Below are 288,358 nucleotides of genomic sequence, written 5' to 3' on the forward strand. Positions count from 1 at the left end.
TAGCTGACTTTTCGCTGTTCGCCCTGGTTCCCTGGCGAAAACAACGGGGGCCTTGTTTAACCGGGCGACGCCCCAGCCGGCATGAAATTTTGTCATGTTGTACCATCATTTTTTATTTTGGTTTAACCAATAAGAATACAATTTGGTCGGCTAAATCCCAAATTGTCAGCCCATCCTCGTTCGTTCAGTATCAAAGTAGATACCCAACAGGGTGCACCACGAGAAGGTGAGGATTGGACATTAGGTCAGAAGCCCTGGTCGGTTCTCCGCATTCCTTTAAAGGCTATGTGGAGGTCTCCTCTCAGTTATACAGCTTTGACCCTTAAGCACCCCTCTTCGTTTCTTTTGTGATCAAAAACTTTGCAGTTTTTCTCATAAACTTCATTTCTGCTGTTGTTAATCTTTGTTTGTCTTTTTGTTTTATTGTCCAGATTTCGCTTCCATACATTAAGACCGGTGAGGCTAATGTATTGTATACTTTTAGCCTGGTTTGTTTTTGAACTAGGTTTGGTTTAAATATAGAGTTAATTACACCTGTTATTTTTAAATATTTTGCAATTTTTACGTTTATATCTTTTTCATTTTCATATGTGATCATACATCCTAGGTAGTTAAATGAATTCACCTGTTTAAGATCTTGTTATCTATTACTATTTTACTTGCTGGATCTTGGCCTTTAAAGGCCATAGTTTTTTATTTTTCCGTTGATATTATCATACCATAATCTTTGGATATCTCATTTAGATTTAAAATAGCTTTCTGTAAGTTATCTTCAGAATTTGCAATTATTATTTGGTCGTCTGCAAAGAGGAGAGTGTTTAAGTTAACTGTAGGTGAAAGTTTAATTCCTTGATATAAGTTTTTACTCCATTTTATTATTATTTCATTTAAGTAGATATTAAAAAGAGTTGCTGAGAGGGGACATCCCTGTCGGACCCCTTGGTTTATCTCTCTCGTATATGATTGCTCGTGATTTAATCTTATTTGTATTTGATTATTTTCATATATACTTGTGATAGCTTTTAGGATATTATTTGGTATTTGACTTTCTTTTAATATGTTAAATAATATGTTTCTTTTAACTTTGTCAAATGCTTTTTCAAAGTCAACAAATGCAATATGTGTTTCTGAATTGTATTCTCTTCTTTTCTCTATTATTAATTTTAGGCAAAAGGCTGGGTCTATACATGATCGTCCTTTTCTAAATCCATTCTGTACTTCTAGAATAAAGTTTTCGGAATATTTCATTAGTTTGTTATTTAAGATTCTGCTATATATTTTGTAACAGGAATTTAGTATACTGATACCTCTATAGTTTTTAGGGTCATCTCTATTACCTTTCTTAAAGATAGGAATCACAACTGCTTTTTTCTATTCTATTGGGGGGGGGGGGATACCAGTTGAGTAAATTTTATTTAAAAATAATAAGAGTCTTTCTTTGAATCTTGTTCCTGCGTATTTATGATCACAGGACCACAGGCTTCTGATTCTTGTTAAAAAAATAATTATTATTAAAAAAATAATAATAATACTTAAATACATACATGTTTTAAAAGATTGCGCTGTAAAGGTTGTTAATTTTAGGATGTTACAGATTTTTTATTATTTATTTTTGTTTTTATATTTTTAAAATTCATTGTTACGTAAGCCGAAAAGCCTACTCTACAGACTAAACATGGAACTTTTTCTTAAAACCATTTCAATTCTCCAATAAGCTAAGGCCTACGTGTGAAGGCCTTTGTAGATTACTTTGCCTGAAGTTTTAATTGACCCCTTTACCCTATTAATATTATAAACATTATCAGCGTGCAAGTGTTTCTATATTATTATTAAAAGGCTGCAGGATTGAATCCCATCCTCGACATGAATGCATTGTGATTGTGTTTCACCTTCACACTATTCTAAGATGAACTGGGTCGCCATCGGAGAAATATACCCAACCCTCTCGCAATGCTAATGGCATCTCGTAATATCAGCATCATCCTATATATATATATATATATATATACACACACACACCGTACGCATTACGATAATAATTATTAGTAGTATTATGTATATAAACTATGTACTTGTATACTCATACTAGACAACTGTCACGTTACAATTTTAGCAGTGCGACTTCTTAACCTTCCGCTCCTCCACCCTCAGGCACATAGAAACACCACTGTGGGTGAATTATTTAGTTTCAATTAATTAAAAGCAGGGTTTTAGATTCAGTAACACATAAATAAATTATTCTAATGCTTCCTACACTTTCTTGGTCTACGTCTAATTTCTCTTTCTTCCTGCCTTTTACCTGTCTGACCTATAGTGTGCGTATAGGACACTTTTAGAACACGATAGGGCACTGTTCTCCTCTGAGAATGCTTCTCTGAGACGGTCGCTCCCTCTTCCGGTGCTAAATTTAAAGTGTGTTGCTACATCTCCGAAAACAATTCCCGGTAATAAACGTACTATTGTCAGCGGATTTTACTGGGGTATATAAGCGATGACCGGCCAGGGACCACAGGCTTCTGATTCTTGTCTACTCAAGTCCTGATCGCCACGTGGCCACCATGTCCGCCAAGGAGAAACAGGCACGTATTCTGGACCTCTTCCACCAGCTGACAGCTCTCACTACAGAGAGACATGAGCCAACCGATGAGCGCCTCAAGAAAGTGGGCAAGCTCGAACGTGGCATTTTGTTTTCTTGCTTCCATGAAGAACATCTAGACGAAGCTACACATCTCTATGAGGTGCTTTATGGTATGTTTTGGCGCACCAATTTTTTTTTTTTTTCATTTCTTAACATCACTAATTGCATCAACCGTACCCCTATCTCGCTTGTACTCTATTTTTACTGGAGTGTAATATTTCATTTTATGTGTTATTGGTAAAAAAAAAGTACCTAAATAAAGCGTATAAAAAATAATTTGACAAAAAAAAAAAATTTGCTGTTATAGTTAATTTGATGCCTCGTTGGCCTAGTGGATAGCTCTTCCGTTCTTCAACTTTACAGGCTGTGAGATTCAAATCCTACCTTAGTCATGAATTGTATTAAATGCCTTTAGGAAGCAGATCAATTTCGTTCTATTGAATGAGCCCTACTTATTGAAGGCCTGAAGTGGCTTTAAAAAGTCCCTTGGGTTTTTCGGATTACCTAACCCTTATCCCACCCGAGCTAATAGTAATGTACTTTAGGTTTACAGCCTCTCATGGTTAGAATTCACATAAACAAAATTATAGTCCAATTACATTCTACAAATATTCTTAAGTATTTTGTAAGTTTATGGATTAGACAATAAGCTTAAATAATATTGAAAATTTGTATGCATGCGAAAATGAAAACGTTAAATTATGAAGACCATCCACACTTTCATATTTTTGGGTTAAGTTGGATTGTTTCTAATTAGTACAGAGGGAACTACAGCAGTGAGGAGTAAATGTATTATCTTTGTTAGTTGGGTATACGTATGTTCTCAGGAGACGCTGTACTTCTTCAGATAATAGGGAACTTCGTACAATGGAGACTATGATTACGATTATACCCTATTTGGTATCATTAACACTGATCATTTTTATATGCAACAGATGGCGGCACTTGTTTAATTATTCCCAATAATTTACATTACGGTTACCCTATCGTTACTTAAGCTATTTCAATCAACCAGCTTAATAAAAATCGAGAAAAAATAAAATATAAAAGTTTGCATAAGAAGGTGGTACTTTTCGTTCAGTTGAACGAAACTCGTGATTGAAGTCATCTTTATGATTGTTACTATTCTTTTCTTCCATCTATAGAAACTAAAAAAATAAGATTAATTTTAAAATTTCCTTTACTTTTTTTTTCATATTTTAATACTAAATACAATTAATTGATCTTTTCATCTGTTCATCTACAGCTGCAAAGGATTTCGATGATTTCATGAACTTGGCCAAGCAGGCACGTGATTACGTCAATGAAGGTCTGTTCACCTACGCAGCTTCAGTAGCCATCTCCCACAGGGATGACTGTCATGGAGTTACAGTACCCCCAATAGAGGAAATCTTCCCTGATCGATTCGTTTCTTCTGAAACAATTGTATATGCAGCCAAGGAAGCAATCAACCATCCGGATCAGGTAAGACTTTGCCATTGCAAATATCACACCCACACACCCACACACCCACACCCACCCACCCACCCACACACACACACACACACACACACACACACACACACACACACACACACACACACACACACACACACACACACAGACACACAGAGAGAGAGAGAGAGAGAGAGACTCATCATGTGTGTCTAAAATTCGTTAACACACACACACACACACACACAGAGAGAGAGAGAGAGACTCATCATGTGTGTCTAAAATTCGTTAATGAGATATAAAGGTCGGTTTGGCTGTTTGGCTGGTGAAAATTTTAAGTGGGAGTGCTGTATATACAAAATAAGAAAAATAATTTATTTTATCCTAATCAGTAACCAATTTATTAATAAGTAAATTTGTATATTAAAAATAGCTATATTAAAAATATTTCATCCTCGTGACAAACACACACACACCAGTAATAAAAGTTTTGTACACAGAAATAACGTGCGCAAGCATACAATTTATCTGTAGCGACACTGCACAACGAGCAGTGTTGGGCTCACTTGTTGCGTGCAGTGACAAGTGCAAACGAATATCGGCGAATCTAGCCGGAACTGACCGAACGTGATAATTCCGACACTGCGTTAGATCCCAGTGTATTTGTTTCGTAATCTAAAGCGTTAATCGAACAATTTCAATTATTAACTATTCAATCAATGTTGAAACATAAGCTATAACCTTTAACATGTATTGCATTTATATGATGTTGTGAGCATTGTTATTATTTATAAACACAAACAATTTTTTTTCCGTTTTTTCCTTGGAGGCTGCAGTGTTTATGTACGAGCCGTTACTAGTAGAGGCTGAAGAACCATGAACTCAGATTGTTATCAAGATCACGAAAGATTTCCGATAATCTTCTCAAGGAATAATTCATAAGAATAATTTTTTTTTAAACTCATGTACTTTTATTAAAAATTAAAATTTAAATTCTTGCACTAAAATGGATTATGGGAATTAAGTTAGTTAAAAGACAATGCAAGAATTCTGTATTTTATATCGTTTTTTTCCTCTAGGACATTGTAGTAGACATTGAGGAAACCGGTACCATTCTGGATCCAGAACACAGGCTAACTTATTTCCGCGAAGACATTGGTTGCAATGCTCACCATTGGCATTGGCACATTGTCTACCCAGCCACCTGGAATTCGTCGGTAATGGGCAGAGAAAAGGATAGAAAAGGAGAACTTTTCTATTACATGCATCAACAGATGTGCGCCAGGTAAGTACTTTTATTTTGTTCCATCATAACCCCTTTAATGATATCACAATTCATTTTAAAGTCTTATGAATCTATTATTGTAAATGACTGACCCCGACTTATTTTTCGGGCAGATACGACTCCGAGCGTCTCAGTTGCGGCATGCAACGTATGATCCCCTTCCACAATTTCCATGAAGAGCTTGAAGGTTATGCTCCTCATTTGACCTCACTGATCAGTGGTCTCCATTATGCCGCTAGACCAGAAGGCTTCAGTCTGCAAGATATCGAAGATGTCGATGTGGTAGAAATGATCCGCTGGAGGGAAAGGATTTTGGAAGCCATCCATCTTGGATATGTTATCGATGATGAAGGCAAGCATATAAAACTGGACGAAGAGCATGGTACAGACATCCTTGGAGCCATTATTGAAGCAAGCTATGATTCACAGAACGCCTTCTTCTATGGCAGCTTGCACAACTGGGGACATGTGATGATGGCTCAGGTCCACGATCCCGATGGCAGATTCAAGGTGAGCAAAACTGCAAGAAGCTAAAATTCGTTCTTATTTTTGCGTTTACGTTTGATTAGTTCGGTTCGTCCTGTACACCTCTTGAGGATACATGTCAGGAATTTGATGATGACGATAGTTCGATTTGTTGCTTTGATCCCTTTCGTTGACAGATTTTTTTTTTAATTATAGGAAAACCCAGGTGTTATGAGCGATACTTCTACTTCTCTTCGTGATCCAATCTTTTACCGATACCACAGGTTCGTGGACAACATCTTCCAAGATTACAAAGCAACTCTGCACCATTACACTAAGGATGATGTAAGTATCTAACGATAATATTCTCTAAGGCTAAGGTTACAGTTTGTGAGATTTAAGACAAACGTCCCATGACCTGTACTTAGAAATTACAAGGCTTATTTCTTTCTTTCAGCTCGACTTCCCAGGAATCGAAGTTGTCAGCGTAACTGTGGATTCTAAAGTACCTAACTTAGTAACCACCTTCATGAAGGATAGCGAGTTGGAACTAACATATGGTATCGACCTCGGTACAACTCACTCCGTAAAGGTAAGAATCTTTCATAGCGCATTATTAAGTAATCCAATACCAATAAACGTACAGTGCGCACACCTTAACATAAACATTTTTATTAATATTTTGTTACTGTTTTGTTGATTCTTACAGGTGAAATATCACCATTTGGACCATGAGCCATTTACTTACACCATCAGCGTAGATAATAACTCTGGCGGACCTAAGGAAACCATTGTTCGCATGTTTTTGGGACCAAAACACGATGAACTCGGCAATCGTCTAGAATTAAACGAACAGAGGCGTCTATTTATTGAATTGGATAAATTCAAACAAGCACGTAAGAAAAATAATAATTAATTAAATTAAATCATTGGTTTCGTTTAACTGATTTGTTTTCATTTATTTAACATGTTTTAAATAAATCGGTAACTTGTGAAAATGCTAAACGTATGTTTTTATCTAACTTACTTTATAAAAAAAATACTATTTTTTTTATTTCACTCAAAGATCTGAATAAAAATAAACCAAAAAAGAATTATCAGTTTTACCTTTAACTAATCAATAGTCATTATAGGACTACTGTATATAGGACACAGGACAACTGTATCAATAAGTCCTTATAAGGACTGGCTTAAAGGGGCGAAGCAAGAATGCTTTTCATCTTCCCCGTTATCTGTAGCGGACAGTGTAGGGATAAGGTGTTGTTGAGCTATTAAAGCTCTGATCATGGCAGGAGGATAACAGCAATAGCCCAGCCTCAGAACTTCATTGGCTGCAGCATTGCCATCCATTACCCTCCAAGAGTATGGTCGGAATGACTCCAAGATCCCAGTAGGAATCTTAACAGCCCTTTAAAAGAGAAATTATTTTAAAAAATAAATGGTGTGAGAATCTCATGCACTAAAATTTCCTTAAATAAATAATTATAAAACAAAATATTGTTTATTTTAGTAATATTAAACTTTTTTACTAAATATATACTTAATAATCTTTAATATTAAGATAGTTGTAAGCGCTGAACAAAAATGTAGATGTAAGCGATTGACCTTGATCGAATTTGTTTTTCTTTTTGTACTTCTTTAGTCGAACCCGGTAAGAATGTGATCAAACGTGACCATCGCGATTCTAATGTAACCGTGTCCAAGTTGCGAAGTGTGGCTCAATTACGTGCCGGAGAAGGAGTTGGAGACGATGTTTTAGAATATTGCAGCTGCGGCTGGCCCGAACATATGTTGATCCCACGTGGTAATCATAAGGGAATGGAATTCGATCTGTTTGTGATGCTTACCGACTATGCCCAAGATAGCGTAAGTTGATATTTTGAACTTACATTTTGTTCCTGGAAAATCATATTTTGTTCTTTGTTTCGATGCCTACACCACATTATATGACAATTGTTCTCCCATTTTCTTTCAGGCCTACGATGCTCCACCAAAACGTGTCTGCTTCGATGCTATCAGTTACTGTGGCGTGAAGGATAACAAATACCCAGATAAGAAACCCATGGGATTCCCATTCGATCGTCCCATCGATGCTGGAGTTGAAGATTTCCTGACTCACAACATGGCCGTTGCCGATGTCAAAATTAAGTTCCAGGACTGAAACTCCTTACCACCTATTTTGCTTCAATGAAGAAAAAAACTAAACTAATCCGCTGTATTTGAAAAAAAAAAAAAGTAACTCAATAAATCAGTGAACATTTCAACAGCTCGGAGTGTATGTTTTATTACATGAAAAGCCACGTAATCTATAAATCTATAAATTATACACGACCACAAACTGTACTTATTGGACTGGTAATGGTACGTTACGTTCTCAGAACACTGAGAACGGAATTAAAAACTTTACAAATTATACTACTTTGGTGGAAAAAATAATCAATAATAATACTTCTAACATTACAACAATTTTCTGTGCTTATTGATCTTCTAAATAAAATAAAACTCTTAAACCATCAAGATTTTCTTATCTCGATAAGTTATCTTGGTTATATCCTATAGGGCTGTCTATGTAATTTAACAACTTGTAATAATTTAACAACTTGTAATATCGCTTTTAATGTTCTTCACTAAAACCTACATTATATCTTAAAATACAGAAAGAATAGAATGATAATAGAAGTCTAATTAGGATATTTAAAATTTTCTTTTAACCTTTTTCTTTTGTGAAATGGAATACCTACTGATATATATTAAAACATGCCTGTTTATATTTCTAGCCTATTTTCCTTACTTATATTATAACCTGAAAATAGGTTATAATATAATCCTATGAATTTGTATTTATCTACATGGCATTCAATGACTTTCTAAACTTAAACACTTGATGAAAATTTGTGAAAAGTTTCTTCAACAAAACCAACTAATCGAAATGATGACATCACGAGGCTTGGATATTATTATCAAAATTAAATTTAATTGCTGATATTAACTCATATAAATTTATATTGAAATCTGAATAATATAACAAATAATTAATTTTAATTTTAAAACATTTGAATGTATTCTTTAAAAATTCATATAACCAAAAGACACCAATAAAGAAATTATATGTAATTAATCCAAAAATGCTTCACAAGTCATATTTCGACTGGTGCTTGAATCAATCGACCGTGAAATGCGGTGATTGATTCATTCAATCCAATACCCTTGGAGGGTAATGGATGACAATGCTGTAGCCAAAGAAATTCTAACTAAGGCTCGGCTATTGCTGTTACCCTCTTGCCATGATCAGAGCTTTAATTGCTCAATAACACCTTATCCATACACTGTCCTCTACAGATAACGGGGAAGATGAAAAGCATTCTTGCTTCGCCTCTCTAAGCCAGTCCCTATAAGAATGTGTAAATTTCATGTTTATAAGTATTTTGTATTCAGTTGAGCATCTAATGAAGACCGTAAGACCAACTACTTTATTCTAGCAGGTTTTTCCCATCTTAAAGAAAGCCTATAGCATATGTGTAACTAGTGGCGCGGAAAGGTTAGTTAACACCTCTCCAAGGTAACGGATGGCAATGCTGTAGCCAATGAAGTTTTAACTGAGCCGCGGCTGTTGCCGTTACCTAGCAATGACTAGAGCTTTTAGCTCAATAACACCCAATCCACACAGATTTTCTTCAATCAGATTAAGGGATGAAGAGTCAAGGACTCAGTCCATCTTTCCCTCCCCCCCCCAAAAAAAATAAAATAAAATATGTAACTAGTGGGATGGATTAGGATTAGTACGAGTTAACACGCCATGTACTGGGTTTTCTGTTTTCGATGCACTTATTCGGTAAAATGAAATTCCAAAGTGGAGGAAAAATCCGACACAGTCGGATAGCGTGTCACTTGAAAATGTTTTTCAAGTGAATCCTTCTGAAGAAAGGTTGCAACTTCTAGTACTTATTATTATTATTATTGTTGTTGTTATTGCTGCTGCTGTTTTTTTTACGTGACACCTCCAAGCAGTCATCGTGGGAGGGCACTGTACTCTACTCCACACATCTCAACTACACTCAGAGACACCAAAGCTATCAGCAGTACAACGCCATCTATCGCCCACAACAACAACAACAGTAGATTTTGTCTATAAATGGCGTGTGTTCTCTTGGTCGATTTTCTTGTATGCGAGTGAGAAACCCTCATACAACAAACAAACCCATCGAAAGGAGAATGTCTCGTGAGTTTTCCCACTGTGCTATACAGAGGCATTCAAGTTCTGCAGGTAATCTAAAGAATAATCTGGGAATCCCATTTTACAGACTAAATAGTACTTTTTCAAGAAAGGCATTTCAGGCTTAATTTTAATTTTTATTTTTTTCATGATTTCAATAACAGGAGCGGTGGCATCACATAAGACTACGCAAATCGTCTATCACCTAAAAATTTTCCCAAACGTCAATGTCCCAGTGGGATTAGAACCCCCTCCCCCCAGCCTATTGACTGAAAAGAGAATTCCATCCACTCGGTGTATCAAATCAATAAATCTCACGAAGTACTAAAAGATCTAAGAACGTATCGAGAAGTTATCGACCTATGAACCATAGAAAAAAATAAATAAATAAATAAAGGGAGAAATAACAATATAAAATCTAAAGTATATGTCTGGATGCTTACTTTATGTCTTGATATTATTTTATTTATTATTTTATTATTTTAAGAGTTCATCAAGGAATATCGCAACCTAAACAATGGATCCAGTATTTACTTTTTTTTTCTTCTTTCTAATTCTTTCTAAGTGTAGAAACATGAGAGAAAGAACAGTAGAAGGATCTTCGTTCATTCATCATTTTTAGGTAAAGTGCATTTTTTCCATAAGGACTGAATGGGAAGAATTTTACTAGTTTTATTCTGTTGAAATTCTCCTTCTTCATCCATATTCTGTGTGGATCATTGGGGCACTAGTAAAAGTGACAGTTCTAACTAACATGCTCTCTCTCTCTCTCTCTCTCTCTCTCTCTCTCTCTCTCTCTCTCCAGGTGTTTCTGGAGATCTTGGGATCTCCTTGACAAGGTGAAGCACGAAGAATTAGTTTATTTTCTAACATTATCTTTCTGGGTATCCCCCAGTTGTTTTTTATCAGATGTTTAGCCCTATAATGCTATTAAAGGTAAACAATCTGATCTAACCAAGTGGCACAGCCACCGGAGCTGTTTCCGACGTATTTTAGTGATGAATTTTCTTGTGTTCTGACAATGTAGCGAATTTTTCCTTCTATACCCCTCGTCATTTGTTACGTGCGCCGTGTATGATATCTTCAAAAGTTTCCTGTATCACTTAATGTCGAAGGCCAATAGTCTTTTTTCATCTTCCTTTAGCAATGCTGAACATTTCGAACATTAGTATAGTAAGAAAGAGTTAACAAGAGTGTCGAAGAGGTAGTCTTGTAGTTAGCTGTATTTTATTGTCCTTCCAAAGTGGCTATAACCTCTGAAGGGCAACAGTCGCTTTAGCAATGCTTGCTTAAATATCATGTTTAGACCATTATCTCTGTGTTATATACGCTTCCTAAGTAGGTGAATCTTTTTATAGCTACCAATTTTTTCATCATTAACTGAAATTTTCATAGGCTTATTGTCTGAAGATATCGTTTTTGTTTTTATTCGTGAATGCTGATCTTTAATCCATAATCACTAAGTCCCTTAGAAACTCTGTCTGTTAATTTTTATAATTGATGTTCATTCTTTGATGTTAGATGAGTATTATCGGTGAATCCAGATTATTGATTTTTTTTTCACCAACTATAATTCCGAGTCTAAGTTTATTATATTTTCTAAATAAAGGTTAAAAAGCATCGGCGAAAGTACGCAGCCTTGAAGAACTCCTCTTTCCATTTTGTAAGAGGAGTTCTTCAAGGTGAAGCACTCCTCTTACAATGTTTTCATTGATTTCTATTAACATTTCTGAGGAACAGTAAGACGTTTTAATTAAGGATATTATCTCTTGAACAAAAGAAATAATTAATGATTCTGAACAAAAAAGATTAGAAAATACAGAAATCCTTATCTAGAAACCAAGCTTCGAACTTTTTCAGGGACTCCAATAAGCAGGGGTGGTCTCATGAAATTCTTCTGCCACCTAAAAACATTTACAAACATCCACATCATAGTAGAATTCAAACCCATAGCTTGTTGATTGGTTGAAGAGCCTGTGTACTCCGTCTTACTCAAACGATCGGAGCAAGAATAAAAATTAAGAGTGACCATTACAGATCTTCGCTAATTTTCTTTTTACTCTCAAATGTCTTTTGTATTCGGATGACCTCAATTGCTCATCACACAAAAATTCGAGAAGAGCATTGCACTGCCTTCAAACATTATCAGCTGTTCCACAAGCTGGAGGCGCTTACCTAAATAAATATAAAATTTTGATCCTGGTTTTTGGCTATTGAAGGAGTGTGAAGAATAGGTAAACATAGAAATGCCAATGAGTTTTTTCCCCCCTCGTTTGGAAATGATAACTGTATCGATGACTCAATGAGGCTATTACAAAGATTAAATAAGTTATTTATACATTTATAGAAAAATGTTGACGGCATTTTTAAAGAAAGAGTTCCAATAATGAAATATGTTATGCTGCCTACAATATCAAAACTCATTTGCGTCTTTGGGAAAGTAAGAAAGTGTGCAAGAAACTGAAATGATGAATATGTTCTTGCATATGGAAAGGTGATTTAGAACGTGGCAACTTGGTTAATCATTCCCGTAGGCTTCTATGTCTATACACTCATGAGCAGTTGAATTAGAGATACCTACCTAGTAGCGGGTAGCACCCCCTTTCGCCTTGATGACAGCGGCGATGCGGCGTGGCATGGACTCCACAAGGCACCGGAAGCGTTGGGGAGCCAAACTGATCCATGATCGCTACACAGCCTCCCACAATGCACGGAGATTGACTGGAGCAGGATCCAGGACGCGTATATCTCTCTCTCGATAGCGTCCCAGATGTGTTCAATAGGATTGAGGTCAGGGAACCTGGGGGGGGGGGGGGGGCAAGCATCGTCATGTCCGTGGAGTGTTCATCCACCCACTCGGCCACAGTTCGGGAGCGGTGGACCGGTGCATTGTCTTGATGTAGGTACAGGTCTCCTGCAGAGTGCGGTAGGCGCAGAAATGGGTGCACATGATCTGACAGCAGGTCCCTGAATCGTTCGCCGGTGAGAGATGATGGTAGATGTACCAGGGGACCCATTTCATCCCACGTAAACAGTCCCCATACGAGAATACCACCACCACCGGCCTGAACTGTACCCTGCTGGCACGAGGGATCCGTCACTTCATGTACTTGGCGACGCACTCGTACCCTGCCATCGGTGTGTACGAACGTGTAACTCGACTCATCAGTCCAGACGACCTTTTTCCAGGCGTTGAAGGTCCAATGGCAGTGTTCCTGCGCCCATGCTAATCGTTGCGCCTTGTGACGTGCGGCGAACAGAGGTACCCTAGTTGGGCGGCTTCTGTATCCCATAGCGAGGAGATGGTTCTGGATGGTGTGGCTGCTCACACGTCGTTGTTGTCCAGCATTGAATTGGCTAGTGATCTGCGGCACTGTGGCCCGTCTATCGGCTGTTACCATCCGAGCTAGCCGACGGCGTCCCCTGTCATCGACACGTTGTACACGACGGCAGTTTTCCCTGGTGGCTATGGTTTTACGTTACACCGTCGTATGAGACCAGTTAACTCACCTTCAGCGGAAAAGCCCTGATAACGGTTCTTCGCGTCCTTGTCGATACGAATAGCGTCAGCTGCATTTTTTTTTTTTTTCTATTTGTGAAATTACTTTTGTTATGTCTGCGTGATAAAAAAAATCTCCTCCCTCCCCCTTTTCACTACTAACTTCGACTCCCCTTCTGTTCGCGTGACGGTGGATCGAAAGGAAATGCAGTCCATTACAACAGCGCATTATTTTTAATTGCCAATCTCTTTTGCAAATCTGTAGTCATTGAGGAAAATTGATAAACCCACTGCAAATGGCATTTTTACCAAGTGTGTTCATGATCATTCTTTAAACATCGTGAATAATTATTTGTATGAAATATAATTTTAATAATGTATTTCTTAAGAATTCTCAACGTACACTTCATGCACCGTTTGCTCTTATTAGCTTTTATACCTCTTTCTGTATTTTAATGAAACATAACCGAAATATAACGTAACCTGAATTATATATAACGTGAATGAGAACGTGATTGGAGTTCGTGTAATGGTTGAAGGTCGATCCAACACTTTTCTGCTAAACTACATAATTAACACGTCTTCTAAGCATTAGTTAATTAATTAGAATTTTTCAAACAGTGTTTCACGTGATATACGTGTGTGAATGTGCAAGTCACAAACTATTAACCAAGTACTATCACGGTTAAATCCATTAAAGGGGTTAAAAAGGGACGAAAAAAAAAAGAGTAGATATAACATCAAAAGTGAGCTTCTTTGTAAGTCTATTACAGCCCATGCATTTGTTGTCGCAAACTAGAATTCATTAAGGAATATTAATTAATTCTGGCAGTTAATTTTTCAATTATCGGACTCATTCACATTAAGAATTAATTAGTTTCTTTGATGAAAGTCTTCCGACAGATTCCTTAATTAATTAAGAATTTAATACAAGGATCCCTTATTCTTGCAGCTACCTTTACAGTGTATTTTAACGTCTTGAAGGTAGCTGTAAGAATGAAAGATCGTTTTCCGTGTTTAATACCCCGTATCACAGTTGCTAATGGCAATCGAAATGGCCTACAATCCAATTCCTCCAAACGCAAAATGTGTATACAAAATGTGAATGAGCTGTTTAGCATTAACAATAATCTTAACAGAAATTCGCCGGTTGGTTGGACAAGTGGGTAGCCCATCGGTTCTTTAACCAATAGGTTGCGCGTTCGAATCTCATTGTGACATGAATGTATGTGAATTATTTGAGGGTTGAAGCAACTTGAAACAGTTCCATGTTTGATATCTAGAATAGATCATGAGGTTTTTTAATTCTTTAACCTTTAGTTCACCCAACAGTAAAATATACTACAGGTTTACAATAATTGAAGGGTGGGATTTGCATTAAAAAAATACATTTGCCGTTTTTGTATCTTTCGCAACACTGCGTAAGCATCTATTGGCATTATTTGGTCTTCTGTCTATTCGTATATAGCAGTGTTCTTACACTCGGACATATTTTGATGAAAGTTGGTATGTGGGTCTTTCACTAATGCGTATCAATCGCACAATTCTTAGCATTTGGCGTACAAAAAATTATGAGATTGATACAAATTTGTTGGTCTGGTTAGACGAGTGGATGACGTCTCTACTATACAACGAACAGAATATGGATTTTAATCTTACCGTGGGCAACAATGTTTTGTGAGTTTCTTTAGGTGGCAGAAAAATTTCATTATCAGAAGTGAAAGCACCATCTTGCTTACTGGGAATCCCTGCAGTGGTTTAAAAGAGTTCATTGATCTCCAGATTTTTTTCAATTATTTCCAGAGCAGAGTTTTGGGCTTATGGTAATCCTTAGCCCATCCATGACACTAATGTGTTATAAGTTTCCAATCTTTTTAGTTTCCAAGAGAGAGAGAGAGAGTGTGTGTGTGTGTGTGTGTGCGTGTGTGCGCGCGGGCGCGCGATTCGTTTGTAACATCTGGAGGTATGAGATGAACAACAATATTTAATCTTTTTCGACTTAAGCTGAGCTTTTCAGTCTTGGACTAAGATAAATGAAATCAAAGAAATCAAACCATTCTATGAGCACACAATTAACGGTAACACACAGTACATGGCTTAAGCTTCCTCTATCTTAATTCGAAACAACAATAAGAATATCAGTGATAATTCTTCAAAATCAAAATTATCAACTTTTTCAAATGCTGTATTCAGAATTTATATATATATATATATATATTTTTTTTTTAGAACGGCAACTCCTTCTTGATCTCCGTTTATTGGAAGCACACACACACACACACACACACACACACACATATATATATATATATATATACACTACCAATAATTTTCCGGACACCCCTATTATTTGAAGGTATATAACACTTCAGGTTTGTTAATAACATAAAAACCAGTGTAGAAGCAGTGCTTCATCGCAGCAGTTGAATACAGGTGGTATGGCAACACGACGTGAACTCAGTGACTTCGAGAGAGGTGTCATCGTGGGCTGTCACGTTGGTGGTATGTCCATACGTGCCATTGCCGCTCAATTGGAGCATCCAGAATCAACATTTGGCCACGTGAACAACAAATGAAGACGTTCTGGCATCACTAGTGCACGAAAACAGCCAGAATGGCTGCCAAAAATGACTGACAGCAACAGGAACGTGTTAAAACGGATGGCACGCAAAAACCGGTTACAATCTGCACAGACCATCAGAGCGTCAGTAACACCATGGACTGCACTGATACTGTTCGAAAAGAACTTCATTTACTGGGTTTCCATGGAACAGTAGCAGCACACAAGCAGAACATCACAACAACGAACAAGGCGGATCGTTTGGGCTGGTGCAAAGAGCGTGTGAACTGAACAATGGACCAGTGGAAAACGGTACTCTGGAGCGATGAATCAAGATTACCTGTTTCCAGTCTGATGGCAGGGTGTAGGTGTGGAGGCAGCCTGGTGAGTACTTGTTTCCACAGTGTGTTGCACCCATAATTAAGTATGGTGGTGGAGAAGTAATGGTGAGGGGGGGGGTGCATTCAGCTGATTTGGAGTGGAACCACCACTGGTCGTTGTCCGTTGTTCCATGGAGGCAGCTCAATAACTTTAAATTCTGGATAATCAGGTGCTGATTACACTGTGGAGGTTTTATGGAACGGAGCAGTATTACTATCAAGACAACAGTGCCCCATGCCACAAAGCTGCAGCTGTTATGGAATGGTGGGAAGAGATGGGTGTTAAACGACTGCCCTGACCTGTGCAGAGTTCTGACCTCAAACCCATCGAACACCTGTAGGACGAATTAGAGCTGCGATTGAGGTCCAGAGCGGCACGTCCTCGATCTGTCGCTGAACTCTGTGCTGCTTTGATGGAAGAAATATATATATATACGTGCATTTCCCTTACAATGTCAGCAAGCGGTTGGGCGGTCTAATCTCTTGAATATAAAGTCTATATATTTCCTGTGATCCACTTATTCCAGAGCCTTTAGGTATTGCATATCTATTCGGTTATTTATGAAGGACTAGCTGATAAGTCGAAAGATCCTCTTGAAGAAATTGCCACGTGCATTTCCTTACAATGTCAGCAAGTGCTTGGGCGGTCTACTCCCTTGAATATAAAGTTGGTTTAGTTTTGAATGCGAAATCGTATTCGCACACGTTATACTAAAACATCTTTCTTGTTGTAGTGTTCAAAATGCGAAACACACACACACACACACACGCACACACGCACACACTACAATTCCCAAATTCGGTATTTGGCTCGATTAATCCCATGTAATTAAAACTAGTCACATAAATCTTGACGTCAAGTTTTATCACTAGTTTTATATTGACATTTTTTGTTAATTATTCGATGTGTTAGGCTGCAGATTGTCACCAGCAGATGGCGCATATCGTTTGCGAGATACTTTATATACAAGCTTTAAAAAGCATACTCGGTTTACAAATTTAAATATTTGGATTTAAATGTCCGCGCGGTTAGCCTAGTGGTTACGCTCTTCGCAACCATATACCTGGGGAAGGAGCGTCCTGAGTTCGATTCCGGTCGGTGACGTGAGGAGCTTTAGGATCTTCCTCAGCCATTGCCAAGTTAGCAGTTGTTGGGCATGGACGGCAGGGTTTTTCCCCCTAGTTTATCGTGGGGCTTTTCCTCTCGCAAAGCAGGCAAACCGACCCCGTGAACACTCGCTTTGACAGACATGAAATACCACCGGCAATGAGGAGCAACCAACTTATTCAGCGGGATTATCGGTTACGGAAGCTTACGCGGTAAAATGTATAGGCCTGCGCGAAAGCGTAACATACGATGACATACGTATTTAAATATTTTAATTAAAATATTTTTGAAAACGCAATTGTCGATACTTCTGTTCAAGCGCACGCCTATCCTATTTTAATAAGCAATGTCGAGATGACGACAATAAACAAAATTTAAGTGTGGAGTGAAAAATTAGGAGAATCTATCAAGTCAATCCATCGAGAAATGATAAATGTCAAGTGATAGATTAAAAAAAAAAAAGGAAAAACGTTTTTTCAAGAAATTGTTGATCGATCCGTGAGTTGACTTTAGAGTTGGAAGAAGGCAAATACTTGTGCAATACTTGAAGCATTTCTTGGTTCATTGATCGTGAGATGATTCAAGTCATAGGTGTAATTCTTATAGCTGAAATGAGGAGAATATTTCTATGAAGTAAAAGAGACCATTTTCAACTTATGAGCTAACCGGTCTCATGCAGAAGATAGCAGTTTTGAGGGGGGGGGGGGGGTTGTCATCCCGAAATAGCAAACCACCCTGAAAATATAATAGCGGTGAAGTCAGACAAAAACATCGAGATCAATGATTGCCCACCTTCCTGTAGGTTATCTGGATGTACAAGGTGAATCAGGAGTAGTCTATGCATCCTATCTATCCTATCCTTCTCATCCGTCCCTTAGGACAGGTTGAGTCCCCTCCTAATGAGGGGTTACTAGCGTATTAATGCAGCCGGTTCGCCACTCCTCTGCTGCATCCCCTAAGGGTGATATTCATGACTGTATCCGTGTGTTCACAGGGCCAGTTTGCCTGCTTGAGGGAAGAAAAACCCAGATAAACTGGAGGGGGGGGGGGGGGCTGCTGTCCACGACCAAACCTGGCTATGGCTGAGGAAGATCCATGAGTTCCTTAAGCTCGTCGACGGGAATCGAACTTGGGACACTCCTTTCCCAGGTTGCGATGCGCGAAGCCACTAGGCTAACCGCGGACAGGCTAAAGGATAGGATACCTAATTTGTGCTGGAGAGGTTGTCTTAGTAGGATCTTAATTGGAAACTGCAATGAAAATGTGATCTACGGATTACGGAACGAATAAAATATAATTAAACCATCTTTGTATGATTTTAAGCTAAAAAGATGTGTACTATAGGCTAATAGTTTTTCATGTGTGCGATTTACATTAAAAATGACCAACATAATATAATATACTAGCCTCTTGACCTTAATTGCCACAGCCTTTTCAACCGCTTCTAATTTCTTTTTTTTATAATTGTCTCTAGTAGAATTACCTTAGTGAACCATCGTGAAAGTGCATAAAAATGTTTCAAACATGGACTGGGTAACTCCTTTAGAAATAAGATGAAGCGATTCACCACTTTCCCTTAGCCAAATAAAATTGAATTTAATACACAAACAAACCATCTCAAGAAACATCTCTTCTAATAGGTGTGTCAAATACGATTGTAGCGAAAATTTCCGTAGGAGTTTGTACCAGAAACGAAAAACACAAATTTCATTAAGTTTTAAAAATAACAAAAGTTTGTTCAGCGATTGCATTCAGAATGCATGAGTTAACATTTAAAAAAAAAAAAAAAAAAAAAAAAAGGCTTTTGTTGTTGGAATTATCAATGGACATGGTTAGTATGTTTGCTATTCTATTGCCTTCAGAAACGAGCGGTTGTTAGGGAAACAATTGTTACAAACTTCAGGTAAAATGGCATTCTCTTTCTGGAACAAACACGAAAATTTAATTTCATCAGCAGACTGTAAACTCATTTTAGGATTTTCATGGCCTGTTTCCTCCTTTCATACTGCATTCAATTTCCATATACTTGAAGGAGTGAAAATCCGATTTGGGTTCCGTTTTATGAGTTCGAGTTATTAAAATCAGGAACAGAAAATTCCGTCGATCCTCAAAACGCAGAGTTCGTCTTTTATCATATATATATTCAAATTTTATTTTGTGACGCGCGTGGTATATCCGTTTTGAATTTTAAAGGAGGATAATTTTTTTTTTTTTTTTCAGAGTTTGCCCGTAATGATGAATTTATCGAACGGGCAAAAGTTTTTGTTTCTCTGCACGTACACTGCAGCGTATGTATGGAAGGCACAAAATGTTATTCTCGTTTATATTCATTTGCAAGTCTGTGATAGATTGTTGGCTATAAATGCGAAAGTATTTTAAGAGGAGAAAAAAAAATAATAATAAATAGGAAAGGCGCTTATTGCTTAAAAAGCTTAAGTTAAGATAGATGTTTATAAAATATAAATAATAAATAAATAGATATATAAATCATTTAATGCCCACTCGAGTTGTTTATAGCCCTAATTAACTTATGAAATTGGGTAGGCAGCCTGCTACACCCATAGCCGCCACCAATAGCTGAGTCTATGGCTATCAATGATATCGGAGACGTCGGGGGGGGGGGGGGGGGGGAATGACAGATAACTGCTGCCATTTCGTGATTCTAAACGATATATATATAGTTGTCTAAAATACTGTGAGTTCTACAATCGATTTTTTCCGGGAGGGATGCGGGTTTTTAACCCACATCAAATAGAAATCTGAAGTTCCTGGAATTAAAAACTTAGCTGTCAGCCCAGAGATCGATTTACTTGACTATTGTCTAAATAAAAATAAAAATAAAATAAAAAAACACTTCAGAAAAGGTTCCTCTTAAGTGGTGAAAGGAATAGAAACTACACAATCTTCCTATGCACGATCTAGAGTTATAACACCAGTCATATTGCTACAAAAGGCTAGCAAACACACGCCAAGAGACAATTATTTATGTATTTGTTTTTCATAAAATGGAACTTTTCTTCTTATTTATTTATTTATTTTTTTTTTTCGTGGGATAGCTGAATCTTAAATTTCTACTAGCGCTAATTCAATGGAAACTGAGACTGCACTGTGAAACGAAGACTTTCGGGAAGTTTCCCCTTCCGGCACGAATACTTTGTTCCCTTATAAAATATCCATAAAATTAGATTGTTTATTTTCATCATCACCATCATAATGCTAATTAATTGGTCTGTTCCAGTCTCATTATCCATCCAGTATCCTTTTTTAGGTCTACCCCTGCCTTCTCTTTCCAATTAGTTTATATTTTATTTGTTTAGGGTGTTGGCCATTCGGTTTACATGATTATCCTATCTTGTTTATAATTCTTTAGTTTTTCTTTTATTGATTTCGTTTTTAGTTCTTTTAAAATATCTTCTTTCCTTTTTTTGGTCTTAATAATGTGTATTTTGCAGTTCTTCTCATAAATCTCACTTCCTTGTTTTTATTCTTCGTTTATCTTGTTTGTTTATTGCCCAAATTTCACTGCCATATAATAATGTGCGTACTGTTAAAGTATTCTATATATTTTCAAGCGTGTATCTTTTTGTACAGTTGAGTGTTCTATTTATCAGGCCATAATCTGTAAAAATTTTGAAGTTTTTAATTTTATGTCTTTTTCTCCTTCATATGATATTTCACATCCAACATAACTGAAAGTATTTATCTGTTCTGTTATTTTATTATTAATAACTATTTTGCTTCTAACTGGAGTTTGTCCACAAAATGCCATTGTTTTAGTTTTTTCTATGGAAAATTTCATTCCAAACTGTTCTACTATAATGTTTAAATTATATATTTCTCTTTGTAAATTGTCTTCCTTATCTGATATTATTACCTGATCATCTGCAAATAATAATGTATTTATTTTATTATTCCGGGAATTTTCTATACCTTGATTGTTTAAGATGTTCCACTGTATTCATATTTCATTAATGTAAATATTGAAAAGTCTTGGAGACAGAGGACATTCCTGTCTTACTCCTTTGTTTATAGATTGTTTTTCAGACATTTTTTCATTTATTTTTATTTAATTATCTTTGTATGTATTCAACATTGCATGTAGTAAAATATTATGTATATTTATTATTTGTAAGAGTACATATCTTTTTACTTTGTCAATTGCTTTTTCGTAATCTATAAACAAAAGACAAGTTTCCAAATTAAATTCTCATCTTTTTTCTATAAGTAGTTTTAAACAGAAAGCTGAATCCATTGTAGAGCATCCTTTTCTAAATCCATTTTGACATTCTAATAATATTTTTTCACTGTATATTTTTAGTTTTCCATTAAATATTCTACTATATATTTTGTAGCATCAATAAACTACTACCTCTGTAATTAGCAGGTTTTGTTTTATCCTTTTTTTTTAAATATAGGCATTACTATACTTGTATTCCATTCTATTGGTATTTGTCCATTTGTATATATTTCGTTTAAAAATTTTAATAATCTCTGATGAAATCCCCCCCCCGCAAATGTATACAGTTTGGAGTTTATTCCATCTTCTGCTGCTGATTTGTCAGTTTTTTTTTTACTTAGGTTAACCTTTAATTCGTATCCTTATAAGAACTGGATTAAAGAGGCGAAGCAAGAATGCTTTTTATCCTCCCCGTTATCTATAGAGGAGAGTGTAGGGATAAGGTGTTATTGAGCTATTAAAGCTCTGATCATGGTAGGAGGGTAACAGCAATAGCCGAGCCTCAGTTAGAACTTCATTGGCTACAGCATTGCCATCCATTACCCTCTAGGGTTTCAACCTTTAATTCTTTCATTGTTATTATATCATTTATAATTTATTTATTTTTTCTAACATTTGCTATCATTTAGAACTTTTGCAAAATGGCTCAACTTTGAACTGTATAACACAGTTTCCAATGCTGATAATATTTTTAAGTGCATATTCGTATATATAGTTATTTAATAGTTTCTAGCCTGCTTGTAATCTCATGGATTTCAAGCAGGCTCGACTAGGGAAGTGTTGAGGTACTTGATGTTGTGTAAAATATGAAATTACCCCCCCCCACACACACACACAAATGGAATTAACACGTATGCGAGATATTCATCAAACGAAAAGTATCGTATAATTTATAGATGCCACTGCTGTCGTTTTTCATATAAATACAGTTACAGTGTTTGAATAAAGATTAAATATATAAATATGTATTTTTGACTATCAGGATAGTACGACTCATTTATCGTTCATGGATACTAATTGTCGTCTGCTGTTAAATGTATAGCATTCAAAACTAAAGTTTATCATAATTTTGATTTTTAAGAAACCAAAAAGTATCTGAATTTAAACCATTAATAGCTATTTCAGTCGGTACTATGCAGAAAATTAAATGTATTTATTAAAATTGAGCATTTTTATAAAGCGCGATGCTTTTTCGTACAAGATGTATAAAATGCGTATAATCGAAGTACTAATACTCTTTGATTTAACGTTACAGTCATTAGCATGGCATGAAAATATAAAAAAAAAAAAAAATAGACATCGTTATCGACGCCTTATTCTATTTCGGTCGATAACTTCCGTCAAGGAGACAATTCGCTGGAAATCTGTATTCAAAAATAGCTTACTTAACAGTGATCATGCAAACAACAATTTTAGAGGTCCGAGAATAAAGGAAATGTCAATCCTGTTTCGACCAATCCCTCTGATGAGTGGAGTAAAATTGGTAAAAGAAAAAAATGCATATTTTTGTACACATTTCTCCGAACAGGTCGTCCCTACCCTCACGTAAGAGGCCTACTATAAAAGCCTAAGACAGAATGCAGCGGACACGCAAAGTCGGTGGAAAGTCGACTGGCGCTGTTTGTCGAAGTGGGAGAACTTGGTCAACTAAAGTAAGATGGCCTCTCAGGATCACCAGAAGCGTATACTGCATCTCTTTGAGCATTTGGCATTTCTAACTCGTACTGCATTGCCCGAAGATGAACGCGATCCCCGCTTGAAAAAGCTCGGTAGGTTGGGGCGTGGTGTCCTGTTCTCCTGCTTCCATGCTGTTCATCTGGAAGAGGCCGAGGAATTGTACGAAGCCCTATATGGTAAGAACTTTGAATTCAATTAAACAAAGCTAATAAAAACGATTTCATTAGTTGACTATACTGTTATTTAAATAGACAAAGGAAACCCACTTCGTATAATTTCTAATTTTTCTTTCATCATTAAGAATTATTTGCGATTCTATTGGGGAAAAGGAGAAGAGAATTCTCCTGTTTCTAATATTTCACTCGTATTACCTTCCTTATTATAAAAGATAAAATACAAGAATGCTGTAATAGTTTTTGTCATAAAGGCCTCGCCTACTCCCTATAAGGGAATAAAAGGCGTTGGCTTATTATTATTAACGTTAGAACAAATGAATATTAAAAGCTGTGCACTTGTACAATTGCAGGCGAAAGCAATTCATGTTTGTTTGTTTTAATATTTCAGTTATGCGCGTCTAATTAAACAATATATGCTAAACGCTTTTTAGCATATAAATCACACAGAACATCATTCACCTGAGTAGTCTAAGAGACAAGCACTGCTGGCTACTTTGCATAACGAAATCTTTATAATAGCTCAGTATACTCATTAAGAATTGCTAAATAAATAAACTGTGCATCCACAACAAAATCACGGAGAAGTAATTTTTTTTTTAAATATTCTTTTCCAGCTGCTAAGGACTTCACAGATTTCCTTCACTTGGCAGAGCAGGCTCGCGATGTTGTCAACGAGGGCCTCTACGTATTTGCCCTCACTGTAGCTATCTTACACCGTGATGACTGCAATGGCATTATCGTTCCTCCCATACAAGAAATCTTTCCCGACAGATTTATTCCTGCACAGACCATCACCAAGGCTATAAAAGCTGATATCAATAGGTCTAGTGATGTAAGTTAAATCAGGTTTAATTATATTCCTTCTCCTCGTCTATATATCAGTAAAATACGCGAATAAAATTCATGTTCCTTTTGTAATGCTAAGTTCAATGGCCTATCACAAATTAATATATACCATAAATGATTGGTTATTTAATTGATAAATACGGTATGGAATAGACTGTACTTATTTATTTAACCTTAAAAATATTTGCAACTAAAAAATGAAACCAATCCATACTTTTTAATCCATATCACTCTCAGACATATTCCGTTTCTGGGAAGACCGTTACTATGCTGATCCGATTAACTTTTACCACAAATTGCATCAGTATTATTGTACTTATATTACTGACTTCTAGTAATATAGAGTCTAAGTAGTATCTCCCTAATGGTAAAATGATAACAAAAAAATATGCCTCACGGTAGTAACTGGACGTCAGAAATTAAACAAAGTTTTGCCAGTTCTTTTTTGTCTGTCAGTGAAAGGAGTATGAAAGTGTAAAAATGTAACAACTTTAAAATTATAGAACGCAGAGTACATTCCGAAGCTAACTTTTCTGCGTGAAATTTCACAGATGTTTGTGTTTTATTGTCTCCTAGATAAGCTTCAATCTATCTTTGTCAATTAGTCATAGTCATACTTCATTCTTTCGTTTTCGATAATTTATGCATAATTAACAGCGAACTTTTTTTTTTTTGGTTGTTACATCACCAAGTCGTATTCTTAGATATTGGTTAGTGTTACGCCAAAAGTTAGGGCTAAAACGTTTTTGCCTACTCCCTATAGGGGAATAAAAGGCATTTTTTAAACTACATTGCGTTTAGTTTGTGACCATCTGATCATAGGTAATCGAAAGCTGATATAAAATCAGAATAAATATATAATGCAGAAGATATAAATACCTTATAAAAATAAGAGTAAACGATTAAGACAAGAAATTAAAGTCTAGTTGCTTTTGTGTATTTGGATAGGATTCTGTAGTTGTGGAGATTGAAGAAACTGGCAACATCTTGGATCCTGAATATAACCTAGCCTACTTCCGTGAAGATATTGGAGCCAATGCTCATCACTGGCATTGGCATATTGTCTATCCAGGAACATGGAAACCAGAAGTTATGCATAAGACAAAGGACAGGAAAGGAGAACTCTTCTACTACATGCATCAACAGATGTGTGCCAGGTAAATACGATCCTTGGTCAACTTCAATACAAAAAACTACACACGCTGTTTTCGAAGAAACATTCCCCTCAATCCTTTATGTGAAGTGTGACTTATTTTAAATCGATGTAGGCATGTGTAACTTCCGGATTTAAGGTTGTTGCGGTCCTAAACTATAACTTTCAACACACCCCCCCCAACTACTGAGTAAATTTTAGGTTATATAATCAAATATCAATTGGGGATGAGAACGCATCTTATGATTGATTTCGACATATCGAAGAGGTGAAGTTGGGGCTTGTTATAATAACTCTGCTACATGAGTGAAGACAGTATCTAATCTACAGATTATAATTATATAATATTCATCTATATAATATAGATTATTCAAAATCTATATATCTATATCTATTCATAAATATATGTTTATCGTAGGAGTTACTCCACACTGCATCGACCGAATGTACTTAGGTTTATTATGTTGTATTGTGCTTTATGGCTAGTTTATCTATTGTCAAGAAGAGGAAACTCTATTGTTTCGGAATTAAGCCCCCGGCTAACTCAGTTTCAACTGATGACAGAAGTTAAAAAGGTTCCTCAAGTTAGCGAGCTTGAACTAAAGTCTCTTCCAAACAAATGGTGCTCGGTTTTAGTTGTTATTAAACAAAAAACGTATGCACAATTGTTTTGAAAGGTTTTTGTTACTTATTCACTTTATTTATTCACTTAAACAAATAATAAACAATGAGTGTAGCATGAAAATTATGCAGTTTTTCATAGATTTTTGATTTTATGACAACTCATTAATTTTGAACTATGTTGCAAATGATTTCAAAACATTTTAAATTCATGTTACAGATATGACTGTGACAGACTGTCCACCGGCATGCGTCGTCTGATCCCCTTCCATAATTTCCATGAAGAGCTCGAGGGCTATACTCCCCATCTAACCTCTCTCGTGAGCGGGCTGAATTATGCCAGTCGTCCAGCTGGTCTCTCCATGAAGGACATCCACGAATGTGATGTACAAGACATGATCCGTTGGAGAGAAAGAATATTGGAAGCCATTCATCTTGGCTTCTTGTTCGATGATCATGGTAACGAGATCCCCTTGGATGCTGAACATGGCACCGACCTTTTGGCAGACCTGTTGGAATCCAGCTATGAGTCCAAGAACCGGGAGTACTATGGTAGTTTACACAACTGGGGACATGTAATCATTTCTCAGTGCCATGATCCTGATGGCAGATTCAAGGTAGTTTCAATTTACTTTTCACATACAACTATACATTATTTAAGAATGTAAGATACTTTCCTTGAGAAGTATTAAGGTATTATCATAATTGCCATTTCCTAATATTCACAAAATTCATTTGGAGATCTCAAATTTATTATTACGTTAGTTGCTCTTTTTTTTTTTTTTAAATAAGTATGTGAAGCATGAATTTAAAAAAAGTATTTTATTCATGTCTTTTCTTTAGGAAAATCCAGGTGTTATGAGTGACACTTCCACCTCTCTCCGCGATCCCATCTTCTACCGCTACCATAGGTTTGTGGATAATATCTTCCAGGAATACAAAGCTACTCTACCTTCTTATCAACCTAAAGAGGTCAGCAAAATATTTGGTTATTCTCTCTTTCATTTGTACTTTGTTATTTAAACATTTTAGTTTTTGAAAGTTTCGCACTTGGAACTGACAGACAGTGCACACTTTCATGCATCAATTAAAAAAAAAAAAATTACCAAGATTAATGTATTTCAATAATATTATTTTCGATACAACATCTACTTTCTTTATTATGTAGATTAACACACACACACACACACACACACACACACACACACACACACACACACACACACACACACATATACTGTATATATATATATATATATATATATATATTTTTTTTTTTTTTCCCAATTTCACATGATGGCTAACTGCTAATGAACTGGCGGTCAGACTATACACATACATCTATCCTAAGCCAGCTACTAGAAATGGAATAACAAAATCGAATATCTTCGCTAAAATAGACAGTTTATGCACTGGTGTTGACTACCATTAAACTTCCAATATTTTTTTTTATTCTTTATTACATAAAATATTTTTGGCAGGGATTATCATATACCGAAACGATTTTGGATGTATCATTATTGTAAAATTTGTACTTCTGACAGTTATTAAAACTATGCAGTTATTATTCGTATATCAAATTACATGATTCAAATATCAATCTTGAAAGAGCTTTCTTAGAGCACCAAGAGGTGATTCGGTACTAGAATGGTTTTCTCTATCATACAATCATAGGAGATTAAGTGATGGTGATGTACAAGTGGCAAGAGAATTTATGGACGTTAATGGAACAAAAACATCAGCATTATAATAACGATATCTCTGTTACTTGCATAAAATGACAAATTTGAAAAGTACGGTAAATGTATAATTTAATGACTACCTCATCCTTCCTTCCTGATTTACACTTACGGATAGACCCACACTTCATCGTTCAAGCTTCGAAATCAGATCTAACGGATTAGGTGGGTTAGTCCTTGCTAAAGTGTCTTGTCTGTTTACAGCGTGTGAGCAATTTACTTGTTTATAGGGAAGAAAAAACTGGAGAAAATCCCCTCCATCACCGTATGAGGCTGGTTAACTCAGCATTTGATTGAAAACGGCTCTTTCTAACCAAAGAACTCATCTAAACTAACTGAACTACGGAGGCTGATTGACTCATAAAATTTTAAAATTACAATATTATCAACTGCTTATATGCGATTCTTTTTTGCATTCTAGTTGATTATACATAAGTATTATAAGTATGTTCAATACAAAGTGAAGTACATAATTACTTCAACAGAATTCTTATCATTCTATAGCTTGACTTCTCTGGAGTTGATATTGTGAATGTTACAGTGAATGCTAAGGCTCCCAACCTTGTCCACACCTTTATTTCCGAAGATGAACTGGAACTCCGTCATGGTCTCAACACCAAAGGTTCCGTAAAGGTAAAGCTATTATATTAATTCCCCTTTACTTGCATACATAGTTAAATAGTTAACGTTCTTTCTCTTTCATGTATTGGTAATCCTTTAAGGTGGGAATATCAATTTTTACTTACGGTTTCCATTCCAACCTACCTCACTTTTTTTTTAGTTATTTAGAAATCCGCAATCTTCATTTATTAATGAATGCTACACTTAATAACATCACACAAGTAATCTCCTAAATATTTATTTCTATTAAGATGCGATTTTATTTCAGGTGAAATACCATCACCTCAACCATGAACCTTTCTCTTACAACATCAGTGTTGAAAATAAAACTGGAGCAGAAAAAGACGCAACCGTTCGTATCTTCTTGGGACCTAAATATGATGAACTTGGAAATCTTCTTCAAATTAATGAAGCACGTCGATTCTACATTGAGTTGGACAAATTCCATCATAAATGTAAGTATCATAATATTCGCTTAAGTACAAATCGCTTAAACTTGTTAAAACGTAAGGATTGAGTTGTTACTTATTTAGAATTTCAGAAATAGCATAAATTCTTTTTGAAGTGAAATGAATCTTCAAACCACCTTACCGGCAATTAAAGATCAAATACGCACCCTCAAAAAGCTTCGTATCCATCATAAATTTCAATGTAATGTCAATGGTATTACAATTTTAATATGCTTCGCATCCATGGAAATGTGGACGTATGTATACGTCCTGGCCGGTAGCGTGGTTAAGACAGTCCTTTGTAGTATTATTACAATTTATTTAATTCAAAAAGTAACCAGAGGAACTTGGTCTAGAGTCAGTCAATCTCTTGCACAGGCAAGCGGTCTCTCCCCCCCCCCACACACACACACACACCGGAAACTTTTATTTTCAATTCAAAAACTCATAAAAATCAATCCTAGAATTCAAACAGTTTTCAGAGAATAATACCAGTTAGGGTTTAGGAACATGAGATAATAGGAACTGTCTGCCATACCCTTGCCCTGAGATGTTTAAAATCATCAACAGATAGAAACTCAACTATCAGTGATGTATTAAAGGTGGAAACTAGCTGTTTTTTAGTAGAAAATTAACTTAAACTATAAAGCGGAAATAGTTAATTAAAAAAAAACATTAAGGGATGGCTCTGAAGAATACAATGATACAAAATATGCAATATGTGGCTTTTCAATTTCTGCTCTAAGCAAGGTTCTGCCCATAAAAAAAAAATTAAAAAAACTCCACTAGTATTTATTACGATTAATTGTGCATTCAAAAGTATGTGCAACTAATGGTATTGTTTTTTCCCTAATAGTGACTCCTGGTAAGAATGTCATCATCCGTAAGTCAGGAGAGTCCACAGTTACCATTGGTAAGACTCCTACTTTTGATGAGTTGGCAGCTGGCGCCCATAGTGATGAGTTTTGTAGTTGCGGCTGGCCTGATTATATGCTTCTTCCAAAAGGAAACGATAAGGGAATGGAATTTGAGCTGTTTGTTATGCTTACAGACTGGGAACACGATCATGTAAGTAATAGCATGCGTATACTAATAAGTAATTATCATTAAATTACAACATCCATATTTATATGAATTGCTTATTCACCAATTTGATTTTTCAATCTTGTATTTTTCTCTTTAAGGTCGGAAGCACTAGCAGTCACTCTGCATGTGATGAGGCCCTCAGTTACTGTGGTGTGAAAGATGAGAAATATCCCGATAAAATGCCAATGGGTTTCCCATTCGACCGTGTTATCAAGGCACGTTCACTAGCTGGCTTCAAGACTCACAACATGTCATTTACCGAGGTCAAGATCCAGTTTACAGAACACTAATTTTTTGCAGCATATTTTTTCGATGCATATAGCAAAATATTAGCATGCAGTCTCCTTAAATTGGCCATGTCATAAACTTTCTTGTTATTCTTAAGTAATAAAATTAATTTCTTCGCTCATGTGTGGTCTTAACTAAATTTATCATTTTTTTATAAATACATTAAAAACAATAAACACAAATATAGTCAATAAATAAAGATGCACTCCCAAAGGGCTACAATAATCTAGAAAACATTTGAATGGAACTAATTAACATAACAGAGCATTACCTGGAATATTACATTAAAATCTTTATTAAGACAATACTGTTCTGGTGTACAAGGTCCCATTTACATTTTTCTCTTCTTCAGCTATCAGTAAGAGCAGTGAAATATAGTGTTTCTGCATCTGTTATTACTATCTATAATTAAGAATAGTTAAAATGCTTGAGTTAAATTTCCACTAAATACATTTAATGGTTTTCAGTTTCTAGTGAGTTGACAGAGCTCGTACCAAGAATGTTATTATAAGCTATCATAATACAAAGGGTTTTTCATCTACAGTATGGTAATAGGAAAGCAGAAATTTGAAAACAGACCAACTTACGGGTTGTCCCATTATCCAAGGGATGTACTACTGAAGTTATAATGTAACAGAACGTTATTTATATTAGCGTAACATAGAATACAATCAAAAATGAATGTGTTTCATTATTACTAATTTCTATACAAGAGTTATGGTTCAGTCAACTCTCACTATAATTTGTGAAATTATTATAATAAACTATAGAATATTCCTGCCCAATACCTCACCATCAATGATATTCTAAAAGGAGATTCATTACAGCAAGTCTTCCCCTATATAATGAACCATTCTTTCGGTCATGATACATTTACTATAGTGAGAGATGTTTGATTTAGCTGCCCAGAAAACAATAGAAACTAGAATCGCATTTTAATTATAATCATCCTCTGAATAAGCAACAGCATATTCTGTTCATTATGTATCTAATACTGTATCATGTATTGGATGATGTTATATACATAATGAACTTGACTACAATCTGTTTCAACATTTACGTATATCATATAAGTAAAACCCATTTATTACTTGAAAGGCCTTAAATTATTATTATTTTCGAACTTATTCAGTTTGAATTACCAGATGGATGTTTCTACTTCTTCTTCTTCCTTTTTTACGTATTAGGAATATGTGGTCTGTTACGGGGCAGTCCTTAGCCCTTCCAAACCATACCCGTCCCGTTAACCCTATACTTCTCAGAGTGTCCTATGTCTGTAGATGCGTTTGTTCACGGGAACGAAAAACCCGACTTTCTGGACGAAAAAAAAAAACAGGTTACCTCACCTTTAGTCGAAAGAGATAAAGGTTCCTCATGTCACGGATGGGAATCGAACCCAAGTCTTTCCAACCAAAGAAGCTATTTCTACATATTACATAAATGTATTTACGTTTCAAAAAACTTGAAAATTCATTTATATGACATGTAGAAATAGATATTTGTACATCACTCCCTGTTTTCCAATGAAATATACTAACACACATTCCTGTCAGTACATATATATATACTACTGTAAGGCAAATAGATATATCATAGACCTGATTAAACATCAGTACAGTATCACATAAAGAACTCATGAACTTCAAAAGAGATATTATCATAGGATTAGTGGGGTTTCATGCAGTACCAATATTATTTGTCCATGATATTGTATTTAAAAAAAAAAAAAAAAATAGACTGCATCGCCAAAATTCGACTGCAGGCAACGCTGTCAGTTGATGAAATGTAAAGGTGCTATCACAATCAAGAAACGCAAGGGCAATAACTAAATTAATTGTTTTATCTTCTTTTGTGGGAAATGAAGATATCCATTCCATCTATTAATAGGTCTAGGCATGTCTTTGATCCTCTGCAGTACACGTTCCTTTTTAATTAGTGGATTTTCATATGGGTTCATTTTTGGTATATCTCATGAGTGAGCCCATATTGATTTTTATCTTTGATACATTCTAAAGTGACAGCAAGCAAACCATGTTTCGGGATGCATGAATTGCGAGAAGATGTTAACAACATACATGTTAAGATCCCTATAGGAACTTTCTTAACAGTTGCTTTCTCAGCATAGGAAAGTTTACCCCTAGATGCTGGTACTTTTGTGGTATACCGTTTCCTCCCCTACTGATAAGGATGCTCTGCTTGGTTTTAATTTTTTTTTTAATCTCTTTTTCATCCTTTCAGCATTGGCATGCACAGTGATCTCCCTCACAATTAGGGCATTTTAGTATTTTGCTCTTATAATTTTTGTTCTCGCATCTTTGACTGCCACAGATAGCAGAGCCACAACAGGCAGTCTGGGAATACCCATCCTTCTGACATTCAAAGCAGTGCAAAGCGTTTGTGATGTTAAGCCTAATTGGACAGTTCAGATATCCAGCTTTCACATACCTTGCTTGTTTTGGTGTGTTGAATGTAAAGGTGATATTCCTGGTGAGAAAGAAGGTACCCATCTCTACATAGGAGGATACTCCTTATGGCTATCACTCCTTGGGTCTTTCAATTTGGATCAGATCTCATCATTGGGGACATTGAGTTAGCCTCACTTCAATATTACACCACTAAAAAGTTTAGTTTGATAGGGGGGGGGGGGGAGTGACTGATTTGCATACCTCCAAATAGACGTGCTTCTGTTGAATGCAAGATTAAGAAAGATGGTATATCTGTTGATGTCTCTGATGTTTTCTGTTTATTTATTTTTTGATTTAATGTTCCAAATGCTGAGGACTGTTAAGGGCCCTAAGAAATAAGATAAAAAAATTATTAATTCTCAGAAAGAAGTTAATTGAATACCAGAGCTCCCCCACCCACCACAGAGCTACACATGAACGTTTAATCTCCAACAAGCAACGACTTTGCTTGTGAGTCGAATGCCAAGGTTACCGTTGACATTACACTGCCACTACAGCAGCCTTGGGCCCATGTTAAATGAAAAAATACAGCTTTTTGTTGTGTTTTCCATTAAGAAGCATGCTATTCAAGGATTTTGCTCTTTGGAGATTTCAGACTGGCCTCTCATGGGAGCCAGCTATTCAAAACTGCTGTGAAGTTAGTGAAATCCTTAATCAGAACCACTAATAAAAGGCAAAGGCTCATGACAGAGTTCATGATGTGTCTGTTACCACTGACACTTTTTCAGAAATGCCATTACATTTCAGCTACAAGCAGTTGGATGATCATTCCATTTTACTAGTTGGCAATGATATGTGAGAAAATAACTTGGTGAAATTTAAAATTTGACATCAATTTAAAAAAAAAAAAGTGTTTTAAAGTCAAAAGGGAAAAATTCAGGATATATATATATACTCAAGTGGTTAAGTGAATTCGTTCTGAAGGTTTCCACGCAAGTCAAATAGTGCTCAAATATGATGCATGTTTTGACAAATGTGTTGATTTCTAAAGATAATTAAAGGTACAACAGGATATATTTGAAAATAAAACTTCAAGAAAATGAAAGTTTATTCAGTATTCTATCAAGTACATAAATATAAAAGCAAATATAATCATAAGAAAATTAACACAAATGATATTACATATTCATTATGAGTATATAATACTAGAGGTACCCCCAGTTATAAACAAGTTTATAGCATGCAACAGTATTTTCGGTTTTCTCTTATATAAGACATCTGATCTTTGGCATTGCACATCTTCAATCGAAATTATCAATGATTTTTGTCCATTTCTATTGTCTTTCATTCTTGGAAATGATCAAGGATTGCATTGGCTGAACTTTTTGTGTGCTGAATAATGGGAACTTTAGCTTTCATAATAGTTTTTCATGTGGTTTAATAAATAACTTCTAATTTTAGTCTCTGCACTCATAATGCACTTCTGTCATTGTGAATACATGTGGTCTCATCATTCTTAAATTTCTCTCATACGTATTTAGGGTTTATATTTTGTTTACGATAAGTATCTACCTGGGTTCACTAACATACAACTTGTGCTTTAGAGGAAAAAAAAGTGATTTCATAATCAGTTTACTAGGAAAGACATTAATTATATTAAAATGGAGGATATTATGGATACAACCATATTTTTAATCCAAATATAAAATAAAAAAAAGTTTTGAAAAATTTACCAGAGAACTTATAAGAATAACCTTCAGCATCACTTTGAATCTACTTTCGTTTGCACTACTTAAAAGACAAGCTTTGCCTAGGAGGCCATACGGTCGCCCAGTAAAACAGGGAAATTCTCTGGTAAATTTTTGAAATTTTGCTTTAAAGTTTCTTTCTATATTTGGCTAAAACATGGCTGTATCTATAATATCCTCCATTTTAACTTACCTATGCTAAACTGAATCCTTTCTGCTCTATCTTATAGCCATCTATTAGAATGGCAAAAAAACACAGAGCCGAAATACAAAGTGGAGGTAGATAGATGGTGTTGCTAGTCGTAAGTCCTGTAATCATGTATCTACAAATCCTTGTAAGTTGAGGACTTACTGTATATATATATATATTTTTTTTTTTTTTTTGAGTGGCCTTATTTTCTCAAACTTTAAATTATAGCTTATAAATGGAAGTATATGTGTATATATCTCATAATAAATGAAATTAAAAGCATACAAATCCTATATTCAGTAGATAGGAAATGGACTTACTTTCAAATTATCAACCTCTTTTTTGTCCGATTTAAGTTTTTGAAGTTTTCATGTATTTTAGGTGGAAGTTTTCATCAATTACTATGAGATCACTACTATGCTTACTGGAAGCTTGTGTATGTATGGTCTCCAAATTAGGCTAGTTAGATAATTTGGAACAGCACTAATGTACTATAGGTTATATTACTTGGAAAGTTATGGCTAATCAGAATACAAGGTAAAATAAGCAAATACAGTATTACTAATATTTCACCTCCAGTTACTGAACTTTTACTGCTATGTTATAATAAAACATATCTTTAAGTAATATGAGCATATAAACCTTTTGTGGATGGAATTAATATGAAATTAAATGTATACACACAATTATTTATAGATAAATCTATATATATAAATTCTCAAATAGTTGATACCATATTAATTAACATAGTACAAGACTATTAGTTAAAAGAAATTATGACTATACACTGAGATATGTGAAAGAAATGCTACATTTTCTATCAAGGGATTATGATTATAAACCAAACTCTGGATGTGAGACATACTTTACCAGCTGAAACTGAGTACTGTTGAGAACTATATACAAACTAGCTACATGCATTCAAAGCAGTTCTAGGTATCATTCAAAGAGACCTTAATGTAGGTTTCTTTGAATGATACCTGTTATATGTTGTAGTGCATTCTCATATTGGTAATGGATTTCATTTAAGAGAGCAGATATAAAGAAGGCTAGTTTGAATAACAGTTCATGGGTAATGAATCCTATTCCACTGGGTAAAAGGATTCATTACCCAGTGTGAGACCATCACCTGCTTATCGGAGCCTGATTCATGTTGGTCTCTAGAGCAGGGTTTCTGAAATTCTTCTTTCTTGTATTTTTATTTAACAAAAAAATTCTCATCAACCCACCCACAGTATTGATGTACTATAGTTCTACAACCTTTTATAAATGGAATTATATTAAAAATATATCTCCTAACATAAGGTACTACTGTTTGCAGTGATCTATACATTACCTGTTAGTCTGCATGTTTGCAGTCTTTTTGGAGTATGATTATTACAACAAATGGCTCTATGTGCATTACTGGTGTTTTAATAATACCATATTTCTGTGCAAGGTGGTGGCATTAATTAATATTTAGGTATCTGTCAGTGTGTTCGGAAGCATTGTAGATAGCAAAAGAGCTGCCTGGGAGTTGTAATATTTAGAAATGGCAGGTAATGGTTGGTTGCAATTTCCACTGTACATTTTATTCTACAGTTTGGACTGTTTAGGTGTGTTCAAAACATGAAAGTGTCCTGACCATGTGGCCAAACAGCAAACATGAACACATGAGCATACTGCATCCATAGAGAGGGTGTAGAGCAGCACAGCTCAGTGCATTTCTTTCATAACTCTTTGCAGTCAGATGGAGTAAAAAAGAAGTGAAATACTATTTAGGAAATCAGAATAGGATGCTATTAAGAACATTCCTAATTTAAATAAAGTTGGCTGCAAAATACTAAAAAATATTTGGGAGATATTGTCATCCTTTGCTGGCAACAGCATACCTGGTCATCCCTGACTGCATCCAGGAGGAGCAGTCAGGGATGTATCAGATGAGTTTGAATATTTTCTATTCTTTTTGATCTACACTACATGTGTTTGTAATCTTGAGAATGCCTTTGGGAGCCAAAAGCAAAATATTGATAACACTGTACAGTGTTATCAATGTTTCTTTTCTTTTTTTTCATATCGCATTTTGACCTCTAGATATGAACCGTGATGCTTTTCTTTTCAAATGAACTGCCTGTTTTACATTATACTTTTTTTTTTTTTTTCAACTTTTTTATGCACATTTAGCTGAGTGCACGCTGAACCATCTCTAGTGTAACGATTGTTGTTACATCATATTTATCTGAAATACAACAAACGCTGCACATATTTGCTTTTTTGTGTATTTTTGAATCTGGGAGAGATTGATTTCCCATAAGATATAATGGAAAATTGTATTTCGAGATACGAACCGTGGTCAGAAACGAATTAAGTTCGTAAGTTGACTTACCACTGTATTTGCTTTTCTTGTTCAGTCTGATGTGATATGCCATGAGAGTTTTGTAGTAATGGCTAACCAACATGCAATTCTAAATGTGTATCTCAATAGTACAGCTGAATTCTGAAATGGAATTGCATAAAACAGTTCTTTTTGTTTTGGAATTCCATCCAAAGTCAATAGTAAAAAAGTAGAGCTATAAAGCTAGCATATTATATCTTAATTATGTGTTGTTCTGTCCAATTAGGTTTTTGGAGAATGAAAAACCTGAGTTTCCAGTAAGGGAAAAAACCATGCCTCTGTATATGACCAGCTAATCCACTTTCATTAAGAAGTGTATAAAAGAGCAGTCCAGGCAACAATACTGTTCTTACCTATGTATGTTCATCCATTTTGAAAATGGATTGTGTTGCTCTGAGAAAGTATGGCAATTGACACATATGTAAGAGAAGGGGAATATATTCTGATGTAAATAAACATATTCGTTTGCCATGATCCTCAAAATATCTCTAAATGCAATATATAGAAATATTTTATGGGATACAATAACATATTGAGGGATTAAGATCAAAGCTAGAATAACTGGCAGGGTGCCTCTACATAGCCTTCTAAAGAATGTGGAGAATATCCAGAGCTTCTGATCTAATGTCCAATCCTCACCTTGTGTTGAATCATAGAAACTGAATAATGAAGAATGAGCTGGCAATTTGGGATTTAGCTGACCAAACTGTATTCTTCTATACTGGCTTAAACCAAAAGACAATGATGGCACAAAAAGACATTTGCTATGCTGTTGCATTAATTAAAGAAACCAATTCTTAAATTCTATAATTAATTTTAAGAAACGAGTATTTCATATTCCAAATAAAAACACAGTTCACACATCTTAATTCTTTTCTTTCATCAATAGTTTCATCTTTCTATATACATTATATATTAATAGTTATGAAATTCATGGTGCAATCAAGAGCTCTAGCCCTAGTTTTATGATTACGAAATTCACATATCTAACACACACTACACTGCCACTTTGGCACATGCTCATGCACCAGAAAGCATCATTCTAGGTGGGAGACTAACATGGAAAACTCTATCTGATGATAGAGTTTTCCATGTTAGTTATTTCCTTATTAATAATTTTAATAAGGAAATAATTAGGAAATAATTAGTTATTAGGAAATTATTAATATAATTTCCTAATAACTTAGGAAATTATATTAATAATTTCCTAAGTTATTTGTATAATTGAGTTCACTGCATAAACAAATCATGTTCATGATATAATCACAACCTTCCTAAAAATGCTTGATACTATCTAGAAGAAAATGATATATAGATAAAAGATGATGCTTTCTCAGTCTCATTTCATTCTCTTTCTCATGTTATTTCTAGCCTGCTGCCAATTTCTGGTTAACATCCATATGCAGTTCAAAGTTTCAGAACTGACTTCTGGTTCTCATTAATTCCATCAACCTCTTTTCTATGAAACAGTCTTTTTCGCACTATTTTTCTCAAGGATTACAACCTATAAGGTATTTAATAAATGTGTCAACAGGTTTCTTTTTTCTCCTTAACCACTAGTCTACACATATCACAGATGTGCAATAGGTTTTGCAACATTGTGTGTATGGGAAATAATTAAGAAGTTGGAGTTGGATAAACAGATCACTGTATAAATATTTAGGGTCCCTATCCCTTTTCTATAGACAGATTTTATGTGATCACCACTCAGAAAAGGTTATTGTATGGTAGTAGTGTTAGTAAACTAAGTATTAAATAATCAAGATACCTTTGCTTTATGGATCAAACAAGGAATTTTTTCAAGACACCTCAAGCCTCCAATAAGCAGGGTAGTGATTTCACATTGGACAATAAAATCCAACTGCCATTTTAAAGACATTCACAAACATCCATACTAGCAACATATGAACACTTGCCGATCGTTTGGAGAATGTAAATGCTATCAACTAGGCTAACAAGGCCAGAAAATATGACCAGATGTGATGAAATGTTTCCATGATAAGTCTGCTGTTAACAACAGAATAACCTTCAAATATTCTACATAAAAATCTAACTTGTAGCATGAGCATTTTTTGAACTAAGTTAAAAAAAAAGAAGAAAAAAAAAGATATTTTAGAATACTATGCATGACAAGAAATGGTCAATGCATGTATACATGTGCATATACTGCTTCACTCACTATGCTCTTAATGCATTGGACTCAATGGCCTATCACAGCCAATAAACTCAGAGAAACAGAAAATAGATATCAATTATATCTATTCTCTGGCCAATGTGTCTGTTTTGCAGGAGTTTCCAGGAAAAACTTTTTTTTTTTTTTTTTTTTAATCTTTCCTCTACATGAGATAAACTATTTCAATTCTGCAATGTATGAAATATATACAATTACAACCCTTCAATGTAATCTCCTGCCATGTTTCTAAATTTGTGGGAACCACTGGATGCCATCAGCAGAATGTTGCCTGTTGACATCAGTGATAGTGCGACCTACTGCTTGAAGAACCTCTTGCACATCACAAAACTGCAGGCCTGACAGGAGTTTTCATTTTGGGGAAAAAGTCGAAGTCATAAGGACTCTTATCAGGTGAATAGAGAGGATGTTCTGATACTTCCCATTACCATCTCTATCACCAACTGTTACACACGGCATCGTGCATTGTTGTACAACAAACAGGGTGGAGAACCTGTGAAAAAATGTGGTCGCTTGTTCCTTAAAGCCCAATGCAAATGTGCTCCAGAAATCAATAGCACACTGTGCATTAACAGTTTGCTGTTGGGGCACAACATGAAGAATGACACCTTGAACATTATAAGTAACTATCAACATGACTTTGGTTGATTCCTGGCAAGTTTTTTCAGATGGGGTAATCCTGATTGGTGCCATTCATTGGATTGTCTCTCTTCAGCTCAGGCTCATAAGCCCTTCCCCAAGTTTCATCAATGGCTATGATACAATCAATTCAGAAATGCATCCCCTTCACATTCATATTTTTCCAGATGGAGGCCAGCAACTGCATACCTGTGTCATTTTTGCATCTCAGTAAAGTAATGTGAAACCCAATGAGCTGAAATTTTTTGGATGTACTGAGCCTCTCTTTTAGGATGTGCCAAACACTTGTATCCCAGTTTTTGGCCAACTGGTATTCAAGTCTATTGCTGATCAACCACGAGTCCTCCTCGAACAAGTGCAACGCATTCATCTAAAATAGTGGATTGTCCTGCATGTGATTATCATCCAAGTGATCTTATCCCACACGAAATGCACTGACCCATCTAACAACAGTGTCTGGTATACTTTCCTAAGGCCACGATAACAGTTGCTTACGGTTTTTCCTCATGCAACCTTGAGCTAGGATCATAGGCGGTGTTATCTTGTATGTACAGTACATACAACTAGCACCTCTATCTGTCAGGAGTAACATTTGAGTTACCGACTATGTCTTCTGACAGTGTTGCCACTACTTTGTTTACAACCCTTGTATGAGATGAGCTAACTCACCTATAGCTGAAAGGCTCTCAGATAGGATTCAAACAAGTCTTTCTACAAAGAGCACTACTGCTGCTAACTGAGCTATGAAAGTTGTGTATGTGTGTGTGTACTTGCATGTATTTATTAAAAAAAAAAACTCTTCTAGATATTATGCCAAATACACTGTTTCATCTGTTGTTTACAATCAATTCTCATTATACCCAACTTGTATGGGATATAGGAATGGTTTATTATAAGTGGGCAATCTGCTATAATGAATTTTATTTTGAACAAAATTACATCTATGGGTCTTGGTTAATTAGTCTGTTTAGAGATTAATAGTCCATTATAGTGCACGAATTTGTTACAAGTGTCCACTATGGTGATAGTCAGCTATATATGCTTTTATTTCATTTTTTATTAAGAAAAACAGTGGATCAATACATATTTTACAGTTATCTGAACAAGCCAGAGGTGACATCTCTATAAAGAACATAATTTCATTCAAAACTAATTAGTATCTCCAAAGAGACTAATCGTGGTAAATCAAAAATATAATTAAGAGCCGTTTCTTTCTGTACTTCATTTATTTACTTTCCCAAAATATTCTTTAGATTTTTCAGGATCAGGCTTGATAGTAGGTGAATCGGGTTGCCATCCAGCAGGGCATACTGAAATAATAATAACAGATAATATAAAGTAATCTATGGCTGGTTGTAATGTTATCATCATGAATGCCATAATATATATATATATATATATATATATATACTGGTAATAGTATCTGAGAATTTGACTGTAATGAATATGACCATGTTGCCACCTATTGGTGAGAGTGATCATAAGGTCTTGACCTGGGAGGTGGCTAAAGGTGTGAAATTTGTGATTAAGACAGGGTATATGTGGAATTACCGTGCTGGCAAGTATGACAAGCTTAGGAGATTGCTTGGATCAGTGCCATGGCATGTACAACTGCAAGGGCTGGACGTCGATAGAGCATGGGAAGTGATCAAAGAGCATTTACAGGAGGTTATGGCTGATTGTATACCTAAGGTCCGAATAGTGAAACAAGGAGGGGTTAAATGGATGAATAACACCATTAAGCTTGAGCTGCAAAAAAAGAAACAACTATGGAGGAAATTTAAAGAAAGGGGTGACCTGCAGGCACACGAACGGTATAAAGTACAGGCCAGAAGGGTAACGAGTGTGGTAAAAACAGCAAAAGCCGATTATGAAAGGAAACTAGCTATGCAAGCAAAAGAGAATCCCAAACAGTTCTTTCAATATGCTGCAAGCAAGAAAAAAACTGTACATGGCAAAATGATTTTAAGGAATGACGATGGTAAAGAGTTCACTGAACCAGTCGATATAGTGGAGTTACTGAGCGCGCACTTTGCAAAAGTATATCATCCAGGAGGTGACGTTGAAAAAATGAAGGAACCATTAGTTTATATGGGAATTGTGATGAATGAAGTGGAGGTTAATAGTCTATTACAGAACCTTAATGTGAATACATCTGTGGGATTGGATGGTATACCGGCACGGGTCTTGCATGAAGCGGCTAATGAATTATCAGTGCCCTTGACCATGTTGTTTAATCTGAGTCTCAGGTCTGGCTTAGTTCCGAAGGCATGGAAAGAGGGGAAAATAGTCTCACTGCATAAAGGAGGATCCAAGACTATGGTTGCAAATTACCGACCGATCAGCATATCAGGAGTCGTTGTCAAGGTCTTGGAGAAAGTAGTCAAGGGAAAAATACAGGAATGGATTGATGAAAATGAGATACTGTACAGAGGACAGCATGGCTTTGTGAAGGGTAGATCATGCCTCAGTAACTTGCTCAAGTTTTATAACAAGGTGACGGCTGAACTGGATAAGGGAAATGGGTTTACAGTGATACTGCTGGACCTGGCAAAGGCGTTTGACAGGATACCACATGGAATTCTAATCCGTAAACTACAACATATGGGAATGGATATAGGGTTGGTGAGATGGATAGCTGGGTGGTTGATGGAGAGATAAAGAGTAGTTTATTCAGGAGTAGAGTCCAAAAAACGGCCTGTGACTAGTGTGCCACAGGGTTCTGTTCTTGGACCACTGCTGTTTAATCTGTTCATTAACGATATAGGGAAGGGTCTAAGTGGGACAGTTCATTTGTTCGCTGATGATGCAAAGTTGGGTAGGGCGATAGTGAATGCAGAAGATGTCAAAGTCTTGCAAGATGACTTAGATAGATTGGAGTTCTGGACTAAGGAGAATGGATGTCAATTTAATGTGACAAAATGTAAGGTTATGCATTTCGGAGTGAAAAGATTAGCAGCAGTATACCACATTGGTGGAACTGTACTCCAAGAGATTGATGAGGCCAGGGACTTGGGAGTGTTGGTGGATAGGGAGATGAAGTTTAGGGGGCACATTACGAAAGTAGCTAAATCAGCTCATCAACTCACTTGGTTGTTGAAAAATACCTTGAGCAGAGAAAAACAAGTTATTGTACCTCTGTACCGAGCCCTGATAAGACCTCATCTCGACTACTGTGCCCAGATTTGGTCACCTCGGTTCCTTCTTGATGGGGAGGAGGTTGAGAGGATCCAGAGGCGAGTGACTAAGATGATAGCAGGGCTATGGAATGAACCATATGAGAACAGGTTGAAGATTTGTGGGTTGCAGAAACTAGTTGATAGGCGGAAAAGGGGAGACATGATTGAGACATTCAAATTGCTAAAAGGATTCTATAGGATTAATTCAGATGATATTTTTGAGATCAGGACTGGTGGTGGGAGAACTAGGGGACACCCATGGAAGCTGGGCAAGAGCGTGGTTAGCAGGGGTGTTAGAGCTGGGTTCTTTACTTTTAGAGTGGTAAATGAGTGGAATAAGCTGCCAGAGTCTGTTGTGGGTGCTATGACAGTGAGCGAGTTCAAGGCAAGGTATGATAGATACTGTGAGAATGTTGAACAGCTGCGTGAACATGATGTTTAGGGCCTCCCTCGATGAGTCTAAGGACTCCTGGAGTAGCCCATGGTAATAATAATAATAATATATATATATTCCTCCCCCCCTCTTTTTTTTTTTATAAATAAATGCAGTAATTAACAGACTAGTAACTTTCTGCATTTATTTGAATTACTGATTACCCTGTATTATATGTCCAGGCTGTGACTAAAAGACAATTCACCTTTTATGAAAATCTTAATTCAAATCTTATTTTTTAAAGTATAGCTCAAAAGAAGAAAACAATTAACTCGTAATATGTAATGAATTTATAATGTACAGGTATCCCTCGATTAACGCGGTTAATTAATCCCTCGATGTTACTGCGTATATCAAAATCACGTTAATCAAATCTAATAATCAATGGTAAAAATTACAATTCATCCATTATCGATTACTGTATTAATAATTCGTTTTATATGGTACTCTTTTAGGAAAGATAAAAAATGAATGCCATGTAAATGTTTAACAAATACTTGTACCTACATTATTTACTGCAATTTTTTTTATCAAAAGAAGTTATCAAGAGTCGTTTCAACAGTTTTAGTTTTCTCTTATCAGCATAAATTCTACGATAACAAGCAAAATGACTCTCCAGACCTCGGCAAACAAGCAATAAAACATAAAGAAAAAGCACTGCAAATATAATACCTGATGGTACAAATTAAGTAGATATTGAATTCAACATTATTTCATAGCCGAATATAGAAACTACAAGAGTTTCATGCCGAATATATAGAAACTAAAAGTTTCGGCAGATGCAAGCATAAACAACCTTATGTTTATGCTTGTTTATGTTTATACTTACTCCACCACGTAGTAAAGGTGGAGTAAGCTCCTTTACTACGAGTTGCCTTAGTATTTTCCATAAATGTAAAGCACATCTCCTAGAGGACATGTATGATAAATAAGCCTTTGGCTCTCTATTTCAGTAATACATGATGGTTTATTTATTTTCAGTTACAATCTAGAAATTATTGAACAAAGAATAAAAAAACAACAACTAAACCATACTATACTGACATCGGTCGCAGTATATCTCTCAGATACAATTTACTGTCAAATATCACAAACCTTTACATAACACGTATTAAACCAAACTGACAACAAAAACCAGTGCGGAAGAATATCACTCATAACATATGAATGCACAGCTCATGACCTCCAGGCTATACATTGAATTGTGTAAGAATATATATATTAAACATTTTGCATGTATCTGTCAGATCAGCTGCGAGCTCCACAAGTTTAAAGGCACGTTAATCAAAACTCTTGTCGCATATACCAAGGGATTGCCGCAATTAATTTCGGTGAGTTAATCAAATCCCACATTAAGCAAGGGATACCTGTATCTATAAGGTCACTAGTACAGAAAGATTGCTTCACTATAAGAATGAACCCATAAGAAAGAAACGAAAATTTAACATATGCATTCTCATATATATTTATATCAATTATATATATAAAAAAAAAACCTATTTACATTAAACCACATCATATATTCCTTTCTCAACTATCATGACAGAGTATTTTTAAGGCAAGCACACTGTCTAGTGTACTTAACTTAATGCTCTTAAATCCTCTTCTTATCTTCTGCTAGAAGATAAAGAATCTGAAAAATCCTCATTAGGATTTTTGATACTAATAAGTCTTCTAGTCCAGATTGTATCCATCCATTTGTGCTAAAATGTTTGTGCCCCAGAATTAACACTCATCCTGTATCATCAGCATCCACCGAACAGTAAGGAAAACAAACTTTTATCCAGGCTATTCCTAAAAAGATAAAAGTCGTCATACAGGGCAATCAGAGAGCCATGCACATCAAAGTTGAATTCGTCTATAGATGGCACCCTAAAACTTTTGGCTCCTATCATGTAATGTGTCAGGTATTGGGTGCCCATTGCATAGTTTTGTTTAAGAGGAAAGCGAAACGGTACTTTCCCAGGAGTAACGAGTTGTTACTCCTGGGAAAGTACCGTTTTGGAATGTTGTTTTGCCTGTTGTTCTTATCCAAATATTGTGGAGAAATTTTATCAGACATATCCCGACTCTGTTGTTCCTCGAAATTCAACAATTACGAGATTAATTAAATGCTTTTAGAACACAGATTAAGTTGCAGACAAAAAAGCACCATGGAAGACCTTCCATTTTGACTGAGACTAAAGTGATTGCAGTATATGATATGTTGCAAAGTTCCTTCAAAGAATCTTAGAAAACTCTCTGCACAGATAGGTATGGCATATGGCAGTACTTGGAGAACCACCAAACAATTAAAGCTTCATCAATATCATGTTCACTCAGTTCAGGAATTGAAGTCACTGGATAAAGAAAAACATGTTGTTAACTATAATTTTCTTCAGCGATGAAGCGTGGTTCCATCTTAGTGGATACCCTTAATAGCCAAAATAACAGAATATTGTCATCAGAAAATCCTCATGTTTTCTATGGAGTGCCCTTGCATTCTCTGAAAATTGGAGTGTGGTGTGCAGTATCATACTTGCATTGTCGAACCCATTTTCTTTGAGATGATTGAACAGTGCACTGTACCAAGACATCACCCAGTTCATGGCTCTCCTTGAGATTGAAGAATATGATTGCTGTTTTCAGCAAGATGATGCCACTTGCCATACATCTAACAAAACAATGAAATATTTTTGTAAGAGTTTCTTGGTGACAGACTGATTTCTAAAGGACTCTGCACCCCCCCCCCCTCCTCAAGGTCACCTGATTTGTCATCTCCAGATTTCTTCTAATGGAGTTACCTGAAAGATAAGGTGTATGAAAGTAATCCTCACACAGTTGAACTGAAAACAAACATCACTGAAGCAATCAGTAATTCCATGCTTTGACAGTTTGCCTCCAATTTGGTAAAATGATCTCATTCATGCATTGAAGAAGGAGGTGCCATTTTGAACATTTGCTTTAGTAATGTTATTTACTTTTGCCTTTGTAAAAGGTACAGTTATAAGCTTTGTTTTTACCAATTTAGTTCCATAAAGTTTGTCACTAATATTGAAAAATTCAATTTTATTTATGATGTGTGCAACTTTTGGATTACTCTGTACAACTAGTGTTCCATCATCACCTCAGTACTCATGAATAACAGTTTCTTCACTATCTACAGACCTATCAAGTTATTTAGCAATCACTAATATGGATTCCACTGTTTTTTTTGTTCTACAGCAGATCCCTTTGTTAACCTTATCCTTCTGGACACATGCCAAGGAAAGATTTAGAGATGACGATGTGGTCATCGCTCTTGATATTTGTAAGGCATAAGATTGTGTCTGGTATCCAAACTTTCTCAACAAGCTACCATCTTATGATCCCCCACCTGCTCTTTGTGACTGGATTGCGAGCTTTCTCCCATTAGTAATATCACTTGAACTCGATCAATGATCTTCTCTAACATCAAATCTTATTCATAGTTTTGCAGATGACAGCACTTTATTCCTCTTCTTCATTTGAGAAACCTTGTAGTGCTTAAATGTTTTAAAACACTGATTTTTTCGCCATTCTCAAGTGGGGTGGGGATAATCTAGTGAATTTCAAAACAACCCTGTTTTATTAACCAGAAGAAAGATTCTACTTCACTCCCTTTTCCTTTTAACAATATTTAAATTCAAGACCAGTTTTCCCTTCTTGAGCTGACATTCATATCGAACTTATCCTGGCATAAACATTTTACATTCATAACCTCACAATCTCCAAAATAATGTATTCTTTTCATTCAAAACACTTTCTTTCCCATTCGATTTCTAATATTTTATGACAAATTTGAAATCTAACCAACTTTAAAACACTGTTTTCACAGTGTATACAATCAGGGAAGGTTTTTGAGTACTCACTCCCAAAACCTCCCTAACTGTATACAGAAGAGGACAACCACTTAAGATGACCCTCCCTGCTCAGAAACTTCCTCCAGTCACCTTCTCATGGGTGCTCTGTTTTTGAATTACACCTTTTCTTCTAGGACTTTCATGGGTAATGCTCCACTGAAATATCATTCCTCCATTTTCCTCTAATCATATATGAACATAAACAGCTACTGGTTAATATCTGAACATAGTTCAATTCCAAAGGAGCCACAAGATTCATCACTTTTATGATAGGTCTTGTAACCTCGTGTGTGGTGGTTTGCATTGCATACTACCAAAGAGAAACCACATTCGGCATAGAGAAAAACAGCAAATTTGTATCTGTAGATTATCCATTTGCATGGCTTGAAAAATATACTTTTTTGTTATCCATATGCAATCTTGAAATCCATTTTAATTTTGAATTCAAATCAAATCTAGAATTCACAGAATTGAAATCTAGAAAATTCATTCTAGACTGATTAAAATTGGTATAAAGGAATATTTAAGAAAAAAATAACTTACTTTTTGCACCCTTTTTTTGACACTTAATATATCAATAAAACTGAAAGTAGAATGTCTGATGGACACAAGGTGTTTGTTGTATCATGTCATATTACACTGTCTCTAAAACAACTTAAGATTTCAATGAAATATTAGATAAGGATTCCTTAGCAAGAGAGCCTCTGTAGCTCAGTCGGTATTTCCCTTTGGTCAGAAAGACCTGGTTCGATTCCCATCCATGACATGAGAACCTTTATCTGGTCTCTTTAGACTAAAGGTGAGTTAGCTGGTCTCATACGAAGGTAGGGTTTTTTTTTTTCATCCAGAAACTTGGGTTTTTTTGTCCCTCAGAACAGGCAAACCTGCCCTGTGAACACACATGGATCTACAAGTCATGAATACTTTCGTTAGGGGATGCTGCAGAGAAGTGACGAGCCGGCTGCATTAATTCATCATAAACCCCTCATTAGGGGACTCAAACCCATCCTAAGGAACGAAGGGAATGGAATGGATTCCTTAACAAACTATATGTGTGTTGAATGTACCGGCAAATAACTGGCGGAAGTCTGTGACGGCAAATAATAGAATGTTCGTAAACGTCAATAAAATGAAGGAGCGAGTGCTGTATGGGGATTTGCTATTAAGAGGTGTAATAATTGAGAGTTTAAAGAAGTCGTACCAGCCGGGTGCGAGCATAAAGGACATCAGCGAATCTATTCTACTGCAAAAACAGAGGGTGAAAGAGATGATAATCGTGGCAGGAACGAATGATTTGAAAGAGGACAAAATGGAAATGATAGAGGATGTGAGGGAGTTATTTGAGGTAGCAAAAGAGAAGAGTGAGAGAGTTAGGATGGTAAGTATCATACCGCAGTATGACAGCGAAGTGTTTAGAAGGAGGGCCATAATTGCCAATGACTATGCGTGGGTTATGCATGGAGAGTGGTGTGGAATTTGTGGATGTGTGGAATGAGTTCGATGGGCGAAAGGACTTATATAAGATGGATGGGTTACATTTGAATGGAGTTGGTGTACGGAGACTTGAAAAAGTGCTGATGAATGATGTGGAAGGGAATCTAGTTTCCCTGAGTCTGATGTACAGACTCAGGGAAACTAGATTTATTAAGAGGGGGGGGAGTAGATATGCAGACTTTAGGGAGGCAGTTAAGTGTATGAATGAGTATATTATGCCCGAGCGAGTACGACGGACAACAAATCAGAATGGGATAGTTAGTATAAGGCATCAAAGTAGGGATGGGACAAATGGGCTTCTGCGATTCATGTACACTAATGCCAGGAGTATTAGGAACAAGAAGGAAGAGTTTTTGGCCATGGTTGGCACTTCCAGGCCACAGGTTGTTGGTATTAGTGAAACATGGCTGACAGAAGATGATAAAGCTAGTGGGATTGAATGCGACGGGTATAGTGTGTTCAGGAGTGACAGGGTGAATAAAAAGGGGGGAGGAGTGTTATTGATGATAGCTGATGAGCTTCAGCCAAGGAGTATAGAAGTTGAACTGCAGGATGGGGAAAAAAGCACATTTGAGGCTGTTTGGTGTGAGATAGAATCTAGCAGAACAAAATATACAATTGGGTACTGCTATAGACCAGGTGATGGAATAGATGGTGGGGATAGTATGCATAAGCAAATAGAAGAAATGAGTGGAAGGAGGGTAATTATTATGGGTGATTTCAATTATGGTAACATTGACTGGAAAGAGGAGAGGGCACATGGGAGGAAGGAATTGGATTTTATGCGGTTATTAAGGGACAACTATCTACGGCAACATGTAGTGGAAAATACCAGGGGGCAGAGAGTGCTGGACCTAGTAATTGCAACTGAGAATGTGGCTGTAACAAACATGACTTGGGAGGTGGCTAAAGGAGTCGAATTTACAATTAAGACAGGGTACATGTGGAATTACCGGGCTGGTAAGTATGACAAGCTTAGGTGTGTGCTTGGCTCAATGCCATGGCATGTAAAACTGTAAGGGCTGGATGTTGATAGTGCATGGGAGGTGGTTAAGAACTGTTTGCAGGAGGCAATGGTTGACTGTATACCAAGAGTCCGAATAATAAATCAAGTAGGGGTTAAATGGATGAATAACACTATTAAGCTTGAGCTGCAAAAAAAGAAACAATTGTGGAGGGAATTTAAGGAGAAGGGTGACCATCAGGTGAAGGAACAGTATAAAGCTCAGGCCAGGATGGTAACAAGGGTGGTAAGAAAAGCAAAAGCAATTACGAAAGGAAATTGGCCATGCAGGCTAAAGAGAATCCCAAACAGTTTTTTCAATATGTTGCAAGTAAAAGGAAAAATGCTCATGGTAGAATGATCTTAAAAAATGCTAAGGGTAGGGAGGTAACCGAATCAGTCGATATTGTGGAATTACTGAGCGAGCACTTTGCAAGAGTATATCATCCAGGTGGTGACTTTGCAGGAATGGAAGAACCAACAGCTTATACTGGAATTGTGATGAATGAAGTAGAGGTAACTAGTCTATTACAGAACCTCAATGTCAATACATCTGTGGGATTGGATGGTATACCAGCTCGTGTCGTACGTGAAGAGGCTAAAGATTTGTCGGTACCCTTGACCATTTTGTTTAATTTGAGTCTCAGGATTGGGTCAGTCCCAAGGGGGCGGAAAGAGGGGAAAATAGTTCCACTGCACAAAGGTGGTTCCAAGGCTGCTGTTGAAAATTACCGGCCAATCAGCATAACAGGAATCATTATCAAGGTCTTAGAGAAAATAGTCAAGAGGAAAATACAAGATTGGATAGAAGAAAATGGGATACTGTATCGGGCACAGCATAGTTTTGTGAAGGGTAGGTCATGCCTCAGTAACTTGCTCACGTATTATAACACAGTGACAGCTGAACTGGATAAGGGTAATGGGTTTACAGTGATTCTACTGGACCTTGCTAAGGCCTTTGACAGGATACCACATGGAATTCTAATCAGTAAATTACAGCATATGGGGATGGACATAGGGTTGGTGAGATGGATAGGAGGGTGGTTGACAGAGAGATATCAGAGAGTGGTTTACTCAGGAGTAGAGTCCACAAGACGGCCTGTGACTAGTGGTGTGCCACAAGGATCTGTTCTTGGACCACTGCTGTTTAATTTGTTCATAAATGATATAGGAAAGGATCTGAGAAGAACAGTTCATTTGTTTGCAGATGATGCGAAGTTGGGTAGGGCAATAGTGAATGCAGATGACATCAAAATTTTGCAGGATGATTTGGATAGATTGGAGGTCTGGGCTAAGGAGAATGGATGTCAATTTAATGTGGCAAAATGTAAGGTTATGCATTTTGGGGTGAAAAGATTGGCGGCAGTTTACTGCATTGGTGGAACCGTGCTCCAGGAAATTGATGAGGCACGAGATTTAGGAGTGTTGGTGGATAAGGAATTGAAATTTAGGGGACACATTGCAAAAGTGGCCAAATCAGCTCATCAAATCACTTGGTTACTGAAGAATACGTTGACAAGCAGAGACAAGCAGGTTATTGTTCCTCTGTATCGAGCCTTGATAAGACCCCATCTCGACTATTGTGCTCAGATTTGGTCACCTAGGTTTCTTCTTGATCGGGAGGAGGTGGAGAGGATGCAGAGGTGAGTGACCAAGATGATAGCAGGTCTGTGGAATGAACCTTATGAGAACAGGTTGAGGATTTGTGGGTTGCAAAAATTGGTTGATAGGCGGAGGAGGGGAGATATGATTGAGACATTCAAATTACTGAAGAGTTTCTATAAAATTAATTCAGAAGATATTTTTGAGAACAGGGCTGGTTGTGGGAGGACTAGGGGACATCCATGGAAACTGGGCAAAAGTGTGGTTAGTAAAGGTGTTAGAGCTGGGTTCTTTACTTTTAGAGTAGTGAATGAGTGGAATGCGCTCCCTGAGTCTGTGGTGGATGCCGTGACAGCGAATGAGTTTAAGGCGAGGTTTGATAGATACTGTATGAATGTCGAATAGTTGTGATGAATATGATTTGGGGCCTCCCTCGATGAGTCTAATGACTCCCTGGAGTTGCCCGTAATAATAGTAATAATAGTAATATCTCCTAATTCTGGTCTGGACAATTTTTTTTTATGATTTTACTTAGTATTATTATATGAAAAGCCAAGTTAATAAAGCTAAATTCTAATTTTCATGCTTCTGCTTTTCAGTCAGTATTATGCTGCCAAGATCATATTCAAATGTTTCATTAATAGGTACATATTTCTGACTTCTTAGAATTCATATTTTATGATTCAATTCTGTGGCACAGCCTCCCTCATGAAGCATCTTCAAAGGACTACAATCTCCAACAGTTCAAGAATATCAACACATTATTCCTGGCCCTGCCCCACATATAGCATCTCTGTTTACTATAAGCTCTTCTGCATTTCATGTCTGTGTGTGTGTGGGGGGGGGAATATATATATATTAGCAAATCAAACAGAAATTTACCATTAAATTAAAGATGCCAAGAAATTATATTCTTGTTTAATTTTTAACAAGAGGACAGAACAAAGTTGACTCTCATCATAGAGAACTCACAGGAATGGTTTGTTATAGGGTGAATTTTCTATAGAATAGTATTATGCCTAGAACGTTGCTTGGAACTTTTCATAATTTGTCAAAATGGGTGAATTTACTATAATGAGAGTCAACTGTAAAACTTTAAATGGTCATTGTTGGGATGAAGAAGTGACCTTATATGCTGAAAGCAGTAGACATAAGAAAACTAAATACTCAGAATTCATGTATGACAAGTATAAAATATCATTTAATGACTGCAAACATTTTGATCATGTTTCATTACCATTATCAATGCGTAGATGCAGTCAAAGAGAAAACAGAATAATAATAATTTAAATTTACAGCGTGTATTACAATTAGAATGCTACAACTAGAAGGGAGAGTTCTATTACAGTTCAAGGAAATGAAACTGTTGACAAAACTTAACACAGTTGTAGTGAGGGATATTATGCAATATAACTTTCCAAAAGCAGAAGCAATCATTCCTATATAATTTAGTTGGTAAATAAGAGCTTTACATCTTTCTTTATATAATCTTTCTTACAAAAAATGACATTAATGTAACACTTTAGTCTTTTCAACTGAACCTTGTGTCTGATAGAACTGGCATCACTGTGGACATCCGATTTATCAGGACTCATGAAATTAAATGCATTCTTGATGCTTTTCTAAACATACTTGCATAAACTGACCTGTCTGTCCATAATGAGAGACTGCATGAACAAGACATTCTGGTAAATACTGAGTTACTAAAGAATAATTTTCACCTAGATATTATAAAGTATATGATTTGGCAACAGACAAGGTATTTTTCCTGAAAAAATAAACTATAAAAACAAATTAAAGATCGCCTACTCCCTATAAGGGAACAAAAAGGCATTAGCAGATTTTATTTTATTATTTATAACAAATTACAGGAACTGCTGTGAATTCTCCAATCTCTCTCTTACTTTAGCAAACTATTATATGAAACACTTTGTACAAAAATTTATTATGTTCTCTCCCATGCTTTTTTAAGTATGGTTCCATTATGTTGATGATATTTTTGCAATTTGGAACTTTTCTTTGTCTGATATCAATGTTTTTCAAATAAAATTAATTCTATCTACCCAAGAATTAACTTTACTCTTGAAATAGAAGACAATGTGTGTCTTCCTTTCTGATGTTCTCATCCAAAGACAACCTAACAGCAATCTTCAGTGGACAGAAAGAACACTAGCAGAAGGAGATACAATGGTATTTCTTCTCATCTCAAAAACTGGGTATAATCAAATATTAGGCATTGCATAAACTTTATACTTCATAGATTCCCATCTCGAAAATTTAAAGTAGCCTTTAATTAAGGCTACTTTCATCTCTAATGTTCAAAATTCCAATATCTCGTAAATAACAGACTATGATCATCATCCTCTTTCTTCTCAAGAGGACACCTCCAGAATTTCCATTCCATATGTTAAAGGTACATCTGAAACTTTCAACATCGTTCATCTGAAACTTTTATGACAAACAAATTTTCAAGTCTCCTTCTGTTCAGATTGCAAATTAACCTTCCTCCTGTACTCTTCAAAAGATAACATCATCCTCTTTCCTATCCAGATGTTCAAAAATTCTTTGTTCATGTGGTTTTGTGTATTGTAGAGAGAGAGGTGGATCTGCACAAGTATATTTAAAAGGGAACAGAGAGCATGATAAATCAAATCTTTTCAATTCCATGGTAGAATTCAAATCCATATTAGAAATGGCATGATAAACAACTATCTATCTCAGTGATTTACATTTATATAATGTAAATCTGAGACAAAGAATAATTTTAATGACAATACTGCACGATATGTTTCCACATTGGAAGAATCACAATTAAATGAAATGAAAAGGGGCCTGAGAGATATAACACTTAAAATGCAGTATAGAAAAATCCTCGAATTCTTAACATTTCTGGAGTATACTTTCCCTAACTGAAAGAGTTAGGTAAAGTTTTTCTTTTTTTTTTAATAAAGCTACAACAGCAGTGTAGCCAGGTAAATTAACAGTGAAGCAACCATGTATGCTTGTCAATTGTGTGTGTATATGCTTCAAGCCAACGTTATAAATAAAGAATGAATATAATTAACTGCCAAATGATAATACTGACCATAATAATGAGGATCGTGGAGATTAATTTTGCATCATGCTTATTTAATGAATTGTGAAGTAAAATAAAGTCAAATGAGCAGGAAGTTTAAAATTATAAATTTTGACTACCTGTAGACAATAATGAAACAATTACCTTCTCCATGCTTTTCTACAAACTGGAAAGCCTTTACTAATCTAAGAGTTTCAGTAGCAGATCGTCCAACAGGGAGATCATTTATAGTTATCTGTTTCACAATACCTTTAGGATCAATAATAAAAAGGCCTCTGAAAAAAATTATTCAATTATATAAACATGGGCTAGTAAAGAAGCAAAAAAAATTAAATTAACAATGTAAAAGGACTATTTCTGTTTCCTGATGATCACAGCTATAAGCCACTGAAATAGTTAACATAAATTAGTTCTTCCTCTTGAAAAATTTAGTTTAATCCTTTATTCAAGTGTGTGCAAACAAAGTTTGCACCTGAAAGTATCTTCAGGACTAGGGTAAAGTGGTACAACATTGTGCTCCCACTGAAGAGACCACAATAAAGGTCGAAACTAGTCTGGGTAGTGGCCCTTCCCTTAATGCATAACATTATACATATCCGCAAGGAGATGTGTTTTGCATTATGGGAGATACTATGATAGGGGTGTTGGTAGCTTGCTCCACCTTTGCAAGGAGTTGCGCAGTGTTGTACCACTTTACCCCAGTCCTGAAGATACTTTCAGGTGCAAACTTTGTTTGCACACACTTGGATAAAGTATAATAAATTTAGTTTAATGATTAAACTAAATTTATTATAGTCTGACCAAGTGAAAAATAAACTTTCATTCATCCTCTTGAAAAAACCTCACTTAGAATTTTTTTAAAGACAGTTATTTTAACTGGCTGTGTTACTATAAAAGCAATTAATTATTACATGTACAACTATGCTAATCAGAAGGTACAATTTGGTACAATCACCTTAGAGCAAATTTTTAATATATTTATTAAATTTAATCAAAACAAAAATAATGAAATTGAATAATATCCATAGTAAGGCTTAAATTAAGAATTTGGCTATAAAAAACATTCTTGCATTGTACTTTGCAATTGCAATGTAGTCTTGTTTTGTGAGTTAGTACAAATTGTCTTTCACTTATCAAAACATTTTTACTTGAATTTATCATGAACACCAGAAACAATGTATTACTTATGTGGTTCAGTGAGGGTATGATATAAAAATGCTTTAATAGGTTTGCTTTTATTTAAGTTTCCTTTCCTCATCTTGAAATATAGGGAGAGAAAGATCATTTGTTTTCCCTCTGACAATTTTTGGGGATTTAAAATTTTAAGATTCTTTCTCGTGTTTATCACAAATGAACTTTGTTTCAAGAGGATAAATAATCATACAGTAGTTAACTCATCTGTGATCAATGTGATATATATATTATATATATATATATATGATATACAATGGAATTATTTTATATCATTACCTGACCTACTAAGCTTTAAGGTTTTATTTTATTAGTAATTTTTGTGTTATTGTTGAATGTGTTTTCCTAGTTTCACCAACTGCAAAAATGTGTTTAAGGACAAATTTGTATTAATTGATGACTTTATGAGTATATACTGGGTAAAACTCCTGTGGCATTTGCTCTTCTTTGAAATGTCTGGGTTTGTTTCCCCTAGAATTGGAAAAAGCTTTCAACTGAAGATGATCTTATATGGAGGTGACAGGGCTTTTATCTTGAAAACTCAAGTTCTTCATCTTACGTGACAAACAAATTGGCTGCAGAATATGTACAAATGGCTGATAATATACTGGCCTTTATTTCAGTCATGATTACAACAACAAAAAAAGCTTTTAATGATTGTATATGCCAATTATATCCAGTTGGATATAATTAATAACTGCAATCATTAAAACATTTTTTTGTTTTTTTAAGAATGAGTTTGTTTACTTTAAATATTATGTTAAAACAATCATCTACTTATGCAGTAATAAAATGGTCTTAAATCAGCTATGTGAAGAATTATTATATTTTCCTATCTAGCAGCAACAGAAAAGAAGGGTAATTTTTGATGCATTTATTATTATTATTATTAAGTGACACCTCCAGGGTGCCCAAAGTCTCATTGAGGGAGGGCTCCTACTCTACAACTCAGTTCTCCACCACTCAATTCACCAACTTAAGTGAACTGCTTCAATTACACCAATGCCTTCTACTGTCCACTACCATCACTAGTATTTTCACAGACAATCACAAACATTCACGCCCACGGCAGGATATAAACTTAAGAAAGGTGGTAGTTAACCAATCACCATATATCTATAAATAGTAAAAGTAGTTTAATTCACAGAGAGTGTAAATTATTAACATCAAACAAATCATAATCATAGATTTAGGGACTCAAAAACACGTGTCGAACAGATTATTTTATTAATTACAAATAAAATAAAACTTGACGTTTCGACCTCTATATCGAGGTCATCATCGGAAGAATACAACTGTATACAGAACCAAGCTACATGCTCATGCTTTCTATATCAATAAACTAAATCTACGTAGTTAATAAATCTTTTTTCTAGCCTGACCTCTAGTGATAGAAAGGAAAAACACAAATAAATAAGGAAAGAAATAAAATTATTAAAAAAAAAAAAATATATATATATATATATATATATATTATAAATAGATAAATGCAACTACAATAAACTGTTAGAGTCCTCAAGTATTAATATTCTGGATAGTTACAAAATGATTTCTTTCAGTTGCTATTGAATGTTCTAAACACTTCACCAGGTCACCAGGTTGTCTTCTTGTAGTGGGAATTTTTCTAATGCTAGTTTAGGATGTTATACAGGTTGTAGATGGGTCCTTCACATTCTTGAAATGGTGAGGCCATCATTTTTGTTGAAATTTGGGTTGTGTTTGAGCATTTCACAAGACTCTTTAAATTTTCTCTCAAACCATGTTTTGGTGCGGTGTAAAGACTTGGTATTTTTCCAGTCAATTCTATGGTATGTTTGGAGTGCATGGTCAGAAAAGCCTGTTTTACTGAAGTGGAGGTATTTAATGTGTCGTTTGTGTTCGTCTTGTCTGATTGGGATAGTTCGCCCTGTTTCCCCTATGTATGGTATGTTACATGTGCAGTGTATTTTGTATACCCCCTGGGTGTGCTAGGTGTGGAAGATGATCTTTAGAGGAACTGAGTAGGTGTCTTAGCTTATTTGGAGGTTTAAAGGTGGTTTTAATGTTGTATTTGCGAAGTGTTCTGTCTATTTTTTCAGAAATGCCTCTAACATAAGGAATGGCAATGGCATTCTTGAAATCTTTTTTGTTCTTACTGGTATCTTTATGGAGGATCTTGTGAATAGTTTTTTTATTGTATCCATTTTTGATAAATGTTTGGTTGATGATTTTGTATTCTTGGTTTAGAGCCTGTTCATTGGAACAAATAGTTAAGGCTCTGTGTTTAAGGGTGCTTATGACACCTAATTTTTGTGTTTGGTGGTGGTAAGAATTTTTATGTATGTATTGGCCTGTGTGTGTAGGTTTGCAGTAAACTGAGAAGGAGAGACAGCCAGAGGGAAGACGTGTGACAAGTGTGTCTAGGAAAGGAAGAGAGTCATTTTTTTCCATTTCAATGGTGAATTGGATACGTTTGTGTTGTTTGTTTAGGAGGCTAAGGAATGTATTTAGAGCTTCGCGGCCGTGGGGCCAAATGGCGAAAATATCGTCGACGTATCTGAGCCAAATTTTGGGCTTTAGACATGCTGTCTCTAGAGCACGTTGCTCAAAGTCTTCCATATAAAAGTTAGCTATTGGGGGAGAAAGTGGTGAGCCCATGGCTGTACCTTCTTTTTGAAGGTAAAAATTGTTTTGCCATACGAAATATCCGGAGCGGAGTAAGTGGGCAAAAAGGGCCGTGATGTCATGTGGAAAAATGTTCTGTAGTAGCAAGATCGTGTCATTGATTGGGACATTGGTGAAAAGGGAAGTTATGTCAAAGCTGACTAATAAATCTTGGTCAGTGAGTGTAATGTTTTTGATTTTACTGATGAAATGTTGTGTATTTTTTATGTAGGAAGGGGACTGACCTACCAATTCCTTGAGTGTGGCAGCTAATTTTTTTTGCTAAGAGATAATTTGGGCTGTCAATTCCTTCAACGATCGGGCGAAGTGGTGTGCCAAGTTTGTGTATTTTTGGCAGGCCATAAATTCTGGGCGCACGGGCATACTGAGGTATTAATTTTTTTGTTGTTTCTTCGGGCCATGTGTACACGGATTTGATTAATTCAGTTGTTTTCTTATTGTTACGTTTTGTGGGGTTGTAGTTAACCTTTTGGTAGGTGTTATGGTCCGATATTAACTGGTTCATTTTTTCAATGTATGTCGTCCGGTCTAAAAGGACGGTGGAATTGTCTTTATCGGCTTTCGTTATTATAATATCCTGGTTATTTTTTAAGGATTTAAGGGCTAGATTTTCGGTTTTGTTTATGTTGGTGTTTAGTTTATTGTTAGAATTTAGTATACACGATGTTTCCATTCGTATTTTATCAGCCAGAATGGTGGGGAGGGATCGTAAACCTCTCTCGATATGATACACGATATCAAGCTTGTATCATATCGAGAGAGGTTTACGATCCCTCCCCACCATTCTGGCTGATAAAATACAAATGGAAACATCGTGTATACTAAATTCTAACAAAAAACTAAACACCAACATAAACAAAACCGAAAATATAGCCCTTAAATCCTTAAAAAATAACCAGGATATTATAATAACGAAAGCCGATAAAGGCAATTCCACCGTCCTTTTAGACCGGACGACATACATTGAAAAAATGAACCAGTTAATATCGGACCATAACACCTACCAAAAGGTTAACTACAACCCCACAAAACGTAACAAAAAGAAAACAACTGAATTAATCAAATCCGTCCACACATGGCCCGAAGAAACAACAAAAAAATTAATACCTCAGTATGCCCGTGCGCCCAGAATTTATGGCCTGCCAAAAATACACAAACTTGGCACACCACTTCGCCCGATCGTTGAAGGAATTGACAGCCCAAATTATCTTTTAGCAAAAATATTAGCTGCCACAATCAAGGAATTGGTAGGTCAGTCCCCTTCCTACATAAAAAATACACAACATTTCATCAGTAAAATCAAAAACATTACACTCACTGACCAAGATTTATTAGTCAGCTTTGACATAACTTCCCTTTTCACCAATGTCCCAATCAATGACACGATCTTGCTACTACAGAACATATTTCCACATGACATCACGGCCCTTTTTGCCCACGTACTCCGCTCCGGATATTTCGTATGGCAAAACAATTTTTACCTTCAAAAAGAAGGTACAGCAATGGGCTCACCACTTTCTCCCCCAATAGCTAACTTTTATATGGAAGACTTTGAGCAACGTGCTCTAGAGACAGCATGTCTAAAGCCCAAAATTTGGCTCAGATACGTCGACGATATTTTCGCCATTTGGCCCCACGGCCGCGAAGCTCTAAATACATTCCTTAGCCACCTAAACAAACAACACAAACGTATCCAATTCACCATTGAAATGGAAAAAAACGACTCTCTTCCTTTCCTAGACACACTTGTCACACGCCTTCCCTCTGGCTGTCTCTCCTTCTCAGTTTACCGCAAACCTACACACACAGGCCAATACATACACAAAAATTCTTACCACCACCCAACACAAAAATTAGGTGTCATAAGCACCCTTAAACACAGAGCCTTAACTATTTGTTCCAATGAACAGGCTCTAAACCAAGAATACAAAATCATCAACCAAACATTTATCAAAAATGGATACAATAAAAAAACTATTCACAAGATCCTCCATAAAGATACCAGTAAGAATAAAAAAGATTTCAAGAATGCCATTGCCATTCCTTATGTTAGAGGCATTTCTGAAAAAATAGACAGAACACTTCGCAAATACAACATTAAAACCACCTTTAAACCCCCAAATAAGCTAAGACACCTACTCAGTTCCTCTAAAGATCCTCTTCCACAAATAGCACACCCAGGGGTATACAAAATACACTGTAACATACCATACATAGGGGAAACAGGGCGAACTATCCCAATCAGATAAGACGAACACAAACGACACATTAAATACCTCCACTTCAGTAAAACAGGCCTTTCTGACCATGCACTCCAAACATACCATAGAATTGACTGGAAAAATACCAAGTCTTTACACCGCACCAAAACATGGTTTGAGAGAAAATTTAAAGAGTCTTGTGAAATGCTCAAACACAACCCAAATCTCAACAAAAATGATAGCCTCACCATTTCAAGAATGTGGAGGACCCATCTACAACCTGTATAACATCCTAAACTAGCATTAGAAAAATTCCCACTACAAGAAGACAACCTGGTGACCTGGTGAAGTGTTTAGAACATTCAATAGCAACTGAAAGAAATCATTTTGTAACTATCCAGAATATTAATACTTGAGGACTCTAACAGTTTATTGTAGTTGCATTTATTTATAATATATATATATATATATATTATTTTTTTTTTTTAATAATTTTATTTCTTTCCTTATTTATTTGTGTTTTTCCTTTCTATCACTAGAGGTCAGGCTAGAAAAAAGATTTATTAACTATGTAGATTTAGTTTATTGATATAGAAAGCATGAGCATGTAGCTTGGTTCTGTATACAGTTGTATTCTTCCGATGATGACCTCGATATAGAGGTCAAAACGTTAAGTTTTATTTTATTTGTAATTAATAAAATAATCTGTTCAACACGTGTGTTTTTGAGTCCCTAAATCTACAAATATGAGTGCTGATCACCGTGTAACCCTAAAAGAAAGAATCAAACAAATCAAATTAAAAATTTTTCACAAAGCGGTTAGTTCTGTAAGTACATTTGATATCTGAATATATCCACACGCACATGAAAAAAATGCAAAAATAGTGTCTCCATAGCACAATTGGAAGAACAGTATGTTGTGCCCTTTGATTGGAAAAGTTCTAAGTTTGATTCTCGTCGTGACAAGAGGAATGTTTTTTTTTTTTTTTTTCCGACTCCAATCTCATACAGAGGTAGCAGAGTTTTTCTCCCAGAAACAGGTTTCTAATTCCACACACAGACAAATCGGCCTTCAAAAAAACATGCAATTTACAGACCAAAAATACTAGTGGTGATGGTGGCAGTAGATGGCATTGGTGTAGATGATGATGGCAGTGCCAGTCCAGTGTAGCTGGGATTAAGTGGTGGCGATGGAGAGTAGTAGAGTAGGTGCCCTCCCTCGATGAGTCTCTGGACTCCTTGGAGGTGTCATGAATAATAATAAATACCTCCGCATGGTTAGCTGAGTGGCTATGCACTTTGCAACCATATGCCTGGGAAAAGAGTGCCCCAGGTTTGATTTCCATTGCTGATGTGAGGAGTTTAAGGATCTTTCTCAGACACAGCCAAATCAGCCAGTCTTGGGCATGGACAGAAAGGTTTTTCTCCCCAGTTTATCTGGGATTTTTCCTCCTGCAAGCAGGACTTATAAACACAGGTAGTTACAGCCATAAAATATACTGGGAGGCATAGGGCTAGTCACCTTATCCTTGGGATGGGTGCAACTTAGAAGGGCTTAAGATAACTCTGTAACAGGCCAGTAGGCCTAACATGTAGAAGGGAGAAGAAGATAATAAATACTTTCGACAGTATTTTTAGGAAGATGGCAATGTACATATAATAAATGAAATAATTTAATTACTATTTGTTATATTTTGCCAAGATCAAATTGGCATCACACAGGTACTTTGTTTTTGACTTCTGCCCAATATAGGGCATAAATATATGGTACATTAGTACTGTGAATTAGATAATTCAGAAGCCATGCTTTACAAACATGGAACTTTTATTTAAAGCCAATTCCTCAGTATACTATTTCCCCCCTCAACCTCATATCTGGCATTGATCTGTGAATGATATCTTTGCAGAGAGGTCCCATTAAGAGATAGAATTACTACAATTTCTGAAGAAAAACGTCTTGTTCTAGAAGCCAGGTATTATCAAAGGTTTGTTTGCACAAAATACACACAGCCTGTGCAATCAGCTCTTTCAATTCCTTTCTGTTGGAAGAATTAAAGAAAATAAAATAAAAAGTCACTTTGGAAAAAAATGGTTATAACAAAACTAACATCTAGAAAATGATTGACCATTATCAGTCCTCAGCCAGACTTCAATCTGAGGTGAAAAGAATTTCCATATTAATTATATAAAGAGCCGAGCTGTATTACTGTTCTACATTATGAGAGAAGGTCACTACCCAGACTGGTTTCAACCTTTATTGAGGTCATACAGTAATACAGCTCCTAGGAGCTGGGTTTCACATTATGGGTAAATACCAAGAATAGTGATCACAGCTTGCTCCAACCCTTACTATGAGTTGCCTCAGTATTGCACTATCCAGGTATTTGCTTACGCTTGGACTCGCCGAACTTTATATAGTTCTATATTCGGCATGAAACTCTTTGAGTTTCTAATTCAGCTATGAAACAATATGGGATGTAATTCCTTAACTTAAATAAGAATTTCCATATGCTATATTAAAGGAGCATCTGAACAAATAGCATGGATTCTTCACAGGTATAATCTATACTATCTTCAAGCCAACTCAGAAGCTGTCTTCTTTTCTAACATTTTCCAAGGACAAGTTACCACCTTTCTCTCTGCCATGTCTATCAAGCACCCTGTTCATTGGAGAAGTCTGTTTTGCTTGCCAAGAAAACTAGACAGAGTTTTCTTTGGAAATAAACTAAGATTTCTCTACCCCAGCAGATTTAAATTTGATCATCTGTTCCTTGAAACCTGTAAAACTTTACACTGTTCATATCTTACCTGCTCTGATTGCATGCCAATCAAAAAGTTGTTCTGAGAAGTGATCACCATTACCTATTAATTTTTTTTTTTCTTTTAACATTGAATATGTTATTTAATTCTGAATTACAGAAGCTATTCATTTTGTTTCTTTGAACTCGAATAGTGCATTCTCCTATTAACTCAAGACATGAGCTAATAAGCACATGTTACATCATGACTCATCTTGTGGTTCATGTTGTGAATACAGTTAACTGATCTTCTCTTCTATTCCAGATGATGTTCACTTAACATTAAACAAAATATACAGGATGTCCACATTGGACCTCCCTAGTTTCAATGTGTTACTATTATTTAAGTGTATGGACCATGGTTGAAATCACCAAGTTTTTGTAAAAAAAAATTCTGGATGAAACTTGTAGAGTCTCTGGAATGTTTGAGCAACCCAAAGTTGCATATTTCTGCATTTCGAATTTTTACTATTCTTTGAAACTAGAGAAGTCCAATGTGGATGCTCTGTATAATAATACTCTCCCAGTGAGAATGATAATGTCATTGAGGGTTTACACAAGGTCTCAGAAAAGCAGCTTTGAAGTGGTTCACTTAAATTTGCTGCTTTAAAACTGCAGTGTCATTTTTCATCCATTATATTTTTTCCACATAAATAAATACAACCACTGTACAACTTTTTTTCTCCCTTACCAATGTAAAGCTCACGCTAATGAATATATTCCAATTACAAGCATAAGTTTTGGATAATACTTCACATAATATGCCAATTTTATTTAACTAAAATAATGCTCAAAACCTCTGCACAATGTCTGTCATTTGCATGACTTTTTTTTATGGCCACCAAACAAAACACAATAAAAACAGAACAAAGATTTTTTTTTCATCATTCACACTAAGCCATGATTTCATGTCAAACCAGGTTACATAAAATGTTCTTGTTTTTTTACCATCTTGTTGAGTAATACGTACATCTCTGGGTTGGTATGCGCCAAGTCTTTTGATTTCCAATTTTTCTTCTAGACTTAATAACGAGAATTATTTTTCCAATAAACTATCGATTTTGTTCATAGTTAAATGTATTGTTTATGGACGGAATAAAAATTTAAACTTTAAAATAAATTATAACAAAAAACAACAACAATAATTAAACACACTAAAAACAATAAAAGATCAACAACGAGTGTAGTGTCATGTAGCTTGTATCCTGTACATGTTATGTTTTCCTGATGACCTCAATACAGAGTCAAAATGTTGAATGTTACCTTTTTAATGATAAGTAAAGTAATTATTCTAACAAGTGTGTTGTGTCTCCATAAATTCTTCACTATGAAAAGGAAAAATGGCTAAGCAAGTATATTCTAGATATTAGAATTATTACAGTATATTTTACCATTAATGTATGACTGCCCTGAAATGCTTAAATATAGAGATATGAAAATGATGCATCAACTTATAAACAAGGGGAAACTGAAGGTGAGAATTAGGAAGGAATTTCCATACTGAGAGTTCCAGGAAAAATTTTTGCAAAATATTTCAGAAAACAGCTAAGAAAAAATACAGAAGGAAACATTTTTAAAGCACAAGCCAGGTTTAGGCTAAACAGAGTTACTAAACAAGATTTTAACTATACAAGAGTTCAGAAATCATAGAAACAAAGGAGCTCTACTTAAACTCTGTTGATCTTTAAAAAGCACATAAAAGTACCAATGGGGGGGGGATAAAAAAGTTCAAAATGCTACAATTATATGGTGTAAATGAAATCTTACACAGACCAGCTGTAGTTTATACATCAATTGCAAATCATCACTAAGAACTGAAGTATGTACAAATAGATGGTTTGATGTTATATCGCATGAATCAGAAATAAACAATATTTCCACTGTTATTTACAATCAATATTATTATCCCAAGGCCCAAATGGAGTCAAAGATTCATCTAGGAGGTCCTTTTGTCACACACTACACACAGCTCATCATACTACACCTTAAACACACTCAAATTCTCTGCAGACACCACACTCTCAGCCAAGGCATTCCAATCATTCACAACTCTGCATGCAAAAAACTTGCTTCTCACTCCCCTGCTCAAACCCTCCTTATACAGCTTCCAGGGATGACCTCTGGTTCGCCCCTGATCTCCTACCGTTTGCTGTAATACCTCTCCAATTGATCCTATATGATATGATAGAGACTTGTAAGGTCTCCATCATATCACCCCCTTTCTTATTCACCAGACTCTGTAAATTGCAGCTTCTCAACCTTTCATCATATTTGATCATTCCAGAGATCATAAACTACCTTAGTAAGTTGCCTCTAGACCCCTTCCAACATCTCTTCATCCTTTTGAAAACAAGGTGACCAAATTTGGGCACAGTAGTCCATGTGTGGCCTAATCAAAGCCTTATACAATGGAACAAGAATCTCCTTAATTCTACAAGTTAGTGTCCTCTACATCATTCCCAGAATTCTTTGTGTTGTCCTCACAATTTTGGCAATGTGTCCCCTAAATTTCAGATCCTTATCCACTATCACCCCAAGATCCCTTATTTCCTCCACCTGCAACAATATATCCCCACCAAGCATAATTCTCCATCCCATCATTCCCAAATTTTAAAACCTTACATTTGCAATATTGAACTTGCATCCCCATTTACTCATAACTGGTAATTAGCTTATGGAATTAACAACGCAAATAAAGTAAATTAATTAAAGGTAACTTTAATGAATCACTTCTATATTTCGGCAATGTCACACTGCCATCTTCAGGAACATAAAGATATGGTATGTGCACTCAGGAACTAACACAAAGCAAATGAGGAAGAAAGCAGGAAACTAATATTGTTCCTAAAGTCCTAATGGTGCCCTCTTGCGGGCTAATTTGGTAGTCTTGGCAGTTGGGCTGAAGTTCTCATAATGAAAGTCTCCCAAATTTGGGGCAGTTTCATGCACCCAAATTTGTTGAGGTTAGGAACGTTTTTTAGAGCTGCTGAAGATTCTTTGAATAATCATTCGTGCTGCGATGAATTATTTTTGTTTTCTTCCAACGAATTTTATGGTGGGTATCTAAGGCATGGTCTGCCAGCCCAGAGCGGCTGTACTCCTCAGCAGCTCTAAAAAACGTTCCTAACCTCAACAAATTTGGGTGCATGAAACTGCCCCAAATAAAGTAAATTGATTAAAGGTAACTTTAATGAATCACTTCTATTATGAGAACTTCAGCCCAACTGCCAAGACTACCAAATTAGCCCGCAAGAGGGCACCATTAGGACTTTAGGAACAATATTAGTTTCCTGCTTTCTTCCTCATTTGCTTTGTGTTAGTTCCTGAGTGCACATACCATATCTTTATGTTCCTGAAGATGGCAGTGTGACATTGCCGAAATATAGAAGTGATTCATTAAAGTTACCTTTAATCAATTTACTTTATTTGCGTTGTTAATTCTGTAAGCTAATTACCAGTTATGTCTAACCAACGTATAAGCCTTGCTACTAGCCCCATTTACTCAATTTATTCATGTCTTCTTATAAGGCCACAGCTCTACTCAGATCCTTATCCACTATCACCCCAAGATCCCTTATTTCCTCCACCTGCAACAATATATCCCCACCAAGCATAATTCTCCATCACATCATTCCCAAATTTTAAAACCTTATATTTGCAACATTGAACTTACATCCCTATTTCAGTGCCCATTTGCTCAATTTATTCAAGTCTTCTTGTAAGGCCACAGCATCTTCTCTACTCTTCATAGTTTGTCCCAACTTTGCATCATCTGCAAACAACTGAATATATCCATCTAAATCTTCGCCAATATCATTAATATACAAGTTAAACAGTAATGGCCCAAAAACAGATCCCTGAGGCACACCACTAGTGACTTTCCTCTTCCTGGAGATTGCTCTCCCATACACAATCTGATGATACCTATCAGATAGCCAGTCTCCAATCCAATGCACTAATCTAATATTCAATCCCATCCAGTCCAGTTTGACTATCAACTTATGTGGTAATCTATCAAAAGCCTTTGCAAAATCTAAGTATACTCTTGTGTATCCCTCTCCTTTGTTCAAGGAAGCCATCACCTTATTGTAATAAGTAAGTAGACTAATAAAACATGACCTCCCTTTAGCAAAGAGCACTCATCCTCCTCACGGCATTCTTGCTACTAACACTTTCAGTTATCACCATATTCGCACTCATCTAGTAATCATTCAGCTCACACTTCACACACACACACCCTTCTTCCATCTGCCTTAAATATCCGCAATTCATCTATATAATCAAACTCGTACATATAGCACACCTTACATTTCACAAAACGACTGAAATCAAATTTAATTCCTGCATGGAAAAAGTCATCACCATCTTGCCTTCGCTGGTTAGTTAAGCTCTAATTTCAAAGAATTCGTAAATAAACCTATACAAAAAAATCCCACACACTAATAACACTGCAAGCACACAACTTTATAGCAACTCTTACTTATAAAACACACTTATATACTATTAATTATTTCAAAAACTTATCTCAAATGGGAGCCCTCTTTACACACTGCTATTTCCCACGACACTCATGAAATACATGATTAAAGAAAGCAATGTTAAGTTTAACTGCTTCAAGTATAATATATATATTTTAACCAAATGGGGAAAACTTTCCACAACTACCTCTCATCCAAGATATTTAATAAGATTATACACCTTTTTTTCTACTTGTATATGGAAAATATATGACTTCTGCATTTGACTGATCTTGGTATCTTCTTTGGTCTGGCTCACACTAACAAAACCTCAATAAAGGTCAAAACTGGTCTAAGTAGCCCTTCTCATAATGTTTTTGCATTATGAGATGCTAAGGCAATTAATTTGTAGTCAAGAGCCTCTATATTATTATTGTTAAGAAAGACCTCCAGGGAGTCAGGGACTCATTGAGGAAGACCTTAATGAGCCCCTGACTACATGCACCAGCTATCATACTTATTCTTGAATTCATTCAGTGACAGCACCCAATGGTAATCCATTCCAATCACGCACCACACTATGAGAGAAAAATCTAGCCCTCACCCCTTTCTTAGCGGCATTCATTCTCAGCTTCCAAGGATGCCCTCTTGTCCTTTCCCCACCCTCCATAAAATCAACTCCATCAACTGAAATCCTGTATGACCCTTTCAGAAGTTCGTAATATACAAGTAGACTAGTCATGAAGATACTTCACACTTAAGCTTATGCTTGAGTATAGGATTAAAACAAGAATATAATTTACTATCAAGTATAATATACATTTTAACCAAACAGTCCACAACAAATCTCTATCCAATGTCAGAAAAGTCCAAAAATAGATTATGTATAATGTCCATTATATCTGTTTTTGCAGCTTTAGTATTATCTGAACATTAAATCCCTAGCTACTCATAAAAATTCAAAAATCAACTGTTCTCGTGTTTGTTATTTGCAGATGTATCAGTTACCCGAACACTGATTACTTACTTACTTGCTACATCAAAAGAGGCCTAAAATTAAATATATGTTCCTAATGCCCACAAATGCTTTTACTGATTGTAGTTTTTGCACTTGGTCAGAAAGTAAATTATATCTGACAAGAAATTATATTCTTATTTTAATCATTTACTCAAGTGTGAGGAAATAATGTATGTGAAGTATATCTTTCCAACTATATTCATGAACAAAGTTCCAATGAAAATAGTTGCTTAAAAGATTAAAATAAGGATATAATTTCTTATCAAGTATAATTTAGTTTTACTGATTATTCAAACATCAAATACCTCATCCTAACATCCAATTACTCTGAATAACTAATGCTTCTCTCCCACCCTGACATCAGTACCAAGGTGATCAGATATCATGAACTTCTCTAAGATATCACAGATGACCTTCACTACAACTAACAACAAAAAAAAGTCCTATGAGCACAATGCTATTCTAAAGAAAATCTGCTATAACAAACCATTCCTATGGTCTAGACAAATGTCAGTCAAATGTATGTCAGAAAAACATCAGCTACATTCAGAGTAATAACCTTACAGAGCAGGCAACATGTTTTTAGCTATTTAAGCACAATTTTTAGTGAAGAAAGCAAACTAAACAGATAAGCAAAGCTGGTGTAATGGAGAGTCAGTTAAATAAATTTATAAGGACCAAAAGAGGAATTAGTTAAGATAGTTGTACACAAGGCAGTGTTTAAACCAATTTTAAATGCATGAATTGGAAAGTTAGGTTAGAAATAAGCAGCTGATTAACTAAAGAAAAATTATATCAAAAATACAGGAAAAAAAAATTAGGAAAGCAAAGAGATGGCATAAAAAGTAGATCCATATTGAAAATGAAGATACCAGGAAAAAACTTATTAATATTCAAGAATTAGTAAGCATAATTAACCTAAGACGATTTTGCTCACTTGAACAGAATGAGAGATAAAAGATTAAAAAACGTTTTTAAAGCAAAAATGGCAAGACAAAACTCAGATATAAGTGAGTTAATGTGATTAGAAGTGGTTTAAAAGATACAGCAGTGAACAAATTAATCCAAACAAGCCAAATTTTCCTCAAGTTTTGGTTTTAGCTCACTATTTTGGTTGACTGTCTATACGATGTTTATTAATAGTGTTGTGTTTTTAATAGTGTAAATAAGTTGAAATTCATAGTATTTTATTTTGTGTAGCTATAAAATGGGTACATCATCTCCAAGAAAGCATTCAAAAATATGTACTCTTTCTCAGCACACATCCATGCCTCAAAGACAAATTGCCAATGGGTGTTGTGTTGGTTTGGGTACCGTTAATGCAATTTTAAAGAGGTTTTGGGAGAAAGGTACTTTTTCTCCTGACAGAAAAGGAATATGTGGGCAAAAAAGAAAAACTACACTTACTCAAGATCATTTACTAGTTAGAAAAACAAAAATGAATCCAACATTGTCTGCAGTAGACTTAGAGACTTGGCAGCTAGTGGGATTAATGTTTATGACATGACAGTCCATAGAAGATTGTTGGAAGCAGGGAGGACTACCCAAAGGCCTAAAAAGAAACAACTACTGATGAAGGCCATGCAGAAAACTAGGCTCCAATGGGCAAAAGCATACAAAGATTGAACTGTTGAGAAGTGGGAGAAAGTCATATTCTCAGATGAGAGCCATTTCTTTGTCCAAGGAGAGCAATACCTTATGTTCACAAATCAGCAGCTGAGAAGACTTCTACCACCCACCTTCAACGAGCTCCTAAACACACAGCTAAAAAGATGTGGTGAGGTTTTTTACACATAACGGTCCAGGATCACTTGTGCCTGTTGATGGTATGATGAAAAGCAACAATACATAAAAATATTGGAGAAAAAAGTGGTCGCACAGATCCAGAAAGACAAAACTCATCTTACAATATGATCTCACTCCATGCCACACTTCAAAAAAGTGAAAGAGTTCCTCAAAGATCACGACATCCGATCGCTTCAGTGGCCAGATAACACTGCTGACATTATCCAATAGAATATTTGTGGGTTATAGTGAAAAAAAGAGACTTGGAAAATTAAATTGTGATACAAAGGGTAACTTAATACAATCTATTATAAAAGTATGGTTTTGAGATGCAAAAACAAGAAAAATGTGTTCTACATTGGGTAGATGCATGCCCAAGTGAAATAATGAACTTATTATGAACAGAGGAGCAGATATAAATTATTAGGTAAAACTGGAGTTTAATTTTTGCACTTATTTTCTTGCAAAATTAAAGTTTTTCTTACAAATATGATTGTTCGGATTAATTTGTTTGCTACTGTATATACGTAAAAGCTGGTAAAATCAGAAACCTGGCAAATAAAACCAATTTGCAAGAAAACAGATAATATATTTCCAGGAATGTATTAGAAGCATTATATGAGTAACTAGTATAATTACACATTTATTGTCATTAATTATGACAAGGACAAGCTACTGCCATAAGACAAGTTATTATATCTTTGTGAGTGTTCTGCTTTGTGAGAGGGATCAGATTTTCTGAGGGAAGAAAACCCTGCCACTTCCATATCCAACTAATTAACTCACTTTCAGGTGTGATATCACAAACACATGAATGCTCCTCAGCTAAAGGTATATTTTAACAAGATACTAAGAAAGGGTATGCATGTATTCTTTTTACTGCACTGCAGAAGGAAGAATGTTGAGGAACGCACTGTTTTCTTAGTGGATGTAGCTGGCTTCTAATTACATCCATTAAGGGTTGTAGTTGCAAGTCAATCAGGCCCGGCTGGTGGCGTGTGCGAAGTGTGCAACATACACAGACACCGCAGAAGAAAAGGTGCCTAAAAGACATCAAAAAATATGAGATAAGAGTTTAAACAAATAATGAATGGTACATATAATTATGAATGTACGTCGTTTTCTGTTCGGACCCCTTCAGATCTTCCCGAATTGGAAGAAAAATGTAGTTCATTAGAAAAAGCATTAAGTGACAAAGAAAACAAGGACATTGAAGCAGCAGAACTGCAAATAGAGCTGAAATTATTATCTAGAAAAATTGAAGAAAATAGTACACCAGAAATGGTTTTGAAGTGGATTTATAACAACAACCTTGAAGAACTCTTTGCAATTTCACTAATGCATTGAGAATACTATTGACTTTGCCTGTTTCAGTTGCTAAGGGAGAGAGAACATTTTCTAAATTACAATTAATAAAGAACTACCTGCTATCAAGCATGAGTCAAGAAAAAACTAAATGGTTTGGCACTAATTTCAATAGAAAATAACATTGCTCAGTCTATCAACACTGATGTACTGCAACAGGATTTCACTAAAATGAAAGCCAGACGAGTCCCTTTTAGCAAAATTAATGTAAAGAATATTTGAATAAATCTCAACTTTATATTACTATTTTATATTATTTTGAAAATTCATAACTTGAAAAAATTTGTATAAGCAGGACTAATCTGTAGGTAACATTATACTGTAAAGTGGTTTTCATTTGTTTTTGATTTCCTGTTCGTTTATTCACACTTTATTCAAAAAAAAAACTTTTTTGGAAAGGTGCCAAACATTAATTGCACACACAAGAAAAATACTATGTGCCAGTCCTGAAGCCAATTGTACATTAAGTAGCACAGATGAGCTAAGACTTAAATAATCAGAACTCTGCTCTAGAGACTGAATGGAATTTTTTTTTTCAAGCTTCTTCTGGACTTTAAGAAGCAGAGTAGTGGTTTCGGTTCATTTTATTCACAAATATCCATTTGGCTAAATGGACAAATAAAGCCTCTGAAACTGTCAAATTTCTTTGCCTAGATTTTCATGTTGCTCATGTAATTATAGTAATGATGGAGCTACCCCCACCCCTTACCAACCAAAGGCAAATTTATTTATAATATAAAATTTAGATTACATTAAAGACAGCTAAAAGAACATACCTGGTAGTGCAATTTCAGAAGATAGAAATTGCAAGATATTTTGAGCTAAACTTGAGTCAAAATGGATGATATGTTAAAAGGTACTGAGAACGAAGAAGCTCAGTTATGTGAAATTTTGTTTTTGTGTACCTTGAGTAGACAAAAACAAAACATGAATATCAACAGCAAACAAGGAAGATGATGAATGGAATGAGCTACAGATTTAGATCTATTTTTCTCATGAAATGGCCAGCACACTGTCACATGTTGCTGGTCCTGTATATACTTTACTAGTTTTTGTTTCCTTTTATTCTTTAATTTTGGTTTCTTCCAAATTTTTAGGTTTCGTAATTTTTGATTCTAAATTACTGTTTATTCCATTCATCATCTTCCTTGTTTACTGTTTATATTCATATTTCAATGTTTGTCTTATGTAGTTTCCCATCCCAGAAAGGTTTATTTGTAACACTATAGTAAATTTGTACCATAGGCAGACTAAGGTTTTTTTTTTTAATATGATTATGTAGACCAGGGTTTCCCAAACTGTGTTCTGCAGAAAGTGAATAAGTGATTGAGCCTGGAATGGTTTTAAATGCTGCAACAAGTTCAAACATATTTGAAAATCAGGTGCGCCTCACTTTGCATTTGGACTGTGCTATTAAAGCCAGTACATGCTGGCCTTAATAGCAGACCTTGACTCAGCCGACCAAAGTTATCGATACCTCCGAGTGCGAGTGAAGTACGGAGGTATCTATTCTAGGAAATGTGCTGTCACAAGCAAGGTCAATGCGATGCGCTCAGGCCCAGCACACCTGTAGTGTGCGCTGTCGCATTTTTGCGATGCGATACAGCCTGCTTCGGCAATAGTGTGCACTAAGCTATATATTGAATACAAGATAGATGATACTCAACTCTAACCAAGGTGTTCCGTTAACATTTCAACAAATACAAAATGTTATACTCAGGCAATGACAATCAGGGAAAAGAAGGAGTAGCTAAAGTATTCAACACAAAATACAAATCTAATCTTCTTAAATGGCAGGCAATATGAAGTAGAGTGATGTGAGCAAATATCAGAATGGGGAACTGGACAATGAGACTTATTTGTGCCTATGGTCGCACAGAAGGTTCTACAAAGGTAGAAGTGGAGGAATTTATTGAGGCTTTAAAGAAAGCAACTGACAAATGAAAAAAGAAAAGTTGGTCCTTTTGTGGATCTAAATAACAGAATAGGAAATGATTGTCAGAAATACAAAAATATTTTGGGAAAATTTGGAGAAAAGAGCAAAGCTAATATTAATGGAAAATACCTGTTGGATTTTTGCTCTGAACATGGACTAGTTATTACTAACACAATGTTCCAACATAAAAATGTGCACAAATTCACATAGAGAGAAGAGGCAAGGAATAAGAAAAGTCTCATTGACTATGTTTTTGTTGATAGCAATGTTCTCTCACTGGTGCAAGAAACTAGAGTGTAAAGAGAATTTGAAATTGAAGGTAATCACTATTTAGTCTTGAGTAGGATAAAATTGAATTACATGTTATAAAGAAGAACATATAAGAAAGTTTTAAAGTGAATAAAAGTTGAGCAGCTCTCAGACATGAACTGTAGACTAAAATACACAAACATTATTCAAGAAAAAATAAAACAGTTTGAGAACAGGAACCAAACCTTGGAGATTCAGTGGCAAGCCCTGAAGAAACCACTGATTGATTGGTGAGGTTATCTGCAAGGATAGAAAAATCAGAACTCCATGGTGGACACAGGAAGTTAAAGAGGCAGTGAAGGAAAAGAAAAAAGCATATCAAACGTTCTTGGCAATAAGTCAGCTTGTGCTCTTAGAGAATACAGAGACAAATGTAAGAAATCTAAACACTGTTTAGATTTCTTACATTCCATGTTCTTGCCAAAGTCATGGAAGACTTTGGCAAGAACATGGAAAATAAATATCAGGAAGGTGGCAATATATGCTGGAGGCTGTTGAAAAAGCTCAGAAATGGAGGAAAGAGTGCTGTAAAAGGAATTAGAGATAATAAAGGTGACATGAAAAATGGAGAAAAAGAGATCCTTGATGTATGGAGTCATTACTTCGAAATACTGGTGAATGAAACAAACAGTGACAGCACAGTGATAGAAAACACTCAACAGACATGCAATCAGGAATTCATTATTATTATTACGGGCAACTCCAAGGAGTCGACAGACTCATCGAGGGAAGCCCTAACATCATGTCAAGAACAACTATTCGACATTCACACAGTATCTATCATACCTCGCCTTGAACTCATGCATGGTCATAGCACCCACAACAGACTCTGGCAGCTTATTCCACTCATTCAGCACTCTCCAAGTAAAAAAACCTAGCTCTAACACCCCTGCTAACCACATTCTTGCCCAGCTTCCATGTATGGCCCCTAGTTCTCCCACCACCAGTCCTGTTCTCAAAAATATCTTCTGGATTAATCTTATAGAAATCCTTCAGTAATTTGAATGTCTCAATCATATCACCCCTTTTCCACCTATCGACAATTTTTGCAACCCACAAATCTTCAACCTGTTCTCATAAGGTTCATTCCTAGCTGCCATTTTCCTTTTTACGGGAGCCATGTGCTTGCTTCTATTGTATTTTATCAAATTAATAATTGAAACACCAAAAACACACAAACAGATACACTAAGATACGCAAAGCAAACAAAACTATGTAACATTCAAGCAAAATTGTCAATGATAACTTAAAATAACACTTATCAGGAGCTTTCAACAAACACTACAGACCACGAATCCCTCTAAAGTAGAAAATGCCATCAAAAGCCTGAAGTATGGAAAGGCAGCAGGAGTAGATGATATTCGACCAGAAATGCTCATGTATGGAGGTATAAAAGTTTTGCAGTGGCTGCACTGCAAAACTTTGAATTATGAATTCAGACCAAATAGAGGCTGTCAGGATTAGATTTTCACTTTATGACAAATAGTTGAGAAATCGTGAGAATATAGGTTCCCACTTTGGGAACCTATGCTAGAGTAATAGTGTGAATGGGCCATTATATCAAACAATACTTAGTTTTTATTTGACTAGTAAATCAGCAGTTAGAATTGAAAGAAGTACAGGAAGGTGGTTTGATATTAAATCTGGTGTCAGACAAGGATGTACATTATCCCCTCTGTTATTCATTATCTATATGGATCACATTATGAAGATAAGTGGTATTAAACCTGATATCAAAATTGGAAATGTTAATCTCAGCTCTTTACTTTATGCAGATGATGTTATACTTTTAAATAAATCCAGTATGAGTCCGCAATATTCCCTGACTAAATTGAATAGCTGTTGTAATAAATTTGGTATGAAAATCAGCACTAACAAGACAAAGACAATTAAAATAAGCAGAAAGATCGAAAATATCAACTGCATCATGAATGGAGAACCTATAGAACAAGTAAAACATTTCAGCTGCTTAGGCACAATTTTTAGTGAAGATGGTAAATTAAATATGGAAATAGACAACAGAATCAATAAAGGCAGTATGGTAGGAAGTCAACTGAATAAATTTGTATGGAATAAGAGAGAAATTAGTTGAAACACTAAATTAGCTGTATATAGGACAGTTTTCAAACCAATTTTAACTTATGGATCTGAGCGCTGGGTTAGAAATAAAACACTTGACCAAAAACTAGAGACTGAAGATATGAGAGAGCTGAGAAAGATTGAGAAAGATGCCATTGATGCCACCTGGTCATGCCCAAGGCATGACCAGGTGGCATCAATGGCAATATCATATTAAAAATGAGGGTATTAGGAAAGACCTTAACATTGTTATCATCCCAGAATGTGTTAGCAGAGCTAATCTCAGGTGGTATGGTCACTTAAAAAGAATGGGAGAGGAAAGATAAGCAAAACAAGTGTTCTCTGACAGGTTGACAAGAAAAAGACCAAGATATAGGTGGACTGATAATACAGTAAAAGGCACCTTAGAAGACAGAAATAATGTTGGAGTCTTGACAGATAACAGATTGATTTGGAGGAAAATTGTTGATAGGAAGTTAGTAATGATATATTCTTCATGTAGTACTATCATAATATCCTGAACATCACTTGAGGGTGCATGTCAGGAATTTGATGACGATGATCTCCGTGGAGATGGAAGTCTCACGCTAACCATCATGAGAAAGGATACTTATGATTATTTTCCTTAATGTAAGAGATTATCTCTGGTAAGCTCTTCCATTCATTCATCACCCTCCAAGCAAAAATCTCATCCTCAAACCTTTACTAACCACACTCCTACATAGGGCAGAACTCTAGTGCTCTCTCTCTCTATTCTCCATGTATTGAAAAAATTTCTTGTGCCAATTTTATAAAACCCCTTTAGTAACTTTCCACTGTGTCTGCTAAACTTTGCAACCCACATTTGCAACCCACGCACTTCAGTCTATCTTCATAGGGAACATTCCTATGAAGATAGACTCCATACCTGTCACCATCTCAGTCACCAATCTCTGGATCCTCTTCATCACCTCATCCCAAAGAAACCTAGGTGACCAAAAGCACAGTAGTCAAGATGGCCTAAACCAGTTCATCTAGCATAATCCCACCAATATAATACAATATTGGATATCTAATCCAATGTTAACTAATATTTAAGGAATTGACAGCGTATACTAGAAATATAGATTAAATAAACTTTAATATATACTTTCCGATATTTCGGCGAACGTCACGTTGCCATCTTCTTGGGAACTTACTAAAAGACACGTGCACACAAGTACTAATAACAGCAAATGAGACTGAAGCTAGCGTTTCCTAAAGTCCTGATGGTGCCCCCTGGCGGGCTATATTGGTAGTTCTTGGCCTTTGGGCTGAAGTTCTTCTGATAAAAGTTTCCCAAATTTGGGGCAGTTTCATGCATCCAAATTTGTTGAGGTTTGGCATGTTCCTAAGGGCCGAGGCTGATTCCATGAATAGTCTTTCATACTTGAACTTGCTGCGGTGTATTACTGTGGCTTTCTTCCATCTTATTCTGTGGCGAGTATCCAGAGCGTGGTCTGCAAGCCCAGAGTGGCTGTACTGGTAAAATCGGATGTAATCCTTGTGTTCTGAGATTCTGATATTTGCTGTCCTGCCTGTTTGGCCAAAGTAGGACAGTTTACAGCTGCAAGGGACCTGGTATACACCAGGTAGGTCTAGGGGAAGTGGTTGGTCTTTGGTGGAGCGGATAAGGGATGCCAGTTTTCTATGTGGTCTGTAACAAGTGGTCAAGTCTGTCCTACTTTGGCCAAACAGGCAGGACAGCAAATATCAGAATCTCAGAACACAAGGATTACATCCGATTTTACCAGTACAGCCACTCTGGGCTTGCAGACCACGCTCTGGATGCTCGCCACAGAATAAGATGGAAGAAAGCCACAGTAATACACCGCAGCAAGTTCAAGTATGAAAGACTATTCATGGAATCAGCCTCGGCCCTTAGGAACATGCCAAACCTCAACAAATTTGGATGCATGAAACTGCCCCAAATTTGGGAAACTTTTATCAGAAGAACTTCAGCCCAAAGGCCAAGAACTACCAATATAGCCCGCCAGGGGGCACCATCAGGACTTTAGGAAACGCTAGCTTCAGTCTCATTTGCTGTTATTAGTACTTGTGTGCACGTGTCTTTTAGTAAGTTCCCAAGAAGATGGCAACGTGACGTTCGCCAAAATATCGGAAAGTATATATTAAAGTTTATTTAATCTATATTTCTAGTATAAGCCTCTCAACAAGAATAATGATCATCCACGGAGATCTCTTCGCACGCAAGGCCCGCCATTACGGCAAACTGAAGCTGAAATTATCCAGACAACTTAACCGTCTGGCATTCCTAAAACGCTGCCGGGATAATCATGTCATCCCGAACTGTGTCAAATTTAAACACCGCTTCATCTCACAGAAAGCTCTCCGTATTTACAACCGCGCTAGCCAGGCATTACTTCGGGAGCAAATTACCGCCACACGCGGTTCCCTAGCCGACATAAACAGCGCTATATCAACGCTAGAAAATGAGCTTTCACTTACGCTGAATCACGAGCTTTGGTCGATACTACATGACGTCTCGTGTACGGCAGCTAAAAAAGAATTTGAACGAGTACGAAGCCAACATATCAACAAGTTTGATAAATTAACAAAGAACTCGGCGCCTAAACTACAAACCAACACTGTTGTTAACCTATCGTCAGCTACCTTAAAGCCAGAAGCACTCCACGCTCTATCACGTGGTCACAACTTCGGCATTGCTCCTAGGAAATTACCGGCCGAGGAATTAATGATTCAAATTGAACGCGGGATTCGCCAACTGCCTAACCACATTGCCAACGATATCAGATTGGATGTAGCCTGTGTTCTCAACAAAGCAAAACCTCCAAAATCCAACATATCCAGTAGTGAATACAAGGCACTACAAGAATTGAAAAGAAACAAAAAAATAGTGATCACCAAAGCGGATAAGGGAAACGCCACTGTGGTACTTAATCTTAAAGATTACACAGGTAAGCTCAAGGCTTTATTATTAGATCGTTCCACTTACCTCCCCATTGATTACAATCCCACCAACTCACAAATTAGAAAACTCCATAGGCTCCTTAAGAAGGTCACTTCTTGGCCTGTGGAGATTACCAACAGACTAAAACCCTATAACTCTAGACCCCCCCCCCCGCATATATGGGCTCCCAAAAATACACAAAGAAAATGTGCCATTACGTCCCATAGTGGATGGCATTGATTCCCCCACTTACAAACTAGCCAAGCATTTAGCCAAAGCGCTCTCACACTATACTGGCAATACACCATCACACACAAAAAACTCAGCCCACTTCAAAGCCAGTATAGAAAACCTTACACTCCAACATAATGACATAAAGGTCAGTTTTGATGTCTCCTCCCTATTCACTAATGTCCCCCTCAAAGAAACCTTCGAGCTAATCCAAGCTAAATTTCCTCCCGATATCTCAGCCCTATTTCAGTTTACAATGAACTCAGGCTATTTCGTTTGGCAGGAAAAATTCTACAAACAGATAGAGGGGACAGCCATGGGTTCACCACTTTCCCCACCCTTGGCCAACTTCTTCATGGAGATGTTTGAAGAGAAAGCCTTAAACTCAGCCCCACAAAAACCTACCATATGGCTTCGCTACGTTGATGATGTTTTCGCTATTTGGCCACATGGCCCGGATTCACTCCTCTCCTTCCTAACACACTTGAACAACCAACACCCTAGAATCAAATTCACCCTGGAAAAAGAGGAAAACAATAACCTCCCCTTCCTAGACACACTAGTCACCCGCCAACCTGATGGAACCTTGGTTTTCCCAGTTTATAGAAAACCCACCCATACTGGCAGATACATTCACCAACAATCCCACCCCCCCCCCCCTCACAACAATATGGAGTTATTAAAACATTATTCAACAGGGCAAAATTAATCTGTTCTAATGATCAAGCCCTAACCACTGAACTAAATCACATCCGTGACACTTTCTCAGCCAACGGCTACCCCCTCCAAAAAATCCAAAAAATACTTAACCCAGTTATCCACAACCCACCACCCCCTCCCCTTCACAAAAAAGATTACTCTAAATCTATCACGATTCCCTACATCAGAGGCACCTCGGAAAAATCAATAAAATCCTAAAAAAACATGACTTGACCACTTGTTACAGACCACATAGAAAACTGGCATCCCTTATCCGCTCCACCAAAGACCAACCACTTCCCCTAGACCTACCTGGTGTATACCAGGTCCCTTGCAGCTGTAAACTGTCCTACTTTGGCCAAACAGGCAGGACAGCAAATATCAGAATCTCAGAACACAAGGATTACATCCGATTTTACCAGTACAGCCACTCTGGGCTTGCAGACCACGCTCTGGATACTCGCCACAGAATAAGATGGAAGAAAGCCACAGTAATACACCGCAGCAAGTTCAAGTATGAAAGACTATTCATGGAATCAGCCTCGGCCCTTAGGAACATGCCAAACCTCAACAAATTTGGATGCATGAAACTGCCCCAAATTTGGGAAACTTTTATCAGAAGAACTTCAGCCCAAAGGCCAAGAACTACCAATATAGCCCGCCAGGGGGGGCACCATCAGGACTTTAGGAAACGCTAGCTTCAGTCTCATTTGCTGTTATTAGTACTTGTGTGCACGTGTCTTTTAGTAAGTTCCCAAGAAGATGGCAACGTGACGTTCGCCGAAATATCGGAAAGTATATATTAAAGTTTATTTAATCTATATTTCTAGTATACGCTGTCAATTCCTTAAATATTAGTTATCATGTTTAACCAGCGCATAAGCCTCTCAACGAGAATAATCCAATGTTGTATGTGAATGCCAAAGTGAATGACTTTACATTTACTGACATTTACAGAAAAAAATTTGGGTTACATTTCATTTTTATATCTGTAAATGTAAAGTCATTCATTTTGATTAGATATCCAATGTTGTATTATATTGGTGGGATTATGCTAGAAGAAACTGATGAAGATAACATCTTGGAGTGTTAGTAGATAGGAAGTTGAAGTTCAGGGACCATGTAGCAAAGATTGCAAATACAAATTAAAAGATAACTGCAATGCTGAAACGAATGTTAACATGTGTAAAGATAAGGATGTCATTTTGCCTCTATACAAGGCCTTGATAAGACCTCATTTGGACTGATATAGTGATATTATTTTGATATTATTATATCAGAATATTATTCTGATATAGTGTAGAGAATGCAAAGGAGAGTGTTAAAAGTGATATCGGGATAAGACCCTGTGAAATACTGATTATGAAGACATTGAGAATTTGTAGATTGTAGACATTAGCAAACAGGAGAAAGAGGGACAAACTTCTGAAGGGGTCATACAGGATTTCAATTGATGGAATTTTTCAATTTATGTAGGGTGGGGAAAGGACAAGAAGGCATCTTTGGAAACTGAGAATGAAAGAAGGGGATGAGGACTAGATTTTTCTATCATAGGGTGGTGCATGATTGGAATGGATTGCCATTGGATGTTGTGAGTACAAGCAGTGTGAATGAATTCAAGAATAAGTATGATAGCTGATGCATGTAGTTTGTTCGATGAGTTCTTAACTCTCTGGAGGTCTCTCTTAATAATAACAATAAATATAGAGCTGTGAAAATAAAATCCATAACAGTGTCACTAATTTTTTTTTGATAATTTGAATCATTTCATCCATTTTTGGAGGGAAAAAAAAAACTTGAAAGCATTGACATTTTCTTATTTTAATAGAATACTACTCTTCAATTACCCTAAATCTATTGTCCAAATGATTCCTCTCCACTCTTGATCTTACAAGGATTTTGATCTCTTTCATCCCCTCTCTCTTCCCACATATATGTGCAAAATTCAGAACACTCACAATAGCAAACTTGGTAGGTCTACAGGAATAGTTTGTTATAATGAATTTGCTTTAGATTTGAAATTATGCGAGGTGGACAAAACTTTTGATTAAGTTATAACAAATGAGTTTGTTATTAATAGCGTTTGCTATATTTAGAGTAAATTTGTGTGTGTGTTTGTGATTTCATAATTTTTTTTTGTTAGTTCTTTTTCTTTTTGTCTTATCTACTCATTTTAATCAGTGTTTTTTCCTTTTATTTCTTGATATTTCTTTAATTCTTAAATCCACTTTTGTTACTTATTTTTAGGAACTTGCATTATCAAATTCTTACCTTGCATTCCAAAATATAGGATGACTATAAAACTGACATGTCTGAAAATTTCTAAAAGCAACATTACTTGGAATATATACATCCTCAAAATTCAGTAACTGAAAATGAAGGCTTACTTCATGTTTTTGCTTCTTGTGTTGCTGTCATTCACAATGTTAAACTACTTGTAATGTGGAAACACTAGAGAGGGTCCAAAGACAAAAAAAACCAAAGTGATATCAGATCTCAGGAGTGCTGGTTATGAAAAACGTTTGAGAGAATGTGGATAGGAAGACAAGAGGAGATATGATAGAATCCCTTAACTTGAAGATCTCTATCAGATTAATAGTGGGAATTGAGGTGGTGCCGTACCTCCCTGTAATAGTGGTTCTTGGCTGTTGAATCACCATACAAAATAAATAAAATCAGATTAATACAAAAGAAATCATAAAAAGAGTGGATGTTAAGATGGGAAGAACAAGAGGTTATCCCTGGAAGTTGTATAAGGATGTGATGAAGAAGGGTGCAAGGAGTAAATTTTTTATGTGGAGACTTGTTAGTGTTAGGAATGCATTGCCTGAGTGCATTGTGGGTGCAGGTAATATAAACAACTTCAAATCTCATTATGATAGACAGATTGCTGGTTGAGTGGGCCTCCCACGATGAGTCTGTTGACTCCATGGAGGTTACCAAATAATAATTACTTCATTTCTTATTAATGAGTCATAATAACTTTAATCTGTATTGATATTATTATTATTATTATGTGACACCTCCAGGGAGTCCAAAGCCTCACCGAGGAAGAGTGCGCCAACAGCATCGAACGATTGATCCCTTCCAACTACTAACCACGCTCAAACTTGTTTAACTTTTTTGCTGAGCCATTAGTAGCAGAGGCTCTACCAATCAACCAACCTTTGCTGGCAACACAGCATTAGTGACAAAATATTTTAGTGCTAAATATTTAATAAATATCCTTTATTAAACTGGGAGATTAATTTATTAATATTTAATGAAGTACTATGTAAGTTGATAAATATTTGTTTTACTTTATTTTAGAAGAAAAAAGTTTCCAACCTGAGTGCAATTCCAGCTTCTTCTATTAAAACTCCATAATCTTGAGATATACTCTTTGTGAAATCAGAGAGAAGTGGTATATTCATCTTTCCCAGTCCACCTTCCTGGAAGAAAATAAGTTGCATTTAGATTCATTTCTTTAGCAAATCTGGTAAGCAGCTATGAAAAAATGCCATTAAGATAGCTAAAAATCTGAAGCTACAGTAATAAAGAGATGTTATGAGAGCAGTTTAGATTGTTCTCAGTACACCTGGAGCACAGGAATTTGGCATAGTATATTACAGATATTAGAGAAAATCTGGATACTAACTGAATCTTTTGAAAACACCTCATGGACTTCACTGCCAACAAGTTGATAAAAGAAAATCATCTGGACAGAAAACTATTTCCATTAAATCAATGTTCTTCCAAAGAAAATTATGCAAATTAGAGTTATTACCTGAGAAATACAAAATGCAATCTGGAAAAAAAAAAAATTTGCTTCACTTTGATATAAATATAACCAACTTCCAAAAAATTGTCTTACTATTGGAGGGAAAGAAAACCATAATTACAGATTGTCAAAGACTGATATAAAAAAACAGGCATTCACTTTCAGTGAGAATCTGTGAGGCGTTAAAAAGATAGTAGAGACAGTACTGAACACACAAAAATAACATGATATAATAAATTTAACGACATATGCTGACCCAAACTACCATCATCAGTACCTGATGAATACCTACAAGGAATGCAACAGAATATGTTGCACCCGGCCAGTATGGCCGAGTGGTTAGCGTATCTGCTCTCCAGCCAAAAGGCTGCAGGTTCAAATCCCACCATGGGCATGGATGTTTGTAATTGTCTATGAAAATACTAGTAGTGGTAGGCGATAGATGTCGGTGTAGTTGCTGTTCATTGTCGTTGGTGGATTGAGTGGTGGAGACAGAGAGTTGTAGAGTAGGCGCCTTCCCTCGATGAGTCTTTGAACTCCCTGGAGGCGTCACATAATAATAATATTATGACAGTACTATCCAATTAAGTTTACATTATTACTAACTTTAATATACAATTCTCTCTTACATTAAACTGTGTCAGGACATCAGTACTGTCCAATACCATCAACACATCTATTTTGCTAATCTTTCCTCTACTATTCAGTTTAAGTGACCACACAACTTAGGCTTAGCTCTGCTCTCTCTCTCACACACACTCTTGAATGCTAATAATGATTAGTTGTTTTTTAATATCCTTATTTTTAAATGCTATATTCATTTTTACTGATGCCATCTGTTCAGTCTCAGAATTATTTTTCTCAGAATTCTCATTTCTGTAGTCTTGCCTCTCTCTGTTCAAGTATATAATTTCTGACCCAACTCCCAGAACCAGAAATTAAAATTGCTTTGGTTAGCTCTGCTTATTCTATTATCTCTTTCTATTTAATTTGTCACCTACACTAAACAATTGTGCTTAAATATCTACATGTTTTACTTTAAGTTTTAAAAGAGATATACCGTGAGTAGACATATTGATACAAAATTAATAATGGAAAAAACTTGCGTACAAAGATTATTTAATAGTATAATTTTCGCCTGTGTGTCACAGGCATCTTCAGTACATATTAAGCTCAAATTAAACAATAACTGACAATTCCAAAAAGCCCCACCTAAGTAGCTGGTGTAAGACTAAAAAGGTGAATAAATTTCCTTAAAAAAATCAATACAATAAAAAGTTAAGAAAGATTAGCTGATTTGTAAAGTACTATCTCCCATAAAGGGGATAGACATAAGCCATTGCATCTGTTTAAGTAAGGAGAATGAAGTAGAGTTTCACATGTGAACAACTGTACCATCATGTTTGTATATGTTAATTCTCATAGACAGGCTTATACGTTGGTTATGCATTACTAAATAACTAAAGGAATTAACAACATAGATACGAATATAAATTAAATTACACTTTAATAAATATTTCCGATATTTCGGCAACATCACGTTGCCATCTTCGAAAGGAACTTATAAAAAAAAAAGGTATGTGTACATAGGCACTACAACACAGTAACTGAGAATGAAGCTATTGTTCTCCTAAAACTCCTAATGGTGCCCTCTAGTGGGCTAAGTAGGTGTTCTTGGCCGTTGGGCTGAAGGTCTGCTGATGTAAGCCTCTGAAATTTGGTGCAGTCTCGTACAATCAAATTTGTTGAGGTTTGGAGAGTTACTTAGGGCTGAGGCTGATTCCATAAATAGTCTTTCGAATTTGTATTTGCTATGGTGTATTACTGTAGCTTTCTTCCACCATATTCTGTGGCGTATATCCAGAGTATGGTCTGCAAGACCAGAATGGCTGTACTTGTGAAAACGGATGTAGTCCTTGTGTTCTGAAATTCTGATATTCGCTGGCCTGCCTGTTTGGCCAAAGTAAGACAGTTTACAGCTGCAAGGGACCTGGTATACACCAGGTAGGTCTAGGGGAATTGGTTGATCTTTAGAGGAGCGGATAAGGGATGCCAATTTTCTGTGTGGTCTGTAACAGGAGGTCGTCATGTTTTTTTTAAGATTCTGGTAATCTTTTCTGAGGTGCCTCGGATGTAGGGAATGGTAATGGATTTAGAATAATCCTTGTTGTGGAGGAGGTTGTGGTTTGTAGGTGTCAATATTTTTTGGATTTTTTTTGAGGGGGGGGGGGGTAGCCATCGGCTGAGAAAGTGTTGAGGATGTGATTTAGTTCAGTGTTTAGGGCCATGTCATTAGAATAGATTAGTTTAGCCCTGTTGTATAGTGTTTTCACCACTAAATATTGTTGTGAGGGGGGGGGGGGGGAAGGGGAGGGGGTTGGTGAATATTCTTCATGGAGAAGGTTAATGAAAATCAATTAACCGCCAAAATAGTGAAGTTGAAGATCATCAGAAAAACGATGCGGGAATTGCAAAAAGTTGAGAGGCGTTTAAATGGGTATAGGGAGAAAAAGAAAAATGAACAGGAGAACAAGAAACAACAAAGCAAGGAAACAGGTAAGTCAGAAAATAACGGAAATCAGGTAAGTGACATTGTTAGTAAAAAGAAAGAAGTTATTTGGTATGGTGACTAATAAAACATGCTATAGATGAGCGAATTATATCGAGTTTTCCTGGAGCAAAAATTAAAAATATAACGCAAGCAATTCAAAAACAGAAAAGTAAATGAAATCATAGTTATAGTAGATACAAATGATTTAACTAGCGATAAGTTCAGTATGAGAGAGGACATGACAGGGGTTGTTGGAAGAGGTGAGAGTGAAGAGTGAGAAAGTGAAAATCATTAGTATTTTACCTTGCTATGATAGAAATGAATTAAGAAGGGCTATGATGGCAAGCAATTCGATGCGAAGGCTATGTAGAAGGAACAGACATGAGTTTTTGGATGTGCGGAGTGAGTTTAAGGGAAGACTGGATTTGTATAAGAGGGATGGCCTACACCTGAATGCGTTTGGTATCAGGAGTCAAGAAAAACTAATACTGAGAGTGAAGGAAACTAAATTATAAAGGGAGGAATGCTGTGAATGTGCTTTGTCATGGAAATGTTGACGAGGAGAGTATGATTCCGGGTTTGTGTTTGTCCATTTCGAACCCATTATATTGTGCAAAGATGTCTACATGTAAGGCATTAGAGAATAATAGAGATCTGCAAGTTGTCCAACTGTGTCATGAAGACTGCAGACAAGACAATACAAAAGAACAAACAGGTAGATCATTATGTCTGTACACGAATGCTAGGAGTATCAGAAACAAAAGGGATAGAGTTTGTTGCCTTAGTCAATATGTTACAACCTCAGATTGTAACCATTAGTGAGACCTGGCTATCAGAATCAGACCTACTAACTGGCATCGAGTGTCAAGGATGTAGTATTTTTAGGAAGGACAGAGAAGATAGAAGAGGAGGGGGGGGGTGCTGCTAATGATATCAGATGACTTGAATCCAGTCAGAGTTGAGACCTATGATTGTAGTACTACTACTACTACTAACAATATTTCATGTGCCATTAAGTTTGAAGTCATCTGGTGTGTGGTGGAATCTAACAAGATCAATTACATAGTGGGATGTTGTTACAGACCTGGTGGATCAGTTGCTAGTGATGAAGAAATGCATCATCAAATAGAAAAGATGAGCATGAAAAGAGTAATCATAATGGGAGATTTCATCATCATCATCATTTTTTATTTTGGTTTAACCAATAAGAATACAATTTGGTCAGCTAAATCCCAAATTACCAGCCCATCCTCGTTCGTTCAGTATCAAAGTAGATACCCATCAGGGTGCACCACGAGGAGGTGAGGATTGGACATTAGGTCAGAAGCCCTGGTCGGTTCTCCGCATTCCTTTAAAGGCTATGTGGAGGTCTCCTCTCAGTTATACAGCTTTGACCCTTAAGCACCCCTCTGGGAGTCTTTAATTATCCAAATATTGATTAGGTAGCAGCAGAATCTCATGAGAATAAAAAAAATGCATTTATTGAGCTGTAGCAGGACAACTTCCTCAAGCAGCATGTAACAGAAGGAACTCTAAGTCAAAGAGTGCTAGATTTGTTTATAGTGTCAGAGGTCATTTTAGTTAAAGACAAACTATTCTGCCTCTGGTTGGTGACAGTGATCATGCAGTACTCACTTGGGAAGTGACTAAGTTTATGAATGTTCCATTCAGAAAAGGTTACATGCTGAACTACAAAGCAGGAAATTATGACCAAATGAGGAGTATACTGAGTTCAGTGGAATGGGATCGGTTGGTGGATGGAAAGAATATCGACAGTGCATGGGAAGCATTTAAACACTTAAATGAAGCACTATCAGAATGTGTCCCAAGAGTTTGAAGTATCAGGAGTCTAGATAGAGTAGGAATACGAAGAATAAATAGAGTAGGTGTCAAATGGATGCGTAATCTTATTAAGCAAGAGATTTGTAAGAAAAGGACGATGTGGAAGGAACACTGTTTGCATAAGGATGACGGCTGTTATGAATGCTATAAGCAGTAGGCTAGAATAGTCGCAACTGTTGTAAGGAAAGTAACGTCTGAGCATGAAAAGAAACTGGCTCTGAGTGCTAAAGACAATCCACAAGAATTCTATCAATATGCTGCAAGTAAAAGAAAGGATGAATATGAAAGAATAACTCTTATAAATCATCCAGATGGCATGAGGGTCACAGATGCAGAAGAGGTTGTTTAGTTAATGAGTGACGATTTTACTAAAAGCTATCAACCTGGTGAATGCAACATTGAGCTCACTGTTACCGCTTCACTATATGAAAAAATGCAGGTGTGTGAGGACAAGCTTTTAGAGCTGTTGCACAAATTGAATAAGAATTCAGCAATATGGACAGATGGAATATCAGCACGTGTGCTAAAACAGTGTTCAGCTGAACTGACAATTCCATTGACCAGGCTGTTTAATACGAGTCTCAGAACAGGGAAGATTCTGCAGGAATGGAAGCAATGTATGGAAATTCCATTGCACAAGGGTGGTGAAATGACCGATATATCCAACTATCGACCAATTAGTATCTCAGGAGTGGTGGTGAAGATTTTGGAAAAATTGGTTAGGGCTCGCATTCAGAAATGGGTTAACAGTGAATCTCTACTTCATCATCATCAAATTCCTGACATGTACCCTCAAGGGGTTTACAGGATATGATAGTACTACATGAAAAATTTACATCATTACTAACTTCCTATCTACAATTTTCCTCCAAATCAGTCTGTTACTTGTCAAGACTCCAACATTATCAGATCTTATATTTCTATCATCTAAGGCACTTTGAACCGTATCAATCCACCTTGGTCTTCCTCTGGGTCGTTTTCCTGCCAACCTGGCAGAGAACACTTGTTTTGCTAATCTTTCCTCGTCCATTCTGTTTAAGTGACCATACCACCTGAGATTAGCTCCTAACGCATTCATGGATGCTGACAATGTCAAGTTCTTTCCTAATATCCTCATTCTTAATATGATATTGCTTGCCATTGATGCCATCTGTTCACGCCTCTAATCTTTCTCAGGACTCTCATATCTGTGGTCTCCAGTCTTTGGTTAAGTGTTTTACTTCTGACCCAGCTCTCAGATCCATAAGTTAAAACTGGTTTGAACACCGTCTTGTATACAGCTAATTTAGTGTTCCGATTAATTTCTCTCTTATTCCATATGAATTTATTCAGTTGACTTCCTATCATACTAGCTTGGTTGATTCAGTTATCTATTTCCATATTTAATTTACCATCTTCACTAAAAATCGTGCCCAAGTAGCTGAAATGTTTTACTTGTTCCACAGGTTCTCGTTCACAACCTAGTTGGCATTTTCAATGATTCTGCCTATTTTCATTGCCTTTGTCTTTTTATTGCTGACCTTCATACCATATCTATTACAACAGTTATTCAATTTAGTCAGGGAATCTTGCAGACTCGTAGCAGATTTATTGATAAGAATAACATCGTCCGCATAAAGCAAAGAGCTGACATTAACATCTCCAATTCTGATATCATGTTTAATACTACTTTCCTTCATAATGTGATCCATATAGATAATGAATAACAGAGGAGATGTGCATCTTTGTCTCACATCAGATTTAACATTAAACCATCTTCCTGTACTTCCTTCAATTCTAACTGCTGACTTACAACTCAAATAAAGACTAAGTATTGATATAATGCTGCATTGACACCATATAACTGCAGCGAATTCAATAGCTTCTCTCTTGGAACCTTTTCATATGCCTTTTCCAGATCGACAAAACTTAAATACAGATCTTTGTTATATTCCCATGCTTTCTCGACTATTTGTCGTAAAGTGAAGATCTGATCCTGACAGCCTCTATTTCGGCTGAATCCAGGTTGTTCTTTGCCAAGCTTTTCTTCTACAATTCTTCTCAACCGTTTCTCAGTATACTTGCATATATCTTGCCAGGAACATTCAGTAGGGAAATACTTCTGTAATTCTCACATTCAGTTTTATTTTCCTTTTTATATATGGGTACTATTAGAGCTCTACTCCAATCATCGGGAATTCGTCCCGATGTCCAGACTTTCTGAACTATGCAGTGCACCACTGTAAGACTTTTATACAACCATACTTCAGCATTTCTGGTTGAATATCATCTACTCCTGTACTAATGCCTCTCCACATTTCAAGCCTTTGATGGCTTTTTCTACTTCAAGCATGGATATAATTCCCGATTGTATGCCTGTTAAGTGTTTTTTTACCACTGTGCTATTACTGCTTGTTTTATTTAGCAATTTTTCATAGTAATTACTCCATAGTTAAGAAAAAAAGCCAAATAGCTAGTTTTCTGGCACCTTAATATAGAAAATAAGGGGATAAACATCCTTTGTTGTTTTATAGCCAGTAAGGCTATAAAACAACAAAGGATGTTTATCCCCTTATTTTCTATATTAAGGTGCCAGAAAACTAGCTATTTGGCTTTTTATCTTAACTAAAATATAATTACACCTTTATGGCATTCGTATAGTGAAGGTATGAGAGTTCTTTTCACTAAGCTTTGATATCTTCCAGGTCTACCTACTCACTGATGAGACCTCAAAAAAGGTTGAAACCGGTCTGGGTAGTGACCTCTCCTCATAATGCAATGACAGTATTACATCTCCTAGGAGCTGTGTTTTAGATTATGAGAAAATATCAAGAATAGTGAGGGAGCTTGCTCCACCTTTACTTCGAATTGTCTTCGCCGATAGTTTTTCGGCATGAAACTTATAGATCGTAGTTATCGATCTTTAGTTTCGCTTACTGGCTATAAAACAACAAAGGATGTTTATCCCCTTATTTTCTAATTACTCCATACTTCAAGGATATCTTTTTCTCCCATTTTCATGTCACCTTTATCATCTCTAACTCCTTTTACAGCACTCTTTCCTCCATTTCTAAGCTTCTTCAACAACCTCCAGAATATTTTGCCACCTTCTTGATATTTATTTTCTATGTTCTTGCCAAAGTTACCATGACTTTTGTTTAGCTAGTATTACACAGTGCTTAGCTTTCTTACATTTGTTTCTGTATTCTCTAAGAGCAAAAGCTGACTTATTTGCCAGGAACTTTTGATATGCTTTCTTCTTTTCCTTCACCGCCTCTTTAACTTCTTGTGTCCACCATGGAGCTCTGATTTTTCTATCTTTGCAGACAACCTCACATCCCTCTCTGGCTGAATCAATCAGGGTTTTCTTCAAGGCTTGCCACTGAATCTCCAAGGTTTGGTTCCTGTTCTCAAACTCTTTCATTTTTTCTTCAATAATCTTTGTGTATTTTAGTCTACAGTTCACATCTAAGAGCTGCTCAACTTTTATTTGCTTTAAAACTTTCTTACATGTTATTCTTTTCAATATGAAATTCAATTTTATCCTGCTCAAGACTAAATAATGATCACTTCCAATTTCAAATCCTCTGTACACTGTGGTTTCCTTCACCAGGGAGAAAACATCACTATCAACAATAATATAGTCAATGAGTCTTTTCTTATTTTTGCTTCTTCTCTCCATGTGAATTTGTGCACATTTTTATGTTTTAACATGGTGTTAGTAATAACCAGTCCATGTCCTGGGCAGAAATCCAACAGGTATTTGCCATTATTATTAGCTTTGCTCTTTTTTCCAAATTTTCCCAAAATATTTTTGTATGTCTAACAATCATTTCCTACTCTGCTATTTAGATCCCAAACAAGGACCAACTTTTCCTTTTTCATTGTGTCAGCTGCTTTTTTCTAAAGCATCAAAAAATTCCTCCACTTCTACCTTAGTAGAACCTTCTGTGAGACCATAGGCACAAATAAGTCTTATTGTTCAATTCCCCATTCTGATATTAGCCTACATCACTCTACTTGAGACTGCCTGCAATTCAAGAAGATTAGCTTCATATTTTGTGTTGAATACTATGGCTACTCCTTTTCCTTGATTGTCATTTCCTGAATATAACATTTTGTATTTATTGCTCAGAAAGATCTCACCAGTTTCTGTCTTTTTTGTTTCGGTCACCCCTATTATGTCGATCTGGTACTTATCTAATTCCTAAGCTAGCTCCATTTCTTTGCCATTCAGGCTTCTTATGTTGATAGTACCGATCTTTAACTCTGGTGATATTGAGTTGGGGTGTCCTTTCAGATTTGTTCCGGTAGCTGACTTTTCGCTGTTCGCCCTGGTTCCCTGGCGAAAACAACGGGGGCCTTGTTTAACCAGGCGACGCCCCAGCCGGCATGAAATTTCATCATCCTTGTTTGTTCAGTATCCCCAGCCGATCCTCGTTTGTTCAGTATCCAGGTAGATACCCAACAGGGTGCACCACAAGAAGGTGAGGATTGAACATTTGGTCAGAAGCCCTGGTCAGTTCTATGTGGAGGTCTCCTCTGTCATACAGCTTTGACCCTTAAGCACCCCGAATCTCTACTTTGCAATGAATAACATGGGTTTACTAAGGGAAGGTCATGTTTTAGCAACTTGCTCACCTTCTGTAACAATGTTACCATTAAACTAGACAAGGGGAATAGATACACCATTTCCCTGATACTTTTGGATTTTGCTAAGGCTTTTGACAGAATACAGCATGGTAGAATGTTGCATAAATTGGAGAAAAAGGGTTTGGGTTATACAATATTAGCATGGATAAGAGGATGGCTGACTGACAGACATCAAAATGTGGTATAAGGGGAATCCGAGTCTGCAAGGTTTAAGGTAACAAGTAGTGTACCACAAGGATCAGCACTTGATCCACTGTTATTTAATCAGTACATTAATATTGGGAAGGATTTGACAAGCGACATACAGCTATTTGCTGATGATGCAAAGATAGGTTAATCAGGAATGCTGCTGATATGCAGTATTTGCAGAATGATTTGATTAGGCTGGAATTATGGGCATGGGAAAATGGGTGTCAGTTCAATGTCAGTAAATGTAAAGTCATTCACTTTGGCATGATTAGATATCCAAATGTCATATTATATTGGTGGGATTAGGCTAGAAGAAACTGATGAGGCTAAGGATCTTGAAGTGCTAATAGACAGGAAGTTGAAATTTAGGGGGCTATATAGCAAACATTGCAAATACAACTCAAAAGATAATTGCAATGCTGAAACGAAAGTTCACATGTAAAGATAACGATGTTATTTCGCCTCTTTATAAGGCCTTGATAAGACCTCACTTGGACTATTGTGCGCAGGTCTGGTCTGATGTCCATTGTGATTCTGATATATTGGAGAAAGTACAAAAGGAATGTGTTAAAAATGATTGTGGAATACTGCATTTGAAGACAGATTGAGAATTTCTAGACTGCAGACACTAGCAAACAGGAGAAAGATGGGTGATATGATTGATACTTACAAACTTCTGAAAGGGTCATACAAGATTTCAATTGATGGAAGTTTTCAATTTATGGAGAGTGGGAAAAGAATGAGAGGGCATCCTTAGAAACTGAGAATGAAGGTCACCAAGAAGGGTGCGAGGGCTAGATTTTTCTCTCAGAAGGTGGTGCATGCTTGGAATGGATTGCCTTTGGATGTTGTGAGTGCAAGCAGTGTGAATGAATTCAAGAATAAGTATGATAGCTTGTGTGTAGTATGTGGTCTCCCTCGATGAGTCTCTGACTCCCTGGAGGTCTCTCTTAAATTTTTTTTTTTTTTTTTTTTTATTGATTTCTGAAATATTTACACAATTACAATAATCATCTTAAATGACATTCCAATTTATAATTTTTACACAATTTAGCACTAAGTGCTGCATATGTGATTCATTTTCTACATTGCATTTCAATTAAAATTTTGATAATACTTTTTTGCATCTATATTTATAACGTGTTCTTCTAATATTAACAATGAAGATTACATGTAATTTTTGAATAATGGATAATAATAATAATGATATGATAATGTCTCAGATAAATTACATACATATGATTATTACAGACATTTTTTTGCATGTTTACACATTATGTATAAAATAACAATTTTTCTATTTTCATCGTACAGAGTATTTACATATTTACAATTAATGCATATCGCACTTGATGTGCTCTGTACATTATATTGTATGCAGTTTAAGGAACATTATTTCTTTTCAATATTTTTTTTTCTTTAGATAAAAATTCATATATTTTTTTTAAATATCTGTATCTTCATTATTATTATACACCGTACTGACTGTTTTGTTACATAATTTGCAGTCCAGTCTTTGATTATGAGGAGTACGTGTGGATGAGTGAGGCAGATTAATCCCACCTACTTTGAAGCTTGGGTTAGCTTTTATGAAGAGAGTGGGATTAGCCTTCACTATTTATGTTGTTGTTACTTTTTATGGATGGGATGTAGCATTGGATGCTGGTGATTTGTGATGTGTATATTAGTGTTAATGGTATATTAACTTTGTTGATATATTTTCCAGAGTTCATGTTTTAATGTTCTGTAGTTGTCTATGTGTTTTAAATTACTTGGTAGGTTGTTGAGTAGTGTGGGTATCTGATGTAATCTCACCATAATATTATATATATTATGGTGAGATCACATCACATACATATATAATATATAATACTATATAATAATAATACAACACCACTACATGTGCTACATTTAAATTATAATCATTAGAATATTTGAAAATTAAACATGAAATATTTAAATGAATCGAAAATTAACTGGAAACATTTACACAGGCTTTATGTTTTAACAAGTACTTTATGCAATAATGAATTAATGAATATTTTCTTGATTTCTAATATGAACTTTCTTAAAGTTTAAAAACACATGTTAAAAAAACTAATGAATGTAAATCATTTTAACAGCTACAAATTTTAAGAAAAACAGCAGTGCCAAAAGTAGTCACAAGAAGTACCATAGTTTTGTCACTAATAACAAAAAACACATTAAACTAAACAGTCAAATAACTGGACAATAACTATGTAGGTGGACTTTTTTGTACCTCAGCTGTTCTAGAGACATCCATTCTTTTTGCAACCGCTTTCATTCTGCACATCATAGTATAAACTTCACTGGCATAATACACTATAGTGTATTACCTAAACAATAACAAGATCATGAAATAAAGGCTATTTAAGTACCTAGTTCTGATTTACCTTTCTAGGTGTGTTGATCCAGGCTAAATGACTAAAATGAGAATCGGTAGAAACAGCAATTAATTCTGTATTGATAGCATGAAAATCACTTGCATGCTCACTAAAAGCTATTATTTCTGTTGGACACACAAATGTACTGAAAAACAAGAAAAAAGACATTTCAAATTCAAATATTATGTGCAAACTAAATTCTTTATTTCTTCTAATGAATTAATACTAAAGAAAATGATATTTATATATTAAGAGCTTGCATATGTCCAATTTTAATTAATTACCTAATAACAGAACAGAATTGACACAATGGTTTAACTGATACTGTAATACCAAGTTGCAATATTTTCATAATATGTAATGATAATCATTGATTATCATTATCTCAAATATACTATACAACCAATGAACAAGCAGTTTTCCAGTTGGATAACAGAAGTTACATGGCACAATATCAGAAGTCAACTGACTCACCAAACCAATCAGGTTAGTTAATTCAAGTTTCAATCATTTGAAGGTTGAATAAATGAGAAATCACTGTATTATTATATACCAGTCTTTTGACATGCATAGAGCAACTCATTGGCACACCCAGGGAGGGGGCCAACGGGCCCTGCCTTGAGTGATGTCACCTGCACCGCATGTAAGAAGAGAGGAAATTAGCAAAGAGACCAGAATCCTTGCTCTGAAGACACCAAACATGGCAACTAGCCACTTTAGGTCTCCAGTAAGCAATAAAGTAATTCATCATTAATTCATAAATTAATTGACACTGGGATCTGGTGTGCTTGATGTTAAAAATTTTGATCACATCCTGGCTTTCCAAATTTGAAAAACCTTATGTTTTGCAACAATGAACTGGTAACTCCAGTCACTTGTCTCTACAAACAATCTATTCAAATCTGGGCTGGCTGGCCAAATAGTTAGCACACTAAATCCATTCAACCATTGCTCTTAATATAGTTCCATCTGTCCCTCAAATACATCCCACACATTTACAAACTACACACCGTTCTCCAAATACAGCTCTATCAACATATCAGTTGTGATATGTTGATAGAGCTTGCCATCAACTGATCACAGTTATACCTGAGCAACATGTTAACTACCTTTTCTGTCACACTACTATCTTTCACTGCCCTCAAACAATCATCTGATATCCATTTTTCTTGTACCCAACTAAATCATCTATTTCTACATCCATCACCAAAGCCTCAACATCCTGTGCATCCTTCTCTTAAAAAGCAAACCATGTATACCATTTCATTCAACCCACCTCTAATAATGAAATCTCCATCCGGTACACCACTATCAATTTATTTATTATTTACTTTTTTTTTTCTTTCTGGATATCTTTCATTTGATTTTTCTGCCCCTTTCCATCCATATCTGCAATCTTGTAATTTCATCCTGCACACCTGAACTCTTGTCTCACTTTCACCATCTCAGTTTTCAAGACAGTATTATTACAGAGAAGTCATTATAGGTCTGAGAGATTATTTTTGGAATCAACATCAGCTATGAAGCACCCCTCCACCAACCATAACAAGTTGGACTTGTCAAAATTAATTTTTCTGATGCCATCAGTCGTGAAAGAATTTTTCATTCGCACTGCAGATATCTTAAAAAACAAAACTTCAATAATAACAGAAACTCAAACAAACAGATACATATCCACTTCGACATCTGAAGTCTTAACAGCAATTTAAATGAAATGCATCATTATGTACAGACAATGCAAACAAGACTGCAATTTTTTGACAGAACTCCATCTGGAGTCCCAACGACTACTGTCTACCTTAACTTTCCAAACTACAATGCTTTCTGCCCACAAAGGTGGATCCTATGCATTTGTTTAGTCTAACATTCAATTCCAGAGAAGGGCAAGTCTTGAATCCTCTCTTTATGATCTGCTGTGAGTCATAATTTCTCAGCCACATTTAGTTACATTCATTTGCTATGTCTATTGCTCCATAGACTGATAACTACTCTGCCCTTTTCAATCATTTCCTGTGAAACTTCATTATCCACAATACAAATATCAAAACAGTGAAGTTGTCTTCCTGTGGACTTAAATTTGTGCAACTCAGAATGACTTCCTTTCTCTAATTTCACCATTCAAGCTGCTAGAGATGCTGAAATATTTGTTGTCAGTAACAATCTTACACAAATTGTCCATTTGCCTGAAAGAATGTCCAATAACACACTCACTTCCATTCCCCAATCTCTTTTTAACCTGTTGTCCTGATAAATGCAATGCAGATGTCCTCCTTGTAGTAATTCAGATACCATAACCTCATATAACTTTCGCTACTAGATTACACTAAAGGATTACTAGATTATAGTAAAACCATAGCCATCCCATACATTAAAGGGTTATCAGAAAAAATCAACAGAATCCTACATTATAACCTCAATGCCACCTTTAAACCACCCACTAAACTTAAAACCATATTCAGCTCCTCTAAGGATCCTCTCCTCCCATTGGCACATCCTGGAGTCTATTGCATCCGCTGCACCTGTAACTTACCGTACATTGGTGAAACAGGACGGACAATCCCTATACGCAAGAAAGAACACATTAGACACGTTAAATATAACCATTATGGTGAAGCAGGCCTCTCAGATCACATGCTCAACACCTTACACCTAATCAACTGGAAAAGCACCCACTCTTTACACCAAACAAAAACCTAGTATGAAAGGAAATTTAAGGAAGCCTGTGAAATCCTGATAAACCACACCCAAATATCAACAACAAAGATGACATGAAAATTCCAAGGATCTGGATGACACACATTCAGCCCACCTAATATACAGGGTGTTCGGGATAAATTTGACATATTTATAATTAATTATATTTTTCCGTAAGTTACATGTATTAACACACACTTCTCTTCATTTAAAAGTTTGGACCCTTCTTCATTCATATACAAGATGTCAGAAAGGATGGATAGCTGGAACCCACCTGAATCATGGAAGAGAATAACTTGTATCATGATGATTCGTGCCCGCCATCAAAATAAGGATATTACGACTGCTGCCCAATGCTCCCTGAATACAGTAAAAACAATCAGGCATGAACTAGAGACTTGCAATGGTGACTACGAGGATGTAGCAAGAAGAAAGATCCCTAGCAGACGATCTGATTGCATTCGTACAGCAGAATTCCTCGCAAATCTGCAGGAACAGGTGTTGAAGAACCCTGGCATTGGAATTCGGGCTTTGTTCGTGGAGTTGCTAACTGTAGTCAAGCCCTGGATAACAGGGTAGCCAATGGTAGGCCGTATGTATGGCAGCAGGATTCGGCCCCTTGCCACACCTCTGGGAAAAGTCAAAAATGGTTGTCTGAAAATTTCTACGACTTCACCAGTCCAAATGTTTGGCCTCCAAACTCCCCAGACCTTAACCCCATGGATTATTTTGTATGGGGCGCAGTTGAAAAAGACACCAATCGCACTTCCAGTAATACAAAAGCCCAGTTAATGGATAAAATTAAAACAGTTTTTGCGGCCCTTCCCAGGGAGACTGTAGCATCAGCTTGTTCGAGGTTCCGAAGCAGAATTGAAGCTGTGATCGATGCTAATGGTGGTTATTTTGAGTAAATCTTGTTGATAGTATTGTAATTAACTCTGCCTGTAATGTTTTTTTGTCAATTCATTAAATTTAATAGATACAAAGAAGATTTTCTTTTTCCTTACGAAACTGTCAAATTTATCCCGAACACCCTGTAAAAGATCCAGCATAAATCAGGACTCTAGCCAATCTTCAGCTAGTATTAGAAACCATTCCATACCAACTGGCTGGAATGTACATGCATAATCATGATGTTAATATATGTATATAGATAGATACATAGACTTGTTGTTGCACCCAATGTATGTCTACAACCAACAGATAACACTAATAATAGGACTCTAGCATTGATGTATAATTTTTTTTTTTCCACCAGAGGTCAGGCCAACAATTGTTGTAGTGGTTGGTCAGTAACTCTAACAAACCAGTTTGATTGTAGTGTAGCTTGTTTTCTGTGTATAGTTGTATGCTCCAGAAGATGACCTTGACATAAAGGTCGAAACATCAAATGTAAATTTTAGTTATATTAAACTAAAGGTTTTATTCAAACACGGTAGTTGTCTCCATAATTTTCAAAAATGCAAAGAAAGGATTCATATAAACTTTCCTTTCTTGTAGAATGCCCTTCACTATAATAGTGCCAAAGGATGATCTGCATGTTTCTACTGCTTCTCCTTTCCTTGGGCTGACTACTTTTTTTTCATTCTTCAGATCAAGATACCTGCTTGCCCAAATAACTGAAATATGAGCAATTCTTACTGGAATCAAGGCCACCATCCCCATTTCCTCCCAAAAACCAGACCACTATCCAAACCTTGGCTTTCCAACAAGAATGACAAGAGAAAAAAATTCAGCATAAAACAAAACTCCAGAATCCCATTCATCTTACAAGAATAAAAACAACAACTGCAAAAAGACCATTGGCCAATCCAAAACAGACTTGAAAAGTGCCAAGTACAAAAATCTTTGTTGCTGCTCAAATGGCAGCTAAGCTTTCTCATCCCTTGCCAAGGCTATTTGGTGCAACTTCTGCTCATCCATGTTTCTACTTCTCTCAGATTTCTCCTTAAATTCATGTACTGATAATCAAGACAAAGTATCCATCACTTTAACAAGAAATGCTTACCATGGCTCCTCTGGTCCTCTGTCAGAAGGACATCAGAAAAATCATAAATAGAACGGACACTAACAAGTCTACTGGTCCGATGGTATCACTACAAGTGTGCTTAAAATTTGTGCTCCTGAACTAACATTCATCTTTACAATCTTTCATACATCATCTACCTTACAGTATGGAAACAAGCTTATATCACCTATCTCAAAGAAAAAAGATGAAGCTTATTTACTACATTTTGCAACTTGATTCCTAATTTATACTCCATTTACTGTGTGTTCTTCTCCTACTCCTCTTTCATTACTTATAGCTTGGAACAGATAAGCCCATACAACTTTTCCTATGAACTACAGTTCACAGCTGTTCACAAAACATAACATGTTCCTTCTTTCTTCTTGATTACCTCTCTATACACATTAACATACTCTGGGTTTCATCACCTCCTCTTACGTGTGAAACTGATAGATTAAAAAAAAATACAAGTGTGAAAAAGCTGCAGTTTGTAGCAGCCTCGACCTGCATTAGGCATATCATGATGAATATTTATCACATAGAACAAAAGTAATCAGGAAAAACGTAATACATGCATTATCATGTAAATTTCTTCCATAAGCTGTTTGGTGGAAATGCCAATGTCAATTTCTGACCAAACTGACAAACATTGTATTGAGTTTTTCAAAACTTCTATTTTTTCAATGCTAGAAATGGCAATGCCACTGGCATCAAAATAAATGACACAGTCATGTGCCAATGTCAGTATTTTACAAAACACGTTTTTGTGCAAGAAATGCTACTCTTGATATGGGTGAGAATTTTAGTAAAAATTGACATTAGCACTTCTTGCACCAAGCCACAGAAATATAAAAACATGAAATTAATTTGAACATAAAAATCTGAATATGAAACTTACAAGTCAAGAGGATAAAAAAAAAGAACTAAATATTTGCCATTATAATCTGACAGCTTAATTTTCTTAAACTGGCCATTAACAACAGCCATTCCTTCGAAGTTTGGTGCAGGCTTTTGAACATGTGCTGCCAAAAGGCTGGAACCTAAAATGAAAGTAAAAACAGATATTATATCATTACATAAACATAAATAAAGCAAAGCAATTTTCTGTATGCAAGTTGGACACTGCTTCTGTTTAATTATGTTTTTTTTTTTAAATTATCGCACCAGGTAAATCATCTACAAATATACATTTTAGTGCAGTAGACCTGATCAGAATCCCAGGAGTGATGGTTAAGGTACTGGAGAAGTTGGTCAAAGAAAAATTTTGGAATGGGCAGATAAGTATGTACTATGTGGGTAGGATAGAAGTTGCCTTAGTAATTTACTGACTTTAAATAATAAAGTGAGTCGATTTGAATAATAGAAACTCTATGTAATTTTCAGTATGGAGATCACATTTCTAGACAGAAACAGATACTATAAAAGAAACAATATAACCCAACAAGTTTCATAAGTTGCTGGACTTACATCTTTTGGGGGGGGGGAGGAGTTGTACAAGACTTGTATAAAAAAAAGACCAGAAAAAATTGATTACACATAACAAATGTTATAAGAACTTAAACTATTACATATAAACAGAGTGATAAAAAAAATTCCACTGAACTAACTGATGTGCAAGCGATTTGAACGATGCTAATTGTTGCTATTATGTTCTGTAGCATAAAGCGCTTCATATCCGAGTTCTGCAGTTGCTAGATTTTTGGTGAATGTAGACCAAACTTGGTGAGAGATTAAATCTTGGTTTTTATTACACTGTGTGGAGCATTTCTGAGGCATTTTTAAATTTTCTTATAAATCAGTTATGATTTATAAGCATTTCTGTTTTTTGCCAAACTACTTGGTTGCCTGTATGCTTTCTTTTCTTATCACTATCCTTTGTGTGTCCAGATATGCTATCTATCTCTCTCTCTCTCTCTAGCCACAAAGTAACACTGCAACTTTGTCCATACCATTCTTGATGCAAGGTAATGTGATTGCATTTTTGAAATCTTGTTTATTTGAGAAAACTGTTGGAGGTATGTCAATTTTGTTAATCATCTTCAATTCATATCCACTGAGAAAGACAGTGTTTAGGGTAACAAAGATCTTCATTTCTGACATACTAGATGTGTTGTAGGCTCTGTTATATATTTATCCTGCCTATCTTTTGTAATAGATGGTAGTGTGAAGTCGCATATAAAAATTTCCAGTTGTGGTTGGTTTTTTATACTGAAAAGGACAAGCTTTTTTCTATTATTATTAACATCTGACCTCCATGGAGTTCTTTCTCAGATACTTCGAGAAAAATGTTAAAGAACAATAATTTTATGTGGTCTTTCAGCTCAAGAATGAAATCTTATGTTTGGGTGCAACCTGTTCAAATATTCCTTAAATTACTTTAAATTATCTGTTGTTCTTGACCAAATAATGAAAATGTCACACATATAATACAACCAAGTTTTTTGATTTTTTTATGATGTTTTTCAACATTGTTGAAAAACACTGTTGAAATAATTTTTTTCTAGTCTTTATTGATGCAAGTCTTGTACTCCTCATGATATAAGTCCAACGATTTAGGAAACTTGTCGGGTTATAGAGTTTATTTTAATAAAATCTATTTTTGTCTAGAAACAGTGATCTCCATACCGGAAATTAAATGAAGATTTGTCAAACCATAGAAATATTAGCTGATGTCAGAGAAAATCTCCACGTGATTAATACTTCCAGAAGGGCATTTGACAAGATAGCAAGTGAAACTAATACATAAACAGGAGCATAGGACAATGGATATAAAGCTGGTGATATGAATAAGAGAGTGGCTGATGGACAGACATTAAAGAGTAGCATATGAAGGAGTAAAATCCAGGAGAAGGTAGATTACTAGTGGTGCACTGCAGAGTTCTATACTAAGGCTGCAATTATTTAATTTGCACTTTAATTTAATTAAATTTCAAATTTAATTAAATTTGAAACAAATTTAAATTAATTTTTCCTTAAATCATCTCCCATGTCATTAGGAGATTATTATTATGTGACACCTCCAGGGAGTCCAAAGACTCATTGAGGGAGAGTGTGCCAACAGCATCGAATGACTGAATCCCTTCCAACTACTAACTACACTGACACTTGCTTAACTTTTTGCGTAAGCCATTAGTAGCAGAGGCTCTACCAATCGACCAACCTTTGCTAGCAGATTTAAGGGGAAATATTCAGTCATTTGATAATGATGCAAAACCGAGGAAGACAACAGGTTAATAAAAATGAAGGGATCATGGAGAATGATCCCTTCATATGTTGGAAGTTTTTTCCACTTGGTTAGACTATAATAAATTTAATTTAATCCTTTATCCAAGTGTAAGCAAACAAAGTTTGCGCCTGAAAGTATCTTCAGGAGTGAGGCAACTCGTGGTAAAGGTGGACCAAGCGCTCATCACCCCTTGTCTTAGTATCTCCCATAACACAAAACACATCTCCTTGTGGACATATAATGCTATGCATTAAGGGAAGAGCCACTACCCAGACCTTTCCGCTTCTGTCTTAGTGGGAGCCAGACCCAGAAGTGGTGATACTAAGGCAGAAGCAATGGAGAACTCGTATTGCAACCCGTATAGGTAAACATACGTATTATATAGGTAAATATATGTAATATACGTAAATATACCTATATATGTATTTGGCAACTCGTATAGGTAAATATGACTTCTCCATTGCTTCTGCCTTAGTATCACCACTTCTGGGTCTGGCTGTCACTGACTAGACCTCGATAAAGGTCGAAACCGGGCTAGGTAGTGGCCCTTCCCTTAATGCATAGCATTATACATGTCCGCAATAAGATGTGCTTTGCATTATAGGAGATACTAAGACAAGGAGTAACGAGAGCTTGGTCTATCTTTACCACGAGTTGCGTCAGTCCTGAAGATACTTTCAGGCGCAAACTTTGTTTGCTTACACTTGGATAAAGGATTAAACTCAATTTATTATGATCCCTTCATATTTGTCCACACTTTGGCAGTGTGGACAAAGATAATGGTTACAGTTTAATGTGGCAAAAATGTAAGGTCATATACTTTAGGATGAAAACATTACAAGTCGTGTATTATAATAACAAAATTGGGTTGCAGGAAATTGATGACAAGAAGTTAAACTTCAGAGAGTATAACAGCAAAATAATCATAATGCTAGCTGGATGTTGAAAGACATTAACAAGTAGATAATAAGGTTATCATTCTTCTTTATAAAGCTTTGATATAGACATATCTAGACACTAATGTGCACAGATTTGGTTTCCAGGTTTTCATGGAGATGAAGACAGTTCCATAGATGTAGACATAATTCCATAGTTCCATAGATGTAGACATAATTCCATAGTTCCATTGCACCAACTTGGTGCAAGTCTATGGAATACTCCCACGAGGATAAACAGAAGATTTATGGGTTATAAAAAAAATTCATTGACAGGTGGAGAAAAAATATGATAGAAACATAAGTTAATAAAGCAGTTTTATAGGACTGATAAAGAAGAAATTTTTCAATATAAGATGATGCTTCTGAAAATTAAGTAACACATTTTTTTTTCTTAATAATGGTGAAGGGAATGGGATAAAACATGGTGAACAGATAGACCTGTTAAAAATGTTCAAACAGACTGCCACTGCAGTGTGGGGCTACTGTCACCTCACCTCATTTTTTGCAGGCAACGGGGCTTCACCACATGATATTCGTCATGCATTGGTTGCTGTGTATGGTGAAAAGTTGATGTCAAAGAAGCAGGTGTGTTTTTGGTGCAATGAATTTAATGCAGGCTGTGGGGACATTGAAGATCAACATCAAGCAAGACAGAAGACAACATTTCATGCATTAAGGGCATCATTTTTGAAAACCGGAAAGTAAAACTGCGTGAAATTGCACAAGTGGTGAACTTGACTTTGTCCAATGAAATTGTTCATGATGTTCTTGACTTTCGAAAGATGTGCTCCCATTGGTGCTCCGACAACTGTAAGAGCAGCACAAGTCAACACACACATCAGGATGTGTCTGGAGAATATGTTCGGTACAGTGACAATGGCAAGGATTTTCTCACTCACCTAGTCACAGGAGATGAAACATGGGCTCATCCCTTTATCCCAGAAATCAAAACAAGACTTCATGACCTGGAAACATCCACAATTTCCTGTACACAAAAAAAAAAGGTCAAAACTGTTTCCACTGTCTGAAAAATCATGGCCACAGTGATTTGGGATCACCAAAGCATTCTGTTGATGGACTTCTTGCTGAAGGGAGAAACAATCAATGCAGAACTTTACTGTGCAATGTTGGACAAACTGAAAGCCAAGATTTGATGCAAATGACCATGACTCCTGACAAGCAGTGCAATTTTGGTACATGAGAATGCTACTCCCCACAGTGCACCCACCACTCATAAGTGACTGGGCTGTAATCATTGGGAAACTCTACCACATCTCCCCTACAACCCAGACTAAGTAAAAATAATGTAACCAATCTATATAAGGAGAAAAATATTGAAGTGGATATGAGAGAGCCCTAAATGTTTCTGTAGCTTGACTTCTTATTGCCGGTAGGGAACTCTGTGAATCTACATATATTATGCACCTTTCATAGCAATGAAAGCGCTGTTACATACAGCACAGCAGTAAAGTGTTACATTCTATTGGCATCTGAGCAGATATTGTACTCTCTGGATAAATAGCAAAAGAGCTATTAACGCTCCTGAATTTTGAACAATCAGTATGAAACAGGCACCAAATCAGAGTATTCAATTCTGTGAGTTTGAAAGAGCTGCTGGTAGACAACAGGAGGGATAGAAAATTACACAAGTTGAAATTCCTAAAACATTTAGTCAGGTTCATTTAGTTGCTTTTGTGAGATGCTTGCAGGAGGTATGTTGAGGATTTTCTTGATTATCTTAGGTTTAAAACCTTTTTTTTTTTTTTTTGAGGATCTGTGTTAAATAATGTAATTTAACACAGCTTTTCTGCTGTGCTAGAAATAATGTAAACTCTATCCCTCAAGATTTTTATTAAACCTATTTTTTGCATGGGATGGTAGTGTGAAGCAGCATTAAGAAATATTCCTGTGTTGGTGGATTTTCTATAAATGGAGAAAGATAATCTGTTTTCTTTTCATTGATTTCTATTAGGATATCAAGGAAAGGTAGTTTTTTATGTTCTTCCTGTTCTAAAGTGAATTTTATGTTGTTGTGCAGATTATTAAGATTATCTTTAAAAGTAGTGAGTTCTTCTGTTGTTCCTGGCCATGTGATGAAAATATTATCTACATAACAAAGCCAAATTTTTAGTTTTTTATGATAGTTGTTTAATGCATTATTTTCATAATTTTCCATATATAGGTATGCTAAAGTCAGGGAGGGAGAGAGAGAGAGAGAGAGAGGGGGGGGGAGGGAGGGGGGGTTCAGTCCTTTTTGTTCCCAAAATTGTCTTGATACATGAAAAACATATTTTTTATGCAATGTTTATATAGTTTTACAATGTCCGGGGGAAAAAAATCTTCAAATCTTCAAGGAGATTCATTGTTTCATTTGTGGGAACATTTGTAAAAAGGCTGACTACATCCAAACTTGCCATGATGTCTGAAGGCTCTATGTATATATCCTTTACCTTCTCAATGAAATGTACACTGTTCTTAATGAATGATGTTTATCCTATGTGTGGTAAAATCATGTTAATGAGGTGTTTTTGACAGATTTGAGGTCGGAGAGTCTCTTCCATCTATTATCGGTCTTAAAGGAGTATCTTTCTTATGTAATTTTGGTACTCCATATATTCTAGGAACTAATGGGTGTTAAGTTCCTGGGTGGTAATTTGCTTTGTAATAGTCATGCTGTACTTTGTATGCAGATGAGATCTGATGCATCTCCAGGTAGATTTTGTATTCCTTTCTTGATTTGAGCTTTGATATCAATTTTCGGGATGTGGCCTAGCGTCAAATCGAAGTTCAAACTTTTCAAAAGTATATTTTTTTCGGTTCTTGATAGGAATCTTGAAGAAAGGTTAATTACTACTTTGGAGTGATTGAGATGTTTTCTTTGTTTTTCTTTTTCTTGAAGAAGTACATTAAATTTTTTAATTACCATATTTGCCAGTGTACAAGACACTTTTTTCTTTGAAAATAGGCCTGAAAAACAGGGTGCATCTTATATGCTGATACTCAAGTTTTTTATTACTTTCATTTCTGGAAATTTTCTCTGTTCTGAGTTACGTGATTTCTTTCTTTCTTCCTGTTGGCATTGCTACAATATTGCATACAAGCTATGTTTGATTGCATATGCTAAAGAACATGGAAACATGGCTGCAGAGAGGTATTTCAGGCCACCCTCAACAGAAAATGATAAGAACTTGGCAGAATCAGGAAGATGATCTAAAAAAAGCAACTCACAGTAAACATAACCTACGAAATGGAACTGCAAAATGGCCCAGAACTTGAGGCAGAACTGAATACTTGGATTTTAGACCGCAGAAAAGCGGGACTTTCAGTGTCTAAAAAATGATTATTCATCAAGCGAAAGTGATAGCCACTAACAGAAGGATCGCCATCTTTACTAGATCAACATCATGGTGTTCAAGATTCATAAAGAGAAACAAGCTATGTATATGGACTTAATCAAAGATATCACAAAAGATGCCAGCTGAATATGAAGAAAAAATTATTGAATTTCATCGATTCGTCATTAATATGAGGAAACGAGAAAATTTTGAACTTGCACAAATAGGAAGCATGGACAAGGTTCCACTGACTTTTGATGTGTCCTCAAACAAAACCGTAGATTCCAAGGGCACAAAAAGTGTTACTGTTAAAACTTCGGGGCATGAAAAAAACTGCAAATTCATTATAATATTCAGTGAAAAAGCTTTTTTCTAAAAAAAAATGTGTACAAAAAAAAGATGTTGCGTCTTATACACCAGCAAATACTGTAAATTATGTTTCTTTTGGGCAGAAATCACTGTAGCCTTGTAGTATGTAATATTGTCAATGTTATTTCAAAGGTTGGACGGAAGCAGTGTGGCTAACTCATTGTGAAGAGTACATGTTTAATTACGCATTAAACATCTGAACTTTATCAACCGTCTGATATTTTTAATCCAATGCAGAGATAATGAAATTGTTCCATAGTTCATAAAAATCAGACGCGCATTCCATTCAACCAGAGCTAACAGAATTTATCAAAGAATGGAACTAGCTATTTTGAGAGAAAGGATGGTAGCCACTAGATCAGAACTAGCACAGATAAGCCAAGATACATTTAATCTTCACAATGAGTTAGCCACATTGCTTCCATCTGACATTTGGAATAACATTGACAATATTACATACAACAAAACTACAGTGATTTCTGACCAAAAGAAATGTAATTTAATTACAAAATTTAATGTACAAGAAAAAGAAAAACAAAGAAAACATCTAGATCACTCTAAAGTAGTAATTAACCTTTCTTCATGAGTCCTGTCAAGAACCGAAAAAATTTACTTTTGAAAGGTTTGAACTTCGCTTTAACGGCACGTCACATCCCAAAAATTGATATCCTATCTCAAATCGAGAAAGGAATACGGAATCTACCTGGAGATGCATTGGATTCTCGTAGAAAGGCTTATACACTGGTTATACATAATTATTAATTGACTTAAGGAATTCACAACGTACAATAGAATGTAATTAAATTAAACTTTAATATATATTTCCAATATGTTCCTCAGAAAATGGCAATGTGACGTTGCCATTTTCAGAGGAACATACAATAAAGACACGTGCACGCAGGCACTACATACAGTAAATGAGGACGAAGCAGGAAGCTGTCGTTTCTCCTAAAAGTTCTGATGGTGCCCCTCTTAGTGGGCTGTATAGGTATTCCTGGCCATTGGGCTGAAGGTCTCATGATGTATGTCTCCCAAATTTGGGGCAGTCTCATGCAATCAAATTTGTTAAGGTTTGGCATGTTTCTTAGGGCTGAGACTGATTCCATGAAAAGTCTTTCAAACTTGAACTTGCTACAGTGTATTATTGTGGCTGTAGTCCTTGTGTTCTGAAATTCGGATATTCGCTGTCCTGCCTGTTTGGCTAAAGTAGGACAGCTTACAACTGCAAGGGACCTGGTATACACCAGGTAGGTCTAGGGGAAGTGGCTGGTCTTTAGTGGAGCAGATAAGGGATGCCAATTTTCTACATGGTCTGTAACAAGAGGTCAAGTCATGTTTTCTTAAGATTTTGGTGATTTTTTCTGAGGTGCCTCGGATGTAGGGAATGATGATGGGTTTAGAGTAATCCTTGTTGTGAAGGGGGGGTGAGGATTGTGGTTTACTGATTTCGTTATTTTTGGGATTTTTTTTGGGGGGGGGGATAGCCATTGACTGAGAAAGTTCTACTATACAAGCATAACATTAAAGTAGCTTTTCTACTGCTAGAAAAATATCAAGATTTCTACATTCCCCCCCCCCCCCCCCAAAAAAAAAAACCTCCACATCACCCTTTAAAAAAAACCAGGTGTCTATAAAATTTATTGTTCCTGTGGTATCTGTTATGTAGGCCAGACGGGAAGATCAGGGGAAATTCATATGAACGAACATCAAAAAGATGTACAAAAAAGAAGAGAACACAAATCATGTCTAGCATCCCACACAACTTCCAGCACCCATAATGTACTTTGGCATAAAACGAACATGTCTTATATTGAAAAAACCTTTTCACAAGAAAATTCAAGGAAGTTGCAAATATGCTTAGAATCCCAATGCAACAAAAACCAAGGCCTAATTCTACATCAAGTTTTGAGACTTATTCAATGGCTGAGATAATCCTGCTGAAAGATGGTTTCTGGTGTTTTTGAAGATAAGGATGATATTCCTTGTGGGAACCAGGTGTCCATTCCTATGTATGAGGATTCTACTTATGGCTGTAACTTCTTGGTTCTTTAGTTTGGAGCAGATCTTCTCAATGAAAACGTTCAGGAGTCCTACACCAATATTACACTTCCTAAAAAATTTAGTTTTGTAGTGATTGTGTGGAGAGGGGATAACCACAATTGGTATTCCCCTTCAACAGATGTTGTTGCATAAAGTAATTTTTACGACTTGCTGATGCATCATAGATTTTGGAGATTCCGCCAAACCTTCTTAACCCTTCTGGATGAAGAAGGTGACATTTTCCCAAGCAGACATTCTCCTGTTGAATGTAGTATTAAGAAAAGTGGTGTATTTGTTGTTCCTATTCTGAGGTTTTCTGTCTCTTATTTTGGTTTTCTGCTGATGTTTCTATGGTTGGGGCTTGTTGATGGCTCCTGATAAACAAGAGGATGAAAAATAATTTATTCTCAGGAGGAAGATGGTTCAGCACCAGAATTCCCCACTCACCATAGAGCCACACATGGATATCCACTCTCTGGCAAGCAATGACTGCCCATGGATGTGAAATACTAAGGCTACCCTAGATGTCATAACAGCGCCACAGTAAGCCTTGCGCCCTGCTCACGACCATGGGAAGGAAACTTACTGCATTGCTATTCATCTATGCAAGCAAGTCCATTAGCCAATTGAATCCTAGATGGGTCATCCAGAACCACCTATCCTAATGAAGCAGTTGGCCAAAGTAGTGTGAGACTCCCATGATTCACCAACCATTCTCCATGCAAAAAAAACCTCTGCTTATGGCTCTGCTCACACACTCCTTATACAACTTCCAGGCATGTCCCCTTGTTCTACTTCTTTCCCCCAATCGACAAAAAAATTTCTTCCACGTTAACTTGATAGCAACTTTAATGTCTCAATCATATCACCTCTTCCTCCTATTCACAAGGCTTTGCAGACTGCATTCCTTCAAACTGTGCTCATATCCTACATCCCAAAGACCAATTATGACTGACCTTAGTCAGTCTTCTCTGGACCGTTTCCAACATATCCTCATCACTATGAAAACCAGAGGACCAAATCTGTGCACAATAATCCATACGGGACATGATCAAGGCCTTATACAATGGAACCAGAACCTCTTTATTTCTGCAAGTTAAGGTTCTCAGCATCATTGCCATAATCTGATGTGATATCCTCACAACTTGTGCAATGTGACCGCTGAATTTCAGATCCTTGTCCACCACCACTCCAAGGTCTTTTATCTCCTTAACTTCCTCAAAAAGTACTCTGCCAAGTGTATATGTTGCATCCCAACATTGCCTGCCAAATTTCAGAACCTTATATGTGGCAACAATGAACTGACAGTTCCATACTGTTGCCTACTCAATACAATCTATTCAAGTCCTCCTGTGAGGCCACAATGTCTGCTTGATTCCTCATCACTATCACCAGTTTTGCATCATCTGCACACAGTTGTATATCACCAAGTAAACCAATCCCAATATCATTAATATACAAATTAAATAACAATAGACCTAAAACTGACCCTTGCAGCACACCACTAGTGACTTTCCTCTTTTGAGACAGTGCCCTGCACACACAACTTGCTATCTATCCGATAGCCATTCGTCTATCCAACTCACTAGTCTATCATCTGATCTCAACTACTTTAGTTTAGTGACCAACTTGTGGTAAGGCAATCTATTGAAAGCCTTTGCAAAATCTAAGTATATCACTGTATATGCATCTCCCTTGTCCAATACATTCATCAACTTGTTATAGCACATAAGCATGTTTTTGTAAAACACAACCTCCCTTTAACAAACCCATGCTGACAAGCACAACGATATCATACCTTAACTACAACTCTACCTCATTCATCCTTTTGACCTTCAGAATACATTCACACATTGATGCTATTATGTATTTCTTAGTCAGTTCCCAAGCAGTATTTATTTCCTTACTCTAAACTCTTCATTCCATGCTATAGTTCCAAGCTATCTACAAAGCTTCTCATAATCCTCAACTGGATGGACATGCGAAACCCCACTCACATCCATAATAATCACCCTTTCCTTGTCCACATTCCCTGGCTTATAGCAACATTCACCTAAATATTTTTTCCTGTCAACCTCCACCCCCACACCAGACTGCTTCAAAACCATTGCCACTATTTACCTCTTTCATGTCCATTTGATATGGACATAATTCCCCTGCTATCATCAGTGGCACTTTCCCCTCCCTTCTTGTCCTTTCTATCCTTGTGAAAAGCACTGTATCCTTCCATTTATATTCCCATTAGGATATCATTTTCATTTAGCCATGTTTTTCACTTATTCCAATGATTTTGAGGCAATAAACTCAATCAGTGAAACAATTTCATATCCCTCATTTCTGATACTCCTGGCATTTGTAAATAAACATAGCAGTTCACTTTTAGGTCTATAACCAGTCCTACCCAAGCCACTTATTGGTTGTGATTTTCCCACCACACCTGCCCTTTCCCAATCACTTTTATTACCACTTACCACATAGATATGTGCTCAGTCTCAACTAACCCACTCACATCCTGATCTATTCCATTTCTATTTGATCATCATCATACATTCATTCATTTACTACTACTCCCAACATCCACTCTCCTTATGGCACATCGCCCTGTCCATCTAGGCTCTTCCCATTTCCCAATTTCTCTTGCATTCCTGTTCTCTCTTCATCTCACACACTAGTAGTTTCCATTACCAAGCACTTCAGTCTCTTCAATACCATGCTCTTGATCATTCACTTCACCTTTTACTTCAGATTGCTTGCTTTCATCACATGCACACACACACTTCACTTCCATCTAGCAACAGTTTCTCTGGTTCACTCATTCCAAAGCCATTTAAATGAAATCCATCATGTCTGTATAATTCCATTTTTCTCTCAAATACATGCCATACATCCACAAACTGCACTCTCTTCTCCTCACACAAACCTGCCAGAATACCATTCATGATTCTGACTCTCCATCTCAACTCATCATTGTCATACCTCAGCAAGACACTGACAACCTTTCTCACTAAACTTATCTTTCACCTTCCTCAATAACCTCCTTATGTCTACTTAAATCATTTTTCCGCACACTCACTACTAATTTTCTTGCTCTAATTTCCTCCTCATGTCCAAAGCATGAATTACCTTACTCTTTCTTCCCCCTGGATAGCAGACCCTATGGACTCTCTCTCATTAACCAATCCTATAACAATGGAATCTCCATATCCTTTTTTCTTTCATTCTATTCTTTTGTACACTTTCATTTGCTTTCACTAAATGTCTAGTATCACTCCACATATTCCTAATTTCATTTTTCATTTTGATACATTATTTATTTATATATATATATATATATATATATATATATATATATAATCAATAAGCAATGTGGTTAGGCATGACTAAAGATAAAGGTTCTTCATATTCTAAATCTTATTGTGTTTGAATGGTAATATTCATGGTCAATCAGTTTTCTAACTAGCAGATGAATTCTTAAATTCATTAATCTATCACAGTAACAAATTCAGCATTAAAAATATTATTTCTTACCACTTGAGAATGTTTTCAATCTGCTATGATTCCATAACTTTGAAGTCAAATTTGGACACACCTGCATAAAAAGAAAGTCAATCAAATAATGCAATACAATTTTGAATAAATAAAAAAGGCCTTAATGTAAAGATTTAGTAATCATATTAAAAAATCGGGTTTAAAAAAGGCTTTACTACCCAATTCGGCTTTAAAAAAGGCTTGGGAACAAGAGAGGCTCTTTTCTGTTCTCAGATCTTATTTCAAAAATGTATTGACCAAAACAAGGTAATGTTCATTTGCTTCATCGACTTCAAGAAAGCATTTGACAAAGTCCAACATGCTAAAATGATTGTACTATTAAAAATAATTGGATTAGATGGTAAAGACATCAGGATCATTGAAAACTTATATTGGAACCAAAAGGCATCTGTTCAAGTTGATGACATTATTACAGACTCCTTTAACATCAAACGAGGAGTAAGGCAAGGATGTGTGCTATCACCTCTTCTTTTTAACATCTATTCAGAAGCCATATTTCAAAAAGTCTTGGAAGGAAGAAAGGAAGGGATTAGTGTAAATGGTGAAATCATCAGTAACATCCGATATGCCAATGATACAGCTTTTCTGGTTGACAATATGCAGGATCTTCAAAATCTTTTGGAACTAATAAATGAAGAGTGAAAAAATGGGATTAAAAATAAATATCACCAAAACTAAATTCATGGTCATAAGTAAGAAACCAATTCTTAATTTAGCACTTTCTTTAAATAGGAAACAAATAGAAAGAGTGACAAAGTTTAAATATCTCGGATGCTGGTTAAATGAAGATTGCAATCCAGAAATGGAAATAAAAGTTAGAATTGAAATGGCAAGAAAAAATTTTCTCTTGATGAAATCAACACTGTGTAACCGCAGTTTAAACTTAGAGCTTAGAGTACGCATGGTTAAATGCTATGTATGGTCTGTACTGCTGTACAGTGTAGAAACTTGGACCTTAAAAACAACATCAATAAAAAGACTTGAAGCCATTGAGATGTGGCTATACAGAATGAATGTTAAAAAATCCCATGGACAGCAAAAACGTCTAATCAGGAAGTACTGGAACAAATGGAGAAATCACGTGAACTTTTAGATACCATAAAAAGAAGGAAAACTGCATATCTTGGTCACCTACTTCGTAATGAAAAATATAAGATACTTCAACTGATTATAAAAGGGAAGATAAATGGAAGAAGAGGACAAGGAAGACGAAGGAAATCTTGGCTGGCAGACATCAGACTGGCATGAACTCTGAGAGACTGCTCAGAGTAGCTGAGAATCGCTCAAAATTTGCCAAGGTGGTCGCTGACCTCCAATAGGAGATGGCACTCAAAGAAGAAGATTAAAAATTCAAGATTTTTTTGTTGTTTTTTTGCTAAATGAGCTCTGCTCTTCAACCAACAGGCTGTGGTCGGATCCTACTGTAATACGAAGATGTCTGCTGATACCCCTAAGTTAGATTATCCTTCATCACACCATGTGTTTAAAATACCAATGGGTATTTTTCGGATATGAGGTCAACATTATCAACCTTATTATTGGAAGTCTGAAGTGGCTTGAAAAAAAGCAATACAAAAAAGTACTATAAAGGCAAGTACTACTATAATAGTACTTGCTTTTTTTTTTTTACCTTTCGCAACAATCTCATCCACAGAAGGTGGACAGGATTGTCATAACTACACACACACATCCCTATCATACCTCTCTTTAAACTCATTCATTGTCAGGACACTTGCAACTAATTCTGGCAAATCCATTCCATTCATTCATTATTCACCACGAAAAAATCTAGCCCACACACCCTTACTAACGACACTCTTACATATCTTCCATGAATGATCCCTAGTTCGTTCTCTCTATTTCACTTCCTGTCAATCTTATGAATCTCTTTAATAACTTATAAGTTTCCATCACATCCCCCTCTTTTCTGCCTATCAGTGAAACTTTGCAACCAACACACCTTCAACCTATCCTTATAGGGAGCATTCCACAAATCTGTCACCAATTTGGTCACTCGTCTCTGAATCCACTCTACCACCTCCTGGTCATCAAGAAACCCAGATGGCAAAATCTGGGCATCTTGACAATAGTCAAGATGCAGCCAAATCAGTGCCTTATAAAGAGAGAGAGAGATAATAACCTCCTATCTTTACTTGCTAGCATGTTTTTTTTTTTTAACATCCAAGTAATATTTTGAGCTATTTAGCATATTTTGCAATATGCCCTCTGAACTTTAACTCTATATCTACCATAATCCCTAAGTCGCTATCCTCATCAATTTCCTGCCTTCATTGATCTGGTACAATCAATGCGATACACAGTATATAACCTTTCAACTCAAAGTGCCTAACCTTACATTTTGCAACATTAAATTAATAATCATTAATTATCCTTCACATAATGCCAATTAATTTAAATCATCCTGCATGCAGGATATTACATCATCTTTATCAACTATATAGTCCTCCTCAGTTTTGCATCATCTCAGCAAACAAGTGAATATCCCCCCCCCCCCATTAAATCTTTCCCTGTATCACTGATATACTAATTAAAGTGTCAAATGCCTTTGCAAAATCCAGCAGTATCATGGTGTAGCCATTTCTCCATCTAATTATGCTGTCACTCTTATAAATAATTAGTAAATTACTAAGTAATTTACAAAGCAATGCTGCCGACCATAGCGGATTGTATTCCTATCCACCCACTGCTGGATTTTACCTTTAACCAAGTAACTAAAGCAATGAGGTCAGCATATTACATCTGATAACTGCATGTGTTTTTCTGTCTGGTTTGCCTTTGTTGTAGGATGAAAAACCCAAAACCCTGGAGGGAAAAATCCAGTACCTTTCTCTCTGAGACTAGTTAACTCACCTGCAAGTGCCCATAAAGGTCGTTCGTGGTTCTTCTGATGGAAAGAACCTGGATTCAAATCCCATCCAGGGATGTGAATATAGGTATTCTTAACCAAAGGATATTAGAATGCTGACTGAGCTGGTTTGATGTAATACAAAACAAGCAAACCTATAGCAACAAATTCTTTTGAATTTTGATAGTCTATGAACACTATTTTAGTTCAATATGAAAATGGTCAAATTGCAGAAATACAATTTGAGTGAAGGACAAAATATAACAAAAAAGAAAGGTTGAGCACAACAATGTTTATAATACCACATACAGAAAATTAGCCAAACATGTCAAAGTAAATTCAAATGGTAAGAAGGCGAATGAATCAAAAGAAATAGTCGAGTTGCTGAGTGATCATTTTGCAAAGGCATATCATCCAGGTGGTGATTTTTAAAAGATGCATATCAACATTCAGTAGATAAACAGGAGGTGTTTAGCATATTAAAATATGAACGAGAACATAGCAGTGGGACTGGATGGCATTTCAGCCTGTGTACTATGTGAATGTGCAAGAGAATTGGCATTGCCTCTGATGAAGTTGTTCAAGCTAAGTATCAGCTCTGGCAGGGTTCCAAGGGAGTGGAAAAAGGGTAAGATACCCTTCCATAAAAGTGACTCCAAGACAGAGGTAACAAACTACAGACCAATTAATATATCGGGAGTGGTTGTTAGAGTATTGGAAGAGTTGGCAAAAGGTAAAATACAAAGTTGGTGGATAGGGAGTAGGCACCATGGCTTTGTAAAGGTAGGTCCTGTCTTAGTAACTTATTCACATTTTACAATAAAGTGACAACAGAATTTGGATAAAGGTAATGGCTACTACACCATGATACTACTCGACTTTGCCAAGGCATTTGACAGAATACCACATGGAAAACTATTACAAAAACTGGAGAGAATGATCATAGATATTAAGCTAGTAGCATGGATGGAGGGTGGGGATGATAGACAGACACCAGAGAATAGTATATGGTGGAGTGGAGTCTAGTAAAATGATGGCGACTAGTGGAGTACCTCAGGGTTTGGTACTAGGGCCACTAATTTGTATATCAATGATATAGAGAAATATTTATGAGGGGATATTCAGTTGTTTACCAATGATGCAAAACTAGGAAGAGCAATAGTTGATAAAGGTGATGTACATATCCTGCAGAATGATTTAAACAAATTGGCATTGTGGGCAAAGGATAATGATTGTTAATGTTGCAAAATGCAAGGTTATGCACTTTTCATCGTAAGGTTGCATGTGGGGTATCATGTTGATAGTGGATATTGGTTTGCAGGAAATTGATGAGGCCAGGGACTTGGAGTGGAGTTGAAGTTCAGAGTGCATATTGTAAAGGTTGGTAAAAAGTTCAACGAATTACTTGGATGCTGAAAAACATGCTAATAAGTAAAGATAAGGAAGTTATTATCCCCTCTTTATAAGACTTCCGGCCACATCTTGACTACTGCACACAGATTTAGTCACCTGGGTTTCTTGGAGGCCAGGAGGTGGTCAAAAGGATTCAGAGATGAGTGACCAAGATGGTGACAGAAACTGTGGGTTATGAAGTTTAACTGATAGGCAGAAAAAAGGGGACATGACAGAAAGTTTTAAGATATTAAGGGGTTTTATAAAATTGATGCAAGTAAAATTTTTTAATATATGACATATAGTCAGAACGAGGGGGCCATTCATGAAAGCTGTGCAAGAGTGTGGTTAGTTGGGGTGTGCAGACCAGATTTTTTCGTGGAGAATGCGAGTGGAATGGATTGTCAAAATTGGTTGCAAGTTCCCTGATGGTGAATGGATTCAAGGGGAGGTATCACAGGTTTTGTGTGTATGATGGTTGATTTGGGTCTCCCATGATGAGTCTCTGGACTCCATGGAGATGCCATAAATAATAATAATAAATATTAATATAATAAAATTATTGCTAATTCTAAACAAAATTGTTTCTCTGTTCAATTTTTCAGGAAAAAAAGCCAACCATAATGAAAAAGATTAACATTAAATTAACTAAACTAATTAACAACAGATTTTTTGCTTTGAATATCTCATAAATAAGCATGTGTACTGGATAAAGTGATAATCCTGTAAAGGAAAACAAACAACAGAAATAAAAAAAATTACATTAAGACCATTAATGTTACATGCTTAAGGCTGTTTTGTTATAGCACTCTTTTGCAAATATTTGGTAAAATGAAAATTCCCAGAACTCACCACCTTCAAGTAACAACACTATAAAATGGTACATAATTCCTCAAATTATCTAGCTTCAAGTGATAATACCAAATGTAGTGAATCCCTTAATAATTCAAAGTACTCAGAAGAAATGCAAGCATTCAGTTATTAAATACATGCCATAATGTATGTATTTAATGTATTTTATATTTTGAAATATAATGTAATTATATTTTTATATTTAATGTATTTAATATAAAAATATAATGTAATTATATTTTTATATTTAATGTATTTAATATAAAAATATAAGTAACACTGGGTTTATAGGTCATAATAATTATTTAATAAACCTAGTAGTTTTGCCACTTAAGCTAGTGGCTTTGTCTGGGTTAGGATAAACACACAAATAAATATACAACAAGCGTTAAATAGGAATTATTACATAACTATAAACACCGAATGCGTAGGGACTGTTACACAAAAATACAAGAACACATCAAGTGTGGAAGCTGGCACATGGTCAGTCATTGTTCAGCAAGTGTGCCTGATAGGATAGTTTGCAGAAAAATTAGTCTGATCTGTTCAAAAATGTAATGAATGACTTACCAAATGTCACACAAAATCATCCCTTGGTTTCTGTTGAGATTGCCTTGTGAGTGAATTACCAATGTAGCCTCTTTGATGTTGCTGGCACTGACGTCTTTTATATATAGCATGGAGCTCTTGTCCCATTTATTATGACCTATAAACCCACTGTTGGTTATATTTTTATTAAAATTAGTTTTTTGGTTGGGAAAAAATAAACATACCATAATGTTTTGAACTGGTTAATTTTTTTTTCTTTTTTGAGTCATGTCTAAAAAAAACTAGTGCAAGTGAAACAAAGTTGCATTTCCCTGGATGTAAAATTCCAAGTGTTAAGACGGTTAGAAGCAGATGAATATCATACCGATAAAGTTGATATGCATTATATCAATGACATTGTCTGTGGATTGCAAGGGGATATTCGGTTGTTTGTGGATGATGCGAAGCTGGGAAGGGTTATTAATAATAGTGCAGATGTGGTAGTCCTGTAAGAGGATTTGAATAAGCTAGATAGATGGGCAAATGAATGGGGGTATCGGTTTAATGCAGCAAATCTATGGGAGGAGTTAAACTGGAGGAAGTAGGAGAGACATGAGATCTGGGTTTGATGATTGATAGAAACCTGAAATTTAGGGGACATATTGCAAACGTAGTGAAGGTAACACAGAGGATTGCTGCCATTATGAGAAGGACACTGACCTGCAGAGATAAAATGGTTATCATTCCGTTGTACAAGACTGATCAGACCACACTCAGACTATTGTTCTCAGATCTGGTCCCCAGGATTTGAAGGGGATAAATTAACTGTGGAAAGAGTACAAAGGCGGATAACAAAGATGGTATCGGGACTGTACAATGTTAGTTATGAAGATCGGCTGAGGGAGTGTGGACTGCAGAGTTTGGTGGATAGAAGGAGGGGTGATATGATTGAGACTTTTAAACTGTTGAGAGGTGGTTACAGGGTTGACACTGGGGAGTTCTTTCGCTTGGTTGAACAGCAGGAAGGAGTCATGACAAGGGGCCATCCCTGGAAGTTACGAAAGGAAACTGTGAGAAAGAGGGCGAGGAGTGGTTTCTTTGCATGGAGAGTGGTTGAACCATGAAATGCATTGCCTGATGGAGTGGTGAGAGTGAGAACAGTCAATGCATTTAAGGAGTGGTATGATAGACTTTGCGTTTCCTAGGAGGGACCTCCCTCGATGAGTCTTGATAGACTTGTGTTTCTTAGAAAGGACCTCTCATAACGAGTGTTTTGACTCCATGGAGGCCTGAATAATAATAATGTCTACTATAAGAACAATTATGAAAAATGCAGACAAAATAAGATTTTCTGCAACTACAAACTCAAAATTTTCAGCAACAAAGATAACTTGTTCAAAAAGCCACATTCTTGAAGAAATGGAAAACAGGCTTTGTATTCGAATGGATGATCAAACTCAATGTAACAATGAAACTTAAGCCAATTAATAATAATGGAAAAGGCAAGAAGCATGATCTAGATTATGAGTGGAGCTGTAAAGCCAAGAAGGGCATTATGGAACCACTATCTCACTACCGAAAAAAAAAAAAGGAAACAATTAGCTCTTCATGGCTACATCTTCAAGGTGCCAAAGCTCTTCCTGGCTTGGCCCTTCATCTAAAATGTATAACTATAAATACATTATATAAGTTTATATAAAATAATACTGAATAAACATACACACATAACCACAGTGTATGTGATCATTACATAGCATGTAATAGAATTAAATTAAAAGATATTGAAAAAAAAAAAAAAAAGAAAAAAATATTGCATTAATGAGATAACAAAATTATTTTACACAATTTAGGATGATAATTTGACAAATTAGGTCTGTAAATTAGGTTACAGACCTAATTTCAACCTTCTAATCCAAATCAAAAGCTTCGGATCCATTCCCATTTCTCCAATTTATGCAACAGAGTTCCATGTGGAATCCCATTAAATACTTTTGCAAAATGAAGCAATATCATTGAATAAGGATTTCCTTTATCCAATTCCACTGTTACTTTATTATAGAAAGTAAATTACTAAGGCAAGATCTATCCTTCACAAAACCATGTTGACCCTTATAGTGTATCATATTTCTGTCCATCCAGTCCTGAATTCTAATTTTTAACAATTTCTCCAAAACCTTACCTGCCACTCCAAACATACTGATTAGCCTATAATTTGCTCCTTCTATCTTAGAGCTTTCCTTATGCAGTGGAATTATTTTCCCCCTATTTCTACTCTATTGGAACTTTACCAGATCCAAGGCTTAAATTAACCATGCTACCGGCCAAGACATCTATAGACATCAAGTTTATCATGGATGTGAAGTGCATATTAAAATTGTAATACCATTGATATTACATTAAAATATATGATGGATACGAAGCGTATGAGGATGCATATTTGATCCATAATGGTCAGTGAGGTGGTTAAACAGCTTGGTCAGAGGGGGTGTTAATTCTCTTGCCATGAAAAATTTGTCATGAACAAAGAAATATTGAAATGATGGCAGACTTGGTTTGATTATAATTATGGCTGAAGCAATTAATGCTGAGGCTAATATATTTTGCCTATTATTAGAAGCATGTATTTTCAAGAATAAATAATAATAATTTTATTATATAATAAATAATTTAATGAAGAGCCTGTGTAGCTCAGTGGATGTGGCGTTTGCACACCACCGCGCTAGGCCGCACGAAGGAAGTCTTGGTTTCGAGTCTAGTCGGCGACTAGAGGAAATTTTTCTAAGCCTTTTTTCGACCGGTTCCCGAGTTAGTCGATCTCTGGCACGGGCAAGCAGGTTTTTCCTCCCGGAAACTCGGGTTTTTCGTCCTGTAAACTCAAGAAAATCGACCGTAGAACCCACATTATTTCAGACATTAAATATATTGTGTTAGGGTTAGAGACCACGAGATGGCGGCACATTTGAGCCGTCTCTCTTCACTGCGTACCGCTTAATTAGTGATAGCCTTGGGCCATCTGTCTCTGATTGGGTACCAGTGGAGATTGAACTGCCCACTCAGTCTCCAAAAGTTAGATAGGGCTAAATGGCCTCGCCTACTCCCGTATATACGGGAATAAAAAGGCGTTAGCTGATTTTTTTTTTTTTTTTTTTTTTTTTTTTTATAATTTAATGTACCATAGGGCAGTTGGAAGAAGAAAGGGACATTGCACCTTTTGAATGGAAAAGACCCGAGTTCAATTCTCATCGTGACAAGAGGCATCTTTATATGAGCTTTTTCAAGTAAAGGCAAATTAGATGATCTCATACAGAGATAGCAAGCTTTTTCTCCAGGAAACTCAAGTTTTCATCCCACATACAGGCAAATCGGCCATGAAATGTACGCAATTTACAGGCAAAAAATACTATTGTTGGTGATAGGCAGATTTTGAGGATCAAGCAGGAGAGACGGTGATATGTCATAGTGGAGCAGAGGGCCCTCTCACAATGAGTCTTCAGACTCCTTGGCAGTGTCCCATAATAATAGTAATAATATAATTTCAAATATTTTGGCCAGAAACTAACAGGCCATGATCAATGCACAAGCACAATCAAAGATGTAGGTAGAACAAAGGAATGCTATTCCTATTTACAGATCTGAATCATGTGCTGGAGTGCAACATACAGGTGGTTAGAAAATAAAATGAAATTACAAATAAAACTAAACTTAAAATAAATTAACTTTGAACAACAGTAAATTAAAATTAGATAAATAAAATAATTCAATTTGCATGAAATGACAACAATAACAAAATTATATATTGGTATAAAATAAATAAAAAAGAAACAAAAAAAATTAATAAAAAAATAAAAGTAAGGTTGAACTGCTGCTGGCCATTTATGAGAATGCAACTCTCTCAAATCTTGGCAAATGAGCAAACAGTAAATTTGATTTAAGTCTGAGTGGCTACTTAAATAGATTGCTACATTGTCCCAGAAAATATGTTCTTATATTTTAATTTTTTATTGATGTTTAGTTTATACTTTTGACTTTTTTTTTTCTAAAAATTTTTCTATTTTTTAATTCCCTTTCTATACCTTTTTGTCATCTCTGTGATAAGTCTTAACTCCACGCAGGTCTGGTGCTAATAATAAAGGTATTTCATTCTTGTGAATGTGATATCAGCAGAACTTGAATGCAGTGGGAAAGGAGGAAAAGGAGAAACTGTTAGTAAGTGAGCAGGAGGTATATGAGGAATTAAAAAATCTAATGTTAATAAGGATGTAAGACTTGATATTTCACCATATGTTTTGAGGGAATTCTGGGGAGTTAGAAACAGTTTTTAACATCTTGCACTGGGCTAAGTTTTAAAAGAGTGGAAAAAGGGCAAAATTGTTCCTACTCATAAGAGAGGTGATAAGTCTAAGGTTTTGAATTATAAACCAGTCTGTGTGGTCTGGAATCATGATTAAAGTGCTGGAGAGGTTAGTTAAGACTAAGATTCAAATTCAGAGGTTAGTTAAGATCAATGAATAGATGGATGGGTTCCATCCATCTATTCACTGGCTTTAAGCCAATCTGAAGTCAATCAGTTAATCCAATACCTGTTCTTACTGTGGCTTCTTTTTCACTATACAATTTAGCTATCAACTTGATAGTGTGTTCAGGAAAACATTCTTTTCATTACTTCCCACAGTTTCGCATGCTGAACACAGTCAAAAGCTTTAGAGAAGTCTATGAAACACATTACCATAGGGAGTCTAAATTCTTTATACCTTTCAATGATCTGTCTAAAACAAAGGATCTGATCTCTGGTACCCTAACCTTTCCTAAAACCTGCTTGTTCTCTAAAGTTGAGGCAGATGTTCAGACACATCTGCCTCAACTTTGGCCTCAATCCTATTTAGAATGATCTTTAATAAAATCTTGCTTGCATGAGAGATTAAACTAATAGTTCTATAGTTCTTGCAATCCTTCATATCTCCCTTCTCATGTAGTGGTATAAAAACCAATTTCTTCCAGTCTCTAGGCCATGATCCCATCTCCCATATCCTTATAATCAATCTATGAAACACTCTTATCCATCCCCTGTAGCCTTAATTAATCTGCTAGGATTTCATCTGCACCTGGGGCCTTATTGCTATTAAGCTGGTGAACTGCTCTTTCAACCTCATTCCCAAGTGGAGGAGATTCCAAATCAAAATTTTCCTGGTGAGAAGGCTCCTCCAAAATTTCTTTATCCTCTCTGCTGTACAGTTCCTTGCAGTATTCTTTCCACCTGTTTTTGATTTTCAGTTCTGTTAGAATTGCCCCATTCCTGTCAATTTGGTCTTAAACTTGTGCTTTAGGTCACAAACTAAATGAAACATCCTTTTATAATTGTACCTCCTTGTCTAGAACTCTATCCCTTCACATTTATTAGTATAAAACTTTATAAAGCCTGTCTTCCACTGTTGGAGAGCTGGGATGTAATCAATCCGATGCCTTGACCTATCAATGTTAGATGTCCAAATATAGGTCCGTCGTGGGTGTTTCTGAAAGCAGGTATTGGTAATAACTAACCTGTTAGCATGGACAACTTCCAACAGCCTTTCACAACAGATGTTACATTCTCCCAGGCCAAACTCTCAAACTCTTTCCCACTTTTACATTAAAGTCTCCTAACATGTAAAGTATATCTCTCTCTCTCTCTCCTTGGAAGGCAGTCCAAAACAATCTGTTAGTTTCATAGAATTTCTCACTCTCTTCATCAGGCCTATCTGTGTGGAGTGCATAAACTACCACAATTGACACACTGCAAGGATGAGCCTTAAGTCTAATACAAAGCGTCCGGTCATTAATGGGATTATATTAATGGGTTATATATGACGAGTGGTGTGGAATTTGTGGACGTGTGGAGTGAGTTTGATGGGCGAAAGGATCTGTATAAGATGGATGGCTTGCATTTGAATGGTTATGGTGTAAGAAGACTTGAGAAAGTGTTGCTGAATGTAGTGGATGTGCCAATTCAGAGAAACTAGATTTGTTAAGGGGGGGGGGGAGTAGATATACAGTCCTGAGGGAGGCAGTTGAATGTAAGAATGAATATAATATGCCAGAGCAAATAAGGACAACAAATCAGACAAGGTAGGGTTGGGGCTAATGGGGGTCTTAAATTCATGTATACTAACACTAGGAGTATTAGGAACAAGAAGGAAGAGTTTTTGGCATGGTTTGCACTTCCAGACCACAGGTTATTGGTATTAGTGAGACATGGCTGACTGTAGATGATATAGCCAGTGGGATTGAATGTGATGGGTATAGTGTGTTCAGGAATGACAGAGAGAATAAAATGGGGGAGGAGTATTGTTGATGATAGCTGATGAGCTGCAGCCAAGGAGAATAGAAGTTGAATTGCAGGATAGAGAAAAGAGCACATTTGAGGCCATTTGGTGTGAGATTGTGGCTTGCAGAACTAAATATACAATTGGGTACTGCTATAGACCAGGTGATGGAAAAGATGGTGGTGACAGTATGCACAAGCAAATAGAAGAAATGAGTGGAAGGAGGGTGATTATTATGGGAGATTTCAACTATGGTCGCATTGATTGGAGTGAGGAGAGGACACACGGGAGGAAGGAATTGGATTTTGTGTGGTTATTAAGGGATAACTATCTGCGACAGCATGTAATGGAAAATACTAGGGGTCAGAGAGTGCTTGACCTAGTAATTACATCTGAGGATTTGGCTGTAACAAATATGACCATATTGCCACCAATTGGCAAGAGTGATCATAGGGTCTTGACTTGGGAGGTGGCTAAAGGTATAGAATTTTCAATTAAGACAGGGTACATGTGGAATTATCGGGCTGGAAAGTATGACAAGCTTAGGAGTTTGATTGGTTCAGTGCCATGGCATGTACAACTGCAAGGACTAGAAGTTGATAGTGCATGGGAGGTAGTTAAGAAGTGCTTGCATGAAGTAATGGCTGACTGTATACCTAGAGTCCGAATAATAAATCAAGTAGGGGTTAAATGGATGAATAACACCATTAAGCTTGAGCTGCAAAAAAAGAAACAACTATGGAGGGAATTTATGGAGAAAGGTGACCAGCAGGCACATGAATGGTATAAAGCGCAGATTATTGCAGATATTGCTACGAAAGAACATTGGCCATGCAGGCTAAAGAGAATCCTAAACAGTTTTTTAGATATGTAGCAAGTAAAAGGAAAAATGTACATGGCAGAATGATTCTAAAGAATGCCGATGGTAGGGAGGTAACTGAATCAGTTGAGATAGTTGAGTTACTGAGTGAGCACTTTGCAAGAATATATCATCCAGGTGGTGACATTGCAGAAACGAATAAACCAGTAGATTATACGGGAATTGTGGTGAATGAAGTGAAGGTGAGTAGTCTATTGCATAACCTCAATGTCAATACATCTGTGGGATTGGATGGTATACCAGCTCGTGTTGTACCAGAAGCAGCTAAAGAATTGTCAGTACCCTTGACCATTTTGTTTAATTTGAGTCTCGGGTCTGGGTTAGTCCCGAGAGGGTGGAAAGAGGGGAAAATAGTTCCACTGCATAAAGGTGGTTCCAAGACTGCTGTTGTAAATTACCGACCGATTAGCATATCAGGAATCATTGTCAAGGTCTTAGAGAAATTAGTCAAGAAAATAATACAGGATTGGATAGATGAAAATGGGATATTGTATGAGGGACAACATGGTTTTGTGAAGGGTAGATCATGCCTCAGTAACTTGCTCACATTTTATAACACAGTGACGGCTGAACTGGATAGGGGTAATGGGTTTACAGTGATTTTAGTATTCTGTCTTCTTTAGTATTCTGCAATTGAGCAGGTTCTTCTTTTAGTAGCAGAAACTTTCCTTCCACTCTCTTCTGAGCCTTCTCTTTCAAGGTTGTGTACCTATCTCCATTGAGCATATCATCTAGCATTGTTTTCCTTACTCTTCCTCTGAGTCTTTTTCCATCTAATTTTCCTTTGATGTCATCTCTGATGATTCCATTCCCTCTCAGAATATGTCCAATCCAGTTTCCCTTGCTTCTTTTTATCCTCCTTAACAGACCTTTCTTCTTCTACTCTTTTTAAGACCTCTTCATTAGTTATTTTATCTGTCCATTTGATTTTTTCCATCCTTCTCCTAATCCACATCTCAAAGCTTTCCAAAATTTTCATTTCTTTTTTCTTCAATGTCCAAGTTTCAGATGCATAGAGAGCAACACTCCATACATAACATTTTATTAGTCTTTTCTTTAGGTTTCTATCCATTTTACTTCTGAATAAATTCCATTTTCTATTAAAGGCATCTCTTTCCATCACTATGCTTGCTTTTATATCACTTTTACATCTTCCATCACTGCTAATAACACTTCCTAGATATTTAAATGTCTTTACTTGATTCAATTTTTCCCCATTTATTCTGATATCCATATTTACCTCTTTCCTTGCTATTTTCATCACCTTTGTTTTTCTGGTGTTAATTTTCATTCCATAATTGATACAGGATTCCAGTCATCTGTTCAACAGATGTTGTAGTCCTGTTTCAGTGTTTGATAGTAATGCCTTGTTATCTGCATATCTTATTGTAAATATCTGTCTACCTCCAATCTCTATTCCTTCTTCCAAATTCTCCAGTGCTTCTTTTAGCATTGCTTCGGAATACATGTTGAACAAAATTGGTGACAGAGAACAGCCTTGTCTTACTCCTCGTCCAATGATACCTGGTTCTGTTGTACTATATATGTCTCTCAACATGGTAGTTTGTCCCATATATAGTGAGATAATTAGCCTTCTGTCTTTCCAATCTATGCCAATCTTTTCCATTACTTCCACCATCTTATCCCATTTTACATAGTCAAAAGCTTTCTCAAAATCTATATAACAGATATTAACTTCTTTAATATCTGTTGTATAGATATTCACTTACTATTCTTAACAGTCCAATCACATCTCTTGTTCCCCTACCCTTCCTGAAACCAAACTGATCTTCTCCAAGAAATTCTTCCACTTTAGATGCAATTCTTCGTGTTAAGATTCTCATAAGTATTTTTGATGTATGGGAAATGAGGCTTATTGTTCTAAAATCTTTGCAGTTCACTGCATTACTTTTCTTTGGTATAGGTATAAATATTAAGGTCATAAAATCTTTGGGTAGTTCTCCTTTGTTATAAATTAAATTTATTATTTTGGTTATTTCTTCAGTTCCTTTCTTCTGAATTTGTTCAAGGAATTCTGCAGGTATTCTACTCCTGTTTGGCCCAGGAGTAGCATAATTTGAATAGACTGACAAGAATTTCTTGGCAGTCTATTCAAATCTTGAAGGGCTTCTATATTTGCATCATCCATGCTAACTCACATGAAGTTTGCAATATCTGTAAACAACTGAATATTTAATTCCAAATTTGAAAATGGTTAGAATTCCCCATATAATGAAGGAATGGGATACTTCATACATTGTATATCTAGCTCAGTTATGAAGCTACACTAAATTAATGATTAAATATCAAAATTTAATTTAAATAATAAATTAAATTTAACACTATCTACCAATTTATTAATAAACTAATATCAATATTTTATGCAAAATAAAAAAATCACCATAATATCTAAATAGTTTCTGATTGAAAAATAAATAAATTTTAAAGTAATATGGAAGCATACAATTAAGTGTAGTTTTCTTTTAAGGTCAATTTTCCTCACTCTCACAGCAAAACATTTAGATTTTTGTGAGGAATACACAAAACACAGCTTTGCATAGTAATAAAAATAATTTGCACAACTTATTCAGACTAAAATCACTAAGACTGGACTTTCTATGAAAAAAAAAGTTATTAGCATGATGAAATTATCTCCTTTAAACATTATCCTGCTTAGATTAGGATTATATTAATTAATCTTAATTTCATTAAAAATATCCTGCAAAAATAAAAGTGAATACATTCCAACAGGAAAATGACAGCCTTCATTTTTCCTAATACATGTATACCTTCAAGGGAGTTCAGAATACTATAATGGAATGAAATAATTTACATTATTGCTGGCTTCCTATCAAAATATTTTCTCAATATCTGCAACAGGTCTCTAATGCTGTCAGATATTTTGTTTTACAAAAGAGATACTAACTATATCAATTCACCTAGGTCTTTGTCTTTCTCTCTTTTCCTGCTATTCTAGTTTCAAATTATCTAGTATTCTTGTTTTGTTATCATCTCTTCTTTACTCTGTTTAAGTGACTATACCACCTTAGATCAGCAACTCACACATTCTTGAATGCTAATGATGTCAAGTCCCCCCCCCCTTCACGTTTGCCAACAAACTCCCCCCATTAATTTTTCTCAGAGCTCTGTGATCTATAGTCTTTGATCAATTATTTTATTTATAACCCAACTCAGATCCATATGTTTAAATTGGTTAAAATAGTGTCTTGTATGCGAGTACTTCACTTGGTTTGATCAATTTTCTTCCTATTCTATATAAATTTATTCAGCCAATGAACTACCATACCAGCTTTCCTAATTCTGTTGTTTATTTCCATATTTAATTTGCCATCTTCATTAAAACTTATGCTTAAAAAAATGAAACATTTTATTTATTATACAGGTTCTTTATAGAGAATGTAAAAGAATGATATAACTATCCTTGTATGTATTGAACAGGATACCATTTGGGTAAAAATGCAAAGAGTTACATCATTTGTAAAAAACTGAGGTATTAGCATTTTGCCTGTTACTAAAGATGAGTGCTTTTATGGAAGATGGCACCTCAGAATAAATATGCACAGTATTCATGAAAAGATAATTTTTCTCAAACTATCAAAGAACCTATTTTTTTTTTTTGGCTAATCCAAATACATGTGACAAACATAGTGAGCAAGCAATCTATTTTTCAAGGTTCTTTCACAAAGGTGAAATGATAGTTTAATCCGAGAATGCTCCGAAATGTATCATGATTATCCAAATATCAAAATTAGCCCTTGCATAGGCTCATTTTGACCTTTCAGAAACAAGGATAATGATAAAATATCAGGCAATATCTGAAAGCATCTAAGAAATTTATCCCTTTCCCAAGCTTAGCAAGATATATTTGGAACTAATTATTGCATCTCATAATGCAAAGTAATGCTTGTGACAATAACAGTACCAATAGTAATTTTTTATTCAGGATAAAAAATAAGGATAAATTTTCATATCCTTATTAAAATAAAGGATAATAAATATATATCTCCACTTTATAACAGTAAAAAAAAATATTTGCTCTGAAGCTTTATATAGTTTCAAAAGGAAAGTTTTATATGAAGTTTCGCAGCATATAAAATCAAAGTTTTAGCACATGTTGCTTTCAGTTTTCTTCACTTATGAATTGTCAAGTTTCAAAGAATTTTTACTTATTCTTTAAAAAAAATATCCTTTTTTTTTTTTTAATTCATTGCCAAGTTCAAGATTCCAGATTCTTTTTCTTCATTAATCCCAATGAGGATAGTTTTTTAAATTTAATCTTTGTAATAACCTGATAATCTTCCATTCTCTTAACGTACCTTAACTGAAAGACCTGGATTCAAACCCTAAGACACATACATTATATGGGCCTTGTAAATGAAAGTGAGTGAGCGATTTCATATGGAGGTGGCAGGGTTTTTCCTATCCTAAAACGCTTTTCTTCATTTTGCAATACATATAAATGGGAGAGAAGAACACGCAGAAAATAATATACTGGCCTCGTTGCCTTTATTGCTTGGAACGTAATTCAAAACAAGCGCCCGTGATTGCAAATATTACTATTATTATGTGACTCATCGAGAGAAAGCACCTACTCTACGACTTTCTGTCTCCACCAACTACACCAACACAATATATACCGCAAATTCTTTCTAAAATATAAATAAAATAACCACATAATAAAGGAATCGACTCAGCAGCATATCGCAAAGTCAAAATAAGCTTTAAATGACAACGGTGTAGTTTATTTCTTATGATATACTGTACTACAAAGTAATCCAGCCCAAGTCTGCAGTTAATAAATACTTAATAGAAATTGTAAAGGTATTCAGATCAACCAAAAAAAAAAAAAAAAACTATTCTAACTCAAGACACACACGGGCAGCTGAACAAAGTGACGTATGTGAAATCTGACTTAAATTATTTCAAGTTTTATTCAACAATCACCTCTTTTTTTCTGTTATACACAAACCATTCATACCTTCAACACTTGCCTAAAGATACCGGCCATGCTACTCACAAGTCCACAGCTGCAAAAACTAAACAGGATATGATGCCGATGGCACCAGTAGTCTCCAGCAGCTGTTTTCAAATTTCAACATGTAAAAAATACGACTGGAATTAACTTTTTTTTTCTCGTGAATATAAATGTCTATTTACTCTTTATTTTAAATAGTATTAATGCCTATTTACATTGGAATAATAATAAAATTCTCTAACACGTGATAACAAAAAATTCACAAAAAAGCTTTTATTACACCTCTCTGTCTCTCTCTCTCTCTCTCTCTCTCTCTCACACACCCATACTCTAATCGAGTTGAGACTCAGGTTAAGCAATCTAGTCAAATAGATCTAGTCAAACCAATTCCTTCTCGTAATATACGGGCTGATGTCCCGTGTCCCGTCCAGTATATCCCGTTTGGACGAGACATCAGCTCGTGCATTACAAGAATGTGCTAAGGAGCTGGTAATCCATTTGATTAGATTACTAGAAACTTAATCTGAGTTACAGCTCGGGTAGAGTCTCAAGGGAAGTGGAAGTAGGTGAAAATCTTCCAATGCTTAAAGGCGGTTTTATGACCGAAGTAGCAAATTATCATTTCAGGAGTGGTAGTCAAAGTATTAGAGAAGTTGGTTAAAGATAAAATTCAAGAGTGGGTTATTGTTTAGGGAAGCATAGCTTTGTGAAGGGTCAAGCTTCAGTCACTTACTTTTTATAATAAAGTGACAGCTTAGTTGAATAAAAGTAATGGCTCCACGCTGATACTGTTAGACTTTGAAAAGGTGTTTGACAGGATACCACATGGAATTCTGGTACATAATTAAATGGGAATGGACACGAAGCTGGTGATGTGGAGAAGAGGGTGGTTGTTGGAGTGATACCAGACAGCAGTTTATACAGGAGCAGAGTACTGTCGAAGACCTCGGACTAGTGGCATGTCACAGGGCTCTGTACTTAGACTGGTTTCTCAAACTTTTTCTACGACGGAACACTTCACAAATCCTGAAATTTTCACGGAACACCTTGGTTATTTTGTAATGTATTAATTAAGAATTAATTGGTAATTTAGCTGATTTTTTATTATTAATTATTAATTAATTAAACATCAATTAACCATCATTAAATTAATTTGTGCTGATTTTCATTGACATATCCTATTCTGATCACCAAAAATTTATATTATAAGCACTTACGAGTGAATGCAGACTTTTTCTCCTGTGTGTGCTGGTAGTTTCCCCTTCCTTTTGTACATCCTGGAGATCTTTGTAGGCTTCAGGTAGATAACTCACTATCTGTTCCATCACAAACACCTTCAATAAGAGATTTCTTAATACCAAAATTAAACAAACTGCCTTGTCTCTTATTCATATTAGAATTTAAATCTGTATTCCTATTACTTTTAAAAAAATCACGGCACTCCGGTTTCAGAACAAGCACTTGCACACTGCAATACGAACTTGCGAAGAAAGTATTTAGCATTACTACATTTGAGAACCAGATACAGACTACCTTGATCTTCAATTTCAGTGGAAAAATTTTCTTTATACTTCCTTGCTGATTGGTCACTAACATTTGCAACAGATGTTATTTCTTTCAGTTTTGAGAACAGAGCATACGCTGCCCATTGCTGTAATCGGCTTGCAGGCAATTTTTATGATCGGTCATAAAAGCGGTGTTCTCTTTCCCGATTGTTGAAAGATTTCAATGTGTGAAAATTAACGATAATTCATGAATATTTCCATATGTAAAAATATGCCGCTTGGTCACTGACATTTGCTACACAGATGTCATTTCCTTCAGTTTTGAGAACAGCTGATATGCCACTCATTGTTATAATCCACTTGCAGGCAATTTTTATGGCCGGTCATAAACAGCGGTGTTCTCTTTCCAAATGTTGAAAGGTTTCCAAGGGTGAAAATTAACAATACACAGATATTATTAGGCGTTCTGGGTCTGACCTTTGATATATTCGCGAATATTATTCTCCTCAGAATATTTCTACTATAAAATATTTATTCATGAAAAATGCTAGGATAACTAAAATGACAAATTCCGGAACTTCTCGCGGAACACCTATTCACCTTCCGCAGAACACTAGTGTTCCGCGGAACAGAGTTTGAGAAACCCTGATATAGGAAATTATTCTGAGGGGAAATATTCAGTTGTTTGCAGATGATGCAAAATTAAGTAGAGCCAGTGGTGAGCAATAAGGGGCTCGCGGAGGCTCGCGTGAGCCCTTTGTTAAATTTTTCTCAAATTTGCCAGCCCCTTGTTCTTCTTGTTTAATAATCTTGTAGAACAAGAAAATACCACTGTGGAATGTATACAGTCAGTCAGTTATCAGTTGCATCAGTCTTGGGACTGGTAGCTCAGCAGCAATTTCCTCCATTCCGCTCTATTGACTTTCTTCTTAACCTCCTGGTAACTCCTCAAACCCGTGCTGTCTTTGACTTGGTCAAGAAAGCTTTTCCTTGGCCTACCTCTTCTTCTTTCCCCCCCTCTATTTCGCCTTCAGTTATTCTTTTCACAAGTCCATCATGTCGAAGTATATGTCCAAACCACCTATCCCTTCTAATTTTGATCGATTTTATTAGACTTCTTGTTTCGTTTATCTCTCTCAGGACTTGTTGGTTTGATTTTTTTTCTGTCCATTTCATTTTGTTCATGCGACGCCAGCACCACATTTCAAAAGCCACCAATCTTCTTACATCTTCTCTGCCTAGAATCCAGGTTTCACATCCATACAGGGCAATGCTCTATATCAATATCTTTACTAATTTTTTTTTTTCAATTGTAGGTTGAGATTTCCTATTAAAATGCTTTTCATCTTAGAGAATTGGGCTTTTGCGTTGTTTATTCTTGATCTTATGTCTTCTCTTGTTCTGCCATCTTCTGTTATTAGGCTTCCTAAATATTTAAAGCTTTTCACTTGTTTTATTTGTTCCCCACTGATGTCTATATGCTCTGTATTGATAGGACTAAAATTGCCTGTAACAATTTTAGTCTTATCTGTGTTGATTTTCATTTTATATTTTTCAGGGTTATTATTTAGTAATTCTAGCATTGTTTTTAACGTTCTTCTGTTTTCTGCTACAAGGGCTATATCATCAACAAATCTTATACACATGACTTGCTCACCATTTATCTTTATGCCACCATTTATTTTATCTTTAGTTTCCTGAATGGCCTTTTCAATATATAAATTAAATAAAAGTGATGAAAGTATACATTCTTGTTTTACTCCACTCCTGATATTTATTATTTTCTCCTTATCATTGATTTTAATCCGTCCATTTTCGCTTTTGTAAATTTGATAAATTATTTTCCTATCCCTCAATATATGCCGATATTAGTTAGACAATTTAGGAGTATTTGCTGGTTTACTTTCTCTAAATCAAGGAAGCAAATGTAAGTATTTTGACTAAGGTCTAATCTTCTCTCTATTATTGTTCTAAAACAGAGTATTGCCTCTCTTGTTCCTTTATTCTTTCTGAATCCAAATTGGGCTTCATCCAATAGACAATTTAGTTTTGAATAAATTCTATTTTGAATAACTTTTAGCAGAAATTTGCTAACATGTGGGATTACAGCTATTGTTCTAAATTGGCTGCATTTGTTTGCATTATTCTTTTTTGGTATTGGTATTATGGTTGATTTCATAAACTCCTTTGGTATTTCTCCTCTATCATAGTGGGCTATTAATTGATAGATTAAGGTTTTTGTCTCATCACCTAGATTTTGTAGCAATTCTATAGGCATATTCTCTACACCTGGACTTTTTCCATTACTCATTTTGGACAGTGCTTTATCAAATTCTTCTCGCATTATCTTTTGATTTTGTATGCTGATATCAATATCAAGTTCATCGCCATTATAGAGATTTTCAATATAATTCTTCCATTCCATTAATATATCCTCAGATTCTATTAGTAATTTTCCATTTTCATCTTTGATGGCATTGTTTTTGCTGTTCTTATTAAATTTGAAAGTCAGTTTGTTAATTTCTTTATAGGCTTTCTCTATGTTTTCTTTTTTAAAAAATTCATCTATGTTATTACACTGTTCTTCCAGGTATTCTTTTTTGGCTTGTCTACATTTTCTAAAAATGATTAACAGCATTTTTATATTTTCTTCTTTCATCCATAAGGCCAAGTATTTCATCTGTTATCCAATGTTTTCTTTTTCTGCATTTTTCAATAATTGATTTGATGAATTTGTAATTAACTCTTTAATCATATTCCATTGGTTTTCAATATTATTCTGACTATTTATGTTTTCTGGAATGTTATGATCAGTTGCCTCTTGGTATCCTCTCTTTACTTCTTTACTCTTTAATTTTTCAAGGTTCCACCTTATTGGTTTGTATCTTTGGATTTGTTTCCTATGTTTCAGTTCTGTTTTCATTAAGACAAGGTTATGGTCACTACTAATGTCGGCACTTGGATAGCTTTTGCAATTTTTTATTTGGTTTCTGTATCTTTTTTTGACCAATATATAATCTATTTGATATATATTTGAATCCCCAGGTGCTTTCCAGGTGTATCTTCTTCTTTTTGGAGCTTGAAATAGTGTATTTGCTATAACTAACTGTTTTTGTGTACAAAATTCTATTAATTGCTTTCCTCTTTCATTCCTACGTACAAGACCAAATCTTCCTGAAACATTATCATTGCTCGCTTCTCCCACTATAGCATTCCAATCTCCCATTATTATTGTATTGTTTCTCTCTTCAAAGCTGTTCCAGATTTCTTCTATTTGTTCATAAATTTCTTCTATTTCTTCATCGCTATGTTGTGATGTTGGCATGTAGACCATTATAATATTGAGGTTTACTGGTTCATTTTGAATGCTTATCGCCATGATTCTGTCACTATAGTTAATTATTGTAGTGATTAACTTTCCAACTTTTTTATGAAGCATTATTGCAACACCTGACTCGCCCTTCTTTTTGTCCTGAATATATTATCCGAAATTCACTCCAGAAATCACCCTGCCCCTCCCATCTCGTCTCACTAATGCCCAGAATGTCTATTTCAAGTCTTTCCATTTCTTTTTTCACATTTTCTATTTTACCTGGTTCTAGCAGTGTTCTTGCATTCCATGTTCCAATATTCAGCTTATTTCTTGTCTTCATTTTTGAACAAGTACCAGGATTTCGTTCGCTGTCGATCTGAGAAGCCCGGTTACCTCTCCTGCCGGGCATGACTCCGTCAGTGAAGCCTCCATCGCCAATCTTGATTTCATTTTTAACTTCCATTGCAGCTTTTACTTGGGAATGTAATGTGGTGGTTTCCCCTTGCCTTCCACATCGCAGTATTGTAACATGTATGCTACAAGAGGTTAATACAAGTAGCGCCGCTGTCCACTACTATAATTATTAGTCGTTAGTTGAAAGAGGAGGAAACACCCCTAGCCCTCGAGTACTTTAATAGCTTCAGGGAGAATGGAGGACCTCCTCCTGAGGTTAGTAAGCAAAAAAAGAGACAGAAAGTTTTAAGTAAAGAATCCTGATTAGGAAGAATGTTAGTATGAGGAGGTAGAAGCAGGAATTGGAAGAGTTAGAGAAAAGTATGACCAAAAGCTTTGAAATAGATCATACTTAGCTCTGGGATCCTGGGTTAGCCATGCCCGTGCCATAACATCCTTCAAATCTTTGGTCTGAAAATGATGTAGGGGTTCCAAAAAGTTTTGTTTCACACTATCCTCCAAGGCATATTTCACTTCTGCCATTTGCTTTAATGATTCGCCAGTTTCCATAAGGCTTGATGCAAAAGCAGATTTTCTCCGAGATCCTTGCCATATTTCACCATGTATACATGCTACTATAATTGCTACTTTAAATTCATATGGATTTTCTAATAACTATATAAAAAATCGTTTCATTGCATTTCGTTCTGATGGAGCTAGTGTAATGTTAGGAAACAAATCAAGTGTTGCAATCAAACTTGTACAAACATTTCCCAACGTTCTAATTTGGCATTGCGCTCATCGTTTACACTTAGCATTAGACAATTCGATAAAAAACATTAAAGAAATTAATTATTTTGAAATGTTTATGGATAAATTACATGCTTTTTATCTTCAATCACCGAAAAATCAACGAGACTTAAATACGATTGCAAAAGACCTTGGTATCGAAATTTTAAAGATCGGCCGTGTGTTTGGACCACGATGGGCAGCTTACAGTTTGCAAACGGCTCTTGCTTTGTGAAGAAATTACCCAGCTTTATGCAAGTATTTTGCATTGAACGATATACTGTATGTAAGGGCTTTTAAACCGACTTCTCAATTTGGAATTTTTAAAAGATCTAGCATTAACGATTGATATCCTACAGGAATCATGATATCTGTCAGAAGCTCTACAAAGTCGCAATATAAGCATTATAAGGGCTAAGTTAGGCTTTTTTTTTTTTTTTTTGCTCGACGATGCGAGCCCTTTGTTAAAATGTCCATAGCTCACCACTGACGTAGAGCAACAGTTAATAAAAATGATGTTGATATTTTACAGCTTGATTTAAACAGACTGGTAGTCTATTTAAATTCTGTTATACACAAACACTATTTCAATACATAGTCAAAGAAGAATGGATATCAGTTAAATGTGGCAAAATATAAGGTTATGTATTTTGGAGCGAAAAGATTACCACTATGTACCATATTGATGGAACTGCACTCCAGGAAATAGAGGAAGCCAAGGATTTGGAGGTGTTGGTGGATACGAAGTTCAGGTTCAGAGGGTATATTGCAAAAAGTGGCTAAAAGATAGGCTACCTGGTCATTTAAGAACATCCTGAGATGCGGAGATAAGCAGGTTATTGTTCCTCTTTATAAGGCTTTGATAAGACCTCATCTGAATTACTGTTCACAGATCTGGTCACCTGGGTTTCTTTGAGATGTGGATGAGGTGAAGCGGATTTAGAGATGAGCGACCAAGATGTTAGGCGACACTTAATCTGGCATAAAAGTAGTACTGTTTACGATTCCGAGAATGTTCTTGAAAGGGACAGATACGGCGGTGTTGGGGTCATGGTGTAGGGAGGCATTATGCTTATTGGATGCACCGAGCCACAAGTGCTGTTAAAAGGGACTATAACTGGTGAACGATATTGCAATGAAGTTCTTCAACGTCATGTTCGATTGTTTCCTTTTCCTGTAGGCAAAGAATTGAATTTTTTATAAATGGCAATTCATAAAAATCACCACATCGTACATATGCAGTGGAGATACTTCTGCAGAACCAGGATATTAACCACATCAAGTGACAAGCACACTCCCCCACATCTTAACCCCATAGAACACATTTGGGACGCAATAGGAAGACGCATTGCTGCTCGAAATTCCTCTCCAGAAAACAAGCAAGGCATTATCCTTGTTCTGAAGGAGGAGTGAACCAGTTTGCCTGAAGAACTTCTGAATCATTCGGTGCTAAGTATGGTACAACGTCTTGAGAGCTGCATTGGGCATATTCGATACTAAAATGTCTCTCCGCATAGTTTTGTGTAAGAATTGTATATTAATTCCTTAACTACGCCCTTAGGATATTTGCAACTTTTATCAAAAACGTATTGCAATTTAATTTGTACGAAATTTATAACACATTTTTGTGTAATATAATTTATTAGTATGATGACAATAGATTTATGTCCACATTTGGCATCAGTCATGAAAATATTTTCATTTACAGGTAAAAATGTAGTCGTCCTTTCGTCCTTAGCTTTTGGACACCAGTATAAGTAGGCACAGCGGCCTTGTCCGGTCCCTAATCTATTTAACTGGCTCTAACGGTGTCTTGGTAGGTTAAATCCTAGAGTTTTGATATGGATATGTAATCAGTTACTTGTTTGTAGTTGTAGTTCATTCCACACTCTTCTCCACCTGTCTTGGGGACTTTTATCTGGTACTTCTGCAAGACATATGGAAGAAAGGTGAAAAGCTGGAGGTGGAGAGATATCTTGATGCACAGGAAGGTACATGTTATTTCTTTCATGGTAGCGTCTGCTTTTCTGAAGCATGGAAGGTGATGTGGGTAAAACAGGTAACCATGAGAGTGGAGTAGATCTTAATGTACCAGAGATGGTTCTCATTGTTATGTTAAGCTGCATGTCCACCAGAATCGTGTGGTAATTTTGAATACCAACTGGCTAATAATACTCTGCAACAGGGAATACCAGAGTCAGGGATTGTGTTCTAAGTGTTGAGGTATTGCAAGTCCAAGCCTGGCAGCTTGTTTATGATGATGTTCCATAAAAATATCTTTAACTTAGTTTTTTCCAAATGTTTTCGATAAGTTAGACTACGATCAAGTGCAACACCAAGGTATCAAGAATTACTTTCACGAATTAGACTCCTCTTGCAGAAGTTCATCTTTAGTTTTCTATGAGCCATGTTGTTATTTAAGTGTAAAGCTGAAGCAATAGTTTTGATGGAGTTAAGAGATTGTTTCCACCTTTCGAAATGATTCTGCAGTGAGCTCAAATCTTTGCTCAGTGTTTCCTCAAGGCCTTGGAAAGTACTGTCTTGTGTAATGATTGTTATGTCATCAGCATAAATTAACTTTCAATTAGCTGGTTTTATGGATATCAGTGGTGTACAGGTTGAATAAAGGTTGAGCGAGGAGAGATCCATGTGGCCATCCATCCATCCCAGCAGATAAATGCTCTTCTTTTTGTGAATTCAGATGAACCTTTATTTTCCTATTGGAGATCATTTGTTCTAGTAAGTTTAGAATTTTTGGAAGTTGAATATTTTGGTTAATTTATAGAGCAAATCTTTTTTCCTATATGATGTCATGAGCTGATATTGGGTCTATGAAGGCAGTACCTGTTTATCTCTTTTTGTATCCAGCTTCTTTGTGAGTTGTAAGATTTAGGACCAGGTTACAGCTGCCTCTGCCAATCTAAACTCAGCCTATTCACTGAATAAGATCGCTACTATTTTTGGAGACATCCTACAGAGGATAATCCTTTCAAATAGTTTGTAAGTAATGCAAATGGGGGTAGTTATTAGAGTAATCAGTTAACTTATTGAGTTTTAGCACTGCTGTTATCTTTGATTCATGTCAAACTTTTGGGAGCAGCTCTTCATTTATTATTACAGTGCTTTCCAAACTTTTGGATGTAAAGGCCACTTGGAAAAATTAAAATATTTCACGGCCCCATCGAAAAAAAAATCGTATTATAGACATATATTATTATAATATTTGTTGTATTTATATTCAATACAAAACATACACAGCGAATATTGCAAAAATCAAATGCAAATATTACATTTTTAGCATCTTACATACACTTTTGACATGCCACACTTAGTCTTAAAACATTTTAAATTTGTTTTCATTATTTCAGGCCCCCCAAAAATACTAACGGCCCCCCCAAGGGGGTCGCTGCCCACAGTTTGGGAAGTGCTGTATTATTGAGCAGAAGAAATTAAATAGCCAGGCTTTTGCTCAGTCTTTTTCCAAGATGAGTATGAATCCTGGAAGGTTGTCTTCAATGCCATGAGCTTTACTGTTTTAGTTAATTTGAGTGCTGCAGCAATTTTATTTAGAGTTACTGTGGAGTTTGTTTTAGATGTATGACATGGTAAGAAAATTTTTTGTAAAGCTGACAGTTCTCTTTTTTGGTAATTTTAGTTTGGTTTTTGTGCTAAGAATTTTGCACTACTGTTAGGGTTTAATTTTTCTTTAGTTCTCTTTGGCGTACTTGCACCTCCGAGGCGACGGAGCAGTGATGAAACCTTATGACTTGATCTGGTTAAGTTAACATTGTTCATTTCTTCATGCCAGCGATCTCTTCTACCACATCCAGGGATCTTACGAAGGTAGAAGGAGTATCTGGATGGTTCTGATTGTTCATGCTCTGTAAAAAGAATGCTACTTTCAGTTGTATAGAATGTATAATATGGTTTGTAGAAATATCTACATACCATATTACTCATGGTATGTTAATTTTTCTGAATCATTTCAAGATGTGTTTCTTGCCAAATGCTATGAGAAATTTAATGAATCTTTCATAGTTATCAACTGAATGCGGAATTATGCTGTCGTTTTCAGTGAATTCAGTAAATTTTGGAATTCAGTAAAATTCAAAATAAAGAAGCTGTTTATTCTTGGGATTATAAGTCCTACAGTAATTAACCAGGGTCTATGCTGACAGTTGAGATCATTGTGAAGTATTAAATAAGCTGAAATGAGAGGGTTCCTTCCATATCAGTAGTGGTGAAATAAAGATCAGGGGTTGTCTCTGATCTCCATCTTTCAGATTTCAAGGTTCCAGGTTGCTTGCTGTCGTAGAGAAGGTGGAGGCTGTTGCTAACATCCAGTCTCTCAATTGTAGGCTTCGGTTATCATCATTATTACATCCCCATAATGTACTGTGTGAGTTGAAATCTCCAAGGATGATGCCATGATGGTCTGGCTGAGGAAATAGTGGACTTGGCTTGTCAAGTAATGGAGGCTTATATACATTGTAAATTGAGACGTTGTCCAGCCAGATAACTGGATCTGAATCTCTGAATCCAGAGATTCAGAAGTCGAGAAGTGTGCTTATTAAATAGTGGCATAGGGCATCATCGTCTTAGGATTTATGGCTGGTTTGAGAGACTTTGCCAAGGACCACTCCACCACCCCTTCAAGCAATGCTTCTGTTGGTCTAGGACTGCTTATTTAGCTCATCTGGCAGCTTCCCTCCATATCTGAGGTAGATCCAACATCTACCACGTGAAGATCGGACCAGTTGGAATCAGCTGCATGACTGGATTATTAATACATATATATTGGTGAGAGTTTGTTACAAATTAAATTGAAGGACGTTTTTATCAAGCCAAGAGAGAGAGAGAGAGAGAGAGAAAGAATTTGAACAAGAGGCTATCCCTGTATAAGAAGGATATGAACATGGGAATGAGGCTCATATTCTTTGCATAGAGATTGTTAGTGAGTTGAATATATTACTTATATGATAGGTGTGCAAAAATTGTAAATGGATTTAAGGCAGTGAGATGGATTTTACAGGAAGTCTGCATCTCGACGATAAGTCTTTTTGCATGCATGCATTTTTGAGGTTAATAATAATAATAATAATGATAATAATAATCAGCTAACGTTTATTATTGCTTTATAGGTGAGGCCTTTTAACCCTGTTTTAAGACAGTGGGCAGTTCAATTTCCATCGGTAGCCAATCAGAGATAGCTGGCCCATGGCCATCACTAATTATAAGTGGCAACCGATGAAGAGACTGGCAAACAAGTGCTGCCATCCCGTGGTACCTAAACCCCAACCGGATATGTTCTTGTTTGAAATAGGGTGGATTCTACAGTCGGCTTTCTTAATAATAATAATTTTCATGTCAAGTGCGGATCCTACATGAAACGCAGTGATTCTTTTTTTTTTTGTGCATTCTCCTTTATTCAAATTTCCTCTCATACACTTCTAACAGAAGTCTGGCAACATGGTCTAAAACGTGAAATGCATTAAGAACGAAAACAAACAAAAAGACAGACACAAAAATTCGCTAACACCTTTTATTTCCTTATAGGGTGTAGCCGGAGCCGTTTAAGGCCTATCTAAGTCTCGAGACTGAAGGAAGTTCGATCTCCTCTAGTAGCCAATCAGAGATAGCTGGCCCATAAGTGATAATCCTGGGCACACAGCGATGAAGTGACGCATTTAACAAGTGCCCCCATCTTGTGTTCCAGTATCCTAACACTATACTTATCTTCTGAAATAGTGTGAGTTTTACGGTCGATTTCTTGAGTTTATGGAACGATAATCCCGAGTTTTTTAAAGTAACTCAATAAGGAACATGGTCACCTCCCCACACAATTCAGTGCTCATAACGATATATCATACTGTTTATAAAGGTATCAATGATCTCAGTTGGTAATAATAATCATTGTTCCTGAAAAGATCTAAATCCCTTAAAGTTTCGGGGAGGGAGGGAGGGAAGCTATAAAGCAGCAACACATCTATCTACATCATTCCAGACATGATCAATGTGATTATGGTCAGGAGACCTGGTTGGTCACTCTATATGTACCATAGTCTCTTCTTGAATATACATGCATTCATGGTTCCACTATAAAGCATGTAGATCAGTTCCTCCACCCAACGACATGACTTCCCAAACTATATCACTTTTATAAAGGCTGTGAAAAATTCTAAGACATCTTATGAAACACCTGGAAAAGTTGAGACTCGCAGATATAACACTATCTTACCTTCAGCAAACGGCATTGTTAGAAACATTTATCACACACGCACATACACACACAGCAGAAATGTTGTCGTGGGAGATGCCTTTATCAAGCTGTACGAAAACTTGAAAATATACTTGGAATTAAATAAATTAATAAACAATAAAATTTACAACTGAAAAAAAAAAAACTTCTTTCATGCGGATAACAACACATCCATAGATTATGGCTATTGACTGAAACGTATTCTGACTTAAGAGTGAATTCGGGTTTCCTCAGTTCATTGCTTCTGCTCAATGGCAAAAGTAATCTCATTCTGATATGAAAAATACTAATAGTAAATATTCTAATAATGAAAAGAAAAGACACTTCCTTTTGAAAATTCTTTGTAAGACATTTATGGAGTTACTCTTTGTGATCATGCTATATTCACTAGAATAGCTGGATCGAGTTATCTGTGCGGCTGGGGCAAATTTGACAGATTGGACCCTCTCTTTTTATTCTTATTATTTTTAAATAATTGGAGTCGAAACAGTCTTATTTAAAAGAATGTCATATCTAGATATGACTAATGGATATAGAGATATTATTGCATTTACTAGATAAAAGAAATATTTATTCACTGGTTAGAAGAAATACAGTATATTTACCACGATTTCCCTGGAGAAATAGAATTTCATTCACAGCGCTTGGCCGCTGAAGAAATGACTGTCGTAGCTTTGATTCTGATCACTAACTAGAGGAACTTCGTCTGTCTCCCGAGTTAATCGACGTTTTAGCAACACAAGCAGGTAGTTTTTTTTCTCTCAGAAACTCGAGTTTTTATCCGTGTGTCTAAGAAATCGACCGTGGTACTGACACACTTCTACAGACATAAGACGAATGTTAGAGTTTAGAGTTACCACATGGACAGCAGTCTCTCTCTCTCTCTCGCATTCCTGAAAAGCCTATATTCATCGATATGTTGGGATCACTCTAATTAAAGCTTGAAGTATAAAGACAGGCTGGCCACTTGTCGTTCAAAAAGTTAGAGCTATATTAGCACTGCCTATTTCCTCTGATGAATAAAAGGTCTTAGAGGATTTATTTAGATTTTTTAAATCACAGTACAGTATATCATTATAGCAATTTACGATTATGATCCTATATATAACTCTTTTCAATGTTAAAATACGATTTCGAAAGGTTATCTTTTAATAACTGACAATGATTGGCCTGATCTATATTAGAAAGTGCATAACCAGATTAAAAAAAAAAAAACTCAGTATCTTTTGTTCTTCTTCTTCTTCCTTTCCAGTAATAGGCCTAGTGGCCTGTTGCTGTCTCTTCCCATCTTTTCAAAGGCCGTCCTATATTCCTTCTCCCTTATGGTCGATATCCTTGTATCTCTCTGGAGAGTCTTCCTTCACTCATTCTTTCTGTATGTTGTCTCCATCTCATCTATAAAGGGCGATGTAGTCTAAGACAGATATCTCCTCAAGTTCTTTTAAGATATAACTATTTGTTTTGAAGTCTAGTCTATTACATCCAGCTATCTTGGGCATGAATCTCATTTCAGATCTTATCAGTCTTTTTCAATTTGCCTGAGTTATGGTTCGGGTTTCTGAACCATATGCCTGGAGAAGTAGTGTCCTAGATTCGATTCTCGTCGACGACGTGAGGAGCTTAAGGATTTTCCTCAGCCATAGCCAAGTTAGCCGGTCTTGGGCGTGGACAGCAGGGTTTTCCCCTCAGTTTATTTGGGGGATTTCATCCCGAAAACAGGCAAACCAGCCCCGTGAATTAATGCAGCGAACAGGATGCGTTAATACGCTAGAAACCCCTCATTAGGAGGGGACTCAACCTGTCCTACGACGAACAAGAAGGATAGGATAGAATAGATTGAGTTATGGATTCTTATTCTTTGTTTCTTGCTTATTAAATTTGGATTGAATATCTGATTGATAGTTTTGTAATTCCTATATAACTGGTTATTTTATATTGCATGTTTACTCTCTTTCATAAGATAAATGGTAGCCTAGATATTTGAATGTATTAACCTGTTCTATGATATCATCGTTGATGCAAAGTTTGCTTCTAATTGGGTCTTGGCCTTTTAATGTGCTATTCATTTAATGAAAAGGCTGCTTGCTGTAGATTTTCGAATATCTTCTATTTTTCCGTAAATTATTATTTACGTAAGTAAATTAGCTGAAAATGATATTTTTCTCAAATTTCTATTTTGGAGTCCCTTTCAACTTTGAAGTTGAGCCATGTTCTTTACCCGATATTATTATATTATATTATATTATATTATATTATATTATATTATATTATATTATATTATATTATATTATATTATATTATATTATATTATATTATATTATCTGTTCAAGCAGTTAATTGCTGATATTCAATAATTGTCGTGATTACATGATATTTAAATTTTATTCTCAAATTTAGAAAGGCAAAAATTTTAATTCATGATTTCTTGTTTTCTTTGATTCCCTTATAAGTATCGGTAACAAGAATCAATGTTTCATAATAGACATAAAACGTTTCATCCATTCATAAAATGCTCAAAACCTTCGGATATATTGACAAATGTTTTTAAGTCCACGAACTGTACATGCCGAAAGACAATCACGAGGGACGTTCAAAGGTGCTGCTTCAATCCATTGGTCCACGTTATCGTCATAATACTCACAATAAGCAGCAAATCCGTTATTGGAGTTGCCTCCTATAATGTAAATATTATCATTCACTACCTAGAAAAAACAGTCCAGATTAAAGAAAACAGAATATAAAATTAAGCAGTCAATAAGGATATAAATAATTTACATCATAAATTACTTCGTGTATATTACAATGCAAAATCTTATGATTATGTAATAATTTCCAAATTCATGATGATGTAACAGTTGACTGGACTGGTTTTCCTTTTCAGTCGTTTCCGACCGTATGTTACTTTTTACGCATTGCCCAGAAAGTATTCTTCCTGAAATTTTTATGGGGTAATTCACCATTGCCTCCCCCCCTCTCAGTTTTATCCGGGCTCGGGACCAGCATATGGCTGAGATGTATTCATGACTATAATTCACGTGTATTCACGGGACCGGTTTGCTTGTTCTGGGGGACGAAAAACCCGAATTTCCGGGTGAAACCCCCCCTAGCTCCGTATGAGACCGGGCTAACTCACCTTTAGGCGAAAGAAACCAGATAAAGATTCCTCACGTTAATTAAGGGAATCAAACTCAGGTCTTTCCGACAAAAAGGCTTCGTGTATACTGACTGAACCACGGAGGCTCATGTAATGGTTTCCAACTTTAAATGCTTCAAAGCTAAGCTCTGAGTAAAAACCGCATGTGCTCGTTTTCTGTTTCTGGTTACTGTGCAATCAGCTCAAAGTCGAGAAAGAATTATTATTATTATTATTATTATTATTATTATTATTATTATTATTATTATTATTATTATTATTATTATTATTATTATTATTATTATACAGGTATCTCTATGGAGTCAAAAGATTTATTGTAGAAATCCCTTTATTTACACGCGAGCCATCATTCACATCATACCTATCATTCTTCTCCTTAAACTCATTCACTGATGAAGCACTCACAACCACCTCTGGTAACTCGTTCCACACATTTACTACTCTCCAATCAAAACATTTAGTCCTAACACCCTCGCTAACCAACTCGTACGCGACTTCTAGCAGCGACCCTTCTCCTTTTCTTGCCATACTGAAAAGAATCTTCAGTATAGATCCTAGAAAACCTCTTTAAATACTTATATGAGTCTATCATGTATTTTCTTTTCTTTTTCGTCTACCAGCTAATTTTTGAATCCTACAAACCGTCAATCTATTCTCGTATGAAGCATTCCACAGACTTACTACAATCTTTGTCACTCACCTCTGGATCCTGTCCACAACTTCATCACCACGGAATCTGTGAGTCCAGATCTTCAGGTAGTAGTCCAGATGTGGCCTTATAAACAGGAAAGAATAACTCTATCCCTGCTTGTTGATGTGTTCCTCAACAACCACGTAAGATAATGTGCTGTTTTAGTTACCTTTGTAACATGCCCTCTAAACTTTAACTCTCTATCCATAATCATACCCAAGTTCGTGGCCTCATCGGTATCATGCAGCTCAATCATCAATATAGTATACAGCTTCTGGTCTCTTTCCAAAATGCATCGCCTTATACTGGGCAATATGAAATTGGCAGCCATTTATGTACATTTGTCCATACTTCCAGATTGTTTAAGTCTTCTTGTAGGATCTGTGCATCACCTTTATTTACCATTGCTCGTCCTAGTTTAGCATCGTTAACAAACTGAATATTTCCTGTCAAATCATTTCCTATGCCAGTGATATACAAAATAAACAAGAGAGGACAAAGTACTGAGGTATGTGGGACACCAATAGTCAACTGCTTCTCGTGGACGCAACTCCTCAATAAAGAACTCTTTAATATCTTTCCATCAGCCACCCTTCAATCCAAATCACCAAATTCATATTGATCCCTATTTGCTCCAATTTATGCAATAAAATTTTATATGGAATCTTGTCAAATGCTTTTACAAAATCAAGCAATGTCACTGAATAGCATTTGAACTTATTCAACAGCATTGTCACTTGATAATAAAAAGTAAGCAAATTACTAAGGCAAGACCTACCCTTCAAAAAACCATATTCTTCCTCATAGAGTGACATATTCCTTGCCACCCAGTCGTAAATTCTGTATTTCACCAAGTTCTCTGATATATTAACCACCATTCTTGCGATGCTGAGTGGCCTATAATTTGGTATTCTGCCTTGGAGTCTTTTATGTAATGGGAATATTTTGCATTTGCACTCTTTCCACTCCATTAGCACCTTCTCACTACTGAGGCTTATATTAAACAACTTCGTCAGAGGAGATGATAATTCCCTTGCACATTTTTCTAATGCACAGGCGGTTATGGCATCTAATCCCATGACTGTGTTCGTATTGAGTTTCTGCAATATTTTAATCATCTGCATTTCTTCAACTTCTATTCTCCTATCAATCAATGCAACATCTGGCATTGCAATGTTACTACCCAGATAATACACCATTGCAAAATGCTCACTCAGTAATTCAACTATTTGGTTTGGTTCTGTTACCTCCCCACCATCAGCATATTTTAGCCATTCTTCCTTTTGCTTGCCACATAAAAAATAATTCCTTAGGGTTTCTTTTGAACTAATAAGCTAGCTTTCTCTCATCATCAGATCATGCCTTCTTTAGCATACCGGTCACCTTTCTTGTCCATAACTTATACTGCTCGCTCAATGGCATACCGAACAGGTTTTTCTTTATAATCCCTCTACAACCTTTTATTTGTGTGCAACTCCAGCAGGAGTTACACGCAAAGACAGGAGCCATCTATCACAATTCTACCTAACTCCTACCTGATTTATTCTTCTGATTCTATGTATACATTCAGATTATGCTTTCTTCAAACATCCCTTAATCTCCTATGAACCAAAATCTCTCCCCTCCAAATCTTATGTCTTTGCTCTGTGGAAAGTTCTCTCCTCACTTCTCATAATCACCTGCTTTGTAATTCCACATACACCATGTTCACAAAAAGGATTTGGACACTAGTTATAGTTAGAAATTGCATTTTAATAACCTTTATAGTAACGAGCGGGACCACATTTGTCCTGAATGACAGCAACTCTCCTTTGGGCATGCTTTCAACCAATTTCTGATTCGTCACAACAGGAATATTCTTCCATTACTCGCACAATGCAATCCGAATGCTGATACTGTGGTCTGGAGCGAATATTCTCCACAAAGGTGTTCTATATTTTATATTATTGGTTTGGTTCTGTTACCTCCCCACCATCAGCATATTTTAGCCATTCTTCCTTTTGCCTGCCACATAAAAAAGAATTCCTTAGGGTTTCTTTTGAACTAATAAGCTAGCTTTCTCTCATCATCAGATCATGCCTTCTTTAGCATACCGATCACCTTTCTTGTCCATAACTTATACATGCCTTATTGAATATCTAATTTTATATTATAGAATATCTAATTCTATAATAGAATATCTAAGAATATAATTATAGAATATCTAATATTATATTAGATATTCTATAATTCCGTTTTTTTAAATAACACATATTCTTAAAAAATGGAATTGTATATATATATACACTGCCACACTGACAGTGCAAACTGCGGCAGATACTATCATTGAATGAATGCAATTTAAAACATCGTCAGATTGTTGTGCAGTGATTGTCTTCTTTGAGCAGGTGATCTTGGTCGTTGATGTCTAGCATGCAGTGCAGTTACCATCTTTTATGCAATTTCTTTCCACCATAATTGCTTACTTTATCGGGATGGTTGAAAAATTATTGTCCAAAACAGTGTTAATTCACCTTCTTGTCCAAAACAGTGTTAATTCATATATTAAATTCACCAGTAAGTTACAATATAACAATATTCTACCTATTCTAGATAATTAGGGGGGGGGGGGGGTAAAACAACTAAACCAAAGGGTTCTGTTCCATGCATGCACACTTTACACTCCTCCCTGTAACATCACAGAAAATATAGTCTCATTCAGGCAACTAATAAAGTCGAAAACACATCAACCAGTGGTATTACGAGAATAACTTATGCCACTAACTAATAACTTTTTTTAGAAAATGGTTTTAATAATAATAATAATAATAATAATAATAATAATAATAATAATAATACACTTGTAATAGTATATTAGATGTATAGCTACATAGGGATTACTTAAGGATCAATGCAAGATAACTAGGAGGCGACCCCCACAGAGTATTTTATGTAATGTGAAAGTGATTTGCACTTCTGAGATCGATCTAAAGTCCAATTCTCATCGCATGGTGCAACTCACTACTGTCATCTACCTGGATATCAAACGAACGAGGATGGGGTGGTAATTTGGAATTTAGGTGGTCAGATTGTAATGTAATGGTTTAAACTTTAAACAAAACAAAACTGCAACAATGACAACAAACAAACAACTAAACAAAAAAAACTTGATGAAATGCCATAACGGCTGAGGCATTGCATACTTAAACAAAGCTCTCAATCTTTTCTTCAGAGTACAAGGGCAAGTAGTGAAATGTCAGGCATTGGAACAAACTCAACCTCAAAATTCAGAGAGGGTAACATCACCATAGAAGTGTCAATGGAGAAGTGGACCTAGCAGAAGAATTAGAAAAATATCAGGTCGATATGATTAGTATTACTGGATCAAATAAGACAAAAACGGGTGAGATTCTTCTGAATAACAAATACGAAATATTATATTCAGATGTTGATCTGAATATAATGTGATCCACCTGTTGTATCTTTTTGTTATCGAAAGCGGCAACGTTCATTAGTGTTGTGTCAACTGTTTATGACATCTATTTCATTAGAAGCCGAGTTATAGTGCCAAGAGTGACAGTGTGTTTTGACAAACGGTCGGAAAATGAGTTTCAAGCAGAGAGTTGCGATTGACTTTTGTGTTAAACTTGGTAAAAGTTTTACCGAAACGCATCAAATGCTTCAAAACGCATACGGTGATGAATGCTTATCCTGTATTCAAGTTTATGAGAGGTTTAAGCGATTTCAAAGTGGTCGTGAGACGCTTGAGGACGAGGAAAAGCTGGGGCGTCCAAAAACTGGACTGGGCGAAGTTAACATCCAAAACCTGCGTGATTTCATCAAAGAAAACCCGAAATCGTTCGTGAGATTGATTGAAGATGAATTAGGGTTTCCTAAATCAACTGTGTACATCATTTTGACCGAGAGTTTGGGCCTTCGTAAATTGAATTCGTGATTTATTCCCCACAAGTTTACCAATGACCAAAAAGTATATGAAATTGAACACTGCAAGGATCTCATTAAAATCGCTCGCAAGGACTCAAATTTTCTTGAAACGATCGTTACTGGTAACGAAACGTGGTGTTTTGAGTATGAGCCCGCAACAAAGCGCCAGAGTGCTGAGTGGAGACCACCAGAAGAAGGGCATCCGAAAAAAAAAAAAAAAAAATAGCTTGGAGAAGTCAAACGTAAAAACAATGCTGATTTGTTTCTACTATTCCAAGGGCATTATCCACAAAGACATGACTTCTAATGAAACAAATGTCATAAACAGTTGACACAACACTAATAAAAATTGCCGCTTTCGACAACAAAAAAGATACACAGGTGGCGCCACTAGTTTTTTTCTATTTTCGAAAAGATCGGTTTCTTTTTGGACAGAGGGTGTAACCCAAAATCAAGTAAACGAATTACTTAACACTTTCATTGCCAAGCTGAAAATTGGAATTTCGTGTGGTGGCCAAATTATTTTTATTTTTTTATTTAGTTAGCGACGTCCACGCGATAACACGTGATCGGCCATTTGGTGAGAACTCGCATCGCGTGATCGCGCGATATCGTTCATTGCCAAGCTGAAAATTGGAATTTCGTGTAGTGGCCAAATTATTTTTATTTTTTTATTTTAGTTAGCGACGTCAACGCGATAACGCGTGATCGGCCGTTTGGTGAAAACTCGCATCGCGCGATATCGCGTGATTGGCAATGAACGTGTTAAAAACTGAAGTTTGATACTGTATATTTAATTTATCTAACAAAGTTCTTAAAAATCTAGCAAATATTTAAGACAACGTTCTGTTAGAATAATCTCTATGTGTCGAAAATATTTCTAAATACAAAGGGGATGCACTTTTATTTTTGAGTGATTGGTGAAACTACAACAGCAGCTTTCAAGGCAAACGAATTCTGACTTCATAAAACTATTAACCTTCAAAGTGATATATATATATATACACAAGCAATTTTTTTTTTATGAAATTTAATTTTTTATGAAAAAAAATCAATTTCCTTAATAGTACCAAATTTGAATGTTTGTTTGGTATTATCTGTCTGTGTTCATTGGGCATCTACAAATGCCGTATGGTCACTCCAATGCTCGATGATGTTCCACACTAGGCCTCGCTATGCAGTCCTGTTGTTTGCCCTTCTGGCAGCCTCAACTCTCTGAAGATCAGTCATTCCATACACGCCATCCATCCATCTCATTGATGGTCTACCCCTGCCTCTTTTTCCAGGAACTTTACCTTCTATTACTGTTCTGAGAAGTCCTCCTTCCATCCTTTTTATGTGTCCAAAATATTTTAACTTTCTTCTGTCAATATCCTTAAGGAGCCTTAAAGTTCTACTAATCTTTTCTAACACCCAATCATTTGTACGCCTTTCAGTGTATGATATCCTCAACAGCCTTCTGTAACACCACATCTCAAAAGCAGATATCCGTTTCTTATCTGACTTCTTTAGGTTCCAAGTCTCGTATCCACAAGCTGCTGTTGGAAAAACAACTGCATCCAAAATCCTCAACTTTGTTCCCATGGAGATAAATCCATCCTTCCAGATTTTAGACAGGTCTCTGTTGTTTTAGCCATTGCTAACCTTTTTCTGACATCTTCTGAACAGCAATTCTTCACATTAATAATGGATCCCAGGTACTCAAACTTGCTGACTTCCTCAATTCTTTCTCCATTAAGATACATTTGTTTCTCAAGAGCTTCTCTGTTTGTTTTTCCTTTGAGAACCATGATCTTTGTCTTGCTAGAATTGAGTTGAAGTCCTCTGTTATTACTGATCTTGTTAACTTTGTCAAGAATTAGTCCTAGTTCTTCCATGTCATTACAAAGGAGTACTGTATCATCAGCGTACCTCAGATTACTGATCAATCTACCTCCTATCGTAATTCCTGTCCTGAGCTCATCCAATGCTTCACGCATGATGTCCTCTGCATATATACTAAACAAGTGAGGAGAAAGTAAACATCCTTGTCTAACTCCTTTTCCAACTTGAAGCCAGTCAGTCAATCCCACACCTGTTCTTACTGTGGCTTCTTGCTCCTTATACAAGTTGACTATCAACCTGATAGTGTGTTGAGGAAAACCCATTCTTTTCATTACTTCCCACAGTTTCAAATGCTCAACACAGTCAAAAGCTTTAGAGCAGTCTAAGAAACATATTACTAGAGGGAGTCTGAATTCTTTATATTTTTCTATGATCTGTCTAAGGCAAAGGATCTGATCTCTGGTGCCCCTACCTTTCCTAAAACCTGCTTGTTCCTCGGACATCTCTGCCTCAACTTTGGCCTCAATCCTATTTAGCATGGTCTTTAATAAAATTTTGCTTGCATGAGATATCAAACTAATAGTTCTATAATTCTTGCATGTCTTCATATCACCTTTCTTGTGTAGTGGTATGAAAACTGACTTCTTCCAGTCTCTAGGCCATGATCCTGTCTCCGATATCCTTGTAATCAATCTATGAAACACTTTTATCCCTCCATCTCCTGTGGCCTTAATTAACTCTGCTGGGATTTCATCTGCACCTGGGGCCTCATTGCTGTTGAGCTGCTTAACTGCTCTTTCAACTTCATGCCTAAGTGGAGGAGGTCCCAAATCAAAATTTTCTTGGTGGGAGGACTCCACATTTTCTTTATCCACTCTGCTGTACAGTTCCTCACAGTATTCTTTCCATATGTTTTTGATTTCCAACTCTTCTGTTAGTAATGATCCATTTCTGTCTTTGATGACATTCAATTTAGGCTTGAACTTGTGCGTTAAGTCACGAACTATATAAAACATCCTTTTATAATTATGCCTTCTCATCTGGAACTCTATTTCTTCACATTTATTAGTATAGAACTTTTCCTTATCCTGCTTGATGGCTTTTCTGATTTCTCTATGTAATCTCTTGTATTCTTCGGTCCCTGTGTCTCTTTGTTTTTCCAACCGCCTTCTTTTGATTTGTTCCCATGTTGAATCTGATATCCATGGGTCTCTTGGTTTTCTTATTGGGCCGAGATACGTCTTCGCTGTATCCTGTATTATCATCTTGACTCCTTCCCAAAGCATTTCTGGTGAGATTTCCTCATTGGTCTCCAAAAAATCATCCAGCCGAGTTGATGTTTCTTCTGTGAATCCACTAGGAATTACTCTAACATCCAATCTAGTGGAATGTGCCTGACCTGGAAGTTTTCGGAGTCTTAGTCTTACTTTGGCTCTCACCAGCTGATGGTCTGTACCACAATCTGCTCCAGGACAAGTATGCACATCAGAGATGCTTGTCTTCCACCGCTGGAGAGCTAGGATGTAATCAATCTGGTGCCTTGACCTATCAATGTTGGATGTCCAAGTATAGGTCCGTCGTGGATGTTTCTGGAAGCAGGTATTGGTAATAACTAATCTGTTAGCACGGGAAAATTCCAACAATCTTTCACCATGGGTGTTACGTTCATCCAGACCAAACATGCCACACTCCGGACTGACTCTCATACTCTTTCCCACTTTTGCATTTAAGTCTCCTAAGATGCAGTATGTCTCTCCTTGGTAGGCAGTCCAAAACAGTTTGTAAGTTTTCATAGAATTCTTCACTCTCTTCTTCAGGTCTATCCGTGTGGGGTGCATAAACTACCACAATTGATACGTTGGTAGGCTGAGCCTTAAGTCTAATGTAGAGTATCATTAATCGGGTTATAACCAAGAAGGCTTCTTGCCTGAGTTGTCTTCAGTATCACAGCAACTCCATGATGTTTTGAGTCACCACCTGAGTAAATAACTAGCTTGCCATCCTGTCTTTTGAAGTGACCTTCTCCATTCCATCTGGTCTCTGTAATTCCCAAGATGTTAATTTTATACCTATCCATCTCTTTACAGACAATCTCAAGAGTACCCATCTGTAAACCCAGGACATTCCATGTACCTATGTAAAATTCCTTTCTAAGATTAATCTTATACATTCTGTGTTGCTCATTCATGGTATCACTGACTTTTGATGGAGACTGTAATATACTTTTCGAACAGGACCCTCTGCCTAAGCCCTGAACGCGGCTCTGATTATTCTGCGCGACAGCCGATGCAGCATGAGATGCGTTATTAGGCACAATCATAGTAGCATTTTGGAGTGAAGTCACTGCATGAAGAAAGTGGTAGGGTTGCAGAGGCCCTTTCCACATAAGATGAAATAGCAAAATACGAAAGATTCACTGCTAGCCCTCGAATACTCTAATAGCATTGGGGGGAAGGTAGCAAGAAGAAAAGAAAGAAGGAAAGAAAAAAAAAGGGGGGAGGGACCAGTCTACAGATAATATAACAGATGTATATTACATGAAGTAAGGCATGGTCCAGCATCAGGTACCTCGGGTTTCCCATGCCCGTACTCACTAAAGTGAGCCCTTGAGCTCTGTTTGGTATTAATGTGTTTTTTTTTTTTCTTACCTGAGCTACAAAATTCCTCCTAGGAAAATTCATGTCAGCAATCTCCATCCATGCATCACTAATTGGATCGTATTTTTCACAGGAACCCAAGGAATTATCCGGAGAGATCCAACCTCCTAATGCGTAGATATAACCTTTATGGGATACACAGGACATATCACAGCGATGTTGGTTCATGCAATTTATTATGGTCCACTCGTTGGTTGCAGGATCGTAACGTTCGACTGAATTTAAACTGTTACTTTCATGGGTAAAACCACCTATAACATACACTAGTCCTTTCAATGCAGCTGCTGCTGGAAAGCATCTTATCTCATGCATTGGACTGATACAGATCCACTGTTAAATAAAAGGTTTCACAACATTACTGTTCATGAATCAATGAATACAAAATCTGTTTACAAAATGCAAATATAAGGTAAAGTACAGTGTGCAGGTATAAATGAAACTAAGCATTGTCCTTTGTTTCATTCACATTTAAAATGCAATTAGAAGAGCTGTATTCCGTTTAATTGCAGACAGGTGGTTTAATGACACATTGCAGATGCTTATAAGTAATAATTGGTTTTTGATTCAACAATGGTGTCACTTTGTTTCTTCTACTTAGTATGAAGTGGAAGGTAAAGACTTTTAAATACTCCTACATGTATAATATTTGGAAAACTGGGAAGTAATTTTGTAGAAAAGTCTCCATAATTTTATAGAAAAGCATAAGATTTACACGATTTGTTAGAGAAAGACAGAATAGAATAACTCAAGGGATCTAACAGGATACAGAATATTGTTTGTGTATGTACCTTATAGAGCCAGCAGGAATTTCATGGATAAGCTGGGTCACATCGATAATGGATACGTCTATGCTTACAGAAGCAGGACTCTGAAAGAGCGAAAAGAAATTTTCTAGAGCAACGAATTCTTTCACATGCTGTTTTTTAATTCTTGGTAGTCTCTCGACAAATAAGATTATATTATCTCACTGAAGCATGAAGGTGAAAGTGTTTGTGTTGTATTGGTTTTCAAGGAATGGTATTATGCATCGTTGTTATTGTTTTCCTCCCCTTTCAAATAGTATGTGGTTTCAAGTATATTAAAAAGTTATGCGTTTTAGCAGGACAATTATCACTACTATAATACATCTGTGTGACTTAATTTGAAAACAAAGCACGAATAGGGTGAGCAGCTCAGAGTTTGATCTCAACTCAATTGAAGCTTTACAGGATGAGCGGAGAGGCATGAAAGAAATCTCTTGGCGGCTTTCTTTGTTAACTTTAGTGACAGACGCTCAGCTTAAAGATCTCGATATTTCTGCCGAACAATGACATACTTTGACGGAAATTATATCTCACATTTATGTGTATTGCAGCTCAAAAATTGGCCTATGATTTGTCTAAATATTTCTTTAAGTGTTTTTGAATGCTTTTCAAAACGGTGAAATGGTACATCCTAATACCTCGCAAAAATACGTTAAACTCATATAAGAGAAAGATTCTTTAGCGCACGAAGAACGAAATATCAGTTGAAATCAAATGGAAAAACTCAAAATAGGTTCAAGTCAGTTGTTGGTTCAAAAATGTCACCTACGTTTTAAGAATTCTGAATATAATTTACGAAATGCAAACTAGTGCTGTCAGATGAATAAATATTGTGGACATATTACCCCTATAGAAGTGATAAAAAAAAAAAAAGAAATGACTCAAACTCCCAAAGAAGCGTCCTAAATGTTCTCTCTCTCTCAAAAGAGAGAGAACATTTAGGACGCTTCTCTTCTAAATGTTCTCTCTCTCTCTCTCAAAAGAGAGAGAGAGAGAGAACATTTAGCTGCTAAATCAAGTCTTATTAAAATAATTAAATAAATAAAATAAATTGTTTTAAAACAGACTCATGAAGTTCCTGATCATTATTCTGTTAGCACAATAAAATCTTTAAATTGTACATAATAAAACTATGGAGGGAATGGTCAAACAAATCCATAGAATAAGTATCAAGTAAACATACATAAAAATTACACACTTACTTGATTTGAATTACAATCATATTTCTCTGCTGTGTTCAGATCGGAGTATCCATCATAACCTCCCATAATGTAGATGACATCTTCAATAACAGCACCAGAATGATAGGTCCTGAGGAAATAACATGCAAGCTGGTAAAGATGGAGCTTCTATGAACCGAATTGCACAATATGAATAATTATCTTTAATTTTTTTCCATCTGAATTCGAACTTTAAGAGCAGGCAAAGTTCTAGATAATCTAGTTCTCAGGTCCCTACTCTAGAGACCTAACATGCTGCTTTTAAAACCTTAAACTTCCAATAAACAAGTTTGTGGACTCACACTGGGCAACGAAAATTGTCTGATACTTAAAGACATTTACAAACATCCATGTCTTAGCAGAATTCAACCCACAGGTAGTTGAGGACCAGAGACATTATCAACTCGACCAATCAAACAGTGATCTGAACGTGTAATTCAATATCCTTATTCAGTATCTCTGTTCTTAACATCTATATTATATTTAGGATACACTTTTGACAACTGTGACAATAGTCATCTCGTTTGAAAGTTTTCTATTCTATCAAATTTTTTTGATGTTTACTCAAGTGCTGTCTATCAGTCTGTTCTAAGACTAGGGGTGGGGTGTAGTGCAGAGTTTTAATTTCTCAGATAAACAGAGAGAGAGAGAGAGAGAGAGAGAGAGAGAGAGAGAGAGAGAGAGAGAGAGAGAGAGAGAGAGAGAGAGAGAGAGAGAGAGATGGGGAATATTGCCTATCATTGTGTTAGATATCGGTTTTGTTACTGAAAGCGAATGGATCATCTAAGACAACCGCTGGTAATATTTTGAAACAATAGACAGAACCAAAGTGATACCAAAGTCAAATGGCATGCCCATATTATTATTATACTGTCTGTCCATGTAAACATAAAACTGGAGATTCGGGCTTACAGAATTGGCAGTAAATTGCACAGTATGAGTGTCCATGAATAAAGGATATAAATAGATCTCGTATAGTCATATGCATGTTCAGGCTCTCTCTCTCTCTCTCTCTCTCTCTTAGGAAAAAAAAAAGAATGTAGTTTTGTGAAGAATCATATTTTAATACTCTAATATCTAAAAGCTGCATTTGGATTCTGAATAGTGTTCATCGTGTTAACAGTGAAGAAGGAGTCGGAGAGTACATTTGGTTCACTGGATTGTTATTAGAACGTTTGGTTACTGGAATCATGGTAATCATATCATATCGATATATCATCTATTTGGACAATTCTCTGACACCTATACTTGAATATAACAGTTGGGTAACAACTTTCTGACCAGATCTATGCCTTTTTTTTTTCACACTACATTCAACGTGGAATGCACAGAAAGAGTGGCTAGCTATCCGTTACGCGTATCGCTGCCTTGTCAGTAAGATAATGCATTTTTGTTACCGTTACGTATAAAGTTGCATCCCTATAGCATCGCACACATTTCTTATTACAAAAACAAACAAACAAACAAAACCAAAAAAAAACACTTAATATAACTTATTGTTTTTGATGAAGAGTCTCTCTTGTATTGCTTGAAAATTGTTTGAAAATAATTTAATCGATATGTTATATTTATATAACTGTAATATTCATTTTATCCAAATACAAATATAAAATAACTAATTAAGTTTTGTATATGATTTTTAATGCAAAACACAAAATTTCCAAAATTCTAACTAGTAATAATTAGCAAATATTATTTTTATTATAACTTATCTATGATGAAATTATTATTTAAAATTATTCACTATTATAAACCAGTGATTTATCATTCTAGTTCGGGTAGAGGCCTCTGTATACTGTTGTTTAGATTCTGTACTTTGTTTAATAAATTTAGCCTAGTTGCTTAATTCGGGTAAGTTAACTCTGTTGTTTTTTTATATTGATATAATTTTCTTCGAACAATTTAGAATCCATTTAATTTTTGTAAACATCATGAAATATGCCTCCGATTCGTAGCGCAACTGGAAGAAGAACTAGACATTGCGCCCTTCGATTGAAAAAGATCTGAATTCGATTCTCGTCATCATGAGAGGAATCTTTACATGGGCTCTTCATTTGACGGTGAGTTAGCCGATGTCTTCCACCTCTGTATGAGATTTTCTTCGGGAAACTCGGGTTTTTCACCCCGCAAATTGGCCAACAGGACACAAGCAATTTACAGACGCAAAATGCCATTGGTGGTGGATGGTATTGTGTGTTGATAGTAGTAGTGTCGTAGTGTGTAGTAGTAAGAGGATTAAGTAACTATTGTATAACAGCGTAGTGTCTCCTCCCACAATGAATCCAAGGATGTCACATAATAATAATAATATCAGAATAAGACTGTTATGTTAACGTTGTCATATATGCACACCTTTTTCGAAGTGTGTTTACATTATGTACTTTATAATAAGAACTAGTTCTCATTCTCCAGCTGTTAGTAAACCCTGTGCGTGATTGCGTGCATGATGGGTCCCCCCCCCGTTTTTCTCCTAATAGTAACCCTACCAGGAGGTAATTTATTCCTACATGCTCCATTGCATACAATGCATATATTACATGAAGCTTCCAAGTACTGATTAACATTCACATTTCCAATTTTGTATCAATATTCATATTTACATTTATATTTTTACATCTATATGTACATATTCGGACCTTTACATCCATATATATATTTATATTTTTATATATACATATATTTACACTATATAATTCATACAATATCAATAATTTATGTTACTTTACAACGACTGGCAGATGATCTTATTGGCAAATTTAATTAGTTCTGAGTAATACTTTTCGATAAGTCTCTGTTTTGACACTGGCCACTGGCATGCGGATGGAGTCCAGTAGCTGACAGTCGTAAAGTATGTGGTCAACAGTCTGTTGAACTACAAATACATGACGGTGATTCCAGGATATGGAATCTGTGTAAGTAGTGTCTTAGTTTTCCGTGTCCCGTTCGTAGCGTGGTTAAATCTGAAGAAATCGTGTGTTTTTTCAGTCGGAGTCTGCTTCTGATGCTAGAAAAGAATTCTTTTGTTGTGAATCCGTTTTTTATGTTTTTCATTCTTCTTCCCACAAGTCTAGGCTTCTTTCTTCTGCAAATATTTTTATAGCAGATTTCGAGTACTTTTGGTAACTTGTTTCTAGCCGCTTCTTTTGCCAACTGATCCACTGTCTCGTTTCCTGCTACCCCAGTATGCGTATTCACCCAGCAAAACTTTATTTCCCATCCCGATAGAGTGAGATTCCAAACCAGCTTTCTTGTCTGTTTTATTAACGCTATATGGTTGTTTTGGTTTTTATGCCGTCTATAGTGCTTCTACTGTCACTGTAAATTGTTGCTGTCTTTTGATGAGAGGTGTTGACTTCTAATTCCTGGAGATATGTAAGTGAATGAGCTATAGCAAGTTGTTCTGCTTGGTTGTTGGAACAGAGAGGATGCAGTCTAGAGCAGCGTTCTTGTATAATGGACTGCCTGTTATATGCAATGAAAGAACAGCCGACATTCCCTCCGGTTTTGCTTTCTTCAGTGTATATATGGAATTCGTCACTTCCAGAGCTCTCCTTCTCCTTAATATTTGTATTTCTTTGTTGGGTGAGGCCACTTACTGCAGTGAAGCGGACGTTCATAGCAATTTGGATCAATGTTGGAATTTCCGTTATATCTTCCGGAAGTGACTTCGTATATATTAGAGATAATTCTTGTATTTTCAGGCAGATCGGCGTTAGAGCTGCAATAACGCAAGCTGCCTGGAAAGATATTGTCCTGTATCCTTTAATTATGCGTATGGCTATAAGGTTGAACTCTGTTTAGCTTTTGTCGATTTTTCTTTGATTTTAGTGGATATTTCCAGGCAGGTGCAGCATAAGATATTAATGATAGTATAGCTCCAGTATATATTGTTTTCTCATCATCATTTTAGCAAAGGTTTACATAAATTGTAAACCTTTGCTAAAAGGTTTACAATTTATAAGCTTGTTGAAGGTAAATCTTTCATCTATTATTACTCCTAGGTATTTTAGCTCACTGGCTACCTCGAGAACTTCTCCGTTTAGGAAGACCGTAAAAGAAAACATTAGAAATACAGTACAGTAATAATCATTACTCTAAAAGGAATCGCTATAGTTTGCTACTGTTTTGAATATGGCATTTTGAACGTGGTGTCGTTTCCAACTTGAATTCTAATGAGGTGTGATGAAGTTTATATTCAGATGGTCAGGGCTGAGTATTATTTCGGTAGATTTTAGTATCTTTCTTTCAATCACATGATAGCATCGATGTAAGATCCCCAATGCGCCCCACTCTACTTCATATATTTTAGTGTGGTTATCGCTTAGATATGAGAAGATAATACTGACTGGATATAGCTGAGGCACTGGATCTCCCGTCTATGATGTCTCTAACGTGCTCCTCTTTAGCTGTTCTAATGATGTTGTTTGTTTGTTTGTTCGTAATATGGGGCATTGCAAGGTGACGAACACCTAGGCAATTCATTCTGTCGTGTTTGGTTTCAGTGGACAAGGATCATAGTTGGTTCAGATTTTGTTTTGAGAATTTCACTAACTTTATTGTAATGTAGTTGATATACAGAGGGATGATACATCCTCTTATTTCGCTACTATTAATCTCAAAGCGAATTTGTGGATAGAACAAAAGAATGGGAACAGTATACATTCTTCTGGAATATAGACGAAAGAAATTTAAACTTCTTTATTAAAATTAATGAAGATATGAGCTCGAGCGCTCATAGTGTTCATATGATGCCTAGTATTTGGAGTAGATAATGATGATGAGTTGAACATGCAAATATCTGTTAGTGCGAGTTAGTTTTCTGAAATACTGTAATCTTTAACCTCTCTGAAGACCGAGAAAGTTTGACGTTAAGAAAGGTAAGAGGAGCTCTGGTTTCTTCTCTTCCTTTCACGCGTATCAAAAGTATGATACCTTACAATTGGAGCAAGGTATTATGCGCTTATGGTCTGTCGAAAGTTTTAACTTCCTCGATTAGCTGCATGATCCCATGGATATTTGGAAAATACTAATACTCATATGAAGTAACACTTAGAAATATTTGTTACTCTTGATTGTTTGTGCAACTAAATGCTTGGAAGTAGTAATTTTCTCGGTGCGTTTCTTCGGTTAAAGGCATGGAAGCAAACATATGCATCTTTAACTGGAAAGAGTTTATAGCAGGAGACAGCTGTTCTTTACGTTTGATTGATGTCGTAATCTCTGTGCAGTGAATATATATGGTGATTATTAATCTTTGCCTCAGACTAAAATATTTTAAGATATATAATTCATATGAATTTTCTAGATTTTGTAAACTGCTAAGAGACAGTGGCGTAGCTACGGGAGGGGGGGGGGCACTTTGCGTTTAAGAAATCTTGCCTTACTATCTATAGAACAGTAACTGAATGATGAAATAGATTTTGATAATGTTATCGATGATTTTGCTAACAGAAAAGCAAGAAAAATAACATTTGAGAATGTTGAATTAAAGTTTTACTTCAAAAATAAACGTAGTGTTTTAATTTATTTCCCTATACGTCGTTTTGACTTTTTGTAGTATTTTTGGTGTGTATTGAGAGGGATGGAAAACTCGGGGACGGCCAAGGGTGACAAAAGCTCTAGCTACGCCACTGATAAGAGAAGAATTTATATATATATATATATATATATATATATATATATATATATATATATATATATATATATATGCATTATAGTGAATGTTCTGTATATCAGAGAGAGAGATGACTAACCATTACGATTTGTCCATATTCATTAATAACTTAATCAAGGGTTTAAAACATTTATTATACTGTATATGTTTCATGTTTAAATAATAATTATTGTTTCTATTAACATAACGTACTCTACATTTCCACACATGTATGCTGCTTGGAAAGAAATCAACGAACACCGTATTGTGAAGAACTAACAGCCATGGAATTCACCTTAATAAGATGTAGGAACGCCTTTCGCTGTGATGACTGCAGCAGTCCTACAAATCATACTTTCAACAAGCGCACGACAGCGATCGATGGGAATTTCACAATTCTTCCTGTAGGCATGTAATGACATTCTGGACTGTTGTGGGGAGGATATCCCTTGACCTCACCCGACTCTCCAGTTCAGCCCAGAGTGTTTAATTGGGTTGAGGCCAGTCAAGTGTGGTGACGTTCGTGTCCACAAGCCACGCAGTTACAGCAGCCTTATGACATAGAGCATTGTCCTGCAGAAAAAAGGCAATGGTCACTTCCGTAGAAATGCTACAATGCTTCTTACTTTGTGTCCAGAATGTTCAGATATCTCTATGAGTTCAATGTTCGTGGCACAACAAACAGAGGTCCAAGGCCAAACAGTAAAAACAGGACATTATCATCACACCGCTAGGTCCAAATTTCATAGTATGGGTTACACACTCTGGTAAGAGATGTCCGGACATCCCCCCCCCCACACACATGCACACGTCCATCTGCTCGGCAGAAGGTATAGCGTGATTCGTCACTACATAACACAGCTTTCCAAGTTTCCACTTTCCACTGTACATGCACTTTGCATTGAAGACGACGCTGCATGTTGGTTTGGGTAATGTGAAGCTTCCATATTGCTGTCCTACATGGTAACCCACGTTGCCATGTAGCACAGCAAGTTCTAAATGTTTTGTGCAGATTCGTGTTCTCGTCGATGCCGGGAACTCCGCATTCAGCGTGTCGGCGATGAATGGCGATTTCTAAATATTATCCTTCGTAACACCCTACGGTCACTTTTGCTGAGTGTGGTGGGTCGTCCAGTACGAGTAGCACATGCAATTGACTCCGTGCGGTTTCATTTCAATATAGAATCATTGATTGTTGACCTGGGAATTGCCCAATTTGTCAGTAATTTGCCGAAGAGATAGGCCTGCAACATGGCATCCTATCACAACGTTTCTTGCAAACTCCGTTAGTTCCTTCTTGAAGTCATTTCACCTGTTACACTGACTTGGAAGCATCACAATCCTCTAATTTACACCAGCTACAAACACGTGTACATGGCACGATGCACCTTGCCATAAGATGTCTGTTGACCTTTTTCCAAGCAGCGTAGAATTATTATTGCAACAGATTGGAAAAATCCGCTAAATTGTACAGCACATATAGTACACAATAATGGATATTCAGGTTGAATCTTATTGATAGAGGAAAAATTTATCATTTCCTTACCGTTTTTGATTCATCGGATTTATCCACCGCCACGTGTATGTACTTGTGTTGAAGACTCGACAACTACTCAATACGATCACTGTATCAAGAGAAATGCTCCCACCAATAACATAGATATCCAGCCCTATAGAAAAACATACGTGGCTAGATCGACCTTCATGTGACTTGGCTTCTGGTATCTTAATGGAAAACAATAGAAAATTAGCTTAAGTTTTAAACAATGTTAATTAATTTTTTTTTTTTTTTTTGCTATTATTAACGTGCCATAGAAGTATACACCGTAGCAGAGAACTTTGATGATTGCGGGAAAAAACAAACAAACAAACACGTATACTGTCCTCAAATATTACATTATTAAAATTAAATTAACAATTAGAACTCTAAAAATATTTAATCTGGTAGTTTATCCTTTATTGTAATGCAGTTGCCATGAACAGTCCATAGCACAATCTTCTATATAAAACTGACTCGCAATGCTGCAGGCATTTCAGAATCAAATTAATAGAGTATTCATCATGACTTGTTAGGCATGTAACAGTGGTTCTAACATTCCCTTAAAAGTCCCGGTATTTAATAACTATAATTCCAAGCAGTATTGGACTTAATACCTTATATAGAGGCAGTATACCTTATAGTGCCTGTAAGTATACTTTGTAATAAAATTGCAAAACTCCAAGCCATCCTCCCATTGGAGGATAGAGGTCGGAATCGAGAGCAGTGGTGGTTGATGTTCTGTGGCTTGAGGTGAAGTTGTGTAGAGTAAGGTTTATCAATTGAAAGGGAGGAGTGCAATGTGCTGTCATCTGCAATACTGTGTATTGGGTTGGAGGTCAACTGAAGTAGGTCATTGATATATAGAAGGCAGAGGATTGATGAGAGAACAGAACCTTGTGGAACCCTAGCATAAGTTGAATAAATGGGAAGATAAGAAGCCATCCACCAACACACATAGTGTGCGTCCAGACAGAAAGCTGGCAATCCAACTGCAGAAGTCCTGAGACAGACCAAATGATCCAAGTTTGCTTAGTAAGCCTTTTGTGCCAAACCCGGTCAAAAGCTTTGGCGATATCAAGTGCAACTAGTTGAGATTTACCAAACGTTTCTATGGCATTTGGCCAGAGATGGGTGATATATGTGAGTAGATCTCCTGTTGATTGGCAGCCATGGAGTCGATACTGGTGGACGTTTATTAGCTGGGTGTCTTTGAGGTTGTGTAGTAGTTGGGAATGGATGGTTTTCTCCATTACTTGAGACAGCGTATACGGGGACTGAGATAGGGCGGTAGTTAAACGGCAGTGATTTGTCGCCCTTCTTGGGAAGGGTTGAATATAGGCCAATTTTCAGGCTGTGGGATAGATACCAGTGGAGTAAGAGAGCATATAAGACGACATAGGATAGGTGTCAGTTCTGGTACATGAACCTTCAGGACAATTGGAGGAGTGCAATCAGGACCAGGAGACGTTTATGTGTATAATTCGGACATTTTTTTTTTTTTTGTCTCTTTCTGGCAAAAGGATGTAGGGGCATTGTATGTTGGCATTTGGAATGGTTGGTGGGGGGGATTTACCATTGTCTGTTATGCGTGCATTGAAAGCAAAGCGTGAAGCCAGGAGATTGGCTTTTCGGTGGATGATGATACAATAGAACCACTTGGGTAAGATTGGGGTTGGGAATAGTATTGGGCAAAAGTTACGATCAATTGCTTTGGCAAGAGACCAAAAGGCTCGGCTGTCGTTTGGATAAGCTGTGTTGAGAATTGTGCTCCTTTAGCAATTTTTTTTTTTTTAGAAATTGAAGTCTTTAGCGAGCTCATCCTTATCAGTAATGAGGCGGTGGCTTTTGCTTCTAATGTTGAAATAATGTCCAAAGTGGTTACACTGTTGCTATAACAGGACCGAGAGAAAAACTTTGGAATCCTTAGAAATCGCATTAGATTCAAAACGACTAAATACAAACTTTAGTATCCACTTGTCGGAATACATTCTGTATATATTCTTGATACAAGTTGAAGACAGTACTACAGCATAACTGTTTCTTGCAATTGTATAATGCCCTTAGAATTCTAAGTGTGTGGACTTCCCGTCAACTCTAAGAAAATTACAACCGTCATGCTCTCCCTGTACTGGATAACATGGAAATTTTGCAGTGACGGTTAATCAGTGTGTTTCCATCGGGTAAACGGCGCTTTGCCTTCAGATTATATAAATAGAACTCGTGACACATATTTAGTGACAACTGTGAAAGACTGGAGAAACTGACAAGAATTTCTAATACGAGGTGGTCTGAAAAGTTCTTGGCCTCGACAACAGATGGCAACACTAATCGGCAAGATTTTTTTCTAAGTTGGCACATCTGTCATAAGCATCCATGTGAAATTGCAAGTCACTCTATCGACTAGTTTGTGTTTTATAAAGTTGTCTGAAGCAAAAGTGTTGTCTGTATCCCTTGAAATGGATAAAATTGAGTATCGTGCGGTTATAAAATTCTTTGTAAAAGAAGGTTTAACGCCAAAAGAAATTCATTCGAAGCTCACAAAAGTTTATGGGCACTCTTCTCCTTCGCTTTCGACAAGAAATGGGCCGCCGAGTTTAAACGTGGCCGTACCAGCCTTGAAGATGATTCACGTGAAGGACGTCCAAAAAGTATAACAACACCAGAAATCATTGATCAAGTGCACGATATGGTATTGGACCGGCGAGCCAAAGTGCGTGAAATTGCTGAGACTACAGGCATTTCAAAAGAACGTGTAGGATATATTTTGCATGAAGAATTGCAAATGAAAAAGCTCTGCGCAAGATAGGTGTCGCCCTTGCTCACAGCAGATCAAAAACGCACTCTCATGAAAATCTCTGAACAGTGCTTGGAACGTTTTAACAAGAATAAAACTGATTTTGTGCGTCTATTTATTACTATGGATGAGACATGGATTCACCATTACACACCAGAATCCAAACAGCAGTCAAAACAGTAGACAGAAGCCGGTTGTTCAGCGCCAAAGAAGACAAAGTCGGTTCCATCAGCATTAAAGGTCATGGTATCGGTGTTTTGGAATGCTAAAGGCATTTTGTTTATTAATTATCTTGAAAAGGGTAAAACAATAACCGGAGAATATTATTCCGATCTTTTAACCAGATTAGACTAAAAAATTCGTGAGAAAACACTCGGTTTGCAGAAGAAAAAAAATCATATTTCATCAAGACAAAGGTCGCTCAAAGGTCAATGACAAACACTGAAGGGTCGAATGAACTTTCAAGAGGCTTATCTTGTTGAAAAAATCCGAAAGTTGCAAACTTCTTCAATGAAAAAATTGCAGCGTAGCATTGCGTTTTCGATAGTGTAAAACTGCTTCACAGTGCAAACTTTCTAGCATGTTTTATTTGCTTTACTGGATTTTATTTTCAAAAATCAGAATTCTATTGCTTAGTCTTTAATTAAAGCATTTAGTTAAACATCAAGCTGTAAAGGAAGAATCTTTGTACGTCCTTCTTTCGAAGGTCATATAACATGGAAATACATGGACTATGTAAGTATCATCAAACAATAATGAAGTTGTGACATATAGTGTATGCATCACCGAACAATATTTGAAGCAGATGTATGAGTTACAAACTGGTGTCTCAATAAAAAAAGAAAAAATGAACATCCTGTAATAATAATAATGATGATGATGATCTGAGGTACTTACGGACCTTTAAAACCAAAGGACCTGCAAGTATCCTTAGCTTTCCTGAACCATAATTTTAAGTAAGGGATTAGTCTTATACCTATATGATGACGATGTTCAGCCTATTAATCTACATTGCTGAGTGAAGGCCTCTCCCATAAGTGGGAGGGTATTTATTTCTATGTATGAATGAATGAGACAATCACATACATTCATGCCCATGGCAGGATTCATAGCCGCATGTATATAGGCATAAGACTAGAATGTAACCAAGCTAACTCACTTCAGATGAAAAGCTTTGATGTACGAGTATATATACATGTGTGTGTGTGTGTGTGTGTGTGTGTGTGTGTGTGTGTGTGTGTATTATATGATCGCATTTTAATCAATTCCCTATATTTTTTTACATTTAAAAATTTTAAAAGAAATGAATTTCGACATTTATATTCCCAATAAAATAATTACTCAGGATGCTCATTTTATAGCGGCATTGACAATGCTTGTCATCCGGAAGAGAGGGGGGGGAGGGGAGGCATTGATGTTTCTTTTGGCATAAAAATCAGCAATTGCTACCTCTGCCATCGTCTAATCCGGGAACTGGCTAAAAGATAACAAAGTTCCGGTTGGTGACTAGAATTGAACTGTGACGTTCTTTCTTGTGGATGTCTAACGTTGTAGAAGCGTTATCACAATACCTCAGCTAACCTGCAAGTTGTTTTCAGAAAAAAAAAAGTATTCTGATAAAATTATAGAATAGAATAATCGTTTTCAACATATATTTTAAATTATGATACAATACAGTAATAAATGGATGCTAGAAAGACTTCATAGCAATGTTTCATTACTTGCGACGATTTTAAAACAGGACAAAAATCGAAATATGCTATTTGGCCACATGGCTCTGATACACTCGTCTCCTTCTTAACACACTTAAACAACCAATACCCCAGAATCAAGTTCACTCTGGAAAAAGAGGAAAACAATAGTCTCCCTTTCCTAGACACACTGGTCACCCGCCAACCTGATGGAACCTTGGTTTTCTCAGTTTATAGCAAACCAACCCATACAGGCAGGTACATTCACCAACAATCCCATCACCCCCTTCACAACAATATGGAGTGGTGAAAACACTATGCAACAGGGCTAAACTAATCTGTTCAAACGACAAGGCCCTAAACACTGAACTAAATCACATCCTCAACACTTTCTCAGCCAATGGCTACCCTCCCCCCCCATAAAATTCAAAATATATTGACACCAACAAACCACAACCCCGCTTCCCAACAAGGATTACTATAAATCCATCACTATTCCCTACATCCGAGGCAACTCGGAAAAAATTACCAAAATCTTAAAAAAAAATGACTTGACCTCCTGTTACAGACCTACAGAAAATTGGCATCCCGTATCCGCTCCACTAAAGACCAAACACTTCCCCTAGACCTACCTGGTGTATACTAGGTCCCTTGCAGCTGTAAACTGTCTTACTTTGGCCAAACAGGCAGGACAGCGAATATCAGAATTTCGAAACACAAGGACTACATCCGGCTTCACAAGTACAACCACTTTGGTCTTGCAGACCATGCTCTGGATACACGCCACAGAATGCGGTGAAAGAAAGCTACAATAATACACCACAGCAAGTTCAAATTCGAAAGACTCTTCATGGAATAGGCCTCAGCCCTAAGAAACTCTCCAAACCTCAACAAATTTGGTTGCATGAGACTGCCGCAAATTTGGGAGGCTTACATCAGCAGACTTTCAGCCTAACAGCCAAGAACACCTACAAAGCCCGCTAGGGGTCACCATCAGGACTTTGAGGAGAACAATAGCTTCCTCACTTCATTCTCAGTCACTGTGTTGTAGTGCCTACGTGCATGTGCCTTTTTCGTAAGTTCCTTTTGAAGATGGCAACGTGACGTTTCCGATATATCGGAAATATTTATTAAAGTGTTATTTCATTTATATTCTTATAAACGTTGTTAATTCCTTAAGTGATTTAGTAACGAAATATGGTGTTCTCTTAATAGGTGCGGCCTAGTTGGCTGAGTGATTAGCGCATCCGCTCTCCAGCCAACAGGCTGTAGGTTCAAATCCCGACAAGGGGCATGGATGTTTGTGATTGTCTTACTAACTCTTTGTGGAAAGGACATCTGCCACTGTACGACCCTACCACTTCTTCTAGCAGAAAACTTCACTTCCAAAATCCAGTAAGGTATGGGAGTGACCATATGGCGTCAAAATGACGTCACGTGTGAATAATTAACCAGCGTAAATAGGTTAGTAAATAATAGATAGGCCAGATGCTCACTCAGAATTAAGAAGGCAGAACACAAACGATATGAAACTGTCTCGTGAAGACTCTTTCATAGCTAGTGTTGCTGCCAATTTTTCCAGACTCGTCTCGAGAGTCTCCATAGGTCATTCGGATGAATGATGAGACACGTGTTTTATTGGAAAAGACTTAGGTTCAGTTCTCGTCTATTGATATGAGGGGATTTTTTTCGAAATAAATGGCTTGTCACTCAAGGTGAGTTAGCCAGATTCCCACTGAAGTGGCAGGATTTTCTCCCAGACAATTTTACAATTTCAATTTTTCATCCCGCAAACAGACAAACTAGGTTGAGAATATATAGTTGTCAAAGAAAAACATCGTGACGTATATTATGTTATTGTAGGTGCAGTGTAAGATGTTTGCTGACAATAGTTTAAGGGATAGGAGACCTAGATTGTGCCAAGGGGTGCATAGGTAAGATAGGAGTCCGGAATTAGAGTATCAATAACGTGAACTAAGATTCCAACTAAAATCAGAACTTGAATTAGGGACTGTAATAAGAAACCTATGGTAATAAAAGAACCTAGTTAGCCTGTTTAACAATGGGAACGTGAGTAGATATCTGTGAACTAATAATAATACTAATCCGAATATATTTTATGTAAAATAATAATAATAATAATAATAATAAGATGAAATATTCATGACCCTAAATAACCAATCAGAGATAGATCGGAGAATTGCCTACGGCATCAGCCTCCTCCTTCATCTCCAGCGGTTGGAGAAAGTTTGTACGACAGTGTTCGTCAATTAAACCAGCGCTTCCCAAACTGTGGGCCGTAGGTTTTGTTGAGGGGGGACCATGAAATAATGAAAACAAATTTGAAATGTTTTAAGACCAAGTAGATTTTTTTTATTTTAAAAGAAACGTATTTAACTTTTATTATTATTATTTTTTTTTTTGTTATTTTTTATATTTTAATGGAAAAATTCACACATTGGTGTTGGTTCACAAACTTTGCTTCTTGCGTATTTCGGTGCGTAATGAATATTAGTAAATATTGCTTATTCATATGTTTTATTTCAAAGCAGTGGTTAATTGTATTTACTTGGAATGCTCTCCAGGGAAGCTTCAAATCTTCCTGTCCCTTTCATAATCAGGGACTGTTGCTATTGACTTATATACATATCAAAACTCGTTTTATATTATCACTGTCATCCGAGCTAGTTTTCTGTTACCAATAAAAGTTTTGCATATACTTCACACATGAAAAAAAGCTTAAACAAGTTCATGTGGGGAGATAGTAACTTGCTTGCAGTGGTAAACAACACACCCTCCCTAACAGCCACTACATTGCAGAGGTAATAAAAACAAGTACTTTTATTATGCCAGTGAATACGGTATGAGGAGTCTGTAATATATTTCTCAACAAATAGTGCAATTAGAGACAACCGGGATAAAAACACACTAATTAATGAATCACATGTCCCCTCATACAGAAACTATGCTGTATAGACTGAAACAAAACCATATGTTTGCATGGGCAAACACGGTATCTAACTAAAAACTATTGTTATTAATTAGATGTGTGTGAGTTCGATTTCCCAAGGCAGCAATAAAATTCAACCGAACGTGTTAAAATTCGTGAAAGTGTTAAAACTAAGTAATATATATATATATATAATGAATGTTATGGCAGTTTCACATATGGAATTCGGTTGAAGAGAGTTAGCATTTCAACTCAATTGTCAGCAATGCTTTTATCTTTCGATTGCGCGATCTTTTGTTAATACCGCACCAATCATATGCACGTTTTAATAACCTGCCTTTGATGTCTGTTTCGCGTTAGGCTTAATTACCTTAAAGGGAGAAAAAGTCACAAAAGAGAAAAATGTTCCTGGTCCGGGGATTCCCTTATTCAGGTAATATTCACTAATTTCATGTTATCAGTCTGTGGTGCGCCAGTATCGGTAAGTGGTGATATTATTTGATCTATTCTACGTTAAACAATTTAACCCTGAGACGGATAAGTGGCTGATAGAAAATAAAAAAAAAATTCCGCGAACAATCAGAAGAAGCAGAAACAGACTCAAAAAAAAGGACAGTATTTCATATTTTACCAGAACAGCCAGCATCGTCTTCAGAACCAAACGGTAAGAGGCAAAAAATGTAATATATGCATTTGATTTTTGCAATATTCGCTGTGTATGTTTTGTATTGAATATAAATACAATAAATATTATAATAATATATCTCTCTATTACGATTTTTTTCGAGGGGGGGGCGTGAAATATTTTAATTTTTTCAAAGGGGGGCCCCTGACATCCAGAAGTTTGGGAAGCACTGAATTAAACGAACTGCCCTTTACTGAACATATCAAGAATTTTTAGAGAGGTTTTAGGTGTTCCACTAAAAAAGCGAGAGCAATATTCTCAGGTTGGATGGATTTATAAGAAGGAAGTCTGAAATAAGAAGAAAGAACTAAGGTATTTTTAGGAATAAAATTTTCATCATTGTTCCTGAAAAATATTACGTAGCATGTTGTCATACATGCAGTGAATACTAAGTAGTGGTGACTGTTGTTACTTTGCCAGTAGATTCTCTCGTGTGCGGAGTTTTAGCAGAAAAGCGCAAGTAATGGATCTTGTCTTATTCAAATTCAAATCAGTTCAAAATTCGTTCGTGGCTTAGCAGGGAAGAAGGATCTTTTTTTTTTCTTTTCTTTTTTTTTTGAATGATATAAAAGTAGATTTATAAGAGAAAATGCAGGCAATTCTGCGGATAGGAAAGAGCAAGATCGTTGTGACTGGGACATGAAATAACTGACTACAAAGCTAGGCATACTACGTCTCTTAGCTGAGTATGTTGTCTGGTTTATTTGTCTGTTTTGAAAGGGTCAAAAGGCACAAAGTCAAATTAACTTTCCCTCTCTCCGCTCTGTGAGTGTTCTAAGTATAATCCAGGTGCTTGAATTATAGTTTTAACTATACTGCTCAAAACAATTAAGGAATATTTTGGTTTTCTTGTAAATTATAAAGTTATAAAAATAATTTACGAATGTAACACATTTATTTTAAAATATTCTTAATATAAAACAGTGTTGAACACGCAACTGCGTACAAAATCATGTTAAGAATTGTCGAAACGTGTCTTAGCCGTATTAGCATGGGGGGGGGGGGGTATAAAAGCGTGGCTTGTTGCGCTCACTTCCACAGTGAGCGCAACAAGCCAACAAGCACTGCAAAAATGGCAGAGCACACCATGATATCCCGGAATCCATGGCTTGGAGAGCCATTGGTCGATTAGAAGCAGGAAAAATGCAGTAAGTTGTCGCTCAAACGTGTCGTGTATCTCAAAGCGTAATTTCGCGACTTTGGAGTTGCTTTCTGGAGACGGGAAATGTTTGCCGAAGACAAGGTTAATGTCACCCATCACAACAACTCCAAGAGACGATCAGTATTTGTCATTACTTGCCAGAAGTACATGCCAATCCAATCGAACATGCGTGGGATGCTTTCTGTTCGACTGGTGCCACCACGATCGCTTCAAGAGCTCGAAATTGCTCTCACAGAAGAGTGGGGAAATACTCCACAAGAACTGTTTGATCATCTTATCCGGTCCATGCAATCAAGATGTACCGCTGTTTTGGCTGTTAATGGAGACCATACGCCCTATTAAAAATTAACAAAAGCGTTTTTGGCTATTCTTGTTAAAATTATTTCACGCTAAAATGTATAATTGGTTAAATTTGTAATAAATGTCGATTATTTAAACAATATCTCATCAATTACACGCTATCCATAAGTAAGAAATATTTATTCATGTATAGAGTACCCAACAGTTATAATTATTTGTAGAAATTTGTAATTATCCGACAGAAACTAAAATATCCGCTAATTGTTTTGAGCAGTGTATAATTGAAGTACAGTATTTGATTTGATTTTATTTCTATTTTAACAATAACCCAGGTCTAGTGTTTTAACATATATCCATTTTAAAACATTAGACCTAGATTATAGTTATCCAAAACAGTGACATGACCAAAAGACTGGTCATGTCACTGTTCATCACAAGCTTAAAACAAATTCAGCAGTTATGTCGACGTACCAATTCTTTAAATTCCAGCGTTTACGCCTGTCTTTTATGGTCGGAATTTAAAACGTTGAGGGTAATATTAACACAGTATGAATACACACATAGTATTAATTACGAGAATTAATATTGGCTAATAAAAATACTACAGTGTATAGAGATAATATTAGAGTATAGATATAAATTGTACACAAATAATTAGCGTAGCTGCTACGTAATGACATCGCAATTCTGTTCATATAATTAAATATGGTTAAAACCATACCTCAATCCATTGGTCAGTGCTAGTATCGTATACTTCGATAATGTCAGAGTGACCATCTAATGAATATCCTTCTACAGCGAAGAGGAGTTCATGAGGTATTCGAGGTTCATACATTTCCATGTTCACATCAATGTTTTGTTCGCAAAGCAGACTGTTCAATACCATATCAGTACATTCCCCGTTGTCCTTCACATAGCGATTGCTTAATATGGTATCAATGATAAAGTTGTTTTCCATCAATCCAAGGCGCACACATTCCACCAAAGACAGTACGAATTTTCCTCTAATTTTTGGATCATAGTTCATCCATTTAACAGCAGCTTCGAACACGGATATCTCCTCTTTCAAATTAAGATGGTTGGATTTTAAGAATGTAATAATTTCGTTGATGGTAAGTTCAAGAAAGTCTTCGCTGATTTCAACAACCTCCGAAAAGTTACTCAAGATATACCTATGTGAAAAATAATAATAAAGTTGATTACAAAATATTCTTGGATGGTCCTGGAAATTTTTTTTTTTTTTTTTTTTTGTTGAAAATGTCAAGTATTTTAATAACGTCAGATAAGATATATTACAGTTAAATACGCGCATTTTTTGCGAGCATTCCAAGCAAAATTATTGAGCCTCTTAAAATATTACCAGAAATTAAGAATACAGTTGAAACTAATCTTATAATAACCAAAAGGATATTGATATTATTCGATAAACGGGCGAGCTACTTACATAAAAGACGACGTCTTCAAATGAGTAAGGTTGTATATACAACTCATTCTCCATATTGTTATACAGGTCTCCGGTGTCAAACTGGAATCTAAAAACTCACAGCAAGCTTTCAATAGGTCCTCGAGAATAAACTGATCCGCTACAGACAATAAATCCTGAACCGTTTCCCAGGAGACTGATTTAGAACGAGTATAAATATGCTTGATTATCGAAAGAAGCATTTTACCAGAAATTCCTGGTATTGTGACCTCAATATTTTCCCATCTGGTGAAAAGAGCCTTAAAGTAGGGGCCACCACTAGCCATTATACATCTATGAACTTTAAATGAATTCCCATCCTTACTTTTTAGCACAGCATCACAAAATTGGCCACCTTCGCGTAATTCATTAAGAATATGAAGTGCTGTCATCCCCAAGAGTTCGCCTGAGTGTTGTAGAGAAATTGCCATTTTAAATAAGTTACGTTAAGCTTTTGCACTATTCCGTTAAAATCAAATCTGTCAGTTAAGATCATGTGGCACGAAAGTTTATTGTTTGTGAGTGTAATACATGGATATGTTGCTGTTCGCAACAATTGATTTTATAGTCGTTATGCATCATACATAATCTTCCAACTAGCGTATCCCGTTGTAACCACACATGTCCAGAGGCTATTCAGTAAATACCAAAACATGTGTCGCCATATTTAACTTTATATGACTTACTCTCATTGTATTTTTTTATTTTTTTATTTTTTATTTTTTGGAGCGTTTATACAATATTACGCTAACTTCCAAAACTGCCATAGATACTAATTTCGATATAATGCACTGAAAAAAAAAAAAAAACTTGCATGATTAAATTTCAGAATTAATTTGTATTATCCCTTGAAATAAATAAAACTAAAACCGTGTGTGTTGAAGAAAATTAAAGGACTAAAAGCCGAGGGATAACAAAATACAAATATTATTTTGACGGCACGACTAGTTTCGTCTTCCTTAAAGACTTCATTGGGTCCATGACAAGAGAAATGCATAATATGCATTAAAAGAGAACAACTATAAATTAAGTTACAAACGGATGGCTAATATTTGAAGACATTCTGGATCCCACAGCACGTTCACGTGGGTATGATCTCGCGTACGATTAAGTGGGATGGCTGAGGGGTAATAATGAGAAAGGTTATAACTTAGTTTAGTATTAAGGTGGAGTGAATTAAGGGCGATTTCTGTTGATTCCACAATTCTTCTCTCATAGCACCTAAAAATGTTCTGATTTATTCCAGATCCCTGGATGAGTGATAGAATCTGCATGGTCAGGGTTAGCAGAATTTAGAAAGTGATTAGATAGAGCGGTGGCTCTAGTTCTGCCATACGTGATGTCTCTCACATGCTAATCTATACGTAGTTCAATAAAATTTTCCATTTAGCCAAAAGACGGCATACATCAAAGACGGTATACGCCTGGATATTTTAAGCTATCGTGTTTAGGTTTTGCTTTGCAAAGCAAGAAACAGAATTTGATTAGAGGAGCGAAAGAAGTGCGGATTTTATATATTCTTTTTGAGAATTTTGGCTAACTTTAGTGATTCAGAGCCAGTGGCGCACCCAGAGGAGGGAGGCCAAGGGCCTCTGGCATCCCCGTAAGAAAAAGGGAAAAAAAAAACACTAGAGAATTTTCCAAAAATCTTTTCCTGATTAAAATTCATTTTCTTATTTATGTTGTGTCGTGTCTTCTATTTCTGTACTATTTATAAATTAGCGATCATTGCAGATACTCAGTCATAAGTCGTATACGATGCGTAGTGTGTATTCTCAAATCGTTCCCCCCCCCCATCCCAAGATTAAATCCTAAGTGCGCCATTGATCGGAGCTAATATACGAAAGAGATATAAAACCTTTTACATTATTATTATCTTCAGTAGGTTACGTAGGTCGATTAAACAAGAGGTTTTTAATGGTCTGCTTACGATAATCGTTTTTCGGAACGTCTGTTAGAAGAAGAAACTTTAGGTCCTTGGTGATGTCTTCACTGAAGAGGAAGCGAGCACGTATACCTAATGTAGAAATGATGCCAAGCTTTTGGGGCTGATGATGAGACTGAGCATGAAGGTATCTGTCGGTATGTGTAGAGTTTCTGTAAATAAAATTTTTTTATATTTTTTTACACACGTGTAAGTTTGACATCCAGGAACAGGAGAGAACCGTTAACTTCAAACTTACGGGAACTCTTTTAGGGAATCCGGACCATGGCTCCAAATTAAGAAAACATATATCTTTTCTATAAATTTGGCTTCAACGGGAAGGAACTGATTCGTTTTCCTCAAAGGTAATATGTGTATGTTTCAATATTGAAGGTAACAGATTGTTCATGGCTAAGCCGAAGTTCTGTTTGTAAATACAGGTAGTTGTCGACGACCCATGCGCTTTACGACTGATCGACTTACGACTGTTACTGCATCTCGCACCGCGTTTCTGTATGAACTACTGTAACAGATTTTTCTATTACACTCACAAGTCTTATCCGTGTGGTTCCCGTAGCCCCGAAGCCTAATGGGAACAGTTGTGCGTGTAGCGTCAGCCCACTGCCCAGTAACGTGTTTGGCGCGATTCATGCGTCTGATCTCTGTTTGCATACATATTACGTTCACTATTTTTGGTTCAGTTATAATCTGTATTACAATTAGCATTTTTTAAAAAACCCTAAGCATGTCAACCAAGAGGAAAGTGCCTTTGTCTACTCCTAGACCTGTCAAGAAAGCAAGCGCATTGATTTAGACACAAAATTGAAAGTGATCAAGCAGCATGAAGAAGGAAAGAAGGTGAGCGCTATCGCACATGATTTTAAGTTATCTCATTCTACAGTATCGACGATTTTGAAAGACAAAGAAAGGATTCGTGAAGTTGTTAAAGGTTCGGCACTCATGCGAGCAACAGTGATAACGAAACAACGTTCAGGGCCCATCCATGAAATGGAAAAATTATTGTTTCTTTGGATAGAAGATCAGACACAGAAGCGAACATCCTTAACAGGGCCGCCACCAGGAATTTTGCTGTCAAGACGTGCAAATGCACGTCTAACACCGTCGGTAGAGCCGGCCCTGATCCTTAAGCCTTCTTACAGTGCAGTCGAAGGCTAGAAGTCTCTTTCAGACGCTGAAGGAACGCACCGGCAAAGACATTTATAGCAAGTACAGGACGGTTCAAAAGAAGATTCAACCTTGATAGGGTTCGAGTCACTGGAGAATGAGCAAGTGCGGATGTGGAAGGAGCTCAAGAGTTTGCTAAAAGTCTGGATGAAATAATTACGGAAGGAGGGTATCAACTAGAGCAGCTTTTCAACGTGGATGAGACTGGATTGTTGTGGAAAAGGATGCCAGAACGGACTTACATTCACCAAGAAGCCAAAAGCATGCCTGGTGTTAAGGCACTTAAAGATAGGCTGACTTTGCTCCTTGGCGGGAACATCGCAGGTCTTAAACTGAAGCCTTTTTTAATTTATCATTCTGAAAATCCCCGTGCATTCAAGAATGTAAACAAGCACACTCTGCCTGTATACTTCCGTTCAAACCGAAAAGCCTGGACGACTCAAACATTGTTTGAAGACTGATTTCTAAATTGTTATGTACCTCAAGATCGTGAATATTGCTTCGAGAAAGAAATTCCTTTCAAAATTGTATTAATCTTAGATGATGCACCTGGCCATTCACCTCACCTAGACCACCTCCATCCAGATGTAAAAGTTTTTTATTTGCCGCCAAATACAACTCCACTCATTCAGCCTGTGGACCGAGGGGCGATTGCCACATTTAAGGCGCACTATCTTCGAACCACTTTCGTCCAAGCTATAGCCCCAACAGACGCCGACCCAGAACTATCTTTGCGAGAGTTTTTGGAAACAGTACGATATTTATAAATGTATCAAAAATATTGCGGCCGCTTGGGAGGCTGTGACAACGAAATGCATGAATGGAATCTGGAAAAACTGTGTCCAGCGTTTTGTTCATGAATTTGAGAGTGAACATGAAATTGAAATGGTCACGAAAAATATTGTAACACTGGCAAATGGACTTTCTTTAGACATTGAAGTGGAAGATGTTGAGGAGCTGCTAGAGCAAGAATCTGGAGACCTTACGAATGAAGAACTTATCACTTTGGAAGAAGAAAGAATGGCTGAAGAAGAAAGGGTGGAAGAAGAGAAAAATGAAGATGAGGAAGAACCAGAAAGAAAATTCATCACTAGAGGGTTATCTGAATGTTTTTTTCTACTAAATAAATTTCTTACATATTACTTAAATAAAGAGCCAATAGACTTCATTCATTTCGGCGATGTAGCATTATCTTCTTATATATTTTGAGGAAATGGACCCAAACATCGAACGATTTGCAGGGATTGAACGAATGGTACAAGATGCTTTTCGGCCATACCTGAAATTTACAAGCAGAAAAGGAAACAGACAATTCAGACAAAAATCAAAATGTTTATGAGAAAAACAACTCCCACTACATCAAGTGGCGGCATTGATGACCTGCAGCCAAGCACGAGTGGTCAGTAAAATATTTGTTATCTATTTTCTACATATGTTTTGTTTAGTTCTTTAAGATAAAATATATTGTAAGTTTTATACAGTATTTGATATCTTTTTCATAATATTTTTGATTTTTGTAAATAGTAAACCAATTGTGTTGTACACAGTGTCTGATTTACCTAAACTGGTCCGATTCGCTTTACGACCGGTCGGTCGGACCCTAACATGGTCGTAAGTCAACGACTACTTGTAGTGTTTTTAAAGAGTAAGTAACCATAATTTTCGCAATGGGGCAAGAGTGCAACTTGTTTTCATAACTTGTAGCTCAGTATGAGCCTGTGTAGCTCAGTGGATGTGGCGTTTGCACACCACTTGGCCGCACGAAGGAAGACTTCGTTTCGAGTCTAGTCGGCGACTAGAGGAAATTTTTCTAAGCCTTTTTTCGACCGGTTCCCGAGTTAGTCGATCTCTGGCACGGGCAAGCGGGTTTTTCTTCCCGGAAAATCGGGTTTTTCGTCCTGTAAACTCAAGAAAATCGACCGTAGAACCCACATTATTTCAAACATTAAATATATTCTGTTAGGGTTAGGGACCACGAGATGGCGGCACATTTGAGCCGTCTCTCTTCACTGTGTACCACTTAATTAGTGATAGCCTTGGGCCATCTATCTCTGATTGGTACCAAGTGGAGATTGAACTGCCCACTCAGTCTCCAAAAGTTAGATAGGGCTAAATGGCCTCGCTTACTCCCATATACGGGAATAAAAAGGCGTTAGCTGATCTTTTAAAATAATTAATACATCTTCCTTGGAGACATTAGTGAAGAGGAAAATAACATCAAAAGTGGCCATAATTTTATCTCTAATAATCGAAGCGAAGTGTTCAGAATTCTTCATGAAGATTCTTCATCAAACCTGTTAACTTTTGGCTAAATGTTTTGAAAGCTTATGGCCATTGATATATAAAAATATGAGGCCTGTGTAGCTCAGTGGAAGTGGTGCTTGCATCCTCTACACTTGGTCGCTCGAAGTTTGACTCAAGTTCAAGTCTAGTCGCCGACTGGAGGAACTTTTTCTAAGCCATTCTTTGACCGGTTCCCGAGTTAGTCGATCTTTGGCACGGGCAAACCCGGAAACTCGGGTTTTTCATCCTGTAAACTCAAGAAAATCGACTGTAGTACCCACATTATTTCAGACAGTGACATATCTTGTTAGGGTTAGGTACCAAGAGATAGCAGCACTTGTTTGCCGGCCTCTTCATCGGTGGCTGCTATAATTAGTGATAGACATGGGCCAGCTATCTCTGATTGGCTACCGGTGGAGATTGAACTGCCCACTCAGTCTCCAAAAGCTAGATAGGGTATAAAGGCCTCACCTACTCCCTATAAGGGAATAAAAGGTGTTAGCTGATTTATTTTATTTATTTATATAATTGTCCAGCCACCCCTGTTATTTGAAGTTATGGAATATTCCAGGTTTGTTAATAATATAAAAGCCAGTGTACTGATAGTGGAAGCAACATTTCATCGTAGCAGCTGAATACAGATGGTATGGCAACACGATGTGAACTCAGTGACTTAGAGAGAGGTGTCATCATGAAAATGTCACATTGGTGGCATGTCGATACGTGCCATTGCCACTTAACTGGAGCATTCAAAATCAACGGTTCATGATGTCAACAAATGGAGACATTGTGGCATCACTAGTGCAGGAAAACACCCAGAGTGGCCACTGAAAATGACTGATAGGGACAGGAGGGTTTTACAACGGGTGGCACAAAAACCGAATTCAATCAGTACAGACCATCCATGATGAGTTCCTGAGTGCCAGTAACCCCATGGTGAGCACTAATACTGTGCAAAAAGAACTCCATTTATTGGGTTTCCAAGGAAGAGTAGTGCCACACAAGCCGAACATCACAACAATGGGGAAGGTGGCTCTTTTGGTCTGGTGCAAAGAGTGTGTGAACTGGACAATTGACCAGTGGAAAATGATACTTGGACTAGTAGTCATCTGTGGTTCCATGAAGGCAGCTCAGTATTTTGATATTCTGGATAATCAGGTCATGCCTACACTGTTTTCATGGAATGAACCCGTATTACTATCAAGACAATGCCCCATGCCACAAAGCTGCAGGTGTTATGGAATGGTATGAAGAGATGGGTGTTAGGCCTGCGCAGAGTCCTGATCCTGACCTCAACTCCACCGAATACCTGTGGGACTAACTGGAGTGGTGATTGAGGTCCAGTGCAGCATGTCCTCGATTTGTTGCTGAATTCGGTGCTGGTTTAATGGTGGAATGGAGACAAATTCCACCTGATGTCTGCCACACATTGGAAAGCCTCCCTCAAAGGATGCAGGAGGTGATCAAAGCCAAAGGTGGACATACCCAATATTAGGGTTTGCTTGCTGATGTCAACTGTAAATTGCTAAAGTGTCCAGACAATTATTGGCAGATAGTGTGTGTGTGTGTGTGTGTGTGTGTGTGTATTATCCTCAAGGGCTCACTTTAGTGAGTATACACACGGCAAACCTGAGGCTGGACTATGCCTTACTTCATGTAATATACACCTGTTATATTATCTGTGGGCTGGTCCCTACTCTTCTTTACCTCTGTATTTCTTTTTATCTTGCAGATAAATTGGCCATGTGAACACACACAATTTACAGACAAAAAATAGGGTTGGTGGTGATGGGTGGTAAATGGCATTGTGTGGTTGGAGGATTGAGTAGGGAAGACAGTAAGTTGTGTAGCAGAGTGGTGAGCCCTTCTGTGATGAGCCCTTGGAGGTGTCAAGTAATAATAATAATACCAAATGAACGAGGATGGACCGGCATTTTGGGACATAGCCAACCAAACTATATTCTCTACTTGTTTAAACTGGAAACAGAAATGATGATACAAAATGATGTCACTGCCTACAGGGGATATCAACAAAATCCCTGCTGTTTTCATCAGGGAACCATGGTGAAAAGTGAAAGTCATTAGAACAAACTCACCCTCAGCAGGACTGGAGATAGGCACACCATCAATCCAAAAGCATCACTGGAAAAAAATAACTCACAGAGCCCTTATAGGGAGTCAGAAGACTTATTGCAGGAGATCCATACCGACCTTCATACACATAATACCTATCATACCTCTTCTTAAACTCATTCACTGTCAGGACACTTACAACTAATTCTGGTAATCCATTCCACTCATTCACCACTCTGCACACCCTTACTAACCACATTCTTTTATAAAGCTTCCAGAGGTATGGATCTCCTGCAATAAGTCTTCCAGAGGTATGGATCTCCTGCAATAAACCCAAGTTTTTCATCCTGTAAACAGGCAAATCGGCCATGTGAAAATTCTCTTTTGTGTCAATCTTATAGAATCCCCTTTAATAACTTATACATTTCCATCATGTCCCCGCTTTTTCCACCTATCAACTAAACTTTGAAACCCACACACATTCAACCTAGCCTCATGTGAAACATTCCACAGAGCTGCTGCGAGCTTGGTCACTTGTCGCCAAATCCTCTCCACAACCTCCTGATCTCTAACAAAACAGAACCTGCACACCATACGCAAGATGAGGCTGAATCATAGCCTTATAAAGAGGGATAATAATCTCCCTATCTTTACTTGTTAGTGTATTTTTCAACAACTTAATAATCCTTTCAACTTTTGCAAATGTTCTCTGAGGTAACTCTCTGTCAATCATTATCCCTCATTCCTAGCTTCATCAATTCCTGCCATCCAGCACTATCAAAGTGATACAGAGTATCACATTAATGGTGATACTCTCTGTCACTGATGCATTGCCTTATATTTTGCAACATAAAATTGAACACAATTATCCTTTGCACTCAATGCCAATTTATGTAACTCATACTTGCAGGATATCTACATCATCTTTATCAACTACTTCCCTCCCCAGTTTTACATCATCAGCAAACAACTGAATATCCACTCCTTAAATCATTAATATACAAAATAAAAAGCTGTGGCTCTAGTATAGAGCCTTCAGATGAGGCACTCCACTAGTCACCCTCATTCTTCTAGATTCAACTCCACCATATAGTACTCTAGTATCTACAATTACATTTATATCTAAAATGTAAATTTTAGAAATATAAATATCTAACCCCAAAACTATTCAAATGCAGCAGGCATATACAAGTTCTTTCATCCATCAAATTCACTTAATATATCTATTAAACCACACACCATTCCTCCTGCACAATCTTCTCATTGACTCATTAGCAATCATGTCTTCTCATTTCAGTCCTATTATACCAAAGCAGCAGATTCACAACCTTCACTTTCTCGTCCTTCTTTTTTTTGCCTCTATTAGCAATTTCTTCATATCCTCTCTCACTGCATGTTTCTCACCTTTCAAATCATTCGTGCCAGCCAAAATAATCAGTTCTTTCACCTCTCATGTTTGCAAATTAACAGCTTTGTTAATATCAAAAATCAAGCAAAAATCAAGCTTAACTCCTTGATTTTTGCATCTGGGAAATATGCTGTTGTCACTTTTTTGCTCTTTCTTACTTTTCCTGTTCACTTTTTCTTTCATTCTCCCTCCTGCTGTACCACATGGCAATTGTTTCTTCATTTGCTCTAACTCATGTACTGTGAAGGACTCCACATAAGCATGCTATTTCACTTCTTATGTGAAATAGCATGTCACATAAGAAGTGTGTGGTTTAATAAATATATGAAGTGAATTTGATGGATGAAAGGACTTGTATATGCCTGCTGCATTTGAATAGTTTTGGGGTTAGATATTTATATTTCTAAAATTTACATTTTAGATATAAATGTAATTGTATCATCCACATTAGCTTTGGCCACTTCTATTATACTCTCATATTTCATTCACTATAATAATAATAACTTATAACATAATAACATCTTATATAAGATGCTATACATGGCAATAACAATCAGGGAAAAGAAATAGTAGCTATAGTATTCAACACTGAACACCAAGCTAATCTTCTGTAATGACAGGTATTTTCAAGCACACACACACACACACACACAGAGAGAGAGAGAGAGAGAGAGAGAGATATGAGCAAATTTCAAAACGGAAAATTGGACAATGAAACTTCTTCGGGCATCCAACAGAAGGTTCTAACAGGAAAAATGTAAAGTAGTTTTCAGATCATTAGAGACGGTAGCTAACATCAAGAAAAATGGACACTTAGTTTGAGATTATTATTATTATTATTACCTAAGACCCCATGGAGTCAAAGACTCATTTGGGAGATCTAAACAGCAGAGTAATGAAATAAATATTAAACATACAGAAATATGGAAAAATTACAAGAAAAGAGCAAAACTAACAATAATGTTAAATATATACTGGATTTCTATGAAGAACATGCATTGATCTTCACAAACATCTTACAGAAAACACACAAGAAATAACTAATATTGACTATGTTATTGTTGATAAAGATCATGCTGATTCAGTATACAAAATTATACAGGAAATTTGATCATCATTTAGTTTTAACAGGAAAAAATTAACATCATATTGGAAAAAAAATATGCATTGAAAGTTTTAAAAAGAATTAATGTCAAGCAGCTAAAAAGATGAACTTTATACACAAATATTGAAGAAACTCAATGGCAAGGCCTGAAAACAAACAATGAATGATTTTGTGTGTGTGTGTTGTGTGTGTGTGTGTGTGTGTGTGTGTGTGTGTGTGTGTGTGTGTGTGTGTGTGTGTGTGTGTGTGTGTGTGTGAGAGAGAGAGAGAGAGAGAGAGAGATGTCTACAATGATTAATAAAATAAAATAATAAGATGTAAGAAATTAAAGAAGCTGTTCAGGAAAACTGCTGGAAAGTAAGCAAGCAGGCACCACCTAAGTGTGTAATAGTAGCTGGCCAAAAGTCACAAGCCTAGTAAAAAGACAGAAGCAAAATATCACAGAAAATATTCTGGCAATTATTGAACAAACTTAGAAATGGACAAGAGTACTGTATATAACAAATTACAGATGATAAAGTGTCTGAAGTACTTAATTTGAAAAATAAATAAATCAAATAGGCAGCGACAGAAGAGTTATAAAAAATATCCAAGAGAAAAAGCAGTCATAAGTTTGATGTGTCGATATTACAGGAAGAATAAACTCCAAAATCCGAAATGTGGAAGCACTGCTGGAGTAGACTGATCAGAAATGCTCAAATATGGGGATTATAAAGTAGCTACACTTCACTACACTGCATAATTCAGAAGATAGAATTCTGAGACTGGAGTAGAGCTATGATACTACAGTATACACTGAAAAGATTCAATTCAAAAGTTTTCATAGTACCAAGTTATTAAGAAAAGAAATAAAACTGAATGTAAGAATTACAGAGAGATGTAAGAATTAAGAATTAAGAATGTAAGAATTAAGAAATGTAAGAATTGCCTGCCTGGTTGTCCAAGTGGTTAGTGTATCTGCTCTTCAAGCAGCAAAAGGTTGTGGGTTCGAATCCAGTCATGGCATAGATGTTTGTGATCAATCTTTAGTTGGGAGATTAATTTTATTACTCAGTGTGACACCAACACATTGGAGATGTGAAACTTATTGGAGATTTGAAACTGCCTTGAAAAGAAGTTTTATGTTTGGTCTCTAGAGCAGGATTTCTGGATTACATAAAAATATTAAAAAAAAGAAAAATAAATAAATAAAAATAACACAGCCACACACACACACTCAATCCTCATTGGGAACATTCCACAGACCTATCATCAGTGGTGGTTCACCCATAAAGGCTGCAGGGCTGCAGACCCTCCAATAAAAAATGAAAGTTCCTGTTTTATTATTGCCGTTCTTAGATTTTTATATATTTATCTAAAAACCATTATTTTCTTGTTTGTAATACAATACTGCTCGATAGTATTTTTTATAATTCATTTTGTTGCAATAGTCAATGTGCTGTGCGGGCTAGGGTTAGTATCAGCACTGGCTAGCATACCCAATGCTGGAGCTGCATTCAATGCAGACTGCTACCTAGTGGGGCTAACATAGTGGGGGATAACGTGCAATTTATGTGCAGTTTGGGCTGGTAGCATTGCAGCCCCACCACTACAAATTCTTACGAGCCACCACTGCCTGTCATTAGCTTTATTACTCATCTGTGAATCCTCTCCATCACATCCTGGTCCTCAAGAAATGCAGGTGACCAAATCTGTGCATAGTAGTCAACATATGGCCGAATCACAGCCTTATAAAGAGGGATAATAACTTTCCTACCTTTACTTGTCAATGTGCTCTTCAGCATCCAAGTAATCCTTTGAGCTATTTTGCCAACTCTTGCTATATATCCTCTGAATTTCAAATCTCAGAGTCTACCTAGTCTCATCCAATTCCTGTAAACTAGTAATGATAATGATAATTAAAATATGATAAAAAGTGTGTAATCTTTTCATCCTGAAGTGCATTACCTTACATTTTGCAACACTGAATTGACAACCATTGTTCTTTGCCCATACTGCCAATTTATTTAAATCATCTTGTAAGATATCTGCATCAACTTTATCAACTATTGCCCTCCTTAGATTTGCATCATCGGAAAACAACTGAATGTCCTCCTTCAAATCTTCTGCTATATCATTAATATACAAATTAAAGTGTAGTGGTCCAAGTATCCAAGGTCTCTGGGGCACTCCACTAGTCACCCCCAATTTGCCTTAATTCTACTCCACCATACACCACCCCTCTAATGTCTAATTATCAGCCACCCCATATCCATGCCACCATGTCTCATATCCATTCCCATTTATTCCAACTTATGTAATAATTTTCCGTGCGGTATTCTATCAAATGCCTTTGCAAAATCCAGCAGTATCATGGTGTAGCCATTTCCTTTGTTCGATTCTGCTGTTATTATTATTATTATTATCTTGGGCAACTCCAAGGAGTCTACAGACTCATCAAGGGAGGTCCTAACATCATGTCAAGAGCAACTATTCGACATTCACACAGTATCTATCATACCTCGCCTTGAACTCATTGACGGTCATAGTACCCACAACGGACTCTGGCAGCTTATTCCACTCATTCACAACGCTCCAAGTAAAAAACCTAGTTCTAACATCCATGCTAACCACACTCTTGCCCAGCTTCCATGTATAGCCCAAAAATATCTTCTGGATTAATCCTATAGAAATCCTTCAGTAATTTGAATGTCTCAATCATATCACCCCTTTTCTGCCTATCAACCAATTTTTGTAACCCACAAATCTTCAACCTGTTCTCATAAGGTTCATTCCACAGACCTGCTATCATCTTGGTCACTCGTCTCTGGATCCTTGTCACTCCACCTCCTCCCCATCAAGAAGAAACCCTGGCGTCCATATCTGGGCACAGTAATCTAGATGGGGTCTTATCACGGCTTGATATAGAGGAACAATAACTTGTTTGTCTCTGCTTGTTAAAGTATTTTTCAGCAACCAAGTGATTTAATGAGCTGTTTTGGCCACTTTTGCAATGTGCCCCCTAAACTTCAACTCCCTATCCACCAACACTCCCAAATCCCTGGCATCATCAATCTCCTGGAGTACGGTTCCACCAATGTGATATACTGCTGCTAATCTTTTCACTCCAAAATGCATAACCTTACGCTTTGCCACATTAAATTGACATCCATTTTCCCTAGCCCAGTCCTCCAAACTATCCAAATCATCCTGCAAAATTTTGACACCCTGTGCACTCACAATTGCCCTACCCAGCTTTGCATCATCAGCAAACAAGTCAACACTTCCTCTCAGATCCTTTCCTATATCGTTAATGAACAAATTGAAAAGTAGTGGTCCAAGAACAGAACCCTGTGGCACACCACTAGTCACAAGCCGTCTTTTGGACTCCACTCCTGAATAAACCACTTTCTGGTATCTCTCCATCAACCACCCTCCTATCCATCTCACCAACCCTATATCCATCCCCATCTCCTCCAGTTTACTGATTAGAGTAACATGTGGTATCATGTCAAAGGCCTTGGCGAGGTCCAGTAGAATCACTGTAAACCCATTACCCTTATCCAGTTCAGCCGTCACTGTGTTATAAAACGTGAGCAAGTTACTGAGGCATGATCTACCCTTCACAAAACCATGTTGTCCCCCATACAGTATCCCATTTTCATCTATCCAGTCCTATATTCTTCTCTTGACTAATTTCTCCAAATATGACCTATATGATGAATAACAAACAGAGGTGAGTTTTTATTTGTCCTCCGTGGATGGAAGTATGTATGTTATTACATAACCTTAATATTTATCAGTGAAAATTTAAGTCAGAGGAAAATTACAATATGGATGGGTTATGTATTCAAGATACTAAGTAATTTTATATAAATATAAACTTGGTTTTTAATCCTATTTCCCAAGTGAGCAAATAGACAAATAAGTCAAGTTTGCACCTGCACGTAGTGCAAGTCTGAGGCAACTCATGGTAAAGGTGGATTAAGCTGTGATCACTTTCCTTAGTATTTTTCCCCTTAATGTAAAGCACATCCACTTGCAGAGATGTATGATGCTATGCATTAAGGGCAATGGTCATTATCCATACCGGTTTTGACCTTTATTGAGGTCTCGTCAGTGGGAGCCAGACCTGACAATGCTAAGGTTGAACTAAGGTTGAAGTAATGCAGAGCTTATATGAATTTTACCTAAACAAGTTGTCCCAATTGGGAAATAGGATTAAAAATCAAGTTTATATTTATATAAAATTACTTGGTATCTTGAATACATAATATACCCAAGTTAAAAAACTTTCTACATGGATGGGTTATATTGTGAACCAAACTTGCAAAGTATTTAATTGTTTGTTCAAGTTCAAACGTTCAAGAATTTAAGTTTGTATTAAAAAAGTACAAAATATATTAATGCAAAGAATGGTATGGCTTTTTTTTTCAGACACCAGTAAGCACTGTCAGGTTCTCCAAGCTGGAGAGCTTAGTCTCATATAAGTTTTAATAATGGCAAACCATGAGCAGACATATAAATACAAAATTAATAATGGAAAAACTCATGTAAAAAGATTATTTAATAGTATAATTTTTGCCTGTGTGTCACAGGCATCTTCAGTACATTTTAAGCTCAAATTAAACAATAACTGACAATTCCAAAAAGCGCCACCTAAGTAGCTAGTGTAAGATAACTAAAAAGGTCAATAAATTTCCTAAAAAAAAAAAAAAAAATTATATATACAGTACAATAAAAAGTTAGGAAAGATTAGCTAAATTATAAAGTACTATCTCCCATAAAGCGGATAGACGTAAACCATCAGATCTTTCCTAAGCTAATCTTTCCTAACTTTTTATTGTATATATAATTTTTTTTTGTTAGGAAATTTATTGACCTTTTTAGTTATCTTACACTAGCAACTTAAGTGGCGCTTTTTGGAATTGTCAGTTATTGTTTAATTTGAGCTTAAAATGTACTGAAGATGCCTGTGACACACAGGCAAAAATTATACTATTAAATAATCTTTTTACGTGAGTTTTTCTGTTATTAATTTTGTATTCTTAGTCTCATATCTGGTTCCATGTTTAGGCAATTTCTGTTTTTCTGTTTTCAGACAAAGAAAGAAGTGTTGAAAACCAAATTTTGCAGTTAATAAGTCAAGCAGAATGATTAAGTTCTTCATTGCTATGTTGGTGGATCCAGCATATATCAACTGTATGTGGAGCCAAAAGTCCATCTGAAGCTAATTCTATGTTTCCTATTTCTTTCAATGAAAGTTTACCCTCGATATTTTTATGTACTTCATTCATGTAAAAGGGATTACTGATCCACTCAAATCCTGTGTCTGGATCTGGAAAATATTTTTCTCATCTTGCATAGAACTCATAGCTGATGTTTGAAGTCTTAAATAATCAGATTAGAAATTTTTACTTCAGACATTAACATGAAATCTTTTAAAGTTGTGTAACTCTCAAAATCTCGACTGTTGAAGCATTTCTACCACAGTTCCATTTTAAATGGTTTGAATCTTTAAGGTTCAAACTATTCAAGATGCTGAAAATATTGCCTAGGTATGCCAGATGGCATGTTCACTTTCTCTATCATAAAGGAATAATTTTGATCTCTCACAGTTCAAAGATAAAGGTAAGAAATTTTCTGCAAACAGAAATAAAAATTGCACATTCATGCTCATTTCTTCAAACAATATTTTAAAAATATGTACATCCGAAGGGTGGTCTTGGATGTAATTTACAATTTTTTTTCCTGCTTCATTCCAAACAAGTCAGTGTGACATTATATTCTGCAAATTATTGTACTGATATTAAATGAATTATGTAAAAGAACTTTTTTTTAATTAATAGGATTCTTAAATATATCATATTCTAAATTGTATCTGAAATTTAAAAATTAAGATTAAAAAAAAAAAAACATGCTTATTTATTAATAAAATTCTTGCGTGACTCACCAGGAAGAAAACTACATGGCCCACTATTGGAACATGGACCACACCTTTGAGAAAGGCCACCTAGAAAACAAACATTAAATGGGACTCTTTTGGAGACCTTACAAATAACAGATTAATCTGGTAGAAAATTGTTGACTAGCAGCTAATAACAATATTATAATAATGTGATGCACTTCTCTGGATGGTGCATATCAAAAATCTGATCTGAGGAATGCCTAAAAAAGAATTCTTATGTAGTATCAGATACAAAGTGGCAAAACTAGAATCAACAAACTGATTTTTTGAAAGCCAAACCCTTTATTAAAGAAAAAAAATTTACACTTGTATAAAAATTAATCTTTTAGTTTTCAATATTAATATTTAACAGTGGAATAATAGTAGAGAAATGAAATGGTATTTATGTTTTGTTCCAAACAGATTCTGCAATACTCCGCAACTTGATAACCTTGTCAACATCAGTCTCCTTCCAACAGAATTCTGAACTTCCAGATCCTATCTTCACTTCCCTTTGAAACTCCATTCTTGAATTGACACATGCACTAGCAGATGTATGAAATTCTTTGGCTCCAGATGTTCTTATAATTTCTTCTAAGTTATTTTCATTAATGCCACCACCTAAATAAATAAAACAAAAAGCCTGGAACAAGCATATGCCTATCCATTATAAAAAAATATATTGAGTGTGCAATTGAATAAATATTTTAGACCATGATATTCAGCACAGGCTGAATATCATGGTTCTCTAGAACAGAATTTCCAGACGATGTAAAGAATAAATTAAAAAAAAAAGTATATAGAAAATAATAAAATCCTTAGTTTACACTCAGGGTACTAATATACTATGGGTTTACCACTTTTTGTGGCTGGAAGTTACATTAAAAAAACATAAATAAAAAAAAAAAGAAAGAAAGAAAAGAAATCATCTAACTGATTCCCTGAAATCCAAAGAAAATCCATACAGAGAAGAAGTAATTATTTGAGAGTAATTTGAAAATATCAATTTAAAAAAAAAAAAAAAAAAAAAAAAAAAACAGCATGGTTTAATAGGTAATGGAACTATCCTGTATTTCCCATGGCCCCATTGCCTACTAAGCTTTGCTATTTTTTCTTCTATTATCTGATATCAAGAGTGATATGAATCTTAGTTTCAGAAAATCTATGTATCATCATTGTAAGCTTCTGTAGAGATAGGACATTCTAGAAATATTTTATCTGGTACTTAACCACAAACAAAGATGCCAAATATAAACTATTTTTTTATTTTGACTAGTTTTGTGAAATACTTTGCTTCACTTCATCAGGAAATAGCATAATTCCTTAAAATGTTTTTGCTGCTCACTCCAGTACTTGTAGTGGCACTATTTCATCTTCTTTCAAACCAGTAAGTTGGAAAACTTTTCCTGAACCAGCTAAGTGAAATCGTCTCCTATATATATCTTCTTCAAGGTAAGCTGTTAAAAAATGTTCTTTAACCTTCCAAACGGCCAGGACATCTATAGACGTCCAACTAAATCTGGATATGATTCAGCCCACCTGTTTAAAGAACCAGGATAAGAAGCGCAGTTTGACCATCCTGTCCATTAGAAGGTGTGATAAACCCTCACGCTGAAGAGAACGGTTAATCGGATTATCTCACGTTCATAGCTACCTCTCAGTTGCCTATAACAAGAAACGCACATCCTTGTTCTGTGCTGGTCAACTGGATTTTAGTTATATAGGATAGACTAAAAACAGAGAAATTATTTATATTTTTGTTTTCTCTTTTTATTGTGCAATACAATTTTAATTTCTGGACAAAATAAAGGTCTTGCATAATTTCTTCACTTATTAAAAATGAAATTGGAGAACCAATTTCATTTTTAATTTTTTTGCGCTAATTTTTTTCTAATCGCTTTCTAGACAAAACCTTATTCTTTGTTCTCGAAGAAATTAATTCACGATAATTATTTGAAATATTCTTTTAAAAAAAGAAAAGAAAACCGGCGGCCGATATTCCAGATTATATTATTTTTATTTTTGTACAAAACCATCGAAAAATCGAATAATACTTCACAGATTTCCTTTAGGACACGGTGGAGCAACTTTGCTTTATAGAGAATAACAAGAAATTTTTTAATCATATCACTACATTTTTTCTTTATATTATATAGTAATCTACTGTTCTTTGTACTTTCACCTTCTTCGTTTCGCTTCTTTGTATAATTGGTCATTACAAAATGAAATTAACAGTTATAGATATTTACTGCATAATTCAGATATTTTATTCTCTAACTTTTAAAGTAAGCGATACATTTGCTTATTTTTATCATTCAAAATATATATATCAAATGTATCAAATATGAAATTTCATTTCCTTTCACAAAACAAATGAACTTTATTTCAACTTTGATAGCATCACCCCCCCCCTCCCATTGCAACATTACCAGACACCCGAAAGCTGTTATGAAACATAGGTACAGTTTTTATTTCATTCATGATTTTTCCATAATAATTGTTCCACGTAACGTTTAATTTTTTCGACACAGAAACTAAGTTTTGATTATTATAAATTTGCAAATTATAAATAAGAAAATATACATATTATTTCCCTATTATTATAAATCAGGAAGTTATGTGATGTTGGCTAATAGGGGAAATTAATATTTAAAAACACTGTTGTCATCCTACAAATGCAATATCAGAATATGTTTCGAATGTCTGCTAATCAATCAGAAAGATGGAAAAACAGAACAAGGAATTTCTGCCTGTAAAATACTCAGTTATTGCACGAGGTACTTTAGTGTGCTGCCTTCTGGGCATGATCTTTTGATCTGGTTCCCAGTGGTGGTGTGTGTGTGTGGGGGGGGAGTTGATAATCTCTGTTAGTCTACAACTTGTTACTTGGCAGAAAGGAATATTATAAAGTATACAATTTACCATTCATTTGTATACAATTCATTTGTGAGATGGCAAGCAAGAGCAGCAACAGCAATAGCAGTAATTTTTTTCAAGATAATTATCAAATAATTTAGAATTTTTCGATAATAAAAGTGAAAGTGATCACTATAAATAAAGAAATCATTTTTGGCATAAATACTTCATCAGCCTATAAAAGAAATGTCAGTTTTACTGTGTTAGGATATCTGATCAACAGAAAATGAAACAAGACATTCTTGCTTGAGGCAATTTAGTGTGACTTCTAGGAAACTTTCTGTCTTGTGTTTCTCAAAAGAATAATCTAAGACTTTTAGCTTTTCCTCTAGGTAAGAGGATTATTGTCCAGCATTTCTAAGACGTATTTCAGAAATAGCAATCAGCAGAAATAGAAGTAGTAATATTTAGATTTTTTTTAAAAAAAAAAAAGAAACAGAAATAACACAATTGAAATTTCTTTGTGTGGGTTTTACATGTTGAAAATACAGCATAGTATTTCTAAATCTTAGAATAATTTCAGCAGACTGCTGATTTCAGATTCAAAGAAAGAGTACAAAATTAGAAGCTTCGATATATGACAATATTATTGCTTTATTTCTTTTGTCAAAACGGTAAACTGAAATAAGAGATTTTGAATACTGTCTGAAAGCTTTCAAAGCTATAGAAATTTAAAGTAGTTATGCAACTCAGTTCCAGGACAGGAGGGGGGGGGGGTTGCAGTAAAAAATCCTAAAAATGAGCATAAATTTTTAATCATTCCATACAGGATATCCTTCCTATTATATTTTCAACATATCTACAGTGGTTAAGCACTGGATATTATAGTAATGTGCATCCTAAAAAAAAAAAAAAAACTGTTGCAATTTTCAACAAAAGAAGAAGGCGAAGAGTCTCTGATAAAATACCATTAGGTATAAATTTTTGATACTAAAAAAGATAAAATATCGGAAACTGAGTAATGTAGTTTATAATCATTCGTTGTTCATAAAAAAAAAAAAAAAAAAAAAAAAAATCGTTCCTGAAATTGAAATGTGACAATCCATATAAAGGTATTTTGCAAAGAAAGAAAGCAAAATGTCATATTTATTTCACTAAATGTTATTTAAAAATATAAATATTTGACAAAATATTTTAAACGTAAACAAACATTTGCAAATTCACGAAAAAGAATCTATACTGTCAGTAAAGTGGAGGAAATTAACTATTACTAAAGTATATTCATTGCAAAGGCTGATCTATGGTCATTTCAGGATTGATTATTTATTTTGGCAGTGTGAAACTTCTATTTTTGGAAAGAGACACAAGAAATAAATTGTTCAGCAAAAAAAAAAACAAAAAACGATCAAATATCCTAGTACAGTGAAGAAAATTAGAAGTAAAGAGTACATGTAAAGACAAGTGACACAAAGGTCGCACGACCACAGTTAATCCTCTAATAGCTCTCAAATCGCCGTTAAGGGATTAACAGCGGAGGAGAGTAAATACCTGATAAAAGATAGAATGCCGATGAAGTTTAGATCCATGAAAAAGTCTTGGGTAGTCTTGCTATTTCATCCCCCTTGGCCAGTAGGAGGGTTAAGTAGAAATAATGACAAACAGCATTTGAAAGAAAACACATGTAAAGAAGTGATCAAGAGAAGTTACTCTCAATGGAAGCAAAGTCATGGAATGGTAACATTTAAAAAAAAAAAAAAAAGCTCAAAATGATGGCAGTTATTCTTCATGTCAATAAGGAAATACACGAAATCAGCATGCAAATTTATTATACCAATACAATTTATTACATAAGCATTAGATTTTTACACTGCAAAAAATGATTCTTAGAATTCATAAAGTTCTCTTACCTGGTACAATGATGATTCTATTACCAGCCTTAAATAAAATAAAATAAAATAAATAATAAATAAGTTAAACAATAGTTTAACTTGTGCTCTCTTTAAGTGCTAATAAACTTGCAAAATGAAGTATATTTTGATATGCTAAATAAAGAAATAACTGTAAACATACAGATTATGATAAATAATGGTGATATAGCATTTAATGTCTCATATAAATTAAGAGCTTTTCTTGAATAAATGCTCAAAAATATTCAATGCCTTTAATAAATACTAAAGAGCCTTTCTATCACAGTCATAATTAAAGATTTAGCCTTTTTAATTTCACAGCAATCAAGAGAATTGCTATGGCTATGAGCTCTGGCAGGATTCCAAGGGAGTGGAAAGAGAATAAGATAGCACCATTAAATAAAGGTAGTTCCAAAACGTAGGTAGCAAATAGAACAATTAATATATCAGGAGTGGTTGTTAAAAGTATTGGTAAAGTTGGTGAAAGGTAAAATACAACACTGGGTGGATAAGGATGCGATACTTTCTAGTGGGCAGCATGGCTTTGTAAATCATAGGTCTTGTCTTAGTAACTTATTCACATTTTATAATACATGACAGCCGAATTGGATAAAGGTAATGGCTACACCATGATACTGCTCGACTTTGCCAAAGCATTTGACAGAATAGCACATGGAAAACTATTACAAAAACTGGAGCAAATGGGAATGGATATGTAGTATGGATAGGCAGGGGGGGTGGCAGCTGATGGACAGACATCAGAGAGTGGTACATGGTGGAGTGGAATCTAGGAGAATGATGGTGACTACTGGAGTACTTCAGGGTTCAGTACTAGGGCCACTATTCTTTAATCATCTATTTCATCTCTGATGATGCAAAACTGGGGAGAGCAATAGTTGATAAAGGTGATGTAGATATCCTGCAGGATGATTTATATAAATTGGCATTGTGAGCAAAGGATAATGATTGTCAATTTAATGTTGCAAAATATAAGGTTAAGCACTTTGAGTTGAAAAGGTTGCATATGATGTATCATATATTGAATTGCAGGAAATTGATGAGGTTAGGGACTTGGGGATAATGGTGGACAGAGAATTGAAGTTCAGAGAGCATATTGCAAAAGTTGGTAAAATACCTCAAAGGATTATTCGGATGTTGAAAAACATGCTCACAAGTAAAGATAAGGAAGTTATTATCCCACTTTATAAGGTTATGATTCCACATGCTGACTACTGTGCGCAGATTTAGTCACCTGGGTTTCTTGAAGACCAGGAAGTGGTCGAGAGGATTCAGAGATGAGTGACTAAGATGGTGACAGGTCTGTGGAATACCTATGAGGATAGGTTGAAGGTTTCTGGGTTACAAAGTTTAGTTGACAGGCAGAAAAGAGGATACATGATAGAAACTTTTAAATATTAAAGGGATTTTATGAAATTAATGCAAGTGAAATTTTTCAATATATGACAAATAGTCCGAAAACTACGGGCTATCCATGGGAGTTGTGTACGAGTGTGTGAGCCAGATTTTTTGCATGGAGAGTGGTGAGTGAGTGGAACAGACTACCAAAATTGGTTGTGAGTTCCCTGATGGTGAATGGATTCAAGGAGAGGTATGATAAGATTTGTGTGTATAATGATTAATTTGAGTCACACAATGAGTCTCCAAACTCCATGGAGATGCTATAAAATAATAATAACAAATAATAATAATATTTTTCAAAGGGGAGAGGGAGGAGGATTAAAGGATCAATACTAGATAATTGAGAAGAAACTTCTATATAACCTAAGTAATGTAGAGAATCAACTGGGACATGAACGAAATGTCTACCTTCTCTTGGTATGTCGTGCTGCTAGGTATGCATTTGGAGATGCTGAACAAATGAGAATGGACTAGCAATTTGGAATTCAGCTGATCAAATTTTCTTCCATATTGGATGAAAACTACATATATATCATGATGGTGCACCTAATCCAATATCATGCCAGATGAAGAGTTGCTGGTTATAGGAGATTCCACTGTTTCATAAAGGAACTATGAATATTTTCAAAAAGAAATGAAAATAGGTACCATCAGTATAAGAACCATCAATGGAAAAGAAGTAGGGTAAGCAGAGGAATAAGAGAAATGCCATGTCAATATAACTAGTGTTAATAAGACTAAGAAGAATAAAACAAAAGATCAAATTGTGCCTTGAATTCACTCACAGTTTCCACAATCACCACACTTTCAGGTAACGATTCCACTCACCAATCACTCTCCATGCAAAGAACCTGCTTCTCACTCCCCTGTGCACACCCTCCTTATACAGCTTCCAGGCCTTTACTTCTATCCTTGCCTCCCTTTACTCTATGAAAAACCTCCTCCACATTAATCTGGTAACAACTGCTAACCAACTTATAGGTCTCAATCATATCTCCTCTTTTTCTTCTATTCACAAGGCTCTGTAAGTTATATTATCTTGATCTCTCCTCATATCTAACATTTCATAGACCTAACACTAACTTAGTAAATCTTCTCTGGATCCTTTCCCATACATCCTCATCTCCTTGAAAACCAAGTGACCAAATCTGTGTACAGTAGTCCATATGTGGCCTTTTCAAAGCCTTATTCAAAGGAACTATAACCTCTTTGCTTCTGCTTGTAAATGTCCTTCTCATTTTGCCATAATTCGTTGGGATGTTCTTACAGTTTTAGCAATGTGATCCCTAAACTTCAAGCTCTTCAACATCACTGCCAGATCTCTCATCTCCTTCACCTTCTTCAAAATTTCTCAATTAGTTATAGACTCTGCATCCCAACTTTACACATCAAATTTCAAGACCTTGCAATATGCAACATTAAACTGAAAGCACCACTCATTTAATTTGCCCACTCACATAGTCTATTCAGATCCTCCTGCAAGGCCACAATGTCTGCTCTACTTCCCATAGTTATTCCCAACTTTGAATCATTGGCAAACAGCTGCATATCTCCAGTTAGGCCAGTTCCAATGTCATTAACATATAAGTTAAACAATAATGGTCCCAAAAACAGATCCCTGTGGTACTCCACTAATGACCTTCCTCTGTTGGGATACCACTCCTCCATACACAACTTGCTGATATCTGTTCGACAGCCAATCAGCTATTCAACTTACTAGTCTGTTATCTAATCCTATCTCTTTCAATTTAGCTACTAGCTTGTCATGTAACAGCCTGTAAAAGGCCTTTGAAAAATCCAAGTACATCACCATACATGCATCTTCATTATCAAGTGAATTTGTCAAATTATTATTATTATTATTATTCAGGCCTCCATGAGTCAAAAGACTCATCACGGGAGGTCCTTCCTAGGAAACACAAAGTCTATCAAGACTCATCATGGGAGATTCCTCTTAGGAAACACAAAGTCTATCATATCACTCCTCAAACTCATTGACCGTTCTCACTCTCACCACTCTATTAGGCAATGAATTCCATGGTTCAACCACCCTCCATGCAAAGAAACCATTCCTCACCCTCTTACTCACAGTTTCCTTCCAGGGATGGCCCTTCTCACTGTTCATCGCTCCTTCTCACTGTTCAACCAAGTAAAAGAACTCCCCAGTGTCAACCCTGTAACCACCTCTCACCTCTCAACAGCTTAAAAGTCTCAATCATATCACCTTTCCTTCTTCTATCCACCAAACTCTGCAGTCCACATTCCCTCAGCCAATCTTCATAACTAACATTGTACAGTCCTGAAACCATCTTTGTTATCAGCCTTTGTACCCTTTCCATGGTTAATTTATCCCTTCAAATCCTGGGGACCAATCTGTGAACAATAGTCTAAGTGTGGTCTGATCAGAGTCTTATACAACGGAATGATAACTCTTTTATCTCTGCTGGCGAGTGTCCTTCTCATTATTGCAGCAATCCTCTGTGTTACCTTCACCACCTTTGCAATGTGTCCCCTAAATTTCAGGTTTCTATCAATTATCAACCCCAGATCTCTTGTCTCCCCTACTTCCTCCAGTATAGCTCCTTCAATAGAGTATGCAGAGTCCCATCGATGTGTCCCAAACCTCAAGACCTTACATTTTGCTGCATTAAACCAACATCCGCATTCATTTGCCCATCTGTCTAGCTTATTCAAATCCTCTTGCAGGGCTACCACATCTGCACTATTACTAATAACCTTTCCCAGTTTCACATCATCCGCAAACAACTAACTATCTCCTTGCAATCCACTGACAATGTCATTGATATAAAGGTTAAACAGTATAGGCCAGTATTGAGCCCTGTGGGACCCCATTTGTAACCCTCTGCCTCCTTGAAACTGCTCCACCATATACAACTCTCTGATACCTATTGGACAGCCAATCCTGAATCCAGACCCATGTGCTGCAACTTAAATATCAGCTTATCATGTGGCACCCTGTCAAATGCCTTTGCTAAATCCAAGAAAATGGCAGTATATGCCTTTCCCTCATCTACTGCTCTTGTAACTTTATTATAAAAGGCTAGCATATTACTAAAACAAGAGTGCCCCTTCACAAATCCATGTTGACTATCACACATAACATTACCCTCATCTGATTTCTACAAGATCTTAACAACTACTGATGACACACAAACTGGCCTATAATTAGACACTTCCAGTCTGCTACTACCCTTATGCAATGGCACTATCTTACCTTTCTTCCATTCCATGGGCACCTTTCCCATAGCCAGACTTTCATTGAAAAGCCAGGTCAAAGGAGCTGTCAGTTCTTTAGCACATTCTCTCAAAACTCTTGGTGAAATCCAGTCCCACAGCTTTACTGACATCCAGAGTACTCAGCATCTGGAACACACTCTCCTGCACTTTTAAACCTTGAACCTGCCCTATCCCTCTAGTATTAAAATTTACTCCTCCAGGATGAAATATTCCAATAAAGTGTTCATTGAACAATTCCACTATATCAGTCACTCTATTCTCGTTTTTATCTCACAATGTCAATCTTCCACAGTCATTTCTCCTCCTACTGGCCACATAGTTAAAAAATTCCCTAGGATTTTCTTTGGATCTTAGGGCCAATCTCTTCTCATATTCCAGTTTTGCCTTCCTTACCATACTAGTCACTCTCCTGGCCTGTGTCTTATACTCTTCATGTATCTGCTCTTCACCTGCTTCCTTATATCTCTTCCATAGCTACTTTTTCACATGCAGTTCCTGTTTAATATTGTTTGCCATCCACTTTACTCCAAATTGTGTCCTCTTCTTCACGCGTGGAATACAACTTACTATTGCTGCTAACAAATATTCCTTCACAATTTCCCAAGCACTAATGATATCCCATTCCTCAAATTCCTCCCTCCATGAAACTTCCCCAAGTTGATGTCTAAGACTATTATAATCACCTGCCTTATAATTCCACATACATTTCCATCTCTTTGATACTCCTGCATGTTTATTCACCTTCCAAGTCAAAACCACATGGTCACTCTCTCCAACTGGTGGGAGAGATGTCATCTCAGTTATTATCAACTCTTCTGATGCTATGACCAAATCCAAAACTCTTGAACCTCTTGTTCCCTCTATTACATGTTGCCTAAGAAATTTGCCCCTCAAGAATTCTAGAAATTCCATTCCCTTATTGCTACATGCATCTTCCTCTCCCCAATTTATACTGCTGTAGTTAAAATCTCCCATAATAATCATTCTTCTTGCACTTTCCAAGCTTAACTGTCTAAACATCTCCTTGTCCCCACCCTCTGTGCTTCTTGGTCTGTAGCAACACCCACTAAATATCCTGTTCTGCCCTCCTCTACCTCACACCGTATGCTTTCAAAATCCTTAGTGTCACTGCCTTCCAAAAGCCTCCACTCTTAGAGGACATAAGTCGTCACTTATCATAAGCAGTACTCCACCACCACGCTTTCCTTTCCTATCGTGCCGAAAAATGCTGTACCCTACTACTTCTATTCCTGTTATTATATCCTCTTCTGTCAACCATGTCTCAGTGGCCCCAATAATCTTTGGCCAGGCTGATGCTATCAGCGCCATCAATTCCTCTCCTTTATTCCGGATACTCCTGGCATTGGTGTAAAGCATAATAATGACATTGTTTCCATACCCAGCATTATCCCCTCTAGACTCTACTGGGCTCAGCGTTACCTGATGTCGTTACCCCTTCTCCCAAGTACCCATTCCTACAAAAGGCCACCCCTGCTACCATCCACCCTGGGATGCACCGACTCGTTCAGAACAGCAATCTCTCCAGATGCCTACGTCCATCCTCATTCAAATGCAGGTCTCTCGCATACAATTCCTCTCTGTCCTCAAACACCCCCAAGCATCCACATATTCCAATCCTCTCTTCTGACACATTCTAGCTATTATGTTATTCAATATTACTGCTCTTCTGCTCAGCTCTTCAGTGTCACACCTAGACAACACACACACAATCTTTCCTCTCTGCGTCTTCTTTTGCACAACCACAAGCAAGAATCTCATATCTCTCGCTGCCCAATTTACATTACCTGTCAAGTCATTTGTTCCTACTATCACAATCATCTCATCCATACTTGAGTCCCCATACATTACACCACCCTGTTCCTCAATTGCTCACATCCCTCACTCTCTCTCCTCTAACACTTTCTCTCTGTGTTTCCCTACTTACCTGCCTTCCTGAGATCACTCTATCCCTGGTTCCAGTGCTCTCTTGCATTCTGCTCATTCCCTCTCTCCTACTGTTTCCATTCTCTCCTCTTCTCTCATTCCCTCTCTTCCATTGTTCCTATTCCCTCCTCTTCTAACATTCCCATAACTCTCTCTCATTCCCTCTCTTCTACTGTTCCCATTCTCTCCTCTTCTAACATTCCCATAACTCTCTCTCATTCCCTCTCTTATACTATTCCTATTCTCTTTTCTTCTACCATTCCCATAACTCTCTCTCACTTCTACTCTCTCCTTGCATTCGTCTCTTCCATTCGCCTAATCTCCTCTTTCACCCTTCTCATCTCATTCCCTAAACATTCCACATGCTCTTTCAGCTCATCTCCCTCTCATTTGCCATTCATCCTCCCAATTCAGACCATCTCCAAATACTTCACTATCATTCAACCTTTCCTTACTCCCTGGTCTCATTATTTTATTCATATTTCTCTCGCCCTCTATAATACCACTCATCTCTCTATGTGGAGAATCTCCCATCTCTGACTCAATAAGGTCAGTTATAGTCTCAACTAGGTCAGTTATAGTATTCTCTAATTCACCATTGCTTGCATTTTGCACACATATGTATTCCTCCCTTCTCTCACCTGCCACATATACAACCACCAGGACACATACATTCCACAAGTCCCGCATGCTACAAAATCCCATATGATATCGTGCAAAATGGAGAATCTCCCATCCTTAAATGGGGGGGAGGACTTGGTGATATGCCATTTGCTATTGTAACTGCTGCTGCCACCATTATTCAAAATAGTGTCGCAACTAAATATGTATAAGGGAGTATAACTATATAAGTAAAAGTACAAACAAAATAAAACTAAATAACAACCTTGTTGTAATACATAAGCAAATTGCTGAAACATGACCTCCCCCCCTAACAAACTGATGCTGACCATCATAAAGAATACTGCTATTATCAATCCATTTCTGAATCCTTGTCTCACTGACTTCTCTAACACCTTAACAAAACCCCAGACACAAATTGGTATATAATTTGTAGTCTCAGTCTTGTTCCCCCCCCCCTTGTGAAGTGGAACAATTTTTCCCACTTTCCCAAAAGAAAGAGGTGGAAGGTGAGAAAAACTGTTCTACTTCACCCTGACTCACCCTGTTGCAAGACTCATGTTAAACAGATGTGTCAAAGATGCCAATAATTCCATACAGCATTCCATTAAGATACATGGTGATTATACTATCAAGTCCTATTGCCTTATTAATATCAAGTTTACTTAATTTTTCATATACTTCTTGTTCATTCACCATTGGCCTCCTTCACCAAACCCTTTATAGTCTTGCTTCTCCTGGAGTTGCCTGAGGATGAAATAAACTGATAAACTGATCATTGAATACTTGAACTATATCCTTTGTATTGGCTACTAATCTGCCAGAATCATCAACTAGTATCATCCTTCCATAGTAATTATTCCTTCTAATTGCCACATATAAAAAAAAAAACTCACTAGGATTTTTCTTAGCTTGATTGGCTAATTTCTTCTCATATTGCACTTTTTCTGCTTTTACGAACAGAGTCACCTTCTTAGCCTGCTCTTTGTACTCTTCATGCAACTGATCATTACCAAATTCATCTTGTATTGCTCTATAGCAGGGGTGGCCACAATGGCTCGCAAGCTGCATGCAGCTCTCATCCATGCTTCACACAGCTCTTCACACTCTAGCAATAAAAAAGTTTAATTTGATACACATTAAATGAAGTTTACTTTGAACAATTTGAATAAATTTAAAATTGAAACATAATAATTTTAGTTATTTACTAGTAGAGGTCTTCCTTGTACCCATTTTCTTAGTAAGCTCCTTAAAATTAGGTGTGTAATTAGTCAAAGCAGTTCTTACAAACTCGTTCAAATGTTCATCATTTAAAAAAAAAATCTATATTTAGATTTAATAAATTGTAACTATCGTGTTGTGGTGGGAGGGCATAGCTTTGCATCCCCCATCTCACCATGCGCACACTCACTTACTCACCTACCATCGCATCGGTCAAAGGTTGCAGCTCTTCTAAGTCTTACCAGAATTATTCTGGCTTCAAAAGGATACATAGTTGGCCACCCCTGCTCTATAGTGCCTTCTCCTTCTTCCAGATTTCAAATTTAATCTTGTTATTCATTCATTTTACTCCTTTTGTTTAACCTTTTCACCTTTGGAATACACTCAGACATTCCTGCTGTTAAATAGCTCTTAATTAATGCCCACACAGCATCTATATCCTTCCCATTCAATTCTTCTTTCCATGATATAGCTCCCAGTTGTCTCCTAATTCCTAATCATCAGCTTTGCATTTCAACATATATCCTTTCTTTATAAAAGTTCTCATGTGACCAGCTGCAACCCAATCACATCCTCTGATTATATAACCAGATTTAAGACTCTTAATTCTTGTGTGCCTTCTGTTATACACTGCCTAAGATTGTTGTCCTTAAACACTCAAGAAATTTATTTTCCTTATTCCCCAATGCTATCTCTTCATTCCAATCAATATTGCCATAATGGAAATCACTCATAATGATCACCCTTCACTTGCTCACTAAGTTGCCTATACATTTTTTTGTTTCCACATTCCCTGGCCTGTAGAAACACCCCACCAAATATCTCATTGTATCAACCTCCATTTCACACCATATTGCTCCAAAACCACTGCCACTTTTTTCTCTTGTATCTCAACCTTGCACTGACATAATTCCTCTGCCATCATCAACAGCACTCTCCTGCCCTTCTTGCCTTTCCTATCTTTACAACAAACATCATATCTATCCATTTCTATTCCTGTCAAGATGTGATTCTCATCCAACCATGTTTCACTTATTCCAACTAGTTTCAGGTACACTCAATCAATATAACAATTTTATCTCCCTTATTTCTAATACTTCTGATATTCATAAATAAGCATCACGATTCATTTCTTGATCTATAATCATGACCTCCTCACCTGCTCCTGTCTGCTCACTTTCTGCCCATATTCTCCCTCGCCACAGACTCAACCCCCAATGTATTCCTGGCCATTCCATTCCTATGCTGACCATCCATATAATGTATTCATTACCACTTTCAGATCCACTTTCAAGGAAAGTGGATCTGAAAGTGGTAATGAATCGTGTCTCCCTGACCTGCCTAGCCCACTCCTTTTCCCTGCCCTCACATTCTCTTCTCCATTTTCCTTTCTTTTAGTGTTACACGGTGATCAGCATTCATTTTATAAATTATGGATTTTACAACCGTGTTATAAATAACTTTATTATCTATTGTGTATGCTCCAGATGATGATCTTGATATGAAGATCAAAACATCAAGATAATAAAGTTATTTATAACATGGTTGTAAAATCCATACTTCATAAAATGAATCTCTTCTCTATTCATAACCACACCAGTCTTACCTAGTCCACTCTCCTGCTCATCCATGTCATCTTTGACTACCAATTAAAACTTGATTATATCACTTATTACACTTCCTTCCAGCAGCAGTAACCTTTCCAAATGACTCACTCCAAATTCAGATACAGTCCATTGCACTTATACAGTTCTATTCATTCCTCAAACTAATTCCACATATTCACAAACTGCACTCCTTTCTCTTCACACATTTCCAGTAACATTCCATTCAAGATCTTTGCTTTCTGTGACAACTTGTCATTGTCATACCTGGGCAACACACAAACCACTCTTCCTACCAAACTGTTGTCTTTCACTCTCCTCAATAATCTCCTGATATCTAATCTCACATTCTCTGTATACCCAACCAAACCATTCGTTCCAACCACAACCACCAACTGTTTTGTATGCTTAATTCTCATATCCAGCACCTCAATCACCCTGTTCATTCTTCCTCCTGGAAAACATACCTTGTGCATCTCTCATCCACCATATCTTTTATGATAGAATCCAGGGACATGCTGGCCAGATGTGCAATGTGTGCAATGCACACAGGTGCCAGGATAGTAAAAGCGCCAAAGATTTGGTATGATATTTTAAATAAAGTGAATTTTGTCAGCAAAATACTGCAGTCTTCATCTATGAATCTCCAACTTATTTTAGATCAGGGGTCGGCAACCTTTTCAGACTCGCGGGCCACATTCAACTTTTATTTTTAATAATCGGGCTGTAAGCATTTAATTAAGCGAAAATAGTAAGTGAAAAAAGTATTTGAGTTATCAATTTTTATTATGAAAAATTATTATCATGTAAAAACAATGTAATATATATTATGCATCATGATATGTGTGTCTCCCTGCTTTTTTGGCAACCATCAATAAAATTTTTGGATATTTTCTAATGAAAATGCATGCATTCTTTAATGTGCGTCAAAATCTCGGTTGTCATCGGATGAAGTCACCTTTGTTATCCCCACTCATGATGACTCAACAAGGTTGACTCGCACCAAGTTGCACAGTGATATCAAGAAGTATAGGTATAAAATTATTTTTAATAAATTATTATTCATATTATAAAATGTATTATTTAAATAATTCAACATATGGGACACATGCCATGTAAGTATGGTCAACCTTTTATGGGCTACCAAAAATGAACGTTTGGGCTGCATGGAGCCCACCGACCCCTGCTTTAGATGCATTAAATGATCTAAATCAATTTTTAAATGATTATAGGTTTGATGAAACTTTCAAAGAAATTCAAGGGCGAATGCTGGTCTTGACATTCACGCTTGCTCTTGTTATCATTCAGGGAGTGAGAGGCATGATTGAAGTCTGATTAGCGGAATAATGAATTACTGACCATTTAAAACAATATACAAGTAACCTTCGTATAATGCGGTACTTCTACAACGCAGTTTCGCTATAACGCGATCTACAAATTATAGCAACCCTTGTTCAACACGATACTTATACAACACAGTTTCGATATAATGTGGTCTACAAACTGTAGTAACCCTTTATCTTTTCATATATTTTTCACCGCGTGACTCAAAAATCAAATTTTATCTTTGTTAAATTCGTGTCTGCCCATATCGTGCATGTAGTTATAAGTAACGAATTTATATTAGGGGAAATATCCTTAAGCACGCATGTACGTGAACTGTGTTAATTATTGTTAAAAGTTGTCTTCGTTTTCTGCCAGGAAAGTGCATTAAAAATCATAAGTGTGCTGAGCACTTTATTTTCTGGTGAGTTACATACAATATGTAATGCTTTTTTTATGTAAAAAAATTATTTTTATAGTAATGGCCACATAAAGAGCTTTTGCGATATGGTTGAAAATGAAATTAATGAATTAATTGATAGGGAAATGAATTTAAATTAGGAGGAACTAGTACAATTACTAGATGACGTCAAACCAAATTGAGGGGAAAGTTCTGCCAAAGATTCTGATTGCGATTAATTCGTTAAAGAATTCAGTTTAAAGAAATTAGCAGAATGATTGGACTTGGCTAGAAAGTTAGGAAGCTATTTTACGGATAATGATTCCTCAAAGGAGCATTCTGGAAAATTCACAAGACAATTGGACATTTGTTTAGCTCCATATTATGAACTTAATAAAAAATTGCAGCATAGTGGTAAGCAAGGTCTTATTACTGACTTCTTGATAACTAAACCAGCCGAAGTATGCAAAGAGAATTATACAAATGATGTCCAAAAGATTTCACGTGATGATGACATCTGGCCACTTGTATATAGAGAACATCTTAGTCACTCTTAGTCTTACATCCATTACTGCCTTTCATCTGGTATTCCTCACTTCTGGTTCTCGACTTTCATTCAAATCACTGAAGTGCATTAACATATCACATTTTCTACATGTTTAATCTCCCAACAAACACATTTGCCACATTTTCCCACACATACATATTACACTCCTGACAACAAACCATCACAGTAAATTCCATATCAATAAACACACTCGATTTTCACGACATCATCTGGAGGACTTTGTTCTTATTGCCATTTTGCCTCCGTTAACTGTTATTCTGAAAACTGCTTCAAACTGATGAATTTCCAGATGCAAACACACCACACTCAATCACAATCAAAACCAGACTAAAATTATGCTAAAGATATAAGATATTATAATAATTAATATCTAAACTTATCTTTCTTTTGCAGACCATACATCACAGGAGACTGAACTATTCACCCTGTACCAACAAAACATAACATTTAAAAACAAAAATCAAATCTTAGAGAATACATGACAAAATATGAAGAAAATATCAGCTTAAATCAGGAAAGCATGTGCTTTCCTGATTTAAAGCAGTCTGAAAAGAGAGAAAAATAAGAACTATCATGGTGGACACAGGAACAGATATGGTCTTGTCAAGTGGATGAATTTTTTTTTTCTTACATGTTGGTATTCTCTTCAACAGTGCAGTTATCTGATGCAATGACTTAACCACTTTAGTAATATGGCCCCCCCTAAACTTTAGTTCACTATAACTCTCAAGTTTCACTGAATACTCTGAATACTTGTAGCAATTACCATTAACATAATATTCTGCCTGTAGTGTTCTTTGTCCACAATACCTTACATTCGGAACCATTAAACTTTTAACATTTGCCGTAGAATTAGTTTGTTTAAGTCAACTTGCATCAAGTGGAATATAAACTACTGACCTCAATAAGCAGGTGATGGATGAATAGGTATCAAAGTGGTATATGTGGGGGATCTGAATCTGTCAGATTTAGGTGACTAGTGGTATACTCCAGGGATCAGTCCTTGGACTATTGTTCAATCTACATATTAATGATAATGGCAAGGACCTGACAGGAGATGTTCAAATGTGCTAATGATGCAAAGATAGGCAGGGTAATCAGGGATGCCAGTGATACTGACCACTTATAGAATGATCTGAATAGGCTGAAACTGTGAACAAATAATGACTGTCAATTCAATACTAGAAGTATAAAGTTATGCACTTTGGTGTGATGAGATCGCAAAAAATAAAATTATATGGGTGGGATTATGCTTGGAGAAACTGATGAGATTAGAGATCTTGGAGTTAAGGTAGACAGCAGTCTGAAGTTCAAAGTGAAAATTAAGCTCAGGGGATAATTGTGATTCTAAAACACATATTGACAATGTGAGAATAAGAAAGTCATGTAGCCTCTTTAAATAGGTTGTGATATGACCATACCAAGACTACTGTGCACAGATTTGGTCTCATGGATACAAAGAAAAGTTACAAAAATTATATCAGGATTATGGAATGTAGATTATGAGGACAAATTAAGAGTGTGTGGACTTCAGACACTGTTAAACAGGAAATGGGCAATATGATATGACATGACATGACAGAGGTCTATAAACTTTTTTAAAGGGTGTTATAGGATATCTGTTGATGAAATTTTTTGTTATATGGAAGGTGGGGAGAGAACAAAGGGTCAGCTATGGAAGTTAAATGTATGTGGCTAAGAAAGGGGTGAGAGCTAGATTTTTCTTTCATGGAGCAATGAGGTAGTGGAATAGTTTGTCTGTTGAAGTGATGAGTGTATCTATCATGAATGAGTTTAAGAGACAGTATGGTAGCTTGTGTGGGTGATGTATGTCCTCTCTCAATGATTTAATTTTTGTGGGCTGTAAAACACATATAATAATGTACCATGAGAAGTTCTTGTCAAAATACTACAACTGCATAGCATAAATGAGAGATTACAGAAAGTGATATATAGCCTATACCTAAGTAGTAAATCAGTAGATAGATCACTGTTATTCATTATCTATATGGATCAAATTATGAAGTAAAGCAGCATTAACCCTAATATTAAAATTGGAAACATTCAACTCAGATCTTTCCTTTATGCAGGTGATGTTATACTATTAAGTAAATCTACTATACTTTTCAGGACTCTTTTGATTAAACTGAATAACTGCTTTAGCAAATTTAGTACAAAATAAAAATACAAGAACTATAAAATAAACAGGAACATACAAAATAACCACATTTTATTATTATTATTCAGGCCTCCATGGAGTGAAAGACTCATCGCGGGAGGTCCTTCCTAGGAAACACAAAGTCTATCAAGACTCATCGTGGGAGGTCCCTCTTAGGAAACACAAAGTCTATCATACCACACCTTTAACTCATTGACGTTCTCGCTCTCACCACTCTATCAGGCAATGCATTCCATAGTTCAACCACTCCTCCTCACCCTCTTGCTCACAGTTTCCTTTCATAACTTCCAGGGATGGCCCCTTGTCATCACTCCTTCACGCTGTTCAACCAAGAGCGAGAAACGATGGAAACATTCAACCCAGATCCAGGTTTCAATAGAAAATCTATAGAACAAGTAAAAGACTTCAGCAATTTAGGCATAATTTTTAATCAAGATGGCAAATTAAATTTGGAAATAGTTAAACAGAATAAAAGAGCCTTCATAACTCAGTCAGTATAGACGAAGTCCTTTGGTTGGAAAGACCTGGATTCGATTCCCATCAATGATGTGAGGAACCTTTATCTGGTCTCCTTCGACTAAAGGTGAGTTAGCTGGTCTCATACAGAGGTGAAGGGATTTTTATCCCGAAAACTTGGGTTTTTCATCCCTTAGAACAGGCAAACCGGCCCCATGAACACACACACTTCTACAGACCAAAATACCCCTCTCCTCCGATGTCAGGCTCTTTGACAAGTCGGTTGGGGAATAGCACACACACAAGATCGCATTATGTAAAAAAAAGGCTGATCCCAAATAAATGGGATAAGGCACAAGAGGAAGAAAAAGAAGATAAACAGAATAAACAAAGCTGGTCTGTGAGGAGCTAACTGAATAAATTTATATAGAATAAGAGAGAAATTATCAAAACCCTAAACTAAAAGTATGTAAGAAATGGTATTCAAACCAATTGTAACTTATGAATTTGAAAGTTGGGTGGGAAATAAAAGTTAATCGAAGATCAACAGAGCACATATGACAATTCTCAGAAAATTCAGGGAATGAATATAGCACCAATGACAGAATCACTCATATTAAAAATATGAGGAACTTAGCATGATAGGCATTCAAGAATGTGTGAACAGAGCTAATCTAAGATAGTGTAGTCCCTTTAACAGAATGGGAGAGGAAAGGTTAGGAAATCAGGTGGTTGATACTGGGAAAGAACTGGAAAATGACCAAGATCTAGGAGGAATGATGCATTCAGTGCCTTGGATGATCAATAATACTGGAGACATGGCAAATAACAGATTCATTTGGAAGAAAGTTATTGAGAGAATATTATTATCATTATTATGTGACACCTCCAGGGAGTCCAAAGAGACTCACTGAGGGGAGGACACCTACTCTACATCTCTCTGTCTTCACCACTCAATCCACCAATACCACCTACCGCCAGCCACCACCACTAGTATCTCCACAGACAATCACAAACATCCATGCCCATGGCGGGATTTGAACCCGCAGCCTTTTTCCTGGAGAGCGGATACTCCTGTACAGCCCTTGAGGGTATCAGGAAATGATGAGTATAAAATTTTGAAATAAGCATATAGTCATTTTTAACAAGTTACAAGTTTACAATTTAAATCTCATCTAAAAACAAAACCTCTCATAATTCTTTGAAAAGTTAGATTGTTACAAAGAAGTTTCTAATAAATATGAATACATGACAGCTTGAAAGTTTGGAAGAGTTCTCTATAATTACACCATTTAACATTTTGCTTCTTTTAGCTCCAATCTATGTCAATTTTACATAACAGTTTGGCACAGGTTCTGTGAAAAACTGACGACATAATGCAATATTTTATATGTAACTTATTTTCCTCTAAATAAAGAGACACGAAAAGTGAAATATAAGTATTAATTAATCAAACAGTAATTTTGTCAATTTTCATGTTTTGTAACTTCATTTTAATTTAGTTAATATCAATAACTCAATATAGTTTCATTTCAAAACATAAAATGTTAAGGATATTAACTCTTACCTTTTGTATTAATTTTTGAATTAAAGGTAATCCCTGAAAAGCATTCTCTGCTTGGCCACTAGTTAATATGCGCTTAAATCCTAATTCTATAAGAGTATCCATAGCAGTCTCTGGATCCTTGGTAAAATCAAAAGCTGAAAAAAAGTTAAGACAATTTAGATACATTCATAAAATAATATTTTCATTTCTTGATGTAGATTAACATGTAATATAACTGCAGATATATTTTTTAGAAGAATAAATACAGAACTTTAGCCTAGTTATCAGCTTCTCTCTCTGTTAGCCAACTTATTTGTTACCTGGAGCACCCCAACTAATTAATAACCAATATGGACTTTTCCATTATCAATCCACAGATGATCTCACAGTTACTACTTCTGGACATAAGCCACGGAAAGGCTCGAGAAACTCACAAGAAAATTTGATAAGGTTTGGCAGAAACTTAATTGGCAAACTACCATCTTAGATCTGCCTGTCCTCTCTTCAGTTTCCCCCACTAGTGTTGGAGTAGCCAGGACTCTGTACTCTGACTATTCTCTACTTTTTACACACAAATGATCATCTCTCACTAACTTCAAATTTTATTCATAACTTTGTTGATGATTCAACACTCTTCATTTGACAAATCTTGTAGAGTCTCGGGTCTGGTTTAGTCCCGAAGGTGTGGAAAGAGGGGAAAATAGTTCCACTGCATAAAGGAGGATACAAGACTACTGTTACAAATTACTGACTGATCAGCATATCAGGAGTCGTTGTCAAGGTCTTGGAGAAAGTAGTCAAGAGAAAAATACAGGAATGGATTGATGAAAATGAGATACTGTACGGGTGGACAGCATGGCTTTGTGAAGGGTAGATCGTGCCTCAGTAACTTGCTCAAGTTTTATAACACAGTGACGGCTGAACTGGATAAGGGTAATGGGTTAACAGTGATACTGCTGGACCTGGCTAAGGCATTTGACAGGATACCACATGGAATTCTAATCCGTAAACTACAATATATGGGAATGGATATAGGGTTGGTGAGATGGATAGGTGGGTGGTTGATGGAGAGATATCAGAGAGTAGTTTATTCAGGAGTAGAGTCAAAAAGATGGCCTGTGACTAGAGGTCCAAGAACAGAACCTTGCGGTTCTGTTCTTGGACCACTGCTGTTTAATTTGTTCATTAACGATATAGGGAAGGATCTAAGAGGAACAGTTCATTTGTTCGCTGATAATGCAAAGTTGGGTAGAGCAATAGTGAATGCAGAAGATGTCAAAATCTTGCAGGACAACTTGGATAGATTAGAGTTCTGGGCTAAGGAGAATGGATATCAATTTAATGTGACACAATGTAAGGTTATGCATTTTGGGGTGAAAAGATTAGCAGCAGTATACCACATCGGTGGAACTGTACTCCAGGAGATTGATGATACCAGGGACTTTGGTGTGTTAGTAGATAGGGAGATGAAGTTCAGGGGTCACATTGCAAAAGTGGCTAAATCAGCTCATCAACTCACTTGGTTGTTGAAAAATACTTTGACGAGCAGAGACAAGCAAGTTATTGTACCTCTGTACTGAGCCTTGATAAGATCTCATCTCGACTACTGTGTGCCCAGATTTGGTCACCTAGGGTTCTTCTTAATGGGGAGGAGGTGGAGAGGATCCAGAGGCGAATGACCAAGATGATAGCAGGTCTATGGAATGAACCTTATGAGAACAGGTTGAAGATTTGTGGGTTGCAGAAATTAGTTGATAGGCAGTAAAGGGAAGATATGATTGAGACATTTAAATTGCTAAAGGGTTTCTATAGGATTAATTCAGAGGATATTTTTGAGATCAGGACCTGGTGGTGGGAGAACTAGGGGACACCTATGGAAGCTGGGCAAGAGTGTGGTTAGCAAGGGTGTTAGAGCTGGGTTCTTTACTTTTAGAGTGGTAAATGAGTGGAATAAGTTGCCGGAGTCTGTTGTGGGTGCTATGACGGTGAGTGAGTTCAAGTGATGGATTCTCACAGTATCTATGATAGATACTGTGAGAATGTTGTATAGTTGTGTGGACATGATGTTTAGCGCCTCCCTCGATGAGGCTAAGGACTCCCTGGAGTCACCCGTAATAATAATAATTAAAGCTTCAAAATCTAACACTGAACTCTTATATCCTTGTTCTTTAGTGGAATATTGTGAACTTCAATATGCAGTTCTTTTGTATTTTTCACAAGATACATCTCGCTTTAACTTCTCCTTACTTTTGATAATATCCAACTCTCTAAACATGATTAGATTTCTCTTCATGGACTAACAACTTTGTCCTTTCCTGTCACAAACACACATATTAGCCACAGTTTTTTAAACCTTCAAAAAATTAGGTGTACTTTTTTGCTCAGGACAACTTCTCAACCTGGACACTGTATAAATTCCCATTCTATCAAACCTTGAAATACTGCTCACATATTTGTAGTAGTGTATGAAAAACCTCCCTATAAGTATACTTCATGCTATCCAGAAAGAGAAATCCACTTACCTCATAACTGCTCTCTTTCACACACACACACACACACACACACACACACACACACACACACACACACACACACACACACACACACACACACACACAGAGTCATTCCAGTATTCCAGTGGGTGGCAGGGATGATGTGCAAGTCAAGTAATATAAGGGACTTCAACTTCAGAGACACAGATTGGAAGGAGAAAAGATCACATGGCAGGAAGGAACTGGATTTTATAAACTTAGTGAGAGATAATTTCTTGAAGCAGAATATGATGGAGGGGAATTGGAGTATGAGGGTGTTGGATGTAGTTATATGATCAGATCTGTTCCATAAGGATGTGAGGTTGCAAGATTGAAGAAGTGAATGGAACTCAGAATACGCTTGAAAATGTGTGATTGTAATGGCAGATAGGATTGAAAGAGAGAGTAAAAGTGTTAAACAAAAGGATAGTATGACTGATGTAAAGAATGAAGAGTTGGATGTAATGAGGGAGATAGCTCAGTTATGTGGAGTGATACACAGGATGAAGTGGGAGCTGGATCGAATGCAGAAATGTCTGGTGAATGGATCAGCTGATAACAGAAAAAAAGAAGTGTGAGATAAGGGGGCTTGACCAAGAGAGATAGAAATTAAGGCAAGTCTTGTACAGTGATTCAATCATAAAAGGTATGACTCATGAGAGATTGCTAAAATTGTGCTTTCCATATGTGAAAATTAATAATCTTAGTGAGGCTATTAGAGAACAAAAGGATAGAGTGAAAGAGATGATAGTATTAGCAGGAACGAATGTTTTGAAAGGAGAAAAAGTATGGCATGAGACAGAGAGAGGACATGAAAGAATTGCTGGAAGTGGCAAAAGAAAAGAGTGAGTCTGTTGTCATGGTTTGCTGAAGTAGAGCTGAGAAGGAGGGTCATTTGCTATTATGGCATAGGTTATGCAGGAGGAGTGGTGTGAAGTTCGTGGATGTGTGGAGTGAGTTTGAATGGGTGAAAGGACTTATACAAGAAGGATAATTGGCATCTGAATAGATTTGATGTTCGGAGACTGGAAAAAGTGTTGCTGAATGAAGTGAAAGTGGGTGTGCGGAATCAAGGAAACTAGAGCTTTGGGGTGGGGGGAGCTATTGAATGGATATGCAGACATTAGTGAGGCAGTTGAGTGTAAGAATGTTGTAATATGCCTAAGTTAGTACTACTGGTAAAATCAGAATGGGATAGTTAGTATAAAGTGTCAGGATAGCGGTGGGCCTAAGGGGCTTTTGCAATTTATGTACACAAATGCCAGGAGTATTCGGAACAAGAAGGAGGAATTTTTGGCATTGGTTCATCCTGGCCAAAGGTTAGTCATTGGCATTAATGAGACATGGCTAAGAAGATGATGTAGTTAGTGGGTTAGAATGTGAAGGGTATAGTGTGTTCAGGGAGGATATATTGTAGAATGATTTTGATGAATGCTGATGGTAAGGAGGTAACTGAATCAGTTGAAACAGTAGAATTACTAAGTGAACACTTTGCAAGAGTATATCATCTAGGAGGAACAAGAGAACCAAGGGCTTATATGGGAACCGAAATAAATGAAATGGAGGTGCATAGCATACTACAGAACCTTAATGTGAATACAGCTGTGGGACTGGATGGTATACCAGCTCGAGTTTTATGTGAAGCAGCGAGGGAATCGTCAGTGTCCTTGACCTTATTGTTTAATCTAAGTCTCAACTCTGGATTAGTCCTGAGGGAGTGGAAAGGGGAAAAATAGTTCCATTGGCCTCTAGTTCTCCCATCTAGTGATCGGAGAACAAGAGGCCATCCATGGAAACTGAGTAAAAGTGTAGTTAGCAAGGGTATCAGAACTAGGTTTTTTGCTTGATGTGGTGAATGAGTGGAATAGGTTGCTAGAGTCTGTTGTCAGATAGATATCGCACAAATGTTGGATAGTTCTTGACATGTTTAAGGCCTTTGATGTGTCTAAGGACTCCTTGGAGTAGCCCATAATAATAATAATAATAATAATAATAATAATAATAACTAAGGCAGCTACATTGCTTGCAACTGGGGAAAGTGATCATGACTTGAGAGGTAACAAAATATGTGGAAGTTCCAGTTAGGAAAGGGTACATGTGGAACTATAAGAAAGGTGACTGTCATATATTTAGGAGGCAACTCGAAACAGTATGATAGCATAAACATCTGCAAAGGAAGGATATTCACAGTGCATTGAGGGGGGGGGGGTAGTTAAAGGATATCTGGAGGAAGCAATATCACACTGTATACCAAAGTCAGGAGTTAGATGGATGAGTAATATAATTAAGCATGAGCTGCAAAAAAAAGAACATGATGTGGTGGGTATATAAGGAGAAAGATGACCATTAAAGATGCCAAGAAATTATATATACAGTACTTGGTTTTAATCCTTTACCAATGGAAACAAAACAATATTTTGCACATGAAATATATTCACGTCTGAGCTACTTGTATATAGAGGCTAATGACTTCACATCACTTGCCTTTGTATGTATCCCATAATGCAAAGCACACACCCTTTCGGACATGTAAAATGCTATGCATAATAGGAGGGACCACTACCCAGACTGGTTTCAACCTTTATTGTGGTCTCATTAGTGGGAGCCAGACCCAAAAGAGATACCAAAGTTGAAGTAATGCAGAAGTCGTATATATAGCTCCTATATAAGTAGCTAAAAGGCTAGACCTCATTAATAAAAATTTTTCGATGAGAGAAAAATGTTGAAAGTTTTTTTTACCTTGGTTCTACTATACATTAAAGATGCCAAGAAATTATATACTTGGTTTTTAGGTTAATCTTTTACTCAAGGAAGCAAAACACAATGATACTGCTAAATTTTTCAAAACTGTTTGACAGGATATCACATGGAACTGCACAAACCGCAACAAACAGGAATGAATATGAAACTGGTGATACAGATAAAAGGTTGACAGATACCAAAAAATAGTATATGGAGGAGCAGAATCCAGGAGAGGCAGGTGGCTAGTGGTGTGCTGCAGAGCTCTGTGCTTAGACGACTGCTGTTTAATTTGTACATAAATGATATAGGAAATAATTTTAAGGGAGATGTTCAGTCATTTGCTGATGAAGCAAAGTTGGATATGGTAATCAAGGTGACATCGAGAGCTTGCAGGATGATTTGAATAGGCTGACAGCATGGGCAAAACATAATGAGTGTTGATTTAATGTGGAAAAGTGTAAAGTTATGCATTTTGGGATAAAAAGCTTACAAGCTGTGTACCAGACTGAGGGAACTGTACTCCAGGAAATTGAAAGTCAGGGATTTGGGGATAGTAGTAGAGAGTTGAAGTTTAGAGGGCATACTGCTAAAGTAGCCAGGATAGCTGACAGGATTATTGAAAAATACACTAACAAGCAGAGATAAGGGAGTTGTCATTCTTTTATTTAAAGCCTTAATACAACCACATCTGGATTACTGTGCTCAAGTCTGGTTTCTTGGGGTTTCTTGAGGATGAGGAAGTCATGAAGAGGATCCAGAGGTGCTTTACCAAGATGGCGAGTAGTCTGTGGAATGCTCTCTATGAGGATTTTGTGGATTGCAAAAGTTGGTTAATAAGCAAAAAAAAAAAAAAAAAGATGGGATATGACAGAAATATTTAAGTTACTTAATGCTTTTCTACAGGTGCTGCTACCATCTTCCTTCCAGTAGCAAGACTTATACGTTGGTTAGACATAACTGGTAATTAGTTTACGGAATTAACAACGCATATAAAGTATATTAATTAAAGGTAACTTTAATGAATAACTTCTATATTTCGGCAACGTCACATTGCCATCTTCAGGAACATAAAGATATGGTATGTGCACTCAGGAACTAACACAAAGCAAATGAGGATGAAAGCAAGAAACTAATATTGTTCCTAAAGTCCTAATGGTGCCCTCTTGCGGGCTAATTTGGTAGTCTTGGCAGTTGGGCTGAAGTTCTCATAATGAAAGTCTCCCAAATTTGGGGCAGTTTCATGCACCCAAATTTGTTGAGGTTAGGAACGTTTTTTAGAGCTGCTGAAGATTCTTTGAATAATCTTTCGCAGCAAGTTTAAATACGAATCTTCAGCAGCTCTAAAAAACGTTCCTAACCTCAACAAATTTGGGTGCATGAAACTGCCCCAAATTTGGGAGACTTTCATTATGAGAACTTCAGCCCAACTGCCAAGACTACCAAATTAGCCCACAAGAGGGCACCATTAGGACTTTAGGAACAATATTAGTTTCTTGCTTTCATCCTCATTTGCTTTGTGTTAGTTCCTGAGTGCACATACCATATCTTTATGTTCCTGAAGATGGTAATGTGACGTTGCCGAAATATAGAAGTTATTCATTAAAGTTACCTTTAATTAATATACTTTATATGCGTTGTTAATTCCGTAAACTAATTACCAGTTATACCAGTTACATCTTCCTTCCAGGATTGTAAGAGCATGAGCAGTTGCTGGTTTACATTCATTTACTGTTCATTTTCAAACTTACCAAACCAGTTTATCTTCTGCCTCTTGCATCTCATCTAACTTTATTTGGAATAACCTGCTTCAGTCCTATCTTCTCCAAAAACTACAGTCACTAACTGTTCATTAAATATGTCAACAGATTCCTTCTTATGGGCATATATGCATGGATGTGCTATTGGTTTTGCAATCTTTTATTTGTGGTTTTGATATAAATATATAAAACACAATTTATAAAAGTTGTTTTCAATTAGATATTCCAAATTGTAGAATGCAGTATCTGTTCACAGTAAAATCAATTAATACTAGCAAACTTTAGCATGTTTTTTTTAATAACATCCAGAACAATTAAGGCCATACTGGCAGGTGTATTATATTATATCTGTTAACTGTTTTGTGGAATGAAAACTTGAGTTCTGTGGAGAAAAAACCCTGCTGTGTTTTTTTTTTCAAGTGAGATGAAAGTATAATTGGAGTAGTTTATTATAATGGATAATTTACTATAGTGAACTTCTGTTTTAGAAATGATCTGTTCCTGGAAAGAAATGATCCTCTAGAAATGATCTATGAAGAGTTTGTAAGAGTTTCTAAATGTTTTTGGTATAATGAAAGTCAACTGTAGCTAGAATGCTCTATTTCCCTGTAGTAGAAGATGCAAAAGACACAAAAATCCACACACAATCTACAGTTCATCCACATTATTTCTCAGATATCTGTCATTCAATCATGTTATGTTTTTTTTAATTACTTGTGATACAACCATTCCTATATTTTGCAAATTTATGGCATAAAAAAAATTCAACTGCTACTAAGAGGCATTTGATATGCTATGCATTGCATTAATCAGATATTTTACAAAACTTAAAATTAATTGCTTTGTATAATATATAGTTTTACATTTATTTAAACAGATAACATTTACAATTTACAACATGGAGGCACTTTTAAGGCACTGAAGAATGTACTGATAATGCAGTAGTTTCATGGTTACAATGTACTGTGCTCAATGTTTAAGCATCTGCTTGCATGATGTTTGCAGTTTAATTTACAACAAAAGGTAAAAAAGAAATATAGTTAGGTTTCTCTAATCCCTCCCATTTGTAAGGTCAATTTTAGGTGGGCATTTTGTATATTAAGCATTCTAAAAAACTTAAGTTATTCAGGAAATGCAGTCACAGCATTGGAACACGCTTATGATCAATCAGTGATTGTAATGAAATTCACAAGTTTGACAGATATTCACACTTTGAAAACAATAATATTTTTTTCAGGAAGTGCTGATTCAGGACTAAGCCAAAAATAATTGAAAATATATCTGAAGACTGCTACATGAATTTTTCTGCCTTGAATTACTACATACATTTAACTTTCATGAGTGATGTTTATTATTATAATTATTCTTATTATTTCGGGCAACTCCAAGGAGTCGACAGACTCATCGAGGGAGGCCCTAACATCATGTAAAGAACAACTATTCGACTTTCACACAGTATCTATCATACCTTGCCTTGAACTCATTCATGGTCATAGCACCCACAACAGACTCTGGCAGCTTATTCCACTCATTTACCACTCTCCAAGTAAAAAACCTAGCTCTAACACCTCTGTTAACCACACTTTTGCCCAGCTTCCATGTATGGCCCCTAGTCCTCCCACCACCAGCCCTATTCTCAAAAATATCTTCTGGATTAATCTTATAGAAACCCTTCAGTAATTTGAATGTCTCAATCATATCACCCCTTTTCTACCTATCAACCAATTTTTGCAACCCACAAATCTTCAATCTGTTCTCATAAGGTTCATTCCACAGACCTGCCACCATCTTAGTCACTCGTCTCTGGATCCTCTCCACCTCCTCCCCATCAAGAAGAAACCCTGGCACCCATATCTGGGCACAGTAGTCCAGATGGGATCTTCTCAGGGCTCGATATAGAGGAACAATAATTTGTTTGTCTCTGCTTGTTAAAGTATTTTTCAGTAACCAAGTGATTTGATGAGCTATTTTAGCCACTTTTGCAATGTGCCCCCTAAACTTCAACTCCCTATCCACCAACACTTCCAAATCCTTTGATGTTTACAACAAAGTTCTTGTTTAATTTATATATTAATAATATATGATATTGTGGATGTTTTCAAAGGGAATATATAGCTGTTTGCTGATGATAAAAAAGTTGAGCAGAATGGTATTAGGAATGATTGATTCCAATCCACTCTCACCATAGCAAATACTAATGTAGCAAACTACTGAAAAGGCCTGACTGAACCTCCATAGGTAAAATGCTATGCTAAAAAAAATTCACTACAGCACACTATCCAGTGTAGCAAACCATTCTGTAGTCTCTACTAGTTTGCTAGAGTAGCAGTCAGTTATGCACTAATAACCCTTTGGGACTTGAATAAACTGATATTGTGGTCAAAGAAGAATATATGTCAGTTCAAGTGTTGCTAAATTAATGTCTTGGATTAAAGATTGAGAGACTGAAGACTAAGACCTACTGCAATTTCATTGCAAAAAACTTGAGAATAAGGGATTTTAGACAACAACAATGAATGATAAGTCTAGGGAACACAGTGCAGAAGTTATAAAGACAATGAGAAGGATTAATGTGAAATTCAGAAGCAAAACCAATGTGGAATAGAAAGGAAGCAGGAGGAGATTTATCTCATGCAAGACTGGAATACAGAGAGAGAGAGAGAGAGAGAGAGAGAAATAATTCATTTGTCCAAAATTGAGTTTAAAATAGTGACAATCTTCCAGACAAAAAGCTGGAACTCCATGGAGGTATCTAAATATAAAAATGATAAGAGTAATAAAATATTTCTTGCCATTTACTGTTGAATAAAGAGATATGAATGAAAACTCGGGAAGAATTTTTTTTTTTTTTTATTTTCTACATTTTCAGCAAGTTGGGTAAGTCATAAATTAACATCAATTTCAAACTGACAAGATTTATTTCAAATGGGAAATAGATATAATTCAACAACAGAAAAATAACAGAGGAAGGAGATGAGGTGGACCCAACGAAAAAAATAAATAGCAAAATTAATCATTTGAATGAATTATAAAGGAAGATAAATTCCATTACTTCACAAATCCATACTTATTCCTATATCATTTTATTTAGTTTTCTACATTTATTATACAGCTGACTATGTATAAAATTAAAACAGTATATATGTAAGAACCACTTACCCCTATGAAAAGTTGGCTGTAATGGATAACATTGTCCTAATGTAAAACAAACAAAAGAAAATAATAAATAATAGTCCTATTCCTTCAAGTTATTGCATCAGAAATTCTCCTTCAAAATATGTAATTATATGCTTATTCAAAATCTGCAGTTTAAGATCAGTTTTTTTTATATTTATTTTTTTTTTTTTTTACTAACTGAATGGTATATCAAGAAAATAAATACAGTAATCTCTCAAATATCTCACCTTCAATTATTCGATCCTTGAATGGGTTAGTGTGTCAGTCAGTCTGCAGTTTAAGATCTTTTTTTTTTTATATTTATTTATTTATTTTTACTAACTGAATGGTATAGCAAGAAAATAAATACAGCAATCTCTCAAATATCTCACCTTCAATTATTCGATCCTTGAATGGGTTAGTGTGTCAGTCGATTTCTGCTACAGTACCATGTAATTGTACTTTCAACTGTCCAACAGGCAAATTTTTTTCATATATTTCTATTTCTGTTTATTTATAACATCTTTAAGATGTTATAAATAAATATACATTATGGGATTAGTGTAGGTATTCTTAATCAGAAATCTCACAATATATATTTATTTATCACATCTTTAAGTTCATAATTTAACTTTAGATATTAATATTCCATTCATGTTTGTCAGAAAGTTCGAATTTTAGTTCCTTCATTCAACAAATTTATTGGGGTTGAAATATTTGGCAATACATACTGCAGAGATGCTCATAGTTTTTTTTTTAATTGTGATTCCAAACATGAAAGGTACATTCTATACTAAGGACAGCTGCAATATTGGGAAGAATAAGATTAAAGCATCTTTAATTTTATATCTTTTAGGAATTATATATGGGGAAAGGAAAGGATGTTCTAAGAACAGCACAGAAAGGGAAGAACGGGAAACAAAAATTTGTTCAGCAAGTTCAGAGATGAAGTCTGAATGGGTGACACTGGCTTGCCTGCAGATTACCTGCCAATTGATGATATTGGTACTGGTTGAAATTATAGCTGAAGCAATTAAGTCTATGAGACCGGTATATTGCATCTATTATTTTCATGTGTTGTGGCTAGTTTGTATAATTTGCAAAATGAAAACATGTACATGTTTATTTTAATGAAAGAGAGTCACTGAAATATGAATAGAAAATGGATGCAGCAGAAACAGAATATATCTGTATGAGAAAATAGAGAAAAATGATGAAAACTATACAATCAACCTAATCATGGAGACTAGACTGTTTAGGGCTGGGGGGAGATGTAAGTGGATAAGCGGGAGAGTAATTACGATACTGAATGTAGCTCCCTACGTTCTTTATTGAGATAATCAACACAAGATGTAAGGAAGGTTGTGGGAGGAAGGGGATTTTTGCATTTTATGTATACTAATGGCAGAAGTATTACAAATAAAGGAGAGGAGAACAGAAAAGACATATTATTATTATTATTATAGGCAACTCCAAAGAGTCCTTAGACTCATCGAGGGAAGCCCTAATATATGTCTTTTTAACAGAAAAAATGGAATGATAAAGCAGGTGATAATGAGAAGCTAAAAAAATCAGCTTGCAGCAGTAAGCATTTGGAGAGGAGCGATGTTGGCATTGTATGGAAGATGGTCAAGGTGGGTCAGAAGAAAGCAGTATCAGCATTGTTAAGCAGAAGTTGTTGAAAAAGAAAAAGTTGTGGAAAGAATACAAAGAAAAAAGGTGATCAGCCAATGCACAGTACAAGGCCTAGGCAAGAAAGGGTAAGTCTATATAAGGAAGGTCAAAGGAAGGTCAAAGGTTAATTATAAGAGGAAACTAATTAGACCAAAAGAAGTTGGAAATTTTTCCACTTGGTTATACTATAAATTGAAGATACAAAGAAATTATATACTTGGTTTAATCCCTTATCCAAGTGTAAGCAAACAAAGTTTGTGCGTGAAGTATTTTCAGGACTGGGGAAACTCATATATACAAGCTAATGACTTCACATCACTTGCCTTAGTGTCTCATAATGTAAAGCACATATCCTTGTAAACATGTATAATGCTATTCATTATGGGAAGGGTCACTACCCATAATGCATAGCATTAGAAATCCAGACTGGTTTCAACCTTTATTGAGGTCTCATCAGTGGGTGCCAGACCCAGAAGTAATACCAAGGTTGAAGTAATGTAGAAGTCATATTTCTATATACGAGTAATGACCCTTCCTATAATGCATAGCATTATACATATGTAAGGATGTGTGCTTTGCATTTTGGGATACTAAGGCAAGTGATGTGAAATCATTATCTTCTATATATACGAGTTGCCCCAGTCCTGAAAATACTTCAGGTGCAAACTTTGTTTGCTTACACTTGGATAAAGGATTAAACCAAGTATATAATTTCTTGGTATCTTTAATTTATAGGTCAAAAGAAATAATAAAAGTGCTTTTACTGTGGCAAATAAAAGGAAGGATGATTTAGCAGTCAAAACATGTTTTCTTAGGCAGACAATAGGTGATGGAACAATACGGATTTAATTTTTTGTATTTGGTACATACCATTATATTAAAATTGTTTACATATTATTAAAGGAGGAGAAAGCTAATACTTACTTAAAACTTCTGAACAGATATGGATATCCACTTCTCCACTCCTATGAAATTGATTGATAAATAAATAAGTAAATAAATAAATATATATATATATATATATACTATTATTATCACCTCAGATCTCCAGGGAGTCAAGGACTCATCAAAAGAGGCTATACATCACCCAAACCAGCTGTCATACATTCCAAAAAACAAATTTAAAGTAATCCCCCCCTAGATACACTCATTACATCAACAAACTATTCCACTCACTCACTGCTCTGTAAGAGAAAAATATAGCTCTTACCCCTTTCTTAACTGCAAACAAATTTAACTTCCATGGATGCCCCCGCCCCATGTTCTCTCTTCCCACCTTACATATAATGAAAAATTTCATTGGACTGATATCCTAACACCCACTGAGAAGTTTATAGACCTGTATCATATCACCTCTATTTCTCCTACTAACCAGTGTCTGTAGGTCCATATACTCACAATCTGTCCTCATAATCTAAATTCCATAATCTTGATCTTTGTAACTCTTCTTTGCACCCTTTTCATAGCTTCTTTATCCTCTTGGAACCCAGGAGACCAAATCTGCACACAGTAGTCAAGGTGTAGTCTTATCAGTGCCTTGTAAAGAAGCAAAAGGACTTCCTTACATGTGTCAAGCTTCACTTCTACATCACAACTATCCTCTGTGTTGTATCTGCAATTTTTGCTATGTGACATTTGAACATCAAATTCCTATTTACCATTACACCAAGATCTCTAGTGTCATCAGTTTTTTGCCTAAAGCCTCATCATATACCACTTTTTGATATCTGTATGTCAACCATCCAACTTATCCAAAAGTTTATATTCCAAACCCATATTCTCCAGTTTATGCAACAACCTTTCAAGGTGGTGTATACCTGAAAGGCTGGTTTATACACCTATCAAATACCTTACCAAAATTCAATAGTATTATCATATATCCATTCTCTTTATCCAAATCGACCATGACATTGTTATAAAATATGAACAAATTGCTAAAACATGACCTTCCTTTAGTAAGCCCATGCTGTTGCTTCCACAGTGTAGCTTTATCTGTCTACCCATTTCTGTATACGAGTTCTTACCAACTTCTCTAAAATCTTCACCACCACACCAAAGATAGTGACAGGTTGATCATTAGACACATTGGTTTTTGCACCACCCATCTATAAGGGCGGTACAAAAGGGCGATGGAACTATCATACATTCTTTCCAATGCTGTGATATCTTTCCTGAGATAAGACTCAGGTTATACAAATGTCAAAGGCCTAGCCAATTCAGCTGAACATGTCTTTAACATACATGCTGATATTTCATCTACCCCTATTGCTGAATTCTTATCCTGGTTATGCAACATCTCTTCAATCGCATTCTCATGCACCTCTAACTCTTCATCCAATATAGTAGCACTGTGCATCATGTTACATACACTTGGTTGATATATCTTAACAAAGTAAGCATTCATTAAATGAACAATCTCATTAGCTTGTGATACCAGAGTACCATCTGCATTCAGTAAAGTTATTCTTGCCCATTCGTTCTTTCTTTCTTTCTTTCACTTGCGGCATAACAACAAAAATCCTTTTAGATTACCTTTAGCCTGTATTAGCTAATTCTTTTCATACTCTAATTTAGCTTTACAAACAATTCATTACTTTTCTGGCCTGCATTTTATATATTTCATAATTCCTCTCATTTTTATTATCACAATATTCCTTCCATATGATCGTCTTTTTATGGATCTTTTGCTTAATTAAAGATTAACTAAACTGATCAACTGCTGTAAAAAATTTGATATAAAACCCAGCAATAATAATAATAATGAAGATCAAACTATGCGAATAGGCCAGAGATATGAAAAAGATTAACTGCATTTTCAATGATGCTTCTATAGAACAAGTAAAACATCTTAACTATTTACAATTTTAGTAAATATGGCATTAAATTTAATTAACTATTTTCTCTTATCCATAAAATAAATAAATCCATTAACAGCTTTTATTCCCTCTATAGGGAGTAGGTGAGGCCATTTTAGCCTTATCTAACTTTTGGAGACTGAGGGGACAGTTCTCTTATTTAGCCAAACACCAAACTTGTTTGTAGTTTTGGATTTACAACTGAAGCAGCTAAAGCTCTAAGGTCAATGTATTTATTTCTCTTAAATGCATGTGCTTTTCTAGCCATTTTGCCTGTTCTGCAGGAACAAACAGTAAACTAGCAACAAAAAAGACAATGCGCTATTTGTCACTCATTTGCTGTTTGTCACTCAAGTTATGAATTTCATCTCATGAATCTGAAATCTGAGTTGGAAATAAAATGAGCAAAAACTGTAAATCAGAGATAAGGAAGGGTATGAACATAAACAGATGACTGTGGCAGAACCATGTGAACAATGAAGAGATCAGAAAGGAATGTGAATTATTAGCAGTTAAGAATGTGTAGGCAGTTTAAAATTGTATGGCCACTTAAACAGAATGGAAGATTAAAAGCTGGTAAAATGTGTTTGAAGTAAAACAGGAAGACTAAGCCAACAACGGATTGAAGCAGTGAGAAGTGCTTTGAAGATCACAATGTAAGAGTTGACTACATTGAAGGCCTAACAATTAATAAAATAACTTGAAAGTGAGCTGTTGATAGGAAGCTAGTAATAAGCAAAACTCATGTTGGATGATAGCATCCAGTATACTCTAAGGTGCAAATCAGGAAATAATACATGGTGCTGTTTAACTAACACTTATTCACAAATGTAAAAATGAATGCACTACCTTGTAAGAGCACCCACCACTATGCCATCAGCACCATTATCTAAGACTAATCTGACATCCTCTTTCATTACTTCTACTTCTTCTTGGGTGTAAACAAAGTCACCACCTCTGGGTCGAATAAGAACAAAAACTGGTATTGATGTAAATTTCTTTACTTGCATTAGTAATCCTAAAAAAATAATAATAAAATAATAATAAAAAATAAAAAAATGATTTTTTACACATTTCATAAGCTATATTTGTTAATCAGAAGCTTCTGATATGGCAGGACAATATAAATTAAATGTATTATTATTAGTCTGCTATGGAATCCATTTGGGACTTTGGCAAAATTGTAGACCACACTGGCTGTAACTGCATTCATATGATGAAGCAACATAAATAGTTATGCTGGTCTAGACATTACCCAGTTAAACAAGAACCTATCCTCCCCCCCCCCACACACACACCACTGTTTCTGTCAGAGAAATACCACAAATTGTGAAAAATTAACTAGCAATACAACTTCAATAGGATGGATATACCATCACTGGAAGAGAAACAGAACTAGAAGAAGAAATACAAAAATGCCATGCCAATATAATTCATGCTACTTGAGAAAAGACAAGAACAGCAGTGAGAATCTTCTAAATAATCAGATGATTTATGATTTATTTAGATAACGTAAATGATTTCTTCAGGCAATCATAATCAGAGAAAGAAAGAAATAAGTAGCTATAGCATTTAATATTCAACACAAATTTCTTCAATGGAGGCAATTTAAAGTGGATGGATAGGTGAATAAATTTCAAAATGGAAATTCTATTTGACAAAAAATAATACTCTTTCATCCTTTACCAAAGCATGAGCAAACAAAAGTATACACATGAAGTATCCTCACAACTTGGCTACTTGTATATAGAAACAGTCAATATTACATTATCTGTCCCTGACTATTAAATTATTTAAGAAATTTATAACGTATACTAGAATATTAATTAAAAGAAACTTTAATAAATACCTCCTATATTTTGGCAATGTCACATTGCCATCTTCATGGGAACATACAACAATGACACGTGCACTCAATTTTATATATGGTTTGTAACCATATAAAACCATATAAAAAATGGGCATCCCTTATCCACTAAATCAAAGACCAACCACTTCCCCTAGACCTACCTGGGGTATACCAGGTCCCTTGCAGCTGTAAACTGTCCTGCTTTGGACAAACAGACAGGACAGCAAATGTCAGGATTTCAGAACACAATGACTACATCCGATAGTACAGCCACTCTGGGCTTACAGACCATCATGGAATCGGCCTCAGCTCTAAAAACTTTCCAAACCTCAACAAATTTGGGTGCATGAGACTGTCCCAAATTTGGAAAGCTTGCATCTTGAGAACTTCAGCCCAACAGCCAAGACAACCCAATATAGCCTACTAGGGGGGGGGGGACACCTTTAGGACTCTAGGAACAACAGTAGTTTTCTCTCTTCTGCTTCATTTGCTTTTTGTAGTGCCTGCATGCATGTGTCATTGTTGTATGTTCCCATGAAGATGGCAATGTGACATTTCCGAAATATAGGCGGTATTTATTAAAGTTTCTTTTAATTAATATTCCAGTATACGTTGTGAATTCCTTAAATAATTTAATAGTCAGGTGTTACCAACGTATAAGCTTATCTACAAGAATTATCTGTCCCTGTATCCTATAATACACAGTACACTTCTCTTGGTATGAACATTGCAAGACATTATGGGAAGGGTTGCCATTCAGATTGGTTTCAGTAGTGAGAGCTAGATGTGGGGGAATAAAGAGATAAATCAGTGGTAGAAGTCCTATTTTCATCCTACAAGTTCCAAACTTTGGTTTGCTCATGATAATAGTTTAATGGAGTGAAACAGCACTAGGAAATTATTAAAAGTAGTATTTAATACTTCCAATATTTCGTCTCAGTTACACAGACATTGTCAGGGAGTACAAAATGAGACGATGTCTGTGTAACTAAGATGAAATATTGGATGTATTAAACACACACACACACACACACACACACACACACACACACACACACACACACACACACACACACACACACACACACACACAGAGGCAGCACAAAACTAAAATACACGATGAAAGACCTTAATTAGGTGGGGGTGCCTTCTATGGACACCAGTCAGTGGCCTAGAATGTAAACTGGCATTTAAAGTATTAGTGTCTCTCATATTTTTGGAAGTTTTATGAAACCATATTTATTTAAATTAGGCTGATTTTTAAGAACAGCAGCAGATTCTAAAAACAGTCTTTCTCTTCTGAATTTATGGTGATTGAGAACGATGATCTTTTTCCAATTGATTCTGTGAGCTGTATCCAAAACATGGTCAATAAGGCTAGAGTGACTATAGTCATGATTGCAGATGTATTTTTTTTATGTTCTTCCATTCTGATAGTAGCTTATCTTTCATAGTAGACCAACTTGCAGGAACAAGGAACTCTATATACACCTGGAACTGAGAGGGAAGAGAGTTTGTCTTTAGTGAAGCAGATAAGGGTAGCTAGTTTTAAGTGGGGTTAAAAGTGGTGCAAAGATTGTATTTCTTTAAGATTCTGGATATTTTTCCTGATGTGCTTCAGACATACGGGATGGTGATAGCATTACTATTACCGAAATTTTCTTACAGAACTGCTAAACCACAGAAACTTATGTTTAATGACTTACACCTCTAGCCTTCCCTGGCATAAGTGTATTACATCCACAGTCTCCTCTGTATTCATAAAATTAGGTGTGCTTTTCAATTCAAGACATTATTTCTCACCTTCACAACTCTTAACACTGTATAAATCCCAAACCCACTATTCTGCAAACTGGCTAATAGCATTTTTCCACTTTCCCTAAAACCCACAAACACATGAGCAGCTGCTAGTTGACATCCATTAACTGTCTGGCTCCACACAGTGAACCTACTTTTCATCCTTCTCTTTCATACCCTCTACTTCCATGCTCTGGTAGAGTCTTCCCCAATACAGTTTTCATTTAAGACCAGATGTTCAAAAAAACATATCAGCAGGCTGCTTATTTCTTCTCAACTACCTGTCCATGGCACTGATGTACAAAGGTTTCACAACTTCATGTATGCAGCCGATATAATAAAATAATAAATAACAGATTTTCATCTATATGTAAGTTTCTTTAAAAAAAAGTACATGATGTATGCCTACACACAAGCAGAAACTTGTAAAGATAATCACAATAACCAAAAGCAGTAACTTGCCAAAGTGATATTATAGGTGGTGCTTTGGAATAAATTGCTCTTTACTTGTGTTCCCATATTTATTTTATCACTTTCAAAAGTGTGTTCCTCTAAAATCTCAATATTTTTGTGCAAGTCCGAAAATAGTTCTTTTTCTAAGTTTAATAATGGCCACATACAAGTGCTTAAAACACCTACTGCATGATCTGAAAGTGAATTAGCCACTCTCATACAGAGGTGGCAGGGTTTCCCACCTCAAAACTCAGGTTTTTTTTTATCCTGTAAACAGGCAAACTGGCCATAAGAATACATGTAATTTAAAACATAAAACATACAAGCCTCATAACCATAAATCCCAAAACAACAATAACTTGCTGTAGTCGTGCTAGCACAATGCAGTCAAACACAGATAAAAACCAATGTTAATATGAAGGGCCACAGTTGCCGATTAGACATCAATAACACAAAAAAAAATCTTATGTGTGATTTTTGTTGTCACTAGTTGCACACTTGCTGTGCAAATGTAAATGAATCTGCACATAAACTACTTTCTAAACTGAACTAGATTTTTTTTGTCCATTGTGCCTCCTTTCTGTAAAACAACTCCTGAACTTGGGAAAGTGCAGTGATAGCCTATAGCAGTGCCTCATCACCATCTAAAATTGCTTGATGATCAGCACTTCAACATAAATGACCTCTCTTCCAATAGCACCAACAAACTCCACGACCTCTGTGTCAATTGTACAACTCAACTGAGGGCAAAAATAAGAAGCTGAATGCCATCATTCTCAACTTTCACAGAGAAACTGACAATGCACTAAAGAATGATATCATTAAGTTAGCTGATGAATGTAACCTTGATCCCGGAAAAATCATCAGAGCAGCAGCAAACAGCAAGTTCAAAGGTACCTGCTGACTGCATGTATGAGCCCAGCTGACTTTACCTTCAACCACCAGAGGCAAGACCATCAACTATGACAAAAACTAGAAGAAAAATGCCAAAGTGGTGATGATAGCTAGATCACTGACTACAAAAAAAAAAGGAATATTTCTGCATCAACTGCTAGTGCAGAAATCAACTATTACCAGCCACCATGAAAACCAGAATACAGATACTGCATAGGAAACATGCTTGACCCCAGTTGTCAAAAAGAAACCTCAGAGATCCATTTTACATATATACATAGTCTCAATTCTAACATTAACAATGTTCATTTGTATCTCCAGTTCTGCAAAATCCCACCTACCTTTCCTGGCTGAAACTTAAATTTTAGCCCCTTGACACCTACTTATGTCATGTTTCCCAACTACACTTTTTGGACCCCTTTTGATTCAATGGTGGTGTCCATGCATATGTTCACTGTGATGTACTGTGCCAGAGAGAGAGAGAGCATCCAACCTAGAATTGCCTGATTCTGACCTTCTTTGGCCAAAAATCTCTCTCTCTGTCCCACTCAGAAAAATTCATCTGCTGCCTCTATCACTCTCCAATGCCATCAACCATTCTGAACTCTTTGGCTTCCTTTCCTCGAACACCGATTTTCTCCGGTCTCACTTTCCACAACAGCAAAGTTATCCTCCTCCTCAGAGATTATAATGTTCACTTCTTCTTCTGGCTTCATACTTTTCTTTGGATGCATGCATAGCTGATCTTGACAAATGTCTCCTAATCATCCAAATGCTCACCATGCATGTCCCCCCTGTCCTTTTGGTAGAAAGAGATTGGAAGAATCTTGTTCAAAATTGCCATCAGGACCAAAAGTCTCCAGCTCCTGGGAGTATTCCTCTGATTGTCCTGAAGGCTTGAGCTCCAGAGTGGACTCTAGTCCTATGCCATCTTTTTATGCTTTCTTATTCTACTGGCATCTACCCCACAGCCTGGAAAATAGCTTATGTTCAACCCATTCCCAAGAAGGGTAACAAATCTCTACCAGCAGACTACCACTATCCTATTTCTTTCTCACCTCACCTCACCTCAGTCCTCTCCAAACAAATGGAAAGATCCATCAACAGCCAATTCATAAATGATTGCCAGTTGGATTCTGTCACTCCCAATCAAGAAAATCTGCTTACATATGTCACCCATCTCTGAACTAATACCATGAAAAAGTTTGGTGAATCTCAAGTCGTTGCAGTTGACATCTCCAAGGACTAAGACTGAATTTAGCACAAAGGCTTGTAGGCCTATTAAAAGTAAGCTCTCATCATTTGATCTGTCCCATGACTTCTGTAACTGGATTGTTAGTTTTCTGACTGGATGCACACTACATGTGATGGTGGATGGCTCCTTATCCTCTAGCTATACAACTAATGCTGGGATTCCACAAAGTTCTGTTTTCTCACCCACCTTCTTTCTTCTGTATATCAATACCCACTCCAGTTGACCACTAACTTGATGATGATGGTCAACTTGGAGTTTTGCTGATGACAGCACACTGCTCTCCACCTTTTTATGACAAACTTTGCATTATACAAACCACCACGACTTACAGGGCATTAACCTCTGCTATCTTCAATTTTGATCTCCAAAACATTCTTCACTGGGACTCAGATAACCTTGTTAATTTCAATACTAGCAAAATACGATTCTGTCTTATTTCTCAAAAAAAAGAACTGCTTTCTTCTAGCATTATCTTAGATAGGATTCAAATCCACTGAACAAAATTAGATTACTCTTCTTGGCATTACCCTGACATCAAGCCTTTCTTGGCATAAACACATTACAACCACTGCCTCCTCAGCATCCAATGGCTATTATATAAATCGCAAATCGGCCAAACTACTGAATATTGCCCTCACATCTGAGGTGGTGACCTTAAGTCTCTAAAAAAAAATACTCGAATCAATACAGAAGTGGGCAATTAGGTTGATTAATGAGATGTCTCTTATGAATTCACCATATTTGCTTTCACATGGACATTTGGTTTCTGTATCAAGCATCTTCTATACATACGTCCATAGCAATTACTCATATGACCTAGCACCAATAATTCCTCTGCTTGCTCCTAACTCCATTGAAGTGCATGCAGCTGCCACCCAACACTCCCCTTCATAGTTCAACTCCAAACTCACAGGACAAATTTCACTTCCTCCTCCTCCTCTTTCATTCCTTTTACTGCTGTATTTTGGAACAGTCTCTCCTTGTATGTGTTACCAAAGAATACAATGGACAGGTCTTCAAATCAAATGTGAACATGTTCCTCCCAACTCTCTACTCACTCACTCACTGATGGAATCAACATAAAATTACTATAACCGAAGCATCATTTATGGAGAAAAAGTCAATGCTTTTTTTTTGGGGGGGGGGGGGGTTGTTTCTTTCTAGTAGTTATAAAGCACACAAGCAATGTCATTATTACAAGGCATCTACTAGCTTATTTTTTATGTTCTCAAAATGAACAAGAAAGTAATCTTTACAGCTCTTCCCCCCCCTCCCTTTTTTTTATGCATGGTTCCCACCTATGAAAGGCTATTAGAAACCTGTAGTCCACTTTGTACTGTGGGTGGTCTAAGAATGTTTTTGCATTTTTTATCAATTTTATATATATATTTTTTGTAATTTTTTTTATTTATTTTTACATAGTAGCATGCATTGTTGGAAAGGAGTGATGAATGACACTAATAATACATGACTTTCAAATGATATGACAAGACCAATGACATTGTTGTAAGTAAACACTGGACATCTCATAAAATTAGCATCTCAAAATATGTCAGGTAATAATGTTATTTAATAATTTTTTTGCAAAAAATCTCAGTACTCTCTGGCACAAATTTTTTATTTTTATTATTTTTTTTTTAATTGGCTAGTAACCAGTTTCTACTTTTGGAAGTCTCTACTACTAGAAGATTAGTATGACTCTCTCTTTCTAGAAGGTATTCCTAGATGAATGCCAAGGATATGAGGGGGGAAAAAATAATATATGTAAATAAATAAAATAAACTCACTTGCTATCTGATGTTTCTAATCCTACCTGGTATTAATGTGCAACATGGTGCAAGTTTTATAGTTAATCTTTTCTGTATGAAAACCAGACTGTTCTGACAATATTTTTTTTTTTTTTTTTTTTTTTTTTGTGTGAACCCCATCTGTAAAAGACTAAACTTATAGTAAACAGGCATAACCCAATCATAGAACATGTTAGGTTCCAAACCACCATTGTATAGTAAATCACTATATTTTTTTCTTTTTTTTCACTTGTAGATTAATGTAATGGTTTAATAATGGTTTTATCATCATTCTTTCAGGGATATAGGCCTAGTGGCCTGTTCTGGTCTCGTTTCATCTTTTCCTTGATAGTCCCTGGCTTTTGTGTCCTCAAACTAGATGGTATCGAAGTATCATTTTGGATAGTCCTGAATTGTCCATTCATATATTAATTCTGTTGCAGTTTCTATGGCCCATACTTCATTTCTACACAGTAGAGAGGTCTTGCCAAAATTTTATAAACTCTTATACTGATCAGGACTCCAGATAGCTACTTGCCTACCAGCCACAGTGAGTTAATAGACAAGTGAGTGAATTTTCGGCCTTGTTCCAAATGCATTAAAATTCTATGATTTTTTTTCCACATAATTTGCACTTGTTTTTTTTTTTATTTCTAAACATCATCTCATTCACTGTCAAGTTATTTGATCACAGGTGACCGCTAACAAATTTATTAAAGAATTTTTATTTCTAGAGCTGGAAATAAAACTTCTGGATCTGAAATTAATTTGAACACTATAGCTCACCTTTTAAAAATTACAAAAAGATTGCAATTTTAGTTGCTGGTCTTCTCTAAGAGTCATAATGTAAACCAATCATCTTCACTTTCTTTTATCTCCTTTTAGGTTCAAAACTTTATTTTTCTTTCTATATGAAAGATTTTTTTTTTTTTTTGTAGTAATTAAAATCTCAACCTATGGTATCTTCTTCCCCTAACAGCTGTTCTGTTGTCACTGCCCTAACATAAAAACTGACAACTTTTAAAGAATTTTTCTTTCTATATGAAAGACCTCATAAATCCCCTAATTTCTCTCACAGCAATATTATAGTGTTCTTTTCATTCCACTATGTATCACATTTCCAGTTTTTGTTTGTCAAAGCAAGAAAAGTGAGCCACCATTACAAATTTTAGGTATTATTTATATGCTTTCTTGCACACTTCAAGTGTGTGAGAAAACAAATAAGCCTTACATCACAAAACAAGTAAGTTTTTCATATCATGAATACATTTAAATTAAATTACAGTTATAATTTCCAATAATTTTTTTGATTAAATCAATGCATTCATTTAGTTCAATATTAACCCTACATGTATATTACAGTATGCATGACATGTAATAGACAATCTATTATTAAAAAAAAAATAATTGTACTCTTCTCACCATATATATAATTTCATTAACAAAATAAACCACAAAAAATTTAAATTAGCACAATCTAATTAAATATTAGTAGTACATATACATCTCATTCTTCCAGCACTTTTATTTCTTAAGTAAGTGCACAATTATAATATAGGATGGTCTTAAAGCTTGTTTTCACAGCTCACAACATGAATTAGCTTAGTGTAATTAAAGGCTTGAAAATTTTAAATAACAAAATTGCTTTTTTAATACTGACAACTTTTTTTATTTAAAAAATACAATTATCTTGCAAAGACAAATCAAAGACTGGATCATGTGACTGAATGCATTGTGAAAAGTAAGTCTGGCTCCACTTTCATGAATTTTATTATTTGTCTTTCCTATTAAATTATTAGATGTTGTTATAGAACTAGTAATGTGGATGGCATTGATCATGAAATGTATAATCGAATTAGCCAATCAAATAACAAAAGGTTGATCATTATGGATGATTTTAATTATGGTAACATAGACTGGGATGATGAGATAGCAACTGGAAGTAAAGAAAATGAGTTTCTTGAGTTCCTGAGGGACAACTACCTCAAGCAGTATGTAACAGAGGGCACACAAGGATTGAGGGTCTTGGATTTGATCATCTCATAGAGGATGTAATTATAAATGAGGTGTCAAATCACCCTCCAGTTGGTGAGAGTGACCATGAAGTGATTACCTGGGTGGTTGCCAGCAGTGTGAGGACCTCTGTGAGGAAATGGTATATGTGGAACTACAAGGCAGGTGATTATGAGAAACTCAGGAGACAGCTTATAGGTGTAGCAAGGAATGAGGAGTTGGTTGGAAAGAAGATCAGTGCATAGTTTCTACTAGACAGTTCTTGAATGATATTCAAGAACTGTCTCAAAATTTCTCAAATTTTTGAGCCCCTTGTTCTTCTTGTTTAATAATCTTGTAGAACTAGAAAATACCACCGTGGAATGTATACATGCTACTATAATTGCTACTTTAAATTCATATGGATTTTCTGATAACTATATAAAAAATCATTTCATTGCATTTTGTTCTGATGGAGCTAGTGTAATGTTAGGAAACAAATCAGGTGTTGCAATCAAACTTGTACAAAAATTTCCCAACGTTGTGATTTGGCATTGCGCTCATCGTTCACACTTAGCATTAGACGATTCGATAAAAAACATTAAAGAAATAAATTATTTTGAAATGTTTATGGATAAATTACATGCTTTTTATCTTCAATCACCAAAAAATCAACGAGAATTAAATACAATTGCAAAAGACCTTGGTATCAAAATTTTAAAGATCGGCCGTGTGTTTGGACCACGATGGGCAGCTTACAGTTTATGAACGGCTCTTGCTTTGTGGAGAAATTACCCAGCTTTATACAAGCATTTTGCATCGAACAATAAATATAAGGGCTTTTTAAACTGACTTCTCAATTTGGAATTTTTAAAAGATCTAGCATTAATGATTGATATCCTACAGGAATTATCATATCAGTAGCTCTACAAAGTCGCAATATAAGCATTATAAAGGCTAAGTTAGGCCGTTTTTTTTTTTTTTTTTTTTTGTTTTTTTTTCCTCGATGATGTGAACCCTTTGTTAAAATTTCCATAGCTCACCACTGGTCAGAAGGTTAAATAATAGATGAATGAAGAGATTAAGCATGTGATACATAGAGAAAGGCATTATGGAGGCAGCATAAGAGGAGTGGCAATAATCGATTCCATGATGATTACAAAGAACAGACAAGGAGGGCAACTTGGTTGGTAAGGGGTAGCAAAAGTGAAGTATGCACAAGTTAACTAATGAAGCCAAAAAGAAATCCTACTTAGTTCTTTTCATATGTAGCCAGCAAAAAAAGAATGATTATGGAAGGATGACACAGATTGGAGAAAATGGTATGTATAAGAACAACTGCTGTGGAGGATATATCTTAGTTATATCAACATAGTTGATGAGCAGGAGGAGAGACTGACTGTAAGTGAACAAGAGGTATATGAGGAATTGAGCAAACTTAATGTTAATAAAGCTGTGGGACTTGATAATATATCACCATGTACTTTGAAGGAAGAATGTGCCAGAGAGTTGGCATCTGCCTTGACATATTTTGTTAATACAAGTATCACAATGGGTAGACTTCCAAAGGGGTGGAAGATGGGCAAGATTGTGCTGCTTCATAAGGCAGGTGACAGAACTCAAGCATCAAATTATAGGCCTATCTGTGTGTCAGATGTTGGAGAGTTGGAGAGACTGGTGAGAACCAGGATCCAGAATTTAGTGGACAACACTGGTATTATCTTTGATGAACAGCATGAATTTGCTAAAGGGAGATCATGCTTTAGTCATCTACTTACTTATTATATAAATAAGGTGATGGCTTCATCGGACAGAGGAGAGATACACAGTAGTATACTCAGATTTTGGAAAGGTTTTTGATAGATTACAGCATGATAAGTTGAGAGTCAAACTAGAGCAGATGGGGTTGAATATTAGATTAGTGCATTGGTTTGGAGATTGGCTATCTGATAGGTATCAGCAAGTTGTGTATCGGGGGGGGGGGGGTGATATATCCCAGAAGAGGAAAGTCACTAGTGGTGTATCTCAGGGGAATGTTTCAGGGCCATTTCTGTTTAACCTGTATGTTAATGATATTGGCAAGAATTTGGATGGAGATATTCAGTTGTTTGCAGATGATGCAAAGTTGGGATGAAGTATGAAGAGTAGAGAAGATATTGTGGCCTTACAAGAAGATTTGACTACATTTGGTGAATGGGCAAGCGAGTGAGAATGCAAGTTCAATGTTGCAAAATGTAAGGTTTTAAAATTTGGGAAACAAAGATAGGATGTAGAATTTATGCTTGGTGAAGATATATTGTTGGAGGTGGAGGAAATAAGAGATCTTGGGGTGATGGTGGATAAGGATCTAAAATTTAGAGGACATATTGTCAAAATTGTGAGGACAACACAACGAATTCTGGGAATGATGGGAAGGACACTGACTTGTAGAAGTAAGGAGATTATTATTCCATTGTATAAGGCTATGATTAGGCTGCACAGATTTGGTTACCTAGTTTTCAAAAGGATGAAGAGATGTTGGAAAGGGTCCAGAGGCGACTAAGGTAGTTTCTGATATCTGGAATATCAATGAGGAAAAGTTGACAAGATGCAATCTACAGAAACTAGTAGACAGATGGAAGAGAGGTGATATGATAGAGAAGTACAAATTAGTAAGAGGTTGTTATAGGATCAATGTTGAAGAGATTTTACCAAAAATAGTGGGAGATCAGGGGGGGGGGGAACAAGAAATCATCTCTGGAAGCCATATAAGGAGGATGTGAAAAAGGGAATGAGAAGCAGTTTTTCAGGATGCAGAGTTGTAAATGATTGGAATGCCTTGCCTGAGAGTGTGGTGTCTGCAGAGAATTTGAGTGTGTTTAAGTCATGGTATGATGAGCCTTGTGTATGACAAAAGGACCTCCTAGATGAGTCTCTGACTCCATGGTGTCTTAAGGGGAATAATAATAATATGGATAAGTTTATATAAATTCATCCTTCATTATGAACAGTAAATGAAAGAAAACACAAACTGAGTTGTGGAATACATTTTAAATCCACAAAGCATATTTCTGTATAGTTATGTGCAATGTATAGTGAGAATTAAAGATTGTATTACTTGCAGGCGTAGACTTCTGTGGCTAATTGTTTCAAAAGATATATTTCAGTGATTATACCACATTTTTTATTCAGTTATATAAAACACTGAAATAATAGTTCCCGACAAGTTTCGTAAATCATAGGATTTACATCTTCGGGGGGTAAATAGTATAACTTAAAGTTTAAACAAGAGAATTAATAAATACAAATCATAACCGTCTGGCTATTCATAAAACTCAAATAACAGAATGCAGATATATAACGTTATTGACGTTGAACAATACTGGATGATGTCACGTGTTCTTGTTCTCATTCATACAGTCCGAGCTCAGATTGAGGTAGATTTCTTATTAGAGCTGACCACACTTGATGGAGAATTAAACCTTGATTTTTATTGCATTGGGTTGGGTTTTTTAGCATATTAGCAGCTTCTTTAAATTTTCTTATATAACTGTTGTTTTCTATGTATGACATTGTGGTTTTTTGCCAGAGTACATCGTGTCCAGTGGAAGTGGTATGGAAAGCAAGACCTGTTTTTTGTTCTCTTTTGTATTGTACATCTTTTTGGTGTTCAGCCATGTATTTCTCCAGATCTTCCTTTCTGTCCTACGTAGCAAATCCCGCAAGAGCAATGGATTTTGTAGACTCCTGGTTTTTTAAGAGGATGATGAGGTAGTTTTGGTGGATGTAGGAATCTTGGGATTTTTTCCATAGGAAGGAAGGCTACTTTTATGTTGTGTTTGTTCATTAATTTGGCTAGCTTATCTGTAACATTTTTGATATAAGGAAATAACATTTAGTTTTTTTTTTTTTTTAAATCACTTATAACAATATTTATATAAAGGATGAGTAAAATTTGTTTGTAGCTAGTGGATAAGTATTATTTCTGAAGTCCTACTTATATTTGTATGATTTCGAACTTGGTTAGGTTTGAAATGCTATTGATCATCCCTATTATCTTTAGGAAATTTGAAATTTTGATATCAATTTCAGCTTTTTTTGTATATGACAAAGCACATATAACATATATGAAACAGTTAATTTGTTCTAAAATTTTATTTTCAATTATGATTTTACTTAGGACTAGAGATCATCCTTTAAAAACTGTGATTTCTGTTTTGTCTTGGGATATTTGCATTCCACAGACACTTCTTGTTATGATATTTGATTACCTGCAAATAAAAGGACATTGAGTATAATTCCACAATCCAGTTTAAATACTGGTTTTATATTTTTCTTCCATTTCTTTATTATTTCATCTATACAGATATTATATAGATGTCAGCCTAGTTGGCCAAGCGGTTAGAGTATCTGCTCTCCAGCCAAAAGGCTGTGGGTTCAAATCCCACTGTGGGCATGGATGTTTGTGATTGTCAGTGAAAATACTATGATGGTGATGGATAGTAGATGGCGTTGGTGTAGATGATAATGGTTCATTGCAGTTCATGATAGTTGATGGATTGAGTAGTGGAGATGGAGAGCTGTAGAGCAGGAGCCCTCCCTTGATGAGTCTTTGGACTTCCTGGAGGTGTCACGTAATAATAATAATAATAAATATAAAGCATATCAAATGCTCCTGGCAAGGAATTCAGCTTGTGCTCTTAGGAAATGCAGAGAAAAATGTAAGAAAGCAAAGCATTCTGTAAAATTAGCTAAACAAAAGTCATGGGAAGACTTTAGTAAGAACATAGAAAATAAATATCAGGAAGGTGGTAAAATATCCTGCAGGCTATTTTACTTTATTTTACTTTGAAAGACTGCAAAATGTATTTGCAAGACTGTATTTGAAGTAGAAAATGCTATCACAAACCTGAAATGTGGGAAGGCAGCTGGGGGTAGATAATATTCAAACAGAAATGCTAAAATATGAAGGTATGAAAGTTTTACGATGGCCACACTGCATAATTCAGACGGCTTGGTTACAGGGTCAAATTCCAGATGATTGCAGTAGAGCTCTCATAGTACCCATTTATAAAACAAATAAAGTGAATGACTGTGAGAATTACAGAGGAATTTCTTTACTGTAAGATTTATGTAAGTATTCTAGAAAAAAATGGCTAAGAAAAATTGTGGAGGAGAGTCTTGCAGAAGAATAAGCCAGGTTCAGGCCAAACAGGGGTTGTTAGGATCAGATTTTCACTTTAAGACAAATAGTTTAGAAATCATGAGAATATAACAAAGATCTATATTTAAGTTTTGTAGATCTGGAAAATGCACATAAAAAAGGTGGCAAGAGGAAAGCTGTTCAAAACGCTCCAGTTATATGGTGTAAATGAGAAACTATATCAAGCAATACATAATTTATATTATAATTGTAAATCAGAATTGAAGGAGATACAGGAAGATGGTTTGATGTTAAGTCTGGTATGTGACAAGGGTGTACATTATTTGCACTGTTATTCATCATCTGTATAGATCACATTATGAAGGAAAGTGGTATTAAACCTGATATCAAAATTGAAGATGTTAATCTCAGCTCCTTACTTTATGCAGATATTGTTATACTCCTAAAAACACTAAAAACACCAGGACAAGTCTGCAGGATTCCCTGATCAAATTGAATAACTGCTGTAATTAATAAATTTGGTATGAAAATCAGCATTAAAAATACAGAAGACAATGAAAATACGCAGACACATTGAAAACATCAACTGCATCCTGAATGGAGAACATATAGAACAAGTAAAACATTTCAGCTATTTAGCCACAAGTTTTCGTGATGATGGAAAATTAAATTTGGAAATAGACAGCAGAATTAGCAAAGCTGGTATGACAGGATGTCAGCTGAATAAATTTATATGGAATAAGAGAGTCATTACTCAAAACACTAAACTAGCTGTATACAAGACAGTGTTCAAACCAATATTAACTTATGGATCTAAGAGCCGGGTTAGAAATAAAATACTTGATCAAAGACTAGAGACCACAGATATCAGTTCTGAGAAAAGTTAGTGGAGTAAACAGATGACATCAATGACAGTATCATATTAAAAATAAGGATATTAGGAAAGAACCTGACATTTTTACCATTCAGGAATGTATTAAGCAGAGCTAATCTCAGGTGGTATGGGCACTTAAACAGAATGGGAGAGGAAAGATTAGTAAAACAAGTGTTCTTTGCCAGGATTGCAGGAAAAAGACTCAAAGGAACACCATGATATATATAGTGGATTGATACAGTAAAACGTGCCTTAGAAGACAGAAATATAAGATCTGATAACAGATAACAGGCTAATCTGGAGGAAAATTGCTGATAGAGGTTATTAATGATGTAACTTTTCATGTAGTACTATCATAAGATCCTGTACACCTCCTAAGGGTACATGTCAGAAATTTGATGATGATGATATAGATATTAAATAAGAGTGATGACATTGAGCATCTTTGATGGACTCCTCAGTTTATTGATTTCCATTCCATAACTTTTTGGTTGTTTCGATGTATGTTAGTTATTGCTGTGAGTAACTAATTTGGAATGTTCAACTTCTTGAGTGATGACATTATGTTAAGTGATCTATAGTTTTCCTTTAAGACTTTATCAAAGGCTTTCTGGTAATCTATAAATGCTGTGTGATTTTGTGTTTCTATGTTGTAATGCTTCTCCATTAGGATTTTTAATGTCAAACATTGTATATTTTTTAAGGAAATTAACAACGTATATTTTTTATGGAAATTAACAACATATTTGTTAATAAATAAAATTATTTACTTATTATTTTGCTGAAGTCAAACTGGCATCAATAGGGATTAATACACTTGTATAAGCTAATCTCCATTTTAGAAATTATGGACTTTACAACAGTGTTATAAATAACTATTTTAATTTCCTGACGTTTCGATCTTCATATTAAGATCATCATCTGGAGTATATATAAATATACAAGGACAAGCTGAGTTACATTATACACAGTAAGCTAAAGGAACAATGATTTGCTCACCGGTTAATCTACTGGAATGACCTCTAGCGAAAAAAAAAAAATTAATTATTTAGAAACTACATCAAAACTAAATTCTATTTAGAGTAACATAGGAAAAATTCTTTCTTATAGATAGTCTTCTTTCAGTAACAATGATGTCCTATTTTTAGCATTACAATTGTTATTTTAGATTTAGGATTCTGGATTATCTACAGTCCTGTTTATAGTTAACTCTTAGAGAGAAAGGTTCCATGGGTAGAATATGTGCCTTCCATATGCTTGGGATTTTTAGACCATCATTACTTTTCAGATTGGGTTGGTTGATAAGAATCTCACAGGCTTCCTTAAATTTGCATTCATACCATGTTTTATTGTGATGTAAACAATTGGTGCTTTTCCAGTCAATTCTATGTAAAGTGTTCAGGGCATGGTCAGAAAGGCCAGCTTCACCATAGTTATTATATTTATCCTTATATTTATCCTTCAAACTAAGAAAGAAAATCTCATATTCAAATTTTATAGACTAAAAGATAGACAAAACCAATGGACATATTCGAATTTCTCCACAGTGAACGTTAACAACCAACCAGAAGCAACAGGAGCCATCAATCGCCAGCAGGTAACAGTAACATAATCAACCTACCCAACCACCTTAAAGAAAGATGAACTCTCACTACTCTCTAAAGGTTTAAATTTTGCCATTGCACCCAGATCGATGAACAAACTGGATTTTATTTGTAATATTGAAAGAGGCTTAAGATTCATCCCAAATAACATAGCAGACAAAATACGTTTAGAAACCACCAACATTTTAAATATAAATCATAAGAAAACAATAACAAGTAACTTAACGAAACACAAATTAACGGCGGCGAAATCATTAAAATCATATCCGAACATCGTAATAATTACAGCCGATACAGGAAGTGCCACTGTTATTCTAAACCGAATCACTTATTTAGAAAAAATGAATCTGCTAGTCTCGGACAATAGTACATACCAACGTGTTAACTACGACCCAACCAATAGAATAAAAAAGAAACTAAGAAACTACCTAAATCTATTACTACATGGCCAGAAGAGACAGTCAAAAACTACTTCCGCACTATGCTTGTTCCCCTAGAATTTATGGTCTACTCAAGATACACAAACAAAACACACCACTCTGGCCGATAGTCAAAGGTATAGATAGCCCGAATTATCACCTAGCCAAGAAATTAGCGGCAACACTCAAGGAGTTGGTAGGTCATTCCCCCTCCTATATCAGAAACACACAACACTTCATAAACATAATCAAAGACATTACACTAGAAAAAGAAGATTTATTAGTCAGTTTTGACATCTCTGCCCTCTTTATGAATGTCCAAATCAATGACACAATCCCTCTTTTACAGAACAAATTCCCTTCAGATATAATGGCGCTCTTTGCGCATGTATTACTTTCTGGTTATTTTGTATGGCAAAATGCTTTCTACCTACAAAAAGAAGGTACAGCCATGGGCTCGCCATTATCCCCCCCCCCCTATTGCTAACTTTTATATGGCACATTTTGACAACATGCTCTAGATTCCTCTCCTTTAAAACCCAGAGTCTGGCTTAGATACGTTGACGATGTGGCCCCATGGCTGGCAGACACTAGACACTTTTCTTAGCCACCTAAACAAACAACACAAGCACATACAATTCACAATTGAAACTGAAAAACAGAACACACTTCCATTTCTAGATACACCTGTCACACGTCTTCCTTCTGGCAGTCTTTCCTTCACTGTTTACAGGAAACCAACACATACTGGCCAATATATACACACAAACTCCTACCACAACCACCCAACACAAAAACTAGGTGTCATTAATACTCTAAAAAAACAGGGATTTGAAGATCTGCTCCAATGAACAAGTGCAAAAAGACGAATTTAAAGTTATCAGCAATACTTTTCTAAAAAATGGTTGCAGCCATAACACCATTAACAAAATTCTCTACAAGACCTCAATAAAAAACAAAGATAAGCCAGACTACAATAAAACTATAACCATTCCTTACTTTAAAGGGACATCATATAAAATAAACAGAATACTACAAAAATACAACCTTAAAGTCACCTTTAAACTTCCTGCAAAACTAAAAAGATTACTCAACTTATCCAAAGACCCACTCCCTCTGCTGGCCCGCCCTGGAGTATACCGTATTTATTGCACCTGTAATATACCATGTATAGGGGAAACAGGACGCACAATTCCTATCAGACAAAAGGAACATAAACGACACATTAAATATAATAACTATGGTGAAGCTGGCCTTTCTGACCATGCCCTGAACACTTTACACAGAATTGACTAGAAAAACACCAGTTGTTTACATCACAATAAAACATGGTATGAATGCAAATTTAAGGAAGCCTGTGAGATTCTTATCAACCAACCCAATCTGAAAAGTAATGATGGTCTAAAAATCCCAAGCATATGGAAGGCACATATTCTACCCATGGAACCTTTCTCTCTAAGAGTTAACTATAAACAGGACTGTAGATAATCCAGAATCCTAAATCTAAAATAACAATTGTAATGCTAAAAATAGGACATCATTGTTACTGAAAGAAGACTATCTATAAGAAAGAATTTTTCCTATGTTATTCTAAAGAGAATTTAGTTTTGATGTAGTTTCTAAATATTTTTTTTTTTTTTCGCTAGAGGTCATTCCAGTAGATTAACCGGTGATCAAATCATTGTTCCTTTAGCTTACTGTGTATAATGTAACTCAGCTTGTCCTTGTATATTTATATATACTCCAGATGATGATCTTAATATGAAGATTGAAACATCAGGAAATTAAAATAGTTATTTATAACAAGGTTGTAAAGTCCATAATTTCTAAAATGAATGCTGATCACCGTGCAACACTAAAAGAAAGGATCTATAAGCTAATCTTAGTAGACCATGTCCTGGATATCAGACACAAGATCCGGTGACCAAAAAGCCACCTTACTCCACAGAAGCAAATTCAAGTTTGAGAGGCTTTTCCTTGAATCAGCTGCAGCTCTTGCCAGCTATCCTAACAAAACAAATATGGATGTATAAGATCTTCCCTCATATGGGAAACTATCATCTGTAGACAGCAGTCCAACCACCAAGAACACTCACAAAGCCAACAGGTGGTATAATTGTAAGACTTTAGGTGTGCCTGAATCTCTCCTGTTTTTTCATTTTTGTTACTGAAGTGTGCCTGCATGCATGTGACTAATACAATTAATCCCTAATGATGCCAATTTGACTTCGACGAAATATAGGAAATAATAAGTAAATAATTTTATTTATTAACAAATACACTGATGCTGGAGAATCAACATATAAGCCTAAATATTAGGATTTTATTGTCAAAGCTGGGTTAATACATGATCATCCGTTTAAGAAGAAATTTTGTTCTTCCCAAAGTTTATCTTCTATATATGATTTAAGTGTTGAAGTTAACATTAGTGTATATAACCTTATAACCAGTATTTAGGATACTTATTCCTCTATGGTTTCCACAGTTGCATTTATTTCTTTTTTATATATACTGGAATGATAATGGTCTTATTCCTGCCAACTTTCTGGTATTCTTCCAGATATCATTACATAATTTTAAAAGTTTTTTAATGAATTTTAAAAAGATTGCCCGAGTGCATATTCCAGTGTAATGGCATATGCACTCTAATCAACAGGCTATTGCAGGTATTCTGATCTGATTTTCCCTTTCATCCTTTCTGACCATAGGTGACTTTGTAGGCATTGCCCACAAGGTATTCCTGGTGAGATTTTCACAGGGTAGTTCACCATTCCTTTCCTCAACTCCCAATTTTATCTGGGCTTGGGACTTTCATATGGTTGGGATGTTTTCATGACTGTAATCCATGTGTGTTCATGGGGCCGGTTTGCCTGTTCTGGGGAACAAAAAAAAACCTGAGTTTCCAGGTGAAAAAACTCCCTAACTCCATATGAGACCGGTTAACTCACCTTTAGTCGAAAGAGATGAGATAAAGATTTCTCATGTCACTGATGGGAATTGAACTCAGGTCTTTCCAACCAATGGTCTTTGTCTATACTGACTGAGCTATGGAGGCTCGTTGCAGGTATTTATGAAGTTAAATTGATTTTAATGTTATACTTTACCTAAACTAGGGGTCAACCCTCCTTCCTGCAAACTTGAGCACAGTTCTAGCCTAGATGCACCTATAACAGAAAACAAATCTTGGAGCTCAGTTTATAATCCTTAAATTTACATAAAATCCAACTAATAAATTTTAATTTTAATTTTCAGTTTCATGACAATGAAACAAAAAAACAGGTAAGTAAATAAAAAATATACACTGCTTGGAAAGAAGTCAACGGACACCATAGTGTCAGGAATAAACAATCATGCTGCCTACCTTAATAAGATAAGATGTGGGACCTCCTTTTGCTGCGATGAATGAAGCAATCCTATAGAATATACTTTCCACAAGCATACAATAACTATCAATGGAAATTTTAGACCATTCTTCCTGTAGGCATGTAATGAGGTCCTGAACTGTTGTGGGGTAGATGTCCCTTCACCTCACCCAATGCCCCATTTTATCCCACAGATGTTCAATAGGGTTGAGATCAGGGTACATGGAGGCCACCCAAATGTGATGATGTTCATGTCCACAAACCATGCAATTACAACAGCAGCCTTATGACATGAAGCATTGTCTTTGCTGAAAGAGACAGTGATCAGTTCCAGAAATGCCGCAAAGTAGGAAGCATTGCATTGTCCAAAATGTTCAGATATCTCTTGGTGTTCAGTGCCCACTAACAGAGGTCCAAGGCCAAACCAGGAAATACAGGACTGCCACATCCAAATTTCAGGTTATGCACTCTGGTAAGATTATGTTCACAGGGCATCCACCACATCCCATCTATCTGCTTGGAAGGTGTAGCTTGATTTATTGCTCCATAACACAGCTTTTCAAGCTTCCATGTTCCGCTGTACATACTCTTTGCACCACTAAAGATGATGCTGCATGTTGGCTCAGGCAATGTGGGGTTTGCATATTGTAATCCTACCATATAAACCCAAGTTGTGAGCCTTGGCTCTGAATATTTTTGTGCAGATTCGTGTTTCAGTCGATACTTGGAACTCTGCATTCAATGTGTAGGCTGACAAATGGCAGTTTTTTTTACATATTATCTTTTATAGCACCCTACAGTCAAATTTGGTGAGTGTGGTGAGGCATCCACTTTGGGTAATACTTGCAGTTGATTCCCTGTACTTTCATCCCAGTATGGTATCACTGTCTGCTGATCTGGGATGGCCCAATTTGTCAACAATTTGCTGAACAGGTAGGCCTGCAACACAGTGTCCTATCACAATGCCTCGTGCAAACTTTGTCAGTTCCCTTCTCACAGCCATTTCACCCAGACACAGTTGCACTGACTTGGGAGAATCATATTCTTCCAATATACCAGCTGCAAACATGACATGCACCTTGCCCATGGGAGTGTCTATTGACTTCTTTCCAAGCAGAGAGAGAGAGACTTTTCACAGCCAAAAATAGATACTGTCATATTTATATGACACAACAGCAGCCTTATGACATGGAGCATTGTCTTGCCGAAAGAGACAATGATCAGTTCCAGAAATGCCGCAAAGTAGGAAGCATTGCAGTGTCCAAAATGTTCAGATATCTCTCGGTGTTCAGTGGCCACTAACAGAGGTCCAAGGCCAAACCAGGAAAAACAGGACTGCCACATCCAAATTTCAGGTTATGCACTCTGGTAAGATATGTTCACAGAGCATCCACTACATCCACACCCCATCCATCAGGTAGGAGTTAGATGGATAAATAATATCATTATGCATGAGCTGCAGAAGAAGAAAATGCAGTGGAGGTTATATAAAGAGAAAGGTGCTAGCAAACTCATGAACAGTACAAGGCTTGAGCAAGAAAGGTGATCAGTGTGGCAAGGAAGGCAAAATTAGATTATGAGAAGAATTTAACCAAGCAGGCCTAAGGAAATCCCAAAGAGTTCTTTCGTTATGTGGCAAGTAAGATAAAGAATAACTCTGTAAGATTAAACTTAATTAGTGATGAAAATCACAAGGAGACAGAAGCAGATAAAATAGTTGCGTTACCGAGTGACCACTTTCCAATGGTATATCATGCTTGTGAGGTTACTGCTTCAACCTATGTGACAGACACTAATGTTGGAACAGAGATAGAAAAAATGGAGGTTCTTAGGATATTGCAGAATCTTAATATAAATACAGCTGTGGGATTAGATGGGATATCAGCTAGGGTTTTGTGAGAATGTGCAAGGGAACTGGCAATGCCTTTGATTAGGCTCTTTAATTTAAGTCTCAGCTCTGGTAGTGTTCCAAGGGAGTGGAAAGAGGGTAAAATAATTCCCTTGCATAAGTGAGGTTCTGAAACTGCAGTAGGAAATTATAGACCAATCAGTATTTCAGGTGTGGTGGTAAAAGTACTAGAAAAATTGCTGAAAAAGAGAATTCAAGAATGGGTAGATAAAAATATGATACTGTATGAGGATCAACATGGCTTTGTGAAGAGTCAGTCATGCCTTAGTAATTTACTAACTTTTTATAATACAGTAACAGCTGAGTTGGATAAAGGAAAGAGTTACATGATTACTTTGCTGGATTTTGCAAGACATTTGACAGAATACAATATGTAATTTGTTACGCAAATTAGAACAAATGGGGATGGATATGACACTGGTTAAGTGGATAAGTGAATGGCTGTTGAACAGATATCAAGAAGTGGTATATGGAAGGGCAGAATTGAGGCAAAAAACAGTGACTAGTGGTGTGCTGCAAGGTTAAGTGCTGGGCCCATTGCTATTTAATTTGTGCATAAATGATATAAGAAAGAACCTGAAAGGAAATATTCAATTGTTTGGTGATGATGCAAAATTAGATAAAGTAATAGTTAATCAAGGTGATGTGGAGAGCTTGCAGGATGATTTAAATAGGTTGTCAGTATGAGCAAAAGATAATGGTGCCAGTTTAATTTGGAGAAATGTAAAGTTATGCATGTTGGGATAAATAGATTACAAGCCGTGTATTACGTTGATGGCACTGTATACTCCACTAAACAGATGAAGCCAGAGATTTATGGGTGGTGATGGTAGACAGAGAGTTTAAGTTTCGAGGACATATTGCTAAGGTTGCTGAGGTAGCTCATAAGCTTACTTGGCTATTGAAGAACACATTAATAAGTAGAGATGAGGAAGTTGTTATTTTTTTATTATTATTATTATTTTTTTTTTTATTATTATTTAAGCCTCCATGGAGTCAAAAGACTCATCATGGGAGGTCCTTCCTAAGAAAACAAAGTCTATCAAGACTCATCGAGGGGAGGTTCCTCCCCTAAGAAACACAAAGTCTATCATACCACTCCTTGACCTCATTGACCGTTCTCGCTCTCACCACTCCATCAGGCAATGCATTCCATGGTTCAACCACCCTCCATGCAAAGAAACCACTCCTCACCCTCTTGCTCACAGTTTCCTTTTGTAACTTTCAGGGACAGCTTCTTGTCATCATATTCCTCTTTATAAAGCCTTGATGTGCCCACATCTGGATTACTGTGCTCAAGTCTGGTTCCCTGGGTTTCTTGGGGATGAGGTGAAGAAGATTCAGAGGCAAGTGACCAAGATGGTGAGTAGCCTGTGGAATGTTACCTATGAGGATAACTTGAGGGTGTGTGGATTGCAAACATTTGTTAATAGGAGAAAAAGAGGGGATATAATAGAAATATTTAAGTTGCTTAAAGAGTTTTATAGGATAGATGCAGATGAAATATTTCAGCACCTGAGGAACAGAACAAGGGATCATGTCTGGAAGTTGATTAAAGGTGTGGTTAGCAGGGATGTGAGGACTAGATTTTTTGCTTGGAGAGTTGTGAATGAGTGGAATGGGTTGCCAGAGTCAGTTGTGAGTGCTTTTTCTGTTAATCAGTTCAAGGAGAGGTATGATAAAATGTGCAGATAGATTGGGTCTCCTGCAATGAGTCTTCAGACTCCATGAAGGTGCCCATATAATAATAATAATAATAATAATAATAATAATAATCTCACAGAACATAAGAAATAAATTTGTCAGCATCATCATAGCAAGTTGGGAATTATAGATCATGCTATCGATACCCCTTCACATGAGATTGGTAAAAAACTGAAATGCTACCTCGAGGTCATTATAAGTCAGAGAGAGAGAGACTGTTTTTGGAATCAACAGTAGCCATGGAAACATTCTCCAAACCTCAACAAGCATCACGGTATAAACCACTAATAATCTGGGAGACAGCAATTTTAAGAATGAATTAATACTCATACAATATCTCTTTATCCCTCTATAAATGGCACCAAATTAAGTTATAGTTTGGTGATAGTTTTGTTATAATTAAGGACTGTAGAGTTTGATGGATAGAAGAAGGAGGGGTAATATGATTGAGACTTTTAAACTGTTGAGAGGTGGTTACAGGGTTGACACTGGGGAGTCCTTTCGCTTGGTTGAACAGTGGGAAGGAGTCGTGACAAGGGGCCATCCCTGGAAGTTACGAAAGGAAACTGTGAGAAAGAGGATGAGGAGTGGTTTCTTTGCATAGAGGGTAGTTGAACCATGGAATGCACTGCCTGATGGAGTGGAGAGAGCGAGAACGGTCAATGCATTTAAGGAGTGGTATGATAGACTTTGTGTTTCTTAGTATATCAAGACTCATCGAGGGACCTCCCTCGATGAGTCTTGATAGAGTTGTGTTTCTTAGAAAGGACTTCCCACGATGAGCTTTTTGACTCCATGGAGGCCTGAATAATAATAATAATAATAATAATAATAATAATGATAATTTCTGATATCATCATTAAACTGCAACACTGATGACAAAACTAACTGAAAGTGAACTGTTTATTGAACACTTGTAAGAAAAATTTGGACAGCACTAATTAAGTGCAAAGATTACAAATTATTTTTTGGAATATAAATCATGATATTTTTTTTTAAATATTAATCTTACACAAGAGAAAGATTTCAAAAATTCTACACATGTATAGTGTGTGTGTGAGCAAATTAATACATTTTTTGTAATATACTGTAAATGCATATATTATATTATAATATAAGTCTAAAGAGGACAATTCTCTGCTAATAGTAGTCTGAGATATAGTATCTTCCATTAGGTATCAAGCCATTAACATAAATTTAATGCTGAATGATGCTGTTTATCAGCATATCTAATGTCTTGCAGAACTTGCTGATTGTATTGTCTTTAGATGTCAGTGAAATTTGAATGAAACTCTTCTAAACCTGATACAATGTTTTCTCACTCACTGATGATGGCTCTCACTTTCTTGGTGAGATGTACACAATAAAAATTTTATTAATACCTTATCCCAACAAAATTCTTATCAATTTTGTGTAACTAAAAAAGGGTGCACTCAGCTTGCACTGGAGTTAAATAAACTATTTTGCTAATCAATTCACAGAGTTTAAAGTGACACTATGACTATCACTAAAAAACAAAACTAAGGCCACTATTTGCACACATCACAAATTCAGATACAAGTCCAGGAATTTGTTTTATGTTCCTTGACATTATTAAACTACTTTATAAACATTCTATATAGTAATTATTATTTTTTTCTTTTTTGATTGTGAAATTTGATGGAATACCATATGGAAAAATTAGTAATGAAATTGAATGGAATGGAAATAGTATGAGGGTGGTCTGGAAAGTTCTCGGTCTAACAATGAAAAAAAAAAACGAATTTATAATTTCAAAATTATTTTTATTTTTCAACATAATCTCCCTTAAGACTAATACATTTATTCCAGCGATGCTCCAGTGCCATTATCCCATCCCTGTAGTGGTTCTCAGTAAGATCTGCAAAATATCCTCTACAGCTGCAATCACCTCTTGATTCGAAGAGAAAAACGCTGACCAACGAGGAAGAGTTTTAGTTTTGGGAAGAGATAGAAGTCAGAGGGAGCCAAATCTGAGGAATAGGGCAGATGTTCCAACAATTCATAGTGCAGATCCCTTAATTTTCCAATTGCCAAAACACCTTTGTGGGCAAGTTCATTGTCCTGATGAAAGATGATTTTTTACTTCTGCAAACCAGGTCTTTTCTCATGAATTGTTTCATGTAGTCTGGTTAAAAGATGCAATAATATTCCCTGGTGATTGTTTTACCCTTTTCAAGATAATTAATAAACAAAATGCCTTTAGCATTCCAAAACACCTTTCCTGCTGATGGAACCGACTTTATCTTTGGTGCTGAACAACCGCTTCTGTCCACTGTTTTGACCTGTTTGGATTCTGGTTTGTAATGGTGAATCTCATCCACAGTAACAAATTGACACACAAAATCAGTTTTATTCTTGTTAAAATGCTCCAAGCACTGTTCAGAGATTTTCATGCGAGTGCGTTTTTGATCTGCTGTGAGCAAACGTGGCTCCCATCTTTTGCAAAGCTTTTTCATTTGCAATAATTCATGCAAAATATATCCTACATGTTCTTTTGAAATGCCTATAGTCTCAGCAATTTCACACACCTTGACTCACCGGTCATCCAATACCATATCGTGTACTTGATCAATGATTTCTGGTGTTTTACACTTTTTGGACGTCCTTCACGTGGATCATCTTAAAGGCTGGTTTAAACTTGCAGCCCATTTCTTAATTGCCAAAAACAAAGGAGAAGATGACAGCACATTACATTCCTCCCTTTCATTTGACAAACCCTACTCTACACAACTCACCTCAACCCACAGAACATCAACCACCACTGCCCTTAATTCCGACCTCCAAGCCATCTGCCAATGGGGGCTCACATAACTTCATCAACTTCATCGCTAGTAAACCCCAGTTCTGTCTCATTTATCACAAAAAAGAACCATTTTCCTCCAGCATTGTTTTTGATAACACTCAAATTCTCAGACAAGATGAAATTTCTCTTCTCGGAATTACCTTGACATCAAGCCTCTCCTGACATAAATACATCACAACCATTGCATCCTCAGCTTCCAAAAAACTAGGTTTTCTCTTTTGCACAAGATGCTACTTCACCTCTAAATAGCTGTTAACACTATACAAGTAACAAATCCGCCCAGCTCTAAAATACTGCTCTCACATCTGGAGTGGGGCTCCAAAAAGCTCCCTCAAAATGCTTGACTCAATACAGAGGAGAGCAATTAGACTAATAAATGACCCATCCTTCACCAACTCACTCCCCTCATTTTCACATAGATGCTTGGTCTCTGCAATCTGTATATTCTATAAATACTTCCATGGGAAATGTTCATCTGAAACAGTATCAATAATTCCCCCATCTTGTACTAAGCCCATTGGAACACGTACAGCTGCCACCCAACATCCTTTCATAGTACACCTCGAAACCCACAGAACAAGTTTCTTTTCCTCCTCATTCATCCCTGCTACTGCAGTGCTGTGGAACAGTCTTCCCCCAGACGTATTTCCCAAGGAATACAACATACAGGTGTTCAAATCAAATGTAAAAAAAGTTTCTCCTTTTGCATCCCACCACCCATATACAGTACTAACGTACTATAGGTTGACCAGCCAACCTCCTGTATATGGGCCCAATATAAAAAAATAAAAATAAAAATAAAAAATAAAAAATTAGCAAATTGCCTATATGAAAAAGTGGTATCCTACAGTTTCGTTATAAGGACACCGCTGTTCAATTCATGTGCCAATGAGTAAAAGCAATGAGGATATTTCATGATGACAACAGGCTAGTGATATACATATATGAGTGTGGATAAATGTTTAATATACTACTGTCTATTGTTTCATCTTGTGATATTTTTAATGATGCCAATTGTAAAGTGTTATGTTACACTATGGCCAGAAGAAATGGAATGCAGTTTATTAAACTAGTGAAACTGCACTACAAGTGGTGAAAACAAGGGTTCTGAGAGTGATGATAAATTAGTTTGGTTTTTTACATTTGACATCTCTTATTGGATGCTCTATGGTCACTCCTGTCCTCATAGGGTTGTGGGAGTGAAGTCTCTGCTAGAAGAAGAAGAAGTGTTAGGATTACAACTTTCTTATACAAAGGCATCATTAAGGCTGCATCTGGACATTCCCAACTTGTCAGTGTTGTCCTCAACATGGCAACGATCTACTGGGTACCATACACATCTCTTGATATGTGTCCTTTACATTTAAGTTCTTTATTTACCATCACTCTGGCCTGGTTAGCTGAGTGGATAGCATAATGCTCTCTTCCTCCAACCAACACACTGCGGGTTTGAATCTCGCCACAAATATCCATCCCATGGTGGGATTTGAACCCACAGCATGTTGGTTGCGTATGCTATCCAGCTAACCAGGCCAGCATAATGGTAGATTAAAGACTTAAATTTAGAGGACACAAAGAAAGAGATGTGCAGGGCATCCAGTAGATTGTTGCCATATTGAGGACAACAGTGACAAGTTGGGATAAGAAAATATCCAGATACAGTTTTAATGATTGTACCTTTGTATAAGGCACCATTAAGGCTGACTTATACTATGATATGTGCATGCCTGCATGCACATATCATAGTTTTATGTTCCCAGAAGATGGAAATGTAACACTGCCGAAATATTGGAAGGTATTGATTAAAGTTTTTTAATTAATATTTTAGTATATGTTGTCATTTCCTGAAAAATTTAAAGTCATGTGTAACCAACGTATAAGTTTATCTACAAGAATCACCATTAAGACTATATCTGGATCAGGCTGTTTGTGACTACTGTACAAAGATCTGATCCTCTGGATATCCAGTTCAGAAAAGAGGAAAATACTGGAGAGGATCCTGAAGAAAGTAACCAAAATTATATTAGGACCAAAATGTTAAGCATGAGGAGAGGTTCAGAAGATGTTTGCAAAGCTGAGAAGACAGGAGGAAAGGTGATATGATTAAGACATAAGATGGTGAGAGGAGCATAGTGGATAGATGTTGGGGGAGGGGAATTAAGATGATCAGTGGAAGTTGTATAAGGGTGTTGTGAGCAAGATAGTGAGAAGTAGATTCTTTTTGTGTTAGAGTGAGAGATTTAGGTTGGAGATAAACTTCATTGCCTGGTGTAAGACCAATGCTCTGCTTACTAAAGGCCTGAAGAAGCTTGAAAAAGTTCCATGTTTGGTCTCTAGAGCATTTCTGGACTATGTAAAAATGAATTAAAGCTACAAAAAATATAAAAAAATTGATAAAAATAGAAAAAAAATCCTTGGCCCACTCATGGTACAAAGTGCACTATAAGTTTGCATGTAACCTTTCATGGGCAGGGAACAACATAAAAAAATAAGTGGTGGATGCATGGAATTAATTGTCACAGTAGGTAGTGAATGCATTGAATGTACTCGAGTGTAAAGAATGAAACTACTTTCCATGATCAGTCGAGAGATTCCATGAATGCCTGGAAATAATACTACAGTTGATGCTCATTTTCTAACAAATCTATAAGGACAAAAACATTACAGTATGAATCATTTTGCATAAGTGACTTTCCCATTAAGATAGCATTGGTTACTATGGAACTCTGAAAAGAAGAAGATATCTTAAAGAAAAAACAGATCACTTGATATCATTCTTCTTAAACTCGTGTTTAGATAATCAAACCAAATCTCCTCCTACTATTCAACAAACCACCTTTAGTATGTCTCCTCTAGTCTTTCAACAGAAGGACATCAGAAAAACACTGAATAGCCTTGATAATAAAAAGTGCTCTAGCCTAGATGGTATCCCTCTAGTTCTACTAAGAGCGTGTACTCTAGAGTTAACATCTATCCCGCATTGCCTTTACAAATTGTCGTACTTATCTGGTATTTATCCAACATTATGAAAGCAAGCTTTTACCCAGGCTGTGCCAGAAACAGGAAGATAAAATTCAGCCCAACTATCATCCTATTGTCCTCACCCCCAATACTCTCAAAAGTGATGAAGGTTATTAACAACCAGATTCTTCACTACCTAGAGACCCCTTAGTTTAATCTAGGAGTAAGGAACCTTGAGGCATGGAAGGATGCATATCACCTCATGGATGCCTTATAAGCCCATGCACTTCATATATAATAAATTTTGCTAAATTCATAAAAATATCATATGCATACAGTATGAATATCAATATCACAACATTAAAAATCTATTAAAACCCTCAAAAGCGTTTTATTTATTTACAAAAAAATTAATAATCCAATAATGGAGTTCTACAAACTAATATATCAAAAGTTAATAAAACACTTGATTTTCTTATATTCTAAGATTTACAGTGGTACATAACTTGACTTGTACCACTTGTTAAATAAATTAATGCAATTGCTAATTGCTAAAATAAGAAGCAGATATTTGGTATGTAGTATAACTAACAAATAGAACAGACAAGAAGCAGATATTTGGTTTTCAGCATTGGTGTATTTAGCTTCAGTATGTCTTCCAGGTCAGTGACGTAGCTAGAGCTTTTGCCATCTGGGGGGGGGGGTCCCTGAGTTTGCTGCCCCCTCTCAATACACACCAAAAATACTACAAAAAGTCAAAACGATGTATAGGGAAAAGAAATTAAAACACTGTTTATTTTGAAGTAAACTTTAATTTCAACATTCTAAAATGTTATTTTTCTTGCTTTTCTGTTAGCAAAATCGTTGATGACATTGGCGAAGTCTATTTCATAGTAATGTAGGTAATTCTTAATCAATTTTATTTAGAAAAACTCCTCTCACAATTAGCAACACTTACATCAATTGTGAGGAAAATTCACAGTAGTATTACAATATTTGGAACTGAGTTCTCGAGATTGTATTTTAGAATTAACTGCAAAAGTTCAAAAAGGCTCAAAGTGCCACCCGGGGTGGACTGCCTCCTCTGCATCCTCCCTAGCTATGCCACTGTTCCAGGTGAGTGTTCACCATTTGTGATCTCAATCATGTGTGAAAACACTGATTCACAACAGCCAAAAAAGCATTATACAGCATTATCAAGCATGTTGATGTATTTTTGGATACTCAATAGCATTCCTCCATGTTTCAATGGAATCTTTCTTACTGTCAAATAGAGATCATCATCATCAAATTCCTGACATGTACCCTCAAGGGGTGTACAGGATATGACAGTACTACATGAAAAATTTACATCATTACTAACTTCCTATCTATAATTTTCCTCCAAATCAATCTGTTACCAGTCAAGACTGCAACATTGTCAGATCTTGTATTTCCATGTTCTAAGGCACTTTTTACCATATCAATCCACCTCACTCTCAACAATAACATAGTCAATGACTTTTCTTATTCCTTGCCTCTTCTCTCCATGTGGATTTGTGCACATTTTTATGTTGGAACCTTGTGTTAGTAATAACCAGTCCATGTCCTGAGCAGAAATCCAAAGGTATTTGCCATTATTACTAGCTTTGCTCTTTTCTCCAAATTTTCTCAAAATATTTTTGTATGTCTGACAATCATTTCCTACTCTGCTATTTAGATCCCCAACAAGGACCAACTTTTCATTTTTCATTTTTCACTGCTTTCTCTAAAGCCTCAAAAAATTCCTCCACTTCTAAAAAGGTAGAAGTGGAGGAATTTGTTCCAGTAACTGACTTTTTGCTGTTCGCCCTGGTTCCCTGGCGGGATGACGAGGCTTCTTTAACTGGGCAACGCCCCAGCCGGCATGAAATTTTGTCATGTTGTACCATCATTTTATTTGTGGTTTAAGCCAATAAGAATACAATTTGGTCAGCTAAATCCGAAATTGCCAGCCCATCCTCATTTGTTCAGTATTCAGGTAGATACCTAACAGGGTGCACCATGAGAAGATGAAGATTAGGCATTACTTCAGAAGCTGTGGTCGGTTCTTCGAATTCCTTTAAAGGATATGTGGAGGTCTCCCCTGTCACTTATACAGCTTTGACTCTTAAGCCCCCCCCCCTCAAATAGAGATTATTATTATTATTATTATTATTATTATTATTATTATTATTATCCCAAGACTCCATGGAGTCACAGTATCATCTAGGTCCTTTTGTCATGTATACACAGCTCATCCTGTCATGCTGTGCCTTAAACATATTCACATTCTCTGCAGATTCCATGCTCTCAGGCAGTGTATTCCAATCTTTCACAACTCTCCATGCAAAAAACCTGCTTTACTCTCCCTTGCTCACACCCCCTTTATATATCTTCCAGGGTGACCTCTAAGGGGAGACACTTACTAACCTGTATATCTCTATCATATCATCCCTCTTCCTCCATCCATTAGACTCTGCAAACTGCATCATCTCAACTATTCTTCATATTCAGCATTCTAGAGATCGGAAACTATTTTGGTCAATTGCCTCTGGATCCTCTCCAACATCTCTTCATCCTTTTGAAAACCATCTGATGAAATCTGTGCACAGTAGTCCATATGTGATCTAATCAGAATCTTATATAATAGAACCAGAATCTCCTTACTTCTGCAAGTCAGTGTCCTCTGCATCATTTGCAGAATTTGTTGTGTTATCCTCACAATTTTAGCAATGTGTCCTCTAAATTTCAGATCCTTATCCATCATCACTCCAAAATCTTTTATTTTTTCCACCTTCAACAATATATCCCCACCAAGAGTAAATTCTACATCCCATCTTAACTCATTAAATGGTCGAAGAAAAGCTTAGAAAAACTCTTCTAGTCAGCGACTAGAATCAAACCTGTGTCATTCTTTGGGCAGCCTAGCTGAGGAGTGTAAACACCACTTCCACTGAGCTACACAGGCTCTAAGAAATTTCTGAATACTGTCTTCTGAGAATTGCTCAATCAGTTTCATTTGTAAATTTTTAGATGAACTACGGAATTAATGAAATAAACAAAAACGTCTACTCGTTCAGCCTGTTATAAAATGACAATACATACAACAGCACTGAAATATAGCAACACGTGCAACCATTTTTTAAAATCAAGCTGACATTATGCTGAGCACTCATGGGCCTCTAGTGGCAAATTAATATAATATGATAGTGCTCTAATCATTGAACAATGGATAAGGATGAAATACCAACCACAGGACAATGTATAGATCAATAATAGCAGTTGATTTTTTAACACAGTACTTTAAAAATATAATTTTTTTAAATATAATTAATTAAAATACAGTCATACCCCGACTTACGCGAATCCGGAGTTATGCGGTTTCTTATATGTACGTATTCCCGTTCCGCTTCACCACTAGTAGTATTTTTCTGGTGCCTGCTGCATTCGCCAGTGCCGCACATGCTGTGAACAAGCACTGACGTGTTTCATGCATTCTTCATTCATACACAATTTTTATAGTCTACAAACCTTGAGATTGTTTAATGTTATGTTCTTGATACAAATTTTATCACATAAAAAATAATAATGTCATCCAAAAGAAGCAAGTCCGATTCTGGTATAGTTAGCAAGAAAAGAAAAACATCGACTTTGGAAACAAAACTCAACATTATTAAGGATTTTGAAGGCAGAATGAAAATTTGTGAGCTAGCAAAGAAGTTCAGTCTACGTGAATCCACAGTAAGAACAATCATAAAAGAAAGGTTAACAGATTTTTGAGGATATAGATTCTAACAGGGAATGAATTGTAGCCACAAGGCAAGGAATAAAAAATCATTGGCTTGCTATGAAGAAATTTTGCATGACAAAAATAAAAGACATTATGCCGTCAGACGAATCTATAAGATTTTATGAAATGATCGACATAGAAATAACTTTCTTTTTTTTATGTACAAAAAAACTACAATTATGATTATATTTCTTAAAAAAAAGTAGGTGTTTTTGTAAACCTTTGGTCCCAATTAACTAATATTTTGTATGTTTGTACATATAAATTACATGCAAAATTATATTCCGAGTTAAGCGAATTCGACTTAGGCGCTTTTTGTAGGGCCCACCTACCGCGTAACTTCGGGGTATGGCTGTACATGCCATTTGAGAATGTATAAATTGTAAATGATAAAGATATATAATTGACATAAAATATGAAAAGGCCACACCAAATACCTCAAAAGATTGCAGGTTTCCCATTCCTGGTTTAATTCAGTGATTACCAATATGAATTTCACCATTGTCATTCTACAGCAGACATCCTTGCTCATCTTACCCACCTTTGGATACAGGTCACAGAAAGATTTAGAGAATCTCATGGGGATCACTCTTGATATGTCCTGGGCATTGTAGCCTTCTTTTCTAGCTACCATCTTATGGTCTTACTCCTACCCTTTGTGAGTGCATTGCAAGCTTCCTCTCTGGTCATTCACCCCATGTCACATGTCATAGTGGATGGTTTCCTATCATTTGATTTTTTCATTAATGCTTAAGTATCCCAAGGCTCTGTTCTTTCACTTACGCTCTTTTTCCTATACATCAATGACCTATCTCTCACTAATCTCAAAAAAAAAAAAAAAGGGGGGGGGTGATGGTTGATAGAAAACTGAAATTCAGGGAGCATATTGCAAAGGTGGTGAAAGTAACCCAGAGTATTCCTGCAATACTGAGAAGGACGCCAACCTTCAGAGATAAAAGGGTTATCATTCCGCTGCATAAGACTCTGATCAGACCACACTTAAGACTATTGTTCTCAAATTTGGTCCCGAGGATTTGAAGGGGATAAATTAACTGTGGAAAGGGTACAGAGGTGGATAACAAAGGTTTCAGGACTGTACAATATCAGTTATGAGGATCAGCTGAGGGAATATGGACTGTGGAATTTGGTGGGTAGAAGACAGAGAGGTGATATGATCAAGACATACTGTTGAGAAGCAGTTACAAGGTGGACACTGGGGGGGGGTTTCTTTCGCTTGGTGGAACAGCAGGAAGGAGCGATGACAAGGGGGTCATCCCTGGAAGTTACAAAAGGAAGCTGCGAGCAAGGGAGTGAGGAGTGGTTTCTTTGCATGGAGAGTGGTTGAACTGTGGAATGCATTGCCTGAGAAAGTGGTGAGAGCAAGAACGGTCAATGAGTTCAAGGATTGGTATGATAGACTTTGTGTTTCCTAAGAAGGACCTCCCACAGTGAGCCTCTTGACTCCATGGAGGCCTGAATAATAATAATAATAATGTCCCATCATACTAATAGTTTTGCTGATGACAGATGATCCAAGATGAGAATGCATTGCCAATATGTTTAACACCTGATTTTACTGACGTACTAAGTAAAATTCATCACAGTTATATATAACTTACCTCCTTTCTCTGCATTTATTGCTGAAGCTATTGAGTCTACACATACTTCCATTTCATCTTTTAAAATAAATAAGAGAATACATTAGAAATAAATTCAAACACCAAAACATGTACTATGACTTACAAATAGAACACCATAACAGACATATAAATTTATTCTTATTAAATGCATTTTGAAACATAACCAAATACACTGCAATAAACTATTTTGCACTTCATATTGATTGCTGATATCATAAAATTCCATACAATAATAATCAAGAAAAAGAACATTTCTGGAAAAAGGAACCCAAAACAGGTACGTTTCACCTTCATTCATATTCCCTTATTATTTATATGGACTGATCAATGCAAATAGCCACACACCTAATGAAGAACATTTAAAAATGTATATTTTAAACATTCTTCATCATCTATCCCTCTAAAACAAAAACAGAAACATACCACCTACTCAACAAGGCATTTTTTTCTGAATACTACCTTAATGAACAAGTGTATCCAATTTGCACATGATTAGACTTCTAACGGAGTTGAGACCCAAAAGAAGGAAAGTCTCTAATTAGTAGCAGTGAAGCCAGTCTATTTATCAATTGTTTCTACTCATCATAATCATTAATTTAAAAAAAAAAAAAAAACTGAGGTCCTCTTCTCTCCTCCCCACTAATTCAGGGGTTACAACTTTTTTATTTTTATTTTTTATTTTATTTTATGGAGGCTATGAGCTACCTGCAATACTTAGAGTGCTTTTTCGAACTACTATGTAGACATATTAAATAAGACAGCATCTGCTACACCTGTTTCAAGTGTGGCAGATACTGCTGCAGTGCAAAAGAAAATTTCTTTTTATATTAATTTCAGTGACTGATACCGACTGTTATAAATGTCTCAATGATACTGTATATTCTGTATTTATACTCCTGCAAGATTTATTTCATAAAATAAGTTTCATAGTCCATCTCATCCATTCCTCCATCCTCCTGTCTCCAAATCCAGAACACATCTGCACACAACAGTCTGGACTGTCTGATCAATTTCAGGAATCATTATGTGAGAAGGCCATTTCAAAAAACACAAGGAGATGGAACAAAAGAAAAGTAACTGTTTTTTATTTATTTATTTATTTTTAATAGGCTTAGAGGAATGATGAAACTAGCAGAATAGTATCCATGGAAGGAACTAAGAAAAGCCATAAGGTAGAACATTATATCTGAGAACATGGCTGAAATGAACCCAAGAGAGAAATTATCAATTAATCAAATGGCCTTCTTCTGGATAGAATCAATAATTTTTAGGGAGGCTTTTCGTACTAGTGGTAATAATGATCATATTTAGTTGTAAATACAATTAAATGTGAGAATTATTTAATGTTCGTCTGATTTAGGATTTATACATGGTTAGCAGTTGAACACGATGTGAACTAGTGTCTTGGACAGAAAGGATATCTAGTTTTTTGGTGTCTTTTGCAGCTGTGCATAGAAAGACTAAAACTTATATAAGCCCAAGAAGAGAAATCTGATCTTGACTAGGGACATGGGTTTATTAAAAGAAAAGAAAATGTAGTGACATATTTCTTGCAAGAAAGAAGATATGAGGAGGTTGCTTTACCTCAATGAAGAATGGTAAGATCACAGAAAATGCTGTGATCTTACCATTACAGTCATGGACTGTATTGATAGGAAAAGCTAATGCAAGTAAGCTATTCTCCAGCATAGGTGACAACCAGAAAGAAACTACCACCCAATTACAAAGGACAGAAAGTAACCCATAAGATAGCAGTTTGCTAAGTGTTCATCTATGCCAGGTCCAAATAATGTCTTGGAAATATGGAATCAAACTTTGGAAATATCAAGTGACTAGAAATTTCTTAGTCTTTCCAAGATTGAGAATGGTAGAATCATTGCTGGTGATTGTTAACTGACAAGCCTTCAGGTGGTGAAGGACTTGACTATGATGACCTGTTTCAGACTGGATATTAAATCAGTATGGAGGATCATAGAGGTAGTATAGGATTAACATTAATTATAGAGCACACTTTCTGAACAAAAATGGGGGAGGGGGGGAGCATCAGGACCAAAAGACTCAAGTTTATCTCTGAGTGATGTTGCAAGAGGTGGAAACACAGAATAGCAAATGAAGATAGAATGGTCTTGGTGAGAGATTAGAAGGCATGATTGTCATTCGAACTAGAGGTAAGCGCCTCCGTAGTGCAATTGGAAGAATGACGGTACACTGCGCCCTTCGATTGGAATAGGCCTAAGTTCGATTCTCATCGCAACGGGAGGAATCTTTATCTGGACGATTTTCAATCGAATGTGAGTTAGCCAATCTCATACGGTGGTAGCAGGGTTTTTTCTCCTGGAAACTCAGGTTTTTCATCCTACATACAGACAAATCAGCCCTTCAGAACACACGCAATTTATAGACATAGAATACCAGTTGTGGTGGTGGTGGTGGAGGTGGGTGGTAGATGGCGTTGATGGAGACGATTCATAGTAGAGGTTCGATGTAGTGGTTGAGACAGTTGTAGGTGTCCTCCCACGATGAGTCTTCGGACTCCTTGGAGGTGTCAGGAATAATAATAATAAACATTTCTTTCCATTTTGTCTCCCTTAAAACCTGATTTAGGCTTAATGAGTTTTTCTACATTTGTTGAAAATTTCAGTATAAGCTGAAAGTTTATACTGAAATTTTCTAGAGTTTTTGTCTTAAGCCACTTGCAATATCATCATCGTTTAGTTTTGTTGGTTGACTGTTCTCTGGCATTGCCTATTTTGTAAAAGGAAAAACCACAAATTTCAGAAAACATTACTAACAGCAATGATCAAATTGTCTGCTTACCCACCAAAGCTTGCTTATTTATGGAAAGAGAAACCATCTAACATTAAGAATTTTGAACTATGCAGATGGTAAAAGTTAGACTGAAGGGGAAAAAAAATTGAAGAGATCAAGTGATTATAAAAATTTGAAGAGAAAAAAAATATAGCAAAGGAATATGAAAAATGGAATGAGGAAAACATGAGCCAGAGAAGATAAAAAAAAAAAAAAAAAAGATTCAGGGTTTGAAATTCTTCTGAAATGTTATATAAACATGCAAGTACCACCTTGTGCTAACTAATCAGAAGACTTCTGAAGTGTTACCATCAAAGTCAGTCCTTACACTATCTAGCAGTCAGTACTTAGAATAGTTTTATTACCCAAATGGAAGTAGCTGTAGGGCTCCAAGTCTGTTAGGCCTGCCAATTACGGATGTCACTTGAATGCAAGTAGGAGAGGAAGGTGGAATTTCTTCAGGAAATTTTTTCAGGAAGTGGAGAGATTTAGGATCTTGGGGACAGTGGGCTAAAGTTCCGAGGACACATCGCAAATGTTGCAAAGACCACATATAATATCACTGCTATTTAAAAAGTACATTGACATGTAGGGATAAGGAAATGGTGGTGCCTCTATATAAGGCATTGGTCTGACCACACATGGACTATTGTGCTCAGATTTGGTCACCTGATTTTTGTTGTGATGTGAAAACACTAGAGAGTGTCCAAAGACGAATCATCAAAGTGATACCAGGACTAGAATGTTGATAATCAAGAGCTATTAAGGGAATGTGGATTACAGATTTTGGTGGATAGGAGGAAAAAAGGAGATATGATAGAGACCTTCAAGTTAACTCTTAGTAAGGGAATACCATGAGTAGACATATAAATACAAAATTAATGACGGAAAATCTCACGTAAAAAGATTTTTTTAATAGCATAATTTTCGCCTGTGTGTCACAGGCATCTTCAGTACATGTTAAGCTCAAATTAAACAATAACTGACAATTCCAAAAAGTGCTACCTAAGTAGCTAGTGTAAGATAACTAAAAAGGTCAATAAAATTTCCTCTTCTTCTTCTCTTCCGTCTAAGATGGGTTGAGTCTTCTCTTGAGCAGGATCTTCCAGTTTTCTCTATTCCTTGCTGTTCGAAAAAGTTCCTTATATGTTCTGCATCCCGAGATGTTCTTTATTAATTTCAGCCAGGTAATTCTTGGTCTTCCGGTTCTTCTTTTTTCATTTGGAAAAGTATTGATTTGGATGTTAGGAAGTCTGTCTGTGTCCATGCATACAGTGTGTCCAAACCATCTCAGTTGTTTTCTAATTTTTTCTATTATTGTCTTTTTATACAATAGTTCTTGTCTGACTGTGATGTTTGTTTTCTTTTCTATTCAACTTGTTCTATTTATTTTTCTTAAGCATTTCATTTCAAATGCCAGCAGTTTTTTCTCCTCTCTTTTGTAACTGTCCACGCTTCTGCTCCATAGATGACTGTTGGTATAATTATTGCTTCATATAATTTGATTTTGGCGCTTGCTTAGATATCTTGTTTATTTTCCAGATTTTCTGTAATTTTCCCATGGTGATCCATCCTATCGCTATTCTGTGTTTGATTGTTTTGAGTTCATCCATTGTTTCTGTTAGTTTTGATCCAAGGTATATGAAGTTGTCTACTTGTTCTATTTGTTCTCCGTTTAGGGTGGCTGAGATGGTAGTTCTGTTCCTCCCTATTTTCATCACTTTTGTCTTTTGTATATTTATTGTCATGTCATATGTTTTACAGGTTTCGTTTAGCTTGTTGAACAACTTTATTTGGGATTTTTGCAAGAAGGACGAGATCATCTGCATATTTGATATTATTTATGTTTAAACCATTGACATTGATTCCAGGCTCATTGTCTATTGCCTTCTTTACAACTTCTTCTAAATATATGGTGAATAGGCATGGGGATAATGGGCATCCTTGCATTACTCCTTTTTGGATCTCTATGGGTTCTGTTGTGAGTGTGTCCTTTTTAATTATTGCATTTGTCTTAGAGTAATATTTTATCAGAAACTATATTATATATTTGTCTATTGCTTTTTCTAGTAGAATTTTAAGAAGGATTTCTCTGTTGATGTTATCGAAAGCTTGTTTAAAGTCCACAAAACAACAATATAGTTCTTTATGGTCTTCCCAGCTGAGTTCTGCTTGTTGGTGCAATGCAAAATTTCCTAACAAAAAAAAAAAAAAACTATATATACAATAAAAAGGTAGGAGAGATTAGCTGATCTGTAAAGTACTATCTCCCATAAAGGGAATAGATGTAAACCATCAGATCTCTTTAAGTTAGGAGAGTGGAGTAAAGTTTCACATGTTTCTTTATAAAGCCATTCTATGAGGAACCGACTTTTGTGAAGGACTCTTGTCTTTTTTCAATGAACACTATGTCTGGTTAAGATGGCATGTTCTGCAAGTCCAGACTGTTCAGATTTAATATTGTTTGCTTCAGCATTGGCTGAGTATGAGGTTGGAGTTCTTGTTGCAGGCTACCTGTAGTATGCTGGATATTTTTTTATCAATTGCTTTGATATACACCTTTTGTTAAACCAAGGCTTACAAAATTTCCATCCAAAATTTCCTTAGTGGGAAATTTTGGATGGAACTATGAACAAAAGTGGTCATGCCACTGAGGATAATTTCTATGAATTATTTAGAGTGGATGTTTGGATCACAAGTGATGGTAATCTGAATGGCTGAGGGTGGCTGAAATGAGAGCATTCTTTGATGAAGAAAAATGCACAACATTATAGTCACCTAGGAAGATGACTTCACTATTCACTAGACTACAAAAATGTAAGCTTATGAGATAAGAAGGTGAAGAGATAAGATGGTTTTCAGAATTTGGAGAGGAGTAAATACAGTAAATATATGTTACTGAATGGAACACGGAATCCTTAAGATAGAAGGTCAATAACAGACACAGTTCTATAATTAGAAATGACAAAGGATTCTACTGACATCAGATCTCACAAGTTGATCGCTCCCTTCTTGACGACCCAGAAACTTGAACTTCATAAAGAAATCGATTTTCTTAGATCTACTTTCAGATGAATGGTTATTCTCAAAAAATTACTAAAAAATACCTTTTTAATCTTCCTAGTCACCATACTGAAGAAATGAATAATGTTAAAGGCAATATATCTATACCATGCATAAGCTCAGTCTCTCAAAAATTAGCCAAGGTTCTCAAAAAATATAACATTAGAACTTTATTCACTCCACTTCCTAAGATCTGCTCTCTAGTGAGCCGTCTAAAGCCTAGCCATCACAACTTAAAATATCCTGGTGTATACAAGATATGGTGTGACTGCAACATTCCTTACTTTGGCCAGACGGATAAGTCTAATGAATTGCGTATGGAGGAGCACGGGAGGGACATCACTTACAGGAGAACACATGCCAGTGCTTTATCCAGCCATATCCTTTTTTCTGCCGATTCTGATGATCAAAACCATAGTCATACAATCCTTTGGGATAGATCTAACAACATTTTCTGTTGCCATGACGAATTGGAGAGAAAAACTGTAGAATCTAGAGAAATCATCCTCAACCCTGTACATTTAAATAATAATTTAAGCTACAACCTCCCAGACTGTCATTCTGCTGTGATCACATACTGGCGCTCACGAGATGCTATACGCACGCACTCACCCAACAATGTGGCCAACGAAGGAACAGCTTTGAATAACTACAACGTTTTCCCATTAAATATGTATAGTGACTTTCCTGTGCTATTCACAGTTTTTTTTTTATCTTCAATGTTTAATGTTTTTTCTTTTCTTTTATGAAAACACCTGAAGGAGGCTGTAAAAAGCCGAAACTACTTGTGTGATACCATTAAACCTTTTTCCTTTACTCTCAGTTTATGTCATTCAATTCTTTTAAAAAATATATTTAACAACTGAGTAAATCAACCTCAGTACATACATACATATATATATATATATATATATATACATATATATATATATATATATATATATATAGTATTTTTCATTTATTTTCCTTTCATTTATATATATATATATATATATATATATATATATAAATGAAATCGAAAAGCAAGAAAAAAATCATTTACTTTTCAAGTTTCTTCTAATACTACACATGAGCTCACATTAGTGAGCACCTGATATTAGTTAGACCTGGCATTACTCCATGCAAGAATATCTCTACAGATCATCCCTAACGTTTCATTCTCTTATATCTCACTCATCTACTAGCTGAGTACCAGAAAGAAGAAAGATCACTCCAGAAAGTTTATTTATTTTTTTCCATGGTTTCTCTACAGCTGGAGCCTCCTACGTGGTTCGTTTAAAATCAACAGGAATAGCAAATTGTTTCAGAAGGGGTTCCATGTTATTTTGGTCGACCCATACACCTTACCAGATCATTTGGAAGAGAAGAAAAAAAAAAAAAAACAGGTGATCAGCTAATAATATCACTAAGGTAGAATTATTTAAAATGGAAAGCTTAAAATGGTTAGAAGAATCTGGAAAACTGAATTATAGCAGATATGTCTGAGACATGTTAGACGGATGAATTACATATTTACATTATTATTTATTATGTGACACCTCCAGGGAGTCCAAAGACTCATCGAAGGAGTGTGCCAATAGCATCGAACGATTCCAACTAATAACCAAGCTCAAACTTGCTTAACGTTTTGCTAAGCCATTAGTAGCAGAGGCTCTACCAATCGACCAACCTTTGCTGTCTTTTATTAACATGCTGATATGTTAACATTTTACTCAAAAATAAAGAATAGAATACACAGAGAACGAACAATAATATAATAAATAATATCATATTCAATAACAGAAATATTAAAGCATGAAAGCCGTGTGCATTTACAATTTAATCGAAGTAATTTTTGCTACAAAGACTTCTAAGTTCACTTCCTCTAAAGCTAATAAGCAATCATCATGCGTAACTAGAAAATATATGACTTTAAACGCCACCTGTATTACATGATCATTACTTCAATTTTCTAAAAAAGTGATTATTTAATTTATGCAGTGCTCTTTTTGTACAAAAAAAACTACAGTTGACCCTTGAACAACGCGGGGATTAGGGGTGCCTACCCGTCTCCCGTTGTTCGAAAATCCGTGTATAACTTTTGACTCCCCAAAAACTTAACTACTAATATCCCACTGTTGACCGGAAGCCTTACCAATAACATAAACAGTCGATTAACACATATTTTGTAATCATTAAAAATTTAAAAAATTAACTTTTATTAAATTAATAAAATTTAAAAAATCAGCTAACGACTTTTTATTACCGTATAGGCAGTAAGCGAAGCCGTTTTAGCCTTATCTAACTATTGGAGACTGAGTGGGCAGTTCAATCTCCACTGGTAGCAAATCAGGGATAGTTGGTCCAAGGCTCTCACTAATTAAGCAGCCTGCAGTGAAGATACGGCATGAAGATCTCGTGGTCCGGCATGGAAAAAAGCTCGCTTTCCCGGGCCAGAGATCGACTAAGGTGAGTAGCCGATCACATTTAGTCGTGATGGAATTTTCTCTCGCTAAATGTTGCTCAGAGCAATAGTTCCTTGTATTCCAAACAAAAGTCGAAATCGCCGGCCTGGTTGACCAAGTGGATAGCGTATCCGCTCTCCAGCCAAAAGGCTGCAGGTTCGAATCCGCATGGATGTTTGTGATTATTGTCTGTGGAAATACTAGTGGTTCTGGTGGTGGTAGATGGCGTTGGTGTAGTTGCGGTCAATTGGTGATTGAATCATGGAGATGGAGTTGTAGAGCAGGTGCCCACCCTCGATGAGTCCTTGGACTCTCTGTAGGTATCAAATAATAATAATAATAATAATAATAATAATAATAATAATAATTCGTCTTTCGTGGTACATTATCCTCAATCCAAGCTGTAGTAGATTTTGTAGCTCTACACACCAAATGAAACTTTTTCAAGCAACCTCAGAAATCCAATATGCAGAGGTGGTGGTAGTGGTCATACAGCAGATGATGAAATTCGTTTGTCACTTAAAATGACATTCACAAAACATCAGCTCCGATTCAAACTTACATAATGTTGGTTGGACAGCAGAATCACTCTCCACTCGGCTAACAAATAAACTATAAGAAAATGTCAACGAGCATCTCCTTTCACGCATTAGGCCTAGAGGCCCATTACGATTTGAAACCGCGACCACTTCGAGGATAAAGTGGTCAGTTCTATGCCTCCAGGTGTGTCCGGGAGGCATAGAATGAAAATCCCCCTACCACCGTATGGGACCGGCTAACTCACCTTTTGTCAAAAGAGATCAGATAAAGGTTCCTTATGTCATGGACGGGAATAGAACCTAGGTCTTTCCAACCAAAGGGCTTTACTGACTGAGCTACTTACAGTTTACTGTTTATCTTATCAGTAAGCTGGTTGCAGCGAATATTGCTTAAAGAAGAAATGTCTATTGTTGGTTTGCAAAAGTTCTGTCTCGATAAACGTATTGTTTGTAAATAATGACCAAATGGAGTTGGTGATCGATGTCTGTAAGGAATGGTTGATTTTCTGTAGTATAAATGTGTGTGTGACACTTTATAGGCGAGAAAGGTGTATTTATATTTATGAAAGTTTAATTATAACTGCTTTATGATTTAGTATAACACTTAAACACCATCTGAACACTATATATATTTTTTTTAATTTCCCCAATCATTACTGTTTTATACAAGATCTGAACAAGGGAAAAAAAGCGCTTTTGGTTTCCCTGGAATCAGTGCACAACGGAATAAACGGAAGCGTGCAGCAGCTATTTTTTTAAACAACTCCAAAGCAATGGATTGTGCTCATCACGATCTGCTCTTACAGAAAATTTATAGATGTGGTATGAGAAGAGTTGCGAATAATTGGTTTAAATCGTATTTAACTCACAAAAATCAATGCATTAACTTAGGCAAACACAACAGTGAAATACAAAATATGGCGTACTGCAAGGATCAGTATTAGGATCTGTTCTGTTTTTAATCTGTGTAAATGGTCTCTGTGGCTGCAACTTATTTGGCAAAATACTGTCCTTTGCTGTTGATACCGTTCTGATTTATAATGAAATTAATATCGATGCATTAGAACACCAAATATAACTGAGGATGTGAAAAAATTCAACATGCTTTCTTAATGAGAACCTGAAAATAAATTTAGATAAAATGAAATATAAGTATTTCAGCTTAACAAATAAGCTATATCGGCATCTTTCAATAACATAACATGACTTAAATTGCAATGTCAAACATTGCAGAATAAAAATTAAATAAAATAAAAATTCGATGAGATACTTAAATATAAATATGGACAACAAGTTAATGTGGACCTCTCATGTTCCATTTTTGGAAAACAAAATAAGATACATTATCAACAGAATTCATGTTAAAAAAACTGTCAATATAGCGTTCCCGAGATGCCTATACCACTCGTGGGTAAATACCTCTCTCTGGTCAAGAATCACTTGCTGGGTTGGAGATTATTACAGATATATCGCTATTATAGCGAGGAACTGTATACCATCCTTGATGTCTTACCATTACGGAAACTTTATCTTTACCGCAGTTTACTATATCAGGAAAAATCATTAAAATTTTAACCTATGCGGATTATCTGCACTATAGGTACAACTTATTCTTCGTTTCCACAGCTAATAGAGAAATATTTCACAAATCTTTTCAACATACAGCTACAATAAATTACCAGACCAGACGATATAAAATCTGTACCTTCGGACTACATATTTTACAAAAAGATTTGATGAATTATAATTATATCATGAACTTAAATGTTCATGAACTTATATTTCAAACACACAACATAAAAAGCCTTAACAGATTGTAATGTATAAATTGTGTATAATCTAATTATGCATGTAATAATAATAATTTATGTGATTAACAATCATACATGGAGGCCTGTGTAGCTCAGTGGAAGTGGCGCTTGCATCCTCTTCGCTTGGCCGCTTGAAGATAAACCTAGGTTCTAGTCTAGTCGCTGACTGGAGGAACTTTTTCTAAGCCTATCTTCGATCGGTTCCCGAGTTAGTCGATCTCTGGCACAGGCAAGCGGGTTTTTCCTCCCGGAAACTCGGGTTTTTCGTCCCGTAAACTCAAGAAAATCGACCCTAGTACCCACATTATTTCAGACAGTGACATATCTTGTTAGGATTAGGCACCAAGAGATGGCAGCACTGTTTGCCATCCTCTTGATCGGTGGCTGCTATAATTAGTGATAGACATGGGCAAGCTATCTCTGATTGGCTACCGGTGGAGATTGAACTGCCCATTCAGTCTCCAAAAGCTAGATAGGGTATATAAAGGCCTCGCCTACTCCCTATTAGGGAATAAAAGGTGTTAGATGATTTTTTTTTTTTTTACAATCGTACATCTCTAGCCATGTAAATGTCAGTTACGCTGTGCAACCTACCCTTAATGCGTACGCATTTTTTCCCTTCTGGTGACCAGTATGGTATTCGCCCTTGGCTGCACATGTATTTTACGTTTATTATTATAAACTGTACCTTGCAAATTGCATCATCCTGTTTTTTAAAGTTTGCCCTGTTAGACCGCCCCTTTAAGGAAATGAAAGCTCATTCGTTGATGAATCTGCGTGCAGAATAGAATCAATTTTATTTTTTATTTTATTTATTTATTTTTAAACTGATCCTTTTGGGAGCCTTAGACTTTCCGTAACCATCAGTTTCTTTCATTGCTTTGGTCACGTGTGGTCAGAATTATGATCGAATTAACGGTGAAAAACTTCTGGTAATACAAAGCTCTGTTGAGATTATTTTACTTGCCTTCAGTCGAAAGAACTCTATAAAAGTTCCGTAAGTCTTAGATGGATAACTAATCAATATCAATAACTAATCATTCTTATTGATTAGAGCTGTATCCATCTTAAAATCAGCCCTTGATTTATTTTTGTAGATAATAGAGAGATTCACTCAACAATGGACTCAACATGCACTCGTTGCTTCAATGGCACATATCTCATTTAAAGGATGATTTTTATTGTTGAAAAGAAAGCTAAATTATAAAAAAAAATCACCAATTTTAGATCATTGTATGATTTTATTTGTTGTAATTAGAAAGTGAACACCGCAGTCATCGCAGTTCGCGAATCAGAAGATAGAACTCTTGAGTTTTCCATAAATATCGTTGCTATGCCACAAGCGAATTCACCAAGATGGCAAAAACAGTGGACGGATCAGGGTTAATAGTGGTAACTTGCATGCGAGTGAAATGAATAGAGTCATAATTATGTCTTTGATGCATAGTGCAAAGCAGAAAGCATATTTCATAAATTATTCTTAATAATAGCATGTGATTTATTTGTGTAGTTTTGATAATTTTACGTATTAGTTAATTAGGAAAGTCAACGCTGTATAGGTTTTTTCTTAAATTGTTTTTGTAGTCACTTTTTTTGTATGAAGATGATCATTCTCATTCGTTGAGAAGCCCAAAAATGTGATGAACGTGCTGGGTTCTAACTGAGCAATACTTTGCTGTAGTGGCTTTTGATCGTTAGGAGCTGGAGGATACGGCCACTATTCCTACACAACGCCTTGCATAGTTGAAATCTGACATGTCCATCCAGAAGGGGTTCGTCACAATAATATTACAGGCGGTGTAGAGCCGCTCCTCTGAGCTGGCAGCCACGAGCCAGGTTAGGTCTTTAAGATAGGTTAAGTTGAGTATCGATCAGTACAACTGGACGATAGGGTGTGGCCACCAGTGTAGCATGTGTTTGCCCGTTAGGAGGGGGAGGAAACGGTGACACTCATTGTTCGTGCTGGAGTCCTTCCGAAATGGTAATCCCGTCTAAAGATCTGGTTGAATTATGCTTTTTTTTTCCTTTTTAGAGTTGGCGCAAAGAATTGCAGTCCTGTTAAACACCTTTTCTTCCAAGTATAAAGAATTGCAGTCCTGTTCAACACCCTTTACTTCCCGAGCACAAAGTGTTGCAGTCCTGCTCCAACGCCTTTTATTTCTCAAAGGAGTAAGCAGAGTGCCTCTAGTCCTAACTTTTTGAAGATAGTTGGTAGCCAGTCTTCATCCTTCATTAAAGCGAGCCTAAGCCAGATAATGAGAATCAGAGAACTGCGGTCAAAGATGGAAAACTCACCAGTGTTCAATCCAGTTTTTTTCTAAATATAAATAAAAGAAATTATTGTTGTGGCTTTTAGAAATATGATTACATAATATAAAATGTTGACTTGCTGTACCCGAAGTTTTAGACAAAAATATAAAAAAAATTCTAGAAATGTATGATATCTGTTTTACTTCTTTAATTCTGACTCCTTTGATTATTCAAGATTGTACTGAGAAATCTTTTAGTTTGTAGTGACAATTTGATTTAATACACATATATAGCTGACCCTTGAATAACGCAGAGGTTTGTGGCGCCCACCCCCATGTGGTTCGAAAATCCGCCTACAACTTTTGATCCCTAAAACCTTAATACTAATATCCTACTGTTGACCGGAAACCTTAACGATAACATAAACAGTCGATTAACACATTTTGTGTGCTGTGTATTATATATTGTCTTCTTACAATAAAGTAAGCTAGAGAAAAGGAAATCATATTAATAAAATCATAAGAAAAAATACATTTAGAGTACTGTACTGTATTTATATGTAAGTGGTTGTGTGCATAAGTTTTGATAAATTTTAATATTTATAAAGATTTGTGTATATTTTATGGTAGTAAATGAAAAGAGAGTAATATCTACATATATTTTATGAATTCATGATATACTTAACTCTTTAATTTTTTCGATATTTCTAGGCTACGCGGTTCGCTGCGAGTTTTTGAAACTGTCACAAATCTCCAAATTTTTTCCAATATATTTATTGAAAAAAATCCGCATATAAGCGGAACCGCGCAGTTCAAACCAGCGTTGTTTAAGGATCAACTGTATATTTTATTATTTTTAGTGGTAGTAGTATTAAGTGACACCGCCGGGTGGAAGGCCTCATCATGGGAGGGCACTTTACTCCACTTCTCTACACATAGCTCACCTCTTTATTTAGGAGTTTCTTCTGTAATTACTAAACTAAAGAACCTAAAGGCTCCATTCAGTTCGGCGATATAAAATTACATAAGCAAAGTGGATATTAGATTCAGCATTATTTCAAAGCTGAATGAAAAAAAAACTATGAAAATTTCATAAGTTGACCAGAGTTTGAGGGAATGCATTCCTTGGTATCCCCGAATTACCTTATTCGAAACAGCTGTCAGGCCAGTGATACTTTATCAAAACGGACTAATAAAAGACGAATTTACGCTTGTGCAGCGCCTGTCTTTTAAGTAGTCCACACTAACGCAACTCGAGAATGTATTCTCGAAGCTCTTTGGTCAACTTTCATAGTTCCTCTAATTTTCTTTATGCTTATCATATAAGTTAAATAAGGTAAAATCATCACTCATTTTTTTTTTAAATTTCAGTAAGATATATTCTTCACAATTTATTATATATTACTTCCTCAGCAACTTACATCGATTTCATATTACTTGGAGGTTAAGTGACATGAGAAGAGAACAATGGGATAGACTGTGTGGTCTATTGTTATTATAGATTGAGGGGGAAGATTCAGACGGCATGTAAAGGCATATTAACTGAATCACTATGACGAGTGATCTAATCACGTAGCTCACTGTGAGGTTCAATGACTTATCATCTCCTCTGATCAAGCTGTTTAATTTAAACCTTAATACAGATACAGAGAAGATATCAATGGAGTTTAGAGGGGACAAAATAGCTAGTTCCTAAAAGAAAGCTCCGACAAAGTAGCAGCAAATTATTGACCAATTAGCATCTCGGGAGTAAGGAGTGGTCAAGGTATTGAGAAATATGGCAAAAAACAGAATTCAGGAGTACGTGGATAGGAATATGATACTTGATGAGTCAGAATGCTTTGTGTAGGATAAGTTGCTTACTTTTATAATAAACGACCAAGCAGTTATATAAGGGAAATGGCTACTCGGATATAGAAAACTCTCTTGCATAAATTGGAGCAACTGGGGATGGATATGAATCTAGTGATTTGGATTAGAGAGTGGTTAATGGACAGATATCAAAGTGGTTTTGGGGATAGTTAAGTCCAGGAGAAGACATCTGCACTGGGCATATTGTGCTGGTTTGGTTGATTGAATAGTTAGGGCATTTACTCTCCAAAAGGCTGTGGGTTCAAATTCTGCAGTGGGCATGGATGTTTGTGAAGATGATGTTCATCACCTGGTGTATAATGACCACTGCTCTGCTTATTGGAGGCTTAAAAAAGTCCCGTTTATATCTGGCATGAAGTATTCAGTTGTTTTGCTGATGATGCTGAACTCGGAAGCGTGATGGTAAATGAAAGTGATGTAAAATTCCTGCAGGAAAACAGACTAGTCAATATGAATAAAGGAAAACTGCTGTCAGTTTAATGTGGTGTGGTTAGGTGATGTACTTTGGGAAGAAGAGATCACAAGTTATGTACTATATTATTGGTAGTGAACTACAGGAAACTGATGATGCTAGGGACTGGGGGATGATTGTGGATAGGGAGTTCAAGTATACAGGGCATATTGCGAAAGTAGACAAAACAACACTTTAGATTAAGTGGTTGTTGAAGAACATACAAACAAGCATTAATAGAGAAGTTATTCTTCCTACATATATATAAATTAGTTTGAATGACTATATACCGAGAATGAAAAAGAAAAGGTTTAATGTTAAGATACTAGTTTCGTTGAATAAATAAACTTCTTCAGGTATCACAGGCAAAGAATTATATATATAAAATAACAGACATGATAAAATTACATCAACAGATCTAGTACATTTTAAAACAGGAATGCATGCTGGAGTTCCAATTGAAGTTGGCTACGTGCATGAGCTGTCACAAGTGCGCCAATACTGGACGGTGGAAATGTGTGTGTCAGAAAGATTGTAGCTAAGGCTGTTGTTAATATGGGATGAATCGGCGATATTTCTCTAGATTCGATAATCTTTCTTTTGAGTTCATCATAACACACATGGATATTAGAAGTTCGCAGCCAGTCTACGAGGTGTTGGCGGCCTTCATCCGAGTTGATAGAGGACGTGGCTAGAGAGAACGCTGGCCCTGGTCCTATTGTAGGATATGTCTCTTTGGTGTTCTTCCATACGTAAAAGGATGGATTTAGCTGTCTGGCCGTGATATGGTTTGCTACATTCACACATTTCTTGTAGACTCCTGGATATTGAATAGGGAGATGTTTCATTTTAGGTCTACTTAGTATGGAGCAAAGTTTTGGAAACGTAGTGAAGCAAGTTCTAATGTTGAATTTCTTAAGAATTTTTGCCAGTTTTGGGGAGAGAGAGCTGATGTATGGCAACGATATAAAAGTTCTTGGGGGTAGAAGAATCTTCAATAGCAGTTGAGAGATGAGATGGAAAGAGAAAAATTTATCAATCTCTTTAAGAGAGAAACCATTGTTGACAAAAAGTCCATTTTAGTAATTGGATTTCATTTTCAATTTCTGTTTCATCTCTTAGTAGAGATCTGGCTTGATGTGCTAGGGTTGAAATAATACCAAATTTTTGAGGAGGGTAGTGATGGGAAGAAGCATGAAGGTATCTGTCTGTGTGGGGTTTCTAAAAATGGAGATTTTGATATTTTCAGCGCATCTCGTAAGTTTTAAGTCCAGAAAGGGGAGAGAGCCGTTGGATTCCGGTTCGTAGGTAAAATTGATTTTCTCATGAAACTTGAGGTGGTCTAGAAAAAAATTGAGGTTGTTGACACAGTGTTCCCAGATGAGGAATACATTGTCTATATAACGATACCACATTTTGGGTTTAAGAGTCGGGGAATTAATTGCTTTTTCTTCAAAATCCTTAAGAAATATGTCAGCAAGAATCTGAGAGAGCAGACTGCCCATAGCCAATCCTGAGTTCTGTTTATAAATCTTGTTTTTGTATTTGAAGTATCCTGAATTTACACAGTGAGAAAGTAAGGAAAATAATTTCTTGAATAGTTTGTTCTGGAGAAGAATGGAGGACTTCTTGAGTAGGTACATTCATGAAGAGAGAAACTATATTGAAACTTGCCATTAAATCTGATTTAATGGCAAGTTTCGATATAGTTTCTCTCCAGTGATCGACTAACTCAGGAACTTGTCAAAAGAAAGGTTCAGAAAAAAATTCTTTTAGAGACTGAATCAAATTTAGATTGCCCCTTTCCCCAGGGCTACACATGCCTATGAAAATGCAGCGTAGTTTAGTTAACAATAAAGGCATTATTATTGGATGCCATATAGTCAACTAAATAACGCAACTGACGAAAAATTGGAACATTCAAATTTATCTGCAGTGAATGTCATTGTAATGATAACAGAATATTATGCACTGAAATCCACAGCCACAGTTTTCATAGAAAGACAATATAAGTTTTAGAAAGTATTATATTTTACCAAATATTAATTTTTCTAGACACCATCTATACCAGGCAAAGCTCTACAGAAATGACTCAGCAGTGTCTATCTGATAAGGCACCATGTTATGTTATGTTACAGACTAGGACGATGTTGAGGAAATAAGAATGAAAAGGTTAGTACTAACCAACTTACCCCACTGCCTTCCAGGAAATTGCCATTTTTCAATGGCTTGTGGAAAGTCTAACATTAAATATTGTGGTAAACTTTTTAAAGAAAAGCAGCTGCAGTAGTCTAAAGTTGCTGTGGTTTATGGAATTCACTGATGCCATCCCTGATTTTTTTCAGAACTTTATCTGTGTTTTCCAGTCATCTCTGATCCAGAAGTTAAAACTGGTTTAAATTCTGTACAAGGTGTCCAATGCATGGTCAGCTAGACCAAACTGAGCATAATTGTGGAAAGAGATGTATATCTTCCAACCGCCTTGTTCTCCAAGACAGATACTAGTCAAAACACTAAACTAGCTGTTTTGTATATGGCTAGTTTAGTGTTTTGACTAGTATCTGTCTTGGAGAACAAGGCGGTTGGAAGATATACATCCCTTTCCACAATTTTGCTCAGTTTGGTCTAGCTGACCATGCATTGGACACCTTGTACAGAATCGAATGGAAAGAAACTATTGCTTCATCACAGCAAGCACAGACTTGACTTTTTTTTTTGGAACTTCCCAAGCATTTGGGAAAACTCTTAGATCTCCTTCCCAATAGTCAAAGCTAGCCAAGAACACTCACAGAGGACACTCCTTGCAGGACAGATTTCTAGTGTAACTTCTATTTACTGTGTTGTGTGTGATATTACAATATTTATATTGTATACCTAAAGTTTTCCCAATATTTCATCTATCTCTTAGATAGATGCAATATTGGAATGATTAAACTTCTTTAATTATTTCTGTGTTGTATTCATTCCATTAAACCTCATTATAAACAAAGAACAACACAATTACCATGTTTACCACCAATAATAAAAAGTACGGTTCAAAGGCAGTTGTAAAATCTCTTTATTTTAATAAAGTGTATAGTTCTTTAATTTCCTGAGTTTTTCACATTTTCAGTATGAATGAGTGGTAATATAAGAGAAGCCATTTGTTGTAATGTTAAGCTAATTTATCTGTGGTTATGCAATGACTGTCCCCCCCCCACAAAAGCTAATTAAACAGATATTATATCAGTTCACTTGTATTACTTTCTACAATGTTTTAAATCCAAGGACTTGATTAATTCGTAATATCAAATTGAATGTTATTTACAAAATTTATAATTAGCTTGAAAATATTAAAGCATAATGCAAAACTATGATCCTAATGAAGCTAAAGAGACTAGAACTGGCATGTCAAAGCTTTTAACTTAAATTCACTGCCTATACAGAATAAACATTAAAAAATTCAGTTTGTATCTTCAGGTTGTAAAGATGTTGCAAGACGCAGCATACACTGAGTTATAAGATGTACTCTTCCTTCTGAGCATAGAGAGAAAGTCGGTCCTTGAGAATAAATGAATGTGAAGTTGGGTAAAAAAACAGGAGAAATAATAGCTTTTCAAGAACAAATGGACCGAATTTAGATTGAATGTAGAAATAAGTACTAGTCAAAAGGGCGGTTGGTAGAAGTCACATGTAATATAACTCATGTATATTAAAAATTAACAAAGGTAGAAAATCTTAGGAATTATATAAATGCTAAACTAAGTTCCAACATTACAAGGCTATACTAGGCAACACAATGTCAGTATTTTTTATACTGAAGCAACACTCAGAAAAATAAGTTTCAAAACAATTTTCTTTTTTGTTCTACAAGAAGTTTCAGCTTTCAATTTGTATGACAAAATATCCTTACTAGCATAAAATAGTTTTTGAAATCACAGATGAAGTATATTTCAGCATTAACTCAAGTACAACAGATCTATGTATATATACACACATATATAAATACTTCTAAGCCACACTATTTTGAATTTGGTTCTAAAAATGCGGTAATCATTATTATGTTGATATGAATTTAATGGATAAGGAAATAAGTTTACATTTGTGAGTTCATGAAATTAAGACAGGATGTTATCAATGATAATTTAATTACAAATAAGAAATGGCAAATATATTTTTCTATTTGTTTTGCATATTACTACATTATAGGTATGCACCAATATTTCAGTCAGTATTTATTAAGCAATATATGGTGTCACCGGCATATTAAATGTTCTCTAGCCCCATCCATTTTTGAGGCTAAAAAACAAACAAGAAAATTTGAATATAAATTTTCAGATAATGAAATGAATGCCATATACATAAAAAAAAAATATCTGTATATGTATAACTGCACAGCTCTCATATTGTGAACACACACACACCAATTTTTTACTGAACAAAATAACTTCTAATCTTTACTGGTTTAACATAGTCTTATAATTTATGCATAAAACACCACTTGATATCCAGTATAGCATTGATTATCCAAACAACAGATCCCCACCCCCCACCCCCAAATCTATTTTTAGTGTACTGGTTGTTATGCTGAAATGTTACTCCTGCTGCTAAATGCATTTGTTTTCAAATATTTATTCAAAAATATATGCAGCATTGCATAGAAAGTCTTAATTTGTCATTACAGTAGTTAAAAAACAAATATTGGCTTGGCTATGTGTGATCTTGATGAATCACTGTTTGTTGTACTGTTGTCAGTGAGGAGGGGATTAGCTTTCACCCAGTCTGAAGAAGAAATTGCCATTAGTCCAGGATGAAGAACGTGCCAATTAAGGCACGTTCTTCATCCTGGAATGTGCCTCTTTAATAGCAGTATCTCTGTTCTACAGAGATACTGCTATTAAAGAGGATGAGAGACCTCACCATCAAAAAGACTATCTTGAATGACTAAAAGAAAAATTCAAGACTACTTATTTTAAAAATAAACCTTCCCAAGATTCATCATAATCTTATTTGTGTGCAGTTACTTTTGTTATTTCTGCTCCTGTAAAAAGTGTGATTTATAGTTGAAACCATGCAAAGCAATTAGTTAAGTTCAAAATAATAAATTTAGTTTAATTCTTCAAGTGTGAGCAAACAAAGTTTGCGCTGGAAAACACCAGCAACTCATAGCAATGATGTTAACTTGATCCACCTTTGCTACGAGTTGCCCAGTGTTGTACTATCTTACCCCAGTCCTGAAGATATTTTCAGGCGCAAACTTTGTTTGCTCACACTTGGATAAAGGATTATACTAAATTTATTATAGTCTAACCAAGTGAAAAATAAACTTTCAATAAGTTCAAAATAAATATAGCATATATTGTTTCTTCAAAACATTTTTGTTATTTACAAACCATTTCTTAAATCAGTTCTTATTTCTTTTTTTATAATACTTCCTATTCAAAAATGGCATAGTAATAACCTTGCACACAATGATTTAATTGTAGGCTTAATTACACTTTGTTTCACGTAAAGTGCATATTATCCGAACCAACCTTGGCCCCATTTGGTTCAGATAACCAATGTTATACTGTATTATCAGACATAATCTAACAATATATACCAAAACCTGCAAAAAAAAGTAATTTGTGAGTCATCTTATTTAAGAATAATGGGCTACTAGATTCAATTCTTTGCACTAACAGATATGCAAATCAGTAATTAATAAATAGTGTTGAATGAATAATGAGAGCATTATGATATACTATAAGAAAATAATATATTACAGGGTTCTGTTTTCAGACAGTTTCCATAAAACAAGAAGATATGAAAATGTAGAGGCAGGCATTCCACATCATCAGTTTGAATTATGATCAATGACCGGGAAAGTTTTAATATGACAATGTTCTTAAGCAAAGATAAAAATATACTAATTTGTATAATTATTATCATTATTACATAAAAGTATATAAATGATAAACATTTCTTACAAATGATCATATATACACACACAGTATAAGTATAGTATTGCATCCAGAAGCAAAGTACAATAAATATCTGTGATCTGCTAGTTTTTTGATTATCGGTTCTCCCACAAATTCTGAAATGCTATTTTTTTTTTTTTTTCCCAAATTTTTATATCCCCTGAATCCTTTCTGTGGAACTGGATGAAGGCATATAAAAGGCATGTTTATTAAATCTATAGTCCAATTTTTTATCTGGTGTCACTGTTTTAGATAATATGAATATCATCATTTTAATATTCAGCTTTTGAACTTTTTCAGCTGAATAAGGATCAGATAACTTATTTAGAAAGTTGTGACAGATTAAAGTTTTTGAGGTTGCTTACATTTCTGATAAGGTGATGTTCATCTAAAAATGCACATTTAAAACATAGAACAAAACATGTGGTTACCGATCCAGTGTATAAAGATTGTACTAGAAATGTAAGCATGAGAATTTCTTTTTTAATTACAAGGGATGACAGAAAAATTTTTGTTACATAAAACATTTTTAGACTCCTTCCTCACTGCAAAGGCATGGTTTAATTAATGGAATTTATATTCATTTACTTCATGAACCCTCAACATTCTTTATTCTAAGTTCAACTTTATTGAGTAAGCTCAACATTCTTTATTCTAAAACATTTTGCTAGGAGGGGAATTATTATTTACCTGCACAAATATGCACATGAAAATTAATTTGGTGCAAGTTTTACATTAAAGATTTATTACTATTCTCATAGTAATTAGCTCCTACTTCTGTTAATTTGATTATCTAATATATAATAATAATAAATATTAAATTATCATAATTAAATAACATACCATGATTATTTTACTACATTATTCACTTATTTTTATTTAATAAGTGACAATAATTTGGAAGAAAAAAATAATTAAACATTCACATTTAAAATAGTGGCAGCACTAAATTTTAGACTATACAAACCTAGTTATTAAAAAAAAATAAGAATATATTTACTTTTGTATCTGTAAATCTTTTATATCACTTAGCATCATAGTATATTCAGGACTATTTATTTTTAAATAAATAAAAAATAAATCCTCTAATATGTTTTATTCCCCAAAGGGAGTGAGCAGAGCTCCTTTAGCCTTAACTAACTTTTGAGGACAGGTGGGCAGCCAGTCTCCATCCTTCACTGACAGAGCTTAATATCAATGAATCAAGCTTTTGGGATAGAGGGATATGACAGACAGGTGCTGACATCTTGTGGTCCTAAAATCCTAATCATTCAATAATTGTTTGGAATATTGCAATTCTGCCATTGCTTTTTTAGATGTGATGATAAAAACCTGAGTTTCCAGTAGGAAGAAGCCCTACTCACCCATGCCAGAGATTGAATAACTTGAAAACTTGCCAAATTCAGACCTAGAAAATGTTACTCTAGTTGGCAACTAGAATTTAAGCTGTAACAGTCTTTCTTCAGGTGGCCTAGCACTCTGGAAACAAATGATATTTTCATAGAATACAGGCACACAATTTATTTTAAATAAAACAAACTGACTTTTCTCAATAAATTTCTGTAGTGTATTTAAGGTTCATGTACCATGTGCAGAGTGCAAAAGAGAGTCTGGTCATTTTGTCATGGGAAACATATTTGCTATAGCAGCTTTTCTACTTAATAAAGAATTACCTTCACACCTAATAAGAAGCATATAACTACAATGAAATAAAATAAAAATTCTGAATATATCATTTAGAATCATGATATTAACCATGCTACTGGCCAAGATGTATATATACGTCCAGGTTACCATGGATGCAAAGTGCATATTAAAATTGTAATATCATTGATATTACATTGAAATATATGATGGATATGAAGTGTATGAGGATGCGTATTTGATCCATAATGGCTGGTAAGGTGGTTAAAATAAGTATATATTTAAAGATATGCTTAGCCTGGAATGCAATGTTTAATTAATACTGCAGATATCATAATTCTAAACCATGAATAATGCCAAGATTAGAAAAAAAAAAAAAATCTATTTAATCTAATTCAAAAAACCACTAATAAGACCATGATCTTCAGAAAACATTCAGTGTTTATGGGTTAGAAGTTACATATATTATTCAAAACTTCAGAATGAACTTGACTTTGTATCTTGGATTATCAACAGAATTCTAAAGCAAAATTACTATAAATGCAGCTAATATTTGCAGGTGGCAGCCATGTCTATTAAAAGAAAAATGTGATAAATTTGATACAATTTTGAAATAAATCAGTATCTTAGCATTACTTTTATCAAACTGCTGAAATGGAGTACAGTGAATTCTGAAAATTCAGATGAACTGAATGATAAATGCAAATCAAAAATTTTAAGTCAAATCAAACTTTTAAAACAAAATTTTTCCTATAGCTTTCATATAAGGCCTTTTTCAGTCTAATAAGTTTATGTCAATATATATAATAGTACCTGTTACCTTAGTAAAATAGTATTATTTGATATAATTAATATATCATTAATAAATAGTTGGAGAAATAATTG

General features: G+C 36.0%; 4 protein-coding genes across 4 annotated transcripts in view; 1 reads left to right on the forward strand and 3 right to left on the reverse strand.

Moving 5' to 3' along the window:
- Window positions 1-2,520: 2,520 nt before the first annotated feature.
- LOC150106777 (uncharacterized) lies at window positions 2,521-30,597 on the forward strand. Its single transcript, XM_090393479.1, has 18 exons — window positions 2,521-2,748; window positions 3,885-4,102; window positions 5,152-5,357; window positions 5,471-5,867; window positions 6,039-6,167; window positions 6,280-6,414; window positions 6,532-6,718; window positions 7,465-7,688; window positions 7,798-7,980; window positions 23,477-23,672; window positions 24,287-24,504; window positions 25,467-25,675; window positions 26,513-26,909; window positions 27,136-27,264; window positions 28,536-28,664; window positions 28,921-29,107; window positions 29,958-30,169; window positions 30,286-30,597. The coding sequence occupies exons 1-18, from the start codon at window positions 2,559-2,561 to the stop codon at window positions 30,475-30,477; spliced, it is 3,738 nt and encodes a 1,245-aa protein (XP_090249605.1). The 5' UTR covers window positions 2,521-2,558; the 3' UTR covers window positions 30,478-30,597.
- Window positions 30,598-41,059: 10,462 nt separating this feature from the next.
- Window positions 41,060-131,758, reverse strand: LOC150106778 (peroxiredoxin-2-like). The gene is made up of 7 exons (XM_090392697.1): window positions 131,707-131,758; window positions 113,870-113,930; window positions 101,332-101,473; window positions 95,741-95,876; window positions 83,680-83,783; window positions 54,814-54,944; window positions 41,060-41,332 (listed from the first exon to the last, which is right to left on the reverse strand). The coding sequence occupies exons 1-7, from the start codon at window positions 131,734-131,736 to the stop codon at window positions 41,244-41,246; spliced, it is 693 nt and encodes a 230-aa protein (XP_090248823.1). The 5' UTR covers window positions 131,737-131,758; the 3' UTR covers window positions 41,060-41,243.
- A 60,898-nt stretch (window positions 131,759-192,656) lies between these two features.
- On the reverse strand, window positions 192,657-272,455 carry LOC150106779 (copper homeostasis protein cutC homolog). Its single transcript, XM_090392699.1, has 9 exons — window positions 272,337-272,455; window positions 264,630-264,686; window positions 249,565-249,624; window positions 229,243-229,411; window positions 226,463-226,503; window positions 223,868-223,903; window positions 213,700-213,833; window positions 197,140-197,167; window positions 192,657-192,997 (listed from the first exon to the last, which is right to left on the reverse strand). Exons 2-9 carry the CDS (start codon window positions 264,679-264,681, stop codon window positions 192,780-192,782), a joined length of 738 nt encoding a protein of 245 aa, XP_090248825.1. The 5' UTR covers window positions 264,682-264,686; window positions 272,337-272,455; the 3' UTR covers window positions 192,657-192,779.
- Window positions 272,456-282,928: 10,473 nt separating this feature from the next.
- The window catches only part of LOC150106780 (phosphatidylinositol 4-kinase type 2-alpha-like), a 148,888-nt gene continuing 143,458 nt past the window's right edge, over window positions 282,929-288,358 (reverse strand). Inside the window, exon 10 of the mRNA XM_090393316.1 lies at window positions 282,929-288,358. This exon is cut by the window's right edge and continues 756 nt beyond it. The gene's annotated coding sequence lies outside the window, so the exon portion shown is untranslated.

The sequence above is a fragment of the Typopeltis vanoorti genome, chromosome 5, assembly GCF_054136105.1.
Source record: "Typopeltis vanoorti isolate ZY-2024b chromosome 5, IOZ_Tvanoo_1.0, whole genome shotgun sequence".
NCBI lineage: Eukaryota > Metazoa > Arthropoda > Arachnida > Uropygi > Thelyphonidae > Typopeltis > Typopeltis vanoorti.

Bases quoted from the DNA above. Each gene is read 5' to 3' on its own strand.
- LOC150106779 (XM_090392699.1), bottom strand. From the start codon at position 264,681: ATGGAAGTATGTGTAGACTCAATAGCTTCAGCAATAAATGCAGAGAAA. The intron at 213,834-223,867 runs GTAAGTGGTTCT...ACTTTTTTTCAG, and splicing joins ACAGCCAACTTTTCATAGGG to CTTTTGATTTTACCAAGGAT. The intron at 192,998-197,139 runs GTAAGAGAACTT...TTATTTATTTAG, and splicing joins TAGAATCATCATTGTACCAG to GTGGTGGCATTAATGAAAAT.
- LOC150106777 (XM_090393479.1), top strand. From the start codon at position 2,559: ATGTCCGCCAAGGAGAAACAGGCACGTATTCTGGACCTCTTCCACCAG. The intron at 7,689-7,797 runs GTAAGTTGATAT...ATTTTCTTTCAG, and splicing joins CCGACTATGCCCAAGATAGC to GCCTACGATGCTCCACCAAA. The intron at 24,505-25,466 runs GTAAGTTAAATC...GTATTTGGATAG, and splicing joins ATATCAATAGGTCTAGTGAT to GATTCTGTAGTTGTGGAGAT.
- LOC150106778 (XM_090392697.1), bottom strand. From the start codon at position 131,736: ATGGCCGGTATCTTTAGGCAAGTGTTGAAG. The intron at 113,931-131,706 runs GTATGAATGGTT...CTTTTTATGCAG, and splicing joins TCTTTAGGCAAGTGTTGAAG to GTGTGTCCAAATTTGACTTC. The intron at 95,877-101,331 runs GTAAGTTTCATA...CTTGTTTTTCAG, and splicing joins TTTTTTTATCCTCTTGACTT to TACATTTGTGTGTCCAACAG.